General features: G+C 39.3%; 3 protein-coding genes, 4 non-coding genes and 2 pseudogenes across 16 annotated transcripts; 4 read left to right on the plus strand and 5 right to left on the minus strand.

Annotated features, from left to right (window-relative positions):
• The first annotated feature begins 2,928 nt into the window (after positions 1-2,928).
• UBE2R2 (ubiquitin conjugating enzyme E2 R2) lies at positions 2,929-83,201 on the plus strand. The gene is made up of 5 exons (XM_016222835.2): positions 2,929-3,139; positions 60,941-61,027; positions 69,100-69,197; positions 77,732-77,866; positions 79,842-83,201. The coding sequence occupies exons 1-5, from the start codon at positions 2,963-2,965 to the stop codon at positions 80,059-80,061; spliced, it is 717 nt and encodes a 238-aa protein (XP_016078321.1). The 5' UTR covers positions 2,929-2,962; the 3' UTR covers positions 80,062-83,201.
• Positions 21,971-24,183, plus strand: LOC107544903 (large ribosomal subunit protein eL31 pseudogene; annotated as a pseudogene).
• Positions 42,886-42,992, minus strand: LOC148091839 (U6 spliceosomal RNA). Its single transcript, XR_015715469.1, has one exon. It is a non-coding gene; the product is annotated as a U6 spliceosomal RNA (small nuclear RNA).
• Positions 83,202-84,804: 1,603 nt separating the features above from the next.
• UBAP2 (ubiquitin associated protein 2) lies at positions 84,805-185,317 on the minus strand. 10 transcript variants are annotated; one of them, XM_016222830.2, is made up of 29 exons: positions 185,262-185,317; positions 162,405-162,544; positions 144,242-144,319; positions 141,706-141,816; positions 136,686-136,839; positions 135,071-135,148; positions 125,628-125,682; positions 123,998-124,101; positions 119,888-119,953; positions 116,880-116,932; positions 112,959-113,026; positions 110,529-110,718; positions 107,689-107,902; positions 103,262-103,536; positions 102,512-102,681; positions 101,230-101,443; positions 98,935-98,974; positions 96,610-96,793; positions 95,623-95,692; positions 91,215-91,410; positions 90,249-90,340; positions 89,667-89,714; positions 87,269-87,347; positions 86,873-87,078; positions 86,514-86,613; positions 86,322-86,429; positions 86,100-86,167; positions 85,825-86,016; positions 84,805-85,740 (listed from the first exon to the last, which is right to left on the minus strand). In XM_016222830.2, exons 2-29 carry the CDS (start codon positions 162,501-162,503, stop codon positions 85,645-85,647), a joined length of 3,408 nt encoding a protein of 1,135 aa, XP_016078316.2. In that variant the 5' UTR covers positions 162,504-162,544; positions 185,262-185,317; the 3' UTR covers positions 84,805-85,644. The 10 variants fall into 10 exon arrangements, with proteins under 10 accessions (XP_016078316.2, XP_016078317.2, XP_087678872.1 ...); XM_016222831.2 differs by lacking the exon at positions 185,262-185,317 and adding an exon at positions 182,547-182,709; XM_087822746.1 differs by lacking the exon at positions 185,262-185,317 and adding an exon at positions 168,321-172,378.
• LOC148091840 (small nucleolar RNA SNORD121A) lies at positions 97,479-97,558 on the minus strand. The gene has a single exon (XR_015715487.1). It is a non-coding gene; the product is annotated as a small nucleolar RNA SNORD121A (small nucleolar RNA).
• On the minus strand, positions 110,333-110,414 carry LOC148091841 (small nucleolar RNA SNORD121A). Its single transcript, XR_015715486.1, has one exon. It is a non-coding gene; the product is annotated as a small nucleolar RNA SNORD121A (small nucleolar RNA).
• On the plus strand, positions 157,077-157,929 carry LOC107544901 (large ribosomal subunit protein eL8 pseudogene; annotated as a pseudogene).
• A 9,384-nt stretch (positions 185,318-194,701) lies between the features above and the next one.
• On the plus strand, positions 194,702-194,835 carry LOC148091842 (U11 spliceosomal RNA). The gene has a single exon (XR_015715460.1). It is a non-coding gene; the product is annotated as a U11 spliceosomal RNA (small nuclear RNA).
• A 15,447-nt stretch (positions 194,836-210,282) lies between these two features.
• DCAF12 (DDB1 and CUL4 associated factor 12) lies at positions 210,283-229,529 on the minus strand. Its single transcript, XM_016223016.2, has 9 exons — positions 229,005-229,529; positions 227,624-227,878; positions 221,063-221,269; positions 219,846-219,906; positions 216,503-216,696; positions 215,478-215,543; positions 213,902-214,064; positions 212,920-213,098; positions 210,283-212,383 (listed from the first exon to the last, which is right to left on the minus strand). The coding sequence occupies exons 1-9, from the start codon at positions 229,080-229,082 to the stop codon at positions 212,225-212,227; spliced, it is 1,362 nt and encodes a 453-aa protein (XP_016078502.1). The 5' UTR covers positions 229,083-229,529; the 3' UTR covers positions 210,283-212,224.
• Between the last annotated feature and the right edge of the window lie 14,323 nt (positions 229,530-243,852).

Here is a 243,852-nt window from a genome sequence, read left to right on the forward strand (position 1 = left end):
TAATAAACAGTGTCTTACCTGCTAAGATTAAAGACATGAGGCAAGTTCTGTGGAATTTTAGTTCCTCTGACCTAAGGATGGAGAACCTTAAGGAAACAACTCATTAATACACTGGGCTGTGAGCCTCCCAAACAGGTGTATGTTTATTAGTCATCCATCTTACAGCCATGGACACTATGGATATTTAGTATGAGTTTGTAAGTTAGTCTGAGCCCAGGGAGCAGCTTCTGGTCTGGGTGCCAGGTGTGTGTTCCAGTGTATTACTAAGGATCTACCATCTTCTGGGTCAGGGTGGGGCTATGATGAGTTTATGTGGGTGCAATGCTTTGAAGATGAACTTTCTGCCTATTTGTCTACTCATAGTCTTGTTATTAAAGGTGTCAACATCATCTCCCACGTTTCCAGGTCAGCAATCTTCTTGTCCCTAAATTGAGTGGTGGAAGAGAGGAAGCCAGAACCAGTCATACACCATCATTTTGGGAGGAGTGGCTGCATTGACTCAAATACTCCCCCTCCTCTGAAGTGAGTTCTAATTCCAGTGGAGTTTGGCTTCAAGACCTACAGAGTTGGGAGCTAGAGAATGATTCTTTAAAATACTGAGACCTCATCTCTGAGAAAAAATAAAGGGGCTCTTCCTGTGTGGATTGTGCACAGTGACTTCCTTTTAAAGAGTACAATATTGAAAGGAAATAAAAAGAGTAACTTTATAGTGGAAAAACCTGACACACTACCTCAGCCAGGTGATTGAGGTCAATATCAACACTGATGTCATGTTGATATTATGTGCCCTTGATATAATATGATGAAAATGTCATTTTACCTCTGTGATTCCCTGCCCCCCCCCAAGCTCCATGACCCAAGTTTAATCATGAAAAAAACATGACACATCCTGGGGGACATCCTATAACTACTTGACTAGTACTCTTTAAAACTGTCAAGGTCCATCAAAAACAAGTCTTGACTTTAGTTAATAATAATATACCAATATTGATTCAATAATTGTAATACTATACTAATGTAAGATGTTAATAATAGGGGAAATTGGGTGCCTATGGAAAAATATGGGAACTCTATACAATCTCAATTTTTCTATAATCTAAAACTGTTGTTAAAAAAAAGGTCTATTAAATAATGGAGGGGGTTGTATCCAGAATAGAGCTATGCCTTTAAATTATTTTTTCTTTCTTTCAAGTTCCCATTTATGGATCATTTACAATGCACCAGTCATTGTACTAAACCTTGTAAATGATCTCATTTAATCTTTACAATTGCTTATGTTAGGTGTAATTAAGCCTCTTTTACAGAAGCTGATGAAAAAGGAAGAGATAATATAATGTATATGGTGGAGCCAGGGTTGGAACCAAGGATCATTCTGATCCCCAAATTCTAAGTGTGTGGCACTCTCACAGTAGCCTGGCTTTTCAAGGAAACATTACCATAGTACATGCCTTAAGAGAAAAGGATATTCTATCTAAAGAGTGGGTATTAAAGATTGTCTCCACATTTCACTTCAGTCATAATTATCTTAAAAGTCTCTCAGTTCCAGGTTGGACCTTCAAGATGAAAGGATCTGTAGGGGGTCAAAGTTCACCCACAGTACTTCATTTTACAAATGGGTAAACTGAGGGATACCCAGAGCACCTGCCCCAAATCACAGAGAAGCGCCAGTAAACAGGTTCAGTCAGTTTTATTATTCCTCTATTTCCCATAGCTTCCTCTTTGTAGTTAAGAGGGGAAGTAGAAGCTGACCCATTTGCCTTCCTCATTTCTCGATGGAAACTGGCCCCACTCACCACCGCCCCCCCCATGTGTGACACATTGTCCTCCAAGTACACACTGTGCTGAGGGCTGAACCTGCAGAAGAGATGTCGGGACACTTGTTCCCACCGATAGGCCCACTTTTTCGATACATTCCTGTCAAGCACCTACTGAGTGCAGGACTTCGGGCTGTGTGTCTAGGCGAGGGGCCTGCTGAGGACCAGGTCTCTCCTGGGAGGAAGGCTAAGGAGGCCTGTGGATACACACAGAGGGAGGAGGTCGCTGATGGCTCTAGGACCAGAGGGTCCTTCCTCGGCGCGCCTTGGGAACCAGGGTGTCGAGCCGCACAATCATCTTTTTGGGGCGAAGTGCATCCCTTTCAGCCCCCCAGCCGCTTGGCTCTTTAAGGGCGGGGAACTAGCGCCAGCGTCACAAAGCGCCGCCACCAAGTTGGGCGGCGGAGAGGAGGCGGGGAAGTGGGAGGAGGACGACGACTACGACGAGGAGGGCGGAGGAGGGAGGGGCGCGCGCACGCGCACGCGCGTCGGGCAGCCACTAGCCGAGAGCTGCCCCCCTCCTGGCGCGCGCCCCTCCTCCATCTCTCCCTCCCTCCTTCTTCTGGGCTCCGTCGCTCCCGCGGCGAGAGGCGCTCTCTCTTCACCACCACCTCCTCCGCCGCCTCCGCCGCCGCCCCCCTCCCCCGCGCCGCCGCCGCCGCGAGACCCCCGCGCGCCGCGCTCCCCCCGCCCTTCGGCCCCGCGCGCCCTCCGGTCCCGGCGGCCCCTAAGAAGAACGAGAGGGCGAGCGAGCGCGGCGCTCCCGGGCCGGCTTGGCCCCCTCCCCTCATCATCGCCGGCCCTCCGCCGCCTTTCTCCGCTTCCACCTTTTCTCCTCCCCCCCCAAGTTAAGGCTCCGTCCGGGGGGGGGGAGGCCCGGGACCGGGAGTGAATTCCCCTAACTCTCTCAACCCTTTACCCCACCTGGCCCGAGTGTGAGGAGAAGGGCCCGGCCCGGATCGCGTCGTGTGTGAGGAGGACCCGGGCCGGCCCACGGGCCGTCTTGGGCCTGGTCCGGCCCGCCGGGTGTGTGAAGACAGGGGCCCGGTGCGGCCCGGCCCGAGGGCGAGCCGAGGGGAGGGGCCTCGTCTGGCTCGGCCGGTGCGTGAGGACGGGGGCCCCGGCCCGGCGCTGCCGCCGCCGCCGCGATGGCCCAGCAGCAGATGACCAGCTCGCAGAAGGCCCTGATGCTGGAGCTGAAATCCCTGCAGGAGGAACCAGTGGAGGGCTTCCGGATCACCCTGGTGGATGAGTCCGACCTCTACAACTGGGAGGTTGCCATCTTCGGACCCCCCAACACCCTCTACGAAGGAGGCTACTTCAAGGTACTCCCAGCCCTTCCCAGACCAGGCTTCCTCCACCGAGGCCTCCGGTCCCCGCCGCTTTCGGCTGTTTTCTGGGCCAAGAGTGTGAGTGCTGGTGAGCGGAGGGGGCTCCTCACCTCCGCAGCCCCCTCCCCCCACCCGTGGAGGCAGGAAGGCCTTGCTCACCCAGTGCCTTTTCTTTGTCCTGGGGGCGGGGGCGGGAGGCCAGACTGCACCGGGAAATAAGAAAGCCCCTCTGGGTACGATAGTGACGACCCGGGGAGGAGGAGGGCTGTCTTTGTTTTGTTTTGTTTCCTCAACTGAGGGTGTAAGGGAAAAAAGGTGGTCTGTCTTCCCCCTCTCGTTCTCCCATCAGAAGAACCATCCTTGCGCCGGCTGGAACTGCCCCAGAGGGCACAGTGACCTGCACTTAGGGGATTGGACCTTTCTTTTTTGGGGGGTGGGGTGGGGGAGGGGTATTAGCCTGTCATTCCAGAGGCTGCCTGGTGACCTGACATTTTGAGGATTTGATGGGTTCTGCGGAGTGGTAGTTCCAACTTTGCATTCCAGTGGGCAGTAATGAAGAATAGGAACCTTGGGGTGGTAAACAAGGGTACCTGCTTTTTTCTCGCCTTTATCCTCTTGAAGGAACTTGAATTTAGCTCCCTTCTGTCCTCATTCTCTATTTACTTCTGTGGTGTTTCAAAATGCCCTTTGTCCTCACCCTGCCCCCAACTTTACAGGCTTTTTTTTTTGTTTTTTGTTCCTACATGTAGAAATATCCACCGAGGGTGGACCTTAATTATGTAGGGAGATTGATAGTTTCCCACTTCGGTGAGACGAAATTGAAACCCTTTGCTCAGGTGATTAACTCTAGCAAATGGGTGGTCTCACAGATTAAAAGTGTCATCTGAGGTGAGATGGTTTCATTGAGTAGTGACCATACACATTGTTTCCAGTGACTTTAGAACATTCTTGAATCTGGTGGGGTTTTTTTTAATTCCATGTTTGGTAACTTGGAACTATTGAGATTGTTTTTTCTATTTTATTTTTTAATATCTTACCATTTTGAAGGGACGAATCATAAATTGAAGGTTGAACGTTTTAAATGGTGGGTACAGAGATGAGGGAAATGAGTGTTTAGGAATCCATGTAGTTTTTTTATTTCCAAAATTAAGTAAAATAGAGCAGTGAGTCAATCGTAGTTTTGAAGGGAGGTGCTATCTTGGCAAAAGTTTTAAATGAGTATCTTAAGTCATGTAGTTATGTGTATTTTTAGGACTGCCCAATTACTTTTGTTTTTTTGTCCTTCTAAATGTGGAAGACTCAAATTCTGGCTTGAAATTGGGTCAACTTTGTAGAAAAATGTAAAGAATTGATAGGGGAATGTTTAATATTCATTATTGTGATAGTCACTGAATACCTAATAAAAGCACATTTTTAGAATACTGCATAAGAGCACTACCCTTACCAACTGTGTGCTTTTATCTTTTGTGGTCACCACACACTATCCTTTTTCAGATGCAGACATTTCAAATTACTAAATAAATATACAAGTTATTAGCTGAACATTCTCTTGTCAAGTATAAATTTTCATTTATAAATCCTGGAAAAATAAGTTGCAAAAAATGGAATTTATACGATAACTTCTAACAGAGCATTATTTAGCAAACTTTACTGTCCAAATTTAGTGGAGTAAAGTTTATTTTCCAAAAGTATTGTTTTCAAAAAAGTATCATCGCTAGTCAACGTAAATGTGCATGTGTACTAGTTAGAATAACCTAACTCCAGTGGAATTTGTTTTTAAAAAAGTCCATGTTTTCAGATTGTAATATTTTTGCTTAAGTAACTGAAAAGCGTGTGGAGAGCCCTCTCAGTTTGGAATAGGTAGTATGTAAAGAGGATTCCCTGTAGCATGCACTGATTTAAATTAAATGCTTTTTAATTTCAGTCCTATTTTAAAAGAATCTCTAATTTTGTTGTTTCATTTCTTTATCTTTGAGTGTTTTTACCTTTAATTGTGACATAAAAATGTATGAAAATTCCTAAACATGTTTTAAGTTTTAGTCTTGTGTGAGAATTTTTTTTTTTTTTTAATTCTCACACAAGGATATTTTTTCCATTGCTTTTTCAGAGAGAGTGGAAGGGGGAGAGAAAGAGAAACATCAATGTGGGAGAGACATATTGAAAGATTGGTTGCTTCCCACATGCACCCCAATGGGGACCAAGCCTACAACCAAGGTACTGCCCTTGGCTGGAATTCAACCTGGGACCCTTTAGTCCGTGGGCCGGCGCTCTAACCACTGAGCCAAACCGGCCAGGGCTTGTGTGAGAATTTGTTCAATTTCATTTTCTTCCACTTTTTTTCCTTATTATATGGCCTTTTATCCCAGAATCCTTCATTGGGAACAGGCAAATTTGTAGTCATGAGCCATTAACACTAGTGATAAGTTTTAAACCATTGTTTTTTATTTCACTGCTTTTGTCTTAAAACAAGGCTTTTAGTGTGTTCCACTACAGCTGCAGTTAAAAGTTGGCACAGAGCTTTCTCTACCACTATTTGCCTATGTCACACTATAGTCCTTCAACACTTAGTATAATTTATTTTTAAGTTAAACTCTTTTCTCTGTTTTGCGTAATAGTTCCTGAAGGCAGTGGGACTGTCAGTCATTTTTTTATTTTATTTTAATATTTTATTTATTGATTTTGGGAGGGGAGCCAGAAAGAGAAAGAGAGAAGGAAACATCAGTTTGTTGTTTCACTTATTTATGCATTCATTGGTTGATTCTTCTGTGTGCCCTGATGAGGGATCAAACCCAAAACCTTGGCAGATGGGGACAATGCTCTAATCAACTGTGCTACCTGGCCAGGGCCCTATCAGTCTACTCTTTAAATTTTTTCATAATGTAACTCCTTTAACTTTTGCATATTAGTAGGCTTTTAATTGATCTTGTTCACTGTGAAATAGTTGGCTCCAGTCTGTTTTAACTGTGGCATCTATTGTGCTAGAGACTTGTGAGACCTGTGTTTTACAATTTTTTGATTCATCCTGCTTTTATTTTATTTTTTTACATATCTAGAGTCAGTGTGAATCTTAGCTTTGGTGGGGGGCGGTATGGATGTATGACAGGCAAAGATAGTTTCTTGTGTCTGGTTTTTGGCTTATTGTAAAATCTTTTGTGGCCTTGCTATCTTTTTGTCCAGTTTCTTGATCACATTGACTTACCAGGTGAATTTCTTTGCTGCTTTGAATTTTTCCTCTGAGTCAATCATTACAAAACACAAAGTAGATGGCTTAGAACACCGAGAACACCAAAATTGCTCCAGTTTTGCTATTGTTGATCAAGTCAGCAGTTGATGACTTTTTTTTTTTTTTAAAAATATGTCTTTATTGATTTCAGAGAGGAAGGGGGAGAGAGAGAGAGAGAGAGAGAGAAGCATCAGTGATGAGAGTCATTGATTGGCTGCCTCCTGCACAGCCCCCACTATGGACCGAGCCTGCAACCTGGCATGTGCCTTGACTGGGAATCGAACCTCGATCTCCTGGATCATAGGCCTATGCTTAACCGCTGAGCCACGCACGTCTGGCTGGGCAAGTTAATGATGACTTTTAAAACATTGACCTCATTCTTTTAAAAAATACTATCTTTAATGATCTTAGTGTGGCTGCTTTGGTATAGAACCTCCTTGGAGCTCCTGCATTAATTATCTAATAGCATGAAAGCAGTGAGTCTAGAGATCAGAAAGTGAGAGTACCTCTTTCATGATATGCATAACATAAAAGTTTAAATGATGCATAAAGCTTACAGTGTAGCAGTGAACTTTTTGTAGTTTTGATTTCATTCAGTATGATTGAGGGTATAAAATGTAGGTGTGTTCCATTTTTATAGAACTCTACAAACTGGTAACAGAAAAGCATTTGTTATATACTCATGTTTTCCTTAGTAGGAGCTGCTTTATCAGATTTAACACTGATTTATATTAAAGAAACGCTTCAATAATTTTTAAATAAAAGGGTGCATTATTTTCATTTGTTCTAGAAGAAATGAATCTATTTTCTGTACCCCACCCCCCCTAAAAAAACAAACCCCAAACTTAATTTTTGGCTAGTGATGTCCTTCAGATTATAGAATATTCTATTTTATGACTCCGAAATTCTTAATATGTAGTTGAAACAATTCTCTTAAAGTGATTTTTAGTCTTTTTGGTATATGGATCCTTTTGAGAAATTGGTGAATTTTCTCTGGAAAAAATAGACGCATGTAAACTAGTTTCTATACGTTTTTAGAGGGTTAAGAATCCCTTTTTTAGGAGACTTGATAGGCAACTAAAAAACAACTTTAAAGTTATAAAAGTAATACTGTTTGTTAAAAAGCAATTGTCGGATGAGTTAGTAAAATTTCTTTAAAAATTTTTTTTTTATTCACTTTGGGAATACCTCTTAGAGCTTTTAGTTGTAACCTTTTCTGGAAGTTGAAATTGTTTTACTTGAACTAAAGTGAAATAAGGCAACATTGTAAATGGAAACAGTTAATGTCCAATGGGTTTTGGGCACGAAATGTAATTTTAGTGCTGTGTCCCCCCCATGGCGAATATAGCATCTCAGTATTTTAGAGAATGTGCTTTTACCATATTAAGTTGATTCCAAGATGCATATTTATCTAGTTTTTAACTTCCCTGAAATTGGGATGTGTCTTAGAAGCCATGAAGTCTTACAGTTGCCATCTGGCTGGTGGCACTTGTGACCTAATTGTGAAAGAACTTTGCATTGAAATATTCTTCTTTTTTTTATTTATTGATTTTAAAGGTGGGGTGGGGAAACGGAGTCAGAGAGAGAGACAGAGAGACATAAGAGAAAGGTTACTTAGAAAGTCACAGAGGTAGCCCATCTGGTATTGCTCAGTGGTTGAGCGTCAACCCATGCACCAAGAAGTTGATCCCCAGTAGGGGGCATGCAGGAGGCATCCTGTAGATGTTTCTCTCTCTCTCTCTCCCTCCCTCCCTCTCTCCCCCTCCCCCCTCCCCCTCCCTCCCTCTCTCCCTCCTCCTCTCTCCTCCCCTCCCTCCCTCCCTCCCCCCCTTCCTCTCTCTAAAAATCAATACAAACTTATTTACAAAAAAAAACCACAAAGGTAGAAGAAATGGGCTCAGGAAACAACTTAAAGAGGCAAAAGAAGGGGCTTGGAGCTTAGAAAAGATATAAAGGTAACCTGCCTGGGGGACGGCGGGGAAGAGGAAGGGAATAGGAAAGGCGAGGGCGCCAGTAGGGATTATTCTTGAACATAGGATTTGGGCCTTAATTCTTTGCTGCATGTTGATTCCTGTTTCAGAGATTTATCTTAGTAAACAGTATTGAACATTCATCAAAGGCAAAACACTATAGGAAGAGTCACTACCTTATAGATAGTAAGGGAAAGTATAAGGATATTGGTAACCTTAGAGCTTTTATGAATGTTCTTCATTAAAAATCTTTGTGTAGACTTTAAAATACAGATTTGAGCCCTGCTGGTGTTGCTCAGCGGTTGAGCATCAACCTATGATCCAAGAGATTGTGGTTCGATTTCCTGGTCAGGGCGCATGCCTGGGTTGCAGGCTTGATCCCCAGTGGAGGGTGTGCAGGAGGCTGCCAATCAATGACTCTCTAATCATTGATGTTTCTATCCCTCTCCCTTTCTCTTTTTGAAATCAATAAAGACATTTAAAAAAATAAAATACAGATGTGAGGTACAGGTGTTACTGATGCAACTGTAAACGGTAATTAAAATCAAAGCTTTTTTTTTTAAAACATATCTTTATTGATTTCAGAGAGAGGAAGGGAGAGAGAGAAAGAGAGAGAGAAACATCAATAATGAGAAAGTCACTGATTGGCTGCCTCCTGCACACCCTCCACCGGGGATCGAGCCTGCATGTGCCCTGACCGGGAATCGAACCTCGGTCTCCTGGATCATAGGTCGATGCCCAACCGTTGAGCCATGTCTGGCTGGGCAAAGCTTTTAAGTTTTAAGGCCAGTTAGACCATTTGTCAACATTAATATAGTCTATTATCATAAAATGTTCTGTTCCATCTTTGCAACTTATTAGTGGCTCGTAGTGTAAGGTTGAAGAACCTATCCGAGACAGGTGAAGTAAAGGTAGTCATCTAAGAAAAGTGGCTCACCTCTGCTAATCTTGTTATGGAAAAATAACAATGAGGAAGATTTATAAATTCAGAGATTAGGACTACAGAACTTCATTTTGCTGAAAGATAATATTTAAAAGGTTTCATTCTTTTATGTTCCTGAACTTCTTTTGGACTGTTTCACAATTACATAGATGTCCAAGTAAGATTGAACCTCTTTAAATGTGTTCTGTCAATACAGAATTAATTTATTTCAACTTTATTCAGGGACAAATTGTTATTCAGAGTTTATGCTTAACGTACCTTTAAATAAGTTGATTCTAAAGTGAATGCAATGGTAGATACTAAATTGAAGAGATAATTTTAGTTCAGATTGCCCAGGTTTGCTATTAGGTAAATATTCTTCTATATGAGAATTGGAAAATTCAGATTTTGTAGTATGTATTTTAAGATAGAAAATGAATAGTCCACTTTAAACACCTTTACTTGATTTGTTTTGATAACAAATATAAAAATGTGTTTGTTATAACACAAATAATAAATTGAATTACTACTGTGAACCCTTTGGCAGGGTAAGTAAAATGAGCACTTAAAACATGCTAAAACTTTGAATGCTATATATCTAATTACAGATACACACTACTATCCTTAGCACAGTAATGTAGGTATTAGTAGCTAACATTTATTGAATCACCCTGAGGTATGATTACTGTTACTCTAATTTTTTTTTTTTTTAATCCTCACCTAAGGATATTTTTTCCATTACTTTTCAGAGATAGTGAAAGGGAGAGAGAAACATCGATGTGAGAGAGACATCAATTGGTTGCCTCCTGTATGAGCCCTGACCAGGGCCAGGGATTGAGCCTGCAACTGAGGTTTGTGTCCTTGGCCGGAATCGAGCCTGGGATCCTTCATTCTGTGGGTTGACGCTCTAACTACTGAGCCAAACTGGCTAGGGCTAGTCTTCTCTTATATACAGTAAACTCTCACGTAACGTTTTTGATAGGTTCTGTGACTTTCAGGGAAATGATATAATGAAACCAATTTTACCTTAAGCTAATTAATATAAACAAGTTAAGTTTCTGTGGCATCTCTTCAACGTTATAACAATGTTAAATGAAATTAACTTATTCGAGGACCTGCATTTTGGTTAACAATAGACCACATATACAGCAGTGGTTCCATAAGGTTATAATAGACCTGAAAAATTCCTATTGTCTAGTGATGTCATAGTACAACGCATAACTTACATGTTTGTGGTGCTGCTGGTTAAACCTGCACTGCCAGTTGTATAAAAAGTATAGTACATACAATTATGTACAGTACATAATACTTGATAATGATAATAAACAACTGTTACTGGTTTATGTATTTATTATACTATTTCATGTTATTGTAGAGTATATTCTTTCTACTTATTAAAAAAATTTTTGCTATTAAACAGTATGCGTGCTATACCTGCAGCAGCCTCAAAAACGTAGGTTTACCATATGTCTTTATTGCATCATTTTACTTGTGTTTGATTTGATCTTGTGCTCTTTTGTTCATCATGGCCCCAGGTGTACAAAATCACTAATGTTGCCCTTAAGAAGCTGTGTTGTGTCATTGACCTGAAAATGAAATTAGAGTGATTAAAAATTAGGAAGGTAGTCCTGGCCAGTGTTGCTCAGTGGTTAGAGTGTCAGCCCATGCACCAAAGGGTCATGGGTTCGATTCCCAGTCAAGGGTATGTACCTGGGTTGCAGGTTTGCTCCCTGCCCCTGATTGGGGCATGTGGGGGAGGCAACCAGTCGATATGTCTTTCTCACATTGATGTTTCTCTCTCTCTGCCCCTATTCCTCCTTCTCTCCCTTCCATGCTCTGAAAAGCAATGGAAAAAATATCCTCTGGTGAGGATTAAATAAAAAACAATAACTAGAAAGGTAGAAAATCAGTGGTGGTTATTGCTCACCAGTCAGGCATGTCCCATTTCACCATAGCTGTGATCTTGGAGAACAAGAACAAAGTGACGGAAGCTGTACAGGATTTGCTTCAGAGGCAAGGAGACTAACAAAAATTCGAGATGGGCCTATAGCAGACATGGAGAAACTTCCAGTGAGCTGAATTAAAGACTAGACACAGAAACATCTCCCTCTCAGCACTATGATGATCATGGGCAAAGCAAAAAGTTCGTTTGCAATGTTGAAGGAAAAGGCCAGACCAAACTATGATGTTGAATTTATTGCTAGCTGTGAGTGGTTTAAATGATTCAAGTATTGTTATTCATTACATAATGAAAAGTGTGGTGTGTTTGAGAGTGCTGATGTGAAGGCCACTGAAGATTTATTGGAAACTCTAGATGTGCTGATTGTGGAGGAAAATTACTTGCCAGAGCAAATATTCAATATGGATGAAACCTCCCTATTCTGGAAACAGATGCCTGGAAGGACTTTCATCCACCTAAGGAGGCCAAGTTCATGCCAGGTTTCAAGGCTTTTAAGGACAGGAGAACAGTTTTACTTGGGGACAATGTTGCCCATTACAAATTGAAACCCTTTGTGATATGGCACAGTGAGAACCCCATGGCCTTTTAGCATATCAGTAAGCTCACACTGCCAGTATTCTTACAGAAACAGTAAGAAGTCATGGATGACCCAGCTCCTCTTCCAAGATGCCCTCCTGGATTGCTGAGCTAGTGAAATGGACAAGTACTGTTTGGAGAATAATATACCTTTTAAGATGTTGCTTATTGTTGATAATGCTCCTGGACATCTTTTTATTGATGATCTTCATCTCAATGTCAATGTGGTGTTTCTCCCTCCAAACACTACTACCTCTTTGATCCAACCAGTGGATCAAGGAATTAGAGCAGCTTTAAAGCCTATTATTGAAGACCTTTGCCCAGGCTATTGGTTGCAACTGAGGAAAACATGCAATTCTGGAAGGATTACAACATCTGTGATTGCATTAGGAACCTTGCTTGGGCTTGAGGTGATGTCACCAAGGAGTATATGAATGGCACCTGGAAGAAGACTCTCAAGAAGTTTATAACTTCAGAGGACTTGCTAAGCATGAGGAGGTTGTAAAAATCAACAAGGCTGTGGTTGACACTGGCAGACAGTTTTAACCAGGAATGGAAGAGGATGACATTGAGGAGCTCCTAGAGGTAGTTCCTGAGGAATTGACTAGTGAGGATTTGTTGGAACTAGAACAGAAAAACAAGCAAGAGAAAGGGAAACTACAGGAGGAGGAGGAGGAGAAGGACCCCTAAGAAAATTCACAGTGAAGAGTTTAGCAGAAGCTTTTATAGACCTCAGTAAGCTCCTTAAAAAGTTTGAAAAATGGACCCCAACACTGGAAGGTTTTCATTAATAGAGAGGAATGTTCACTTATTAGCAAATCTATGATTAAAAAAAAAAAAAAAAAATTGCCCAGCTGGATGTGGCTCAGCGGTTGAGCATTGACCTAGGATTCAGGAGATCGGGGTTCGGTTCCTGGTCAGGGCACGTGCCCGGGTTGTGGGCTGCAGCCAATCAATGACTCATCATTGATGTTTCTGTCTCTCTTCCTCTCCCTTCCTCTCTCTGAAATCAATAAAGATATATTTTAAAAAAATAATAAATAAACAAATCAAGCAAACCACCATGGACATATATCTGAAAAGAGCGACACCTCGAAGAATCTGAGGCAGGTCCTTTGGGAAGCTTTGCACAAGAAGGCATTGTTACAGGAAATGACACTTCCATGTGTGTTATTGCCCCTGGTGGGACAATTTATGGAGGTGGAAGACGGTGATACTGACACTCCTGATCCTGTGTAGGCATGTGGTGTGTGCTTGTGTCTTAGATTTTAACCAAAAAATTTAAGAAAAATTAAAAAAGAAAAATGCCTATAGAATAAGAATATAAAGAAAATATTTTTGTATAGGTGTACAATGTGTTTGTGTTTAAAGCTAAGTGTTAGTCCAAAAGAGTCAAAAAATTTTTTTAAAAATTAAGTTTATGAAGTAAAAAAGTTATAGTAAGCTAAAATTAATTTATACAAGGGAGGAAATACTTAAAAAAATAAGTTTAGTGTAGCCTAAGTGTTCAGTGTTTATAAAGTCTACAGTCATATAATGTCAGCCTTCCCATTCACTCACCACTCACTGATACACCCAGAGCAACTTCCAGTCCTGCAAATAGCCTGTGTAGGGCACTGTATAATCTCGGATTCTGTAAGCGCACTCTAATGTTCCCACAAGGACAAAATCACCTCCTGGCACATTTTCTTCATTGTTAAGCAACACATTACTGTAGAGGAAAACTGAGTCACATAGGGCTCATTTAACTTGCCCAGGGGTCCTCAGCTAGAAAGTTGTAATACTAGACTGTTTGACCCTAAAGCCTGTGTTATTCTGCTACTGAGATCTTTCACCACTTAGGATGATATTTGGAAGTATAAAAGTGAATTTTAAGAAAATCACATTAGCCCTGGTCAGTGTGTCTTAGTTGGGGTGAGACCTGTACACAGAAAGGTCTCGAGTTCAGTTCCTGGTCAGGGCACATACCCAGGTTGCAGGTTCAATCCCAGGTCAGGGTGCATACAGGAGGTAACCTCTCACATTGGTGCTTCACTCCCCCTCTCCCTTTCTCTCTAAAATCAATAGAAACATATCCTCAGGTGAGGATTAAAAAAAAAGAAAATCACATTAATGGAGCATTTTATGAGGAACTATTTTGTATTTAAGTTTAAATGTCACCAAAGTAATTATCTGCTCTCCCAAATTATGGGGAGAGATTGTTATAATGACTTCAGTTTATATCAAATCACTGGAAAAACTGGAACTTTTTTTTTTTTAAAGGATAGTTAATTTTTTTTAGGGGAAGGGAGAAGAAAGAAACATTGATGTGAGAGTGTGACATTGATTAGCTGTCTTCTGCATGCCCCCCACTGGGGATCAAGCTGCAATCCTGGCATGTGCCCTGACCAGGAATTGAACCAGTAACCTTTTGGTGCATGGGACGCTGCCCAATCAACTGAGCCACACCGGCCAGGGAAAATTGGAATTTTTTTGTTTTTGGACTGAATTAGAGAATGATAAATCATATTGTAGAAGGATTTTTTATTTTTATTTTTTAAATCTTTATTGATTTCAGAGAGAAAAGGGGGGGAAGAGAGAGAGAGAAACAGTGATGAGAGAGAGTCATTTATTGGCCGCTTCCTGCCTGGCCCCTGCTGGAGATCAATCCCACAACCCAGGAATGTGCCCTGACCAGGAATTGAACTGTGATCTCCTGGATCATAGGTTGATGCTCAACCGCTGAGCAACACCAGCCAGGCGAGGATTTTTTTATTTTTATTTTTTAATAACATTAAGAGCATCTTTCTTATTAGTTCAAGGGGGAGAGTGGGATGGCGCTAGTGTTGAGAAATATAAATCTAAGAAAACTAGTCTTGGGATTAGAAATGATAAAACTCCTTGGAAGTGATGGTGGTGGGGTGGAAGGATGATAAGAGGGGGTTGTAGATCTTAATACAATATTGGTTTCTGCTTTTAAAACAATAGTGCCTTAATACTTCTCCAAGTATATTTAAGCACCATAGGAAACTTGAGCAGTTTAGAACTTTTTTGTTGTTCATTCAGTTTATTCTATTGAATGATATTCTTTACCTCTTTAACAGCATCTTTAGATCAGTGCCATAGTTACATCTATTCTGTATTTGGATTTCCAGATTTCATAATTCCTTAGTTATGTGCTTTGCTATATTTGTTGCATGAGCAGCTGATACTTAATTTGATGGGTAAATCCCAGAAAATAATTCAGATTGTGTGGCTCACTTAGCATACATAGTAATTCAAGTTGTAAAAATTCAATGGTTACTATCTTGTTGAAAATAAAAATGGCCCCATTTATAAGATAATATTAAGAATTGGCTGGCCCAGCTTGCGTGGCTCAGAGATTGACTGTCGACCCATGAACCAGTAGGTCACACAGTTCGATTCCAGGTTAGGGCCTAGATTGCGGGATTGATCCCCAGTAAGGGATGTGCAGAGGCAGCTGATCAATGACTCTCATCATTGATGTTTCTCTCTCTCCTCCCTTCCTCTTTCTGAAATCAATAAAAAATTAAAAAAAAAAAAAAAAAGGCTAGAAATGCATTTTAGATGTGCAGATTTTTTTTTGATTTTTTTTTTTTTGAGAAAAGTTTATTTTATAGTTGTACTTGTGCTTGGATAATCTACATTCATGCATTTTGTTAAAGAATAATTTTTGATAAAATTTAGCCAAATATATACACATATATTCCTGCCCATATATAAAGTCTAAATAAAAGATTACATCTTGCCCATTCTGTTTATGAATATTCCTTGAATGAATTGTTACCAAGGTGGAGTAGGAAGGGAACTTTATTTATGTTTTTAAAAATGTATCTTTATTGATTTCAGAGAGAGGAAGGGAGAGGGGGAGAGAGATACGGAAACATCAATGATGATAGAGTCATTGATTGGGCCCACAACCCCGGCATGTGCCCTGACTGGGAATCGAACTGCTGAGCCACGCCCGGCTGGGTGAAAGGGAACTTTTAAAATAAGTTAGTTCTTCGTTGTGAATAACTAAGACAGACTCTCCTGGCCTATTGTTCCAGCCACCAAATATGTCTTGAAGACATCTAAATCTTGAGTTTTTGCCTGCCTATTAAGACACTTCCACCAGTATATTCTATTTATACTTAAACACTGAACTGGATTCTCTAAGCCTCTTCTATGTTGATTCTCCTGGATATTGGACAATGTCTACCCAGTCACATAAGCCTAGAAGCTGGAAATCAGTGCGGATGACTTCTGCTTCCTATTTCCACATACCCAATTATTTTTAGTACCTCATGTCTCTGGTTTTCAGCCCCTCCTCTGCCATCATGTAAGTACACACTCAGTTGTCACTCACTTGGACTGTGACGATAGCCTCTTTAATCTGTCTTATGTTCTTCTAGTCTGTGATGCCACCAGAGTAATCTTTCTAAAGCTCTAAACTTACCTGTCCAAGCTACCAGCTCATCTTTCACAAAATTAAAAATTCTTTGTGTAGCATACATGGCCCTTCATAATCTGGTTCTTGCTTGCTTTTCCAACTATATTTCATATTCTTGCCTGAAGGTAATCTTTGACAGTGCCATTGACAGAAACTGTCATATGTCTGGAGTGTTCTTTTCAGCTTTTTTCCTGCCCTCTTTAGTCCATTGAACACCAGCTTATATTTTAAGACCCAGTAAATGAATGAACTCTTGGAAAATTCTTGGGTTCATCCCCTCTTTCCCCAATTACATTGTTTTAAAGTAAACCCAAGACAACATATCCTTTCATCCCTAAATGCTAAAGTCCCTAAAAGATAAGGACTTTAGTCTTACACTTGCTAAATAAACAATAATTCCTTAATATTATCTAATATCCCGCCAGAGTTCAGATCCACTCAGTTGTGTCATAGACATACTTTTAGTTTGAATCAGGATCCAAAAGGAAGTTCACAATTGCATTTGGTTAAGCCTTCTTTAACTGATAGAGTTCCCTTTCTCCTTTTAAAACAATGAAAAATAACAGCTTTATTGAAATATAGTTCACATAGCATATAATTCACCCATTTAAATGTACAATTCGGTGGTTTATAGTAGATTCACAGAGTTGTACAACCATCATCACAATTTATTTTAGAACATTTTTATCACCCCCAAAAAACTATACTCATTAGCAGTCACTCTTCATATCTCCCTAAGCCTGGGCAACCAGTGTACTATCTGTGACTGTAGATTTTCCTATTCTGAACATGTATAGATTCACATTTCATATAAATGGAATCATGTACTACATGGTTTTATGTGACTGGCTTTCATTTAGCATGTTTCCAAGGTTGATATATGTTGTGGCATGTATTAGTACTTCATTTCTTTTTATTAAATAATGTTCCATTGTATGGACATTGGGATTTTCCACTATTTGGTTATTATAAATAATACTGATGTGAACATTTGTGTACAAGTTTCAGTGTGGGCATATATTTTCACTTCTCTTGAGTATTTAACTAGGAATAGAATTACTGGGTCATATGACAACACTATGTATAATCATTTGAGGAACTGCCAGACTGTTTTCCAAAGTGGCTATACCATTTTATGTTCCCACTAGCAGTGTATGAAGATTCTAATTTCATTTTCACCATTTGTTTTCTGTTTTTTAAAAAAATTTTATTTGTTGGCAGTTGAATGTATTTAATTGCTTGGCTGTTGTCTTACATTTTAAGGAATTGACTATTGGACTGGTCATAATTATATTTTATTACAAACTAAAAGATATTATTAGTACTAAAGTAATGGAAAGTTAAATTTCTAACACTGGAGCTTACCAGTCATTTGTTATAAAGTAATCATGGAACCTTGGCCCGTGTGCCTCAGTGGTTGGACCTTACCCCCACACACCAAAGGCTTTTGGGTTCAATTCCTGGTCAAGGGCAGGTACCTGGGTTGCACGTTTGATCCCCAACCAGGGCCGCGTGCGGGAGGCAACCAGTCGATGTGTCTCTCTTTTTCTCTCTGTGTCCTTCTTTCCTTCCCTTCCACTCTCTAAAAAGCAATGAAAAAATAATCCTTAAATGAGGATTAAAAAAAAAAAAAAAAAGTAATCATGGAAAGTTTTAGCCCCAAACTTTTAGCTACCTATTCCATATTATTTCTTCTCTGCTTTAATTCTTTTTAAATTTAATTTAATTAGTTTATTATTTTTTTTAAAGAGAGAGGAAGGGGGCAGGAGAGAGAGAGAGCAGGAAATGGAAACATCCATTTGTTGTTCCAGTTATTTATGCATTCCTTGGTGGTTTCTTGTATGTGCCCTGACTGGGGATTGAAGCTGCAACCTTGGTGTTTCAGGATGATTCTGTAACCAATTGAGCTGCGTGGCCAGGATTCTGTTTTAATACTTTTTTAAAAATATGTTTTTATTGACTTTAGAGAGAGAGGAAGGGATAGGGAGAGAGAGAGAAAAACATCAATGTCGATCGGCTGCCTCCTGTACGCCCCCTACAGGGGATGGAGCCTGAAACCTGGACATGTGCCCTGGCCAGGAATCAAACCTGCCACCTCTTGGTGCATGAGTCAACACACTCAACCACTGAGCAACACTAGTCGGGCTACCTCTGTGACTTTCTAAATAAAGTTTCTCATTAAAAAACATTATAATAAACCTTATTATCAAATTTAAGACACTGATACTAGCATTTAAAAAAATTATCAGGCCCGGTTGGCATTGCTCAGCAGCTGAGCATCAACCTATGTTCCAGGAGATCTCAGTTCAATTCCCGGTCAGGGCACATGCCCAGGTTGCAGACTCGATCCCCAGTAGGGGGCATGCAGGAGGTAGCCAATTGATGACTGTCATCATTGATTCTTTCTCTCTCCCTCTCACTTCCTCTCTCTGAAATCAGTAAAGACGTATTTAAAAAAAATCAGAAGTCCTGGCCGAGTAGCTGTTGGTTGGAGCATCCTCAGGATGCACCAAGGTTTCAGGTTCAATCTGGCAACCTTTTGGTACATGGAATGATGCCCAACCAACTGGGCCACACTGTCCAGGGCAAGGACCTTTTAAAAGTTCCTGAAACTATGAAGAAAAAAGTTACTTGTAATGATACTATTCAGAAATAATTAAGAAAATTTTCTTCTTCTGAAATGACTATATTTTATCTAAAATATTAGATACTGTGTATTCATTTTTTAAAAACAACATATTTTGAATATTTTCCCAACTGTCCATTATTTAACCTTTTCTCTTTTGTTGGACTTGGAGGTTTATTTTGCTTTCTAAATAATTCTGTGTTGAACACATTTTTATATTTACATTTGTGTACTTTTCACATAAGTTCCTGGTACTGGATATATTGGGTGAAGAGTTATGAACATCTACATAATATATTTAGAGAAGATATTTTGAACTGGTTTTGACAAAGCACAATAGTAAAAATGCCAATTTCCTGGAGGGCAAGGAAACTACAAAAGAGATGGCTACTATGGTTTTTATTTTTTTATTTATTTTTATTTATTTATTTTTTTAAATATATCTTTATTGATTTCAGAGAGAGGAAGAGAGAGAGATAGAAACATCAGTGATGAGAGAGTCACTGATCGGCTGCAGCCCTCAATGCGGGCATGTGCCCTGACCGGGAATCGAACCCTGATCGCCTGGATCCTAGGTCGACGCTCAACCGCTGAGCCACACCCGGCCGGGCTGGTTTTTAAAAATTGTATATGGAAAGTTAAAGGAACTAGAATAACCAAAACTATTTTGAAAAAGAAGAAGAAAATTGGAAGACTTACTTTATGTAATTTTAAGATGTACTGTAAAGTTATACTAATCAAGACAGTGTGGTATTGGCTAAAATAGGGGTGGGGAATGTCTTTGATCTGGCCCTGCCAAGGTGACCACAGGGGGGGGGTCTCAAAAATGTAATCAATCTAGGAGCTTTTTTCGTAGCTAATTTTTAAGTTGATAATTTTGTATGACCCACGAATGATGTTATAAATATCCAAATGGCCCTTGGATATTTATAAATAGAAAAGAGTTTCCCCACCCTGAGTTAAAGAAACAGAATAGAGAGCCCAGAAAAGACTTAACAAATATAGTGTGGTATTTATTTATTTATTTATTTTTTTGACAAAGGTGCAAACATAATTCAGTGGAGAAAGGACAGTTTTTTCAACATATGGTGTTGGAAATTTGGGGCATCCATGTGTAAAAAAAGAGCCTCAACCTATATAACGTATACAAAAATTAACTCAAGCCCGGCTGGGCGTGGCTCAGCAGTTGAGCGTCGACCTAGGATCCAGGCGATCGGGGTTCGATTCCCAGTTAGGGCACATGCCCAGGTTGCAGGCTCGATCCCCAGTGGGGGCGTGCAGGAGGCAGCCGATCAATGACAACTCTTTCATCATTGATGTTTCTATCTCTCTCTCTCTCTCTCTCTCCTTTCCTCTCTCTGAAATCAATAAAGATATATTAAAAAAAACAAACAAACTCAAAATGGATCATAAACCTAAATGTAAAACAAAGTAGTAAAAAACTTTAGAAGAAAGTATTGGAAAAGGTCTCCTTGACCTTGGGTTTGGCAGAAAGCTTTTAGATATATAGCACCAAAAACATGATCTATGGAAGAAAAAATTGAAGTAAAGTTCATCAAAATTTAAAACTTTTTATGTGGCGGTCACAGTTAAGGTAATGAAAAGACAAGCCATGAACTGGGAGAATATATTTGTTTCTCAGAATATATTTGAGAAAGGACCTGGCTCCAGAATTTATGAAGAACTTTAAAAAGTCAACATAGGGGGAAAAAGAAAAACCCAATTTAAAAAATGGGTGAAAGATTTGAACAGGCATTTCACTAAAGAAGATGTTTGGATGGCATATGACCACATGCAAATATGCTCATAATTGATCATTAGGGAAATGCAAATTAAAACCACAGTGAGGTACCATTTACATACCTTTTAGAATGGCTAAAATACAATATTGTACTGGTTGTTGTAAGTGTTGGTGAGGATGAGGATTAACTGGAACTTTTATACTTTTGGTGAGAATGCAGACTCTGTAAAAGTCTGGCAGTTTATTAAAAGTAAAATATGCAATTACTATATGTCTCAACAATCCCACTTCTAAGAATTTGTCATAGGGCAATACAAGCTTGTGTAAATATTAAGTTTACACAAAAATGTGAATGCAAATGTTTATAGCAGTACTATTCTTAATTGTCCTAACTGAAAACAACTCAAATGTCCTTCAATGGGTGAATGTATAAGCAAACCGATAGGTCTATATTATGGAGTGCTATTCAGCAATAAAAAGTAACCAGCTGTTGATAACACCAGGAACATGGATGAGTATCAAAGGCATTATTGCAGTTTCATAAGATTATATTCTGAATGAGTCCATTTAGATAATTTTCTGAAAAAGACAAAACTGTAGACACAAAGAATAGATCAGTAGTTTCTAGGGGTTTGGGATAGAGGGAGGGTTTGACTACAAAAGGACAGTGTGAGGGAGTTCTTTGTGGGTGTTGGGATTGTTCTGTATTTATGGCATTGGTTACAAGAATTTGTATATATGCTAAAATTTACAAAAGTGTACACCAAGCCCTTGCCGGTGTGACTCAGTAGTTAGAGCATCAGCCCGTGCACCCAAGGGTCACAGGTGCGATTCCCAGTCAAGTGCACGTGCCTGGGTTGCAGGTTTGATCCCTGGCCCCGGTCAGGGTGCATGCAGGAGGTAACCAATTGATATGTCTTTCTCCATCAATGTTTTTCTCTCTCCCTCACTTCCACTCTTGCTAAAAATCAGTGGAAAAAGTATCCACAGGTGAGGATTCACACACACAAAAACGTACACCAAGAAAGTGAATATTGTGCTATGTAAATCTAAACAGTAAAAAAGAATTGTAGATTTAATAATAAAGTTTTGTCAGTTATGCTCCAATAAAGCTGAAAAAATAAGATAAAGTAAACATTTTTAAAAAGAAAAAAGAGCCCAGCTGGGTATGGCTCAGCAATTGAGCAGACCTAGAACCCAGGAGATCAAGATTCGATTCCTGGTCAGGGCACATGCCCAGGTTGCGGGCTCGATCACCAGCAGGGGGCATGCAGGAGGCAGCCAATCAGTGACTCTCGTCATTTATGTTTCTCCCTCTCCCTTCCTCTCTCTGAAATCAATAAAAATTAAAAAAAAAAGTTCTTGTTAAAAAATGCAGAATGGCTTTCTTATAGTTTCTGAGTACTTATGTAGATGCATATATTTCTGAGGTTGAGTGAATTAGATAAGCAAAAAGCAGTTATCATGGACTTTTAAAAGAAGCTACTTAATGGGCACTGTTTCTTTCCAACTTGGGTCTGGCATTTTGACTCCTTCAAAGAAGGGTGACGAGAAGGACTGTTCTGCCATCAACGAGGTAGTGACCAGAGAATATACACCATCAACATTCACAAGCACATTCATGGAGTGGGTTTCAAGAAGCATGCCCCTTGGGCACTCAAGGAGATCTGGAAATTTGCCATAAAGGAGATGGAAACTCCATATGTACGCATTGACACCAGGCTGAATGAACAAAGCTTTTCTGGGTCAAAAGAATAAAGAATGTCCCATACTGTATCTGGTTACAGTTGTCCAGAAAACAATGAGGGTGAAGGTTCACCGAACAAGCTCTATATGTTGGTCACCTATGTACCTGTCACCACTTTCAAAAGTCTACAAACAGTTAATGCGATGCGAACTAACTGCTGATTGTCGAATGAAGTTATAAAACTGCCAAAAAATAAAGTCAATGAAAAGAAGCTACTTACTACATACAGGCTATTGTTAGGGTCTGCATCTATTTAACTGTATGCCCTGTATTTATATCTCCTGCTCTTTGCCAGGATCAACGTTATGAATATCATGGAAAGATGAAATTTTATTATGTCCTTGGTTTTTCAATTAAAAGGAAAAGATTTCTAGGATTTTAAAGATTAATAATGCTTAGCTAACTAGAAGACAGACATGCAAAGCATACAGTGCTGAGTTGTCATGCTTTTAAAATGTCTTGCAGTCTAATCATATCTAAGAACCAGGATTAGTTTTTCGTGTCGAAAGTGACTTTAGTGATTATCTAATTTTTCAAATAAAGACATTAAGGTCTAGGGAAGGAAATGACTAGTTCCGAGTTACAGAAGGAGTTTGTTAGAGTGCTAGCTATACAACTCAGGTCTTCTTAATGTTTATTTCATTGAATTAGTGTATAATCACTAAGAAATTATTTCATACTCTTTGGTTGACCTTCAGGTTCTGTCCTACTTTTAGAATTCAAGTCTATGGAAACTATATGCATTAAAATTAATTTTTAAGGTGTACAGTTCTATGATTTTTGATAAATCATCATAATCAGATTTTTTTGGAAGAAAAGTGATTGAGGGAAAACGGCAGTTTTCATATACATGTGATAACAAAGAAATTTTTTCCCCCTCCCACAGTATGTAGAAAATGGCTTTAAGTTTCTTTACAATGCCTTGAAACCATCACCACTGTCTATCTCTTGACCTTTTTCGTTATCCCAGAGGCAAACTCTGTATGCATTGAATTTGTCAATTCCCCCTCCCTTGCTAACCTCTATTTTACTTTCTGTCTTTATGAATTGATCTAGTCTGGATACCTCATGTAAGTGAAATCATGCGATATTTGTCCTTTTGTGTTTGGCTTATTTCACGTAGTAAGTTTTCAAGGTTTATTTGTGTTGTAGCATGTATCAGAATCTCATTCCTTTTTTAATGGCTGAAAATAATAATAATAATAAAAATCACATTTTCTTCATCCATCTGTTGGTGGTGCTTGGGTTGTTTCCACCTTTTGGCTATTGTGAATAATGCTGCTCTCTCCTGGATGCTGCAAATGTTTAAAAGAAATTACCATGTTCCTATTTCTCAGAGTAATGTTTCCTTTTGGATTTATAAATTGGAGTCATGTTACAGAAACTGTTTTATAGTATGCTTTTGTTGTCATTGTTGTTAATCCTCACCTGAGGATATTTTTTCCATTGATTTTTAGGGTAGAAGGGAGGGGGGCAGAGAGAGAGAGAAGTAAATCAATATGAGGCACTTCAATTGGTTGCCTCCCACACTCACTCCAGCCCGGGCGGGGATAGAACCTGCAACCCAGGTACGTGCCCTTGACCGGGAATTGAACCGGTCCACAGGCCCACATTCTAAGCACTGAGCCAAACCGACCAGGCCTGTAATGTGCTTTTTAACTTAATATGTTGTAACTATCTTTTCATGAAAAAACATGCAGGTATACTTTAATTTTTAATTGCTGTGTAATATATATGCCATAACTTATTTGATGCCCTGTTGGTAGACATTTGTTTCAGCTTTGTTCCTAATGTTATAGAGAGCTTTATTCCATACATTTTTAGAATTATTATTATTTTTTTTAAATAAAATATTTTAGATTTAGAAATAAAGAGATTAATGTAATGAATATCCATATAACCACTTCTTTGTCTGTGCCCAGCTCTGGCTGGTGCTCCTTTACCAGCACAAGCATCTCAACTATCAGATGGCGTTCTGGCACTCCTTCTATTCTGGGCTGCCTTGCTACCACCTTCTTCTATTTACGAGATACACCCTGTCACCCCCACCAGCCAACTGCTCTTTTGGCTCCTCTACTGCTGCCTTCTATGCCGCAGCTCTTCACACTGACACCTGTGAACCTCTACTTGGTTCTTTGAGCACCTATTACAAAGTACCATAGACTGAGTAGCTTATAAACAACAGGAATTTATTTCTCTCAGTTCTGGAGGTTGGAAGCCAGAGGTCAGGGTGCCAGCATGGTCAGGTTCTGGTGAGGGCCCTTTTCCAGGTTGCAGACTTCTTAACTGTATCCTTATATGGTAGAAAGAGAGCAAGAGAACTCTCTTGGGTCCCTTTTATTAAGGGTACTGATCCCATTCATGAAGATTCCACTCTCAAGACCTAATTGCTTCCCAAAGACCCTGCCTCCTAATACCACCACATTTGGGATTAGGATTTCAACATGAATTTTGGGGAGACATAAAATACTCAGTTTATAGCAAATACCATCTAGCTTTGACACAAAATATTACAAATGCAATTTAGTTATATCTTTGGAATAAATTCCTAGAAGTATATTATATGGATCAGATATGTTCATATCTAAATATTTTTGTTACAGCCCTGGCTGGTTTGGCTCAGTGGTTAGAGCGTTGGCCCACAGACTGAAATGCTGGAGGTTCGATTCAGGCCAAGGGCACATAACCTTGGTTGTAGACTCGATCCCTGGCCTTGGTCCAGGCACCTGTGGGAGGCAGCCAATCGATGTGTCTCTTTCTTTTTTTTAAAAAATATATCTTCATTGATTTCAGAGAGAGGAAGGGAGAGAGAAACGTCAATGATGAGAGAGCCGTCATTGATTGGCTGCCTCCTTCATGCCCCGATTGAGGGTTGAACCTGCAACCCGGGCATGTGTACTGATGGGGAATCGAACGAAGCTCGATCCTAGGTCACTGCTCAACCACTGAGCCATGCCTGGCTCGATGTGTCTCTTTCACATCGATGTTTCTATCTTTTCTCTCTCCCTTCTGCTCTCTCTGAAAAGCAGTGGAAAAATATCCTTGGGTGAGGATTATAAAAAAATTAAATATTTTTGTTACAAATTTAATAAGATTTTCACAAAGATTAGGTTGAAGCAGTTCCTAAAGGATATTTAGATATTACTTTTCTGAGTGATATACAGTGGCTGAGTAGTATTGATATTGCATGCTAATATCTTTCAGTTTAATCCCCTGTTAAATAGACATTAGAGGCATGAGAGAAAGAAAGGCAGCTTCAACATAAGTAAGAATTCCCAAAATTTATTGCTTTCCATAAGAATTAAAGTATTTTGGGAGGTGGTAAAATTTTGCTGCTCCGGATAGTCAGAGGCATGTTGGATGACATCTAGGGGCAGTGTTGTGTTCTAAGAGGATATTAAGCATTTGATGGGTGGTTAAGCTGCTTTAGAATCATGTTTAGAAACTTTTAAAAATAAGATTTCTGACTCCATCCTCACACTTCATATAGAATCAGGATCTGCTGGGGAGGGACATGGGATTCTCTGGTGGGCATCTCCAGGTGATTTTGATGTAAAGCAAGGTTCCCATTCCTGAGATTCAGTATGATTTTCTGTTTTGCTTTATTTTTGTTTTTTTGATAATGTTGCATTTAAAACATGTTTTGTAAAAATTGATTTTAGAGAGAGAGGGGAAGGGAGAGAGAAACATTGATAGGTTACCTCCTGCATACCCCCTACTGAGGATTGAGCAAGCAATGTGGGCATGTTCCCTGACCTCGAATCATACCGGAGAGGGAGACCTCTCTGTGCAAGGGACGACCCTCAGCCAACTGAGGCACACTGGCCAGGGCTGTTTAGCTTTATTTTATGAGTAAAATGCCATTACATTCCAAAGGTACATGTCTGTAAGCTCTTTATTAGAGAAGGGTACTTTAAAATTCACTGTTATGTCTCTGTGTCTTTTCTCCTTTACCACCAAGCACTGTCTTCCCATGAAACACACACACCTACAAAATTAAAACCAAAAGTTTTTTTTAAGCTTTGGAATTTTTATGTTAATAGCTTATATAGTTTTATTCCGATGATTTTTGTATATGATGCTTTTTTAAAAAAAAATCTGTTGGTTTCAGAGAGAAGAAGGGAGAGGGAAAGAAATAGAAATGTCAATGATGAGAGGGTCATTGATTGGTTTTCTCCTGCATGCCCCCTACTGGGGATCAAGCCTGTAACCTGGGCATGTGCCCTGACCAGGAATCGAACTACGATCTCCTGGATCATAGGTGGATGCCCAACTGCTGAGCCACGCTGGCCAGGCTGTATATGTTGCTTTTAATAAGTAGTTGATAATTTTGAGTTTTGTTCAGACAAGGAAATTACTTCATAGCATGTTTAATGTACTTCTGAGTCAGTAATACATTTCCTTAATAAATGAAAACCTTAGTAGAAAGGATTGCTAAGCTGAGTATTTTAGCTACTTAGGTAAAATACTACTTAGGCTTTTACTGTTTAGAGCAGGATTTGGGACCTAAGTAAACCATCAGTATGTTCCCTCTGATATGTAATTGAAACTATCAATATTAACTTAAGAAATATGGGGAACATTTAAAGAGTGTCTTTTTAAAAATACTTTCATCAGATATTTATTGAGTGTTTACTATGTGTCAAGCACTGTTGTAAGGCTGAGGATACAGTGAAGAAAACACAAAAATTTCTATTTCATGGAGCTTACATTGTAATGGGAGAGAGAGACAATGAATAAAAAGTATATGGCATCATGGAAAGTGGTGAGTGCTAAGGAGAAAAGAGTGAAGCAGTAAGTAATAGGGTCTGAAGTTGGGAAGAGGGTATTAAAAGTTGTGTGTGTGTGTGTGTGTGTGTGACATTTTAGATATCTGAAGAAAGACTTTCAGCATAAAATCGTAAGGAAGGGATGAAGCTAACTATGAGGATACATGGAATAGTATCCTACTGGAGAGCTAATATAAAGTGCTATTCTTTATTATATACCCTCCTGGGTTAATGAAGTAGAAGGCAGTGAGTAAAAGTTAAATTCCATTTGTTATCTGTTGTAAATGATTGCGGTTAGGTTTCTTAAGGGCTATTTAGTACAGCTAATTTCTTGGGTTTTTATGGGAGTGTACAGGCTTGCCACCACTTTTGATAATTATTTCTCAGTGGAGTTAGAGAATAGGCATGTATTTTAGTGATCTTTGAGTTTTATTGTGATAAACCTCATTCTTAATTAACAGAGAGACAATATAATATAGTTGTTAAAAATATGGGCTCTGGAGTTAGACGGTTAGGTTCCAGTTCAGGCTCTACAGCTGTGATCTTGGGCAAATGATTTAACTTTAGTTTCTTCTGTAAAATGGGGGGAAATATGGCATCTACCTTGTCAGGGATACTATGAGGATTAAATATGTTAGTACATGTAAAAGTACTTAGACTGTGCCTGCTTTATAAAAAGCACTCAGTAAATGTTAGTTGCTATTAGTGTTAGCAACACTGTTTTGAGTGGTATTTTTCCTTTTATAAGTAATATACTTGCAAGGTAAAAAATAATATAGAATATTTGATAAAAAGTTTTATATGCTACTACCATATCAACCCTTCCCATATCTCTGGTCTTCCCAGAGGTTTTTAAAAAAAATTATTTTTTAAGTTGTGATAAAACATACATAACATAAAATTTCCCATTTTAACCATTTTAAGTGTATAGTTCATTACTTAATGCCATTGATTTTTGCAGTACTTAATTTTATTTATTTTAATGTATCTTTATTTCAGAGAGAAGAAAGGAGAGGGAGAGAGACAGATAGAAACATCAATGATGAGAAAGTCATTGATCGGCTACTCCCTGCATGCCCCCAACTGGGGATAGAGCCTGCAGCCTGGGCATGTGCCCTGAGCAGGAATCGAACCCTGATCGCCTGGATCCTAGGTCGAAGCTCAACCACTGAGCCACGCCAGCCGGGCTTTGCAGTATTTTAAAAGTTATCGCCCGGCCAGGTGTGGCTCAGCAGGGCACATTCCAGGTTTCGGGCTCAATCCCCAGTCGGGGGCGTGCAGGAGGCAGCTGACCAATAGCTCACTCGTCATTGATGTTTCTCTCTCCCTCTTCCTTCCTCTCTCTGTAATCAATAAAGATATATATATTTTTAAAAAGTTATCTTTTTTGCTATGGAAGATGATCATATAAAATATCATTTACTTCCCCTCTTATGTATATTCTCCCAATTTTATAATTCATAAACTTCTTTCTTATTTCAAGTTAAAACATTAAAAAACCCCCAAAAAACACAGTTGTACATTTCCCTAGTTTAAAGAATCAAGTGGATTCCAGCCCTGGCAGCTCAGTTGGTTGGAGTATCATTCCTTACACCAAAATGGTTGTGGGTTTGATTCCCCATCGGAGCACATACCCAGGTTGCAGGTTCTATGACCGGTCAGGGTATGTATGGAAGGCAACTAATCAATGTTTCTCTCTTACATCAATGTTTGTTTGTTTGCTTCTCTCTCTCCCCCCCCCCCTTCTCTCTCCATCTCCCTTCCTTTCTTTCTAAAATCATTAAAAACATTTAAAAAAGAAAAGAAAACCTCTTACCTATTAGCCATCACACCTCATTTCCCCTCATTCTCTTTTAACCCTAGGCAACCACCAGTCTTCTTTCTGTGTAGATGTGCTTGTTCTGAACGTTTCGTAAAAATGGAATTAAATAGTACATAATATGCTATCTTTTGTAACTGACTTTCGTTTAGCATAATGTTTTTAAGGTTCATCCATGTTGTAACATGTATCAGTATTATCATTCCTTTTGCTGTTGAATAATCCATTGTATGGACATAGCACATTTTGTTTATAAGTCATTTGTTGATGGACGTTAGTGTTTCTACTTTTGGCTATTACTAATGCTTCTGTGAACATTTATGTACAAGTTTTGTGTGAATATACTTTAATTTCTCTTGGGTGTATACCTAGGAGTAGATTTGCTACATCATATATTAACTATGTTTAACCTTTTGGGGAATTGCCAGACTGTTTTCCAAAGTTGCATCACTTTACCTTTCCATCAGTCTCTTGGAGTATTCTGAACTTCGTCTGTATTGTTGCCTTCCATATCTAGTTTATAGCTGTTCCCTGAGATCACTACCTTCACAATCATCCTGGGTATTTCATGCTCCTTCTACCTGCGTTGGAGTGGTTGTTTCCCTTATCTTCTGTGTCTTTGATTTGTTATCTTGTTTTGGTATATCACACCCTTCAGTAGATTTTTGAGAAAGTGTGCATAAGCAGGTAAATTTTTTTAGTTCTTTTTCTAACTGTACACTTGAATTGCTTGACCGTATAGAATTCTAGTTTGGAAATCATGTTTGCTCTGTTGTCCTCTTGGTTCTGGAGGTGCTGTTTGAAATTCAAAGCCATTCTAAATCCTGTCCATTTTTATTTGAACTGTTTTCTGGTAGTTTGCAGTCTTCTTTGTATTCCCAGTGTTCTGGAATGTCACATTATTGTAGAAATTCATGTTCTTTAGTGTTGGGAAATTTTGTTAAGTGATTTCAATGATATTTTCTCCTGTACATTTTTGCTCTTCTTTTTTGGAAGCACTTATCATCTAGGTATTGGATGACCTGGATTATTCTTCTAATTTAAAAAATCTTTCCCTATGGTTTTCAGTTTGTATTTTTACTCTTTTTTAAATTATTACCTCACCTTTATCTTCCATTCCTTCTATGAAGCTTTTCATTTTTGTTGTTTTATGTAGCATTTTACAATTGTAACTTACCGTAAAATGTACTGATTTTAAATGTGTGGTTTGATTAGTTTTGACAAATGTGTACATATCATTTAGTCACTGCCGTAGTCAAATTATAGAACATTTCCATTATTTCAGAAAGTTCCCTCATATCCCTTTCTAGTCATTCTTTTTCTTATAATCCCAAACAACCACAGTTGTCTTATGTCACCTATCACTGTAGCTCTAGATTTGCCTGTTCCAGAACTTCATATAAATGAAATCATACAGTATGTATTCTTGGATTTGGCTTCTGTTGCTCAACATAATGTTTTTGAGAATCACATGTTATAAGTATAGTGTTCCTTTTGATGGGTCGTATCACATTGGATTGATAGAAATTTGGATTGTTTCCAGATTTTGACTACTCAGAATAAAGTTGTTATGAACATTCTTCTTAAGGTCTTTTAGTATATTTCTCTTGGGTAAATACCTAGATGTGGGATTTGTTGTGTATGTTTATTTCTGCTGTTTTATTTAATTTCTTTTTGTTTTTTGTTTTATTTAATTTCTAAGAGTACTGTCTTGATCTCTGATTTTTAAAAACATTCTGTTTTTGAGTCATGGTTGTGTTATTGGTGGAAGTGGAGTTCTTGGGGTGCCATAGGGAAAAGAATTTCCCAAGGCCCCCGTGGGAGGATGGGGTTTCGTAGAAAGCTTTATTGGTTTGTAAAATTAAAGGGGTTCTCCTCCAAGGTCCCATTTCTGTCTATCACACCATGGAAGAAGTCTAATTTTGTCTTTATTAGGGCCAGAATTAAGGCCAATGCCCAGAATTTCTGCTCCATGTTAAAGTATAGTCCAGTCCAGCATCTGGCTAGTTTAGCTTGTATTCCTAGCTGCAGTCCATTGCCTGTGGCGTCTGCACAGCCATGCAGTTACTTAAGACCACATGGCTATCGAGAGAGAACAGGTAAGCCCATGGGCAAGTGCTGGTCATGGAGCAAGCAAGAGGGAACCAAGAGCAAGAGCGAGGGAACGCTTTCTTTGGAGATTTTAACCTGAATCTTATTCAAACTAACAAATCAGCCATCCAGGATTTCACACATTTGCATTGGGGTTTACCCCCTAGCCAATCCATTGTTCCCCAGGCTAGACTGACAGGCCTACACCTCTCCCATGTTACCCTGACTTCACTGCGCATGCGTCCATTCCCCCTTTTTTGTTCAATCCCTTCCCCCAGTGGTCTCCAGGGAATGGACTGGTGGTCCTCTGGGGAGCTTGAAACTGCTTAGGTGATCATGCTTATAATGTCTGGCCTCCTCTTTGCTCTCTTCCTACTATGAATATTAATAAATTAGCTAATTACAAGGATAACAGTTGCAGTATCTCTTAACTTTCTGAAGAAAAAAATACATACAAGCATAGGCAAAAGTAGGCTTACAGTTGTGAGTACAGAAAGTTATTAAAGCTATTGTAATAATCATAACCTGCATGTCTTTTTTTTTTTTTTTAAATATGTTTTTATTTCAGAGAGAGGAAGGGGGGGGGAGAGAGAAACATCAATGATGAACGAGAGTCATTAATCGGCTACCTCCTACTGGGGATCGGGCTCGCAACCCGAGCATGTTCCCTGACTAGGATTTGAACCTCAGTCTCCTGGTTCATGGGTAGGTGCTCAACCACTGAGCCATGCTGGCTGGGCTGCATGTCTTTTTCCCTAGGAACAACTATAAACCTACTTTTGCCTGCCCCTGTATATATTGATGAAGTTCACTTTTCCCTCATAGTAAGTTTCCTCAAAGTTGTTACTTGTTTCTGATAAATATGTGTTACTGGTTCAAGGTTTGTGTGCTGATGCTTCAAAAAAAGACCAATATTCAAATGTCAGAGTTTGGAGTAAGGAAAGGAGAAGGCGCCAGGTCCAGAAGACAGGGTTCCCTCCATTTCCCTTCCTCTCCCTAAAATAAAAAAAAATAAAAAAATAGGCCATGTAGTGGATATTTTAGGCTTTGCGGCCAAAAGGCAACGTGAAAGATATTACTTAGTTAATTATATGTATAACGAGAAAAAACAAATTCCCACAAATCTTGACAAAATTAAAAAAATAATTGAGCATTTTTTTTTGTAACGCAAGTCTACTAATGAGAAGAATGGAATTAATTTGAGGGAGTTAGATAATGCTTCTCTTAATTGAGCTTCAAAGTTACTGTTTATTATCATTAAACTTGTTGCAAATGTTTATCTGTTAATATTGCTCTCTGATGAGATTTCCTCTTTGAAATGTCTTATTCACCAGATTGGTACTGCTTAAATACAGACATCAGTCTATGAGCAATATGATTTTAATTGGGATATTCATCTCTTAGAAGGAAGGCATTCATAAAATTCTGTTAGACTCTTCTTTTGATACACACGTCATTCATTATAGTGCAGATTAATCACTTCCAATTGAATGTTAGATGGGACCTCCTCAATTGCACAGTTAAATGGATTTTAAAATACTATGTAAATTTCTGTTGTGTTTTATCCCAAGTTTTGAAAAAACACTGCTGAAACTTTCCTTTGAGCTGAGAAAATAATATTTATTGAAAATCTGTGTGGGAATGGAGACCTCACTACTTTTTTTCACTTTTGACTGAACAGAAAGTTTTACATTACCTATGACTCCAACAGCTTTAGTTGTCATTACAATATTGTAGGCTTTACTGCAGTATGTTTCACATATAAACAATATTTTGCCTTACAATTTTATTTTAAATTCATTAAGAAATATTACCAACTTTGCAGCAAAAGCTAATTTCTAAAGTCATTCAGTGTTCTATAATAATGGTTGAGGCGGATTTTTTTCCTTGGAAAAATTTAGAGCTCGTTTCTGAGCTCAAAACATTGTCAACTGCCAAGCAATTGAACTGCTGTGTGGTGGGGCAAGTAGGTTTTTGGCTTCTATTTTGGAACTGATGATGGTTAAATTCATGAAAGTGAATGAAATTTATCTTTTGGCACTACTGGTCAATAAGCCAGGATGGATTAAATTATTTTCCACAAAGTACCTGTTGATGAATAATACAGTGACTAATCTTAGGCTTGAAACCTTACACATTTTCACAAGTTTTGTTAATTTGTTCAACTAAGCCTTTTTTTGTTCCACACATGTTTTTACCAGCATCACTTGTAGTGTTTCTTAGCAGGTTCCACTTCAGGTTGTACTGAATTAGTGTTTTTCTCAAGTTCGAAAATATCCTTTCCTGTAGTTTTCAAATAGACATTCATAAAGGCACATTTTTTAGTCACTTCAAACTCTTTATTGACTATTCAGCTAAACAACTGAGCAGTAATCATTAACATCTGTTGACTCATCTAGAGGCAAGGAAGTCCGTTAGAAATTATTTGCCTTGTTTTTTAGTTGACTATTGATGTTGCTCCCAATATCCTCAACTTGCTTGAACACCTGTTCTCGCCAAAAAGCTAATAATCTTAAACAAGTTTTCCTTTACACATTTCTTTGACTTTTGTAATAAAGTATGATTTAATTAACTTTCCATCAGTAAATGGCTTTCCTTGCCAGGCTGACGAATGAGCCACTCACACACCTAGTTTGGTTGCGGTTTCACTTTTTTATTTTAGCATTCCAAAGTTAACATTTCCTTTTTCCTTTTTTTTGGCTTCCTTAATTCCCCCTCCCCCCAGCTTTATTGAGATATAATTGACATATAACTTTGTGTAAGTTTAAGGTGTACAATGTGATAATTTGATATATGTATATATTGCAAAGTGATTGGCACATTAAGGTTAGTTAATACATTTAACACACTCTTCGCCTCACATAATTAACCATTTTTTGTTGTGGTGAGAACATGAGAGCATTTAAGATTTACTCTCATGGCACAGCTGTTGAGCGTCAGCCTAGGATCCAGGAGATCGAGGTTCAATTCCCAGTCAGGGCACATGCCTGGGTTGCAGGCTCAATCCTTAGTCGTGGGCCTGCAGGAGGTAGCCGACCAATGACTTTCTCATCATATTTCTCTCTCTCTCTCTCCCCCCCCTCTCCCTGAAATCAATAAAGATATATTTTTAAAAAAAATTTACTCTCAGCAACTTTCAGGTATACAATGCAGTATTGTTAACTATATTCATTATGTTTTACATTATATCCCCAGAACTTATTCCTCTTATAACTGGAAGTTTGTACCCCTTGACCAACTCTTCTTCATTCTTCATTCTCCCCCCACCCCACTGCACTCTGTTTCTGTGAGTTTGGCTTTTTTAGTAAAAGGCAAAAAGATTTATATGATAGGAAGAGAAACCAGAGTCTGAGTTTGGCTTTTTTAGATTCCACATTTGAGATCATAGTATTTGTATTTCTCTGGTTGATTTATTTCACTTAGCTTAATGCCCTCAATATTCATTCATGTTTTCCCAAATGGCAGGATTTTTTTTTTCTTTTTTATGGCTGAATAATATTCCATTGTATATCTGTATTGGCTTCCTTAATTTCTATTAACAAGTCAGCCATCAATACTATTATTGTTTCTTTAAGGTAATGTCTTTTTTCTTCAGGTTACTTGTAAGATTTTTCTCTTTGTTTTCAACAGTTTCTGGTGTGCATGGGCATAGTTTTCTTTGCATTTATCCTTTTGGTTCACTAGCTTCTTAAATATGTGTCGGTATTTTTCATCAGTTTTGGAAAATTCATGTTCATTATCTCTTCAAATATTGCTTCTGCCGTGTTCTCTCTGTCTCTCCATTTACATATATATTAGACATTTTATTTTTATTTTTTAAATATATCTTTATTGATTTCAGACAGAGGAAAGGAGAGGGGGAGAGAGAGGTAGAAACATCAATGATGAGAGAGTCATTGATCGAGCCCACAACCCAGGCATGTGCCCTGACCGGGAATTGAACCCTGATCGCCTGGATCCTAGGTCGACACTCAACTGCTGAGCCACGCCCGGCCGGGCTTAGGCATTTTATAACTATCTTCCTATCTCCTACACTCTGTTCTGTCCTGTCCTTTTTATCTCTTTGCTTCAGTTTGGATGTTTTCTATAAACCTGAATTTGAGTCCACTAATCCTGTTTGATGCTTTCCCACATCTGCTGTTAAATCTACCCATTGAGTTCCAAATTCTAGATGTTGTATTTTAGGTTTAGAGGTTTTTTTTAGATTTAAAAATTATAGGTCAAATTATTATTTGTTATATTTTTATTTTAAAATTTATTCTGCCCATCTTTTCCTCTATTTTCTTTTAACATACTAATTGCCATTTTACTTTATTTTGTTTATTGATTTGAGAGAGAGAAGCATAGCTTTGTTGTTCCACTTACTCATTCATTGGTTGATTCTTGTATGTGCCCTTACTGGGGATCAAACCAAAACCTAAGCTTATCATGAGGATGCTCTAACCGAGTAACCTGGCCAGGGCAGTGTATTGGATTTTAACTATTCTAATAGTTGTGTAATGGAATCCCATTGTTTTAATTTGCAAGTCTAATGATGTTTAATGTTGAGAATCTTTTCATTTGTTTATTTGCCTTCTGTATATCTTAGTGAGATATGTATTCAGACCTTTTGCTTGTTTTTAAATCAGACTGTTTATATCCTTACTGAGTTTTAAGAGTTCTTTGTATATTTTGGATAAGTCTTACTACATGTCTTATGCAAATATTTTCTCCCATTCTGTGGTTTGTCTTCTTATCCTCCAGGCATTGTCTTCCACAGAGCATGTTTTTAATTTTAATGAAGCCCAACTTATCAATTCTTTTTTGTGTGTGCCTTTGGCATTATTAATAGAAAGTGGCCAAATCCAGCATCATCTAGATTTTTTTCCTATGCTGTGTTCTAGGCATTTAATGTTTTACATCAGGTCAATGATCCTTTTTGAGTTACTTTCTGTGAAGTGTGTAAGGTCTGTGTCTAGATATCTATATCTATCTATCTAATCCTCGCCTGAGGTAATTTTTTCCATTTGCTTTTCAGAGAGAGCAGAAGGAAGAGAGAGAGAGAGAAACATCGATGTGAGAAACATCGATTGGTTGCCTCCTGCATTGATGGGCTGGTGATCTAGCCTAGAACCGAGGTACGGGCCCTTGGCTGGAATGAACCTGGAACTCTTCAGTCCACGGGCTGATGCTCTAACCACTGAGAAAACTGGCCAGGGGTCTAGATATTTTTTTACACAAATAGTAGTATACTTAATTGCAGCATTCTTCTTTTTTCACTTAATATATACTTTCCATATCATTAAGGAGTTAGTACCTTCACCCTTTTTCTTTAGATATTAATTTTGCACATTTGTTTATGTCTAGGTAACTTATTGTTGCTATTTCAAATAGGATATTTTCTTAATAGATATTTGTGGGAGTCCTATTGAATTTATTGTATTAATTTGTATCAGCACCCAACTGGGTTCCCGTCAGTTGGAAAAATTTTCCAGTTGATTCTTTATAGATTTCCAAGTAAATCATATAACTTGAAAATTATGATAGATTTAGCCCTCCCTCCCTCTCTCCCTCCCTCCCTCCTTCCTTCTTTTACCTTTCTTTGTCCTATTTAATTACACTGGCTGCTATATGCAGAAATTAAATAACTTATGATAAAGCATAGCCTTATCTTTTCCTGGCTTCACTGAGAATGCTTGTGGCACTTATTAAAAATTATGTTGGGTTTTAGGTTAGACATCTATGCATTACCATATTATTGAATTATCTGGCTTTAAAAAAAAATCAAAAATGGATGTTGAATTCTGTTGCATGCCTTTTCTATCTCTATGGAGACAATAATATGTTTTTTTCATTCCTGATTCTATTAATCATTATATTTGCAAATATTGTGACCTAATTGTATATGGTTATTATTTAGTAGTATGCAGTTATTATTTAGAACCAGTTAAGGAAAGTGGAGAAGGTTCTAGACTTGCCTCTTTGGTTAAAATAAGACCGCCTGGAAATGAGCCAGCTTCACATATGCAGAAAACAGTTCAATTTCCACTCAATTCCAGGCATTTTTCAGGCCAAGAAGAGTCTAATCTGAGAAAATTTCTAACTCAACAGAGAATTACAAAGATAATAATAGGTACTATTTATTAAGTGATTAACATGTACCCTGCCCTGAACTAGTTGTATGACCTTGTGCAAGTTTCTAAAACTCTTTTTATTCATTTTCCTTATTTGTAATATATGTTTGATAATACCTACTGCATAGGGTTGTTTTAAGAATTAAATGAGTTAATCTATTTAAATAATTTAGAACAGTCCCTGGCACATAGTAAGCACTCGGTAATTGAAGAGCTGCTACTATCTTATATTTCTTACAGCATGAGGTAATTGTCACTGAACCACTTTTATATATTTGGGGAAACTACACAAGGAGTTTGAGTTTAAGGTTACACAGGTTAGTTTGCATTCCTGATTCTAAAGCTTATTAATTCTGTTTGCCTTACCTATATTTTGCCCTGGCTCCCAAAGCAGGATACTTGGGTGTTCAGACAGGATAACTGGTACCATGGCAAGCAGAAACTGTGTATACTTTTAGAACAAGAACTTCAGAATTTGAGTTGGGGCTCACATTGGCATTTGGGCTGGAGGAAATAGATTTGAGTCCAGTAATTAGACCATTCAGAATTCAACTGAGTCTGAGGATCAAGGGCTATACATAGGAATCAAGTTAGAATTGTTCCCGGGAGTAGGGATGCACTGATTCTGTGGGTGTTGAAAGTAGCAATAGCTGAAGGAAGATTGCTGTGGAAACTGGTAACTAGGCTGTCATTAGTTACTTCATTTCTCAATCACCTGTATTTACTTTTCATCTCATGATATGAGACCAGCTGTGCCCAGATATCAGCCGGACTCATAAGCTACTGAACTCATGGTTCAGGTGTCCTTTGCAATAAACAAGTTTCATCGGTTTCCTGATTGCTGATGACATAACTGACTTGCCTGTCTGGATTCCTGACTTCTGGCTTACTCTTTACCTCTCAAAATATACCTGCCCCTCCAAATCCTGCCAATCCAGATTCCTTACTGCCTTCACATAACTGACTTGACACTTCTTTTAAGTTAAAATTTCCATTTTATAAAAATAATTCAACTATATTCTTATTATTCTCTTATTTTTATTTAAAAAATACATCTTTATTGATTTCAGAGAGAGGAAGGGAGAGGGAGGGAGGGAGAGAGAGAGAAATATCAATGATGAGAGAGTCATTGATAGGCTGCTTCCTGCTTTCCCCCTACTGGGGATCTAGCTCGAAACCTGGGCATATGCCCTGACTGGAAATTGACCTTAATCTCCTGGGTCATAGGCCGATGCTCAGTTGCTGAGCCAGGCTGGTCGGGCCATTCTCTTATTTTTAAAAAAAATGATTGCAGAGAGAGGAAGAGAGAGAGAGAGAAATGTCAATGTGAGAGTGAAACATCCATTGCTTCCCCCATGCGCCCTGACTGGGAATTGAACCCATAACGTGGGTATGTACACTGACTGAGAATTGAACCTGCCACCTTTTGGTGTATGGGATGATACTTCAACCAATTGAGCCACACTGGCCAGGGCAGCTATTTCCTTTTTAAAGTCAAACATACTATAAAGATTATAATAAAAAGACTAGTCTCTTACCAGTAGCTCCCCACTACCCAGAAGCAATCTCTTTCAGCTTTTTAGAAATGGAAAGTGAATCTTTAGTTATCTACCTCCTTCCTGTGGTTACTTCCAGCATAAAGCCACACCTGAGGTGAGCCCTACTCCCAGATTCAGTCATACATGCCAATATTTATTTAAACCATATGTTGTTTCTAGGATTGAATCCATGAATTCTCAATTCATGGCTCTTTATTATTATTTTTTTGCCCATATCAGATCTTGTTTGTTGGTTGGTGTGTATATATATGTATCCCATTTATTTTTATTCCCATTTCTATTTCTCTTCCCCTTCTATACCTTAGGCCAGTGATTTTCAACCTTTTTAATCTCATGGCACACATAAACTAGTTGCTAAAATTCTGCGGCACACCAAAAAATATATTTTATGCCGATCTGACCAAAAGAGAGGTATAATTTTGATTCATTCACACTAGATAGCTTTTGCTGTGTTGGCTGTTGTCATTTTTTAAAAAAAATTTTACAATCTAAGGGAGAAGAGGTCAAGTGACTCTGACTAAACTAGTCATGTATTGCATGTTTTCAAAATTCTTGTCGCACCTCAGTTGAAAATTGCTGTTTTAGGCAATCATTCTGATATATTTATGACTAGCCTTTGGTGAGCACTTTTAAAAAATGTTTTATTAATTTTAGAGAGCAACGTCAGTGTGAGAGAGAAACATTGTTCCTTAGCCTTCCTCATGCACCCAACTTGGGACCAAACCCACAACTTGGGCATATGTGCCCTGACTGAGAATCAAATTGGTGACCTTTCAGTGCACAGGATGATGCTCAACTGAGAGCCACACCGGCCAGGGTGGTAGGCAGTCTTTTAAAAAAATACTGAAGCTCTGGCCTGTGTGGTTAAGTGGTTAGATTGTCAGCCCATGCACTGAAGGGTCGCAGGTTCAATTCCCAGTCAAGGGGATGTACCTGGCTTGCAGATTTGATCCCAGCCCTGGCTGTGGCATGTGCAGGGGGCAACAAATTGATGTGTCTCTCTCTTTCTCTCCCCCCACCCCGCTCCTCCCTCCCTCCCTTCCTCTCTAAAAAAATCAATGGAAAAAAATATCCTTGAGTAAGGATTAACAAAAAGTTATTGAAAAAAAATTTTGTTTAACAATTACAAACTTAGAGAAAGGCTCAAAGAACTTTCTTCCTGAACCATTTGAGAGTAAGTTGCCAATCTCTGATTACCCACCATTCTTCTGAATATTTTAGTTTATTTCCTAGAAACCAGATCATTCTACTTAATCTTATTATAACTATCAACAATCATTAATGTCTAATTAACATTGAGACATTAGTACCATCTAATCTTCAAGTCCTTCTGTTTTGCCAATAATCTTAATATTGTTTTTTGTAGCAAAAGGATCTAGTTCAGAATCATGTGTTGCTTTTAGTTGTCTTTGTAATCTCTTTCAGACTGTATTTAATCATTCCTTTGTCTTTTCTAGACTTCATGGCCTTGATAGGTTTGATGGTTACAGGAGACTTATTTTGCAAAATGTCCCTCAATTTAAGTTAATGAAATTTTCTCCTGTTTATTTCAGGTAGCACATAATTTTGATTTGTCTCATTACTGATGATGTCCATTTTGGTTACTTAGGAGATGTCTGCCAGGGATTTTTATAAAGTTACTCTTCCCCTTTGTAATAAGTATTTTGTTGGAGAACTATTTTAAAACTACATAAACATTTAATTCCTACTCAACTTTTCAATTTATTTATCTCTATTGATTTATAGTTTCCTCTTTTATTCAGTGGGTAATGTATAAAAATGTACATTTTATATACATGCATATAACATTGCTATAAATGATATTGTTTAATTTTATTTTAATATAAAAACAACATATTAAAGTATTAAAATGTGATCTAAGTCTGGAAGGTCATATTCCAGAATGTTTGGAATGGTTATCTGGTTGGTGGTGAGTAAAACTCCGCCATAATGAGGGAGGTGGTGTTCAAAAAATCTAACCGTACTTAATATGAGCCTAGTGTTATTTCTAGCTGGCCTGGAGCTGCTTGATCCAAATCTGAGCTAGTCCTGGCTGAGGTTTGGTGCCACCTGGTGGCATTTGTCCACTTCAGTATAAATATAAATGGGGACAAATTTGGCTGGCTAGGACTTCCAGACATTGGCAGCAGTTTTAGGCATGATTAATTGGTGCCAGGTTCTTTGACACAGTCCTGGGAGATTGGACCAGGAATGAGAAGACCCATTCTTTACCTCCTTGCTTTCTAAGACAGGTAGCTTGCTTTTCTCTTCTAGGCCTCATCTTTGCCTGTCAGGGCAGGGGTGAAGGGTGAGTAGGTATATTTACTATACTTTCTGTGATTTTTATTTTCTCTTTTAAAAATCTGTACTTTTTGATATTCTTTAAAATGCATAAATATTTATGTATTAAATACTAACAATCTTAATGAAAATTAAGATTAATTTTTAACAGAAAAAGACAGTTAAGATGGAAGGCTCTGCTGTCTCAGGAATAAGGGAAAGGGTATTAGTAGGTGATTTATATAGGAACTGTTTTCCAGCACTACACAAAAATTTTCAAGTGATATTTAAGGCCTACTCTCAGGACTTATTCTGGGTATGTAAAAGGATTCTCTCTTCCAAAGCCAGTTTGTCTTTAACTTCTTAATTTTATTCTGTTATGTATTGTCACAATTCCTGAATTATTATCAAATTTCTGCAGATTATCTACTCACAAACATTTTCTTTTTGGATCTTAGGTGTAGAGTGTTAAGTTAATCATAATTCTCAATTTATAGCCCATTCTTGTCATTGGTCTGTGTAAACTACTTCGCGTGCTGCTTCCTTTTTTTTATCCTTGTACCCCACTTTCATTTCTCTCCTCCTGCCATAGGCAACCATTCTAATGTGTACCTTGTTACTTATACTTGTTCCTACAAAATGTGTATTGTTCTGTGCACATGCATTTTACTCTGTGTAATTTAGGTATTTTCATATTTCATTCTATTAATTTTTTCCTACTAAGCAGCATATTTTAAAGATCCATCCATAGTGCTTTGTGTACAACTAATTGCTTTTTGACTGTTACATAACATTGTGTTATGCTTCCATCACCATTTACCTGTCCATTTTCAGTGATGATCCACTCAGGTTGTCTCCATCTTCACTTTGTGACAGTGAGTGCTATAGTGAACATGTAGGTATGGGTCCTGTTATATAACTATGAGAATTTCTTTGGAATATAGACCCAGGAGTAGAATTGCTAGTTTATAGGGAAAGCATACTTAATTTGGCCAAACAGTATAGTATTGGTTCTCCAGAATAGTATAGGGAGTAGAATAGAGTAGGAAATATGACTCTGAACTCTTAATGAGCAGTACATGATCTTTCCTTTATCTTTGCTTTCTAGTCAACACTTGATAATAAACAGCTTTCCTTTTTGTCATTTTAAAATTTTGTCCTTTGATAATAATTGGTTTGAGCATCTCTTCAGAATGCTTATTATTATGTTTCCTCTCTAGTAAAGTGCCCAGTTTTTGGAATGTGGTTACTATTTTTGCTTTCTTGTGATAGGTGTTCTTTGTATATGAAATATTTTCTTGTAATCCCTTTGAAGAGAAACTCTTAAATTTGATATAATCAGATTACTAAATTTTTTACTTTATAGTTTGTAATTTTTTGAAGTTTTGCTTTAACTTTGTTGTCTCATCTTTTACATTTAGGTCTTGAGGACATCTGTGTTACCTTTGTGTGGAGAATTAGTTTTCCCAGCACCATTTGCCAAGCAGTCTCTTTTCCCCAAGATTATTTCCTTTAATTATAAAATTTCTTTATGATACATTGAATTCCCATATAGGTTTGAGTTCTCTATTCTGTTTTGTTGTCTCTTCTCAAGCCAGTGTCAAATTATATTGCTTTTATTTATATTTTATTATCTTCTTATTCTCCCTTCCCTCTCTCCCAAGGTTATTTTTGTCTCATTTCTAACATAGAAATTTTAGAATAACCTTGTTGAATTAAATAAGCAGAAAATGTTTGGAATGCTTATTGGGATTGTATATTGAATATATAGTTTAATGTAGGAGAATTTACTTGGATTATTTTCCTATATTCTTTATTCCAGCTTGTTTTCTGTATAGAATTCTTTTTCTGTTTATTTATTTTTATTAATTTGAGAGAGAAACATCTATGCATTCATCAGTTGATTTTTTTTTTTAATATGGAATGCTTCATGAATTTGCATATCATCCTTGTGCAGGAGCTATGCTAATCTTCTCTGTATTGTTCCAGCTTGAGTATATGTGCTGCCAAAGTGAGCACATTGGTTGATTCTTGCGTGTTCCCTGACTGGGGATCAAACCTGCAACTTTGGTATATTGGGACAATGCTCTAACCAATTGAGCTACCCGACCAGGGCTGTTTCCACTATAGAATTCTTAAGTTAACCAAGAATACATAATTCTTTGGCCCTTGACTCATATTTATGAGTGAGTCTCTGTGAAACTGCAGGTAGGAAACCATGAGTGCACTGGTTGATTGTGGTTCTCAACAAGCTTAGGTGACAAATTAGGGCATAGTTCTTTTTATAGAGAACCCCCAAATATTTCTGGGAAATAATCCTTTAGTCTTTTACTTGAAAGTTTTTCATACTGAGAATAATTGCATATAGGAAAAAGCTAACCTATCCATTCTCTTTTTTTTTTTAAATATATTTTTATTGATTTCAGAGAGAGGACGGGAGAGGGAGAGACAGTTAGAAACATCAATAATGAGAGAGAGTCACTGATTGGCTGCCTCCTGCACCCCCCCGCTGGGGACAGAACCTGCAACCCAGGCATATGCCCTGACCAGGAATCTCTTGCGTGGTTTTTTTTTAAAATATATCTTTATTGATTTCAGAGAGAGGAAAGGAGAGGGAGAGAGAGAGATAGAAACATCAATGATGAGAGAGTCATTGATCAAGCCCACAACCGGGCATGTGCCCTGACTGGGAAAGTGAACCCTGATCGCCTGGATCCTAGGTTGACACTCAACCGCTGAGCCACGCCTGGCCGGGCCCAGGAATCTCTTGAATCACAGGTTGATGCTCAACCGCTGGGCTATCAATTCTGTGTTGTTGTTGTTGTTAATCCTCACCTGAGGATATTTTTTCTCCCCCTTGATTTTTAGAGAGAGTGATGGGAGGGAGGGAGGGAGGGAGGGAGGGAGGGAGGGAGGGGGAGAGAGAGAGGAGAGAGAGGAGAGAGAGGAAGAGAAAAACATCAATGTGAGAGAGACACATCGATTGGTTGCCTCCCACATTCACCCCTAATGGTGCCAGGGATTCAGCCTTCAACCCAGGTACATGCCCTTCACTGGGAATTGAACCCACAACCCTCAATGCCTGGCCCAATGCTAAAACCACTGAGTCACACCGGCCAGGGCTAACCTATCCATTCTTGCAGATAAAATACAAATTTGCTTTCACAAATCTACCTATGGCACATAACTGAGTGATGTTAATAACAGCTTTGCTGTAGTGTCCTAAAGTATCTTCAGAATCCTCTCAGGAAGACTAAATTAGGTTTAGAAAGAGGTCTTGCCGTTATCACAGGATAGTGCTTCTTACTCTCTTATAAAATTTCGTCTTAGTGTTACATCCCAATTAGATATTAAAGAAAATATGAAGACAGTTACGAGGGGAATAGGTACAGGCAATAATTATATTTTGTTAAGTTTAGGTCTTTGGAAATTGATGATCTATAATGTGGTATAAATGTTACATTTGTAATTATAATCATTACTAAATTATTGCATTTCACTCTAGGACTATGCCATATAATAATCTATTTTCTTTACATTTCAGTTAACAGAAGAGTTCATTTTAATATCTTTTTAAAATATACTATAAATTATGGTTCCTATATTTGGGAGCAGTAATACAAATTCTTTGAGAACCATTCAGCCTTTATGAATTCTTAGCTTGAAAATACTAATTATCTCATCCATATTAGTAATTACTACTGTCATTTCTCTTTGTGTATTTTATTGGTTGATAGATTAATATCTGCCTTAAACTGACACACTTGTATAGTCATGAAAACTAAGCTGAACTAGAAAGGACAGTTTATATTTGTTTAGGCTCATTGCCCAAGTTTACTTTAGAATCTCTGACCTGTCTGATAGTTTTAGACCCTTGAGAATATCTTTGTTTTAACATGGAAGGTCATATTTTCAGTGTCCACAAAAATAATTTATGTAAGTTACTAAAATGGTCTCATAAAATCACGACTATGATGGACTCTTAGATACAGTTTTTGTTTTTATATCTTTATTTTGAAAAACTTATTAGAACTAGGATTTTTTTAATAGACATAGGTAAAATTTTACATAATATTTTTGTGTGACAGAACACTTGAGACCTTATTTAAGTTTGTTTTGTTTTCCAGATGGTTTTGGATTCAGTAAAATAAAATTTGGTTATTTAAATGTGGGCTTAATGGTTAGCATATTATCCTTGTGGGTGTCCAAGCTGTTTCATTTTAATATAATTGCATTTCAGGAATGCACATTTTCTAAGTAATTTTGCAGAAGAAAATTCTCTTGACTGGCAATAGCACTTTACTGACAGGCCAAACATTGGTACATAAGCCTCTTTTGCTCCTGACATCTTAGGCTGTAGTGTAAATTTGTATTTTATAACCTTGCCCTTTCCTTCTGATGCCTAGTGCATCCCCCTATCATTTTCTATTATTTATTAGGTTGTAAACAGCAAGTACCTTCTTGAGATGGTGAGGATGCAACATCTTATGATGGTGACATGGCATAATACTCCATAGCACTGTGCCCTACCACTGTTCAGCTAGGTCAAATCATTGCTGGCCTTGGCCAGGTAGCCCAGTTGGTTAGAATATTGTTCTGGTACGCCAAGGTTATGGGTTCGATCTCCAGTCAGGGCACATACTAGAAGCAACCAGTGAAAGTATATATAAATAAGTAGAACAACAAATCGATCTCCCTCCCTCCCTCCCTCTCTCTGTCTCTTTTTCTCCCTCCCTTTCTCTCTCTCTGAAAAATAAAACACATTGCTGTCAAATACCTTTCCTAAATGAGTCCTCTGTATGTCACATTTGTTCATTTTAAAATTCATGTGTGTTTAAAATAAGAATTTTCACAGTTCCATGGTTGTATAACATCAAATTTCCATTTTTGACTCTCTTGGCATGTCTGACACATGCTTTTTTTCTTTCTGGTCGTGATGTGGTAAAAAAGAATATGATTTGATTCAGTGTTACATTTTAACAAGCTATTCTTCAATAATTAGATAATGTAAGACAACAAGATCTTACTTAGTCCTCTGCAGTTTAAATGAAGATCTATTTTCTGTACTTAAGAAATTTTCGGTATTGATAAAAAAGGGCAAATGTTTATGTTAAGCTTTGTTATCATCTGACAGTAAAATATGGATTAGTGAAGAAAGGGGTTTTAAAATTTTTCAGTCTACTCTTCTCCAAATGACTGTTACACAGTGTTGTCATGTTTTTATCTGCTTTCATCTTTGGTAATAAAACTTTATTGCATGTCATTTGATATGATAAACAGAGCCAAGAATTAGAGTTGTTCCTTTTTCTCTTTTGCCATTGCACTATCAAAATCTGGATTTCTTTTCTCCTTCATATCTGATAAGTTAATTTAATGCCTTTCAGTTGTCTTGCCTCTTACCAAATACCTGGCTCACATCATCCTCCTGCTCAAGAATGTGTGTCTTTTCTTGGTGTTTAATTAGTCTGGATCTCCAGTGGGAGTGCACATGGGAGGCAACAGATTGATGTATCTCTCTCACATAATGTTCCTCCCTCCCTCTCCCCCTCCCCTTCCCTCTCCCCCCCTTCCTCCCTCCCTCTCTCCCTCTCTCTTTCTCCCCTCCTCCCTTAAAATCAATTCAAAAAATAATAATAATGTCTTCTCCTCTTTTGTCTTTTAAAAATTTCTGTTATATGAATGTTGACCTTCCTAGGCTAGTCTTTTAATTATTTTTTCTCCTTGTTTTTCTTATTCTATTTTCTAGGAGCTATCTTCAGTTCTGTCTTATAGCTCATATACATGTATGTGCATTTCTTTATTATCATAGTTTTAATATATTTTTAAAAATATATCTTTATTGATTTCAGAGAGAAGAAAGGAGAGGGAGAGAGAGAGATAGAAACATCAGTGATGAGAGAGAGTCATTGATGGGCTGCCTTCTGCATGCCCCCTACTGAGGATCAAGCCTGCAACCCATGCATCTTCCCTTACTGGGAATTGAATCGTGACCTCCTGGTTCATGTGTCAGCGCTCAACCACTGAGCCAGGCTGACTGGGCCCCATTTGTTAAATTTTTTAATTTTTTCTTTAAAATCACTGTATTATGGTATAGTTGACTTTTTTCCCTGTGGGGGATGGTTAGCTACAGAGAAGAATCCTTTTTCTACCTGCCATGTATTGGCCTGATTGCCAGCTTTCTTAGACCCAGGTGGAAAAAGGAGGTCCAGGATCTTACCACCTAGGTAGTGAGATTTTCCCTGTTTCAGTTGGTTTCCCTCCACTTAATTCTACTCAGAGCAACCATGGCAGAGAGTAAACCTCCAATCTTCTGTTAACGTGGTGTGGGCTAGTCACTGATCAAGGAGAGAGGCTCTGGGGATCTCACTATTCTTTATACAGACTTTTGACTAGCCCGCCTTTTTTCAGCACCACCTGCACTTGGTGCCTCTAATTTTTGAGCTTTTCCATGGTTCTATGGAAGGAAATAAGCCTACTTCTTTACTTGTGATCACCAACCTGGGCTGAAATTTTCTCTGGTCTTCTAAATTAGTTACTTATTATTCTGGTTTTCAGCTTCCAAAATGTTGTTGCTTTTTGTCTTCTGGATTTATGAATTTTAAAAAAACACACCTTTTTAATAAACTTAGTAGTTTGTGAGGAAGAAGCAGTAGATACATGTAGTGAGACATATTTAACCAAAAGTCCAAATGTCTTTTCTACTGTTCTACTTAACATTAACTCAGCTGATGATACAGTGGGTTTTTTAGCATTTTGGGGTGGGCAGGATAAAAGGTTTTACTTTCCAAGCTGCAAGAAACATTTCTTTTTAAATCCTCACCTGAGATATTTTTTCCATTGCTTTTCAGAGATAGTGGAAGAGATTGGTTGCCTCCTGCACGTGCCCCAACTGGGGCTGGGATTGAGCTTGTAACCAGGGTACAGGCTGGAATCAAACCTGGGACCCTTCAGTCCATGGGCTGACTCTCTAACCGTTGAGCCAAACCAGCCAGGGCAAGAAACATTTTTTTATTACTGTATTAAAAAAAAATACAGCTCGGCCGGGTGTGGCTGAGCATTGAGCATTGACCTAAGATCCAGGAGATCTCAGTCAGGGCACATACCTGGGTTGCGGGCTTGATTCCCAGTTCGAGGTGTGCAGGAGGCAGCCAATCAATGACGACTCTCTCACCCTTGATGTTTCTATCTCCTTCTCCCTTCCTTTCTCTGAAATCAATAAAGATATATTTTTTAAAAAATACAGACTACTATCAGTATTAATACTAAGAGTTACTTCTTAAATATCTGAAGTTTACTTTTTTAGAATCCAGTAAGAGCAACAGGGATATTCTGTTATTTTTATTTCATTTTAATTTTAGGATAATTATATTCAATATTATGATAATTCTGAGTTAACTTTTTAGATTGGGACTTTTAATCAGTAGACTCAATTTCTTGACTTTAAAGCCTGTGGCACATATGATAGAATCACTAAATATAGTTACTCTATTTTTCACATACTATTAATGAACAATTTAAAAGTTTGTACTTGTGGTTGACAGACTTTTGAAACTTTCAGCAAGTTAATAAGAAAACATGTTTTGATTGCTTTTGCTATCATGTTGGAAACGTTATCCTATAGGAGATGTGAGCAGATGACGTAGAAAAAAACTCAGCAGTGGGAATGTCCTCATTTCACAGTAACTCTAGGCACTAATCCAAATGCAACAGTAAACACTCTAGATTTGCTGTCAACAGACCTATTACCAAGGATAGTTGTGTTTAGGAATGGGAAAGTTTTTCTTAACCTATTTAATAGTATGTTCAGAACCAAGTGGCAGGAATACTGCCCCTCACTGTTTTTTTTCCATTTCACTATTCATATTTGTTTTTTGTCACTGATGAAATTCCTTGTGAAAATAATCAATGGGATGACAAAATTACTTTAATACTGCACATTGGGACTTATCAGAAAAATTGTATCTCAAGCCAGTGTATACATTTACATATATTATTGTTTTCTAAATCACTTTTTGGTTATGCAGCAGACTGCTGATCTTATAGGGGTTTTGAGAAATGTGAAGTTTAGGAATTGGTGGTTTTTTTACAGGACAGTGGGTTGGCATCAGCTATGGAAACATGGCTACTTGGGTGAGAAAGTTATTGATTGCTTCATTTTCAGAACTGTGTTTGTTGAAGTGAGTGTATTCCCAGTTGGCTGGCTTTCAGAAGGGGCTGTCACTGACAGGTTGGCTTGCATAAACAGTCATTGAGATAACTTAAGTGGGTTTAAAATTGGTTCTTATCCCGGCTAGTGGTGGTTCAGTTGGTTGGAGCGTCATCCATATACCAAAAAGGTTGCAGGTTCTATTCTGGTCAGGGTACCTAGGGGAGGCAGTTAACTGATCAGTGTTTCTCTTTCACATCGATGTCTCTCTCCCTCTCCCTCCCTTCCTTTCTCTTTAAAATCAATAGACATATCCTCAGGTGAGGATTTAAAAAAAGTTAAATTGGTTCTTGTTTCATAGCTGTAAAACTGTCAGGTATTGATTAAGCAATTTCATACTGGTTCTGGTAGCTATTTGTTACTATGCTTTCAAAATAGTCTTATGCTACTAGTATATGAGCTGCTTTTTATTCTTGGAGAGAGAAAGAATTGTTCAGATCTTTACCACTGTTGCTGACTTTCCTTGAAGATGAGGTTTGATCTTTTTCTCCTTGAAAGCAAAGCCTGATTTTCTTTGCTTTTTTTTTTAAGATTTTTTTTTTTTAATTGATTTTTAGATCTTACTGGGGATCGAGCCCACAGCCGGGTATATGTCCTGACCTGAAATTGAACCCTGCAAACTTTGGGTGCACAGGATGACGCCCAACCAACTGAGCCACACCAGTCAGGGCGTGAAGTCTGATTTTCAATGCAGGCGTTTATAATCATCTTTATTCCTTCATCCAGAGGGAGTCATATATATGAAATGTTTAAATTATTAATAGGGTTCTGAAAAAAAAATAGTGATAAAACTGCATCTCAGTGAAGCACGGTAGCAGAATATTCCCCTGGATTTTAACTTCAGCTAAATTCTTTAGGATTGTAAATTCTATTGAAGGAGTTCTTATAACAACTTTTAAGGCACCACCCAGTGTCACTTTTTTCAGTTATAATATAAGCATAATTTAGGCATGATACTTTTAAAAAATCAATCCAAAATAGTTTAAACTTGATCTTGACTTTATTCTAGAGATATTACTTTTTTAAATTATGTGGAGAGAAGTAGTGTTCAGGGTGTACAAATTGTTAAAAATGAAAATTCAAAGTAACTTATTTAAAATATTAGTAGATGCTTAGAGAAAATAGAGAAACAATACTAAGTAATTAATGTTTGTTTATTATATGTAAGTAAAAATAATTAGGATTGGTATAAGGCTCTTAGGAACAATTTAAGTTCTTCAGGTTGGTAAGAATCTCCCCAGTTGTCTTTTCTAAAGCTAGTGTTATAATCTAAAAGCGGATAAGCAAAACAGATAAAGTGAAAATGAGCAATCTATAAAAGGGGTTCTTTATAAAAGAAGTCTTCCTGACATGACCCTTGTCTATTTAATTTGTAGTTTTAAACAAACTCATAAATTTTTGCATTTTACAAGCATCAGTTCATTTAATCTTCATATCAAGTTGTTTAATAGGTACTATAAGCCTCATTTTACTGATGAGAAAACTGAGATACAAGTTGAGTAACTTGCCTAAAATAGCTAATGAATGGCAGAGTCAGGATTCAAACCCAGGTAATCTATTTTTTTTGAGTGGATGTTCTTAACTAGTATTTCATGCTGCCTTTCATATTGGTGCATATCATACATTCTTTATAAATTTTCATGCAACTATACTTAATTACTCTGCAGAGATTTCTTTTAATATATTTAGTAGTCTGTGAAATCATTTTTGGGACCTAAAGATTTGACTACACATATGGTACTAAATTTTATTGTTTATTTCTGTTTCTAGAAAGGATAATTAATTTCTCCAATAGAAATGTAATAGAGGAGGTTACATTTCCAATGACTGGATTCCCAACTTTTTGTGGAAATTTTCACAATTCTATTTTATCCAGATAATACATTATGGAACTAATAATTAGTAAAGCTTTCTAAAGTGTATGCTGATTCTGGAAGTGAGAATGATTAAATGGAAAAGACTGGCTTTCCTAATTTATTTCTGTCTTTCATCCTGTTCAACCCTTTTACAGTGCTGCACATTGTCATTTTTCTAAAATACACACCTTGCCACTATTTTTTTTTTTTTTAATATATTGATTTCAGAGAGAGGAAAGGAGAGAGAGAGAGATAGAAACATCAATGATGAGAGTCATTGATTGGCTGCCTCCTGCACACCCTTCACTGGGGATTGAGCCCGCAACCCGGGCATGTGCCCTGACCGGGAATCGAACCCTGATTGCCTGGATCCTAGGTCGACGCTCAACCGCTGAGCCATGCGCGGCCAGACGCCACTAATTTTCTAATTAAATATTTTCTGTAGCTTTCTGGTAGCACCTAAATGAGGCTTCAACCTACCTTCATCCAGTCTTATCTCTTGTAGTTACCAACAAGCATCTTACTAGGCATACCTTACTACCGTCACTCTTTGCACCTGGTGCCGTCTTGCTACTTCCTCAGCTGTTATTCATCAACATCCAGAGAACTAACTACTCGGGCAACACCTAGCCACAATACCAATATATACAGTAGTACTCAATAGATGTTGAACAAGTGAAGTCTTTTCCTGCTTTTGCCCAGCAGACTAAGTCATTTTTCTTTACCTATATAACATATTGAATGTATTACAGTTTTCTGAGTGACTCTACATATATTATTGGCAGTACTGCTATAAGGAAGATTTGTCTCTTCTTCCCTAATATTTTTTCATTCAATAATTTATACCAATAAGTGCCCATTTGTATTAATTTTATACTTTTGTTTATCATGCAATACTATGAATTGTTTTCGTTTTGGCCATAAGGAACCGTTTCAGGTTGGCACCTCCATCTTTTTTCTTTAGCATTTTCATACACTATAAGATGCTCCAGGCTCATTTTTGTTTTTTTTGTGTTTTTTTTTTGCCCCAGTTCTAGAATCAAGTATTTTTCCAACTAGCCTTGGTTCCTGTTATTAGAGAATGAATGGGGCAGAAACCAAGATCCGAGGAACTAGATATACTTGTTGCTACTGGGTGTGACTACTTTTGGGCTACAGCTTTTTAAAAATAAGCAGCTTTATTATTATTTTAATACATATATGCAATTCACTAATTTAAAATATACAATTCAGTGGTTTTTAGTATATTCATAAATTTGTTCAACCATCATCACAATAAATTTTCAAACATTTCCCTCACTCCAAAAGACCCATACCTTTTAATAGTCACCTCTATTTCCTCCCAGTTTTACCTCCACTTCCCCACCCACTGCCTTAGGCAACTACTCATCTGTTCTGGACATTTCATTAATATGTGGTCTTTCTTGACTGGCTTTTCTCATGTAGCTAATGTTACTGAGGTTTATCCACATTGTGGCATGTGTCTGTTCCTTTTCATTGCTGACTAATATTCTAGTGTATAAATATATACTGCATTTTGTTCATACATTCTTCAGTTGATGGACATTTGGATTGTTTCTACATTTTGGCTATTGTACTGTTATGAACATTTGTGTACAAGTTCTTGTGTAGATGTAATGTTTTAATTTATCTTGGTCATACACCAGCTAGTAGACTTGATGGATCACATAGTAACTATGTTTATTCTTTCAAGAAACTGCTAGACTGTTTTTCAAAGTGACTGTACCATTTTATAGTCCCATCAGCAATGTATAGAGCATTCCAACTCTAAGATATCATGGCCAACTTCTTTTATTATTTGTCTCTATAACTATAGCCATCCTAATGGATGTGAAGTGGTATCTTATTGTGCTTTTGATATGCATTTTTCTGGTGGCTAATTATGTGGAGCATCTCGTCATATGCTTATTGACCATTTTTTAAATCTCCTTTGGAGAAAATGTCTATTCAGATACTTTGCCCATTTTTAAATTGAGTTATCTATTATATTGAGTTACAAGCTTTTTTTTTTATTTTTACATATTCTGGATACATGCCCATTATCCAATGAATGATTTACAGATATTTTCTCCCATTCTGTGGCTTGCATTTTCTTTCCTTTTTTTCACTATTCTCCATTCTACCTTTTGTTTTATTTTTTAATTTATTTATTTTTAAGTTTATCTTTATTGTTGAAAGTATTACAAATGCCCCCCCTATTGATCCTCTCCACCCTGCACCCCTACCCCCAGGCCTTCAGCACACTGTTGTCTGTGTCCCTGGGTTATGCATATATGCATATCAGTTCTTAGGTTAATCTGTACCCCCCCCCCACCCACCCCTGCCTTCCCTCTGAGATTTGTCATTCTGTTCCGTGCTTCTATGTCTCTGGATCTATTTTGTTCATCGGTTTATTTTGTTCATTGGATTCCACATATGAGTGAGATCATGTGATTCTTGTCTTTCTCTGACAGGCTTATTTTGCTTAGCATAATACTCTCCAGGTCCCACTAAGTTGTCTCATAGGGTAAGGGATCCTTTTTTACAGCTGTGTAGTATTCAGTGATGTAGATGTCCACGAAGATGCTTGATATGATTTCGATCTTCTCGAACTTGTAAAGACTCCTAATATGTGGTCTGTCTTTGAGACTGTCCCATGTGCACCTGAGGAGAATGCATATTCTGCAGCTTTGGGGTGAAATATTCTGTATATGTCAAGTAAATCCATCTGATCTAGTGTATCATTTAGAGTCACTGTTTCCTTGTTGATTTTTTGTCTGGAAGATCTATCCAGTAAAGTCAATGGGGTGGTAAAGTCCCCTACTGTGACTGTATTGTTGTCAATCTCTCCCTTAAAGTCCTCCAGAAGGGTGTGTTTTTTTCTAGCCTGTGTGTCTTTTGTTCTAAGATAAGTCTCTTATAGACAGCATATATTTGGGTCTTCTTTTCTTATTCATTCAGCTATCCTATGTCTTTTGATTGAAGCATTTAATCCATTTATATTTAAGGTTATTGATAGGTACTTATCTATTGGCATATTATTGCTTTATGCCTATGTTTCTTATTCTCCCTATTTCAACTTCTTATTACAGCATTCCCTTTAATATTTCTTGCAATGCTGGTTTGGTGGTGATAAATTCCTTTAGACTTTTTCTGTCTGGAAAGCTTTTTATTTCACTATCTGTTTTGAATGATAGCCTTGCTGGATAGAATATTCTTGGTTTCAGATCCTTGTTTTGCATTACCTTGAATACTTCATGCCATTCCCTCTGGCCTGTAGAGTTTCTGATAAGAAATCAGCTGACAGTCTTATGGGAGCTTTGTAGGTAACAGATTGTTTTTCTCTTGCTGCAAAGAGATTCTCTCTTTGTCTTGAATTTTTGGCATTTTGATTATGATGTATCTGGGCATGGGCCTCTGGGTTCTTCTTGCTTGGGACTGTCTGTGCCTCCTGAACTTGTGTGACTTTTTCCTTGACTTCCCAGGTTAGGGAAGTTTTCTGCCATTATTTCTTCAAACAGTTTCTCTAACCCTTGCTTACATTTTACATCTTCCCTTGGGTACTCCTATGAAGTGGACATTACGTTTCATGTTGTCCCACAGCTCCTTTAAACTCTCCTCCTGTTTTAAAATTTTTTTTTCTTTTTGATTCTCTTATTGAGTGATTTTTTTTTTCTACCCTGTCTTCTAATTTGCTGATCCAGTCCTCAGCTTCTGCTAATCTCTGTTTATTCCTTCCAATTTAAAAAATATATATGTTTATTGATTTCAAAGAGAGGAAGGGAGAGGGAGGGAGGGTAGAGAGAAACATCAAAGTTGAGCGAGAGTCATTGATCGGCCACGTCCTACACCTCCCCCACCGGGGATTGAGCCCACAACCTGGGCGTGTACCCTGATCGGGAATCGAACCCCGATCTCCTGGGCCCTTGGCAGACACTCAACCACTGAGCCACGCCTGTCCGGGCCCAATTTTTTAAAATTTTATTTCTACTATGTCATTCTTAATTTCCTTCATAGTTTCTATATCTTTTTTCATGCTGTTGACCATATTTATGATCAGTATTCTGAACTCTGTATCTGATAGATTACTTATCTCCATTTCATTTAGTTCTTCTGGAGAATTCTTTTGTTCTTTCACTTGGGTCTTGTTTTTTGTCTCCCCATTTTGGCTGCCTGTTTGGATTTGTTTCTTATGTTTTAGGTAGATCTGCTAGGACTCCCAGTCTTTTGGATGGTCTGTGGTGCAGACCAATGTCAGACACTGTTTATTGACTGGCCTTGAGTACCCTGTTTGAAGCTTTCTGCACTCCACAGCTTGTGGTTCCCTCTGCTGAGGCTGAATGTGTTTGGACAGGACCAAGATGTGCACCAAGGTCTGCTTTTCCAAGCCCTAGGTCCAGAAGCAAATCATGCAAAAACTCAAAGCACCCAGAGGCTGATTGTTATTCAGTCTCTTAATGAGCCTCAGGCTGTAGAAACTCCACATGGTAAGGCAAGAGGTTTTCCAGCAGGGTAGGGCAATTGCTTGCCCCCAGTAAAGCTGCTTGAATGGTAAATGTCTGACTGAGAAAGATGTCCTCTGCTGTATGGGGGAATGACTCAGCACAGGAATCCAGATGGCTGTCCTCTAAGCTCTGACCCGCAAGCCAGCAGCCCTGGATTCTCCTCACACAGCTCTAGTCCATTCTGCCCTCCCGCTGTCAGAGCCCAAGATAAGTGGCTGCACACGACACTTTGTGCATTGGCCCCTTAAGAGGTTGCCTGCATTTCTAGCTGTCTCTCCCTGGCAGACAGAAACCCCACTGCTTTTCACAGCTAGATGTTATGTGGGCACCTTTGTCAGTTCTGGTGCTCTTGTCTGGGAAGCCCAGCTTGGGGTTTAGACCCCAGAGTTCTCAGTGGGAACCTCCCACAGCTGAAATATCCCTCTGGACCTTCAGCTGCTGCCTGTGGGAGCCCAGCCAGCCCTCTTGTGCCTCCATACTTCCTACCAGTCTGTGTGAAGTCTCCACTTTTTGTCCTTGGATATGAGGGTGCTCTCCTGCTTGTCTTCAGTTGCAGTTGATAATTCAGGATGGTTTTTCTCTATTTTAGTTGTAATTCCAGTTTGGTCTTGGGAGAGTGTCAGTGTAGCTTCCACTCAGTCCACCACCATCTTGGAATCTGGCTTGAATTTTCATTTTCGTGATGTTATCTTTTGTTCATTCAGGTATCCCCTTTATATGTATGCTACACCTTCTGTAGTCGTCCCTCCATCCTTAGATGTTTTGTTCTGGTCCTCCCTTCCCCCCAGTCTTTATTGTCTTTGCTTTTCAGTTTTCAAGGATTCTGTTGATAATGTCCTCTAACTCAAAGATTCTTTTCTCAGCTGTGTCTAGTCTTTTTTTTTTTTTTTTTTTTTAATATATCTTTATTGATTTCAGAGAGAGAGAGAGAGAGATAGAAACATCAATGATGAGAGAGTCATTGATCGAGCCTGCAACCTGGGTATGTGCCCCGATTGCCTGGATCCCAGGTCGAGGCTCAACCGCTGAGCCATGCCCGGCCGGGCTGTGTCTAGTCTTAATAAGCTGATCAAAGGCATTCTTCATTTGCATTACAGTATATTTTTTTAAATCTCTCGCATTTCCCATTATTTTTTCTTCTTAGGATTTCTATTTCTTTGCTTACATTGCCCCATCTGTTTTTGCAGGCTGTCTACTTTATCCATTTGAATCCTTAGGTTCCTCAAAAAAATTAAAAATAGAACTACCCTACAACCTAGCAGTTTCACTTCTGGGTATTTATTTGAAGAAAACTAAAACAATAACTCAAAAAAATACCTTCACCCCTGTGTCATTGCAGCATTGTTTACAATAGCCAAGATTGGAAGCAACCTAGTTGTCCATCAATAGAGGAATGGATAAAGAAGATGTGATGCACACACACACATACACACACAATGGAATATTACTCAAGATAAAAAAAGAATGAAATCTTGCTATTTGTGACAACATGGGTAGACCTAGAGAGTATTATGTTAATACTGACCAGCCATGCGATAACTTGTGTCTGCACTTCACTGCTCAGAATTTATTTTGGCTGTCTCTAGTTTTCTTCTTCGTTTATCCTTGCCTTTTTCTCAACTTGTCAGTCAGTATTTCCAGAGACATGACGAGCAATACATCTAATTCTTTCCATCTATCTTTTATTGTGGCAAAAGTTTTATAAAAGAGGCATTGCAGCAGAGAAGAACATTTGAGTGAATTATGTGCAGACACTGATTGGCCGAGTGACTTTGGTAGTCATTTGGAAGGTAGTACTTTGTCAGAAAATAGTAATGAGTCTGACATTAGGCCTTCATGAAGGCAAAAGAGAAATGTGATATTATCTAACAGTGAAAGTGATTCTGAAGAAGAATAGGCAGAAAAAGACATTTGACAAGCTTTGGAGGATTATACAAATATTTCAGGCTTAACTGTTCAGTTTGAAGATCCACAAAGTGTACATGAAGTAACCAGTTAATTTTTTTATAAGGATTTTTTTATTTCATTACTTCTCGAACCAATTTATACCACCAAATAGAAAAATACCACAAAACCTCTGCTAAAACTTCACCATGGACGGACATTACTTATATGGCTAAAAAGAAGTTTCTTGGTTTAATTATATTGATGGGACTAACAAAGAAGCCAGAATGGAAAAATTACTGGTCAGCTGATCCTTTACTTGAATCACCCATATTTCCAAAAACTATGACTAGAAAGAGGTTTGAGGAAATACTTACATTATTTCATCTGAACGATAATTTACTGACAACATGTAACTCAGACCATCTTTACAAAGTCAGACCTCTTTTGGATCACTTTATCTTGAAATTTAAATCTTTATATATACCAAAACAGCAGTTATCACTTGATGAAGCAATGATTCCATGGAGAGGACACATCAGATTCAAGACATATGATCTGACAAAAGTAATAAAATACGGAATTTTAGTAAGGATGCTTTGTGAGAGTGGGAGTGGCTATATTTGCAACTTCGAGATATATACGGGTGAAGGCAGAAACGTACAACAGGCTATATTATCCCTCTTTCGGCCTTTTCTTGGTTCTTGGCATCATGTTTACCAAGATAAGTACTACAACAGGATGTCTACAGCTCAATTATACTGAAGAACAAAACACTCGCCCGGCTGGGCGTGACTCAGCGGTTGAGCATCGACCTAGGATCCAGGCGATCCAGGCGATCGTGGTTCGATTCCCTGTGAGGGCACATGCCCGGGTTACTGGCTCCATCCCCAGTCGGGGGCATGCAGGAGGCAGCCAATCAATGACGACTCTCTCATCATTGATGTTTCTATCTCTCTCTCTCCCTCTCCTTTCCTCTCTCTGAAATCAATAAAGATATATTTAAAAAAACAAAACAAAACAAAACAATGGTCTGTGGAACAATAAGGGCAAACCATAGGTTGCCAAAACTACTAAAAGAAAAGTAGCCGGCCATATGGGTGAGTTCAGGCTCGAAATAGCTGGTCAGCAAGGTGTTAAGTGCAATTAGACAGAGAGAGAGAAATACTGTGATTTCACTTATATGTGGAATCTAAGAAACAAAACAAAATGAAATAGAAACAAACTTCTAGATTCAGAGAACAAACTGATGGTTGCCAAAGGGAGGGAGGGTGGGGTGGGGGGGCTGTTAGGAGGAAAAGTGAAGGGATTAAGCATTACAAGCTTCCAGTTATAAAATAAGCCACAGGGACATAATGTACAGCATAGGAATAAAGTCGATAATATTGTATTACTATGTACAGTGACAAGTGGTTACTGGATTTACTGTGGTGATCATTTTGTGTAGGGTATAAATATTGAATCACTATATTGTGCACCTAAATCTAATATAATGATGTATGTCAACTTACATTAAAAATGAATTTAAAAAGAAAGAATCCACAGAATATTAATCATAGTTTTAAATTCTTGGTCTGGTAATTCCAACATCCCTGCCATGTCTGGTTCTGATAATTGCTCTGTCTCTTCATTTGTGATTTTCCTTTTTGTATGCCTTGTAATTTTTTCTTGGTAACTGGATATTATGTACCAGGTTAAAAGAACTGCTGTAGATAGGCCTCAGTAATACGGTGGTGAGGTGTCTCAGTCTTTTAATGAGTATGTCCTCTGGATTGTGAACTTTTCACAGGAGTTTCTCAGTTTTTTTCTTTCCCTCCTGGGACATTCAGGCTGGAGTTGGGTACTGTATTTCCCTTCCCCCAGTTCTGTGAGGCTCTAATTACCCCAGCAGGTTAGGCTCTAGTTAACTTGTTTTCCCTGAGGGCAGGCCTTGTTAAGAACAGTCTTCTGGTTATTTCAAAAGATATAGCTGCATTTCTTTTGCATTTGAATATCCAGTTTTCTGAGCACAATTTGTTCAAAGGCTTTTTCAAATCCCATTGAATTGTCCTTATACTAGTACCAAACTGTCTTGATCACTGTAGATTTGTAGTATGTTTTGAAATTGAAAAGTGTGAATTGTGTAGTTAGTTATTTTTAGATTGTTTTGGCTATTCTTGGTCCAGTGAATTATTATATGAATTTTAGTATCAGTCTTTGCGTTGAAGAAGTTCCATTTCATTCTGTGACTGCTGGTCTTCACTTCAAGTGTGAGCTGTTAGTATTAAGGCTACCATGGCTCTGGAGAGCAGGGCAGGAACTAGGGTGAGTTAAAACATCACAGAGTTCATGTTTCTAATTGAGATTCAGCTGTTTTTCTTGAATAGAGATACTCCCTGACTTGCTGCAAGTCTTTGGTTATTTTCTAGATTCTGAAGAAGTTGATTCTTACAATTTTGACAATTTTCTTTTATTGAAGAAAGAATTTTGGGGGGTCCTGACTCTGCCATTTTCACTAATTTTCTTAGCTTATTTTTTAAAAATATATTTTTTTAGAAAGGGAGAGGGAGAAACATCAGTGTGAGAGCAGAACATCGATTGGCAGCCTCCTGCACCCCCCCCCCCCCCAAGGAATCAAGCCCAGTTGTGTGCGTGTGCCCTGACTGGAAGCAAACCAGCAACTTTTTGGTGCATGGGATGATACCCAACCAACTGAGCTACACCAGCCAGGGCTGTCCTTAGCTTATTTATTCTTAGCTTGTCCTTTGATTCTTTTCTTTACTCCCTTTTACTGATATTGTTAGATGAGGCTTTTTCTGGATTTCTTTATGTTTGAAATATGAGATACTGCCAAGGACATTCAATGCAGCAGTATTTACAGTACCAAAAGAGTGGAAAAACCCAAGTGTCCTAAACTAAGAAAATAGTTTTATAAAAAATGACTCATCTCTATATCCATATGATGGGACATTATGCAGATACTAACAGTCATACATTTGGAGATTATTTTATGACATAGGAAAATGTTTATGATATAGATGGGGGAAAAACAGTATAAAATACAGTATATTTAAATTTTTGAAAATAAGTTTTGTAAAGAAATATGCACATGTATGCATCAAAATCCTGGAAGGAGCTGTTTCAAAGTGGTAGCATTTATTATCTGGGTGGTAAATTTTGTGAGTAAAAAGTCTTTGTTCTATACATTATGTACCTTAAGGTTATATTATTTAATTTATGTGACACTCCTGTCCATAATACTGTTTTCACTCATGAGAGTTCAATTAAAAATTATGTAGCTGTTGAGTTTTGTGGATTTAACATACTCTTAATAAATATAAATTGAAGAGATGCTATAAGAACATGCTAATAATAATCCTGGCATTGGGGCTAACAGAATATATATGAGCTATTTTAATCCCCAGAATCTAGTCTATACAAAGGAGTTTTGTTTTATTGAGGTGTAATAGGGTGAATTATTAGGCAGATGAATACCTGTAGTCTCATTTATTAGCATTTTTGTGTCTTTTTTTTCAGGCGCATATTAAATTTCCTATTGACTACCCATATTCACCACCTACCTTCAGATTCTTGACCAAAATGTGGCACCCCAACATTTATGAGGTAAGAGACATCTATCATAAATTTCTCTGAAGATTTGTTTTTTAGGTACAGTTCTTTAAAATAGCCTTTATAATCTCAGTATACTGTGGTGGTAGTTAATACTATAGCCACAAAGGACTATTTATGGTTTCTCAGTTAGCAATCTCTAGTTTGTTCAAAATTGATAATAGTTTTATAATACCAATTTATATTATAGTTATTTTAAGATTAAGGCTTTAAACCTTTGCTAATTGCTAAGATTATAATGTATATGTGTTAACATTAGCATTTTTTAAAGTTAGTAGATAAAGTCATACAAATTTATTTGTGTACCTGTCCTCTAGCTTCACAGCAAGGGTCACCTGTTGCTATGAACAAAGATTCAACTTTTTGGGGGGATTTATCCTACTATATTTGGACTGCCCTCCTTTCAGGAGTTGCTGTAGAGCAATTGAGAGCCCCTTTTGGAATAAATCCAAGGTGAGGTTCCTTTACTGAACAAGGTCCACATGCCTGGGGAAATCATTTCTAGTTTTGTGGATGAAATTTACTTAGCTTTGTGCTAATCTGGAAGGATGCTAGAATGATGCATTATGTTTCTCAGAATAATAGATGAAGGCCCACTAAATATCCTTTGAGTTCACTTCTTTACCATTCTGTAATTTTTTTCATTGCAGTAGGGCTCTGGAGTTGTGTCATTTTATTATACCTATGACCCAAGCATTAAATTTGCTTTTTAAAATTTGCAGCCTTAGTCATATAGTCCCTTTTTTGGCCTGGTGGATATTGGGAAGCACTTTTGCTCCAGAAATAGCTACATACCCTTTAAAATGCTTGTAGGTGAGAAATGGAGAGCTTACTTTAGGGTCCTGAATTTGGATCTCAGTCTGCATAAATTTGCATGCTGGAATAGCTTTACTGTTTTTCACAACCTGCTTTTTCTATAAGGCATTATCTGAAGTATTCTTTGTTTCTTAAAACAGGACAAACAGGTGCTCAAAGAGTGATATGCAGTCACATTTTCAGAAATAAAGTTCCTAGAATATTGTTTTCTTTAATATCTTCAGTATTTGACATAACCATAATACAAACAACAGTGAATATCTTATACTACTCTGTATAACAAAGTCATCCTATTGTAGAAGGGAGAGTATAGAAATAATTCAGTTTCATAAGTTCAAACTGAGTTCAGTACACATAGAAACATTTTTGTGTTCCTGTCCATTTAATAATCAAAAGTTCTTGCCTTCCAAACTATGTAGTATATATAGATTTTAGATAGCAGGAGAGAATTGAGAAGACTCCAGCTTTTGTCTTGCTATTAAGAACTAATTCACATTAAAGTCATACACTCACTTGTTTCCATCTGTTTTCTAATTCTCAAACTCCTCTCAAAAAAAAAACAGCCCTGGCTGGTGTTCTCAGTGGTTAGAGCGTCGGCCCACACACTGAAAGGTCTCGCGTTTGATTCTGGTCAAGGGCATGTACGTGGGTTGCAGGTTTGATCTCTGGCCCCAGTTGGGGCCCTTGCAGGAGGCAACCAATTGATGTTTTTCTCTAACATCAATGTTTCTCTCTTTCTCTTTCTCTCTTTGTCTCTCTATCCCCCTCCACTCTCTCTAAAAATCAATAGAAAAAATATCCTCGGGTGAGGATTAAAAAAAAAAGAAACGAAACAGAAACCAGTAAAGGATTCAGAGCTCTGAAGTAAGAAAGTGTAGGTAGATAAACTCCCCTTTCCACTGTTTTTGTTGTTGTTTTTTGACTACTTAGATATAGGCTACTTAGTTCTGTATTGTAAGAGTTAGAATTGGGTCATTTAAAAACAATTTTTCATATTTATAATAAAAATGTTAACAATAAAATAATGAATGCATATCTTATAAATATTCAGTTTTCCATGCCACAAATGTTTTGTTTTAAAAGAACTCATAGCCCTGGCCAGGTGAGGTGGCTCAGTTGGTTGGAGCGTTGTCCCGTACACCAAAAGGTTATAGGTTTGATTCCCACTCAGTGCATTTACCTAAGTTGTGGGTTTGATCCCACAGTTGGGGTGCATACGGGAGGCAACAGATATCGATGTTTCTCTCTCGCATTGATGTTTTCCTTCATTCCTCCCTCCTTCCCTCCCTCTCCCTTCCTGTCTCTCTAAAATCAATAAACATGTCCTTAGGTGAGAGTAAAAAAAGAGGCGATAAGTCATAGTTAGCAATTACATTTGATGTAGTCAAAGGGATCCTAAGAGACTCTTCTCGCATTAAATTACCCTTTTTGCATTCTGGAAATGGTATCAGAATTGAACTTCCTGTGATTCTAGAGATCGTTGGGACTCATGGTTCTTGGCCAGAAAGGTATTCTTGGAAGTTACTATCTACTCACCCACCTGACCCACCTGTGCTAGAAACACAGTGGATCTGGATGTCAACTGCTCTAGTCACCAAAGTACTACAGAGTTACTTATAACGGGACGAAAGGGTTGAACAATGACAATAACAAAAACAAAAAAAAAACAAAAACAAATGCCTACTTAAATTTTAAAATATGGAAACTGATGAAGAGTTTTTGGTATATTAACTTGAGCACTAAAAATAAATATTATAGACTATTATTGACTAAAATATAGTTTATTATGTTGTTTAAAAAAATCACAGGATCTTTTGTTACAGTTTTACATCTACATCCACATTACTACAGCATAAAAAGTTAAAAATACTGCTGTTATACGAGCAGATTTAATTATTTTAGCATTTTTTTATCATTGCCATGTTTGTGAAATTTATAAATATCAAGGGAAACTTGGAGAACAAAAGAAATTTAATATGAACTTGTCATCAGTGACTGTACTGCACAATCTATTCCTTTCTGCTTTTTTGTAATATGTTGAGTGAAAGAAAAAATAGTTTCCTTGTTATGTGTTGTGTGCTCAGAAGTAGACAACCACCGAGAAACCCCATTTGCTTCACAAACCATGTTAATACATGAGGTTTTCGTGTACATTTTCTTCACTACAAATGTGACAGTTATAGCAACTCAATCTCACTGCTCTTCAGTATTATTAAAAAATTTTAGCCCTGGCCAGTGTGGCTCATTTGGTTGAGCATCGTGCCATGCACTGAGAGTTTGCTGGTTCCATTCTGGGTCAGGGCACATGCCTGGGTTGCAGGCTCTATCCCCAGTAGGGGGCGTGGAAGAGGCAGTTGATTCATGTTTCTCTCATCGATGTTTCTCTCTTACTCTCCCTTCCTCTCTAAAGTCAGTAGAAACATATTCAGAATTTTTTTCAATAGTACTTATTGGAAAAAATTTTTTTACAGTTAGGTTCACCATAAGATTGAGTGAAAGTACACAGAAATATTTAACATTTCATCCTATTAGCACTAGTGAGTTGCAGAACATAGTATGGAGCTTTATTTTTTTAAATAATAAAGATTTTGAGTGTTTTTTGAAGGAGTATACAAATGATTTTTTCTGTACAGTGTTCGCAGATAAATGCAACTAATGCATCCATTAAAAGAAAGGTTACGGTAAGATGTTATATTTTAGGCTACTTGGTAGCCAGTAGGAAAATATTTTGCTATTTCAATTAAGGTTCTAGTTCTGAAGAGCTATTTTTGATTCTAGACCCAGATGGTTCTCAAAACACTAATCTCTATAGCGACCAACATTGTAAGGATGTACCAGTTTGACTACTATTCCACTATCATTAGGGTATGGTATTTCTAAATGTTGTTTTAATAATGACTAAAAATAGACTCTACATGTTGTCTTTTTTAAAAATATGTTTTTATCGATTTCAGAGAGAGCAAAGGAGAGGGAGAGATAGAAACATCAATGATGAGAGGATCATTGATCAACTGCCTCCTGCATGCCTCCTGCTGGGCATTGAGCCCAAAACCCGGGCATGTGCCCTGGCAGGGAATCAAACAGAAATCTCCTGGATCGTAGGCTGATGCTCAACCGCTTAGCCTCACCGGCTGGGCTCTACATGTCTTAGTCAGCTCAGACTACCATAACAAAATACCATAGGCGAGGTGGCTTAAACAACAGACATTTATTTTCTCATAGTTCAGGAAGCTAGAAGTCTAAGATCAGGGTGCCAGCATGATTGGTTTTTGGTGATGACTTTCTTCCTGGCTTATCTCTATGTCCTTATGTGGCTTGAAGAGAGCGAGAGAGAGAGAGAGAGAGCGCTAGCTCTCTGGTGTCTCTTAGAAGTTTTTAAAAAGGTTGTTGCCAGGTCTGAGAACCATTGCTCTTTGGAATAATAAAATTTAGGCTTTGTAAATGGCAACTAGCCTAATTACACAGTTTATGAGCTTTCTGGTTATTTAGATGGATGATAGGCCATTGGGAGTAAAATGGATAAGACCCATAGTCAGCTTTTCAAAAACCGAAAGAACTGGGTGTAGCAAAAGGTCCTGTATAATAAATCCATAATTATAAAATACATTTTTAAATTACACCAAAAAGACCAGGTAAAAGTAAGAATACTGTATTTGTCGGGGTTCTCCAGAGTAACAGAACCAATAGGATATAGAGAGAGATATATGAGGAGATTTATTAAAGGAATTGGCTCACATGGTTATGAAGCCTGAGAAATTCTACAGTCTGCCCTCTGTAGGCTGTGGAACCAGGAAAGTTGAACGTATAACTTAATCTCAATCCAAAGGCCTCAGAACCAGGGGAAGCCAGTAGTGTAACTCCCAGTCTAATGCCAAAGGCCCAATACTCGGGGAGCTGCTTGTGTTCAGTATCAGAGTTCCAAGGCTGGAAAACCAGGAGTTCTGATGTCCCAGCTGAAGAAGAGAGAAAGAATTTGTTCTACCTCCTGTTTGTTCTGTTCGCACCCTCAATGGATTGGATGATTCCTGCCACCTTGGTGAGGGCAGATCTTCTTTACTCAATGTACTGATTCAAACACTAAATCTCTTTCATAAATACCCTCACAGACACACCCAGAAACATCTGTTTTACCAGCTTTCTGAGCATCCCTTAGCCCAGTCAAGTTGACATATAAAATTAACCTTCACAGATACCTCTTTTTCTACTATTTTTCTCTGCCATTCACATTTACAGCCTTTCTGTATTCTGTGTACATTATGTTCACAGGGATGTAATTTAACTGGAAGTACATTTGAATCCTTGAAATAGCAAGATGTTTTATAATAAGGGTTTATTCCCTTCTTATTTGATGACAAAATTTTTTCAGGTGATATAACAAATGGTAGCTTAGCTGGTTCTGCTTCAGCTCCTTTGATCATCCAATGTACATTTCTTTCTCATTGTTATTATTGTCTTTGTTTAGTGGAATTATCTCACACAACTTGTGTGTGGTATTTCTTTGATTTCCCTGAGAATTTATTTTAATGGTTATTCTACCCAGGAATTAAATAATGAAGCCAAAAAAATCACATTAGAATTGATTACAAAGTTGTAATAATGCATTCTCTGATCTTTCAAGCCTAGGACAAACTGTTTAACTTCATTATTTTAGTCATTTCATATAAATTTTATTTTTTGCTTTAAATTGAATTTATTGGGGTGACACTGTTTAACAAAATTATACAGGTTTCAGGTGCACAATTCTATACAACATCATCTGTACACTGTATTGTGTGTTCACCACACCAAGTCAAGTCTAGGTCTATCAATATTTATCCCCTCCTATCCCCTCCTCCACCTCCCTGTACCTCCCTCCCATCTCCCCTGGCAATCACCACACTGTTGTCCTTGTCCATGAGTTTTTTCTTTTTTGCTCATAATTTTTTTTTAATCCTCACCCAAGGATATTTTTTCCATTGCTTTGCAGAGAGAGTAGAGGGGGGGTGGGGGGGGTGGAGAGATCAGTGTGAGAGAGAGACATAGATTGGCTGCCCCTGCCCCCCACCCCCACCCCACCCCCCACCGCACACACCAGGACCGGGGCCAGAGATTGAGCCTGCAACTGAGGTACGTGCCTTCGGCCAGAATTGAACCTGGGACTCTTCAGTCCAAAGGCTGACTCTCTAACCACTGAGCCAGACCAGCTAGGGCCTAAGTGTTTTTATCATGAAAAAGTTTTGGGTTTTGTCAAATACTTCATCTGCATCACTAGAGATGCCCTTCTTTTAATATGTAGCTTCTAAATACAAATCTGTTATGTCATTCCACTGCTCAGAAATTTTATTTATATTAAACTGTGAACAAAGTAACACACTCCTCTGGCCTAATTTTTATGCTCTATTTTTTATTCAAACTAGGTTCTTCACTACTTTGGATGTAGAATAATGTTTCTTCAGAAAAGTCCACTCCTACTCTCAGGAATTTGTGATGTATTAGGTTACATGTTAAAGAGGAATCAAAGTAGCTAATCAGCTGTCCTTAAAATAAGGAGATTATTCTGGATTATCCAGGTAGGCCCAGTGTAAACACAAGGGTCCTTTAAGGTGGACGAGGTAGGCAGAAAATAAGGGTGAGGGAAGATGTGACTTTGAAAGTCCCATAGAAATAAAACAATGCTTGCTTTGAGGATTAGAGGAAGGAGGCCAAGAACAAAGGAATGTGGTGGCTTTTAGAAAGTAGAAAGGACAAGAAAAGGGATTCTGATGCCTCCAAGAAGGAATGCATTGCTGCTGATAGATTGACTTTAGCCTTGTGAAAGCAGTGTCAGACTTTGACTTACAAAACTGTAGAATAATAAATTTGTGTTGCTTTAAGCCACTGAATTTGTGGTAATTTGTTACAGTAGCAGTACAAAACAAATAAACTACTCAAGCATATTTTATCTGATCATTTGTGATGTTGGTTTATTTCTCCAGGCAAACTCATGTCTAAATTTCCCTTGGGCTGTTAAAAATTGTACTCATTATTCAAGGCCCATGTCAAAAGTTCCTCAAAAACTAAGCCTTTCATTCTTCCACACCACCTCTTAGGAATTTGCTGTCCAAATATACCTAGTTTCTCTCTTCTGATTTCTGTCATGTTTTTTGACCTTTCTTATGACAACTAACAATAACAGAGTTTTAGAATATATTATTTGGTATTGATTCTATTCTTTTAAAAATGTTCTGTTATCTTGATATGGTTGTGAATTTTTATGTCTCTAAATTTGGGTTGTATATATAAGAATTTTCATATTATATTGTTATACCTTTAATTTCTTAAAATTTTGAATCTTATCTTTCATTTTAAACCAAGAGATAGGTGACTATATCTAACTCAATCTTGTCTTTTCTATTGTCTTGTCTGTTTTTGCATACGGTAAGCAGTACATGTGTTTGACTTAAACTAAGTGTACCTGTGGATTAGGTCCTGTAATTTAAATTTATAAACCAAAATATTAAAACTGTGGTGGTGAGTTCTGTCCCACCACTCAATATTGAGTTAAAATTAAGTTGTTGTGGGGCGTATTTTCAGTTTATATATACCATACTTATTAAAACCAGTGATTGATACTAAAAGTGATTATAGCATCTCTATGCAGATTTGAAGCAAGGACAGACTTTTTGTTTTGTTTCTTTTTATGTACTTTAGGTACAGTTGTGTCTGAAAATAGAAATATTTAGTTGTTTCCCAAGATTCTTGAATCTTGGTTTATCATGTTTGTCTATTTCTATTTTAAAATGATTTTTTTAGAAGGATGATATTACAGACATACAATGTTTTGTTTTTTTAATATTTTATTTATTGATTTTAGAGAGAAGAAGGGGGAGAGAGATAGAAAAATCAAGGACTAGAGAGCCATTGATCGGCTGCCTCCTGCATGCCCCCTGCCAGGGGTTGGGCCTGCAGCTCAGGCATGTGCCCTGACTGGGGATTGAACCGCCATCTCCTGGATCATAGGTTGATGCTCAACCACTGAGCCACGCCAGCTTGGCCAGGGTTTCTTTTTTAACTAAGAAATACATCTTGGAGATGGGTTAAAATGAATATTTATAATATTAAAAATGTTTTAATTTTTTAACATTGATTCCAAATGTGAAGAAGAAGCAGAATTGATTTCTCCTCTAATGATAAGAAAACAAGTTTTGGAGGAGTAAAAGAAATTTCAGCAGAATTGATGTCCCTTTTTTATGTCATATTTTTGAGTTCTGAATGTGGTTTGTATCTTGTAGAATGGAGATGTATGCATTTCAATTCTTCATCCGCCTGTAGATGACCCACAGAGTGGTGAACTGCCCTCCGAAAGGTGGAATCCTACTCAGAATGTCAGGTAAGGGGTTAATAAAAAAATAATCTTTATTAGGTGGTTCTTAAGATTGGATATTCTCATTAGTGTTAATATTATTATTTTTAAAATACCTTTATTGACTTCAGAGAGAGGAAGGGAGAGGGAGAAATAGAAACATCAATGATGAGTCATTTATCGGCTGCCTCCTGCACGCCCCCTACCAGGGATCGAGCCCACAGCCAGGGCATGTGCCCTGACTGTAGAGCTACGCCTGCTGGGCTGGATATTATTTTTTAAGTACAAAAGAATCCTTTTATATTTGGTTATTTTGTCGTCTTCTAGAGCTTTAAGTAGTATGTATTCATCATTTTGAAGAGTTGTATTTATGGACCAGTAATGCACATATTACCCATTTCTCTATATTCATGTGGGAAGAAATTTTCTAGTCTGAATCCTTCCTCTTACATTATCTTAAGTTTCATCTGCGTCTTGGATCTCATGACTTCCATGTTTGGGATTCTTACTACTTTTTGCAGAAAAGTCTTACATTTTATGAACTGAAAATTGAAAATTGGCTTTACATGCTACTTTAAAAAAAATGTTTTTTAAAGATTTTATATTGATTTTTAGACAGAGGAAGGAAGAGGGAGAGAGAGAGACAGAAAAATGGATGTGAGAGCAAAACAACAATCAGCCCTAGCTGGTTTTCTCAGTGGTTAGAGCATCCACCCGTGGACTGAAGGGTCTGGATTCCATTCCAGTCAAGGGCATGTACCTCGGTTGCAGGCTCCATCCTGACCCCAGTCAGGGCGAGTGTGGGAGGCAACCAATCAATGTGTCTCTCTCACATCCATGTTTCTCTCTCTCCACCTTCCACTCTCTCTGAAAAACAATGGAAAAATATCCTCAGGTAAGGATTTAAAAAAAAACACACACAAAAAACATCAGTCGCTGCTTCCTGTACACACTCTACTGGGGGATTGAGCCCACAACCCAGTCATGTGCCCTGATGTAACTGGTGCACAGGATGTGGCTCAGAGGTTGAACATCAACCTATAATTGAGCTTCGATTCCCAGTCAGGGCACATGCCCAGATTGCGGACTCTATCCCCAGTAAGGGGCGTGCAGGAAGCAGCCAATCAGTGACTCTCTCATCATTGATGTTTCTGTCTCCCTCTCCCTTCCTCTCTGAAATCAATAAGGGCATTTTTTAAAAAAATTTTAAAAAAATAAAAGAGCTTCCATTATCCTTTTTGTTTGTTTGTTTTATATATAGGGTGTCTCTAAAAAATGTATACATGCACTTTGAATAATTATAAAAGGTAGTGTTTACCCAGACACATTCCATTTTCCAATTTAGCTTTAAGCAGTTAAAGTGTGTATACATTTTGGGGGGACACCCTGTGTATGAGGATGTTTCTTATGATTTGGAACGCTTGTTATATTTCTTGCGATTATCTATTGATCGATGTATTGATCCATCTATCTAGATGGATATTTAGTCATCTGTTCCTTTAATAGTGCTCTGTATGTGTAGTTTGATCACATAACCCTTAAAAGAATTTTGAAAAACTGTATATTGTTTCATGTTTTTAAGTGCAACTTTTTAAAAATATATGTATTTTTTTATTGATTTCAGAGGGAGGGAGAGATAGAAACATCAGTGATGAGAGTGAGTCACTGATCAGCTGCCTCCCCCATTACCCCTGCTGGGGATTGAGCCCGAAACCCGGGCATGTGCCCTGACCAGGAATCAAACTGCGATCTCCTGGATTGTAGGTCGATGCTCAACCGCTAAGCCATGCTGGCTGGGCTAAGTGCAGATTTTTACATCACAAATTTAAATAGTTAAAAAATACAGTTTTTTCCTCTTTTATTTTTCATTTTATTACCTTAGGTTTATCCTAATACTTGAAATTTTTTTGTTTGATATTCCTATATTATTTATCCTATATTTTTCTGCAACAAAAATCAGTAATAAATGTTCCTTAATTACTTGTGACAGTAAGGCCTAGTTAAGTTTATTTCTGTATTGAATTATTTTACTAATATACAGTTGATTAAAAGCAATACAAGTTTATTATACTTCTGATATATGTTTACTTTTTAGATTTAATAATTATTAGAAATGCATTTTTTCATCAGATCGATAGACATTTATTTTCAGTTTGTTTATGTGTCCAGGAATAATTTATTTTATTGCTAGAATGAAGCAGAATACAGCTTCAATTTTATATACATATATGTATGACTAATATACATTATATACTAATATGAAGATTAGATACAATGAGTAAGAAACCTTACTTCTTCCATATGATAATGGAATAAATAGAGTGGTCAAACCAAGTCCTTTTAATTCCTGAGTTATTTGGCAAAAATCATATAATGACCTATTGTCAGTCTTTTTTAAAAAATAAGTTTTATTGAGATATAATTTCCATACCACACAATTCTCTGATTTTAAGTGTACAATTCACAGGTTTTTAATATACTCACAGCATTACCATGATCAATTTTATTTTATTTTTATTTATTTAATTTTTAAAATTTATCTTTATTGTTGAAAGAATTACAGGTGTCCCATTTTTACCCCTCAGTTGACCCCCTCCACCTCACTTCCACCCCCTCCCCAGGCCTTCACCCCGTTATTGTCTGTGCCCATGGGTTATGCACATATGCATATAACTTCTTTGGTTAATATCTTCCCATCCTCTCATTGTTTATGTTTCTCTCTCTCTCTCTCTCTCTCTCTCCCTTCCTCTCTCTGAAATCAATAAAAATATATTTTAAAATATATATATATATCTTGGGGAATTTGCAGATTTAGAGGGCCAACTGTATGCATTCATTGTTCTACACCACTTTATACAAAAGACTTGACCATCCACAGATTTCAGTATCTGCAGGTGGGGTTCCTGGAACCAATCCTTTGTGGATACTGAGGGACACATGTAGTTAAGTTTTGGGAGAGTCAAAAGTTATATGCGGATTTTGACTGTACAGGGATCAGTGCCTCTAACCCCTGTGTTGTTCAAGCGGTCAGCTGTACATTTTCATTACGTCATATCAAGGGTACATACTATCAACATGATGCTAACATTCATTACCTTACTGAGACTGTTTTTAGGATTTCTCCACTGTAAAGTTACTCTTTCCCCCTTTCCATTCTGTACTCTTTGGAATGAAGGTAGTAATAAGTGCATCCCATACTTTAAGGAATGAGGAAATTATATCTTCTAGAGGTTGGGATATATGTATAAATTGTTTCAGATTCTTCTGCACAGGAGATTGATCCCTCATTTACCTATTGATTAAATCATTTTGTTGATCATTTTTAATTATCTGAAAGCTAGTAACTCGATTAGGATCTTTACTTTTGTCAAAAGTAGAGAATTGAAAGCTTCTGACTAGCATCAGGATTTCTTACCCAGTTCTTACTGAGCTATTTCCCACATTGTGAGACATGTATACCAAAGGGCCTGTCTGTTCAAGACATATCAAATAACTTGATTATGCTCATTACTCATTCCTTTAAGTACCTTGTTCAATGTAATATACTTATAAAAGGCTGAGAAAATAGATACATAGGGTGGGGCAATAGTAGGTTTACAGTTGTGAGTACCGGAAACAGTTTATTCTTGTATTATTATTTATTAATATTGTATTATTTTCCATATAAACAATTGTAAATCTACTTTCCCCACCCCTGCATTTTAATCTGAGACCCTCCTTCCTACCATGTGTTCTCAGGAACATGTCAGTCAGCAATGGCAGCTTCAGGCTGCTCAATAGGAATTGTTATATTTGTTAGTTGCTTTACCAGCATAAACAAACACTTTTTGTAGTATGTGACCCATTAAGCTACCACATTTTTGTATATGATTTTTTTTTGCCACAATGCCTTTAAATTCTTCTCCCATCTTGAAAATATGTATTGAGGACTGAGTTTTAACTTTGGAAATAGTGTAAATAAGACATTCAAAGAACCCAGGTTAACTAGAAGGGACAGGCACTCAGCTTTACCTCTCCATACATGATTTCCATCAGATTATGCTAGGTCTGTAAAACCTAAGAATCTCAGTGACCATAGCTCCCTCCCTGCATCTCCATCTATGTATGTGAATGTGTATGTTTTTAAGAGCCAAGTAAATATAGGTTTTTAAGAATGAACCCTTTCTATCTCTCTCAAATGCTGCTTGGGGGGTATGTGTATACACTGGAGGAAAAATGCCAATCTTTAATTCTGCAAAGTTCTAAACTTTTCCTGCTATTTCCAGAAAGACCCGTAAGTCAGATCTTATTTTGTTGTTTGTGTTAGGGCCAGCTTTCTGCCCTGCCTGCCAGAGTACTTGTGGTGACATAGCAACAGAGAAAGGACAGAGCCATCTCATTGACTACTGTCTTTCTTGAAAAGGAGCAAATACAGTATTACCCATGGGGTCATAGATGTCTAATTTTGATGCTCTGTCTCCCTTAAATGCTTCTGTAGTTTTGTGTATAATACATGTCTTAGTACTATAGAACTTCACAACTTGCGAGTTTGCTGTTTGCCTCTGTGTGTGTGTGTGTGTGTGTGTGTGTGTGTGTGTGTGTGTGTGTGTGTGTGTTAATGTAATTACTTGGCCTTCATTTTCTTTGGGTGTTTCCCCCCCCACCCACCCACCCAATGGTATTTTTTCCATTGCTTTTCAGAGAGAGTGAAAGGGAGAGAGAGAAACATCAATGTGAGAGAGACACATCGATTGGTTGCCTCCTTCATGTACCCCAACCAGGCTGGGGATTGAGCCTGCAACTGAAGCATGTGCCCTTCGCTGGAGTTGAATCCAGGAACCTCCAGTCCACAGGCTGACACTCTAACCACTGAGTCAAACCAACTAGGATTCTTTGGGTGTTTTTATTGTTTACAAACTTATTTTTTATTCAAAAGAAGAGAGCCATATTATCTCTGACAAAGATACTGAAGCAGGCAAAAGGATCTGCAACATGAACCTGAAGACTGTGTAGAGTGCGTTTGCCTATCCTTTTGTCTGTACTTCCTTTCTCCTTTTAGCATTTTTTTATTTTCCAAAGACTTTTACCATTGTCCCTTATTCTGGCTTAAGCAGGGGTGGAGGGAGCACATTTATTTCTAGGAATATTTCTAACTCTGAATGTTGGTGGTGGTTATGGGAATTCTGCTGTAAGTTGAAAACACTTAATTTTTTCCCCAAATTCTTACTGGTTTAGAGCTGTTCTGTATTGTACACATGTTAAACACTTACTACACCAATGAATTTCGACAACCAGATCTGTTCTTCCATACCCACAGTTAGAGAATGGCTATGTTGGTTTTCTTTATGGGAACTGAGAGTCTGGGGATGGGCCCTCAGAGTCTATTCTGTTAATCCAAAAAATGTATGTTCAGGTGCCACAAGATTGTCTTAATGGACAAATGCAACTCTATGTTACTCAAAACCAGAGCTTCATATGGAACTGTGAATTTATATGGACATAATGAGATTAACTAAGAAAGAGTATTTGTTGTTTTCCTGATCCCTTCCCCTTTGTTCTTGATCTGCAGGAAACCAATCCCTTTAATGGGCTTGAGTAACCTCTTCACTGGGGGATAGTAATTTGATAGTTTCAGTATTTGGTCTTTCTCTTCTTTTCACCTATTGTTAACCCTCTCCACCCTCTGCGGTTTTTTTCTTCTGAAAAGAAAAAATGAATAAAGATTTTAAAACACTTAACTAAAAATAACAAAAAAGACGACAACAAAGAGCATATTTTGTGCATTGTGGCAGTACTGCCTTAGCAGTTTAGTTTTTCCGTTCTGTAAAACACAGGATTAATAATACTTACCTTGCAGAGTTTACCATGCTACAGGTGTAATGCCTGTGTTTAATTATTTTGGTACCGCCTGGCTGGGCGTGGCTCAGCGCTTGAGCATTGACCTGTGATCCAGGAGATTGAGGTTCGATTCCCGGTCAGGGCACATACCCAGGTTGCAGATTTGATCCCCAGTAGGGGACATGTAGGAGGCAGCCGATCAGTGACTCATCTTTGATGTTTCTCTCTCTCTCTCCACCTCTTCCCCTCTCCCTTCCTCTCTCTGAAATCAATATATATTTTAGAAAAAAAATTATTTTGGTACAAGTGATAAACATTTTAAACTATGTATGACAGTTTCTCCAAACCTAATTGCAGTCATGATACATAGAAAAATCAAATGATAGTATGTGTAGATCACGATGTAATATGTTCCTTTGGCCAGAAGTAGTTTCAGAGGCTCAAGTTGTCCTGGGTCCGATCCAAGACAATATAGGTGTAATGAGGGAATCAATATAGGTATAATTAACCTGCAACCCATTTACAACATACTGGTTGGGAAATTTTGAATAGGATATCGCTTTTGATTTGCATCAGTAGTCTTTGAGGGAAAAACCCCTCAATTCTGCTTTGCTCTATATTGACCTTATTAGGCAGGCTCTCACCCCTTGGTGACAAAGATGGCCACCTGCTCTATGCTTTCCATATTCTGTTATTAAACCAAGAATAATAAAAATTCTTACTGCTGTTAGGTTAGAAAAATGATTGTTCCCACGAGGGTTCTGATTGCCCCAGCTTAGGTCACATGCATTATCCCCAAACCCATCATCACGACAATATGGAATCCTTTGGCCAGCACCTGGTGGTATGTCTACTGCTGTGGGTATAAGTAGGTTGTTTGTATGAAGGTGTGGCGTGATGGTAGGGGAATGTTAACTGCACCTGAACCAGTGGAACGGATTCTCTATACAGGAGGAAGAAAAAAAAAAGATTCTGCTTTCCAGATGAAGGGAGGAACTGAAAACGGGCTGGGTTAACCATTATCACAATCCCCTGCAGTACCTGATGCTTTTGAAACCATCGTGCATTTCAGTTTAGGAGCACATAGTAGAAATGAGCTTGTTTTGGTAGAAATAGATGATTCACCATTTTTTAAAATTGTTTCCCAATATAGTATTTTAATAATATACACAAGATGTTAGAAAAATCAACTAGGTGAAACTAACTTCTGTGGAAAATTTCCTAATATGATTCATCTAAACATGTGGCTTTTTAAAGTTATTTAGTACTAAAAATTCATTTCTTTAGTTGCACAAGCTACCTTTCAAAGCACTCAATGGCCACATGTGTCTAGTGGTTACCATGTGGCATAACACAGATTATGCATTTCCACCATCACAGAAAGTTGTAAGTATGCAGTGCTGATCTAGACCATGAAAGCTTTTTTTTCCCCCTGTTTATACCATACTTTGTCCTTATCCTGCTTATCTTTCTAACAGGTTTTGTATATTTTCTTCCCAAAAAACCCTTACAGAATTTTCTACCTACATTTTTCTTTTGCTTCTCAGGATGTTATGTCAGTCTATTTTCCATTATTGGCAGTGATGAGTCTCTTTGAATCTTTTTAATGTAATTATTGGAGAAAACCAGAAGAGTCTTGGCAGGAAGGGCAAGGAGTTATTTCTAACCTAATAGAAAGGTGTGTGTGTGAGATAAATGCATTTTAACTAGATGGGGAATTTTTCTTTGAAAGTGTCTGTCATAATTTTGTATAATGACATAACAGAAACTCTTTACCCTTTTTAGGAAAAGGTTTCATCAAATCAAACATCTAATTGCCTGGTTCCCTCCTTTTATTTTTTGCTTGGGGCCAGGAGCAAAAGGCTATTTTGCAACAACACAATGTATAACCTCGCACCAATGAGAAAAGGTAGAGAAATTTAATTTTCCTCCCATTTTTCTCCTTTCATACATGCACATAGTTTGTAGGGGGAAAAGCCTGGGAATAATTTGGAATATTTTTGGAGCCTATTGTGCTCTTTGGTTATTTTATCTAACTGAAACTTTATTCCCTGTGATTGATTAAGGTGTCTGGTTTCTATCTGTGGATGAAAATTACCTGTTTATACCTCCCACAAATTATATAAGCCCTGAGAATCTAGGGATGACATCTAATTTGTTCACTATTATACGGTCAACATCTTACTTGGTGCCTCTGGCACACAGTAGGTGCTTAGTGAAAAACTTTAAGTATTTCTACTGAGGCATTATTTTTCCTCTATTCTGCTTATCTGTCTTCTTGTAGAAATATGGAAAAGAAATACATTTGTATGTAATACAGTTTTTTAAATCTTCTAAACGATTAGAATTGGATATATAGAATAGCATCATTTTTACCCTCCCATGAAAAGATTGCCTTGAAGCTAAATATTTTTTTGCTTTTCTTTTTCCTATTGTACTTGTAATTTCTAAAATGTTATTTGAAAAGCTTTCAGACCTGTATTTTTTGCAGATTGGAACATGTAACCAATTGAGACAGTGCCTTCTACAGTTTTATGCCCTGCAACAGGATCTCATGCTAGACTCACATATTTCCTCTGCTTTTGTGTCCTAGTTAGCTTAACCAGCTGAGTACTGAAAACAAAATTTTTTGATATTGTTTCCATTCCCCTAAGGTCTCAAATATTGTAGTCTTCAATTTAAGAGAGTACTTTTGTATCCTGTGAATATATCCTTTGTAGCTGACTCTTTTTTCTTGTTTCTAGGACGATCCTGTTAAGTGTAATCTCATTGCTTAATGAGCCCAACACCTTCTCTCCAGCCAATGTGGATGCTTCAGTTATGTTCAGGAAATGGAGGGACAGTAAAGGAAAAGACAAAGAATACGCTGAAATCATTAGGTAAGGTGCTTTGTCTTTGGTTTGAGAACTTCAAGTCTTTTTATACCTAGAACCAAAGAAATATCCTAGAACCAGGGGTTTAAATTGAGCTTCATCCTCTACTCCATTTCTCTCAATTAGATTTATTGTTTGGGAAGTGATTTGTGCCTAAACCTAATGAGTTTAGCTTTTGAGAGAAGACATACTATACTATAAGATAATGTTGCAGCAGATCTGATTTCCTGGGAACCAGAGCTTCTAGGTTCTGAGCCAGTTAGGTTTGAAACTCTCCCTTGTAATCATTTTAGGGATGATTATATTGTTCTGGACTTTCAACATGTCCATTAAGTGTAGCAAGCACCCAAGGTATTCCAGACATTCCAGGTATTTTTGTTTTCAAAATTTTTATTAATGAAGCCCTATTGTTCTTCTGGGTATCATCATCAGCAACATTAGTATATGGTTTAACAGAATCGTAGAATAAGAATCGGGAGACTTGGAATCTACTACTAGCTCTGCCACCCCTCACATGACCTTTTATCGGCTAATTTTTTGGGTCTTTAGTTTTTCTATATAAAAGGGGGAAAAAGTAGACGGTATTAGGCTCTCGATCCTTTCCTGAGTAGGACATAAGGTCTTCGTAACTACCCAAGATTGGTACTTGAACTGCAATAAATCTAATTCACCTTAATACAACTGCATTTTTATATACCCCAAGGACGGTTCCAGCACATTATTTGCATAGTTTATAGTAAGCACTAGAATTTATACAAATAGAGTCCCTCTCTATAAATCTGGTCAGCATGACACAAATGAGGAAGATCATCAAAAGAAAAAAGGACTAGATAGTGGTAGGATAATGTGAGGGAGTGATGAGATGGTTGCTTTAAATTCTGTTGTCAGAACAAGCCTCCTCTAAGGTGATATTTAAGTTTGTCTCTGAGTGACAAGAAGTAGACCATGTGATATTAAAATAAAAAACATGCAGAGAAATGCATGTCATCTAATCCTGAATAATGTAGATTAGCAGTTCTGTTTTCTGCTCACTGGAAACACCTTCAGAACCCCAATCCAGACATTTAATGAGATTACAGGGATGGATAGAATGTAGACACCTGTGTTTTGTTTTTATCAGCCACCTAGGTGACTAGTATACATCAAAGATTGAAGATAATTAGTATAAATTGTAAGGACCTATAGAGACTTAGAGGAATGGGAGTAGATTGAGGATTCAAAGATGGGAGTGCTTCATAAAAAACAGGGTTGGAGCCTGATGTTCAAAAAAAGGTAGGATTTAGTAAGTGAAGAATGCTTGACTATTCCCAAGGTATTTATATTCTTCATATTGCTTAATTTAAGGGTTTCCTTTATCTCATTCTTTTATTCTTTCAACATTTTTTATGCACCAGCATTGTGTCAGGTACACTGCTAGGTCCTTAAACTGTACAGTCTTTCTCCCTGGGGAGCTCATGTAGCAAACAAATGACCATGAGTGCAATTATAGAAGTTTAAACAAGATACAGTGGAAGGAATATATAATGCTATGGAGTTCCTAGGAGAGATTATTCTTCATAAATAAGAATTTTTCCAGTAAAAGGGGGAAGAAAAAGCCTCTTCAAAGGAGAAACGTTTGCTAAAACACAGGTGTGTAACAGCATGGCATATCAAGAGAATTGTAAGTAGTTTTATATTGCTTGAATATAAATTCTGATTTGGGAAGTAATGGGAAATTGAGAAGCATCAATCTGGTCTTAAAAGTATCTGAGGTGGTTTCTGGCTAACATTTAAGATCCACTGCTTTTCAAAAGGTCAAGTGTCCTTCAGAATGGACCTGAGAGGCTGAGTGCCTTTGGTGTAGTAGAGTCTGTCAGATGCTTTCAGGCAGGTACTAAAAGTTTAGAAACCTGAGTTATAAGGAATCTTGATCATTTAGAAACACTCATTATAAATCCATCTTCAAGACAGAGACTTACATAAACTGTCCTCCTCCCTTTAGAAAACAAGTTTCAGCCACTAAAGCTGAAGCAGAAAAGGATGGAGTGAAAGTCCCCACGACCCTGGCGGAATATTGCATCAAAACTAAAGTGCCTTCCAATGACAACAGCTCAGATTTGCTTTATGACGACTTGTACGACGACGACATTGATGATGAAGATGAGGAGGAGGAAGATGCCGACTGTTATGATGATGATGATTCTGGGAATGAGGAGTCGTGACCTGCTCCTTTGAAGCCCCTGTACTGCCCTGCCATCTCAGGCCAAAGGGAGGGGAGCAAGTGGGGACCTAGCAGTGGCCCCTCAGCAAAAACCTAACATGGGGTGGGGAAAACAAACACGGCTCCTGCTGACTCCCCTATGGATCTCTGTTTGCTCCTTTTTATGGACCTCTTAATGGAGAGAAGGTAATCCTCCACAGAATGTCCGAAATCTTGCATTCTTTACCCTTCCATCACTGTATTGATTTTTTTTTTTTTTCTTTCCCTTTAAACCCAAATCCCTGCCTCACTTCATCTCTACAAAGTCTTCACAGCAAAACACGTTTGGTCTGTTTTTAGATTCTTGAAGAATTAAAGTCTTTCATCAAGACATTTAATGTGTTTAAAGCTGGGAACCCATTGGGAGTTCACAAGTGCTGCATATGCTGGGTAGCAAAAGAAAATAGAGGGGGGAAAACCCACAAAACAAACTTTTAAAAAAAATTGCCAAGGTTTAGCTGCTCCATTTACATTAGTGTGTGCATTTGTTCAGCCCCATGTTGGTGAATTTTGTTTCTTTCCAATTCTTAAGTCTGGGGTACAGTGGGCATCAGGGGCTCTGTGCTAAGACTGATGAAATGTGTTCCTAAGGGCACAGAGCCCCTTCAGCCTCCAGGAAATCATCCTAACAGAGGCCTCAGCTGTTCTGAGGAAAGAAATCAGATTTTGGTTTATTGAAATCGATTGGGATCTAAAGCCTGAAATAAATATTCATACTTTACATAGAACTGAGCACTTGATTGCTATTTATTTTTAAGGCAGAGTTGTTCTTCCCCCGCCCCCACCCCCAGGGAGTGGGGGGAGAGAGTGGGGATTAGTACCTGTGTGTGGAGTCTTAGTGATGGCTACAAAGAGTTAAAAATTGCTATGCCAATTTTGGTTGATGCTGCTGGGGGGAAAAAGTCAAAACTACTGGTGACCACTGTTGGGAGAGAAAACATCTGTTTTATATATTTAACAAAGCCTTTCCCTCAAAGACACACTCTCACCATGAGGATATTTTTTTAAAGTAGCCAGTTTTAATTACTCAGTATTAATACTAGGTGCATGTATTAATTTTTTGGTTTTCATTGAGCTAGTGATAACTCTGGATATATGTGAGACAAGAGTGACCGGTTACCTTTCCTCATTGGACATGACCTGGACTTTGCTGTCCTTTCAATGTACTCTGGCTGTGGAGTACAAGCAGAAGTTGTACATGGATCTTGCCCTGGGGCTTCTTGACTCTTCTAGCAGGGCCAAGAGAGTTGGCTGCAGGAGGTGTCTGGGTGACCATGCTGTTATCTTCCTGCCATGCAATTGCTGCAGCTTTGATTTCTCTGGTCTCAATCATGTGTTACTTCAATTCTGAGATCCATCAGCCTTCACCAACCAGGGACTTCAGAACTTGGCGGTGACTTTTGTTTCTTATGGGAGTGGGCCAGTTCATACAAGGGCAGTGTTCTTTCAGTGGGGAAAATCGTTACAATGTAAAATCACAGGTTTTGGAAGGAAAATACAGCAAAGACTGACTATAATCCTACTTCACATCCCTGTGCACTAGTGTCAACTCCTTTCCTTCAGATCTTAGCTCAGAAAGAACAAAAGGGTTGATGAGGGGCAGGGTAGGATGGATCCTAGGACAGAGTAGGTGATGCTTACTTCCTTAGCTCCTCCTTCCTTTCTGATCTCAGGGTTTTCATTCCCTCTCCAAACTCTCCAAACATTTGCTAATAATTCCCAGCAACCCTATTTGGCCCCTGAAGTTTGGTCTAGTATTAAGTGAAAACATTTAACGTGCTGAGGTTCAAATGTGGCAGTATTGAGCCTGATCCCAGAATCTGCCCAATCCCCATGGGGCCAGGGCTACTTGCACCCCTGAATCTAGTGACTCCAGTCAGATTCATAAAGCAGCAGCTCTTTGCAACAAAACACTGACTGCAAACTCCTAAGGATGTTGGAACTAGCTTTTTACTCCTCACGCTTAAGGAATGCTTCCAAATAACCTGCAAATCTAATGGAACCCAAAGTGTCTCATATTGCTGATAACCCACTACTTTCCCCCCTCCCCCCAACACACGTTTACAGCTGGTAGCTTAGCTTGGTCTTACTCTATTGGAGCCCTAAGCTTTTCTTCACCTTACTGCTAAAGCATTTCTTTCCCAGGGTAGGCCAGGCACCTTGGCATTGTGGGAGGTGCTATGCTGCTCAGCCCGGTCCCATTAGGCCCTGTTGGCCTGTTGCACGTTGACTCAGGGAGCCAGAGAGCTAGGTGGAGGTCGTACCTCTCAGCCCTTTGGGGTGTTACTATTGAGGGCTTGGTTTGCCTCTGATAAGAGTACAATCAGAAGACGGGGGGGTGTGTTGATTTGCTAGCAGGTAGCATTCTGAAAGCTCACTGATTTGTAAAACCCAGATGCTGGTTCCAGAGCTGTCTTGAGAACACACCCTGTGGCAAAAGAAAACTTGCGCTTGTAACTTTATTTTTTAGGAGTGGAAATCTCAGGCTAGAACCTTGTGAGTACACTTGTGCTGATTTGGTGTAACGAGCTCAAAATCCTGCATTTTTAGATTCCTTTTGATTCTAGTGGAGGCCTCTCTGGGTGTTTTGTTTTGTTTTTGTTTTTTGAGGCTGGGTGGAGAAAGTATATCATGATTCCCTTGTTGCTTCTCAGTCTTCCCCTTTCTTTTTCATATCATTCCAGAGTTCTTTTCTGTTAGCCAGACTTTTTTTGTAGTACCGTCTTTCCTCTTCCCTGGTAATTATTTGCTTCTTTGTTTGCTGGTTTCCTTCTTTTTGGGACATATATGGTAAGAGACTGAAAGGGAAAATGCGTAGTTCTCCACTGAAAATTAACTCTCCACCCCTCCCATCCTGATAAAAGGTTTACATTTACAAAGATTCAGATGCAATTTTCAACTACTCTGAAACCAGCAGGTCACACCTGACTTTAATAGTTTTCTTAGCTGAAATTGTAGATGTTTTTCTTCAGTTTAACTTATGAGAAAAGATTTTCTGATGCATTTTGTGTTGATCTTCCCCTTTAGTGGTTTATTTTGTCTTTTTCTGCCCATCTGTCTACTAATAAAATGTGAAATAAAATATACCTGTATTGCTACTTCCCCATGGGATGACCCTCTTCTTTTTTTTCTCGTGTTAAAACTAAAAGGTGGTCTTAGTATCTCTGCTGTTCCCTTGCAGATTATGCCCAGGACTCAGCTGAAAAAGTAAAACAAAAACTAACTCTTCCTGACCTGCCTTTTATGACATTCTGCTCAACTCACCTTGCAGAATAAATACCCCCAATTCTTACCTAGCTTTAAGAAAGGCTATTAAAGACACAGCCATTTGTTAACCTTAATTCTGAAATAGGGCACAATCTGCCAGTACAAGTAGGTCAGTGGAAGGGATGAAGGGGTGCGCTCCACTACCCTCCTTAGGAGGGCATTTGTTTTCATTGTCACATACCTTCCAAACTTCTGCTAAAAGCAGGGAGCAGACAGGAAATCACAGTTTAGTGAAAGTTCCCATTTAGTTTCAGTTGTGGAAACTTTTGTTAATCCTCACCTGAGGATATATCTTCCATGGATTTTTAGTGTGTGGAAGGGCGGGGGCAAGGGAGGAGAGAGAGAAACACCGATGAGAGAGAGAGACTGGTTAGTTGCCTCCTGCATGCACCCCGGATCAAACCTGCAACCCATGTACTCATACAGGATTTGAACCTGAGGCTGGGCCACTTACCTTTTTTTTTTTTAAACCAGGATCCCAAGCTGTGGTTTAACATCAGCACATCTCCAATCTGATGAAACGACTTGATTTTAGAGGTGAATGTAGAAAAGGGAGATTGCAACCCTGGCATATCAACTTGACCAATACTTGACTTGAAGCAACACTCATTTTGTTTGCTTATTTAGCTAAGTCTGAAGGGGTGGTTATGAGAGGCTATAATGCCTCAGGCAACACCTCTAGGCCTGAGCTGCCTGCCAGGTTGCAGCACAGTTATGTGTCAAGATGACCAGGGAAACCTGTCTCCTGCCAGACACACTGGAATAGTTTATGGGCCTGGCTCCTCCCTGCCTGGTGGCCTGGAAGCAAGAGGGAGGAGCTAGATTAGTTTAAGGGAAGTCAGAATCCTGGTCCCAGGTGAATGGTTGAGTGGGACTTTCTGGGGCAGAAATTTAGCCCTGGTCCCACTTACCTACTTCATACCACCCTAACTCACCTGTTCCACCATAGCCTTGACTGTCAATCAAGATTGTGTTTGGTTGACAAAAAGCAAAAGTTTAGCTGTTCAAACTTATTCTCTCACAGGCCTAGAACCATGTTTGCAATTATTTCCTTTGCTCCTTTGGAAAAGTAATTACCCTGCCCTGGTATTCCTGCTGCTAGGCCCTGTAAGAGACTGCCTATCCCATAGGTCTGTTATGGAGCTGCAAGACAAGCAAAGTTAACTTCACTAAATACTGCCTGTGCCCTGTCAGGAGTGTGTGCTGTCTTTTCAGCCATACCATTTACCTTTTCACTCCTTGGATACTGACTGGGGCCAAAGCAAGAGAGACGGGCCTAGCAAAGAAAGGAATACCAACTGAAGACTTCACAACCTGCTGTCAGGAAGACTGACCGTGTGAGCTCTACTTCAGTCCCGTGAAGTCCGAGTCCCTGGAACCATACATAATGAAGATGGCTTCTGCCCGAAACTATCCTTTAGTCACACCACACAGAGACTGTGCATGCTCTCAGAACTTTATTAGGTGGACTTTGGGCAAAAGAGAAAACCCTGAAGCAGTTGCCCACCTGGTTCAGGACAACTGGAATGGAGCCTTTACATGGAGCATATCTGTTGTTTTTTTTAAAGGGGGAGCTGACTGGCTGAAGACCTCTGAGCACAAATTCAGATTATATTAAAATGGTCAGCCAGAGGAAGGCAAGTCTCTGGGGACAAGACCAGACCAGAAGCAGATACCCCTGCTCTATATGAAGTCAAACAGGTGCCACTCTCATGTTGAGCAGGGGGGATATCTCTGCTATTCCCAGATCAAACTTTGGCAGGACAGGAACATGACAAATGACAAAAGGACCAGTTTCTCAAAATGAGGGATAAAGTAATTACACAAGGAGGAAAACTCAAACAATGGTTTACAAGGGTGAGAGATAACTCGTGATTCTTCATTGATACCTGATCCCATTACCCAACTGCCTTAAACCAGCCCTTCCAGAAAATGCCCCTAGCAGCCTCCTGGCAGGGGGGGCTATGTGGAAGGCAGGCCTGAAGGCAGGTGGGGGCTTATTTTGCTACAATGAAAAGGGGCTTGAGTGAGAACAGACCTGACCAGTAGCAGCTGCACACCCCACTCCTCCAAGACTTCTGTCACATTTACAAATACATACATAAATACATTACATACAATAGCGAGTCTAGGAGGCAGGCTCCCCACAGAGGCTTGGCTGACACAGTTACACGTCTCAGGAATTCTAGAAAGGGGTGCTGGGCTCCCAGAAACGGGCTCCATGTGTTATCTCCTGTTCGGGGTAAGCCCTGCCCCAGCCCACCGCCCTCTTCAGAGTTCAGTTTGTCCAGTACGGAGAGTTGCCGTAGGCAGGTTTGGAGGCTTGAGACTTGGGCTGAAGGGAGCTGGGCTGGCTGCGCTGACCCGAGCCACTCTGAGGAGGAGGAGAGAAGGCTGTCAAGACTGGAGCAAAACCCCCAACCCAGGGCAGGGTGGCTGCCTCCATCACTGGGCTCACCTGGGCATCCTGCGGAAGGTGGTGGTGTAACAGCTGTGAGTGAGGCTGCTGGTGGGCAGGCAGGATGTGCAAGAATGGTGGAGGTGCATAACCTGGAGCTGCTCCAGGGGCCAGAGGCCCAGTGGAACCCAAGGCTGAGGGCAGGCTGAATGGTGGAGGGGTCCCTGCATGAAATCCCTGCTTATCAAAAGTCTGCAGGGCAAAAGAGACAATGGTGAGGACCAGCGTGGGTTGCACCTCCCACAAACCTACACACCCACCTGTTCCTCCCTCACCTGAGTCTTGCTGTAGACAGAACCAGTCATATCAGGTAGACCAGTGGTGCTTGAAGACACAGAAACTCCTAGGAGGAAAAGCAGTTGTTCCCACAGCAGTTGATCCCAGCTCCAGCCTTCCCCACCTCCAGGGGGCACTCTGGGATAGCCTTGTGTGAGGAGGAGTCAGGGGGGAGACAACTACTCTGGGCCTCAATCCTGGAAAGGAGGGACAGACGCTACCTTTGCCAGGCCCAGAACCTGCAGACTTGTTTTGTGCCTGCGATGATCCACCATAGCCACCCTTGGTGTAGTCTCCCGCTGCTGTCCCCTGGGTCAGGTCATCGTAACCTAGCATGGCAGGGTACAAGAGGCATGTGTGAGCTAGGCAAGTGTGTCCTACCCATGTCGCTCTGTGCTGGGAGCACCTCTCACCTGTGCTGTAGCTGTGCTGGCCATAACCACTGGCCTGCTGGAAAGGGGTGGTGGGGGTGCTGAGGTTCACACCATGCTGTTTTGCTGACGCTGGAGGGACCTGGTGGGGCAAGCAGGAGAGGCATTAGAAGGGGGGGGAGGGGGCAGGAAGAACCCCTGGCTTAGCAGAAAGCAGCAGGTGGCACAATCACAAGGGACCTGTGTTAGCACAACAAAGGCTGGATCTAAAAACAGAAACTAAATCTTACCCCCAGCCTAAAACATTCCTGAAGGCCAGGCGAGACTCTTAAGTGGGGTCATGTCCCTTACTCCCTGCTTCTGCTCCCTGCAGTTGGAATTACAATCCCACAAATACTCACAAACATGGTGGGCCCATACTGGAAGGCACTGGGCACCCCTGTGTAGTAGGGGAGGCCAGTGTAGCTGTAGCCAGGTGGCAGCGCAGGATTCAGAAAGGGCTGTTGGGGGGTGTGGTGGGCCTGGGATTGGCTCTGCTGTGCCTGAGCCAGTGTGGTGGGGGGTGCAGGGGATGCAGAGTCACCTCGGCCAAACTTTGTGACATCACCTAGGAGAAGAGGAACATCTATTCTATAGTCACTGTCCTTATCCACCAGAAAAAAAAAAAAAGCCAGGCTGCCTCCTCAATGAGATGCTAGCAGGCCTCTTAGCACTTCTGTTTCCAGACATCTGGAATTAGCTACAGGTCAGTCTGATGCAGATCCCCTCCCACCACCCTGTCCCCTGAACAGACTAACCTGAATATGGGTTACTAGCAAGGCTTCCATCTCGGCTGGCAAGGGCTGTGGGTGTAGCAAAGGGAATTCCGTAGTAATCCTAGGAGACCAGGGAGGCTCAATAAGCAGAATGGCTGCGCCCCACTCCCTGGAGGGCAGCTTCAGCAGGCAGCACAGGCACTCCATGTGATGCTACATCCCAGGACATACTAGACCTCAGGGATGTCACATGTACATTCACAAAGTCAATGATGCCTGTCAGAGTTGTCCATTGTGGCAGCCACAAGCATGTAGCACGCAGACATATTGACCAAGAGGCCCAATCTCACACATCCATTTTACACTGCAGGTGGATACCTGTGAATACCACAGGCAGAACCAACTCCACTGGCATTTCCTATGGAAGAGACTCTAAAGAGCAGCTACGGAAGGTGACTGGACAGTAGAAACCTAAAAAGAAGTCAGCAGCAGAGGAGGTGCCTAAAGGGCTTAACATGGGTCAGGGCAGCAATGCCAGGTAGGCACAAGTACAAGCAGGGCTCCAGGTAAGGTTCTGAACTTGTCTCACCCACTCTGCCCTGGTAACACAGACACCCCGTAGGTACTAGGGGAAGTATGGATACCAAGAGGGCAAAACACAGTGGAGCTCTGTGGAAAAGGGGAGGACAGCCCCGACCCCTATTCACTACCCAGGACTTTGCAGTCCAGACACCCCGCATCCTGGCCTCTGAATCAAGGGAAAGCCCTCCTGCTTTCCTTGTGGGTCTGGTTGAGAATGGCACCTGTACCCTCCTTCAGCCTCATCTCCAGGTAGCTTCCAGGAAACCTGTAGCATCCTCCGCCCAAGACCCCAGGAGAAGGTAGGGCTAGGAAAGCACAGAGCTAATAGGAACACAACTGGAGACAGGCCTAGAAAAAGCCTAGGAGGAAGAGCTCTTTCACTGAAGAGAAGAAAATCTGAAGGTGGCAGCAAAGGGGAAAATGAAAGCACTGTATCTCAAAAGGTAGACCCAGAGGTGAGTTCTTCTAAGGCACATAATGATAAAAGGAATACAAGGCAGATGACTCCCAGGGCTGGGATTCCAATGAGCCGCTCCAGAGGGTCTGATCAGGACACACATGCAGACTCACTCAGGACCACCTTTTGCATTCCATTCCTGATGCCCTGGGGCTCCTGGGCCAGATGGATGTGAGATTTCAGGAGTATCAGGGGGACCAGGGACACTTCTGGTTTCCCCACAGGACCCTAAGGCTCAGGTATCCTCAGAGACCCTAAGTTCTGTCAACCACCCTAGAAATCTGCCATGTTTTCAACATCCTTTCTCTGGGGATGTGGGCAACAGCTGGAGAGTCCAGCAGGCCACTGGGCAGCAGTACAATGGGTTCCTGGTTTGCACATGAGTCCAGTTTCCAGTGGCCTAGCTACCAGCCTCTGCCTCTTGGAAATACCTCAGCAGATGAAGAGTTTTTTCAGACAAGAGTTTCAGTCACTGGGCATGGGAAGTGAAAGTGATACCTGCAGCTCCCTGAGCTTTCTTTGGCCAGGTTGGAAGTGGGAGTGGAGAACACCACCTCACTGGAGAGAAAAGCACTTCCCCGGGAAACAGGAAAGACCATATGCAGTGGAGGGGACACCAGTGTACATAGAGATTTTTGCTTCCCAACAATGTGACAGACAGTTGCCCTGTGCTGCTGAAAATTATCAGGAGTCTGAGAAACCAGACCAAGAATGGAGTGGCGATGCAGGAACCTGCAGACTGTCAAAGCAGGGAGCATGCCTCCCTTCCATAGCCCTCCTCCAATGCAGTCCTTGTTCATCTGGCCATCCCAGGGAATGTCGTGTCTCATCCTTGAAACAAGGGTTAGAATAAAGAGGCAGCCCTGGCCTCAGAGTGGGGCTGCAGCAACCAGGGAGATCCTGGGGCCAGCACCCTTGAAAACAGTGATGGCAGGCGAGACTCAGAGGATCCTTAAAGTCTGTTAGCTTCAGCCACTCACTAAGCTGGGGACAGAAGAACAAGGTGCCATCACAAGCAACACCAATGGCCACTTCACAAGCCAAAGACACTGAATGGCACTTTGAAGGAGAAGACTATAAAAACTCTAGGGGCAGGCAAACAACCCCACGTCTTGTATCTTTTCTTTTTTAAAGGGAAGGAGGTGAGAGAAGAGAATGACCCACAGTTAGTGGGGGCACTGCCTACTGGGGCCCCAAGTCCCAATGGCCTTTAACTTCCCAGAGGATGAGTACAGGACATTCTTATGCCCAAGCTATAGTTGTACCAGGTACAACTACCAAATGGAAGCAGGTTCCTCAGCTTTAGGCTGAGTGTCCTAAGAACCAGGCAGGATGGCAATCAAGGCAAAGAGAGGAAGGACCTATGAAAGAGCCTCACCCACCCTGCCATATCCCACTCACCACTGGCAGCCGTGACTGCAGCATCTGGAGCTCATCATAGCCATAGATCTGTGTGAGGGCCAAAAACTGTGTTAGGGATGACACATCACATCCTGGGAAGCCCAGGCCTGTGTGGGGCCTAAACAAGATGCGAGGATAGTCCCCGCCAGCATTGTTCAGCAGTTGAGTATTGACCTATGATCCAGGAGATTGCGGTTCGATTCTTGGTCAGGGCACATGCCCAGGTTGTGGGGAGTGCAGGAGGCAGCCGATCAGTGACTCTCATCATTGATGTTTCTCTCTCTCTCTCTCTCTCTGAAATCAATAAAGATATATATATATATATATATATATATATATATATATAAAAGATGCGAGGACAGGACACACTCAGGAAGGGCACCAGGATGGGCTGCTGTGGTAAGACACCTGCCTTGATGGAGTCTAGATGGGGGAGAAATACCAGGGGTCCAACTGGCAGAGATGGAAGGGCTTCAGGGAAGGAGTTGCAGCAACCCACAGCCCTCCTACACCAGGTCCTGCCTGGTGCCAGCCCCTGAGCCCAAGGAGCCAAAGCTGGCCAGGAGCTCTACCAACACTCACCGGGTAGGCAGGAAGCAGTCCTCCGGGGCCCATGAGGTACTGGTTGTGCAGCAGGGGAGGCACCCCCTGCGGCAGGTTAGGGGGCGCTTTGCCTATAAAGACAAAAATCAAAGGAAGTTAAGTGGCTACCACAAAGAGTAAGATTCTTCAGCTACTATAGGGCTGGGTGTGGACTCAATGTCATAGTCCTGCACTAACTGGGGCCACAGCCAAGAGGGAAGGGGGGCAGCTAAGAGATACAGAGGGTCGCGCTAGGAAGTGGAGAGACAAAAAGCACATGTTCCACATTCAGGCTGCTTCCATGCTGGGACAGAAACCCACCACCACCACTCCTGAAGGCCATACTGCACTGGACAAATCTGAACATAAAGAACCAGGGGGCTGGGTGGAGGTGGGCAAAGAGGGAGAAAATGGAGGACATCTGTAATAGTGTCAACAATAGAAGAAAAAGAAAAGGAACAATCTGCTTCCTCTGAACAGAAGGAAGGCTGGAGAGGGATAGAGTATGTCAAAGGTGGGTTGTAGCAGTTTCTACCAAACCACAGTTTGCCTGGCCCACAGACTGCCCAGGTGTGGCTGATAGATAATCAGTCATATAAAATGACCAGAAATAGCCAATGATAGCTGCTCCGTGGCCTCTCTCCGTCACCAGGTCATCACAGCTCCAGTGATGAGCAGGAACAGAAAAGACTGGAGAGTTAGAAGCACAAAGGCTGCCAGGAATCCTGCCCAGGAGAGCTCATATGGAAGGACTAATTTCTCCCATCCCCACCCACATCAGCACTGGAAGAACCGAGGTGTCAAGAGGTCAGTGGAACGGAGAGGACAAGTGACCTATGGCTGGAGGGAGACTATGATCTTCTGACGTGCGTGGCTGCCTTGCCAACCTCTGGGCATCCTCGCGGGAAGCCAAGTGGGCATCTTTGAAGGGCTGGGGTAGGTGGGAAAGCCCTCTGGGACACACACCTGAGGTCACCAAGGGCGTGGCTCTGGTACTGCTGCTGGGGGCACTCACGGTGGTTCCACCCAGGCAGAGGCTGTTCACCGGGGTCATGCTATTCGGCAGGCTGAGCCCTGAGGATGTGGCACTCGAGGCGGAGGTTGCTGCTGTTGAGAAGGTGGCTGAGGACTGGAGGGAAGGGGTGCTCTCCACACTGGTATGCTGGCAAAATAAAAAAGCCAGGACACATGGGTCTGGGGCAAAGCATAAGAGGCAAGAGAACCTGGTCTGGCATTTGGGCCTACAGTCGAGATTCTGGCCCAAGGGGCTCTGTCCTCAGTGCTCACATTACCACACACTAGCCCCTGTGGCCCCTCAGAACACAACTTTTAAGCTAAGTATCAAGACTACTAAAATTGAGCTTTATGACCAAAACCCTCCAAAAATTCTTTCAGTTGCTCATGCTCTGGTATATGCCACAAGGCATAGAAACTCCAAGTAAATCTTTTTTTTTTTTAAGAGTTTTTTTTAATTGATTTTTAGGAAGGGGGGGAGGGAGAGAGAGAGAGAAACATTGATTGGTTGCCTTCTGCATGACCCCTACTGGGGACTGAGCTACAAACCCAGGCATGTGCCCTGACTGGGAACTGAACCAGCAGCCTTTCAGTGCATGGGACCATGCTCAACCAACTGAGCCACACCGGCCAGGGCTCAAGTAAATTTTAAATAAGCACAGTAAAATTTAAATAACCTCTGAGTATGAGGTTAGAACTCACCTCACAGAAAAGCAAGTAGTCTCAGGAGAGCTGATAAGAGGCCACAGGCATCCAAGCACAAGCCAAGAGCTTCTGGGATGTCCTTCTATTAGGCTTAGCTACTCTGATCTGGAAGTCACAGGCTGCCAAGAGAGGCCTTTGATCCAGAACCTGGTAAGACTCTGCAGGCCAACAGGGCCTACCGAGAAGGGCATGGCCTGTCCTGATGCCTACTAGACAAGATCCACCTGAGAAGGAAGGGTGAAACCCAGAAGAAAGCTCTGAAGAGCCCAAGTTCCAGGAATCCTGCCTAGCTGTTCAACTTCAGCCAGTAATAAGGTGGAAGAGATGCACCTGTCTGGGCAAAGCAAGGCCCAAAGAGGGAGAGAAAGGCTCTGTAAGACCGAGACCAGCCTCCAAACCAGAACGTGTACAGAACAAAGAAACTTGGAAACTCCTAAAGGAGAAGCAAAGAACAGGAAGCCCCAGGAGAAACGGGACCACCACGTATTCTGCCTCCCATCACACAGAGGGCTCTGTAGGTCCCAGTCCCACAGGCTGCCCTAGCCATCTAAGCATTAACCTAAGGGCCTGAACATCCTGAATTGGTTCTGCAAGGTAAAGACAGATAAAATCATGGTCTCCTCAGACTCCCCAGGACTCCTACTCCTTCAACCTAGACAGACAGAACCAGGGTGAGGAAAACCCAAGGAACAGGGTGAAGACTGCCCCAACCAGACTGCTCCACGCTTCTCTGCATGGGTCCAGGCTTACCACCAAGAGTAGCTTTCTAGAGAACTAGTTCCTGGTTTGCTGAATGGAACTCAGGAGTCATCCAGCAACCCTCTCTTACATCCAGCTGACCCCGACAGGGCTTCTATCTCTGACTCCCACCTCCCAGGCTGATGAGGGTGACAAACTGATGGAGTAACAGGCCTCCACCCCATTTAAACTGCTCATTCAGTGCATTCAGTGGGGCTGTGCTGTCAGCTCTTCAAGATGGGCCCAGAAAAGCACATCTGTACCAAACTCTCCACAATGACAAAAGGGTAGGAGAAAACACTAAGATTTCCTTCATAACCTTAAAGTAGGAAAGACCAAACTATAATAGACAATGAAAGAGGGACTGATACATCTGACTATATAAAAATAAAAATATTTATAAAGTGACAAACATAGGGAAAATATCTGTACTGCCCATCACAAAGGGCTACTTAGTAGTCTCCTGAATATAGAGTATCTAGAAATAGACACCAAGGACCTGACAGAAAAATGAGCAAACAATATAAATAACTCACAGAAAAGGAAAAATAATGGTTTTCCAATATGTAAAAAAAATGGTCAACCTCATTCAATTATACTTAAAGGTCATTTTTTAAAAATTGATTTCAGAGCGGAAGAGAGAGGGAGAGAAACATCAATGATGAGTCATTGATCAGCTGCCTCCTGCACGCCCCCTACTGGGGATCGAGCCCACAACCGGGGCATGTGCCCTGACCAGGAATCCAATCATGACCTCCTGGTTCACAGGTTGACGCTCAACCACTGAGCCACGTCGCCAGGCCAGGTAATTTTTCTGTTAACACACTGGAAAAATACAAATATTCAAAAACAGCATTTCAGGGGGCAGTGGGGAAATAGGGCATTTCATTCACTGCCAGTGGTAAGTAAACAGGTTAAAATTATTATGTAGAGCAATTTGGCAATTTGTATAAAATGACAAATGCCTAGCAACTCCACACTAGGATTTACCTTCTAAATACTGCTGCATAATGAAACAACATATGTAGAAGGTTATCAAATGAACATTGTAGTATCAAGATTGAAAATGGTCCTAAAGTTCTATCAGTGGAGGACTGATTAAATACTGTAATGCAGGAGAGATGCAAAAAAAGAACAAAGAATTCTGTGCTTCAACATAGAAATATCTCAAAAATGCACTTAAGTAGGGGAAAATGTTGAAGGGCACTATGTATGAAATATCCCATTTCAGTTATAGAAAAGGGGCAAAGAAAAATGACTGTGTATATGCAATTACTTTTTATAGGTTAAAAAGAACACTAGAGGATCATGAAATAGCAGGAAGAGAGAGAGAACCAAGCATATGGGAGGAAAACTTTTCTGTATATACCTTTTTATACCTTCATTAATAAATCTTGCAATGTGGCAATGCAGTCACATTGACAGAGTGTGGGACTCCCTGGAAAAGGCAATTCTGGACATGGTTGTTTGGACTGTATGATTTGGAGTTTCCTGACAAGACACAGAGTGTTGCTAACCAATGCGAACAAGAGCACTGGACTCCCAACGCACCCGTGCCTGGGAACAGAGGTAAGCTGGACAGTGCTCACTCAGGGGTCAGCTCCCAGCTCCCACTGACCCAACATGGGGCACAGGCACGTGGGCCCAGGTATCTACCTTGTGCTCTGGTATGAAGGTGGTGCTCTGTATGTTTTATGACAAAGAATCATGCCTAACATTTCACTTGGAAAACTAGGAGTTTGAAAGCCTCAATGTTAGCCAGATAGTGAAGGAAGGATAGAACTGACTCTCTTCCATCACCTTTCTTCAGAGGAAACAAGTTTCCCCAATATCCTGACTCCCCCATTCATCTGTACCCAAAGCTTCCCTCCTTGCTGGGGACCCATCCACTCCAACCTTGCCAAAAGCCTCCTGTCTTGCAGGAGAGACATTTGTTCTTTTTTTAGGTACCTTTCTTTCCTCCATTCTTTACACTCAGGTCTCACCTAGCATTTAGTTAAGTATCCTCCCACTTCCCTGACTCCTTGCTATTTCACAACCATTCATGCCTCAACCCACAATCTACACTGACCCCCTACCACTGAAACTGTGCTCCTCCCAATTTCAAACCTCAAGAAGCCACAATTTAATAACCATCATCTAGGGTTACTCTTCTGCCTCTCCACATTCCTTTGTTCTTCAGTATCAACCTTCCCAAAGTCTCTGCCTCTGAGTTGGGGGAAATGGCCTGAGATAGCCAGAGCTAATAGTGAAGAGAATACCCAACGCCAGAATTAGGAAAGTCCCCATGACCACCAACAACTGGAACAAAGCTACATTGACTAGGGTAAGAGTCAGGGCTGTCAGTCTGAGAGAGAGATGCGTTTGCACGTGACAGAGGATGGATATTCTCACATAAGCTCTCCCTTTTCCCTTCAAGCCTTTTTTCTAAATTGGCCTTCACAAAGTAACAGAGGGTTATCCAGGAAAAATGGTCTACATTAAAGCTGACTTTTAGTGGAGCCCAAGTTGAAGTTAACAATGAGCCCACTTTCCTCTAAAAGCTTGTAAATGCCTCAACATAACATTTCCCAGAAAATAAATCACCCCTGATAGGCAGAAAGATCTCCTAAAACAAACAGGAAGCTCAGTGAATTCTTGAGAGTAAATTCACCACCCGACAACACTGCCCATCACATACCAGGTCTAGAGAAGCAATTCCTCCACAGAGGCATGAACTTAGAAAGGGCAAGATGTCTTCCATGGTGTCTAAGAGATTAACAGCTCAAACCACAAACTCAGATCAAGACATTATAGCCAAGCAATTCGAGATTATCTCAGATATTAAATAAACACAAACTAAAGGCCCACCTGCAGGTGACTAAGATCCAAGCTCGCTGAGCAGGGTGGTGAATGGCGGAGCCCAGAGGACACTTACTGTGTGTGACGAGCTGGAGGAGAGTGCTGTGTGCGCAGAGGAAAGGCTGCTCTGATGACTGGAGAGTGAACTAAAAGACAAAACAGAGCACCACGTATGTCCTCCCAACCAAGTCACTGCTCAGGGATGGAGACCCTGTGTCTAGGTGGGTTAGATATAAGCTTGCCCCACTCTTCAGGGGATGCCCCAGCTTCGCTCCCATCACTTGGGAACCCAGCCCAGGTGTCCTGGTGGTTAAAATGATCTAAAGCAGGGGTGGGGAACCTTTTTTCTGCCAAGAGCCATTTGGATATTTATAATATCATTTGTGGGCCATACAAAATTATCAACTTAAAAATTAGCTATGAAAAAAGCTCCTAGATTTATTGAATTGAGTCCTGCCTGCAGTTGCCTTGGCAGGGACAGACCAAATGGATATTCCATCAAATCCAGAACTGCCATCAAATGAGCCTGAAGTCCCATCAAGTCCAGAATTCAAATCAAATGATTCTGTTCCTGGCTTAAAGGGAGAAAGAGGTGAACTCTGCTTGGAAGACACAGAGTGTGAACCCAATGAAACCCATTCTCCTGCACCCTGCTGTAAAAACTTGGTTTGTGAAGCCATGACAAGTGCAAGTCAGAGACATGCTCAGAAATCCAACAGCAATCTCACTCTGCATCAGTGACGGGAGCCCAGAGCTGGGAGGAGAAGTTCAGCTACTGGCACCCTCCTGAGGGTTGAAAAGAGTAGCAGCAACCCCTTAGCTCTACCCCACAGAGGCGTAGTGCTCTGTGATAGCAGAGGCATCATAAGCATGCAAGGTCTTCATCTGTGGTGCTTTGGGTGACTCCAGACAGTCCAAAGTTACTCTAGAGCATTATTGCAAAAGGCCAGGATGTAGTGCTAGGGGCAACAAATGGGTTTTGTTCATGGGAAGAGCCTTCTATAAGGGCTTGAAGACTTCACTCCAGTGAGCCTCTCATTCTGGACCCATATTTCCCCCATACCTGCTAAGCTGAGAGAGGGGGCTGCTGGACAGGTCAGTAGGCTGGGACAAGGAGGGCAAAGTGGCAGTGTGCTGAGATGCGGAGGGTAGAAGCGTACTGCAGGAGGTGGTGCTGGGCAAGGCGGCGACAGGTGGAAGAGCAGAGGGAGGGTCTGTTGTCTTTGGAGCTGGAACGGATGAAGTAGCTGTAAGAAACAAATCTATTTAACTCCAGATCCAACTGTGAATATCTGAAATATGCTCAATGTCTTGTAACATGTCAGGCTCAGTTGAAACATATATAAAGTTACATTCCACATGGAAAATGCCCCAGGCATGTCTCCAAACAGTCTCTTTTCTGTCCGATACAATTATCTAAAGGACACACAATGATCAGATGCACAGGACTCAGAGTAGGAAATGACATGTTTATATCATAAACTGTCCTATGATGTGGATATATTTCTCCCAACTAAAGGAAGCTGGTCGAACCTAAGCCACACCCAGAAAGAGGCTCTGAGGTTGATATATATAATCATAAAGTGAGGCAAAGTTTCTTTAAAAAGCACAACACTGGACAGTGAAAGTCTGGTGGGTGAGGTCATCCAAGGGGTAGGTCTTTGCTTCTATTAAATCAGGACCAAATCAGGCTGACCCTGTGAAAGTTCATAGCCAATTTAGGGCTGAGAGCTCTAAATTGGGGGTTGAGAGCTCAGAGTATATATATTGTGGAGTTATATATGCCTAAAATCTGCAGAAAGAGCACACAGCTGCTGTCGAACTCCTACTTTCAAAGGCATAGGGAGCATTTCCTTTACATGTGCATGAAGAAAGTAACCTCAGAGCACATTAGGCTTTCAGAAGACCATGAGTGCAATCAATCCTAACTGCAGAAAAGACTCAGTTTTAGTGGCATCCACACATATGACTCAGATATGTGCTTGGAAATAAAGCATCATTGTCTTTTTTCAGTTAGGAAGGAGAAGCAACCATTACCCTCCTGTAGTACTCCCTGGCTCCCTGGGAGCCCAGTAGAAAACACATTAGTCTCTAAAAGGAAAGATGGTTAGAAAACAAGCACAGGCAGCAACAGGCTCAACACACAATGTGGTCAATTCTTACAGTAGCCTTTCCTTTCCTGAGGCTTGCTCTTTACCGACAATCTATTCCAAATATCATACCTGTTCTTACAGGAATCAAAGGAAGACACCGCAGATGTCCTTGACCCACACCTCAAAAGGTACCTCCCTGGATCTTGGATCACGCTGATAACAGGTCCACAAAAAGCTTTTTGAAGAATGTGTGTGTGTGTGTGTGTGTGTGTGTGTGTGTGTGTGTGTGTGAGAGAGAGACACACAGAGAGAATGGGTGGAGAAGTGAGTATGGGAGATAAAAACTCATCTAAAATACACACACTGTTTTCCAAATATTTTCTATATCATTCTATCTCATTTAAAATGTCCAAATAATCTAGTACACCTCTGTTTTCAACCCTGTCTGGACAAAAGACACTTGCCACCATGGCTTGTGAAATGACAACTTCCTCTGACATCCAGTGTTCTCAGAGCTACCAATGTATCTCCAAACAGCTCTGGCAGCCCAGCAATACCAAAACTCTGGGTAACTCAAGAAAATTCAATTATGACTAAAGCCCAGTCCAGGTCTGGTAAAATCCTATGTCCATGATGCAAAAAAACTGTAAATAAAAAGAGATTCTTTCCAGCTTCCATTCTCAATACCCACTTGACTTACTGAATGATCACAAAAATCATCATAAACAATCACAGATAGGCTAGTCAAGAACAAAATTCACCTGTGCTATCTCCAGTGATCACTGAGCTGTAATGGAACTGGGGGGTGGGAGATCCCCTTATTTTCTCCCAATTGTTTATAGTGAGCAACCTTTTAGCTCTCTTCCTAGCAATAGTCTGTCAGAACCTGCAGGCAATGAACACATCTTTCCTGAACTAGCACACCAATTTTTGCTTTAAAAGTCCTTCATATTACTGGAGTGGGAGCCCTTTGACCATCTTAGAACCTGTACCTCTGAGCAAAGCATCTTTTAAATACACTCCAGATGCAATCTGACTAAGGAAGAATAATATGAGACTATTACTTCATTTCCAATACCACTACCAGCTACAACCTGGTCACATGGGAATCTCTAGATGAACTTTTAAACCCTACCACAAAAAGGGTGCCAACGATAGATCAGAAGTAGCTATCAGAAAAAAATTAAAAGGACTATTTTTGCAGAACTAGCCATTAACCTATTGTGTTCCTTATCAAGTTAACAATGCTCTTTTTTTTTGTTTCTTCGAGCCATTACAAAAATAGTTACACTTACTGTCTATTTTCTGCTGACTTCGACCACCACCATGTCCATTCTGTAAGGAAGAGAAAATAAAGTAAGTAAACCCACAAAAATAAAAAATATCAGATGACCTTCTATTGGGATTTAGCCACAAACACATGAAACATAATCAAGGAATGGTGGCCTGTTTTATTTTGTTTTTTCATAAAATGAGGGGCAATAGGACCAGTTTTAACAAAAAAGTTTTGATTTTTAGAGAGGAAAAAAGAGGGAGGGAGAGAGAAACATTGATCGGTTGCCTCCTCTATGTACCCCAACTGGGGATCAAACCTGCAAACAGAGTATGTGCCTTGACCAGGAATCAAACCAGTGACCTTTCGGTGCAGGGGATGACGCTCAACCAACTGAGTCACTCTGGTGAGGATCAACATGACAAATTCTTAATAAATCCCAAGGAGCTGACACTTGAAAATCAGATTGGGAATTTGTTAACAATGATACGACGTAAGACCCAAATCACAAACAACAGTCCTAGAAATTATTTAGCCATACAAAGAACTTAAGAACTCTCATTATAATGAAATCACCAGAATCCTTTCTGTCTCATATATGGTCTGTCTCCTGAATATCACTTACACAAGAAAGAAAAAGTTTCCAAATTATACAGAGATAGCTTTCAAACAAGGAATGATATTTTATACTAATAGCAAAATGGTTCTGAAAGAAAAAGAGATGTTACTTTGAAACATGGCTTTTCTGAACTGGATAAGGGAAGAGTGCGTTAGCACAGTGTGATAGTCCCAAAAAGAGCAGAACACAAAAACAACTGGTTTGAGTTAACCACAAGGCATTTCATTAGAACCAACTCGCATGGAAAACTTTTGCTTCCACAGAGCAGGGGAGACATGGCATAGAGTGACTGATAATGGAGTCTATAAGGTTCAAACACTGTCCCAATGGGAGAAAGAAGCTAACAAAAATTTCCGTTTTACAAATATCAAAATTACTAAAGAAAAAAACCAAACCTTAGAGCTGTTACCTCTACATTAATCCAAATCCAGTACAATTTCTGTTCATGAAATGTTACAACACATTTTATTCTTAAACAAAGACTGCAAAGAAGCAGGTCCTCTCCCACGTTCTGCACAGCAGAGTGAATGCCCCCTCCCACCAATTCCCGTAGGTTCTAAACTTTATCAAGAGGTAACACATGGCCAGGGGTACTATAAAAAAACATGTAAGTCAAGTCAATGTAGACAACATGACTATTCCAAGGGCAGCCTTCCCTTCCCATTAGGCTTTTATGACACTGACAGACAGGCATAGGCCCTATGGGGAAGAGACTATAAGAATATTCCCTGGAGAGTCTAAATAAGCTCAACAGAATAGGTCCAAAGGGGCTGACCAAGGAGTAAAAAGAAAGAAACAGACTGCCTATGCTGTCCCACATCAAAGCCCACATTCAACAACCTATACCCCTCCACCCTTAGTCAACCTTTTAGTGTCAAGTAGGCAGCCTGGAGTCACCAGACACTTGAGGAAAACATCTGACATAAAAGATGTAAAACAAAAGGGAGGTAAACAATAACAACAACACTTCTGAGTAGAGATGCACAAATATCTCCCGCTTAGGAGGAGACTTAGAAAATGTACCCAAATTTCTGCTAGGCCAATTCAAATATTTTTTCATATTTTTATGTTATCATCCACTTTTTAAAGTAACTCTTACCAGTAATGCCTGAACATCTTTGCCTTACAGGAAACTAAAATATTACAGATAAGATTATAGTCCTCTCTTACCCCATCCAAATCACTATAAATAATTTGGGGTGTGTCCTTATACTATCCTTATACTAAGCTTCTGGGTCCATTTACACACACTCCTGTGTTTATGGTGCTTGAAACGCAGGTTTCAAATGAGAAGCCTACTGTTAGCAAATTCAACAAACTACAAGGATTCTATTCAAAAGGTTAGTCAATTTGTGAAAGAAAGTCTCAATCAAAAAGCTTAATTTCCCACCCTGGCCGGATAGCTCAGTTAGTTGGAGTGTCATCCCATATACCAAAAGGTTGTGGTTTGATTCCCAGTCAGGGCACACACCTAGGTTGCAGGTTTAACCCCCAGTTGGGTGCATACAGTCAGGGAGTGTACAGGAGGCAACTGCTGAATGTTTTTCTCTCATTGATGTTTCTCTCTCTCTCTCTCTAAAAAAAAAAAAAAAAATCAATAAACATATCCTCGGGTGAGGATTTTTAAAAAAAGCTTAATTTCCCAAACTACACACTAAGCTCCAAACAGAACAGGAAGGAATCCAAAAGACCACTTACCATGACAGTTCCTGGAGCTGACTCTGATGGACTCACAGAGCTTTGGTATGCAACCCTGTTATGCACAGAACTCTGGTCATAGGAGGAAGACGTTGTTACAGGACTAGTGGAGCTCAGGGATGAGCTGGTAAGACTGGAGGAGGTAATAACTGAAGTTGTATAGGTGGAGTTCTGTACTGCACTGGTCATTGGTAGAGAAGTATTCAAAGAATCACTACAAAGAATAAAAGGTATTAAGAGATAAATTTGTGTCAATTTACATGGTTTCATGAATTAGAACTATTTTATCACTTTGTCATACTCTAAACATGTCTGCAACCACAAGTTTATACTACTGCATTCTTTAAATTTATTGATAATGCAATGAAGATTAACCCCCCTAGTCCAGCCCCACCCCCATAAAAAGCTAGACCCATCTAATTTAATTGACAGGCAAGGGGACCATTTTAAGAATCTTTAAGAAATCCAGATGTCTGAGACCATGGGCTCCCTTTAGGGAACCCATATAAATATCAGGTTTGGGCTCAGGAAAGTGGAAAAATTAGTAAAATAAAACCTAAAATCTGGGCTTTTCTATTTATAAAATATTCCACTGAAGTACTGGCAAGATGTGAAGAAACTGCATCCCTCAGAGAATACTCACAGAAATGTAAAATGCTGCAGCCACTGTGGAAAATGTTTGATGCTTCCTCAAGTGATTTAACCACTTGAGGAAGCATCAAACATTTTCCAGTTTACCATATGACCCAACAATTCCAAAGAACCAAAAGCACACAAAATCTATAACTGAGTGTTCATAGCAGCATGATTCATAATAGCTCAAAAGTGAGAACAACCCACATGTCCATCAACTCATAAACAGATATACAAAATGTGGTATATCAGGACAATAAAATATTATTTGGAAACAAAATGCATACATGCTACAACATAGATGAACCGTGAAAGCACTATGCTAAGTGAAAGTAAGCAGTCACAAATGGCCATAAAATGCATAGTTCTAGTTATAGGAAATGTCCAGAATAGGTATATCCAGAAACAGATTATTGGCTGACAGGATACGAAGGGAGAGGGAAATTGAGAGTGATTGCTAATGGGCACAGGTTTTCTTTTTAAGGTAATGGAAGAAAAGTTTTGGATTAGATACTGGTGATGGCTACACAAACCCACTACCACAGGATGTATTGCCTGTCTCCATCAGGTGACTTCTTAGGCTCTATTTTGTTTCACCTCGCAAACAAGACTTATTTCAGTCAAAACTACGAAGTGGGAAGTTGTGTACCTTAAAGACTTTGAATACAAGCTGATGGGAATTTGGTTACTATTTTCACTGCTTGCAGCTGATCCAAATTCAGAGAGAGAAGATTCTGATCCAAATTCCAAGGCGCCAAACTGAACATTTAATCCTGTAACATCTGCTGAACCAGGCATTTCCACTGCAGAAGCTGGGATCTGAAAAAGCAAAGCTGTCATGTCAGCAACAGAGGTCATGGATTACAAGTCCCACAGGCCTATACCAGAGCCAAATGGACTCCCAGGGCACAGCTGACAGGCCTGAAGAACAAGGCACAAAAGGCCAAAAGGAAATAAAAAGGAGTAAGATTTTTAAAAAAGAGACAGAAAGCACAAGAGCAAAGAAAAATTAAAAGTTAACAGGAGAATGATCATTGCTACCAACTGCTTCCTTAGCAATAAGGGGAGAGGGGAATTGTGGTTGTAGACGAGTAGAGGAGGAGAATTCCTCAAAGCGTTATCTGGTCAAAGACCCACTTCATCCTCCATCTATAGGGCACAGCTAAATACACAAGACCATCAGATTCTTTGAGCCAGATCTAGTAATTTGAATAGTCTCTCAGCATAAACCCATTCCCTCTAGTATTAGCCCAGTTACTCAGAAACTGCCAATTTCTCACCGTAAGCTATGTGCTTGAAAAATACCACACCCAGTTTCTGAGACTTGCTAACCCAATACTTAAGCTAAATGTTAAAATACATCCACCTTGGGACTGCAGCTTCACAATGGAATACCCACCTTAGAAGCTGGAGGTATCCGCCGCTTAGTGAGTTTGATGTGTTTAGGCTGTGGTTGGTGGGCAGACACAGCAATGTTTTCAACAGTGAGGCTGGGAAGCTGCAAGAGTTTGTTCACAGTGGAGGCACTGTCTCTGGGTGTTGACTCTCGGAGTTTTACCTGGGAAGGAAAGGACTCCAATCCAGAAGGAGGAACAGTAACTGCCTGAGTCTGGTGCTGCTGTCGCTGGCTCAACTGGCTAAGAACTGGGGATGGTTCAGGCTGAGATTTAAAGTCTAGAAATAGGTAAAGAAAGGGTAAAAAAAAACCACCGTAAGTAAATCAATTATTTTGGCACACAGAATTAGTTCCCTCTTCCATCATTGGCAGTGAAGAGTTATAATCACTACCAGTTTCTCCCAACCATCTTTTAGCAGAATCCCACCAGAGTTCTCTGGGCAGGCCTTCGTGCATGTGTAATGTACAGGAGTGGGCAAAAGTAGGTTTACAGAGTTTATTCTTATATGTTTTAATTTTTTTTTTAAATCATCACCTGAGGGTATGTTTTTACTGATTTTTTTAGAGAGAGGAAAGGAGAGGGAGAGAAACATCGATTGGTTGCTTCCCATACACATCCCTACCAGAGATCAAACCCAAAACCTGGGTATGCGCCTGACTAGGAATTGAACCCAAGACCTTTCAGTGTGTAGGACGATGTTCCAACCAACTGAGCCACAATAGCCAGGGCTTCTACTATTACTTATTAATTATTGTGTTATTTGTACTACTATTACTTATTAATTATTGTGTTATTTGTATTACAACTATAAACTCACTTTTGACCACCCCTGTATATGATAAATGGAAAAGGATGCCTGAATGTGTTTGTAGCTAATTTCTTAAGCAGAGAAGAGATTCAGCTTATGCTAAAGCATAGGGTTGGGAGTGGGTAAGGATAGTATGGAGTTGCTATACGCACCTGGCCTTTAGCTAACAGAGAATTATATTTTTGTTGCTTTATAGGTTTTCACTAAACTTTAAAAAATTTATTTTATTAATTTTTTCACCAAGTAACATATGTAAATTACAAAACTGAAAAGGTACAAAAATGTATATGATGACTACCAATCACCTTTCCACCCTGTTCCCAAATTCACTCCACAGAGGCAGACCCTGTGCCCAGTTTTTTTTTAATTAATTTTTTTTAATCCTCACCCAAGGATATTTTTTCCCATTGCTTTTCAGAATGAGTGGAAGGGAAAGAGAAAGAGACCGGGGGGGGGGGGGGGGGGGGAAGAAACATCCATGTGAGAGAGAGACACATCGACTGGCTGGCTCCTGCAAGAGCCATGACCAGGGTCGGGATCGAGCCTACAACCGAGGTACATGCCATGGCCTTGGCTGGAATGGAACCCAGGACCCTTCAGTCCACGGGCAGACCCTCTAACTACTGAGCCAAACTGGCTAGGGCTGTGCCCAGTTTCTTGAATAACTTTAGAAATAGTATTTCCATATACATATATATACAGAGAAAAACACACACACAGTATATCTATCTATCTGTTTCTTCACAAACCATTCAGGTTTCAGAGACTACTCCACATTAATGTATAAAGAGCTACTTCATTTTTATGATCCCATAGTAATCCAGGGTACACAGTTATAATATTCTAATACTAGTATTATATCGATGAACTTTTAGGTTTTCCAATCTCTTGCTATAGAAAATAATGTTGCAATAACTATATTTTTATGTAAGACATTTTGCTGAAGTGCAAGTATTCCTACAGAATCAGTTGCTGCATAGAGCTGCTGGTTCAAAAATTAACTATATTTTAAACTTTGACAAACATATCAAAATTTCTAACCATTGATAGAACACATGATTTTTAACATATTGTAATACCAAATTGTTATCCTTCCTAGTTTGATTGGAAAATGGTATAAAAGATGCAAAATAAAATGATCTAAGTTCAGTTAAGCATCATTGACATACTTAAGTATTCTTTGTCTATGAACTTGACATGTCCATACCTCTTCGGGCATTTTTTTTTAAAATCCTCACCCAGGGATGTATTTCCATTAACTTTTTTTTTTAGAAAGAGGGGAAGGGAGAGAGAGAGAAACATCGATGTCAGAGAGAAACACTGATCAGTTGCCTCTTGTATGCACCTGAACCCGGGATCAAACCTGCAACCTAGGTATGAGCCCTGACTGGGAAAGGAACCTGCAACCTTTTGGTGTATGGGACAACTCTCCAACCGAGCCACCAGGCCATGGCGACCATTTTTTTACTTTGTTGTTGGCCTCTTTGATTTTTTTTTTTTTATTGCTTGACTTTGAGACAAAGAGAAACATCTATTTGTTGTTCCACTTATTTATACATACATTGGTTGGTTCTTATATGTGCCCTGACTGGGGATTGAACTCATAATGTAGCATATGGGGACGATGCTGTAACCAACTGAGTTACCTGGCCAGGGTGGTCTCCTTGAATATGAGTTACTCTTTTTATACTAGGAAAGTTATTAGCCCTTTGTCTATGATATAATTTTCAAGTATTTTTCCATAGTTCGTCTTCCCTTTGATTTGGTTACGGTGTTTACTGTCATATTAAAGTCCACTTCACATGGAATGTATCAAAATCTTCCTATGTTTTTCTCTATCACTGTTCTAGATTCGCTATTTTTGTTAAAATATTTGACCCATTTGGCACTTTGGTGTATAGTGGACCTTATACAATAGCAATAAAAACCTTTACCAAGGATTTAAAATGTTACCTCTATTAATCTTTTTTTGCAAAGGGCCAGATAGGAAATATTTTAGGCTTTAAAAAGCCATCTGTTAGCTACTCTTCAAATCTGTCTTTGTAAATTAAAAGTAGTTATAGACAATACATAAATGGTTGTGGCTGTGTTCCAATAGAACTGTATTTACAAAAACAGGTAGCCTATCCAGCTGAAGGTTTACCAACCCATTACTTAGTATATTTCCATCTTAGATGAATTTACTTTTGGGATTTAATATTAAAGGCATCTACAAAAAAAGGTTTTAAAAAGAATATGGGAACGGCATGCTCAAATCTAAAAACTCATTATCACTCAGTAAGTATGCTGAAAAAAGTTAACATAGGCAGTCCACAACTGCCATAAGAAATGTTAGCTTGCAAGATTGGCTCTTGGCTAGTGTCTGAGAACACAGAATTTTTGTATGTTCTAGGGAGAGAGTGCCAACACTCTAACCAATAAAGGTGACTCTGTGCTTTGAATATCTGTATAATGTGGTTTACATTGAACACTTGTTTCCCTTTTAGGAATCTGGAAGTTTGTGTATTAAGCAGAGGGTGCCTACATAACCAGCCTCCCCATCTCCCGATAAAAACCTTGGGCACTGAGTCTCTAATGAATTTCCTTGGTGGGCATCACTTTAAACCTGGGAATAGTCTTAGTACTTACATAACAGTACACCATTCCATTCAGCAGAAAAGTGTGCTTCCATGTCTCTCAATATGCCCTAAACATAAACCCGTCCACACAACCAACCCTATCTTTAAAGTATCTCCCTGCTATTCCTTAATATAGTGTGATGTGTGTTGGTGGGAAACAGTAGTTTAATGTCACAAAATCTATGGGAGAATTTAAGAAAATCTCCAACTTACACATGGTACCTTTAAATTATAAACTACAGATGGTAAGGCTGAACCAAATCATGATGGATACATGCAAATGTTAGAATGAGAAAGCAATCCAGAGTTTGATTTAAAATGTCCACATTCTACCTTCTGTCACCACCTTTTTTCATACACTTCAGAAAATTCTGTCTAGGCATTTACTCAAAGTTGTCTCCTGCCGAGCCGGGCGTGGCTCAGCGGTTGAGCATCAACCTAGGATGGCAGGCTTAGACCCCATTCCGGGCATGCGGGGGGCAGCCGATCAATGACTCTCTCATTGTTGATGTTTCTATCTCTCTCTTTCCCTCTCCCTTCCTCTCTCTGAAATCAATAAAGATATATATATTTTTAAAAAATTTGTTTCCTTATTACTTGCATGCCTTTACCATGCTTTCGTACATCTCTTCAAGGTATGTACTACTACTAACAACAACAAATAAATGCAGGTATTTATTCATGTACCATAAAGTTGAGTGATTTAATTCAGAAACTTTGCCAAGTTCCACTAAAAAGAAAGATCTCTGGGCCCTGGCCGGGTAGCTGGGTTAGTTAAAGTGCTGTCCCCATACACCAAGGTTCAGGGCACATACAACAATCAACCAATGAATGCATAAATAAGTGGAACAACACATCATTGTCTCTCTCAAATCAATCAATAATTTTTTTTTTTTTTTTTTAAAGAAAGAAACATTTCTGGACAAATTTCACAGTAGTGTTCACAAGTCATCAACCTCTGCTAATGTTTAGGGTTGAACCACCACAGAAAATGTATACTTACCAAAATGGCTAAGGACTGAGGACTGGGTAGCTGAGGGCTTGAGGTCCCAAGAAGAAGTGGTTGTGGGGGCACTCGTATTATTCTGCTGTGAACTTGGGGTGGTGGTAAACTGGCCCAAACTTGGAGGTTTCAACTGGTCCAAAATCTGGGAGCTAGTGATGTTTGCCATTTTTGAAGGTGTAAGCTCTCCAAATCCTGAACCAAGTACGGATGACTTTAAAGGGAAAGAAAGCAGAAATCCTAAACAATACAGAATTTCTACCCCAGGCTTTAAAACATGCCAAGTATTTTCATATGGATTTTAAAAACTATAATCCAAAACATATGAATCAGTAAAACTCATATGATTACACTACATGAAAATATTATTGTACAACAAGATCTGAGTAAATAAATCCAGCAATCTTTCCTGAATCTGATGTAAGAGGTTAAAAGGAAAGGGAAACATGCTCCCTGGATTTTAAGAAATTGATACATTTAAAAAGTAAGGTCACAAATTCACAAACAAAATACTATTTTTTTAACCTAAGGAGGAATGCCATGAATTAAATGATAAGCACAAGCTTATAAACCAAAAATACAGTGTCTTCCTAATGTGTGGAACACTAAATATATTTAATGATTAGAATAGGTCCAGTCACAAAAAAAGATCAGCCATGAGATCTGCAAGACTAAATGCAAGTCACAGCACTTACGTAAAAAGTTAGTATTCCAAGATCAAACACAGGAGATATTTGTGTATTGAGCAATACCCTGGACAATGCTGAATTTATTTCAAGTTGTTTAGATGAGTAGGAACACCAAATATGTCCCACAAACAAGCACACAAAAGACAATGTTATACCTCCCCTATCTATCCTGTCAGATGAGGTATCAAGATCCCAGGAAAATGAAAGCCTAATGACTAGAAAACATAATGGCAGATCAACTTCATCTTTACATTATCGAAATCATTCAGTTTCTGAAAAGACAAGTTCTTCGTCAAAAATAACTTTTAAAACCACCTAAAAGGTCAAAAACAGAAATGATTTGCATTCCCTCAAGAGGCTAGATCTAGAAAGTTGACATAATTAGTTCTATTATCAATATCCAAAAACACAGAGTATCCTAGTTGTTCTAAGGAACAGTTATGCTAACATTACTTATCACTACTCAAGATTCTTGGCTTATGCTGCCCATTACACCTCTCTTTCACTGCTACAAATGTGCCTGCTCAAGCCCACTTGTTCAATGAAGGCCTCTCGGATGATGCTTCTATTCTTCATCTTTTCTCTATTTAATCACTATTCTGCATCAGCTAATTTCACCAAATGCACTTTCTGTGTGCTTTACAACACAATGAAATCACCGTGTCAATGACTAGCACCAGCAAAGGATTTCTTAATTCCACCTACACATTTCATTCAACTTTAAAACTCTGCTGGTCTTGTGTAGACTCTGGCATTTTATTATTTAAACTTTTATTATCATTATTACTGTTATTTATTGAAGTTCCTGATTGATTATAAAAGTATGGTAGGGTTGAGAACCACTGCTCTAATACATTACACAAACAATTCTTACCAGTTTCTCAAGGTGTGGTTCATGACAAAAACCCACATACCTGAAGGTCACTGTAAAAAAAACTCAGGTCCTACCTATGCTTTCAGTGCCCTGGCTAAGATTCCAGCAAGTCAGCAAGGGCACGAAAGCAATATGCCAGTAGCAGATGGAATGGCAGAGGAGGAAAGGACATGATGGTTCAATCGAAACTGAGTGGTAGGTACAATTAGACCTTCTCAAAACAGAGAGAGCACTATGGCTTAGGCTGTTCCACTTCAAGCATTGACACCCTTTCATGCACAATCATCAATGACACTAAAAATGCCAAGTATGTCCCAAGCCAGATATACTTGACATGACTGTGAAGAGTAGAAGATAGCAATACACAGTTTGCATACTCAATTCTACATTTTATTAGGGTATAGAAAATGATTTTGAGTCAGGTAAGAGGAAAAGATTGTATCATATTCATAAGAAATTCTGTTTTGTAACTGTAGATTTCAAGTAAAACACAGTAAAATTGAACCAAAAAATCATCACTAGTGAAAGCTGTGGATCTATGTTTATGGTCCTTCCAACCTTCCCTATGCCAACTTATTACATACAGTTAGACTTCACTCCCACATGCTGTAGGTACATTCTTTTACATTCTATGCTCTAAGCTTCTCTACTTCCATCAGCCTATCTCTCCACATCCTTCACTAACAACTCCTTAAGTTCTTTATGATGGGAGCTGAATTCTCATGGGAGGTCAGAATCATATATGAGCAGAAGATGACACTGTTTCAATGAAAGCACACCCAAATTATAAGGGTCTCTACTACATAGTGTGGCCTTTTAAGAAAAAGTACACTAAGTTTATGGAATAACAAATCTACAAAAAAATATAAGCACCTAGGTAGACTTGGACAGAACTGTTTTTACATAATTTTAACAAGTCAATACTGAGAAACATGCATTTAAGTAAATCAGAAAATAAAATTTTTAACATCTTAAGTCTAGGGACAGACTTAGAAACAAGACCCAAGAAAAATCATTAATAAGGATGCCTGAGTGATAATGACTGAAAAGATTTCAACTTCCAAAAAGAAATGTTATCTTTGTCCAGAAAACTCAGAGTAGTTGAATTCCACATGGAAGAATCAGATATGTGCTTGGAATGAAAACATCATTGTTTTCTGGACTGAAATGTACTGTAGAAATACTGTAGAAATAGTTATAAGGCACGTGTCATTCTAGAATACATTTGCTCATGGGCACATTCCTTAAAATCCCATACTGAAATAAAAGTGAGTTACCAGACTCTGAGGAGAATAGGAGTTGACAGCAGTGGAGCTGTCAGTCCCTGGTGCCATCTGATTGTTGTGCTGAGAATTTGTGAAGACAAGGGCTTGGCCAAAGCCCTGCTGTTGGGAAGTTTCAAAGGAGTTGACTTCTGAGGCTTGATTGGGAGGAACAGGCTTCTGGAGCAAGGCTACCAGATCAATGCTAAGCAGACAAAAAGCAAATGAGGAACAAGTCATAAACAAATATTACCAACAAATGAATCTGAGAAATGAATCAATATAAAGTAAATTCATGTCAAAAATTACTCAAGTGAGGAAAACCTTTGGAAACTAGAGTTTAGGGGGAGCCAAGAGGAGGGTACAATCACAAACAAACAAATAAAACAAACAAAAAACATATGAAGCCACAGACTGAAGCAGGGCTTTGCAGAGAAGAAAAACAAACAGGTACATTGAGATATTTCCACAGAAATGGAACAGTGTGACAACTGGTCTGAAAATCTAGAGCAACTGAGCAAACTTAAACAATTTTCTGAAGTTTGGCTCATTTCCTTTAGGATATTTTGCTCCTTTTATTACTTAGGACCAGTGGCTCAAACTTTCCTAAAGGAGAGTGAATCCACATTTTGGGGGAATGAGGACCACATCCACAGTAGACCATTCAAGTAGTTTCACATTTATCATAAATGTTCCTGTAAGTTCTACATTCTTTCCAATAATTTATTTCGGTTTGTATAAGCATCATATAACTTTCTCTCTTAAATACTCAGGAAAGAATGCACAATATATTAACAAATACTCCGTTAAGTACAACTTTTGTGATTCCCCCGGAAAGACAGATATTCCGATTTGAGAACCATGGACTAAAAACCTGAAAGCATGAAGAAGAAATGATCTTCCAGATACACACACTACCTTACATGTGAGTGAGCTAACTCTTCACCACAGGACCTGCAAGGTGCACAGAATTGCACAACATAATTTGCTCCATTAAACCCTTTCAAAGGCCAGTAGCCAGTCAGTTCTTCTAAGTGAAACTTTCACCATGCCAGTGAGACAGATTCTGAGAAGTCAAATAATTCAACACTCACTGCTGATACAGAACAAAGTTCCTGGGCCTGCATTCCTCTACCCACGCGCTACCACTCTGACTTTCCCATAACCAGGTTGAAGTCCCAGACTAGTATGTTAGATTCCAAAGTAATGTTCTGGCTTATGGGATACTTCAAGGATAGAAACTCAGGATAATTACATTACATATGACCCATCCCAAAAAAAAAGCTGCATTGCCACAAAAAACACAGCAAGTCTATTCCAAAAGATTGATGATACGTGCATGAAGAATGCTACAGCACTGTCTTCTGAAAAATAAGCATGAAAGAGTTCACTTCATATTTTTCAAAAGATGAAAATGATCCTATCAAATTCAATGAGTAATAACTACAATGAAGTTATATACATTTAACAAGAATTCTAAGCAATTCACAAAACATTATATTTCTAGACATAACCTTTAACCGTTTTTATTTTCTTGCAACAAAGTCTTATAAGCATCTCATTTAGCACGAGATTGAGCATGTAAGATTCAAAATTGGCTTCAATTCTCAGGTGTCATATATATTAACGCTTTCATCCTTCTAGATCACTGCATTTTAAAAGTATAATAAAAATTTAGAGTTATTGTGAAAATTAGGATGTAAATGTTTTCAAATAATTTAATTCTGTACACAACCTAACATTTCTATTACCCCAAAGCTCCTTCCTTTTCTCTAATCCATGAGACTATTGGATTAAAACTAGCAGAACCCATGAAAAATGAGAAGTTTGTACTAGACTGAGACCTAAATAAATGGTATTAAATGAAGAAACCAGCCCAGCCAGGCGTGACTCAGTGGTTGAGCGTCGACCTAGGATCCAGGTGATCAGGGTTCGATTCCCGGTCAGGGCACATGCCCAGGTTGTGGGCTGCAGTTGATCAATGACTCTCTCATCATTGATGTTTCTATCTATCTCTCTCTCTCCCTCTCCCTTCCTCTCTCTGAAATCAATAAAGATACATTAAAAAAAAAAAAAATTTAAATGAAGAAACCAAAGGATATTTGTATTAAGTTTATCTGTCAAAACGCACGTTTACAAAAGTAAAAAAGAACCATTGCATAAATTTGACATAATCTCTGCCACAAATAAAAAACATAACAAATAACAAATAAAAAACAACTGTTATTTTAATTCATCAGTGTATACAACCAATTAGGAAATGATGGAGGCTCTGTCAGCTCACCAGGTAGGTCTGGGATCAAATAAAGTCTTAGATGGAAAGGAAAAAACCAAAGAGATTCAAGAAAAGGTAAAAATAATCAAAACATATCCAAGAATCAAAATGATTTTCCTGAGGCAAGAAATTTCAATTACAACAAACAAAAGATGGCATAAAGTGTTTACCTTTTCCCAGGTGTGACATGATTCTCTGGTGGAACAGATGAGGCAGTGAAGACCTTTGTTTCAGAAAGCTGAATAAAAGGGATTAAAAAAATCTATTAATCTTACTTTATATAACATAAAACCAAAATGTATCAAGTTCCTAATAATTTTTAGTTCTCTCATTATAGTTCACCCAAAAGGCAGTCTAAAGGAAAGGAAATACATGGGTGATCATGACAGGTAATTTCCTTAAAGTGAAGGTAATTTTAGATGGATTACCCCACAATAAGGATTTCACATCAGGGGAACAACACAGTGAAGTCAAGTCAAACCAGGGTTCAAGTCCCAGTCTCTCTATTTGACATTATACAAAATGAAAACACCAATAAAACCACCACCAATGTCAGCATAAATGTCAAAAAGGAATGGGGAAGTTTGAAAACGCAAAATAACTGACGTTTTCTTTCCCCAAAGACAGATGGCTTTAGTATTTCATTTATTAATAATGTCTATTTCTTTTTTATTAAGTCACAGGTTTCCATGTTTGTTTTTATAAAAATATTTTTATAGAGGTATGACACTCACAATAAACTGCAAATATTCGATCTGAAATATTAAATGGATTTTGTCATATGTGTACTCTTGCAAACCTATCATCAAATCAAGACAGTGAACATACCTATTACCCCAAAAGTTTGCTCCTATCCCTGGGTAATCAATGCCTCCTACTACTCACCTTCATCCCCAGGCAACAACCAATGTGCTTTCTGTCACTACAGATTAGATTGTATTTTCTGGAATTTTAAGTGGAGTTTAAAAATATGCAATCTTTTTTGGCTTCTTTCACTCAACATAATTATTCTGAGATTCATGCATATTGTTTTAATGCAGTTTTAAGGCACACAAAAAGTTTTTTTGAAACCTCAATTGACACTGTTGAAAGGTAGGCTCTTTTTCACATTTTCAAAGTGGAACATGGGCATTAAGGGCGTATAAATGTTGATCTAATAAGATCATAGAAGAAACTAATGGTAATGCTATTCAAAGACGGCTATAATTCTTATCAGTTCTAAATGTGCTATAATTCTTATCAGTTCTAAATGTCTCAGAGCTCTGACATGCTGTATAAAATCAAACTTCCTCAGACATTAACATTCAGGCAGAGACAGAGCAGACAGGAGATGCTCATTTTCTGTAAAAACAAAAAGTGCTGAACTTATTACTGTTTCAAGAAGAGCTTAATGCTGAACCCTGTTCCAAGGTAGTATATCTTTTTTTTTTTTTTCTTTTTAAATATATCTTTATTGATTTCAGAGAGAGGAAAGGAGAGGGAGAGAGAGAGATGGAAACATCAATGATGAGAGAGTCATTGATCGGCTGCAGCCCGCAACCCGGGCATGTGCCCTGACTGGGAATCGAACCCTGATCGCCTAGGATCCTAGGTCGACGCTCAACCGCTGAGCCACGCCCGGCTGGGCAAGGTAGTATATCTTAAGAGTCCCAAGTAATCCATTTTTTCCTTAAAGAACCTTACAAATTAAATAGAGATAAGACAAAGAGAAGCAATGAAAGAGTAATTCTTTTTTACCAAAAAAAAAAAAAAAAAAAAGGCAACGATGCCCGGCAAGTGTGGCTCAGCGGTTGAGTATTAACCTATGATCCAGGAGATCAAGGTCTGATTACTGACCAGGGCCCATGCCCCCGTTGCAGGCTCGATCCCCAGTAGGTAGAGTGCAGGAGGCAGCCGATCAATGACTTTCTCATCATTGATGTTTCTCTTTCTCTCACTCTCCTTTCCTCTCTCTGAAATCAATAAAGACATAGTAAGAAAGAAAGAAAAGAAAAAGAAAAAGCAATGGTAACAGTAGATCTTTTAAAATATTGAAGAATAAAGCCTTCAAAATATTAATAAGTTCAAGGTAAATAAGAGCCACAGAAATCACTGACATCCTATCTAACCCTGGTAAAATACAGAAAATTGTTTCCCTTCTTTCTTTTTTTAAAGAAAAGGATGGGGAAGGGAAAGGTGAATAGTTACTGCTCTAAGCACTAAAAGGAATTTAGAATTTGCATTTTAGATCACTCACTTTTTTTTCCCCCTTCCTTAGTCCTCATACCTGGAGACATTTTTTTCATTGATTTTTCAGATTGGGGGTGGTTGCCTCCTGCACATGCCCCAATTGGGGATGGGGTGTGAACCTGAAACCTAGGTATGTGTCCTTGACTGGGAACTGAACCAAGATCCTTCAGTCCAAGGGGCCGACGCTCAAACCACTGAGTACCCTGGCCAGGGCCACTCACTCAACTTTCAATCTCCATTATTTTGTATCGTCTCAGAAAAACTTTCAAAATTTTTTTTGATAACTCCTGAGGGGAAAAAGACAGCCAAATTCTCTATGCTAATTATTTCCACTAATTATAAGTAACATTGTGAAACAAAATGGTCCATTTAGCAGAATATTAATATCTCTGTATGTGTGTGCATCTGAACTGCTTATTAGCTGACTTTAATCATAAGACATCATCTAACCCACAGAAAACCCTATAAATTAGGCAGGACAATTATTATGATACGTATTATACTGATGACAACAGGAGGCCCAGAAAGGAAAGATGCCTCATCCAATGTCAACAGGTCAACCCACCTAGGTTTGAATACACTCCTTTTGCTTTCTAATCCCCTGGTGACTTTCAGACTTGTCTATAACCCAGACAACAAGCAAAGGGATGTAAAGCTTGCAGGCCTAGGAACATTTTTTTTTCTCCCAACAAACTCTTAGTAAAAATTCTAGTAACACAAAACATTTAAAAGTTGAATGACTTTGTTTGAAATAAGCCTTCTGACTTCTGCTTATCACTGGTATCCATCTCTCCACTGATTCAAATAACCACCCATCTAGTTCAGCCTCCTCTTACAAGTAAGAGAGAGCCTGGTGACTTCATACCCCAAGGACTTATGGTTAACATGTAGCAGAAGTGAAAATACATCCTAAATCTCCTAAATTCCCATCAAATGAGCATATCTATTCTCCTCCTTCTGATGCCCTATCCAGCTTACTCCCTACCAAGCCAGATATAACATTGCTAAAGAAAGAAATCGTAAGTGGTTTGGTGTTCAATAAAAACACCATTTAAATACCTTTGAATACAAACTGGGAAAGGGGAAAGAAATAATCTCAGAAAACAAACAAACACCCAAAATTCCAAAGTCTGGATCAATTTATGTAATTTTAAAGGTCAATACTTACAACCCCTTTATTCTCTCCCTCCCAATGTCTGCTGTAATTATCATGTACATACATCTGTTCTGGACCCTAAGAGTCTAACAGAAAAATTGTATAAAATATGGTATAGGGCTAGTTCAGTTACTTTTTCTTTTTCAAGTTAAATATTTTGTATCAAAGAATATCTTATGCTGAACCCAGAACTTAGAGATCAACACTACCCAGAACCTAGTGCAGTACACTCAAAAATGTCTGGGATAAATGAATACCAAAACAAAGCCAGTCTACTTGAAAGGAGAAGTCAGGCCCAGAACCAGAATGACTTACTCAGAGTACTTTCAACTGTGACCCAAACATAGATTCTCTCCTTTAATAAAAGTATTATAAAGAGTAATTAAGAGTTCAGAGGCCAGGGCAGTAGCATCAATTGGTTATCAGGTCAAACAAAATAAAGATAAGCTAAAAAATTACTCTGATGCTATTTAACTCCTATCAATTTTAAAGTGGACACTTTAAAACCAAGTTTCTTAAAAATCTCAAAACACTAACCTCCTTCCATCTGCTAAAAAAAAAAAAACACACCAAAAAACATGGTAATCACAGATATTTGAAAAGAAGCCAGGAACAGTCATCCATAAGATATCTCAGGCTTTCCTCAAAATACGCATGCCCCTACCAGAAACCAAAAGATGGGTCTGATCTGGTACTAAACACTTACATCTTCAGTCCAGTCTTCTGTTGTCCACTCTTCCACAGAATTCTTCCAGGCCCCTGTTGACAACAATCACAGCTTACAACACCAAGTCAAATATTGTCTTATTCTAATTGATTCTCTATTGTGTACTGCACAAGATCCATTCAGTATCTCACATTAGCAATTTAGTCTACAATCCAAGAACTATAAGGCTCTTAGTCTACTCTTACCAAAATGTATCACGTTTTCAAATGTAATTGGTCTAGGCACTATCCAAACAAACTCAAAGCAATATCTAAAATCAATTCTGCTTTAGTACAGATGATATCCAGGAAATTCTGCCATGAGTAAGAAAGTATGGACACAACACAAATATACACATTGAACACACAGATCACTCCTTATACACAAAGTTAAACACAAAACAAAATTCAATAAAGGCAGGCCTGTCTTGGACCCTTTTAGATGGATTACTGAATTATCATATTTCAGCATCCTTTTTATAGGGTATTAGTTCCAACTAATGGTTTCCTAATTGGTCTCCAGCAAAGCTGAACATTAGTACTGTTCATATAAAGTCTGGTGCTGTAACTACTGAAGAGCAGATACAAAAGGATGTGCTCAAACAGTTAATACAATTTAAAGAAAAGTACTGATATTCAAATATGTTGACTCTAGCACTTAGAGATCCTGTGTAAGTATAGGCCCCCATTTTAAAGCATACATGCAAACACCAGAGAAAATGGTTTGAAAAGAAAATACACCAAAATATTTACTATAACCACCTTCAAAAATTGGGACTGTGAATGTTTTCAGTTCCTTCAATGGAAAAAAATGAGCATCTGTTCTTCAATCAGATTTGTTTGTGGAAAGGAGAAAAAGAAGTACAGGCACATTCCTGAGAAAAAAAGGCAGGTGACAATATCTAATTCCCTGGGAATCATGTCAATAACCTAGTAACCAACCACCTCATAAGTAACCTGATGGTGTTACCTAGGAAGAGAGTCCTTTTCAGAATGCTTTCAACATGATATCCCAAATTTAAGATTGGTTATGGCAAACAAATATAGAATCTATGGATTTATGGAGCATGGCTCCTGGTAAAATATCACCTAAGATATGCTACTATGTGAGTATAAAAAGGACATGTTTAAAACTTACACATGTGGAGGGTGGCTAGCACCCTTAATCCTTGTGTTGTTCAAGGGTCAACTATAACAGTAAGGCTAGATACAGATTTCAGTACTTGGAATTGGCAATCTGATCCTCTGCATATCTTTAAATGGTTTCCATAATTTCTCTAGAAATGCCATAAAAAATCATAACATCTCTTTGAATTAAAATATTTTCTTAAACAAAAGTAGAAAGAATAGTGAAAAAACACAAGGTGAAATTAGTCCCTGTTAGAAATGAGTACTTGGAACCTTGTCTCTAGGCCCTTGTATGGGCCTCCTTACACTGTACACAAAGGTTAATGAATCTAAGGTAAGCCATTCACCTACCCTTCACTCTTATCCTCCTTCTACAATATGACTTTCTTCCAAGTACTAATACATACTCTCCAATCTTTTAATATATTTTCTTCCAGACTTTTCACCAAGTATATGTATGGTTTTAAAAGCTCACAACTGTACTAATTTCAAAGACGGCTACGACACAGTTCTGGGTGCCACCTCCATCCAACCTACCCTATGCTCATGTTGTCAAATTCATCATAGAAGATAGTACTCTAATTTAAAGACTGAGAAATTCTACAAAAAGCTGACGTTTTGACGTAAGGAGTTTTAGCAACACTCCAGTCAAGAAACTGAAAACAATTTCAAAGCCTCAAATATCATTCCAAAAACTTTCACTTTTGAGGCATTAAAAATTATAATAGGAAACCATTTATGGTGGAATTTTCCTTAGGACCCCTTCATCATCAATCATCAATGAAACAATACTGAGTTAAGAGCCTACACATTAAGCATTATTCTAGGTATCAAAATCATCTCATAGGAAAGACAAAAATTTTATGAGTGATAAAGGTAGCATAATACCGAATAATGATAAATTACATGAATCTGATTATCACACTGGAAATCTGGAATACAAAGATGTTAATGAAAACTAGAATGGTAAGAGAAAACATATGAGGTTAGATGAACCACAGCAAAGAAGTTGAAGGCAAGAAAATATCTGAATAGACAGATGTATAAAGGGACATTCCAGAGGAGAGAAACAATGAGGCATTACAAAATCCTACATATAAAATGTTAAAAAGCATCCTAAAGTTTAAAACATACTTTCTTTTTTTCTAAAAAAGTTTAAGTTGTGGTAAAACACTTGTAACATAAAACTTACTATCTTAGTCATTTTTTAAGTCTATGAAAATGAAAATACAAATTTAGACATGCAGAATAGGGTGCGAATCTGAGTACATTTAAAAGCAGGCAGAAGACAACGTATGTACATAGTTGTAAGCAGCAGTGCAACAAGGTCAAGTGGTATGGCGGGCAACAGAGGGGAAAGTCACATGTCAGAAGCCAGGACCTAGTTGTAGTAACTCACTCTAGATACGCAGGCTATAAAAAATACCAGACCTCAGATATAGAAGAATACGGGGTCAGGTCCCAATCCTATTTTGTAATATTAAAATCTTACAATAAGAGCTTGGTTCCCATTACAGGCTTATAGACCTATACCATGAAAATGTCAATGATATTAATTTAGTTTCAGTTTTAGACAATAAATTTGACATGTATGTTTTATGTTCAATTTAACTTCATGTTGGTCCTTTGTCAAAAGCACATATAGGGCAGCCACATAGGAGAAAGGAAAACAGTGATGCAAAAATCTTTGGTGCCTTGAAAAACCAATCTGAAAACACTTACATAATCAAAAGTTGATATTTTATCAAGTAGTTGTAAAAATGTAGGTTACAAACATTTATCTGATAAATCTTATTAGTTAACCTTGATAAAAATGGAAGATACTGTAAACATTTTATAAAATTCTTAACTAAGGAAATTTTTAAAATAAAACATTCATACCTTTGTGTCCGTAAGAATTTTTGTTTGGCAGATCCTGAGCTACATTTTGAGCATTTGATGCCAGTTCTGTAGATCAATGTAAATGGAAGGTTTTAACATCTCAAAACAATTAAGGGTGAGTAAATTAAACTGAGAAAGGACAGCATCAAAGCTCTGTAGACTGTATACTGTGCTCTAAGGAGAGACAAACTTACTGTAACCCATACTGTAACAGGCAACTGTGACTCAAGTATTAGCCAGGTGGCCCTTGAACATTCAATTTGCATCAGCTATCCTTTTCTCACTCCTAGGTTCACCAGGCTCCTTTCACGTGCAGGAGGCAGCCAATCAGTGACACTCTCAGCATTGATGTTTCTCTCTCTCCCCCCCCCTCCTTGAAGTCAATAAAGACATATTAAAAAAAAAAAAAGGTCCAAAGAGCGAGTCAATAAAAACTAAGCTTCACAGTAGTGAGACTTGAAATATCTAAAAATGATAAATCCTTCCATTTAATTTTATTGAGTCTCTCAATTTTATATTTTAGTATGAGCTTATATATATATATTTTATGTTTTCATAGATAGAAGTCTTGCTATCTTGCATATCATTGTGCAAGACTTCTTCATAGTCATTTGGCGTTTTTTGAGGCTACTGATTTTTTCCCCACTTTCTCTGTTAATGTTTTATAGAAATAGAAAGACAAGTACCCTATGATTTCACTGATATGTGGAATCTAATGAACAAAATGAACTATCAAGCAAATTAGAGAGCAGGCTGACAGCTGGGGTAGGGTGGGGGGCAGTTGAGGGGTTGGAAGGGTAGAGGGATTGAGAAAAAAATAAAATAGAGAAATAAACTCATGGATACAGACAACAGTGTGCGGGTTTTGGGGAGGGGGGAGTTGTAGGAGGGTATGGGGGGTTAAGTGGTGATGGAAGGAGACTTGATGAGGTGAACACACAATACAGTGTACAAATGTGTTGTGGAATTGTGCATCTGAAAACTGTATAATTCTTTTAGCCAATGTTACCCCAATAAATTCAATAAAAAGGAAAAAATATGTCCCAATAAATTCAATAAAAAGGAAAAAATGTTTATTGAACTTCTATCTAGCATCTTTTTAAACTCCCTAATTTTAATAATTTATCTTTAGTTTCTTTTATAACATTACCAGAAATGACAGGTTTTTTCTCTCCCTTTCCAGCCCTCTGACTTTTCTTCTTTATTCCTTATTGCAATGGCTAAAACCTCTGGTACAGTAGTGAATAGAAATAGTGAGAGTAAGCCCCTTTATCTTGTTCCAGAGGAAAAACATTCAACACATCACCATTAACTGCAATGTTTACAGTAAGTTTTGTAGAAGTCCTTTATTTGATTAAGGAAATTTCCTTGTATTCCAGATTTGCCTGGCTTTTAAAAAAAATCAGGATGGATGTTGGGTTTTGACAAATGCTTTCCTTATTGAAATGTGAATTTTCTCCTTTATTCTGTTAAAGGAATACACAGAACTAGCTTTTGTTACTGAAATATAACTTACACAGCATAAAATCCACCCTTCTAAAGTATACAACTGAGTAGTTCTTAGTATATTCCCAAGTTGTGCAACCATCATGACAATCTATTTCAGAATATTTTCATCATTCCACAAAAAGTAATCCTGAATTCATTAGTAGTCAGTACCTATCTTTCCCAAAGGCTCCCAGCTCTTGGCAACCAAAAATCTACATTTTGTCTCTACATATTTGCCTAATCTGGACACTTTACACAAATGAAATCATACAATGTAAAATATATGGTCCTTTACGACTGGCTTCTTTCACTCAGTATGATGTTTTCAAGGTTCATCCATGCTGCAGCATGTATCAGTATTTCATTCTTTTTTTAATGGCAGAATGAATATTCCATTGTATGGATGATAGACATTATACTTATCCATCCATTCATCCATTGAAAGACATTTGGTTTCCATGTTTTAGCTATTATGAGTTACGTTTCCATGAATATTTGTGTGAACCTAAGTCTCCTATTACCTTGAATATATATTTAGGAGTTCACTGATTTTTAAATATTAAACAAACCTGAATACCAGGTATAAATTTAACATGGCTGTGATGTGTATTATCCTTTTTTTATCTTACTGAATTCTGTTTTCCAGTTTTGGGCTTAAGACTTTATATGTGTTGAAGAGTGAGATTAATGTGTAATTTAAAATGGTAGCACAAAATGTATTGGCATAAAGTATCTTCCTATGATCCCTTAACATCTATAATAACTATAATAACTGTAATATCAATATTCCTTTTCTCATTCCTACAACCAATTACTTATGCTTCTCCTTCCCATGGACAGTCTCAAGTATGTTTATCAATTTTACTAGTCCTTTCAAATTACCACTTATAACTTTGTTGATCATCTCTACAGCTTTTTAAATTTTTTTATTGTTCAAAATATTACAGATGTCTCCTTTTTCCCCATTAACCCCTTCCACCCCACACCCACTCCCTGCCCCAGGCCTCTGCACATATGCATATAAATTCTTTGGTTAATTTCTCCCCACCCACCCACCAATCCATCTCTACCTTCCCTCTGAGATTCCTCAGTCTACTTCATGCTTCTATGTCACTGAATCTATTTTGTTCATCAGATTATTGTGTTTAGATTCTACATATAAGTGAGATCATGTGATAGTTATCTTTCTCTGCCTGGCTTATTTCGCTTAGCGTAATTTTCTCCAGGTCCATCCATACTGTCTCAAAGAGTATAAGATCCTTCTTCTTTACAGCTGCATAGTATTCTATGGTGTAAATTCTACAGCATCTTTGATTTCTAGTTCATTGATTATGCTTCTGTGATGCATTATCTTATTTTTTTACCAGAGTTGATGCTACATAGAAGTGTCAAATTATGTCTTTTTTTTTTTTATCCTCACCTGAGGACATATTTAGAGAGAAGGGAGACAAATCGATGTGAGAGAGAAACCAATCTATGTGTCTCTCTTACATCAATGTCTGATTCTCTCTCTCTCTCTCTCTCTCTCTCCTCCCTCCACTCCCTTCTTCCCTTCCACTCTCTCTAAAAATCAATGGAAAAAATATCCTTGAGTGAGGATTAACGACGACGAAAACTGCAACCCAGGCATGTGCCCTGACCAGGAATGGAACCAGCAACCTTCAGTGCACTGGATGATGCTCAACCAACTGAGCCACTCCAGCCAGGCTCAAATCATGTCTTTATAAATACAATGGCAACGGTTATTATCATGAACAAATACGCCAAAGATCTCTATTAAATAAACACGCCCAATGAGCAAATATCTACCCATGAACTTTAGAAAAGAAATAATCTAAAAATGGCAGAATATAGAAAAACCTGCAAAAGAAATTGTTGCCCCAAGCCCATCTATCATCTACCACTTTATCTGGCTAAAATTTACTGTCCACCAATTAGCAATGATATTTTCAGAACAAGTCTTCTCCTAAGAAATTCTATAAATCCCTGACACACTAACAAGGGGATGACTAGACTTATCAGGGGGATCATTTCATAAGTTATATAAATTTCTAACCACTATGCTGTATACCTGAAACTAATATAATATTGAATGAATGCTAACTGCAATTTAAAAAAAAATTTTAATAAAAAAAAAAAATCCATGACACACTAAGATTTGAGTGTGGATTTGTGCTAATTTACACAGACTGATTACAATCTCTTCCTCAGAGTGCAGAAAGGGGAAAAATTAAATACCTTATCAATGAGATTTATAAGTGAGAGACTTTGGAGGTGTAAGAACAAGCTAATAGTAGTCTCAGAGATAGTGCAAAGGAGGGAGGAGGGAGGTGAGAGACAGAGGACAGAGAGAGAAACACTGATGTGAGGCACATTGATTAGTTGCATCCTGCACGAGCCCCACCTGGGCCAGCGATCAAACCTGCAACCCAAGGTACATGCCCTTGACCAGAAATCAAACCCGCAACCCTTTGGTACACAGGCCGATGCTCTAACCACTGAGCCACACTGCCGGGGTGGCTGTGTTTTCATTATTCTCCATCATCACACTTTGATGTCATCTTTGTAATGCATATTAACTCAAACATTTAAAATACATCTCTGATAAGAATAGACACTTACCACTTCCCTCATTTGCACCATTCTGAGCAGCTTCCCAAACTACTGGTTTTGTCCCACACCCATCTATAGATGGAGAATCTGAATAGTCTGCAGGATTAAATGTCCTGGGGTTTGAAATAAAGAATAAAGGCAAATGAAATAATCACCAGTCACAAAACTAACTGTACATCACCTTCCGCAAAAGAAGCCTTGTCCCTTCTAAAAGACACTAAGAAACTTCACCCTCCCTCATCTATTTAATTATAGCTAATTCCTCTTGCCATTAGGATATAGATCTTCTGAAAAGCAGAATTGCCTAGAGACATTCCATGCAATCTTATAAAATACCCCTATGTCCCTAAGCTGCTGTTCTCTGCATCCTAAAGCAGGTATGGAGACATCATGATTCTAGGCATGAGGACTCTATGGAAAGCCCCCCTGAAAACTAAACCAGGCTTAAACAGGCAACAAGTCTTTTCTTCCCAAGTCAGAATCCAAATTTGGCTTTGAACCTTTTACAACAGTTGTATATGATCCTTTTTGTATAGAAACAATGGATATAAATGTTTTAAAAAAGAAACAAAAATATTTTATTCATTACCTCTTTTGTTTGTTGTTGGTCATTAAAATCCCAAGCACCCATGGCTCAGAGGTCCAGTAACTAGAGCAAAACTAAATACTATCTCTAAAATTTTCAGAACGGACCTGCCCCCCCCCCCCAACTGAGGTATCTAATATGTTTTAAAAAATCACAAAGGAATCTTTTTGAAAGTAAACAGCAAAATCCACAAAAGAGTCTAATGCTACTGGGCTGGGCATTCGTGTTTACTCCCCGTGTTTTCATCCTTCCTTTGTCTACAGGGAGCTCAGGCAGAAAACAGATGGCAAGAGGTACCACCTGAAGGAAGTGACCCCCAACAGTGCTGCCCTGAAGCTATGGAGAGAAAGGGCTTTTCCAGGAACCAGTTCCCTTCCTTCCTTGACTGTAATCTACATACAGATTCTGAAAGATGTTTAAAAACTTTTTGTCTAAAAACTCAGGGGGAGCTAATGTTTTAGAAGCAGCAAAAAGTTAAACAATAAGAAATAATGGAAAAAAACCTACTGATTATATCATTTACTTAATAACAGTATGGTCATCATTCACGATTACAATTCAAGAAAAAACTGTCAGTTTTACATAAATAAACATTGCATTTACTTACCATTCAAAGACAATTGCTGGATTTACCAACATAACTCTTACGCAGTGGTTTTCAGCTAGGGGTGATTGTGCACCTCCCTCCCAGGGAACATGTGGCAATGTCTGGAGACATTTTTGATTGTCACAACTTGAGAAGGGGTGCTACCGGCATCTAGTAGGGAAAGGCCAGGGATGTTGCTAAACATCCTACAAGGTAAAGGACACCCAACCACCTCAACAAACTATTATCCAATACAAAATTTTAACAGAGTCAAGGCTAGAAACTCTGCTCTAAGACCATTGCAATACAATTTTTTATTTGTACTACTATACTTTTTTACTACTTTCTCTTAACTACAGAAAACATCTGACTCAACAGAATAAACTGGGTATAGAACAGAGAAAGGAAAACCTTAGAGTAACAACTAGAAAAGGCAGTAACTAGAAAAATATGATGGCTACACTTACCCCATGCTTTGGGTTGAGAATCTTCCTGCCCCTCTCCCTCTGCCACGTCCAAATCCTTTAAAAAAATTATAGTGTAAAATAATACTTCTGTCCTAAACAATTACAATTTGACCAACTTCATCCTATATGCATTTACTCAATACTGTCACTGTTCCTAACACCACCATCATTCTCTCCACATCTGCTGGTCCCTATTGACACAACTACCTACACAGTTACTGATTTCAAAGAATAGAAAAAATTTTATCTGCTTGTGTACTATCTGTAATATGTAACAGCTTAACATAGGCAGGCTATATTTAAAAATATTCTGGGTCTTTTAAAACCACCTAGTGCAAACAACATGACATTGTAAAGCCTCTACTATAAAATGAAATGAGAAACAAAGTGGAAACTGCTAAGTAAGCTGGAGGTACTGTACTATTAAACACCATTTTTAATACCAGGACTTTAACCAATAACCAAAGTGCCAGGAAGCAATACAGCCAGCAAGAAGAAAATTATTCCACAACTCTTCAGTCTTTCTTGATCAAAATTCTAAACTGTGGATTAAAGACCTAAAGAGCTAAAACTCTACAACTCGAAGAAAATATAACCCTGCTGGGCGTGGCTCAGTGGTTGAGCATTGACCTAGGATCTAGGAGATCGGGGTTCGATTCCTGGTCAGGGCACATGCCCGGGTTGCGGGCTAGGCAGCTGATCAATGACGCTCTCATCATTGATGTTTCTATCTTTCTCTCTCCTCCTCCTTTCCTCTCTCTGAAATCAATAAAGGTATGTTAAAAAAAAAAAAAGAAGAAGAAGAAGAAGAAAATATAGAGCAAAAGCTTCAGAACACTGAGTTAATGACACCAAAGGCACAGGCAAGGAAGAAAAATATAGACATTAGATTTGTGCATAAAATACACAATCAACTATATATATATATATATATATATATATATATATATATATGAAAGACATTATCAACAGAGTACAAAAACAACCAGTAGAATATCTGTACATCATATATTTGAAAAGGAGTAATATTGATAATATATGAAGAACTTCTACAACTCAACAAAATGAACCACCCAATTAAAAAATGGGCAAAGGGCTTGACTATTTCTCCAAAGAAGATATACAAATGTTCAAAAGGCACACGTAAAGATTCTCAACATCACTAATCATTAGGGAAACCTGATAACACAGAGAGAAATAGAACATAACGAAAGTTAGCAAGGACACAGAGAAAGTGAAACCCTTGTGATTGTTTCATAGGAATGTAAAATGGCGCAGTCACTATGGAAAACAGTATGGCAGTTCCTCGAAAAATTAAAAATAGAATTACCACATGATCCTGCAAATCCACATTTGGCTTTGTACTCATGAGAATTTCAAAATAGGGTCTTCAGGAGATATTTGAACAACAAAAGTTACGAGAACCCAAGGGTCCATCGATAGATAAATGGATAAGCGAATGTGGTACATATGTACAATGAAATATTATTCAGACTTAAAAAGATGGAAGTTCTGACAGATGCTACAACATGGATGAACCTTGAGGACACTGAGCTAAGTGAAATAGGTCAGTTAGAAAAGGACAAATATTTTTATTTTACGTATATGAGGTACATAAGAATGGTGAAATTCAGAGAACGGTAGTTGCAGGAGCTATATTAGCTATGCTAATATAACTAAAATGTACATTAATCATGTTATAGTTAATTTATCCAACAGTTCAAAATAAACTATTAAAAATCTTCATTTATTTATTTTAATCCTCACCCAAGGATATTTTTTCCATTGCTTTTTCAGAGAGAGTGGAAGGAGGAGGGTGGAAAGGGGGAGGGAGGGGGAGAGAGAGAAACACTGATGCGAGAGAGACACATCTAGTGGCAGCCTCCCACTCGTGCGATGACAGGGGCGAAGCCTGCAACCAAGGTACGTGCCCTTGGCCAGAACTGAACCTGGGACCCTTCAGTCCAAGGGCCAATGCTCTAACCACTGAGTAAACCGGCTAGGGCACTGATGAACCTTTAAAACATTAAGCTAAGTGAAAGAAGCCAGTCACTCACACACAAAACCACAATTTACATGTTACATCCAGAATAGGCAATTCTATAAAGACAGAAAGTCGATTTCTGGTTGTTTACTACTGGGGTGGGATATGAGGAGGGTACAGAAACTGGGATTGATAAAGGGTACAGGGTTTCTTTTTGAGGTGATAAAAATATTCTTAAATTGATTATAGTATGGTTGCATAATTCTATTAGTATACTAAAAATCACTGAATTGTATAATTTAAATGGGTGAATTGTATGTAAATTATATCTCAAGATTATTTTATTTTACTATAATGAACACTATTATCAAGGAAGAAAGCAAAAGAAAAAGCACAACTGCTCTTGATAAGTGGGTTCATGTGCACCCATAACAAAACAGAATTCATTTCAATGGCATGCATGTGGCAAATGGCACGAACAGTGGTTAAATATTAAATAAATACCAGCAAAAATTTTAAACAGGGATTCTACTAAGAAATCATTAAATGATATCTAAAATACCTGAGCCAAAAAGCAAGATGTGCATAAAAGAGAAGAAAGGATTTTATAAAAGAAATACATATCCTAAGGTGAAAAATTAAAAAATCCTGCAAATCCCCTGGAAAAAGTCAGTATCAACTACATGGATATGGTTAATACTTGCACCCAAATATTAACCACAAACAAGCCAAATATGTCTTAAGTAGTTTTGTTTTTTTTTAAAACCAAACCCAGCCCGGCCAGGTGTGGCTCAGCGGTTGAGCATCGACCTAGGATCCAGACGATTGGGGTTCAATTCCTGGCCAGGGCACATGCCCCGGTTGCGGGCTTGGTCCCCGGTCGGGGGCGTGTGGGGGGGGAGCGGCTGATCAATGACTCTCTCATCATTGATGTTTCTACCTCTCTCTTTCCCTCTCCTTTCCTCTCTCTGAAATCAATAAAGATATATTAAAAACAAAAAAACCAAACCCAAATTTTATCAAGATAACAAAATTGTTCTTTCCTATTTCTGGCTAGTGATACTACCAGTAAGATTACTAGGTGTGTAATATACCATTTTCCTACACTGTTATCTGGTACTAATAGCTATTTTCACCTTACATGTCAGAATAAAGACTCGGGATCTTTTAACAGAGAAAAACAAGATTTAAAATGATCATCTTAAAAAATAAGCCAAATAAATGCTATACCTTTTCTCCTAGCAGTTCCTCCAGGGAATCTGCAATACGGCTATGTCAGATGACTGTTCAAGATTTTAACTGTTTAACGCCTTTTACACTGAGAGCTAGAAAAGAAAAGTTGCTCTCATTTCCCTTGAAAAAAGCCAAAACTCAGAGAACAGTCAACCACCTCTAGTGGAGGCAGGTCCTAGCTGCAGACATGCCTCCTCCTGCCAAATAGCAACAGTAACTGTAACGTAAAAAGAAGCAAGTAGGGAAAGCTATCTTCATCTAAGAAAGTAGAAAACAACTCCCTTTCCTCATCCCCAGAAGACTGATAATAGCCAAATGTACCAGAAAGTACATGAACTTGAATTTAACACTGCACACTCCGGCTCATGACTGTTTCTAAAATTCTTTGTATTGACAAAAGCTCTCAAGCCCTGGCCTGGTAGCTCTGTTGGTCAGAGTGTTGTCCCTATATGCCAAGGTTACAGGAACTATCCCTGTTCAGGGTACATACAAGCATCAACCAATGAATGCACAAATAAATGGAACAAAATTGATGTTTCTCCCTTTCTCCCTCAAATTAATTTCAAAAAAATTAGAGGAAAAATCGAAAAACAAAAAAACCCTTAAAAAACATTCTGAAATATCCAGGGCTGGTTCAATGATTAAGATAGCTGCCATGAGTTGTTCCCATGCCCAGAGACCTGTTCACCACACCACGAAGCAGTGCATCCCTGGAGCTTGTGTAGTTTAGAGACTTGGGAGTTAAGCAAATTGTGCCTCTCTGTCCTTGCGTCAGGGTATTATATCCTCAGAGATAGGAATACACTTTCCCCAATCCTAAAGCAGCTTAAATTAGACAAACGACAATAGCGAATTACCCCTGGAATTCAGTGAGGAAGAAAGCTTAGAATATACCCTTATATCCCAAATACTAGCTTTTGTTTAGCAAAGAAATCTGATTATAAATGTGTCAAAATAATTGTTTCAGGAAGTAATTCATAAATTCTAATACTAGTGAATGAAAGCCAGATTTTAAAAAAAGAATAGTTACAAAGTCTCAAGTGCTGCTTACCAAAAAATACTTCTAAAGCTGGGGGTAGGTAGTAACTTTACAAAGGAGAAACTTGGCAGAAACGACCTTCCTTAAATAAAAGTTAACATCACTAGTAATGGGATAAACCTTTATCATGTTACAGTTATCGTCACTTTGTGGTACCCTGCCAAAAATAGGTAAGATGAATCTTACGAAGCGGAAACTCGATTGGTCTTGAAGAACATTTTACAAGCGCCCATATGCTTCAAAAGCATCAAGGCCATGAAAGACAAAGACTTTTTCAGATTGATGAACTGTTATAGACTGAAGAATACTAAAGAGACGTGGAACTAAATACAATGTGTGATCCTGGGTTAGATTCTGGACCAGAATGTTTTCTTTTTGCTATAAAAACATTAGCAAGAGAACTGAAAATTTCTGAATAAGGTCTATAGATTGCATCAGTAATAATTTTCTGACTTTACCATTTTAAGGTAGCTCTGTAAGAGACTATCTTTTTTTCTTAGGAGACACACACAAAAATATTAAGGGATATATAAAATGGCATTATGCCTGGAATTTATACTCAAAGGTTTCAGGAAAAAACAATAATATGTACATACAGAGAGGAAATAATAAAGCAAATGTAAAACACTGAAATTTGGGGAACCTAGATGAACATTATGCAAAATTGTATTTTTTATTTCAAAATAGAATGTTAAAACCACACCCTGAGCCACTTCTCTGTATATTCCATATTCTAATAAGTAATTTTTACTCTGTGAAAAAAATCCAAGTTATTTTCCATGTTTGTACTAGCTGTTTCTTTCTACACAGAATGTTCCCACCCAGATTTTCACATGGCTTCCTTCCTCATCTTAAATCCCACCTCCTCTGAGACCTGCCCAGGCCACTTAAACTAAAGGAGACCCTACTGACAGTTGTACAACTACTGGCAGTTAATCACATCACCAATCATTATCTTAAGTAAATCGAAAAGTGCTTTTACTTGTCTCTTCTCCTTCCCCACCCAGGATGTGAAGGTCCATGTCATATTCACAGCAATATCTTCAACAATATAATAGGTACCTAAATATTAGTACTTGTAGAATTTTTTCATGGATTAAACTCTTTTATTTAGAGGCACAATAATAATCACTATTCAATTACAGGAAATAACCTAGCTGTTCAGTAACTGATTTTTGAACACTGCATTTTGTCAAATACTTTTAATACCGGGAACCAAGATGCCACTGCAGAGGATTCAGAAATTAAAAATAGAATGTTATTACCACATAGTTGGTGCTCAATAATCACTTTTCAATTATATCATACAGACCACATTCATATATTAGTTTTATAAGGAGATAAATTAATTTGGGTTGCTTAATATAAAACAGTAGCATATTTTTAAACACTAATAATGAACTCTCAGAAAGAGAAACTAAAAAAACAATCCCATTTACCACTGTAACTAAAAAACATAAGATACCTAGGAATAAACTTAACTGAAGATGTAAAAGATCTTTACTCAGAAAACTATAGGACACTGAAAAACAAAATAGAGGAAGATATAAACAAATGGGAAAATATACCACGTTCATGGATTGGAAGAATTAACATCATTAAAATGTCCTTACTACCCAAAGCAATCTATAAATTCAATGCAACCCCTATTAAAATACCAACAGCATATTTCACAGATTTAGAACAAACACTTCAAAAATTTATATGGAACCAAAAAACACCCCAAATAGCCACAGCAATCTTGAGAAAGAGGAACAAAGTTGGAGGGATCACAACACCAGATATCAAGTTACACTACAAAGCCACTGTAATCAAAACAGCCTGGTACTGGCACAAGAACAGACAGCCCAGAAATTGATCCATGTCATTATGGTAAATTAATATTTGACAAAGGAGGCAAGAACATACAATGGAGTAAAGACAGTCTTTTCAATACATGGTGTTGGCAAAATTGGACAGGTACACGCAAAAAAATGAAATTAGACCACCAACTTACACCATACACAAAAATAAATTCAAAATGGATAAAAGACTTAAATGTAAGACATGTAACCATAAAAATCCTAGAGGAAAACAGAGGCAGCAAAATCTCAGACATCTCTCATAGCAATATGTTTGCTGATACATCTTCTAGGGCAAGAGAAACTAAGGAGAAAATAAACAAATGGGACTGCATCAAAATAAAAAGCTTCTGCACAGCAAAAGGAACCATCAACAAAGCGAAAAGGGAGTCCACTGTATGTGAGAACATATGTGCCAATGATACATTGGATAAGGGGTTAATATCCAAAATACATAATGAACTCATACAACTTAACAAAAGGAAGACAAACAATCCAATTAAGAAATGGGCAAAGGACCTAAATAGACATGTCTTCAAAGAGGACATACAAATGGCTAAGAGACATATTAAAAAATGTTCAATGTCGCTAGTCATCAGAGAGAGGCAAATTAAAACCACAATGAGGTATCACTTCACATCTATCAGAATGGCTACCATCAACAAATCAACAAACTACAAGTGCTGGAGAGGTTGTGGAGAAAAGGGCACTCTAGTACACTGCTGGTGGGAATGCAGACTGGTATAGCCATTATGGAAAGCAATGTGGAGTTTCCTCAAAAGATTAAAAATTGACCTGCCATTTGACCCAGTGATCCCACTTCTAGGAATATATCCTATGGAACCTGAAACACCAATCACAAAGAACTTAGGCACCCCTATGTTCATAGCAGCACAATTTACAATAGCTAAGGTCTGGAAACAGCCCAAGTGCCCATCAGTAGATGAGTGGATAAAAAAGCTGTGGGACATTTACACCATGGAATACTATGCAGCTGTAAAAAAGGAGCAGCATGGAGGGAACTAGGAAGTATTATGCTAAGTGGAATAAGCCGGTCAGAGAAAGACAAGTACCATATGCTCTCACTTATATGTGGAATATAATAAACAAAATAAACTGATCAACAAAGTGGATCCAGAGACATAGAAGCATGGAACAGCCTGAGGGATCTCAGAGGGAAGGTGGGGAGGAGGAAGTGGGTGGGGAGAGATTAACCAAAGAATTTATATGCTTATAAACATAATCCATGGACACAGACATTGGTATGGGGAAAGCCTGGGGGTGGGATGGATGCAGGGTGGAGGGGATCGATGGAGATAAAAGGGGGATATCTGTAATATTCTCAACAATAAAGATAAAGAAACTTAAAAAAACAAAACAAAACAAAGCAAAAAAAAACAGTGGCATAAAAGGAGTGAAAAAGGTTAGGGAATAACTATTGTTGCCTTTTCCACATTATTTTTCTTCCATCCAGAAAGAAACCACTCTCCTGCAACCTCAAGCAGTATTCACTACCTTACTTGACTCAATCTCACCAAGGCAAGACAAAAACAATGCACACATGCTGCCAAACCAGGCATCAATAAATAAGATTAAGAAATTTACAGGAATAAAAGAGTAGGGGAGTGATTTGACTATAACTTCTCACTTATTTAGATAACTTAAAAATAACTATCATGTAATCTAACCTTTAAGATGAGAGTGTCATTTCTAATACATAAACACATTCTGGTATAGCAAAGAAAATCAGATGGCCCATATGGAAAGTACTGTAGTATTTTTTTCTGAATAAAGCACATTCAGCACCAAGTTAAATAAAAGGGCCAATAAAAATTAGTCTCTCTAAATTTTATACTATTTTGGAGTTCCTAAATATACCGAGACCATAAAAATAAAGTTTACTTTAGAAAAAATATACACCTGGAAATACAAATAAATAAAAGATGGAAGAAGATATGATAGGAAATAAAGGCATATGTCATATAAAGTCTAAAATACCTAAAAGCAAGAAGCTTTAAGATTATTTTTTAAATACAGTGATGCAGCTCGGCTGGGCATGGCTCAGCGGTTAAGCATCAGCCTACGATCCAGGACATCAAGGTTTGATTCCCAGTCAGGGCATATGCCCAGGTTGCGAGCTCGATCCCCAATTGGGGGCGTGCAGCAGGCAGCTGATCAATGATGACTCTCTCATCATTGATGTTTCAACTCTCTCTCTCCCTCTCCCTTCCTTTCTCTGAAATCAATAAAGATACACTAAAATAAATAATACACTGATGCAGACTCCAAAAAAAACCACCTACACACTGTTGTCTATAAAACAATCAATTCCTCTCTACTTATCTCTTTCCTGCTTTTCAGAATAATGGCTGAAAGAATAATTTTAGTTGCTCCAACCAACTGAACCACCCAGCCAAGACAAAGCTACAGTCTTTTTTTGTTTGTTTTTAAATCCTCACCAGAGGATATCCATTGCTTTTTAAAGAGAGTAGGAGGGAAAGGCAGAGAGAGAGGGGAATGAGGAGGAGGAGACAGAAACATCAATGTGAGAGAGACACATTGATTAGTTAGTTGCCTCCTGCATAGCACCTAGACCAGGGCCATGGATTGTAACCAGGCGCATGCCCTTGGACAGATTCGAACCCGGATCCTTCAGTCCGAGGACCCTTCAGTCCGAGGACCGATGCTCTAACCACTGAGCCAAACCAGCCAGGGCGGAAACTACATTCTTAAAGTGGCTTAGTAACATCCCAAATTAATAAATGTTAATGATCACTAACAAAATGGGAGGAGGTAATCAATGGGCAAATAACTTTAATTTTAAAACCAGTGGGTAGCCTTGGCGAGGTGGCACAGTTGGTTGGAGAGTCGTCTGTACACCAAAAAGGTTGCAGGTTCGAACCTAGGCAGGACATATACCTAGGCTGCAGGTTCGATCCCCAGTTTGGGCGTGTACAGGAGGCAACTGAATGTTGTTTCTCTCTCTCTCTCTCTAAAAATCAGTGAAAACATCCTCCAGTGAGGATTAAAAAAAAAAAAAGCCAGTGGGTAAAACACATTTCCTAAAATCCAACACAGGAAAATTAATAACATTTTGGTAAGAACTTCAAATTTTTAATTATTCATTTAAAGGGTCTTCACAGTTCATTTGAAAACAACCAATAGGTTTCCTCAACATTATATAATCCAAACTCTTCAATCATAAACATCAGTAAATGAATCAAAAGATTTCAGAAGATGAACCATTCTTTCAGAGTACACTGTCAAGTCTTAGAACCCAGCACAGCAAACAGCCTGCATCCTCCTTCTGATCACAAGCATCTCCTTCCCCCTCATTCTGTCTTACCTCTACCACGGGCTCGCTTGCCACGGTCTGAAGGCTTGTCCCCTTGATTGCAATCAATTCCATTCTCTTCACCTCTAACTAAGAAAGAAAAGAGCACCACTTATACATAATTATATCAGACAGCTATTTAAAAAAGCAAGAACAAAAAGACCTTTTTTTAAAGGCTAAAATATAACTAAAGGGTTCAAAAAAAGAGAAATAAAACAAAAGTGGCTCAAAAGCTGAGTGACAGTACATCTTCCTTATTAATTCATAGGTGAAAATTCTGAAAAGAAATTAAAAGACATGCCACTATTTCCTTCTTCTATTTGGACTTGCCCTCCTCTAAAGTAAGTTTTTTTCAGAAAGCTACCTTTATTATTCAATTATGTAATACACCACAAATGTGCTGACTGGTTAGGTTTAAGGACTGGAAGAACAAAACACCACCAAGGAAATATTGAGTTATTGAATAAATTAATGTTAGAGACAGGTTTTTACAGGATGCTGTCGAGAAGATGCCAACAATTTTTTCTTCTCCTCATACCTATATTGGCATTAATGATTCTCTGTAATATAGAAATTTTATTAGTGATATTGGCACAGCTTGTTCCCCTCATCTCTTTCAGAGATTAACTCCTATGACTTCGCAGCGAAGTACCACTCCATTTAATTGGCAACACCCTTTCCTATAATCCCCATCTCTCTGCCCTTGATTTTCCCCACAGTATAATTACTACATAACACTATTAAAATATATTAATATAAAATATTACTTTTCTTTTTTATTGTTACATCTCAGTCTACCTCCATTAAAAGGTAAGTTTTAGGAGGGCAAAGATTTCTGTATCACTCATTGCTGTATGCCTTTAAGAGTACCTGCTACATAGTAGGTACTCAGTAAATATCCATGGAATAAACTAGCAGAAGTCTCTAAGGTGAGCCCTGGCTGGATGACTCAGTTGGTTAGAGTGTCGTCCTGTACGCCAAAAGGTTGCAGGGTCGAATTCCCAGTCAGGGTATATACCTAGGAGGCAACTGATCGATGTTTCGCTGTCCGTCTGTCTGTCTCTCTTACCTTTCTCTCTAAAACTGATAAGCATATCCTCAGGCGAGGATAAAAAAAGTTTCTAAGGTAATATGTTTAATATTTACATTTTATTCATTCATAATTTAGCTACTTTGGTATATCTATACAGCAGGTTGTTGCTTTTGGTAAATGATGCCAAAACCTGGGTTGAATTTGGAAAGTACTGAGAAAATCTTCCCTATTCAACAACTTTCTGCTTATGTTAACTTTGCCTATACCATGAATATCCGTTAAGTGAGAAAGAATAAAGAGCTTCATCTATCAGTGAATGAAAATCCTCCTTTTAAATCAGAGAATTCATTTGATTCACAACAGAAGGCAATCTTAATACACACAACATAACTACCTACGTACAGACTAGGTCAATGCTGATATGAAATTGCATCAGTTACTAAGTTAACTAAGTAGTTCATTAAAACCCAAATCTTAACTGTAACAACAAATGGTGCATTGAGGGAGTGGATTTATGGGCGTTCGCTGGACCACTCTTTCAGTGTTCACGAAAATTTCCATCATAAAAAGTTGAGGAGAAAGGTCTATACTTACACTCTCTTCCACGATTGCCACCTCTTCCTTTCCGGTTGTTGTTTCCACGTCCACGACTCACTTCTCTCTCATTTCTCTTCTCTCTATTCTCTTTGTTTTCTGAACTTTCTTTTCCAAAATTCTTCTTCTTTCCCCCTACAGTCTCCCAGGAAGTCTACCAAAGATAAGAGTTGTCATTAAGAGGTGTCATTCAAAGTGTGTACAATTATCAAGTGTGCATGTATCTTCCAAACCTAACTGCCCATGCCTTGTAGCTTTGCTTACCTATCATTTTAATTCTTTTCCATATAGTTCTCCATTCCAGTGCTAAAGACAACAAACCTCTTGCTAAGCTCCTTTGCTATAAAGAGCACAAAAGATTACAGCAACTAGCTGACTTGACAACATACTATACGTTGTCCCACAAGAAAGGCTGTTCCTATGCCGATTTGAGAAAAAAGTAAATGTCATTTCCCCAAGTTCCCACTCTCTGCCACCCTCACCTACCTCAATAGCAGAGCTTAAATCTATTAAATACATAGATTAGCTCAAAGATTACAAAGTTACATAAAATAATGACCTAAAATCTCATGAATACAACTTTCCCTATTCAGTTACCCAAAGTAACTATCAAAAAAATTTTAATAGACAAATAAAATTTTGGGTTAGTTTTTTTTTTTAATGTTAATTTAAAACCAGAAATTTAAACCTCAAAGACCTGTTCTTATGATAAGTCAATTATTTATATAACCTGCACCTCTCCTCTAATCGTGATACCAAATCATACCATACCACACCATAGAGGGTGGGGCAAAAGTAGGTTTACAATTATGAGTATGCAAAACAGAGCTTATTCTTGTATTATTTATTAATCACTGTATTATTTTTCATACAAACAAGTGTAAACATACTTTTGCCCCACCCTGTATTTAAAAATTGCTGAGAAAAGAATGAGACACTATGTTCTTGTGAATATAAGTAGTAGGATATCAATCAGGGTGTGTTACTGGGAAATCACAAAACTGGTCCATTTGTTTCTATTTTCTTTTTTATAATCTACTTTATTTCATGAAAGATTTGAAATGATTCAATCCCCAAAATAAGAGCAATAACGATTTTAAGCTAAAAAAAAAGGGGAAAAAAGAAAACTCCTGAAAAAAATTACTAACACTGTATCTATATATCCAAATAAACATAATAACTGGAAAACAAACTAAAATTAAAGAGATATAGCTGAATTATTTCTAGAACAGCAGAGGCCAGATTTTAAACATTTTTTAAAGAATATGTTAGGAAATATAAATTAAAACAGGTTATTTTCCACCTCTAAGGTTTAATAAAGATTTTAAAAATCAACACCCAATAGTTACAGCAGAATAATCAGGTATTCTAGTTCTAGTTAAACATGCATCTATTCTAACTTTCCTGGAAGTCTGCCTTGAAACAGTATCCAAATTTTAATTACTTCTCAACTTTTGACCCAGCAATTCTATGTCTAGGCCTTTATCCAGAGGAAATAATCTGATAATTGTGTACAGACAATAATCAGCAGAATAAAAGGGGAAGAAATTCCCCAAATATCTAGCTAAGAGTATATCTACCCTAGAACATCCATAAAGGGAGCAGTGTGTAGCCATTTTTAAGTTATGCAGACATACACAGAAAGAGATCCATGATATAAGTGAAGCAAGCTTTCAGAAAATAGCACAAAAAATAGTTTACATTTTTAATTCAAATAAAAATCTGTGTATATACTAAGAAAATTAAAAATAGTTACCTAAGTGAGGATATTTAATTGGATTTAACCTGTTTACCTTTCTGAATAATTTTTTTAATTAGAAAAAACAATAAAGTTTATTTATTCCAGAAAAAAATTCCAGTATATAAACTCAATTTATTATGTTCTCTAATAAACAAACCAGACAATTATGTAAGACAGAATCCTGTCCTCTTAAGTTAACAAGAGGTCCTGGAAAATTTATACACAGAGTCAGCACAAGATACACATATATCCAATTTAAAATGTCTTAAGAGTGCCAGACCTAAAAGTACTCAATCATTATGAAGGAACAGACTTTCTATGTAAAACATTTGAAAAAGAGAAATATCTTACTCCATTTCATTCAGCAAAGGATATCCTGAAGCAAATCCTGTTTCATGAATTCTACAAACTCTAGCAAGAACTTATTTATGGGGGAAAGTAGAAAAGGAATGTTTAAGGGGCAACTGGTTTATCACCACAGTAAATGCTAACGAGAATACTGAATATTTTGCACAACAATCTACAAGTACTCACATAGGCTTTCAAAATGAAACAATTACAAAGATTTTCAACAGAACTAGAGTCAACCTCTGTCATCTGTACTTGGCTACTTGTACATTAGGTCTGAAGAAACTCTGTAACAGAAATGGTTCTCCCCGACATCACATTTAGTAATCAGAAAAGCAGCTTTTCCAAGCCAGATCATTCAAAATCATTCTCCTACTCCTTCATATTTGACAGGAACTACACAACACAAACAAAGTAACCCCCCTCCCCCAATAAAGTATATTAATGCAAGGGACTGATACTTCAAAACTATTTAGTCACTCAAATAAAAAGCATTATGATGGCCTGGCCAGGCCTGGCTCAGGGGTTGAGCATCGACCTTAGGATCCAAGAGATCGTGGTTCAATTCCCGGTGAGGGCGCATGCCTGGGTTGCCAGTCCGGGGCCTGCAGAAGGCAGCCGATCCGTGACAGCTCTCTCATCACTGATGTTTCTACTCTCTCTCTCCCTCCCCCTTCCTCTCTCTGAAATCAGTAAAGATATATTTAAGACAAAAAAGGCATTATGATGAAACAAAAAGTTCAGTAATTATAATCATGTCCAATGTTTTCCTTTGTGACAGCTACTCTTACATGAGAAAGACAAGCTCATATTTAAAAATATCATGAACAGTTCCACTTGAAGTTTTTGCAAAGTAATAATTTCGTTTCAGAAGACTGGCACAAAGTAGTTAGCTAATAGGATAAGATTTGTTTGCTTTCATGGCTTACTTTAAATGTTCTTGCTCCTAGCTGGAGTATTTGTATTCTCTAGCAGCCCCTCCTCCAATTAACTCTACGCTAGTCAGAAGGTATTCCTTACTGCTGCTGGTTAGCCATACTGCAGACAGCAACCAGGTAAGAGACAAGGCAAACAATGAGAAATGCACTACAAAATAATCCGAAACAAACCAGGGCTTCTAAACAACTTTCCCTCTGCTTCTGCATTTCCCCTAAAGTCCTCTTACTTCCAATTAAGCATACAACTTTTGTGTCTAGATTCAAGCACTAATTTGCTGTTTTCTGATCTGTGAACAGAACAAGCCAGATCTGGTTGTCTGTGTGATTTCTAGGTTCAAGGGGTAACCAAAAAGACACTCTTTATGTAACATTCAGTCCAGAATACCTCCTTTGGGTTCAGTCCCAAATGAGAAGTTAAAACTCCATAAACCACAAAGAGAGAACTGAACTTTTAAGACTTAAAAATTCACCCAACTATCACAGAAAAGAACTAAATCTGCTGGAGGTAAAGGAAAGGCAACAGAAAGTAGTACCCCATCCAATCTCTACCATAAAAAAAGAGAATAGGTCCTCCAACTAATAATTCGGAAATATTTCATTTGTTCACAGGGATTATTTTTATAAAAAGGGAAGTTAAGACCTTCAGTTCATTTGGAAAATAACAGAGAACCATTATACACTGAATCCATTAACAATGACATAAACACATTCCCTGTATTTTATAAAACCCAGAAAATACATGCCTGTTAGCAAACAAAAGCTATTCAAAATTTTATTTCATCACTTAACATGATATATTTTCCCAACAAACTGACATACTTGGTGGTTTATCATGTGGACCAGTGATACCAACTGCACGGAATTTTACCCACAGATATTGCTATACTCAAATAGTGAAATATTTTCCCAAGTATCTACAATAAACTACAAAATTCATTTTCCTCATTTTATATTAAATAAAAAGATATTTTACATTTGAGCTTGTCGTGGTAGTTCATTTTTATACAGCCTAATACAGCCTATCCCTAAAACTGAGAACCTGAGTGAACCTGAACATTGACAAGGAAAGCACTATCCCCCACCCCATCCTCACCTGAAGCCATGCTTTTTTTAGAGTGAGAGAGGAAGCAGGGGAGAGAGAAAAAAACATCAATTGGCTGCCTCCCACAGATGCCCTGACCAGGGATCAGGGACTGAACCCCCAACCCAGGTATGTGCCCTGACCAGGAATCAAACGAGCAACCCTTCAGTGCACAGGACAATGCTCTGACCAACTGAGCCACTCCAACCGGGCAAGGAAGGCACTTTTTGATGTGTTCATGTTTGTACCCCTTTTTCAATAAATTACTGTTTGTTTTCATCTGTTCTGAAGTGGTTTCCTCAATTTAAAAATACATATGAAATACTGTAGAACCTCCACAGAGGAATCAAAAGATTAGCGTAGACAATTGCCTGGTGTGGCTTTAGTTAGATCCTTCCTAAAAGAAGAGAGATGAGCTCTAGTGTGCCTGCACATTACTCAAACTTTACTAAGCTAAAAATAACAAAAACAAAAAAAAAACTTTTCTCTTTTTATATATCTGTTCAACGGTCATTAAAAATGTGTCTGTAGAATATCCACACATAAGCAAATCCTGGTTTTCTGTTAGTCTAGAGATACAAGGAGTAGTAAGAGGTGACAACTGAGATGAAGAAACATGAGCAGTGGAGCCAAGAGAAGTTTTTTCAGGTGGCAAAAATGTCCATAGGCCCAGAGAAATTTGGAAACTATGTAAGGCTGGAGTAGATGACCAAGTTCTCTTTCAAGTCTTCAGATTTTATGACTTCATGAAGAAACCATATATAACAAAAACAGTCATTTTGGGTTAGTGTTCTTTCTAGAACTTAAAACAAATATGGAATCACCTCCACCCCCACTCCCAAATAAGGTAAAGTTTAAAATTCGAAACAAATCTTAGCACTGCAAATCAATTAATAATACTAATAATCTTACTGTGTCTGAATTCCCTTCCAGCAATATATTGATAGCTTTGTTCACATCTCCATTACAGTCATGTAGGGCCACTATGCATTCATCCTGATTTTTTCCTGTCACTTCCATAAGCTGTTGAAATTATAAGAAAATGGTTAGGGAGACCCAAAAAATGGCACTTGATATTAATTTTAAGATTATTCTCCATAAAGACAGAAATTATTCAATCCTTCCACATGAAGATGGCCTCTTCTATACTCTGAGCTTTTACCTGTTTTGTTTGTGGCCACTCATGTCCATTCCCCAGTTTTGGTAAAGTCAAATTACAAGTCAACTCTCCTTCAAGCTGACCAGTATCAGATTTACTAATTAGCAGCACACACATATGTATATACCAACATCCTCAAAATACTTTGGATTAGTTACTGTTTACTCAAACTTGGTTCCAAGGCATGGATTCCAAAAATTCTAAACTACACAAATATTAAGTGGGACTATATGTTTCCCAAAGACCAAGTGTATGTGGCCACCATAAACAGAGCATCCAGTCCAACTGTTTTGCACTGGCATGAAGTTCCCTACATAGGCTATTACTACTTGGATTATAACATATATATTAAGTTATAACCCCTAAGGTCTCATAAGAAATTCTGCAGCTATCACAAAACTCACTCCTAGACACACTATATTCTCAAGCAGATTCCACAGGGTGCTATGTTTGAAGTAATCAAAGACATTCCCTTGGTGCATTCTTTTTAACAAGGGAGATTAAGCCACTTAACGTTCTCTATATGAGGAACAATCAGATTAGGCAAAATACTGGTTTCTCAATTATCAGTTAACGAATGTATGATTTAAGTATCTGTTGTGTTGTAACTATGTTTAACAATTTTAGTACAAACTAGCTGCAATTCAAAATAGTTTGACCCCAACATCTGAAGCAATTTCTCTGTGGTCAAAAAACTAATTTAAAGCAAAGCCTACCTGGAATCCAGGTCTCCTGATCTCATAAATACAGCTCTTTGCACTACACCATTCTGTCTCTCTCATTTCCTCCCTGTATTACATAGGGAAAGTTCTACACATTCTTAGAGCTTTCCAGTATACTTTGGTCTTTGGATATCTACTAATAATGTCAGATTTTTATCAATGATCTGGACTAACCCAATATCTGTCACATGCAACTGTTAAGATACACAGTAAGTACCAAAATCCCTCCAGGGATTGGATCAGTAAAAGAGAGAACTACAGTTAGCACTTAAAACTCTCAATTCCTGAACCGTGCTCTTTCTTGTGTATCTGCTATGCTATTCAGATAAAAGGTAATATAATATGTCGTATGTCTCAAACTGTACATAATAAATCTCATTTCAGAGAATGAGTTCTATAATTTTTAATAAATTCTTTTTGTGGTCTTCCAAAAATATTATCATTAGTCTGATGACAGAAACTGTAAGAAAGAACAAAGAGTTTACATAATAAAGGGCTAAATAGTTCACTGTGGGATGTTCAATCCAAGGAACAAATCTATTTATTTTTTTAATCCTCACCCAGGGATATTTTTTCCATTGCTTTTCAGAAACAGTGGAAGGGGGAGAGAGAGAAACATCTATGTGAGAGAGGCACACTGATTGGTTGCCTCCCACATGAGCCCTGACTGGGGCTGGGGATCTAGCCTGCAACCAAGGAACATGCCCTTACTTGGATGGACTCAAATCCAGGACCCTTCAGTCTGCGCACCAATGCGCCAACTACTGAGCCAAACCGGCTCGGGCCAAGGAACAATTATTGGTAGACCTCCACCAAGGTTTGGAGGTAAGGGTTATAATAGCTTGGTTTCTAAATCTTGAAGGAAAAGAGAAAAACAGAATTTAAAATTAAGATGATGTTATCAGCCTGGCCAGGCATGGCTCAGCGGTTGAGCTTTGACCTAGGATCCAGGCGATTGGGGTTTGATTCTCAGTCAGGGCACATGCCCAGATTGTGGGCTCGATCCCCAGTTGGGGGCACGCAGGAGGCAGCCAATCAATGACTCTCTCATCATTGATGTTTCTATCTCTCTCCCTCTCCTTTCCTCTCTCTAAAATCAATAAAGATATAAAAAACAAAAAACAAAAAACAGATTATATTATCAAAATTCCTCTCATTAAAGTTCTAAATACAGACATCACCGTATATAAAGTGTTCCAACATGTGTTCCAAAATGTGTTCCATCACATTTGAAAGGTCAATTAAGTTCTTTAAACAAAATTTTCTGAGAACTTGCCAAAAACTAAATATACCTTCCATATAAAGGTATAGACAATGGCAGTGTGCTTTCACAAAAGCCTAGCTCGTTCACATTTAACAATAGCAACTCAAAGATTCTACTGACAAGAGGAGGAACATATTCAATTCCTTCATTCTAGCCATCAATACAGGCATTTAATCACAAGTTCAAAACACAATTAGTTGAGGGTAAGCAAGAAGCATATTTTAAAATTAAAATCTCTAGTAAAATTATCTTTTTAAAACAAATAGATTATAAAAACGGTAATATCCTTTGCCAGAAACATACCTGTTTAACTTTAGCTTCAAATTCTGAATCATTTTTATCAAAAATCACTTGAGCGAGACGCATCTGTTCAGCTGTTGCCTGAAAAGTACAAACAATTGTTAAAGATTTGAGTACTAAAAATACAAGCTAGATACCAAAATCTGATGCAAAACAAATAAAAGCTCTCCAGCACTCCAACACTATGGTAACAGAAAACATATACAACCTCTACCCATAAGGTAAATAAGTATCAAATTAAATAATGTAAAGGTCCTGTTACTTGACCAAATGATCTAACGTTCCTGTTCATCTTCATTGACTCATTTGAATTTTCTTTCTCCTGGTGAGATGAGAGTAACCAGCACAAGAGAAAGTGGAAGAACAGAAACAGTGAAAACAATTACCAGGACACAGGCTTAGAACCAGCCTTGCTGTCAAAATAAAAAAGCTCTGCTGTCACTCTAAAAAGGTATCATGGTCAGTTCTGAAGAAAAAAGGCTATAATTATCTAAATAAAATTTATTTTTAAAGTTACTCTTTTTTTAATTGCAATAAAAAATGGTTTTAACAAAAAATTTAAAAAACAAACTTTCAAACATGAAATTAGTCACCTCTGCAGAAGATTTTTCCGGGTGCTTTTTTAACTCAAAATCCTTTTCAAAAAAATCAAATTACTTAATTGTTGAGGTTTCATTTTGTGGTGTTTTTGACAATAATAAATTACAAAGGTATGAAAAAAGTTACTCTTTTGTGCAGTGAGTTAATAGAAATATACCAACTTGGTTTCTTAAGTACCATGGTTATGACAACAGGACAACTAAGTGAGGGGTATACAGAAATTCTCTGTTCTATCTCTACAACTTTCTCATAAATCTAAAATTACTCCAAAACAGTTTCCCCCCCAAAAGTTACCCTTGTTAGCTAAAATTTATACTAACTCCCAAAATAAATGTTTTAAAAGTTAAACAATTCAAATTACTGAATGATCCCCACAAGAGCTAATAATGAACAACTTTCTCTGCTTTAAATACATATGTATTTCAAATAATCTCTCATTCATGTGGGTGGTTGATTATACAAGATCCAGCTAGCTTTGGCCTGTTCCCTCCAATCCAATGGCTAATCCCTTCATTTCAACCTATGCCTGAATGCTGTGACCTCAGTTGAAACGCTACAGTGCTACACCATTCCAACAAAAAAAATGTTTGTACAGAAACTCAGTGTCTACACTGGTGGCCATTTAACCTTAATGCTACTCAGTGTATATAGGGCCTTACATATACTCTCACTATACCTACCTGCACATTAGACAATCATTTCCCTGACCCATAACCAACTGAGAGGTCCCAGTACTGCAGCCAAAAGTACCAAAGGCATGAAATAACTGAAAAGGGAAAAATCAAAGGGGAAGATGAGCTCCGGAAAGATGGCACTTCCCCATCATACATTGGGTTTTGGGTAACGGCAACCTTTTACAAATGAAAGTAAATCATTGGTATCCCTGAAGCTGAAAGCATACATGATTTCTATCCCTTTTCCCTAATAAAAATATTTTCCACTCTGAGTCTCAAATATAAAAATTGTCGCTTACTCATATTCATTCAGCCTTGCTCCATTCCAAGCACACTAATACTCATTGCTTCAAACAATTAAATTTCCTTAAATTACAAAATGTTCACATACCCTATAAGAAAATTAGTGACCCTTAAAAATGTAACCATTTAGTACCAAAACTATTTGGCACATATATGTTTTACTGATATAAAAAACAGAATACTAAATATAATAGTTTGTAGAGAAACACACACACACACAATTTATTGTGAATATCTACAGCATAATGTTTACTGGCTACCTAACAATCCACCGGATAGGTCCTGTATTTTATTTACAAATCTTTCATTACTACCTAAACACTAGAGATATCCAATTTATACCTAATTTGTATATATAGCCACAATATGTGAATGTGTATCTCCAAAGAGAGATATACTATATACTATAAACACTATAAAGATTCAATTTATACCTAATTTGTATACATATCCATAACATATGGATATGTATGGTATCCCCCCAAAATGTATACACACTGCCTTTATAATTATTCAAAGTGTGTGTACACTTTTGAGACATTCTGTGTATCTCCAAAAGGATACAGTTTTCTTAGAAAAAATATGAAGATATGAAATAAATGTCTTAGAAACATTAAAAGGAATTTTATACCATCTGGTCAAAAATACTCTACACAGCCCAGCCAGCGTGGCTCAGCAGCTGAGCATCGACCTAGGATCCAGGAGATCGAGGTTCGATTCCCAGTCAGGGCACATGCCCAGGTTGCGGGTTCGATCCCCAGTGTGGGACGTGCAGGAGGCAGCCAATCAATGATTCTCTCTCATCATTGTTTCTCTCTCTCCCCGTTTCCCTTCCTCTCTCTGAAATCAATAAAGATATATTTAAAAAAAAAAAAATACTCTGCATAAAGTCTGCAAAGGTTTATACTCCACCAATAGTTTAAAAGAGTCTGCTTCCTCAAAAGTTTCCAACTTTAAAAAATGCCAATTTAATAATTTTAAAATGTTCTCTATTTGGCTTTTTCTTTCTTATATCACTAGAGTAAACTTTTATTTATTTATTTTAAGCAAATAATTTATAATTTTTACACACTTTGACACTGTGCTTTGTCCTAGAATGTCTGGGACTTAAAGCAGCTCAGGTAGGGGCAGTCCGGACCAGGTCCTGACAGGTACAGGCAGCAGAAAGGTTCACCCAGGGCAGCCCATGGAGGAGTATTGGAGTAGGGTAAACTTTTTAAAATATACTTACTAATATGGGAATGATAAAAAGACTAAGAAGAGCCAGACATCTTCATTTAGCAACCAACAAAGTAAATATTAGTTCATAAAAGAATCATCAATGAATGTTAGTATTAAAGGGAAAATTTTATGAGGAAAAGGCTATTTGTACATGGTCTCAAAGTGTCTTGACAAAGATTATTTTTTAGTTGCTAGACAAAACATAGTAACAATAAATTAGAGGAAATGCGCAAAACCTGGACTGAGTGATCAAAATCAATATCCTCAATAAGCAACTGACAGATATCATGTGATTCCATGTGTGGTACTCTGAGAAATATTCAGTCAGTTATGCAATATTCCAATCAGAGATCTATAACCTGAATATAATTATGAGAAAACATTAGACAAACTAAAATTGGATAACATTTTATACAATAAGTGTCCCATATTTCTTTTAAATCACCAGAACTATGGACGACAAACACTGAGAACTGTTCCAGATTAATGGAGACTAAAGAGATGTCAAACAAAGGGGATATGTAATGATTCTATACTGGAAGGGCAAACTAATTGACATTATTGGAATAAGTAACAATTCCACATTGACAAAACTGGAATATGAACAGTAGAGAACATTACAGTAATGCTAACTTACAAAATTTGATAGTGCAACTGTGTCTGTACAAAGGAACATTCTTGTTCTTAGGAAACACTACAAAATGTATTTAATAAATACAAATGGTTCAGAATAATACATGTGTATATGTGTATATATAGACATGAAAATATAGAAAAAATAATATGATACAGCAAAAGTGGCATTATGTCAAAAATCTGATAAAGGGTATATGAGAGTTCTCTAAACTGCTCTTGCAACTTTACAGCAAAACTAAAATCCCATGCACAATAATATACAAGAAAACTAGGTGACAAAGTATCCCTCACAAACCTCAAAATACAAACAAATAAAAAAAAAACCACCAACAGATACAAGATCTGCCTTGTATCAATTTGCCCATGCAAAGTAAGTAGAGGCAAGCACTGGGATGTCTGACTGATCTAAGAACAGAAAAACCCCAAGTAGTTAAGAGGTATTCACTGGAAAGTAAAGTGGGCCAATTTGAAAACAGCAGCTAGCACTGTACGGTTTTGACAACTCCAATAGTAAAATAAGTGCCAGGACTGCATAAAGGTTTCAAAAGGTTAGGGTTGTTACCATCAAAGACTCTTGAAACTAACCAGCTAGAGCTCTCATCAAGAGATAGGAATACTAGGGATAGAATCATAATTGAGCCACATACACAGGAAAGAAAAAGAAAAAATCTACACTATGGGAAGAGAACTGAGTGACAAAATCTCACAACAAGACAGCCTAATTACAGAAAAGAGGAAACACTCTGATATTGGGAAAGCCACTCTGCACAGTCTTAAACTCCAAAAAATCTCATTTCACATAAAAATGAGCAATAGAAAAATAAAAGTCAAAGTCCATACAAAGTTACTAAAAGAAAAAAGATAGGGAGCAGGATAATACCCCTACAGTCAATAAAAGCATGTCAAAATAAAGTGCCTAGAGAACAAAGCAAAACTGCTTATGTTCTGTTTTAAAATGTACTAAAAGATACTGAGCATGATGAAAATGATACAAGACATAAAAAAAAACACATATCTAAGTTTTTATAACTCAGAAGTGAAAATTAAGACTAAAGTAAAAGAAACACAAAAATACACTTTTAACAGTTTAACAAATGCCTCCAGAGAAATATAAGGTGAAAGAGGGAAATATTTAAAGTAATTTTAAGGAATGAAAAGAGCCCAGCCGGGCATGGCTCAGCGGTTGAGCATCAACCTAGGATCCAGGAGATTGGGGTTTGATTCCTGGTCAGGGCACATGCCCGGGCTGCAGGCTAGGCAGCCAATCAATGACTCTCTCATCACTGATGTTTCTCTCTATCTCCCCCTCCTTATCTCTCTCTGAAATCAATAAAGATATGTTAAAAAAAAAGAGAAAGAAATGAAAAGCTAAAGAATGGGAAAAAGGAAGTGTTAAATATTGAACACAGGCATAATACAACCCAACCTGAACCTGTGGATAATTCAAATCTCTTAAGAAAAATACAGCACTGGCTGGTGTGGCTTAGTTGGTTGAGTGTCATTCCATACACTGAAAAGGTTGCAGGTTTGATTCCCAGTCAGGGCACATACCTAGGTTGCAGGCTCAGTCCCCATTCCTTGAGGTACGGGAGGCAACTATTCGATGTTTCTCTCTCACATTGATGTCTGCCTGTCTCTCTCTGTCCCCTTCCTCTCTTTCTAAAAATCAATAAACATATCTCCAGGTGAGGATTAAAAAAACGAACAAAACTAAACCTTAAGAAAAATGTTTGGAAAGAAAATAAAATAATGTTCAATATGTGAAATCACAGGTTATACTTGAGAATATCAACCCATAACAACCCACACTGGACATTTTCTAGTAAAAGATTTGGACTCAAAAATGAAACTATTCATTGTGTACTGGGCAGAACTGGCAAGAGATTTATACATAAAGAAATTCCCAGATTAAAAACTATCAACAACCCGGCTGGCGTGGCTCAGCACTTGAGCATTGACCCGTGATCCAGGAGATCAGTTTGATTCCTGGTCAGGTGTTGCAGGCTTGATCCCCAGTAGGGGGCATGCAGGAGGCAGCAGATCAATGACTCTCTCATCATTGATGTTTCTCTCTCTCTCTCTCGCTCGCTCCTTCTCCCTTCCTCTCTCTGAAATCAATAAAGACATATTTTTAAAAAACAATCACTAAACTTGTCAAAACTCTGTGAAAATATAAAATAACACTTAAGATACTCAAAGAAAATATGAGCCTAGCATTTATAGTCAACAAAGTAACTTTATACTTAAGTATAAAGGGCATAAATTGTTACCAGCACCAGAGGAGGCAGGAAATATTCCTATGAGCCTTTCCTGAGGAATGAACCACAAAGACTAGAGACAATGACATAAGTATTAGTGGTGATTATTAAGCACAGACTTATCGTAGAAATAAAACTAAATGTCTCGCCATGGCCAGGCAGCTCAGATGGCTAGAGCATTGTCCTAATACATCAAGTTTGCAGGACTGATCCCCAGTCAGGGCACATACAAGAAGCAACCAATGAATGTATAGATAAGTGCAATAACAAATCAATGTTTCTTTCTCTCCCTCCCTCCGTCCCTCCTCCCCCCTTTTCCTCTCTAAAATCAACAAATTAAGAAAAGAAAACTAAACTAAATGATGTCTCAAAGGGAGAAAGTACAATAAACAATGTATATATAAACAGAGTATGTAGACATAGTACTATTTAAAAATCTCTGTAACTTCCAGATGGCCTGACAGCTGATTCAGGTGCCTGAGGTACCAAAGGCTATACCCTAAAGCAGTGGGTGCACTCTGTCCTTCAGGCTGGCATTGGCTGTCACATTATCATTTTTTTCACCTAAGGAAAACCTCTATCAAGTAAAATATGCTTTTAAGGCTATTAATGAGGTGGCCTTGTATTAAGGCTGTCACAGGGAAAAACTATATGTAGTAACTATCACAGAAGAAAGCAGATGACAAATTACTGAACTCTAGCAGAGTGACTAATTTATTCTAATAACCAAAAACAGTGGTGCCCTGGCCCAATGGCTTGGTTGGTTGGAGCATCGCTCCGTACACCAAAAGGTTGCAGACTCTATTCCCAGTCAGGGTACATGCCTAGCCTGCATGATCAATCCCTAGTCTGGGCGCATACTTATTATGATACTATTGACTATTCCCTATACTGTACATGACATCTCTGTGACTCCTGAGGCATGGCTTCTGAATGTTTTCTGACTTGGTCCTAACAAGTCTTTGGTAGTTTATTCATAAACTGGTATGACAGGTTATTCTAGACTTACCTTGTACACTTCCTGCTTTGTACCTAGAATCAGCCATTGCTTTAAGGAACCCTGGCATCTTTTAGTGGGAAGTGTTAGAGACCTCAGTCGTCTAACTGATGTTTACTACTGGGTTGGTCACTGTTCATAGTTCTCCTCAGTGAACAGAGCTATGAAAAACTGCCTCATGAGTTAATGCTGATAGTTCAAACCTAGGACTACTTTTATGTCACATTTATCACCTCCACACAGATTCCTGGTTCCCTGAAGAACTGGAGGTGGTTAAATTAGAATATAACAAAATCATTTATTTGCTTTATCCTACCTACTTTAAGTATATAATATAGCACTGCAATCATATTTTCCCCATTCTTACTCCGATTTCTCCTGAGCACAGTCTTTAACATTTTAAAAAGAAGTAGGAGAAGCTTCTTGTTCATTCCAGAGGCCTCCATAAATGCTGCCTTGTTTTTATAAAATATCCTGGTCATTGACATCCGAATTTGACAAGCTAAATTTAAATGTTTCAATTCTCCGCTGGAGCAGCAAGGTGTGCATCAGTTTCTTTCTGTAAGAATTTTCTGGATTTAGGATTTTTGGCTTTACCTTGAAGTCAATTGATAGAACAAAATCAAATATTTTTTGTAATCAAATATTTTCTGCACACTTACTTAAGGAAACTGTTTGGTTCAATTGATTTAATTCCTTTCTGTAGTAGCTTTTAAAGCTACAGTATAATATGTAGGATGATCACACCTGTATACCCAAGGGCCTTGGGCCCTTTATCAATATTGGTGAAAATTCTACATCAACCAAGAGGCACTCTGTAGACCTGGGAAGCATCTACAACCCTTTTACACAACAGGGATCACATATCCATACTTGTTTTTACTGTTTGCTCTCTCATGTTTCCCCAGATCTGGGAATCATTGTCAGCTGTCATTCCATTATCTCACCACATGACCACTATTTTTGTTGTTGTTTCTTTGTTTTAATCCTCATCCAAAGATATGTTTATTGATTTTCAGAAAGATGGAGGGGGGAGAGGAGGGAGGGGGAGAGAGAGAGAAGAGGGAGAGAAACATTGCTGTGAGAGAGAAACACTGATCACTATGTTGCACACTTGAAACCAATAATATTCTATGTCAACTATAATTAAAAATGAATTAAAAAAATGACACTCAGGAGCCAACTTGAAAACACTTGCACTGGCCAAAGATGGGATAATTTGAACTTCAAAAAGGATAATAACTAGAAACAACTGAAACTGATCATGTTTAAGTCCATAAATTCATAATGATTTTTAAAATACTAATATTATTTACCTTTGGAGAATGAAGGCAATAATTATTTTTAAAACTGATAACTATATTCTTGAAGTGTGTGATGGTCATGAAAAACAAGTAAAAACTGAAAAACTGTGGGCCCTGGCCAGGTAGCTCAATTGGTTAGAGTCATCCCAATAACCCAAGGTTTCGGGTTCAATCCAGTCAGGGCACATACGAGAATCAACCATGGCCCAGCTGGGGATGGCTCAGCAGTTGAGCATCGACCTAGGATCCAGGAGATCGTGGTTCGATTCCCGGTCGGGGCACATGCCCGGGTTGCGGGCTCGATCCCCAGTGTGGGGCGTGAGCGAGGCAGCTGATCAATGACTCTCTCATCACTGATGTTTCTATCTCTCCTGCTCTCCCTTCCTCTCTCTGAAATCAATAAAGATATATTTAAAAAAAAAAAAAAAAAGAATCAACCACGAATGCATAAATAAGAACAACAAATCGATGTCTCTCTCTCAAGTCAATAAATAAAAAAAAAAACTGTGGCAGGAAGAAACTAAGGGAAACAACTAATTAGATAGGATCCTGGAACAGAAAAGGGACCTTCTATATTCAATAATACTGTACCAATGTTTATTATCTTAAGTCTTAACAAATGGTTATATAAAACAAAGGTTAGCAAACTGCAATCTGGGATCTGATTATGTAGTGTGTCAGCTAAAAATTTAACATTTTAAAACTGTTGATAAACCTTGGCCAGGTGGCTCAGCTGGTTGGATCATCGTCCTGCATATCAAAAAGGTTTCAGGGTTGATCCCTGGTCAGTGTACATACAGGAAGCAACCAATCCATGTTTCTCTCTCTCAAATCAATAAAAACATATCCTTGGGTGAAGATTTTAAAGAAGGTGTTAATGAAAACAAAAAACATGTAACAGAGATGGTATGTAGTGCAGAGCATAAAATATGTGCTACATGACTGTTTATAGAAAAAGTCTGCCAAGACTTGATGTAAAGTATTGACATTAAGGGAAACTGGGTGAAAGAAAGTTAAAGAGAGATCTCTATATTATTTCCCAACGTTTGGAAAATCTTAAAGTTATTCCAAAAAAGTTTTCTAAAGTAGGAAATAATGAAACAGACAATGGAAAAATAAGAGAAAAATTTCAGCCCAGCAGTTGAGCATGGACCTAGGATCCAAGAAATTGAGGTTCGATTCCCAGTCAGGATACATGCCCGGGTTGCGGACTCAATCCCCAGTAGGGGGATCGTGCAGGAGGCAGCTGATCAGTGACTCTCTCATCACTGATGTTTCAACTCTCTCCCTCCCTCTCCCTTCCTCTCTCTTAAATAATATTTTCTTTTTTTAAAAAAAGGGAGAGAAAATTTTCAAAGAAACCAAAACTTGGTCCTTGGGGGTGGGGTGGAGTCAACAAAATTGAGAGTTAACAAAACTTTAGCTTGAACAACCAAGAAAATAGTGAGAAGACAGAAGTTATTAAAATTAATAAAATAAGAAATGCCATGACCAACTTTAGAGGAATAAAAAGGTTTATAAGAGAATACCATGAACAAATAAATGTATGCCACCAAATTAGGGAACCTGGACAAAAATTAACAAAAACACAAACTACTGAAACTGATTCAAGGAAAACTGAAAATCTGTAACCAATGCTTGAATTAGTCATCAAAAACTCCCACAAAGAACAGCCCAGGCCCAGATGGCTTCACGGGTAAATTCTACCAAACAATGAAAGAATTAACACCACCTGGCCAGCATGGCTCAGCAGTTGAGCATTGACCTAGGATCCTGGAGGTCGAGTTTCGATTCCCCTGTTGGGGCACATGCCTAGGTTGTGGGCTCAATCCCCAGTGGGGGGCATGCAGAAGGCAGTTGATCAATGACTCTCTCATCATTGATGTTTTTCTCCCTCCTCCTCTCTGAAATCAATAATTAAAAAGGAAAGAGAATTAACACCAATCACCAATTCTTTACAAACTCCTCCAAAAAATAGAGAAGAGAACACTTCCTAACTCATTCTATCAATAATACCCTGATAACAAAACCAAAGACATCACAAGAAAACTACAGAAAAATACTGCATCAATATAAGTGAAAAAAACCCTCCACAGAAGCCTAGCTAACCAGCAACATACAAAATGAATTATATACCACGACCAAGTGGGTTTATCCCAGAAATGCAGTTATCACCTCAAAATCAAACAATGTAATATACCATATAAATAGAACAGATTAAAACGACATGATCATTTCAATAGACACAGAAAAGGCATGTGGTATGGTCCAACACCCTTTCATGATAAAAACACTCAATAAATTAGTACTAGAAGGGGACTTCCTCAACCTAATAAATGCAACTATAAAAAACCCATAGCTAACATACTTAACAATAAAAGGCAACTGAAAGCTTTCCCCCTAAGACCAAAACAAAACAAGGATGACTATTCCAGCCATTTGTACTGGATGGTCTAATTAAAGCAATTAGACAAGAAAAGTCCTTAGGAAATTAGGCAAGGAAAGCAGAAAATATGCATAAACTAATTTCTCATGGCTTTAAAATAGAAAACATCCTGCCCTGGCCTGTGTTGCGCAGTGGTTAGAGCATCGGCCTTAGAGCATCGGCCTGCGGACTAAAGGGTCTCGGTTTCAATTCCTGGTCAAGGGCACGTACCTCGGTTGCAGGTTCTATCCCTGGACCAGGTTGGGATTCGTGCTGGAGGCAACCAATTGATGTGTCTCTCTCACATCGATGTTTCTCTCTCTCCCCGACCTCCATCCCTTCCATTCTCTCTAAAATAATCTATGGAAAAAATAGCTTCAGCTGAGGATTAAAAAAGAAAACATCCAAATATACACCCTTGCAGTATGAATGCAAACTTGAGAAAAACATATTAAACGTGTATACAGAATAGGGCCAACAGCCATCATGAAAACAACCATCATGAAATTACTCACCCATGCAGCATCCTTTTTCTAAATGATGAAAAGTTCCTATTATAAAAATTATTAAATCACAAAGTGGAGCTTCTCTGTTATTGCTGGGAAGGATCTTACAGATAGTAATCCAGTTCAGCTCTGTACTGTGCCCCTAAGTACTTACTCAAGCTTTTATGCTGGGTGTTAATGGTATAGGCCTCTTATCTACCAGGTGTGTAAGTGTCCAGTATATCAATCATGCTGCCTCCCAGTGACAAAGGAAGCTATTTAGCAGTCTAAGAATGTAGCAATAAGGGTCTAGGCTAATGCGATTGCCATTAGGAGTGATATAAAGGGAGATGATTTTGTGTGTCATTTTATACTTGAAAACTGAGGAAAGTGACTACAACATGTGCAAACTGGGAACTGAGAACATATTCCACATTATAGAGTTATGGGAAACCTGCAAGAGTCTGAAGTGAAAGAGGCACAAAGAAATGAGAGATGGGGGCAGCAAGGTGAAAGCAGTACGTGAAAGGAGACCTACCTAAACAAATTTATTAAACTTGTTGATGATATATGTATGCTAAAGTGTTTAGGGGTCAAGAATATTGATATCTTTAATTTACACTGAAAGGCATCAAAAAATAAGATAAAATCATGGAAAGCTAGTCAGATGTCATAAAGCAAATACAGCAAAAACATAACATTTGAGTATATGGGTACTCAATGTACAACTCTCAAATTTTCTTTGTATTTGAACATTTCATAATAAAATGTTAGAGGAAAAAATTTCAACAGATCAAAAGCCATGGGGAAGGTGAAAAAGAAAATGCAAAGGAAAAGGAGGGGAAAGAAACAGATGTCAAAAAGGAGCTAACAGAAGATAAAAGAAAAAAATCCAAGGAAGTGAATCGCAGACCAGTTGTGGACACAATCACTCTCTGTGTGATGTGTATTAGAAGAATGTTTCTGGCTCAAGACATTTCAGACAGAAAACGCAACACATAGAAATGTCACAGAATATAAGACAGACCAAACCCAGGACTCTGGCTGTAATATCTTTCTGATAACGGGTGTACAATCAATTAAAAGTAATGGAGCAGGGGGGTAAATAGCCACAAATAGTACTAAAGGCAGCAATATTTAAACTTAAAAACTGCCTGTGAATTGCCTGTACTTCCTAAATGTACATGTCACAGAAACAAAGAAAGCCTCTCCTGACTCTATTTAAATATCTTATAACAACATTAACAAGCAGCAGCTGGTTGAATGGCTCAGTTGATTGGAGTGTCGTCCTGTACACCGAAAGGTTGTGGGTTCAATTCCTGATCAGGTCGCATACTTAGGTTGTGAGGCGCCATACCCGCTGGGAGCACATACCGGAGGCAACCAATCAATATTTCTCTTTTTTCCTCTCTCTCTAAAAATCAATAAAAACATAAACATATCATCCAGTGAGGATTAAATATATATTTATATATATTTACAAAAAAACACTCAAATTGACAGACTTTAACTAAAGATTGTAAGCAGAATACTTACTAATAATAACATTTTGCTATAGGCAAACAGTCTGGGACTTGTTCGTATTTCTACATTTTTATTTTGATGCTGTTCCACCCACACATTACAAATCACTATTCATCACCATGTGAAAGGTAAATACAATTACTAATTTATTCAGACTTAGCTTTTTAAACTTAAGTACTATGACTTAAGTATGCTTTGTATTTCAATTCAATGATCATATGTTTTATCCTTGAAAGTGTGCAGACCATCTAGACATAACTTCTGAAAGCACAGCTGATGCACTTAACAGCTGTGTAAGTAGCTTTGTAATACTAGCATAGAATATTAATGAAATACAAAGCATTTTAAATTAGACCTTTAAATATTTTTACCTTTGCCAACTACCCTAGTCAAAAGAAAATAAGCTCTTTTCTCCTGCTGCCTAAGATGCCAAAAAGAAAGAAGGCTAAGGGGAAGAACGTGGTTACATGCCCCTGCTGTCATGAAGAAGCAGGAAGCCAAGAAAGTGGTAAATTCTGTTTGAGAAAAGGCCCAAGAATTTTGGTGTTGGACATTTACAGCCCAAAAGGGATATCACCCTCTTTGTCAAATGGCCCCACTACATTCAGCTGCAGCAGCAAAGGGCTATTCTCTATAAGTGTCTGAAAGTGTCTCCTGCCATTAACCAGTTCACCCAGGTTTTGGACAGCCAAACAGCTACTCAACTGCTTAAGCTGGCACACAAGTACAGACTAGAAATAAAGTAATAGAAGTGGAGATTGTTGGCCCAGGCTGAGAAAAAAGCTGAGAAAAAAGGGATTTCCCACTAAGAAGCCACCTGTCCTTCGAGCAGGGGTTAACACTATCACCACTCTGGTAGAGAACAAGAAGGCACAACTGGTAGTGATCCCAAATGATGTGAATCCCAATGAGCTGGCTGTCTTCCTGCCTGTCCTGTGCCATAAGACAGGGGTTCCCTACTGCATTATCAAGGAGAAGGCCAGGCTGGGGTATCTAGTCCACAGGAAGATCTGCACCACCATCACCTTCACACAGATTAACTCGGAAGATAAAGGTGCTCTAGTTAAGCTAGTGGAGGCCATCCTGACCAATTACAACAGATATGATGAGATCCCCTACCACTGGGGAAGAAACATCCCGGGTCCAAAGTCGATGGCTCACACTGCTAAACTGGAAAAGGCCAAGGCTAAAGAACTGGCTACCAAGCTGGGCTAAAGTAAGTGTTCATTGTTGAGTTTTCTGTACATAAAAGTAATAAAAATTCTTCAGTGAGAAAAACAAAAAAAAGAAAATTAAGTCTTAGATAAACAAAGCACCAAAATAAGTTAAAAGTATGATAGGAAAGTTGTCAGGCTGAGCTCAAAGAACTCAAAAGAAGTCTCTACATTTTGTGAAATCAGGAGGAATAAGCAGAATCAACTGGTAATTTAAAGTTAAACAAGGTTATTGTACCCTCTCCTATAACATTTGCTAGTGACATCTATGACACAACTGTCAAGTTGAAAAAGTCTTGCCAAGAAAAGCAGCATTACTAATCTCTTCCTCTGGATCTCTCTTCCATTCATTTGGCTTATACTGAGCTAAGCTACTTTCATAATAAAGTGTTGATAGCTTTTACAGTATACTCAAATGTTTTTTGTTGGACCTGTCACCCAGAAAATTTGGAAAATATGAAGTAGGATTATGTTTTTAAGTCATCTTTATGCTCATTACCCAAAGATAAACCTCATTAACATATGAACAGTTGTGCTATATTGTAAGTATAATTTTGCATCCTTTCTCAGTTAATCAGAAGCCTGGTATTTCCCAGCATAATTTCAAATATTATTGTAGTAATTTCATAACTTACATGAAATATACAATAAGGGTAAAGGTTACCACTTCATGATCACACCTTATGCAATTTCTAATTCCTTACAACCATTCTCTGCAAAGAATATAAGACACCATCTAAAATTTTTAAAAACTAAAGTTTTTCTCTCCCCACATGATACCAGTGAAACACAACTTTAACCAAATGATAAAACTGATTGCCAGTATATAGGACAAACCTATGTTCTGTTCATCATCACATGATACATTAAAAACAGATCACTTCTGTACTTTCTCTACAAAAAATGCATAACCAACCCTTTCCTAATAATGAGGAAATATCAGACAAGCCGAAATTAGGAGACATTCTACCAAATAATTGGCCTATATTCTTCAAATATGTCAATGTCATGAAAACAGAGGAAGTTCCACATTAAAGGAGACTAAAGAGAATTAACACCTAAATACAATGTAAGATTAAGGACTTAATTAGCTAAAAAGAACATTACTGGGAAAACCAGGAAAATATAAATATGACCTGTAGATTAGGTTGGATAATGAGGTGATTTTCTGATTTATGAAAATTGTGCTGTTATTCTGTAAAAGATGGTCCTTGTTTTTGTTTGTTTAAATACTGTACACACTCAAGTATTTACAAGTAAAGAAGCACCACATCTGCAACTTATTCTCAAAACGTTTAGAGGAAAAGGAGCGTGCAGTTTCTCCTTTGAAGGAGGGAAAAAGATAAAGTAAAAGCGGTAAAAATGTTAACATCTCAGGATCTAGAAGGATAGTCAGGAATTATGCGTATAACTCTTGAAATTTTTTTCTAACTCTCAAAGCATGTTTTTAAAAAACTGAGGTTCATCTCTTACCTTTGTGACAGCATGGATGGACCTGTAGATTATTATGTAAGCGAAATAAACCAGTCAGAGAAGGACAAATATCACATGATCTCACTTATATGTGGAATCTAATGAACAAAATAAACTGAAGAAAAAAAAAGTTCCAGAGGCATGGATGCATGGAACAGGCTGACAGATCTGGGGGTGGGGTGGGATTAACCAAAGAACTTATCTGCATATTCATAGCCCATGGACAGACAATAGTTTGGGGAAGGCCTGGGGTGGGGTAGGGTGGGGCCTGGGTGAAAGGAGGTAAAGGGGGGAAATGGGGGACATCTGTAATACTGTCAACAATAAAAAATTTAAAAAACAACAAAAACAAATGAGGTTCAAAGAGGCTCAAGTAATTCAACTAACTAGTAAAGTGGCAGACCCAGGGTCCAAACTCACGTTTATTTAGATTCAAGAGCACTCATGGTTGTCTCTCTTACATCCCACTATTTAGGATAGGTTATCTCAGAGTTCCTCTACGGACATTTAGAATTGGGCAATAAACATCTTACAAAATGAAGCCTCCCCTTTAAGGTTTTTCCTTAGGATATATTTCCCAGAATGGGATTAATGGATAAATGAACATGAACAATTTAACTAATGTATAATACTGTTTTGAGAAATTCTCACAATACTTTTATAAAAAATTAAAAAAAAAAAAGTAATCTAAGGATCTAGGAATCCTTCCCACAACTCAGTTGGCAATTTTCTTCTAATCAGATAAAATGAGCCATCCCCAAAGAGTCCATGGAAAAACTCTTAGTGACAACCCCTGGGCGGAACGGAGTCCTCCCTCCTCCAGTCTGGAGACTCTGATTCTCTGGAAATCAGCCCAAGGACTTCACTTGAGTGGGAGACAGAGACAGTTTACATTCCCAACATTTCATAGGACCCTCCTTCAAAAGGCCACATATTTAATCCTTAGTGATTTGATTAAAAAAAAAAAAAAAGTTTTAATTTATATTTCTTTCATTATTAGCAGGATTGCACCTATGATTGCTAATAACTTGTATTTCTTCTTTGATAAGAGGTTATTCATACACTGGCTGACATGCTTCAGTTGGTTGGAGCGTCCATCCATACACCTAAGGGTTGCAGGTTTGATTCCTAATCAGGGCACATATCCAGGTTGCCAGTTTGATCCCTGGTCAGGATGTGTATAATTCTCTCCTCCGCCTTCCTCTCTCTCTCAAATCCATTTTTAACACAGTATATCCTGCCCTAGCTGGTCTGGCTTAGTAGTTAGAGCGTTGGCCCTCAGATTGAAGGGTCCTGGGTTCGATTCTAGCCAAGGGCACGTAACTCAGTTGCAGGCTCGATCCCTGGCCCCGGCTGGAGCACGTGCCAGAAGCAACCAATTGATGTGTCTCTCTCACACTGATGCTTCTCTCTCTCCCTCTCTCTCTCTCTCTCTCACTCTCTCTGAAACAGTAATGGAAAAAATATCCTCAGGTGAGGATTTAAAAAAGTAAAATAAAATAAAATAATAAAAAATAAAATAAAAGAGCATATCCTTAGGTGGAAATTATTAAAAAGAGGGGGGAGGAGGAGGCGGGTTATTCATGAAACAAACTTTTTTTTTCTTAAGCATTCATCTATAAAGGAAGGACCTAGTCCAAAAAGTCCAAATTTTTCCAACAGTCTAGATCAGTTATAAATAAAATACCCATTGGGGTAAATGTATTTAGAAGCACTGAATAACAGATGTACATCTGTTGATAGCAGCAAAATACAAAGCTAACCTTATATTTAAAAATGTAATGCAACCATTAAGTACATTCCACGCCCTGTGTCCCTTAATATTAACAGGGCGCTTGGGTATAAAATATGATAAGAAAGTGCCCTAGCTGGTTTGGCTCAGTGGTTAGAACACCGGCCCTCTGACTGAAGGGTCCTGGGTTCTATTCCAGCTAAGGCCACATACCTCGGTTGCAGGCTCAATCCCCAGCTGGTCGGGGGTAGGTGCAGGCGGCAACCAACCCATGTGTCTCTCTCACATCAATGTTTCTCCCCCCCACTTCCTCCCTTCTTCCCTCCTTTCCACTCTCTCTGAAAAGCAATGGAAAAAATACCCTTTGGGTGAGGATTAAAAAAATTAAAATTAAAAAAAAATTATAATAAAGTACTTGTAGTTAGCTATCAAAGTATAGTCCAATCATTAATCTGAATTAAAAAGAATTGCATAAGGTTTATTTACTTCCATACGGCCTCTGAAAAAAGGTTTGCCAATCTAATGAACAACATGTATAAAATGCTCAATTTCATACTGTGCTTTAGCATTTCACTTGGATTGTCACACTTCATTTAAAATAATAATATAAAATTGCAGGACTATTTAACATTAAATATTCTATAACAATGAATCTTGTTAATTAAGACATTCTAAGCTTAAAGCACTCTATCCAGGTAACAATGCTTGAAAGAAAAGGCAACTTTTTCTAAGTGTCTTGTAATGCAGATTAGTATTTCATAGTAATATTTCTCTATATACTTTGGATTTTCATATTATAATCCAGGGACACACCTAGATTAATAATAAAGAAAAAAAGATGGCCTAGATGCTAACAGGTAGCTGGAAAAAGTTCAGGATTAAATAGTTAAGGAACACCATCTAACTGTACCTGAATCAGTGTTATTTCCTCTTTCCTATTTACATACTATCTACTTTTCTTTATCCTCACCCAAGGATATGTTTTTGTGTTGTTTTTTTATTGATTTTAGAAAGAGAGGAAGGGGGAGAGAGAGAAACAACGATGTGAGAAATTATCAGCCGGTTGCCTCCTGTACATAACCCAATTGGGGATCAAACCCTCAATCAAGGTATATGTGGTGCCCTGGCTGGAAAACAAACCTACAACCTTTTTTGGTGTACAGTATGATATTCAATCAACTGAGCCACCCAGCCAGGGCATACTACCTACTTTTTAAAATAAGATTTAAAATTCTGAGGTTTCCTACAAAGAAGAACATTCAAGCACATTTGCTCCCTTAATTTCTAAACAAGGCAAACAAGACTTCCACAAGAACTTACCTGTACTACTTGTTTCTGTAGTTGTGTTGCCTGTGTTGCTGAAATCTGTGTTTTTTCCCGAGCACCTCGGGAACGATCACTGCTCACTGAAGTCATCATATACAGTATATACAAAATAACGTGTGTGCAAAATAGAAAATCTGCAAGAAAGCAGGCATGGTGAGCAAAACTTGCAAATCGTAGTAAAAGGCAAGGATAGAATACAGGGACATGGAGTAAACATGAGATAAGTCAAAGGTTCTCCAGAATATAAATTCTCAAGAAAACGGCCATTTAGAATTTTAGATTTTCTTGGCAACCCTTAAGCCAATTAGGGTTTACAAGTTTAGAATAGCAATTCTAAACAAAAATCTCAAATACTATGAATTTTAACCAGGAATTATTTTACCACTATACTGCATATAGTTACTACTGTATGTAGTTTTATCTGGTCTTCCCACTTGCAGTTGGTATTTGAACACAAAGACAAAAACTGCATCCAGCCAAGCCTTTGCCTGGCAATAATCCAATTCAAATGCGATGTCCCAGAGTAAGCCATACCTAACTGCAAAAGCCTCTTATGAACAACAAATCTTCAAAGGAGACAAAAACAATTGTGCATATATTTTTACTTTATTCAACAAATATTTACTGAATAGCTACTTAAGTGTCAAGCATATAACTAAATATAATATTCGATCAAAACATGATTATAATAATGAAATGCCACTTCACACCCATTAGAATGGCTACTGTAATCAAAAATAGAAAATAACAAGTTTTGGCGAGGATGCAGAGAAATTAGAACCCTTGTATACTGCTGGTAGGAATGTAAACTGGTGTAGCCACTATGGAAAACACAGCAGTTACTCAAAAAAATTAAAAACAGAATTACCATATGATCCAGTAATGCCACTTACAGTAATATCAAAAAGAATGTAAAGCAGGGTCTTTTTTAAAATTGCTGACAGTATTACAGATGTCCCACATTTACAACCCCCCCTTTACCACCCTCCACCGGGCCCCAGGCCTTCCCCACTACTGTCTTGTGTCCATTGGCTAGGCATATATGCATACATATTCTTTGGTTAATCTCTTCTCAACCCCTCCACTACCCTCCCTCTGAGATCTGTCATTCTGTTCCATGCATCCATGTCTCTGGACCTATTCTGTTTGTCAGTTTATTTTGTTCATTAGATTCCACATATAAGTCAGATGAAAGCAGGGTCTTGAAGAGATTATTTGTACATCCACGTTCATAGCAGCATCATTCACCTGAGTTTCTACAGACAGGTGAATGGATAAGCACATGTGGTATATACAACAATGTACTTATTATTCAACCTTAAAAAAGATGAAAATTCTGAAACATGGTACAACATGGATGAGTCTTGAGGGCATTATGCTAAGTGAAATAAGCCAGTCAAAAAAGGACAGATACTGTATAACTACTTATATGAGTTATCTAGACTAATCAAATCCATAGTCAAAGTTGAATGGTGGTTACCAGGATCTGGAAGTAGGGGAAAACAGACAGTTATTGTTTAATAATTTTATGTTATATAAATTTTACAATTTAACAAACAGTGCAGCAACACCTTACTGTAATTTCCAACTTAGAATTCTACTCTCAGCAAAGATACCAATCAATGTGATGACAGAAACAAGTCTAGTTCACATATGCAATATCTCAAACTTAGGAAGCTCCTGGAACAAAACAAAAACAAAAGAGCAAACCAAGAAGCAGCCACTGGCAATTGACACCATGAATTAGCTACCAAAACCCATTCACAATATACCAGTTTTCTGTCCTCCTCTGGTAAAGAAGGCAAAAAGCTAAATACTCAATTTCTCAGCCTCTCTTGTAACTTGGGATAGCCATGGGCCACTTTTCTCAAAAACTATCTAATTACAGTACTCACAGAACCTTTATTCACAGTCCCCCCAAAGTGGAAGCAAGTCAACTGTCTTTCAAAGAGCATATAATCCATAGCCCAGCCATACAACTGAACATTATTCAGCAATAAAAAAAAATCAACTCCTGATGCACATAACATGGATAAATCTTAAATATATTATGCTTAGTAAAAGCCAGACTCCAACAAGGGAGTTCAACACAGGAGAGAGGAGGCTCCCACAAATGACAGCAAAAAAAGATCAAGATGACAGCTGTGCAGCAGGCCTTAGCTCAACCAAATCTAATCAGAGCAGGAGGATGAAAAGGATAGATAGCAGAGAGATGCCTCCAAGAAAATGTTTTTGACCACGCTAAATTAATCTGCATGTATGAAATCAAGTTTAGATATTAATCAGTGATGGGTACACAGAAATCTAAGCAACTGAGAAAAGAACCAATGTTAAGTCCAACAAAAAGGCAACATGGCTCAACTGTGATTAACATTTACATTATCATCATATTGATCTAACCAAAAATTATTATATAATACTGGGAGGACAGAAGAGGAGAAAGTATAAAATAAACTGAGAAACAAGGTTGGGGGAGAAGGAAAACATAAATAGCAGAAGAAATACCTAACAGTTTCTTGAAAGTGACTGCCTCTGGAGAATGAGTTCCAGGAATAAGTCAGAACAGGGTAGGAGATTACTTTGGACATATAGAACTTTCGGGAAAACAACTTTTTATTCAAATGCACTATGTGCTGAGCACCAAGATGAATATTTTATACACATGACTCCCTATAATCCTCAACAATACTCTATAGAACTTGGCATAATCCCCATTTTAAGAATCAGAAATAAAACTTGGAAAGGTTCTACACAGATCAATAAGATGTAATATACTGTGAGTCCTAACTGCTTATTTCCTGAGATACACAGTCTACAAACCTAATTAGGTACTAAACTACAAAATAACTGTTGCAAAAAAAACACACAACTGTTACCTTCATAATCCTAAACTAGCAAAACAGAGGCTAGAGGACAGGCTGGATATCTTTATTGATTTCAGAGAAAGGGAGAGAGAGAGATAGAAACATCAATGATGAGAGTCACTGATCTGCTGCTTCCTGCACTCCCCCCGCTGGGGATCGAGCCCACAACCTGGGCATGTGCCTGACGGGGAATCGAACCTCAATCTCCTGGATCATAGGTCGATATTCAACCGCTGAGCCATGCCAGCCGGGCAAAACTCTTAACTATGAAAACAAGCCATATAGCATCCAGGAATATAAAGTACAACTCAGGGAATACAGTCAATAATATTGTAATAACTGTGTATGGTGCCAGGTGGGTACCAATGTGGGGGAATCACTTCATAAATTATATAAATGTTTAACCACTATGCAGTACACCTGAAATTATAATAATATTGAATTATATTATTCAATTAATTATTCTATTCAATATAAGTCAACTGCAGTTGAAAATTTTTTTTAAAGTTTGCTATAAAACAGTATGCCATATAACACTGTCAGCAGCATCATGCACCTCATGTCTCATTTGTATCATCCTCTCTTGTGCTTGTTTTAATCTCATGTTGCTTTATAAATTTAGTGTAGCCTAAGTGTACAGTGTTGATAAAGTCAGTAATGTACAGTAATATCCTAAGCCTTCACATTCACTCACCACTCACTCACTGATTCACCCACAGCAATTTCCAGTCCTGCAAGCTTCATTCATGGTGCCTATACAGGTGTACCATTTTAAAAAATCTTTTAACAATATATTTTCTGTACCTCTGATGGGTTTAGATACACAAATACTGACCACTGTGCTACAACTGCCTATTGTAGTCAATACAATAACACACTGAACAGGCTTGCAGCCTAGGCTATTCCATCTAGGTTTGTGTAAGTGCATCCTATGATATTCACACAAAGATAAAATTGCCTAACAATGCATTTCTCAGAACGGACATGACTGTACTTACAGATTTCCACAGTTCTGTTTTTTTACTGAATTATATGACCCTTTTCTCATTTATCTTTTAAACTGTTTATTCCTCAATGCTCCCATTTATGAAAAATTATATATAACAAAATGAGAATTTCTTACAGGAGTGCCATCTGGTGATGAAAATCTGCATGTACAGAAATAAACTTAAGCTAAAGTTGAATGGGTGCCCAGATTTAGTTTTTTAAAATTGAATTTATTGGGGTGACATCGGTTAATAAAATTATGCAGACTTCAAGTGTAACAATTCTATGGCACATCATCTGTATATTGCAGTGTGTTCCCACCCCCAAAGTCAAATAAGAGTTTTCTGATTTATAAAAAAAGATTTTAGTCTGTGTAGCCTTGCTATTCCAACCAAATATTTGATATAATATACAGTACCTGAATCCTCACTTGTCAATCAGAAAAACTATAAACTTTTTTGTTTCAAACTATTAAATTTTTACTAAGTTGTTGCCTTATTATAAATATTAAGACTGCATATCTCCATTCCAATCATCAATTCACATTGGATAATGAATAGGTCATTAGGCTATAAATAATGGCCCCAGTTCCGTGGCTGAACCAGAATAACTGCTTTGTGAAACATGAAACGTATATTGCTTACTTTAATTATTGTTTTGGGGGAATAAGCATTTAATTAAGGTTTATTGCTCTGGGTTATATATTCACAAGTTGTTACTACAAAAGGCCATTGGCATAAATATTGCCAATGCAATCCTTACAATAATAATAATAATGACCCCAGTACATGCTTCTAAAGGATGCTTGCTAAACAAATTCAGACTAGCTTATTTTCTGTCAACACGGTTCTCCACATTAACACTGAAATGTCAGAAGAGCTTAATTCCTGTTCATAAAAGTCTTAATGCTTAAGACATTTAATTTAAAACTTCCAGAGATAAAACTGCGAGTTTACAGTGCAAGCACAGGAAGGAAAAGCTGTTAGTAAAATCCTCTGCAAAAACAGAGTTCAGAAAATATATCAAGTTAACAGGATGTATGGTTCAGACAAGTTTTCTTACATTAATTTTATATAAAACTTCTAGAGATGGTGAATTCATAAATCAAGGTAACAGCATAAGTTACCAAAGTAATTATCAACACCCTTAAAAACTGCTGCCACCACCCAGCCAGCGTGGCTCAATAGTTGAGCATCAATGTATGATCCAGGAGATTGAGGTTCGATTCCCAGTCAGGGCACATGCCTAGGTTGCAGGCTCGATCCCCAGCGGGGGGCCGTGCAGGAGGCAGCCCATCAATGACTCTCTCATCACTGATGTTTCTCTCTCTCTTCCCTCTCCCTTCCTCTCTCTGGAATCAATAAAAATATTAAAAACAAAACTGTTGCCACCAATGAACTGTGAAAATGATTATGGCATGGAAACTCGACTATAAAAATCAACACCTTTAACATACTGTCATATGGAAAAATTTTATGCCCTCTTTTCTGGAAACAGTTTTGTGTAGTAAACAGGAATGCTTCTGCAATAAACACCTAGTTGCCAAACCATAGGAATTCAGTTTACACTTGTTTTCCATCCCCTCTATCACCCTCCATCCCCAAGAGTTCTACCACCCTGGAACAGGTTCCAAGAGAATTCTTAGAATAGAAACAGACAAGAGCAAGAGATTCTAAAAATAATTCAGTAGGAACTCAAACATACATATCACAGGTTCTTGAGCTGAAGGAAGCATCAGGTTATCCCAATCTATCCAACCAAATTTTAAAACCCATATTTACCTCACCTCATTCAAACTAAATTAAAAAGATATGACATTTTAACACAGGTAAGAACTGCTACTACACATCTTTAACCTCTTTATTTTTTTTAAATTTTAAGTTTATTTGAGTCAAACTGACAACACATGCCAGGGGAGCAAGATCCCAAATGCTCTCTTTAACTTCTTTAAAAACAAAATCAGCAAAATACCACATAAAGCTTCCTAGATTATTTAAAGTGCAAGAATGCCCTAAATTAGTTGAAATATAAGAAAAGTAAACCAACAGAATAAACAAACCTGATTAAACTGCAAAGACTTCTCTGTAGAGGGACATTTTTAGAAACTGTTTTATCAACTGCTATTTTTTCCAAGGACTTTTTTTTGAAGATAAACTGCCTCCATGAAACAGCTGTTTTCAAGTTATTCCAGAGTTTAGAATGAACTGAAAATGGTTGCATTAACAGCCACCTAAACTTCTATTAATTCATAAGTTGACTGTAATTTTGAGACATAAAAAAAAAGTTAAGTAAAACTTTTTTCTAAAAACCATGTAATATCATACACACAGACACGCCCCCCAAAAACAAGGGCACATTTGATCATTCTGAAAAGCTACAAAACACTTGTTGATAACATGCTGAGGAACTGTGCAGATTTAGGTGAAAGCATCAAAGGACCTTAAGATAGTGTTACAAAGTGTCAGCATTGGAAGATATCTTCAAAATCAGGAGGTTCACACAATGCAGCAGAGTGTCTCATCTACAGCATCAAATAAATTTATACTCCAGAAAAAGCAAAATGAATGTCTTACTTTCAAATAGAATATCATTAATCCAGATTACATGAAATACTTCTTCAGCTAAGGACTCAATCACTAAAACAGAATACACAATTTATGTTCAAGAAGCAAGTCTCCATCAAGAATGCTCAGAGAGCCCGACCAGTGTGGCTCAGTGATCTTAGTGTCGCGATGAACCAAGAGGTCATCAGTTCAATTACCGAAAGGGGCACATGCCCGGGGTTTTGGGCTTGACCCCTGGTGCGGGCGTGTAGGAGGAAGCCGATCGATGTGTGTGTCTCATTAATGTTTCTATCTCTCTATCCCTCTCCCTTCCTCTCTCTAAAATCAATAAAAACATATTTAAACAAAACAAAAAAGAATGCTCAGAGAGAGGCCCTGGCCAGGTAGTGCAGTTGGTTAGAACTTGTCTAGGCATGCCAAGGTTGTGGGTTCAATCCTTGGTCAGGGCACATAAACAAATGAATGTATAAATATGTGGAACAACAAATCAATGAATCTCTCTCTCTATCTCTCAAACCAATTTTAAAAAATAAAAGAATGTTCAGAGATGCTGTTCACGCAATACTGAAGCCAATGGTGCTGGGACTATCTGGCAAGAACAGGCAGGTGGTCCTTCATTTATATGAAGGATTTATTCACTCATTCCCAAAAGCCTAAATCCAGTAAGTAATAGCAGGAAACACGTATGGTTTATTATGTGCCAAGCACCAATAAAGTGCTTCATTAGTATACATAGTATTAAGTCATTAACCTTCCCAACAACACTCTGAAGTACATACTATCACTACTCCCATTTTACCAACAGAAAACGAAGACATACAGAGATTCACAGCTAGTAACTGGTAAAGTCAAGACTCACACCCAGGCCATCTGGCTCCACAGATTATGCCCTTAATACACTATGCTATGCTACAAAGCTAATTGTTCAATTACAGACATATAATAGGCTCCAACTCAGCTTCCTCTTTTTAAAGACCACGTAACTACTGTTATCATCATTCCCACAGTTCATATCTGATGTGAAAGATCTGGTTCTGAGACAGAATCTTATCTAGCATCCCAGCCTTTCAGATACATAGTCCTCCCTTTGGCTCTATATTATAATGTTTTTGTTGGCAGTTATATTATCTTTATTTAACTTCCAGTCTGTGTTCTTGCTTTTTCAAGTAAGAAAATACCAACAAGTTGTACACCTGAAACTAATACAGTATTGTATGTCGACTGTAACTGAAAAATAAAAAATTATTTTTTAAAGAAAAGATAAAAGAATTCCTGCAGAGGAAATGCACTTATTTATTCCTGCAGAAAACAGGATTAGTTTAGATTAAAAACCTCAACTGATTTGGGAGGACCAGAGCAGCCAACAAGAGGAAGTCTATATCCCCAACCCAGGAGAATGTAAGGCAGCTAGAACACCAAGGAACTCTAGTATGAGACCCAATTTCATGCAGCTCAACTACTTGTGCCCTGCATGCCAGGAGCTGACCAAGCTGATACTTTTATTCTCCACAGCTGCTGAGGGCAGAGTCGGGATTCAAGCAGCTGGTAGACAAAGTTGAACTCCCCTATGCCCAGGATTGGCTGACAAGCTATTCTGTGTATATAATCTGCCCATGGAAAAGATGAGTGCTGGTGAACTCTTGAACATTACAAACATCATAAATTGTTTGGTATACTCACATTTCTCTTTCAGGATAACTAAAGTCAGGAAGAAGAAAGTACTTAATTGCCTATGGCAGTTTCCAAGCATCTGTCCTGCTCCAACTCTGCTTATTTCTTGGCTCTAAACTCAGTCTTTACCCAAAACCCTAGCTCAGCAGCTACTTTATGATTCTTTGCCCTCTTTTCCCTTGAAAAGTCATTATTCATGACCAGTCTTACCGCTTCTTCTAACAGTACTTTCTCTCTCTCAAAAAAAAAAAAAAAAAGCCTAGAGTAGATAGCATTTCACAAGACCTATCAAGTTATAGGAATACTGTACTTTATTTAGATTACATTAATATAAGTGCCCGCCAAATAATACTAACGTGATACCTTCATTAGAGGGTCACTACTTCATAGACAAGGACAAATAAAGGGTCCGCTTTTTAAATTTAAACAAATTTTTTAATTTAAAAAAGATTAGTCAAGCCCGGCCAGGCTTGGCTCAGCGGTTGAACGTCGACCTAGGATCCAGGTGATCGGGGTTCATTCCCAGTCGGGGCACGTGCCCTGGTTGTGGGCTGGCTGATCAGTGACTCTCATCATTGATGTTTCTATCTCTGTCTCTCCCTCTTCTTTCCTCTCTCTGATATCAATAAAGAGACATATATTTTTTTAAAAAAAAAAATGTCTATAAATCCACTTACCACAACATAACATTAATGACTTTCTCGTAAGTCCAGTAATAATTCTTATTAAAGTCTCTCATTTTTTTTCTTTTTTCTCTCTACTACTATCAAATTCTGTTCATCTTCTTATGTATTATTCTCTTACCTTGCTCCCCCAGAATTTGTACCCATCCACAGATACAGTGGAACAACTAGTTTGCTTTTTGCTTTAAATCTCCATTTCTGAAAACTTCCAAGTTTCTCACAGGCTCTGGCAACAAAGAATTATAGGAATGCCTTGGAGATATTGTGGTTTCAGCTCCAGAGTACCATAATAAAGTGAGTACTAATCTTTTTTTGGAGGGTCTTGCCTTCAATCTGTAAAAAACACAATACCTGTGAAGTGCAATACAACAAGGTATGCCTGCACTGAAAAAGTATGCTAATAACTCCTGACATGTTCTGATCCTGTGGTGGCACAGTGGGTCTGAGGAATCAATAGAATGGTAAAAACAAGTGAGGAGGAGCCCAGAAAAACCACTACTCCATGAAACACTACAAAGTCTCAACCCCGGTTGTCAGCATACTCAATAGCTAAATGTGCCATTCTATCCATGTCTAAATGTTAAGTGGTAATATCTCCAGAAACATGAGGAAAGTCTCATCATCAAATAAAGATTAAGACATTGGAATAGTGGATCACCATTCATCACCATCCCTGGTTGCACAGTACAATCACTTCTGAAAAATGAAGCCAGGTCCTATTAAAATCAGAGCTGCTCAGAATAGGTTTTAAAAACCAATAGTTTTTAAAAGTTCTCCAAGCAGTTCCTAAAGTTAAACAGTTACCATATTACCAAGCAATTCCACTCCTAGGTACATACTCAAAAGAGAAACGAAAACATGTTCACCCACAAAAGTGCACATGAATGTTCATAGCAGCATTACTCATAATAGCCAAAAGTAGAAACAAACCCAAGTGTCCATCAACTGATGAATAAAAATGTGGTATAATCATACAATTGAGTATTATTCAAGTACTCAAAGGAATAAAGTTCTGATCTATGCTACAACATGGACGAACCTTGAAAGCATTATACTAAGTTGAAAGAAGCCAATTACAAAAGACCACATGTGTTTATTGTATTACCCCATTCAAAATAGGCAAATCCATAGAGAAAAGTAGATTAGTGGCTGCCAGCGGCTAGGAGGAAAAAAGAATGGACAGTGATTGCTAATGGGTATAAGTTGTTTTGGGGGGGGGCTTTTTGGGGGGAGGACGATGAAAATATTCTAGCACATGGACAACATTGTGGTGATTGGAGGGGGGTGGAGGTGGAAGAGGGCATAGAGGGGATAGACGACAATGGAAAAAATGAAGAAAATATTCTAGAAATAAACCATTATGTAAAAGTAAGGTAGCATTATAGCACCTCAACTATCATGTTCAGCTGAGGAATCAAACATTACGGGAATATAAAAGAAAACTCTTTAGGGGCCAACGTGTTTTTTGTTCTAACCCTTTTTGATATAAATGCTTTCTAAAATGCAATACATACTTCTTTTCCTTGGCAAATACAGTACAATAAAACTGATTTAACTTTTTCTGATTCTACATGTTATTGTAACCACTGATGCATGTGGGAAATTAGTCTAAATCTATTATAATTCCAGGACATAACTAGGAATTGCATTCCTAAATAAATCCATCACATCACTGTTTTTTTTCTTGTCCTTGGTCTCTCAAAAGGGGCAACATTTAGGTATCTGCATGACTTCTGGGCCGCATAATATGTCTACTTTCCAAAACTAATTTCTGAACCCAAGGATAATGCAGTCTTTCAAGTTCTTGGTCATTTATTTTAAAAATCATCTGCAATGTTTTTAATCACTATCTTTTTGGGGAGAAGAGGGTTCCACCCTAAGCCTTATACAGAGTAGGCTCTCAAACATTTTTTGATTTTCAGCAGGTTGCAGAATAATTTCTATGCCAGCGTGAGTGATTGATCAACCTTCTCTACCCACAAGCATCCACCAATATTAGCTTGCGTTTTATCAGGTACCAAAAGAAAGTGCAAGAGCAAGGAAGAGAAATGAAAATAAAGACTTACTTCCTGGGTATTAACAAAAAGTGGTAATAAATTGCCAACTGAATGTTCCTATCTTAAATTCTCCTATCCTGCCCTAGGCAGTCTAGTTCAGTGGTTAGAACATCAGTCCGTGGACTGAAGAGTCCCGAGTTTGATTCCAGCCAAGGGCACGTACCTCAGTTGCTGGCTTGATCCCTGGCCGCAGCTGGGGCACGTGCAGGAGACAACCAAGCAATGTCTCTCTTTCACATTGATGTTTCTTTCTCTCCCCACCCTCTCCCCGCTTCCACTCTCTCAGTAAAACAATGGAAAAAGATCCTCCAGTAAAGATTAAAAAAAACACAAACCTCCTATCGTATCCATAAACTCTAGTTTAGTGTGTCTCTTCCCTAACCATGTTCACCTACATTAGTACCCCACTTATCCTCTTTTGAGGGAATCAAGTCAAGTCTCAGAGTCATTAGAACAGGATAAATTTAATGCCAACATTAGTCTTCGTCTGTGATAAAGACTAAAACATACTTTTAAAAATTTTTGCCCAGCCAAGCATGGCTCAGCATCAACCTAGGATCCAGAAGATCAAGGTTCAATTCCTGGTCAGGGCACATGCCCAGGTTGCGGGCCCAATCCCCAGTTGGGGTCGTGCAGGAGGCAGCCGATCAATGGCGACTCTCTCATCATTGATGTTTCTTTCTCTCTCTCTCTCCCTCCCTCTCCCTTCCTCTCTATGAAATCAATAAAGATTTTTTTTTTTTAATTTTTTTTGTCTTCCCACCCTCAGCCCCATTCTGGGCCCCCTTTCCTTCCAGCTCTGCATCCATCAGAGCAAAATTAACTTCTCACTAGTTGCTCTGTCCCAAGGCCTTAATAGAAAAGGGAGAAGTCACCTTCTCCCTTTGCTTCTTTTCTCTTCCTAAGACCCAGTCAGAAAGGGGAAGAAAGGTATCAAACTACAGGCAAATCTGCCTCACCATTCATGGGGATACAAGTTCAATAGGCCAGATTTTTCTTTTAGTCAAGTCGTATTGACCACAAGCAGTCACAATCCGAGAGTCTTGATACTAGGTCAAAAAATGTTATTCAAACCAAGTCAGTGTAACTCTTGCTTCTTTATTTTCAAGCACAGAAAAGCAATTAACAATACTTAAAACAGGAAAAGTCTCCAACCTCCAAGGTATGGAAAAAAAACTTCAGGAAATATCTCTTATACATATCATTCAAAATGTTACTTACTTAGCCCTGGCCAGGCTGCTGAGTGATTAGAGCATTATTCCGATACGCCAAGGTTTTGGGTTCGATCCCTGGTCAGGGCACATATAAAAAGCAACCAATAAGTACATAAACGAGTGGAACAAAAATCAATGTTTCTCTCTCTCCTTCTCTCTCTCTCTCTAAAATCAATAAAAAATAAAAATAAATTTTTTAAGTCCTACTTTTTTAAAAAAATGCTACCTACTTCAACTTGTAATTACTTGAAAGTTTTAATCCATTATCTCACATTAATTTGTTGTCTTGGTTTTGGGGTAAAGTGGCATCTCTGCTATCCATTCTCACATAGTAAATTGGATGTTACTGCTAAAAGCGATTAAATCCCAACTATACTTTCACAACAGACAAAACTTCAATTCTTGCTGAAGACAAATGACCTGAAATATTTCAGGTTATTTTCATTTTTCACATCTCTGCCTGAACCATTTGCTTCTCAATTGCTACAAATTGTTACAATATACAAATATTTCACAACTGATTCATAAAGGCTCAGAGTATCTCTTATTAAGCTATTCCAAGACATTCATATCACGTCTAGCTATTACTATAAGCCAAAAATAGAAATACTAATTTTTTAAAAGTACTTCAGAGCCTTAGCTTTTCATTACAGCTCTTTAATGTTCCTCATGAGTCCAGGAAATAAAACCTTGAATAGTTTTTTTAAGCATATTTGTTTAATTCTAATGACATACTTATTATTGTTGCATTCACACCAAAAACTACTTTTTAAAAAATGTCAGTTACCTGCCCAGCCAGGCATGACTCAGTGGTTGAGCATCGACCTAGGATCCAGGAGACTGAGGTTTGATTCCTGGTCAGGGCACATGCCCAGGTTGCGGGCTGGATCCACAGCCCAGGGCATGCAGGAGGCAGTCAATCAATGACAACTCTCTAATCGTTGATGTTTCAACTCTCTCTCTCCCTTCCTCTCTCTGAAATCAATAAAAATATATTAAAAAGAAAAAGTCAGTTACCTGAAGAATGTATCAAATCAGTCATGTAATCCATTTAAACATTGACATACCTATCACTTAAGGACCAGGCTCAGTTTTCATTCAAATACCAAATACAAAATTACTTTATAAATAAATCTCCTACTACTACTGAGAAAATATCCCATACCCTTTTCCTTCCCACAAGTATGTGTATAAAAACCTGCTCAACTATTCTCTACATACAGATTACTCTCAAAAACAAAGACTTAGAACAAACTTAACTTCAAAGCACTCTTGGAAACTGCATGTTCTATCTTCTAAGCAATGACCACTTAAGCTGTATTTCTCAAAGAGAATATACTTACTTCCTACTCCATTTTCTCACTAAACATCCACTTAACATTCGGTCTGGTTTCCTTCACCCTCTCACTCCAACAGTAGGAAAAATGCTATTTCCTGGGTCATCACTGACCTCCTCCTAATTTGGGAGAATGGCAAATCTAAATCTTTCTTCTGTTCTCATTCTTTCACAGCTATCTCTGGCATTCAACACACTTCATCACCGTCTTCACTTGGCTACTCATCCTGGTTTTCTGCGTTCAAATCCTCACCTCAGCAGCATCACATCTTCCTACTCCTGAAACATAAAATTGTTAAATTCTTAACCACATTCTCCCTTCCTACAGAAATGTTACTATCGGCATCAATTACCTCCAACTCCAAAGCAAAAGCTAAAAACCTTGTCTCTCTCCAGAAATTCAGCCGACATCTAACTGCCTATTAGATACCTACACCTATAATGAAATTCATCCAAAAATCACCTTATTTGAAAACTTCCAAAATTTGTTCCAGAGCTCAAAACTTTTAGTGGTACCATTTCTTCCCCCACACATTTAACTCATAAAGGATTTAAGGCTTTAGATCCGTCTTCCTTTACATTCTCTGCCATCAGTTTAGTGTAGGTATCTGAATGAAGGGTCATTGTACCTAAGCCTCCTTGTCTTTAGGAGTAAGTTTGGTAACCGTTGTCCAGTACTAGTTTTGATATGTCAGTCTGTCACATATATAACCCAGCAGGTATAAGGCACCTTTATTAACTACTGAATCAATAATTGCCTCCCCTCTGGTTCACTGAAACTTCATGCCCTATTTACCTGCCTGAACTATGTAAATTGCCAAAGTGGACTGTTATTCTTCCAGAATATTGCTAAAATTCATCAACTTCTGTTCACAAACCATAAACTCAATAAAATACAGATCTTTCTTTCTTTCTGATCCCTACACTTCATTCAAATTAGCCCTGCCATTCTCCCAAATTGCACCTGCTTTTTTGCCTCCACCTTCTACCAGCATGTTTTCTCAACAGCAGACTGAACATAACCCCCATTACTCATTTTCTGTCCTTCAATGTAAACAGCAATTACTCTACTCAATGTCCATAGTAACTGTGGCATTTTAGGGACACTTAACAACATACTAAACAGAACTACTTAACAGCAGCTTGAGTTCTTAAGTGTAATTTTATAGCCTTCCTGTGTCTCTCTTCTCAGGGTGTACTATCAATTGCCACTTAGTGCTGTATGCCTGACCACCTCATAAGATGCACCTAAATTGGCAGAGGGCGCAGAGACCAGCTCACCATCCTGGTTAGAACAGCTAGGAAAATTAGACTGAAAAACTAAAGCAAAGGCAGGTTAGTTTGTTTTTTAACTGCAAATACCTAGTCCAACCAAACCTCTGACTAAACCCCAAAATATAAAATAGATAAAAGTGGGCTCAAGTATAGAAATGGGCCTAGTGGAACCAGGCACAGAAATTCATTCATTCAATGGCCCCAACTGAATATACATCCCTTATTCCCCATCCAGTGTAAAATCCCAGCCTTATGTACCACAAACGTGGACAATGTTTGACTTATCAGCTAGCACTTGGCTGTATTCCCAGACAGCAGTATTTCAGATAGGAAAAGTAGTACAATATTGTGATTAAGAGCACAGGTTTGGAAGTCACATAGACCTGGGTTCCCTAAATTACTAGATTAGGTAACCCTGATCAAATACTTTACTCTTTCTCAAGCCTGTGAGGAGCACCAAACAAGATAATGTACCTCAAGTGCTTAGCCCAGATCCTAATAGCTACCATAAATGGTAGAAACTATAAGATTAATGTACACTGACCACTTTTTTCTGATACTATTTCAAAATATTACCTATTTATTCAATCAATTTAAAGAACTTTACTGAGGTATAAAGAATACCATCAAGTGTACAATTCAATGATTTTTAGCATTTACCATGCTGTACACCTACAGTCAACTATTACTTCAATAAAACCCTTTGTAACACTGGTCATTTTTTTTGTCCCACAGATGGATAGACTATCAGAGTATATTAAACTAGTTTATGGTACGCTAGATACATCCCATTTCAGCTAGGATCTTTTGGTAAAATAAGATAAGCATTAGAACAATTAAATAGCTCAAATTATCTCTAAAAAAATGCAAACTCTTCTGTGATAATAAAATAGTAAATGGCTTATTTTAACGAACAAGGTTTTTGTTCCTTAACTACCACCTAGATTTTTCTGAAAATACAAGAGTATTTTTTTCCACCACTGCCTCAGCACTCCCAATTACAAGGAATTTAAAAGGTAATAAATAAGGTGAATTTTCAGAAGGTCACCTGGTCTCCAGCAATTCAAAGAAGCACTTCACTAAGTAGTCGATATTATACCAGGAAATTTCTAATAAAAATAAAATGAGACCTTGATTGGAAGAAAAAAATTGAAACATTCAATAAGTTGTTATAAAAAGTTGACCCAATAAAATATTTAATGTGACTAACTTACATTAAGAATTACCTTGTTTCTCTTTTACTAGTTGCTACAAATAAACTACAACCAAGGCCAAACAAAAGATATAATAATATGGTAATCAAAACAACAGCAAATTCCAAGTGTTTCAACAAAAGAAAAAATTATAACTTTAGGAATTTGGTCATAGTTGATCCTATGGCAAGAACACAGGAAAAGTAAGGCTCAGTCTCCCACCCACTCAAGGAAGCCTTGCCCAATATCCGTACTCAAGTGATAGTGCTTTCCTCTGTCACTGCCAACATCCTGAGTCCCAACTACCCTGTGTCTGTGTCTCTCTTTCCACTAGAATTTAAGGGATGAGAGCACAGGAACAGTACATTACTCATCTGTATCCGTAACATCTAACAGTTGCTAACATGTTTCAACAGTGAATCTTTGTTCAAGTGAACACCTGGATAGTAGCATATATCATTAACAAAAAAGAAAAAAAACACCTGTAACTCAGACCTAATCTGATTTAACCTACATTCTAAGCATTTTACAGAAATAAAATGCCATAAGAATATACTATCTAAAGTTTTTATTAATGTAATAGCTTGACCTCATTCCCACTGATCAAAAGGACCTTTCATTGGTGTTTCAAAACCTGGGGTCTGCAGTAACTGGATACATAGAATATTTTTAGTCTTTCCAACAGCCCAAGAAAGTTACACTTATCCTATAATAAATTACAATTTACTCAACCACGGCAAGAATTATCTGAACTAACAGCAGTAGTTATGTATCACTTATCAGATGGTCTGCTTGGCAATTACATCTGAGAAAATAACCATTTAAGAAATGGATTATCACTCAAAACTGTACTTCAGAGACAATGCATAAATAGGGTGAATCAGAAACTGTGACTGGACAGGAAGGGGAACTAAAAAAGACACTTTATAAACAATATGAAAAAATCTGAATGTGAATGTATACCAGATGTAATTGATATTATACATTATATATTATTAAATAATTATTCATTTTCCTAGGTGACAATGTTATTGTGGTTATTTGTAAGAGAAGCTCTTTACTGTAAACAGATGTTTGCTAAGAAACTATTTAGACATAAGTGTCAAGATGTTTGCACTTTACTTTTAATTTACTTAACCTTAAAGGATAATGTGTGTAGTATAGAGAAAAGCCAAAGAGGCAAAATGTTAGGTAGGTATACACTGTTCATTATTATACTCTTTCAGCTTCTATAGATTTGAAAATCTTAAAAAGCTGGAGGGAACTGGCCCTGGCCAGGTCACTCAGTTGGTTAGAGCATCAACCTGATATGCCATAGTTTCAGTTTGATCCCAGGTCAGGGCACATACAAAAAGCAACCAATGACTACATAAATACGTGGAACAACAAATCAATGTTTTTCTTTCTTTCACTTCCTCTTCCGCTCTCCTTCCCTCCCTCCCTGTCTCTAAAATCAGTTAAAAAAGAAATTTTGCAGGAAACCAATTAGAAAAAAATGAAAACTGCAAAAAGGCCATAAAAACAATAAAGACCAGGAAAGTAGAAGACTATGATGGCAGAAGTATATCTAAAATATTCATAATTACAATAAATGTGAATCGTCTTCATGCTCCAGTTAAAGGAAAAGCTGGTTGTATTAACAAAGTAGAATCCAGCTGTGTGTTCATAAAAGATGTATCTAAAACATCCCACTAGAATGGCTAAAACTAAAAATTAAAACAATATCAAATGTTGACAAGGATGTGGAACTCTTAACCAGTCTTGAAAATTAAGTTCCAATTTCTAAAGTATCCATTTTATGTATGGATTAAACTTCTTCCCTAGACTTCTAGAATACCAGTTATGTAACATTCTCAAGAGAACTAGGAAAACAGTCACTCAATATTCTATGTTCCAATGAGAAGCCTATTAAGAAAAGTTTGGGATTACCTAATAAAGTGACACATATCCTACATACAACCCCAAATTTCCACTCCTAATTATATATATAATCTTGAGAAATCTGTTTGTTTTGGTGGAAGAGGGGGCATGCAAATGTTCACAAGGAGACAACTATAATTTGTAATAAAAAATAACACAGGAAATGAGACAAACACCCATCACAACAGGATATGACATATCCTTACAATAGACTACCATACTACTGAAAGTGACTGATAGTTGATCAAGTCAGAAAATGGGCTAACTATATAGTTTATGGACATATATGAAGTAAAAATATTCTTAAAAAAAATCATAAACCCAAAATGTAGAGTAAAGGTTACCTCTGAAAAAGATAAAAGGAATGCCTTGGGAGATGGCATACACAGAGAGGGAGGCTTTTAGATAGCCATAATATTTTACTTCTTGGTTGGTCATTTTATTCTTGTTTTTGAAAACTCTACACGTGCTTTTATACCTCATATACCTTCTCTGACTTCTTAAAAGTATATACTTCATGTAAAGAAAAAAGTCCAAGGATTTATACTAAAATGTTAAGCCATTAAGTCATTTTTACTTTCTAATTTTTTCAAAATTTCTCAAATATATTGTTAGGTAAAATAGTGCCAGCCAACCTGACCCAAAAACCTACTCTAAATTGGAAATTGGTAAATAAATTTGAGAAAAGGGGGATGGGCAATGGTTTAGTCTAAAAAACAATTTAAAGTTAGGCTTATCGATCAATCCTAAAGCCAATCATTTTTTTAAAACCCTATTTTAGTTAAACTTGTATTTTTTTAAGCCTACTAATCTCGTTTAATGATTTGACAATGCCAAACACAGTTATCAAATGAAAAATTCCACCCTTCAAAGAATACACATTCAAGATGGATAGACACACACAATACAGATAGCACTATACACCTTGCCCCATGTGGTTGCAAAGATATTTTTGGTTTTCATCTGCTTGCTTGAGAAGCAGTACATTACGATGGCAAGTAGAATAAAAAGGCCTACAATCTCCTCAGTTAAGACACTGTTGAGTGGTTCTATATGGGATGAAGGGACAGAAGAAGGCAGGAAAAGAGGATAGAGAGAAAATGAGAAAGCAAAATAAGAGAAAAAGAAAAAGGAGGGAGGGGATAGAATAAAAGCAAGAGAGGGAGAAAGATCATTAACAAGAAGCAACTCTGAGCTTCCAAAAGTCTTAAAGGTATAATAGCTAGGACTGATTTGATGAGAAAATTGAGATTACATGTAAAAAAATTTGAGTATCACCCTGGCAGGGGAGCTCAGTTGGTTAGAGCAAACTGTTGATAAGCCAAGGTTGGAGGTTCCATTCCCAGTCAAAACACATACAAGAATCAACCAATGAATGTATAAACTGATGGAACAACAAGTTGATGTTTCTCTCTCTCTCCCTTCCTCTCTCTCTCTAAAAATCAATAAAATAAAAATCTGAGTGCCATAACTAAGTATTACTGGGTTATGCATATACATGCAACTTTAAGTGAAAAAGTTCCTACGTGACATCTTACAGGTTAATCATAACACCATAATAGCAATAAACAAAGTTACATACAGCAACAGGTCTAAATCCAAATGAAATTCTTTCCTCTATATATATCTTTGAAAATATTCTCATAACAAAAATTTTAATGTTTCAGACTCAATCAAATATATGTTCTATCACTTTTAGGGTTCCAAATGAAGAAAAACAAGCAACAAATTCCCAACAACTTTTAAAAGTAGAGCACACTGCTTAGTCTTAAATAAAACACCTACTCCTTAATCCAAGCCCAAATTCATAAATTAATTCCACATAGTTAACTGGTCTCCAGTTCAATTTAGTTCATAACTCCAGTATGAAAATGAGTTATGTGAAAATTGAAACTCACTCTAGTATACATGCTACGTCAGCCAGAAATTCACAAACCTGGTCTGCAAAGCCTATGGGAAGAAATTTCAAAACTAAAATAATCTACTTCTTAAAAAAGTACAGGAATGCAGCATCTCTGAAAAAAATAGTCAAGAAAAAAAAAGTAGGAAATAACAGCATATGCAGTTTGCATTATAACTGTCTAAACAAAACTGATTAATTTGGTTCTTGGACTTTAAAAAAAAAAAAAGGATTCTATTCCTAAATACTTATTTGATAGTTGGGTCAAAATTATTTCAAAACCTACCACAGGCTTACAGGTAATATTCCCTAAAAATCTTCCCTCTTTTTGCCTCCCTTCAAGTTACATCTCCACTCTCTTTTGGGAGGGGAGAACAGCTGCTTCTAAGATATATCATCGATTCACCATCTCATCAGTCAACACCACAGGTGCCGTAACGCTCAACTTTTAAAGGACACTCCATTTACTCACCTTAAGAACTAAGAGCTGATATTTGCTGACCTACTGGTTATCTCACAAAGAGAAATAAGATTGATGTTGAAGAGCAAAGGAGCCCAGCCGGGGGTGGCTCAGCGGTTGAGCATCGACCTAGGATCCAGGAGATCAGGGTTCCATTCCCGTTCAGGGCACATGCCCGGGTTGCGGGCTAGGCTGCCGATCAATGACTCTCTCATCATTGATGTTTCTCTCTCTCTCTCCCCCTCCTTTCCTCTCTCTGAAATCAATAAAGATATGTTTAAAAAAAAAAAAAAACCAAAGGAACTTCATTCAGTCTGCAAATTCACGCAGACAGCTTCTTTCGAGCAGGCATTAATCCTTCACAATACACTTACACCGAAGTGTCTTATAGCCAAAAAAATCTTAAAGTCAGTGATCAAAAAAGACTAGAAAATCAACACTTCAAGACTAACTAACCCTTACAAACTGAAGGCTGCACCTCAGACCAGTTCAAATCTTCAAGACTGGTTTATATGTAGTTTTACACGTAGTAAACTTCTACATGTAGTTTTATTTTTACTTTTTCAAAATACATCTCCATTGATTCCAGAGAGAGGAAAGGAGAGGGAGAGAGAAAGCTAGAAACGTCAATGATGAGAGAGGCATCTATCGGCTGCAGCCCGCAACCCGGGCATGTGCCCTGACCGGGAACCGAACCCTGATCGCCTAGATCCTAGGTCGACGCTTAACCGCTGAGCCACGCCCGGCCGGGCTACATGTAGTTTTATACTTAAAAGTGGAGATATTAACCAATTCCCATCAAGATACAGTGCATATTGAAGTAAACTTATTCCTCTCCATGCTCTCCTACTATTTCTTCCCAAACAATAAAAGTCACTCAGGCTAATAACACACCATGAGACACTCTGGTGAGCACAGCAGAGGCTGCACCAGTTACCAGGAAAGGGAAGCAGAGGTGTTATTGTTGTTCCAGCCTTGTCCTAAAGGCAGCTCCAAGTGACTAGTGCTGGTCCAGCCCACATTTAAAGAGCGAGGCCAGAAGAAACCAGAGCAGCAGGAAACCGGCAGGAGAGGCAATTACCACAAACCTTTCCCATGGCCTCATTCCCATGCCACCATTTCCAGCCACACTTCAATCAAAACACAAATCTCCCTTTTCTGAATTGTTTCTTAATTACTGAGGGGCAGAGGCAACAAGAAAGCAAAAAAGGGAAATCAGAGCTGTGGGAAATGAGCAGAACAGGGGGTGGGGAGAAATCTCATTACACATGTGAACTAGCCATAAGAGGGGGGAAATCAGGAGGAACTCACTGGAAGCAAGCAGAAGACTAGTGTAGGAAACTAATCATTTCTGCCTAATGACAGATATGGGAAGCCTTCACAGTAATGGAAGGATAGCCCCAGCCAAGAGGCCCTTGCAGGAAGGTAAAAGATGTTAATGTACTGGAAGACGTTATCATCTAAAGACAGTGGAATTTATTCCCCTTCCTGAGACACATAGGAATCATCCAAATCTGGGCACCTAATGCCTAGGATACAGGACCTCTTAGGATTTATGGCCATCTTCCAACCACCTTTATTAGACAAACTGACACAAAAAAGGATGGATGTATATTTCATGGGAAAAAATGAGCAACACACTAACTACTGGCATACTTTTTGGTTTAAAAAGTACTATTATAATTGAAAAGTAAATAAAAAAACTGGGTTCACCCAAAAAGTTAATTACATGCCCTTCAAATAAAAGATGATCTTTGGATACCTTATGGAGACCTTAAAAAGCTCTCAATTGTTAGGATACACAGATGTTGAAGAAAGACAATAAGCCTAAATATTGGCCGACCATATACCTTGGATGTAAGTAGAAACAATATCCAACGGAGGCGGTAGTAAACTACAGGATTAAGTCAAACAGGAAGTAACAGAAATGACGATGGGATCAACTTCTAGAGAAAACGAAGATGAGAGACCGGGGTGGTGGCACTTGAGATGCCTGGGCAATTAATTAGATTGAAAACCCAGGGGAAAAGTGGGACAGCCAAGTGAGAAAGTGATTCGGGGGGAGGAAAAGAAAAAAAAAAGATGTAATGTACTAAGAAAAGAATAACATTTTGATACGTAGTATAATAGAAAGAGCTTTAGTTTACAAAGCGCCAAGAGGAAGCGGGACTGAGGAGAAAACAGTCCCAAGAGTCTGACACCAAAGCCTTTCGGAATAAAAAGGAGAAGTAGAGTTCAATTATGCCTCCGGGTAAGTCGGGAAAGGCTAGAGAGAGCAGAAGTTGGGTTCTAAGAGATCCAGTCCCAGGACTAGCGAGCGACCAGCGTGAAAACGGAAAGGTGGTCAAAATGGGGAGCGTCAGCGTGGCGCGGGAGCTCCAGAGGACAGTCAGGAAGGGACCAAGGTGGAAAGAGAAAAACCACACCCTCCAGGGCAGTAACCAGAAGGGGGGAGGGGAAGGCGCCCCCTGGGGCTGGGTGGGGCCGGGCAGAGTAGGACCCGTGTAGTCTGGAAGAAGTACAGGGCAACATGTTGGCTGGCGAGAGGAAGGAGGACGCCCGGGCCTGGGCATACTGAGGACGCATGAAGCCAGCGAGGGAAGCTCGGCCCGGTCTTCACCGGTGGGCACCGGTGGGCACCGAAGACCTGAACCCAACGCTAGAAAGCGCACGCCGCAGCACTGAGGGGCCTGGAACTATGAAGGGGAGGAAGAGGGTGCCAATTACCGCTGCTGTTCCCGCTGGACTCGACACCCTCCGCCGCCGCCGCCGCTCGTTACCTGCCAATGTGCCTCTTACAAAGCGGCGGCGGCGGCAGAGGCGGTGCGTCTCGTCACGTGACCTGTACGTCATCGGCGCAGGAGGAGTCACCACGCGCTGCTCCTCAGCCCGCCTTCGAAGTGCGTCGCTTCCTCTGGCTACTGCCACCACCACCCCGGGAAAGGCCACAGCGCCAAGGCGGGGGGAGGCACGGTGATGAAGCACATAACGCAGATTTTACGGGATTTCTCGTACTCAGACTTATCAAGGAGCGAAATACCCACAGCACCCAGGATGTCCCCAACTGTAGCTCCTTGTCGCCCTGTGATGACCTCACAAGGCACCCACATCGCTGTCCTTATCGCATCACGTGACGTAGTCTAGCCACTCAAGGCAACAAACGTTGCGCGAAGGGACTACAACTCCCAGTTTGCTGCGCTGCGCAGGCCCCCACCAGTGCAGCCCATCCCTTGCTGGTTCATAGGCGGTGCAACTAAGACTTAAGGCCGAGGGGAGGCTGAAAGGGTAAGCGGACAGGGCTAGCAGCTGAGGCTAATTCCAGTCCTGCCAGGTGGCTGAGCGTCGTTTTTGCTGCGAGAAGTAGTCCCGGCGGGGGAAGGTTTCCACACCTACAGGCCCGAGCTCGCGCTCCGCCCCCCTCCCTGCGCGGGAAAACTCCAACGGCTAGCTAACCACTGTACCCGCAGCGCCAAGCGGGCTTCAATAGGGCCGGAGGGTCTCGCGGCTTTCATGTTAAATGTAGGATCGAATTCTGCATTCCAAAATTTCTACGTGTAAGAGAGTAACATTTATTGAACGCCTACTCGATGTCAGCGGTTTTTACCACTGTTTTATTAAATCATATAAACCCTTTGATAATAGGATTGTCCCCGTTTTAAGCATGAAAAAGGGGTTAGAGAGGTTCAGTTGTTTCCTGCCTCATACTGAAGCAAGATTTTCTCTTTCCAAACAATGAATAATCCTCTCAAGACGATCTCGCTTGTTTTAACTTTACGAATTAAAAATAATGGAGCCCTGGCCCGTGTGGCTAGGTTGGTAGGAGCTGGTCCTGTGCACCGGAAGGACGCGGTTGGATCGGGTCAGGGCACATACCTGAGTTCCGGCTTTGATCCCCGGGTGCGGGAGGGGAGGTAACCGATGTTTGTCTCTCATCCCCCCTCCCTCCCCCTTCCTCTCTCAATTTTTTTTTTTTTTACGAGTTCAACTCCACACTCTTTATTCTCCCTAAAATCAAATTTTTAAAAAAAGAATAATGGGAGAGAATGGTTTATAATTGTAGTGCAGTGTTTTACAGTTTGAAGTATTTTCTCATCTACTGGCCTGTTTGATCTTTAAAGACAGTATCCCAGACTGGCTAGATACATGCTCTTTGGAGTCCAGCAGGCCTGACCTCTCCAGTGGAGCTTTCCTTTGTGATAACACTACTTCACCAAGGGGTGAAAATTAAATGAGATTACGTAAAGTACCTGCTTCGCACGTAGTAAATCCTCAATAAATATTCGTAATTATTTTCACACCCCGTTTGTACCCTTTGGGCACAACAGGTCTAAGTAAGGTGGGTAGGGAATGAACATACTGATCTTTGTACAAGGCACTATGCTAATTACTAACTTGCTAGTTACTAATAGACTAGTTGTGGGTAAAATTACCTGATAAATACAATCGAAACCTTAACAGTCCTGCTCAGTTAAAAGGAGGCCTTTGTTATTCATCTGAATTGATCAAAGAATGCCCAGGCAGTGCCTTTAACAAATAGAACTTATTCATATGTAGATATATCTTCTCCCTTCCCTTTTCACAGTGAGCTAGGATTGTGTCTGCTCCCTTCAGTCTTCCTCCTCTTTGTAGTCCTGCTTTATTGAAATGTGTGGGAGAGTCAGAGATAACCACTACCCTTGAGAGGCAAAAACTTACTGGAAAGAGCACAAGAAAACAATCCTGAAAGGATGTATACAAACCTGATAACAGTAGCTGTTTGTTAGTAGTGGGAAAAATGGTTTGTGATTGAGGGTGCTAGTCAAAAGGAATTAAAATCAATCTAATCTGTAATGTCTTATTTACATGGAGAAGGTATTGTTGTTTTTTACTTCTTGCTTTTTTATTGAATTTATTGTGGTCACATTGGTTTGTAAAATTATATAAGTTTCAGGTGTACAATTCTATAATACATCATCTGTATATTGTATTATGTGTTCAACACCTCAAGTCAAGTCTACTTTCATTATCATTTATCCCCACTTTAGCCTCTTGTAACTCCCCCCATCCCCTTTTTCCCTGGTAATCACCACACTGTTGTGTCTGTATCTATAATGATTTTTGGTTTTTTTGCTTAATCCCTTCACCTTTTCCATCCAGCCCACCACCCTCTCTCCTATGACAGCCATCAGTCTGTTCTCTGTATCTATAAGTCTATTTTTATTTTGTTTATTTTGTTCATTAGATTCCACATACAAGTAAAATCATATGGTTCTTGTCTTTCTCTGACTGGCTTACTTCATTTAGCATAATACTCTCCAGGTCCATCTATGCTGTGGCAAAAGGTAACATTTCATTTTTTTTTTATGGCCCAGTAGTATTCCGTTATGTAAATATGCCACAACTTTTTTATCCATTCATCTACTGATGGGCACTTGGGCTGCTTCCAAATATTGGCTATGGTAAATAATGCTGCAATGAACAAAGGGATGCATATATTCTTTCTTCGAATGATTGATTGATTGATTTTAGAGAGAGAGAAAAAACCACATCCATTTGTTGTTCTACATATTTATGCATTCGTTGATTATTTCTTGTATGTGCTCTGACCCAGGATCGAACCTGCAACCTCGGTGTATTGGGACGATGCTCTAACAAACTGAGCTACCCAGCCAGAGCAACATATATTCTTTCTAATTAGTGTTTTTGGTTTCTTCGAATATATTCCCAGAAGTGGAATCGCTAGGTCGTAAGGCAGTTCCATTTTTAATGTTTTGAGGTAACTCCATACTGCATTCCATGGTGGCTGCACCGGTCTGCTTTCCCACCAACAGTGTACAAGAGTTCCCTTTCCTCCACATCCTGGCCAGTGCTTGTTTGTTGACTTGTTGATGATAGCCATTCTGACAGGTGTGAGGTGATATCTCATTGTGGTTTTAATTTGCATCTCTCTGTTGATTAGTGACATTGAGCATCTTTTCATGTGTCTCTTGGCCATCTGTATGTACTCTTTGGAGAAGAGTCTATTCAAGTCCTTTGTCCTTTTTTTTTAATTGGATTGTTTGGGGGTTTTTGGTGTTGAGTTTTACAAGTTCTTTATAAATTTTGGATATTAACCTCTTATCAGATGTATCATTGGCATATATGTTCTCTCATTAAGTGGGTTGTCTTTTCATTTTATTGATGGTTTCCTTTGCTGTGTAAAACTTTTAGTTTAATGTAGTCCCATCTGTGTAAGGAACTATTATTACCAGGAAGAACTTGATTTGGTTACACCAGTGCTTGTATAGATAGACCTAGTTAGTGGTTAAGGCCTGGGTTCTAAAGGAATCCAGGAAGGCCTAGATTCTAGAACAAAGGTCAGCAAACTACAACTCAACTAACTCATGGGCAAAATCCAGTCCACCTCCTGTTTTGTTTTGTTTTTGTGTTTTTTTTTTTTAAATATATCTTTATTGATTTCAGAGAGAGGAAAGGAGAGGGTGAGAGAGAGATAGAAACATCAATGATGAGAGAGCCATTGATCGAGCCCACAACCCGGGCATGTGCCCTGACTGGGAATCGAACCCCAATTGCCTGGATCCTAGGTCGATGCTCAACCACTGAGCCTCGCCCGGCCGGGCCACCTCCTGTTTTTTTTAATAATCTACTAGCTAAGAATGGTTCTTATATTTTTAAATGGCTAAAAGAAAAAGAAAAAGGCTAATAATGTTTCATGACACACAAAACATGAAATTCAGTTTTTAGTATCTATTAAGTTCAATTGGAACTCAGCCATGCTTATTCATTTATGTATTGTCTATGGTTGTTTTCACAATATAGTGGCAGGGTTGAATATTTTCTAAAGAAACCGCATGGCCCAGAAAGCCTAAAATATTTACATTCTGGGCTTTTACACAAAAGTTTGCCAACCCCTATTCTAGAAGAATCTAAATGTGTGACCTTAGGCAAGGTACTTCATTGCATCCTGCTTAGTTTTCTCATCTGCAAAATGGGGATAATATCTACATCAGTGAATTGTCTGGAAGATTATATAAGGTTGGATTTTGGGTTTTCGATTTTATCCTTTTTGACAATACTGAAGTGTCTGTAATATTCTGACATTTCTAGATGAATAGTTTATGGCTAATTTATGTTCCCCGGCTCTCCCTCTGGGGAAGTGCCCACACACCTCGTGCAGGCACCTTCCCCTTCCCTCTCTTCTTCCCCCAGGCACATTATGTTTGCCTTTCCCTCTCCTAAGCTCCAAGGGCCCTTCTACCTCCCTGACTTGTTTCCTGAGCCTCCGCAGCCCAGCTGGCTCATTTCTACCTCTGTAAATTTCTAAATAAACCTTCTCTTATATTTGGGGGGAAAAAACGTTTTTAATCCTCATCCTAGGATATGTTTATTGATTTTAGAGAGAGTAAGGGAAAGAGAGAGACAGAGAGAAACATCTATGTAAGAGAGAAACATCGATCTGTTGCCCCCCCCCACTCGCCCCAACGTATTTGCCCCAAATGAGGACCAAACCCTCAACCTACGCATGTGCCCTGACCAGGAATCCAACCCAAGACCTTTCAGTGTACAGAACAATGCTCCAACCAACTGAGCCACACCAGCCGGGGGAGGGGGAGGAATTCTTATGCTGAAGTCCTAACCCCTAGTAATACAGAAAGTGACTATTTGGAGACAGGGTATTTAAAAAAGGCAAATTAAGGTTAAATTAAGTCATTGGGGTTGACAGTAATCCAATATGACTAATGTCAGGACACAGAGGGAATCAGAGGAAAGACCCATGTGAAAAGACAAAGGGAGAAGATGGCCATCTACAAGCCAAGGAGAGAGGCTTCTGAGAGAGAAAAAAAAATCCTGCTAATGCTTTGATTTCTCCTACATCTATCCTCCAGAACTATGAAAGAAGAGATTTGTTTTAAGTCAATAACCCAGTCTGGTGCTATCATAGAGCAGCCCTAGCAAATTAATACAGATGGGATTTTAAGAGTTCTATTAAGCATGAAGAATAGGGGCTGGCAAAGAATTGCCTTCTTTCTTTTTGGAAGAGATTATTTTCATTCTGGGAATTCCATAGTTTGGGAAGTAGAAAGACCTAGGGCCATTATTGTCTGATGAAGACTAGAACCCCACAACCACCTTGTATCCGACTTTCATTGATCCTAAAGGTCAAAAACTTCACTAAACACATTTCCTTAAAAGAGGATTGCATATACATCTTTTATAGAGAGAGTGCATTTTAAATGCATAGAGAAATTAGAATTTTGCCCTGGCTGGGTAGTTCAGTTGCTTAGAGCATGGTCCCAATACGCCAAGGTTGTGGGTTGGATCCCTGGTCAGGGCACTTACAAGAATCAACGAATGAATGCATAAATAAGTGGAACAATGAATCGATGTTTCCTTTCTCTCTCTCTCTCCCTCCCTCCCTTCCTCTCTCTCTCTCAAATCAAAAGTTTTTTTTTAAATATATCTTTATTGGTTTCAGAGAGAGGAAAGGAGAAGGAGAGAGACAGAAACATCAATGATGAGAGAGTCATTGATTGAGCCCACAACCCAGGCATGTGCCCTGACCGGGAATCAAACCCCGATCACCTGGATCCTAGGTCGATGCTCAACTGCTGAGCCACACCCGGCCGGGCTCTCTCAAATCAAATTTTAAAAAAGTGTTAAAAAACAATTAGCCGTAGCCCGTTTGGCTCAGTGGTTAGAGGGTGGGCCTGTGGACTGAAGGGTCCCAGGTTCAATTCCAGCCAAGGGCACATACCTCAGTTGCAGGCTGGATCCCTGGCCCCTGTTAGGGCATGTGGGGGAGGCAATTAATCAATGTGTCTCTCTCACATCAATGCTTCTCTCTCTCTCTCTCTCTTCCACTCTGAAAAGCAATGGAAAAAATATCCTCTGATGGGTATTAAAAAAAAAAATTTTTGTTTTAATCAATTCTAAAGACCCAGGACTCCCTGACTCCAAACATGGTGCTTTATTTTCTCCAGCATCATTAGTATTTTTTGCTTGTGCCTCTCCCACTGTACTATAAGCTTCTTGAGACAGGAACTATGTCTTTTCATGCCTGCATATATAGCACCTAGCATCTAGCTCACAGTAAACATACTCAATAAATATTTTGAAAATGAAAGTGATGCCTTCATTAGTTATCTTGCAAAATTCTCTCTTTTATATTTGCTTACAAAGGAGATATAGAAAGCAATACACACCTGCATATCCAAATTAAAACTTAGCAAATTCTAGAGATGGAAAGAATAGTAGGCAAGTTTGACCTTGGGTTTATGGTATGCCTGCTATGTGCCAAGCTCTGTTCTGGGTGTTGTGGACAACTTTTTAAAACTAAAAAATAAATAATCTCTGCTCTGGCTGGTGTGGCTCAGTTCGTTGAGCATCATCCCATGCACCAAGTTGCCAGTTCCATTCCCAGTCAGGGCACATGCCCAGGTTGAAGGCTTCAGTGATGTTTCTCTCTCTCCCTCTCTCTTCCTGTCTCTCTCTCTCTCTAAAAATCAATAAAAACTTTTTTTTTTTTAATCTCACCCTGGCAGGTGTGGCTCAATTGGTTGAGCATCCTCCTGTGCACTGAAAGGTCGCTGGTTCCATTCCTGGTCAGGACACAGGGCTAGATTGTGGGTTCAGTTCCCTTCCCTGTCTGGGTGCATTGAGGAGGCAACCAACTGATGTTTCTTTCATTGATGTTTCTCTCTCTCCCTTCCTCTCATTCTAAAAAATCAATATAAACATATTTAAAACTTAATTAATTAATTAGTTAAAATTTAAAGTCCCTGGCAGCCCTGGCCAGGAGGCTTGATTGGTTGGTCATCCCATGCACCAAAAAGGCTGTGGGTTTGATTCCCAGTCAGGGCACATACCAATGTTTTGGTTTGATTCCCCATCAGGGCTCTTACAGAAGGCAACTGATTGATGTTTCTCTCTCACATTGATGTTTCTCTCCCTCCCTCCCTCTCTCTCTAAAATCAATAAACATATCCTCGAGTGAGGATTAAAAAACAAAATCCTTGGCATAGTGCTTTACTATAGTAGGTGATAAATAAATGGATGAGAGACAGACTAGGAGTAGGTGGGTGGCCAGATATTACCGATTGGCAGGAATTTCAGGCAGGGGAAATTGTGTGAACAATAAGTGCAGTATAGGCTCAAAGACCAGTCTGGGTGAAGGGATTGTTCTTTGGGGATCAGTGTCGTGTAAGATAAAATTATAGAGATAACATCTGATTGTATAGTGTCTTGACTGCTACTCTAAGAAATTTTTTTCTTCCTGTTACTAATCCCTGGTAAAATGCTTTTTCAGGAGGAATTTGAATGTCAGTAGAAGCAGAATGTCTCTGGAAGCAACAAAGCCTCCTTAGGGACCCTGAGGAATTAAGCTGTAATGGTGGAATAACAGGTGGAGGGGTGGATATTTTAGATGAGGAGGCCACGCCCTCAGATCTTCTGCTGATATGGTGCCAGTTCTGCCACTTGAGGGTGGGCCAGCTGTGATCACTAAAGAATATTTTCAGCGAATACTCACTTGCATATCAATCTTAAGTTACTGAATACATTTAAGCACAACTTTTCTGTTTAGCTTCCAATAGTGTACTCATGGTAGCCGCCAGGAAAAATCTGCTCTGATGAGGGTGAGTATAGTTCCCAGCCTGCCTAAGGAAGAAAATGCCCCTCCCACAGCAGCACACTAGGGGGAAAAAGAGGGGCTGAACAACAAGTCAGCCCAGACCTTCCCTGACATTCCCCCAGCCAAATGATAATCCTCCAGCAGCTTGAGCCCTGTTCTGGGCCAAAGATAGTTCACTGTGGCCTTTTGCAGGGACAGAATGGCTACACCTGTTGACTTGGTAAAGCTCAAATGCCTCTTGGTTGAAGGCGTTGTGCCTTTTGCCACAGTGCTTCTCTTACTGGGCTCTGCTCTAGGGAAAATTGTGAAGTAGGTCATGGATCTGGGAAATGACTTGTGAGTTCATCTTCACTTCCCAGCAGGCAAGGAAACATCCTTATTTTATTAATTTTTTTTTTAAATTGACTTCAGAGAGAGGAAAGGAGAGGGAGAGAGAGAGAAACATCAATGATGAGAGAGTCATTGATCGGCCACCTCCTGCACACCCCCGACTGGGGATCAAGCCCGCAACCCAGTCATGTGCCCTGACCGGGAATCGAACCCTGATCTCCTGGATCCTAGGTCAACGCTCAACCGCTGAGCCACGCCTGGCCAAGCAATTTTTAAAAATACTATGTTTTTACTGATTTGAGAGAGAGAGGAAGGGAGAGGGAGAGAGAGAAACATTGATGTGAGGGAGAAACATCGATCAGTTGACTCCTGCATGCCCCCATACCAGGATCAAACCTGAAACCTGGGTATGTGCTCGACACTCAACCAACTGAGCCACACCAGCCAGGGCAAGAAACATCCTTATTTTAAAGAGGAGGATCTGTGGCCCAGAGAGATTAGCTGTTGTACTTTCCTCTCCCTAGGTTGCCCCTTCGATAAACAATTATTGTTGCCTACTAAATAAATGCTTGAGACTATATTAGGCCATGGGAGATAATCAGATTCTTTCTTCAAGGCTTTCATAATCTAGCAGGGAAACAATATGTCAATTTTTTTCTCTCCTGCTTTATTGAGTTATATGGACATATAACATTGTGTAAATTTAAGGTGTACAATATGATGATTTGATACACATATACATTGCTAAATGTTTACCACAATAAGGTTAGTTAATAAATCCTTCACCTCACATAATTACCATTTTGTTGTTGTTATGGTGAGAACATTAAAGCAACTTTCTAGTATATGATGCAGCATTGTTTACTATAGTTATGTAATGCTATACACTAGATCCCTTGAAGTTATTCAGCTTATAACTGGAAGTTTGTACACTTTGACCAGCATCTCCCCAATGTAAATTCTTTAAATGTAGGGAAATAGAGAATTAATTATGTTAAAAGGGGTGGGGCACCAACTAAGACTTCACAGAAGAGAAACTATGCAAGCAGGATGTGAAAAGATGGAGATTTCTCTGAGTTAGGGAGGAGTAGGAGGGCATTCCTGGTAGGGACTCTAGTATGGGCAAAGGTCTATAGACGGGACAATGCAGAGCAAGTTCAGGCAAAAGTGAATGGCCTGGTGAGACTGGATATAGAGGCATAGAATGGAGTGATAGAGATTAAGCTAGAAAAAGGGCTTCTGTCATGTGTGGCACACATAGAGCAGCTCGATTGTTCTATGTGCGGAATCGACATCAAGAGATTTCGGAAACATAATTTTTTGGTATTAGGGCAGCTAGCGATCGTTGGTCCTGGTGCCCGCAAAAAAAAAAAAAAAAAGCTAGAAACGTGGGACCTAGATAAAATTTAAAATTTTATCTTGAAGGCTGGAAGACATGGCAGGCATTTAAGCAAAATTATTATTAAAAAGTAATAATTGTGGTGGAATTGTGGAGAATGACTGAAGTGATAATGTTATGAACACTGCCATTTCTCATCCCCAATCTGGAGATTTCAGACCTTTCTGACCTCGTTTATTTAACCTACTCCCGGGCGTGGCTCAGCGGTTGAGCATCGGCCTAGGATCCAGGCGATCAGGGTTTGATTCCCGGTCAGGGCACATGCCCCGGCTGCGGGCTGCAGCAGATCAATGACTCTCTCATCATTCATGTTTCTCTCTCTCTCTCTCCCTCTCCCTTCCTCTGAAATCAATAAAGATATATTAAAAAAAAAACAAAACCTACTCCCAGATTTCTTTAGACAAGGCATAAGAATCTTGACAAAAGATCATATAGTGCCCACCCTCTACTTTCCCCACCAAATTAATTTAGTCAGGCTCTTTAGGTGGCAGGGAACTGAGTCTACTCCTTCATTTATTTATTCAAGAAGAATTTATTGACTACATATTATGTGCCAGGAATCATTTTTATGGAGCTCACAGTCTAGTAAGGAAACCAAGGTGTCCTGGAGCTGGATCTTGTACACCCATGAGACCAAATTGCTAAATCATCAGGAATTTTGCAAGCTGTCAAATATTAAATTACATAAACTTAAAAATTAAATGTTATATTAAAAATAAAGATGATACTCAAATTCATTGCCTTCTAATAATATTACTATTATCTATGCTATTGTATCTGAGTGGTGGAAAAACTATGTAATGGTGTGCTACTGTGCATTTCTTCCTAACTTGTATTCAGTAGCATCATGTTGGTAGATTGAAACAGACTACAGTGGGAATATTTATGCCACAGAAATCAGCAAATGCTACAAATCAGGGTTTGTTTTACTCATTTTCTAGATTTAAGAAAGTGAAGAAGAAAAATGTTAATAATGTAAATTATATTTAAAAGTGTGTCATGTTGGTGTGGCTCAGTGGGTTGGGCGTCTTCTCATGCACCTAAAGGTCACCAGTTAGATTCCCAGTCAGGTATGTGCCCAGGTTTTGGGTTTGATCCCTGTTGGGGCTTGTGCAGGAGGCAGCCTATCAATGTTTTGCTCTCATGTGGATGCTTCTCTCTTTCCCTCTCCTCCCTTCCTTTCTCTCTAAAAAAATCAACTTAAAAAAAGTGTGTCATGGCTGTAGCTGTTACATTGTGAATGCTACAAAAATTATATATTTTTTCAGCATTCAAAAGCTGTTATTCAATTTGACACGGAAGTTGCTCACTTCATTGATGAATGAGTAGTGAAGTTTTTACACTTTCACCTTACTCTGTTGTGTAATAAGAAATATATATATTTTGTTCCTGCTTCCTGGCACGGAGCTCCTAAAACCTTTGTAATTTCCTAAGTGAAAGACAAGCCTTTTGTTATTTATAACAAGCCCTTCCTCTCCCACCTGAGTTGTTTATGCTAATGAGATGAGGTAGGGTGGGAGTACCTAGTAGCTCAGTTGGGCTAGTCAGCAGAAATACCCAGTGATTAGAGGGTCAGAACTCTCAGCCCCACCCACCAATCTCAGGAAGATTTGATGAGCTTCTGGGTTGGTAAATGCATCCATCTGCCAGGAAGGTGGCACACCCCAGTTCCACTCCTATGCTCAGGCTCCTTCTGGACTTGTCCTGTGTACCTCTTCATCTCGATGTTCATCTGTATCCTTTGTAATACCCTTTAAAAAAAAAAAAAAAAAAATCCTTAATAATGAATGGTAAACATAAGTAAATGTTTGCCTGAGCTGTTCTAACAAAGGTTCAAACTTGAGGAGGGGGTCATAGGAACTTCTAGTCAATCAGAAGGAGAGGTGACAATCTGGACTTGCAATTGGCATCTGAAGTGGGGGCAGTCTTTCAGGACTGAGCCCTTAACCTATGGGACCTGACACTACCTCCAGGTAAATAGCGTCAGAATTGAGTTAAATTGTAGGACAGCAAGTCTGTGTCTGCCTGAAAATTTGAAAATTGTTTGGTGGTACTGGAAAACATTCCAGCTGTCAATGAAAATATCAGCCAGCATTTATATTGGACCTGCACTTGGTAGTCAGTTGCAAAGATATAATAGTTAGGAATACAAGAGTTTGACAAACCTCCACAAAAGCATTCAGTGAGAATATGGAATTTATAATAAAGAGTATCTATCTGTATTTTGTTATTTGTGAATTATGTTTTATACATCCTTTATATCAGCATATTTATAAATAAAATTATGTATGTATATATATGCACTCATATCTATTTTTTTTATATCCTTACCTGAGGATATGTTTTTATTGATTTTTAGAGAGAGAGGAAGGGGACGGGGGAGAGAGAAACATCAGTCAGTTGCCTCCCATATGCACCTTGACAGGGTATCAAACCCGCAACCTAGGTATGTGCCCTGACTGGGAATCGAACCCTCCACCTATTGGTGCATGGGACATGCTCCAACTAACTAAGTCACCCGGCAAGGGCTGGACTCATAGTTTTCAGAGAGCTGGTTTTTAAACATTTACCAGCACATTCACTGAGAGAAACAGACAATAAACAAACAGACCTAATACAATGCAAGGTCTTAAGGGCTAGGAAAAAATAATAAAGCAAAGTCTGGGTCAGAGTGTCAGGAGAATGTGCTCTTTTGGTTGGACAGTCAGGGAAGGTCTCTATAATAAGATAACAACTGAGCCTGGCCGGGCATGGCTCAGTGGTTGAGTGTGGACCTAGGATCCAGGCGATCGGGGTTCAATTCCTGGTCAGAGCACATGCCTGGGTTGCGGGCTCGATCCCCAGTCGGGGACGTGCAGGATTCAGCCGATCAATGACTCTCTCATCATTGATGTTTCTATCGCTCTCTCCCTCTCCCTTCCTCTCTCTGAAGCCAATAAAGATATATTTAGGGAAAAAAAGATAACAACTGAGCAGAGACCTGAATGAACTGAGGGAGTGAGGGACACTCTTCAGATGAAGAGTGTCTTGAGTAGGAGAACCATCAAGGACAAAGGCTGTTAGGTGGGAATGTTCAGGGAACAGCAAAAAGGCTGGTTTGGCTAGAGCCTAATAAGCAAGCCAGGGATGGGTAGATTGAGATACGAAAGGTAGAGAGGACTATGTAGCCTAATGGTAGAGACTTTGAGGTCTGTTCTACTCTGAGAGACAGTAAGCAACCGAGAGTTTCACACAGAGTTGTGTCATGATCTGAACTTACTTTTTTTTTTCTTTTTCTTTTTTTAACTGATTTTTTTTTAGAGAAAAAGGGAGAGAGAGAAACATCGACTTGTTATTCCACTTATTTATGCATTCATTGTTTGATTCTTGTATGTGCCCTGACCTGGGATCAAACCCGCTACTTTGACATATCAGGACAGCGCTCTAACCAATTGAGCTACCCAGCCAGGACTATAATCTGAACTTACATTCTTGAGAAACATCGATGTGAGGAGAGACATATCAATTGGTTGCCTCCTGCACGTGCCCCGCCAGGGACACGTGCCTGCAACCAAGGTATGTGCCCTTGACCAAGTTTGAACCCGGGACCCTTCAGTCCGAGGGCCAACGCTCTAACCACTGAACAAAACCAGCTAGGTCTGAATGTACATTCTTAAAAGATCACTCAGGCTGCTGTGTGAACAGACTGTAGGGGAATGAGCATGTGAATGTGAGGAAGCTGGAGACCAGTCAGGAGGTGAGAGAGGATGTGGCTTGGACCAAGGAGGCAGCAGTGGAGTTAATGAGAAGCAATTAGATTTTATGCATATTTTGAAATCTACCTGACAGGAAATGCTGATAGATTGGATGTGGGGTGTAAGAGAAAGAGATGAGTTAAGGATGACTCCAAAGTTTTTGGCTTGAGCAATTGGAAGACTGAAATACCATTTACTTAAAAGAAATCAAAACGTGGTTGGGGGAGGGTAGATTGGGAGCCCTGATGGAAATGTTTTGGTTTGAGGCTTGAATGAACTTCCTGGGGTGATGGAAATATGTCTTATTTTGAGTTGTAGTTGCATGGGTGTATACGCTGTCAAAATTCAACTGAATATTTAATATCTCTGCATTTTATTTTATACAAATTATATCTAAACACATACAGCAGCACCCACCACCACCAGAAATGACCGTTTATTGATATGGAGCAGACAAGAAAAAAGGGGTTTACTTTAAAGGTTACATGTGAATGAAAATGGGATCCATCTGAAAGCTGTTGAGATCCAAGGCTGTTTGGGGGTGATCTTCCTATCTCTTTCATGGGGTCCTTGCATTTCCTTTCCTGTGCCTTTGCATCTTTATCACTTTCTTAAGCCTTGACAATCAACAAAACAAGCCCTGATTTGTAGCATTTGCTGATTTGTGACATAAATACTCCCACCATAGCCTATTTCAATCTACAGGATATATCAAGCTACAGTGTAATCCTGGAGGTGGTAGACTGAAATAGTGGATAACACAGACTCCAGTGCAGGCAAGTTTCTTTACCTCTCTGGGCCTCAGTTGATAATACTAAAATGAGATGATAATACTAATGCTTCCTCCATAAGGTTGTTATGAAGATCAAATGAATTAAAATGTGGAAAGTACTTAGAGCAGAGACCACCCTTATGTATCTTTCACTGTGTGACCTTGGGCCTTTCTCCCTCTGGATATTAGTTCCTTTATTTGTAAAACAAAGAGGTTTTATTATAATCTTCTAATTCCTTCCAGCCCTAGAAATCTGAAAGCCATCTGTGATTTCAGTTAAAGAGAAATCTCAGCCTCCATCTCTGGTTTTTAAACACTTTCCCTGAAATCACAGGTCCAAGGCACTTGAGTGGTGCAAGAGAAAGCTAGGCAGAGTCTGTCCAAAGTGGATTCAGTCCAAAGTATAAAGTTAAAATTAATTGTAAGCCTTGGTCTCAGCCTGGGAAAATTTCTCTGTGGCCAAAAGTTTCCAGCATCTGGGACTCTTTCCCTCTAACTGGCAGCTCCAGGTGCCCGTCAGTTCTGACTGTCTCATTTGTATCCCTGCCAGGCAGCTTTGTTTAGGAACTTTCTGATTCTCCCCTGCTCTGTCGGTACTGAGGGAAATGCCCTTTTTTCTTTTCTTTGTTTTAATGGAGAGAAACAAATAAAAATAAGAAAAATACAGAGAGACTAGATTAATAAAACAGACTGGGGGGGAAAACACCAGGAGAAATTTTTCCTACATTTTCTAACAACAACAAAAAACCCCCACAACATATACAAACAGAGCTGAAGATAAAATAAAAGCTGATTCCTACCACACCTCTGGAGAATTTCTTAGAAAGGACCATGTTTAAAATAAATACACATGCAGCACAGATGGAGGTATTACTTGCCTTTTTTCCTACTCTTTTTTTTTTTTTAATATTTTTTAAAATTGATTTTAGAGAGAGGAAGGGAGAGAGAAACATCAGTCTGTTGCCTCTTGTACACTTCCTGACCGGGGATCAAACCCACAACCTATGTATGTGCCCTGACCTAGAATCGAGCCAGCCACTTTTTGGTGTACAGGATGAAGCTCCAAACAACCTAGCAATACTGGCCAGGGCTTTTTTTTTTTTTATTATTGATTTTTAGAGAGAGGAAGGGAGAGAAAAACATTTTTGTTCCACTTATTTATGCATCCATTGGTTAATTCTTCTATGTGTCCTGACTGGGCATTGAACCCACAACGTTGGCATATTGGGATGATGCTCTAACCAACTTAGCTATCTGGCCAGGACCCTGCTAACTAACGCTTAACTTTTGGGAACCTCCCTAACCCCTACATCCAAATGCTCAATGGAATTAATTGTATATATTTTTCCATTTAGGCCCATATTATTCTGGTTGAATTTTGTAGGAGCTACACTTAGAACCAAAAATTCTAAGAGCTGAAAATGACCTCAGAGCAATCCCCCTCTTTTCTACAGTATTTGACATATGGGGAAACCAAGCCTTTAGAGAGGCTAGGTAACTTGTTAAGGTCCCACAGACAACTGACAGAGCTAGGTTAGGTGGTGATTCATATATATCAGTGGTACCTGTGCTATCTTTCAGGGTCCCAGCAAAAAACAGATGGATATTTGAGGGGAGTTTAATAAAGGAAAGACAACAAGAGATGTTGTAAAACCTCAGGGCCAGCAACAGTGGGAAAATTGGATCACCACTGGACCTGAGGGAACAAAAGGGAGGGAGCAGAGTACATGGAAAGGGCCACTGGACAGGGGTCTGTAGAGACCCTGCTTTTAGGAAGGTGGGGTGTGTGATGGGCAATAAACAATCTCACGTTCCTCTCCTCCCTCCTTCTAGCCTCCATTGGCTGAACTTAACCAGAAGCCAGAGGACAAGGAAACCTGTTGATAAGCACCAGAGGCAATGAACAGGGAGGAAAGCAGATTTGGAGGCATATAAGGAAACATACCTATCATTTTATTTACTGAAATTTCAAACATGGCTGTTTATGCCCTATAATTTGGCCTTAAAGTGCGCAACACAGCCAGCTGCCAAAAACATAAGATACAACATGAGTCAAGAATGCTGCAAGTTAGGGCACTGAGCTGTCATATACAGATGGAAGCAGAAGACTGGGTGGGTGGATGGAAGTTTCCAGGGGCCACTCCACTCCTCAGCCCAACACTGACTCCACACAGATCTGCTGGAGATTTGGACAATGACTCAGGCCCTGCCCTCAAGGACCTAGGCCTGACCATGGATGACTGTACCTGGAGACCTGCACGATGTTGATGAGCAGGGAAAACTTGTCTCAAAAGTGATACTAACTGTAGGAGAGGCAGAAAGTGGCTAGGGTGTCTGACCTACGATCTGTGAGGAGACAGTTTGGTGGAAGCTCAGGGAAGCCTTGGGACACTTTCCTCCCTCGAAGTTATCTCTCCAGGAATCTCCTGGCTTCACAGTTTCCTTTGGCCAAATCCTGTCTCCTCCCCCACACCTCCACCTCGCTTTCCTGAAGCCAAAGGAGTCTGAGGTGGAGTCAAGATTCTCAGAAGCAAGTTAAACCAGTTCCTGGACTTGCCCTGTTGAAGAATAGCCCCAACAGAAAATAACTGCTGTCCCCACAGCCAACTACAGATGATGCAGATAGAGACCTGGGGGGGAGCGGGAGAAGATCTCAGGGAAAACAAAAATCAGAACCTGACTCCAAACACAGATGGACTGAAACTGGCCCTGTAGGTGCTGGGGTCTTGCCAGCAGGGCAAAGCTTATGCTTGTCACCCCCTAACCCTGGTCAGCAGTGGCCGCTTCTGCCTGCAAGGGCATCTCCTTTAAGTACCAACACCTCTTTCCTTGAGGCCTTGCTCCAGTTTTACCAGTTCAACTCCTAGCATAATTCTTAGTGTTCTCTGAGAAGCTGCCTCCCAGAGTCTTAAGTAGCCCAGCTTTCAGCTTCTCTCCAGGGTTGCTTAGGTCCCCTGATTCTGGGGGAAAGGCCACACATGACTTCCTCCATTGTGGGCAGTCTGGCCAAGCTTCTCATCTCTCTCTGGTTAAAAGTGGAGGCTGCAACCAGGAGGCATAAAGAGGCCCTTGGTTCCTGCTTGGGTAAAAGCTTGGCTGGAGTCTGGCCGGTGTAGTTCAGTTGGCTGGGCCCCCGTCACATGCACCAAGAGGTTGCCAGCTCAGGACACATGCCCTGGCTGTGGGCTCAATCCCCAGTAGGGGGAGTACAAAAGGCAGCCGATTGATGGTTCTATTTCTCTCTCCCTTTCCCTCTCTAAAATCAATAAAAACATTTTTTAAAAAAAGTTTAGCTGGATGCTTGAAGACTTGGAGGTGTTAGTCAAAGTTAACTGCAGCTAGTCCCCATGCTCCTGGCTGCCCCATAGTCACAATTATTTGGACTGAGTTTAAGTGAGGGAGATCTGCCATCTCTCCAGGACTGTGAAATCTCAACAGATGGCTCAACCTGTTGAGCCCTAAGATTACTTTACAGTTATGCTCTATTTCAAAGCACTTCCACATCCCTTATCGTAGAAGTTCAGTCAGCCCTGAGAGATTCAAACAGCCTACAGTCAAATGGCTAATTAGAATTTAACTAGAAACATCAACCTCAGATCTAGTGCTCTTTCTCCAACTGACTCCTACCTAACTCTTCCAACCAATGCTCAGTTTATTGAATTTGAATATCCAATGGCAACATCCTGTTCATTCCTTCCACAGTAAGGTATATCTTGCTTCAAACAACACACACACACACACACACACACACACATTTTAGGAAGTCATATATATATATACATATATATTTATTTTATATATATATATATATATATATTTTTTTTTTTTTGGAGGCCCCACTGGGGTCATGTGCATATATTTTTGTAAAGCAGATCTGCACATAAATGTACAGGAGAGCTTAATTCAAGGACTGCCACTCTGAAAAGTTCATTATATTAAAAAAATAAAATACCTCCTTCAAGGCTGACCTTATGACTCTGTCTTCCCCTTTCCCCTCCCCTTAAAAAAATATGTTTTGGCATTGGTGGGTTGGAATGTTGTCCAGTACACTGAAGGGGTGTGGGTTTGATTGTCAGTGAGGGTGCATACCAGGGTTGCAGGTTCGATCCCCGGGTCAGGGCACGTGCGTGGGAGTGGGGGGGCAAAAACCCCCACGTTTTGTGTATATCTTTGATCACACTCCATATGGAGTTTGTTTATGCAGGGGTGGTACCTCCAGAGGTTGGGAACTAAGCTCTGTCTCCCCCTACTGGATGTAGAATGGCCTCATTGGCCCTAAGAAATTTACTCAGTCTCCCCAGAAGACTCCGGTTCTCTGAACAATTCTGTACCTGCAGAGCTTGGAAAGACCCTGGAAAGCAGGGCTTCCTGAGGAAGAGTGTGATCATGGGAGACTTTCTAGAAGAGTTAGGACCTGAGCTACGCCTTGAAAGGTCTTGATAGGAGGAGATGGTTATAAATAATTTCTTTTTTGGTTGAAAGCAATTTTGACAAGGAGAGTGCAGTTGAGTTGAGAGGAGGCCTAAGCAGAAGGTTTTTGCCAAAGGAAAGGGAACTGAGGAATATTTGTTGTAGGCTTTTTGGGCAAAGGAGCAATCAAGATTCTCTGTCCACCCTCCTTCATTATTATTATTATTTTTAATCCTCACTCCAAGGATATGTCACCTGAGGATATGTTTCCCATTGCTTTTCAGAAAGAGTGGAAGGGAGAAAGAGAGAGAGTGAAACATTGATGTGAGAGAGACACATCCATTGGTTGCCTCCCACATAAGCCCTGGTCTGTTGGGCTGGAGATCGAGCCTGCAATCGAAGTATATGCCCTTGGCTGGAATGGAACCTGGGACCCTTCAGTCCAAGAGTCAGCGCTCTAACCATTGAGCCAAACTGGCTAGGGGTTCATTCTCCTTTATTATTAATTTCATACTCACAACCAGCACATGTTGAAGAACTGGGTAGGGAGAATTTTAAGTGACACTACTAGAAAAGTACAGATAAGCAAAAGAATTTAAGAAGTACTATCGAAACTACTACCAAGAGACCCACTACTGACATTCTAGTGATAACATTTGAGACTTTTCCTGACCTAAATATAGCTATATGTGAATTCTACAAGATATCCCACTTTAGAAGCTGATTTGTACAGTTATTTAATACTATGTTTTTCTTTCTATTTATTTATTGGGATGACATTGGTTAATAAAATTATACAGGTTTCAAGTACAATTCTACAGTACACCATCTGCATATTGTACTGTGTATTTATCACCCCAAGTGAAGTCTCCTTCCATCACCATTTATCCCCTCTTTACCTTCTATCTTTCTCTACCCCTTCTTCCCTCTGGCAGTCACCATACTGTTGTCTGTGTCCATGAGTCTTCCTAATACTGTATCTTAGCAATCATTATATGCCAGTGCATATAGATTTACCTGTATGTACCATTTTAAAAAGTTTTTATTATGGGAAATTTCTAACATTACAAAACTAGAGTCCCGATATACCCATCTACTAGCTTCAACAATTAACATACAGCTTTAAAATCATGTAACTCTTTGGATTACTTTAACCAAATCCTGGACACATTATTACATCTGTAAATAAGCTATTTCTAAAAACTAAGGTTTTTTAAAAAACATAACCACAATATCATTATTATGCCTAGAAAAAGTAATACTACTTTACTATTATCTCCTATCCAGTGAATGTTAAATTTTCAGATTATCTTTTTTATTGTTGCAGTTTTGAATTACAATATAAACATCATCTATGCATTACATTTGCTTGCTATGCCTGCCTCATAATCTCCCTTAAGCTATAACAGTTCTCTGTTTTTCTTATTTATGTAGGGAAACAGGTCATTTTCCCTACATTCTGGATTTGGTTGTTTGCATCCCTGCTATACCATTAATATGTTCCTCTATCCACTGTATTTTCTGAGAACTGATACATCGATAAAACCTTGTCAAGATCAAGTTTCATTTTCTGGCAAGAATACTTCTTAGGTAATGCTGTTAACTTCCTATTGCAATCCATCAAGAGGCACATAATGTCTGGTGGTCTCTTTTTTTGTGATAAGATTGTTATGTTTTCAACACACAAAGTACCCTTTTGATAAGCTAAGAGTTCCTAATAGAAACCACAGCTATCAGTTAAATAAACTAGTAGCCTAGTAACAATAAAGTCAATCTTGACTCTGATACATCCATCCTTCATCCTTGATTTATGCATCCTTGATCTTTGGGGTTCCCTCTCACACCCTGGCTAGCAACTCCAGGTCTGCACAGGTAGGCACAAGACAGATCCTATAGTAAAGCAAGTTTAGGTATCTCAGGCCTTAGCTATATCTCCTGCTACCTCCTGCTACCAGGGGGGACTGCAGATAGCTAGATGTACATATATTGGCGAATAAATTCAGTATGGGAAAGCATCCTAAAGACTCTACAATCTGCGTTGTAAAAAGATGACCTAGAGTGAAAGTTAAAAAATGTCTAGAGTTTGCGATAGGAAAAAGCAGTCGGAGGTGGGCAGTTTGGGGGATTACTGCCTCAGTCTTAGAAGACAGGTTTTCCCGGGCAGAATCAATTCAAGTGTGGTTCTGAGCTTTAATTTTTGCTTTTACAAGTCTTAGCTCTATTATGTGAGTATAGTTCATATTTGTATTATCATAAAATTTTTTCTATTTTATAAAGACAGGATCTGGCCAACTTCTTTGGCTAGTGCATGAGTTGACTTTTTTTTTTTTTAAGTTTATTGATTTTTAGAAAGGGAAAGGAGAAAAACATCAATGTGAGAGTGCAACATCCTGCATTCCCCCCCCCCCCCCCCCCCCCCCCCGGGATCAAGGCCACAACCCAGGCATGTGCCTGGCTTGGAATCGAACTAGCAACTTTCTGGTGCATGGGACAATGCCCAACCGAGCCATACCAGTCAGGGCCAAATTTTTTTTATTAAATCTCAAGTGTGATTTTATAAAAGTTGGTATCTAAAAATTCCTCAGAATACTCCTATATTAGTTTGCTAGGGCTGCCAAAACAAATCACCACAAACTTGGTTTTAAAACAGAAACTCTCACCATTTTGAAGACTAGAAGTCTAAAATTAAGGTGTCAGCAGGGCCATGCTCCTTCCTAAGGTTCTAGGAGAGAATCTTTCCTTGCCTCTTCTAGCTTCTGGTGGTTCATGGCATTCCTTAGCTTATAGATGCATCACTCCAATCTCTGCATCTATCTTCACATCGTCTTCTCTGTGTGTCCCTATATGTCCTTGTCTGTCTCATAAGGACAACTCATTGGAATTACGGCCTACCCTAACCCAGTATGATCTCATCTCAATCCTTACCTTATATACATCTGCAAAGACCGTATTTCCAAATAAGATAATTTCTGAGGTTCCAGGTCAATATGAACTTTTGGGGACACTCTTCAACCTACTATAATTCCCAATCTTTTATTGGAAGCCATTAGGAAAATAAGACTCACATATCAAAAATTTAGCAAACCTGCTGTATTTACCTGGATGGAGGACAAACTGCTTGAAGACAGGATTCATTTCTTCTTCTTCTTAGACTTCCCTGTACCAGTATAGTTGTGATGTTAATCATCTAATGTCTAATCTGAACTCCTCTCCTCATTGCATAAGATGAAAAAACTGATTTCCAGAGAGGGGAAAGGACTTGCCCAAAGTCGAATGACCGTGAGTGGCAGCGGCAGAACTAGAACTGAACCCACATCCTCCTTTAGTCCATACTTTGAGTGGTTGGCACTGGGAGGATGGCATGTATCCTCTTTCAAGGAATAACAATAGTGTCTTTAATCAGGTAATATAACATCCCTGTACCCGCCCCCCCCCAAAAAAAAAAAAAAGATCTAATGGTGAAACCTTAAGTGAAGTGGTTGGGATGGTAATTTTGTTTAGAAGGGCAGAGGGGGTGGTAGTGGTGAAGATGAGGGATGTTTCTCAAGTAAGCAATAAGCAACACACTGCAGGGCCCAAACCACCAGACCTCAGGCCATGATACCCACTGCAGTGCTTTCTGCAATCTGCAAATGACCGTGGCCCTGGAGAACAAAGAAGCCTCCTTCTCTGTCCAGGCTGCCACCAGCTAAGAAAAAAGTAGCTATGAGTGAGAAAAGTTTCTTTTCTTTTTTTAAAAAAAGTTCATTTTCTTTAAGGTAGGAGTTTATCATTTGTTTTCTTCCTGTCCATAGCACTGGGGATGTTAATTACAGCTCTGAATACTGCTTAACAGGAAATGCAGTAAACATGTGACTCTGCTCAGTTAATGAGTAGTAGTATCCTTTCGAAATTCTGACTTTGGCAATTATACACTTATCAAGAGGAGTGTTTGAATGTTGAGAGGGAATGTGAGAGGACAGCTCACATCTCTGCTTTGGAGAGCTGAATCATAAGAGCTTACAACCCCATCATGAGTTCAGTTTATACCTCTTTCTCTCTCTAGTGCTAGTGTAGAAATAAATTTCTCACATTTGTTTCTCTGGATTATTCTTTGGAGGAGATGAATGAAGTGAGGGCAGAAGAACCAACTTTAGAAATCCAAACTTTCTTTTGTCTTCACAGCAGTTCCAGAATTAGAAGCCCATGTTTCTACCCTCCCAAAGCTTCCAGCCAACTCAGCACACTAGCATGAAACATGTCTAAAAGCAAGTAACACAGTGATCTTTCCTCTCCCTCGTCTCCAACCTTCCCCCGCTGCCCCAAATTGTTGTTTCCCAAAAACAAAAAACACTTGGGTCCTAGGCTCTTACAAAATTAACCCCTAATGCTAAGCAAAGGGTCTCGACACCCTGACTTGCTGTTTCTGGGTACCTGCTTTAGGAACCATCTGGGTGGCACCTGGATCAGAGAGGCCTGGATTGAGTCTTCAGCTTTATTAGAAACACTGAGGGCCAGATCAATACTAATCTACTGTCGGAGTGGTAGAAGCAGGGAATCTGGAGCAAAAAGAGGTTCAAGAGCCTCTGCAAAAGAACCCAAAGGATGACCAGAGGAGCCAGTAGCCTATTTGTAATGAGGCATGTGGCCTGAGGGAGAACAAGGAAGTTCTTTCATGGCCTGGGAGTAGGGACTGCTGGCAGGAAAGGGAGGGGCCCCATAAAATCCACAAAGCCCTTCTGTGATACATCCTTTGCTCTAAAGTCTTGCTGGAAAATGGGAGCAGGGCCAAGATTCCATGGAGGCCAGAGGCCCAGGCCAAGCCCACCCCACATACCATCACCTTTTTCTGAGCATGTTCTAAGAACATGCATCCCATAGTAACCAAAAACCTGAGGCTGTGAAGAAGCATGTCTGTTTTAATCTGTATTTCCCAAAAATAATTTGACCATGGAATATTTTGCAAACACCAATGACTGTTTCATGGATTGGGAATTCTAAAAATCCTCATTTTGGCAAAGGCTAATAATTCCAATCCCTTTCAAACATGACTCTTCTCTAGGAAGCCCTCTCAATTGCTTCAATTCATTCACCTCCCCCTTCCTGTTTTGCAGGCTTTAATCATATAAGTAGGTGCCTGTGTGAGTCATGTTTGGAATCAGTCTCTTAAAGGCAGGTGCAAAGGGCAGCTGCATCCAGTTTGTCCTGGAAAGGAACAAGTGCCACGTGAGAGAAATAGGTACTGCCTTGCCTTGCTTGCTCTGTGGCCTAGCCCTGATGGGTCTTCCAGAGATGGCTGTGACGAGGGTGGTATGATTTAGCAGTCTGCCCTTTTCCTTGCTACAGCCCTAAACAGGCTCTGGGAAGAGCAACATTCACAATGGTCACTGTCCTCTTACAAAGGGCAGCTATGGTTCCAACCACAAAAAAATGTCCTATTCCCAAAGTACTGTGCACCCACTTTCACAGTCATTCTCAGGACATCTTCCACCGAAATAGGGCCTATCACCAACCCTGGTTTATCTAAGAGGAGCTGGTCAGCTTGCTCAAATCCATAGTAATTAGGAACAAAAGCTAGCACACACCCTCCTTGTCAGCCTGTATTATTTTTGTCAAAAAATTTATTAATTATCCTTTTTTTAATGTATCTTTATTGATTTTAGAGAGAGGAAGGGAGAGGGAGAGAGAGATAGAAACATCAATGATGAGAGCCTCATCATTGATCGGCTACCTCCTGCATGCCCCTGACTGGGGATCAAGCCCACAACCCAGGCATGTGCCCTGACCAGGAATCGAACTGCAATCTCCTGGATCCTAGGTTGATGCTCAACCGCTGAGCCATGCCTGGCCGGGCTTTTTTTTTTTTAATCCTCACTAGAGGATATTTTTTCCTTTGCTTTTCAGAAAGAGTGGAAGGAGGAGAGAAAAAGATCCACGTGAAAGAGTCACATCGCGATTGGTTGCATGTCCCCCAACCATGATGCCTGCAACCGAAGTACGTGCCCTTGGCCGGAATCGAATCTGGGACCCTTCAGTCCGCAGGCTGACGCTCCAATCACTGAGCCAAACCAGTTAAGGCTCAAAAAAAAATTTTTAACTGATTTTCGAGAGAGCAGAGAGAAACATTGACTTGTTGTTCCACTTGTTTATGCATTCATTGGTCCATTCTTGTATGTGCCCAGACCAGGGATGGAACCCACAACCTTAGCGTATAGGGATGATGCTCTAACCAACTGATCTACCCAGCCAGGGCCAGCCTATATATTTTTTTCAATCACCAAAGTACTCCCAGCGGGCATATCCACCCTCAGCTGGATCCCAGAGTAACTGATCATGGGCCAGAGGTGAAGACAGAGCAAGCAGGTCTTAGTGTTTGTGTGTTTGCACTTGACCTGCCTTTAAACTTAAGGGAACACTCGTGTTTCCCTTCTGCTCTAAGCAATCCTAGCACCTCAACCAGTAATTCAGAGCCTTTTTCCTGCTGCCCCTTGGCTATACATACTCATTCAAACCACTTTGCACTGGAATAATATTTATTTTTTTACTTGGCAAAAAGTCAAGTGCTACATTTTTTAAAACAAAAACTCAATCAAACGCATTACCCATCACAGAAGAGGGTCTGGCAACAGTACAAAACATCCTATTTAAGAACTTAAGATTTTTTTTTTTTTTAAATATACAAGTTGGTTTAAAAGCTCTTGTGAGAACTAAGAAATCTAAAGCCTATAGTTTAATAGAAAAAAATTAAGACAATTAAAAGACCTACAGCATCCAGCATTTTGCTTAATTCCCTGTTTATAGCACCTATTTCTCTAAGTTAGAAGATGAGAATTCTAGAACCTGTGGTGTATGCATTGTACTGCCAAGATACGGTGACTTACTGATTTCCCTCCCACCAGCTCCCATCATCAAGAAGACACTCTTTTTCAATCTCCCCACTTATACCCGGAACAGAAAGGGGTGACTAGGAGAACAACTTAGAACCTGGAGTGCAGGAATAATTATGACTTTTCCTTTCCCCAGAATGGGCTGTTGACAGAAGCAGAGTATGTACTTCAAATGGAGGAGGAATTTGTGGGTAGAAATAGCTGTTATCTGCAACATGATGCATAAAAAGCAAGGAATAACTGGACATCACGATCAGTCAGTTGCCTGCAAGTTTAAAAACCTCAGACTAGACAGTTCAAGGGAGGAACAAAATACTAATCACATCAAAGTTTTTAACATGCACAACGCTGGTGGCTGTAGGCCACGCCATCACCACCTTAGTGCTGAGCCAACAGAGTGGGAGAGGTGGCTTCAACCCCAGCCCCGCTGTATTAAGAAAACAGACATTTCACACAGAAGCCCTCTACACACAGATAAAATCCCTATTAGTCCCTACCCTCCTGGAGACTGAACCCAGTTTGGAAAACAAAAGTAAAACCCATTGGGAAGACTAGAAGAAAGGCAAAGGAGAAGTTTCTCCTCAAAGCCAAGGGGACTGACTATGCTAATTTTAGCTGACTTGAGGCCCCCAGCTCCAGGCCCCTGAGATAGCAGATCAGGTCTTCTCTGAGGGGAGGGTGAAGGAGGTTAGGATGAGGATTCTCTTTACCTTGTTCTACCAAGCCTTCTGCAGCCTCTAGAGCTGCATTTGGATGGAGACTGATGTTTTAGGGGAGTGGCCACACTGGCTAAGGAGACAGGAAGTTGAAGTAGAAGTGACACATAAACATAAGTGTTCTCACCTGGGGGGACACACAGATGGGAAGGCAGGTAAGGGATGGATCACTTTGGAGTCCTGGCACAAGAGTCCCCAGGAAGTCGACAATCTAACTCAAAAGGTTTCCTGATTTTTCTTTCTGTTTTTACTTTCTATAATCAGTGTTATTAGACTTTAAAAAACAAGATAAAGATTAGTCCCAAAGCTGGACTCTGTGAACAAAGTTGTTTCTTTTATAAATATTTTAATTGCAAGTAATCCTCACTCCAGGTACTTTCAGTAACACACAGTACTTTCAGGTACACAAGTTCACACACACACACAGGCACACACAGCCCCCAAACTTTCACAGAAAGTCTGACAGCAACCACATAATTGTAAAGGAGCCCTACCTCTCAACAGTGAAGGGTAAGAACGACTAAGTCAGCCTAAAGAAATCAGAGAGGGAAAAGTGTGTGTCACTTGAAAAAAAAAAAATACAAATAGGGACTAAAAATGTTTGGTTAAGAAGCCAGAAAGAAAAAACATAGTAAAGTGAAATTCTGATTACCAAAAAGGGAAAAAACAAACAAAACCTTCAGATTTCTATATAGAGCTTCTTTCTGACAAGAACCTAAACCATAGGCAAACTCTGGTGTTCCCACTAAAATATGAGGGCCTCACACAATTGGAAAAAAACAAAAGAAGAAACAAGGAAACAGAGGATGGAAGTTAGTGTAAATCTCTGCATTTTGGGAGAGAATTAGTTGTCATTAACTCCAGAGCCCAGCATAGTTTCCATGGAGCCCTGAAGGGAGAGGACCCCCTGCCACAAAGAGTTTTGTTCCAGATGAGTCGTAGCAGTGGGTGTAAACAGCATTGGGGAAGAAATCAATGTCTGAAAAGTAATTCCTCCAGGTTTCATCATGATTCTATGGGAAGAGAAAGAGACTCTGTTAGCACCTTTAGGCCATGGGGCAGGAATCGGGGAAGGGAGGGACAGGAATGCTTTCTGGTCTCTTTAGGAACAGAGGGTCCTGTAACCCGATGTCAGGAGATTGATGCTTATGTAAATAGGGGCTTCATTTTTCCAACTGAACAGTAGGGAGGAAATGAATGAGCAGGCTAAAGAATTGCTATACAAACTGTAGGTCTTCTCAAGACAGCTGGAACCAAACTTTTTAATAATTCACTGGCAGCCTCAGCCGGAGGTTCCTTCTCCTTCCTGTTCTACTGTAACCTAGGGGAAAACCCTAGGTCAACTAGTCTGTCTTACTGGGCCTTTTCCCACAGATATGCAGACACAAAAGCAATATCAAGTGAAAGTGCCTCTGGTCCAAGGAGTGTGTCTTACTAGTGAAAAAGTATGTGGGTAGTGGTGTGTCAGTGGGAGTGGGCATGGATAGGTAGAGCAAAGACAATTTTTCTGTTACTCTCCAGTAAGCATGTCGGACAGGGGCTTACTCACCAGCCAGCCTTTGCCAGTGGTTAGTTTCAGATTCTCCCCTGCTAGTCTGGGCTTGGACCCATAACAAGCTGAGAGCCTCTCTTCTAGGAATCTCTGAGCTCGGATGTCATAGAACAGCAGGGAGCCCTGCCCTGTGCCCACAGTGATGATGTGCTCATAGAAGCTCACTGACCGGATCCCTGAGAGAGAAAAGTGAAGGGCAATGAGCAAGGGGAGCATGCACTTTAAGTCTGCTAGCCTGAATTTCTCTGACACCGAGTTCACATGGTACCCCAAATACTGGATAATGCCTTTTCCATGGCAGGCATAGCTCATGAAAAAGCCAGAGAACCCTGATGCCATATTGCCATCCATATACCTAACAGGAGACTTCCCATAAGACTCAGAGAAGGGACAGACACCTGATGAAGCCCAAGATGCTTTGGGCCTGAGACCACAAGTGCGCTCTGAACCTCCTTGACCCCTCTAGACTATCTGGAGTCATTGTTCATAATTCTAAGCTCTTCTCCATTATATGCTTCCAACCTATACTGAAACTGAGGGTGATCTGCATATTTATAAATCATTACATTAATAGATATTTCCTTGTATTTAACCTAAAAGCACTACTGAAGTGGCAAAGAGTCTAGAATTAAAGCACCCAACAAAGCACTGTCTCCCACAGTATGAATTTAAAACAAGTCGCCTAACCTCTCTGGGTCATAGGCAAAATGCATCTGTGGATCAAATAAGTGCATGGGATATGAAGATGTCTCTTGGCACGTAAAAGCTGCTGGATAACATTTGTGGAATCAGTATTTCCTTATTAGGTATAAAACCTATAGTAACCAAAATCTCTTAAAACTGTTCATTGCAGGTATCACTCCAGCAAAGCCTATTTATTCTTTCCCTTACTACTCTCCTTATACACGTTATTCTCTGTTCTGAAATGTGAGCATCTTAACTATAATTGAAAACAAACCCGAAACATAAGGACTCTTACCACTGCCTCGCTCCCTGGAGCAAACAGACTTGATGTTGTATGAAGGCTGCCGTGGATCCAAGAAGGAGACATGAGCTTGGGAGCCCACTGCATATACTGACCATTCATTACCATAAGCCAGACACACATTCTCACGGCAATATGGGAGTTTGGTGGAGAGGAGCTGAAAACACAGAGAAAAGAGATGCACCCATGGCATTACCAGAGAGTATAAGGCAGGGCATTGTTCTTAGATGCCCACCTTTGGGCTTTCCTTCATACACAAGGACACAAAGTCAAAGACAAAAGGACAAGCCCCAAATAAGGAAATAATACTCTGCTCCACAACTAGGTATGTAAGAGAGAGGGTTGACTATAATAATAAGATCTAGGTACTGAACAGGATTGGTTAGGGGAAAAGCACAAGCTGTAATTAAATAATCAGAAGCAGAGAGAAAGGCCAAGACCTATATACAGGTTGTTTACTGGGATAACCCCAGGGCACTAAAACCAAGGTCCCACTCTGTTCTCTCTGCCAGGAAGAGCCACCACCTTTCTCACTGCTCTTCAGACAAAGGGACTGAATTCTGGCTACCTTCAGTCTAACTCCCCAATTTTATGGAGGTTGTACACTACAAAAAGCATACTCATGGCAGTGGTTCAACCCAGGTATCCCCAATCAGGCTTAACCCTGGATCCTTGTCATTCAGTCAGTTCTCAGTGGGTGCCTATTGCATGTAAGGCACCAAGCAAATGGAGTTAAAAAACCACTAAGACATAAAGGAATCAGTAATTCCTGAGGCACTGATTCCTCTTGAGAAAGAGTTTATCACAGACGTAACAAGTAGCAAAGGTCTCTGGGATGAGAAGAGGGCAAATGATCCACAGGTAGGCTTAACTTTATGCAAGAGCTGCTTGTAAATATTATAAATTAAATCCATGTTCTCATTACCTTATATGATTATTTCAGAGATGATTAATCTTAGTTTAATTAATCTTCAGTTACCAGTGGTTCCTAACATTTAGGTCTTCCTGCCCTCACAACATGCAGAGTCAACAATCCATAAGCAAATGCTTAAATATGTTGTGGATTAGGGGACTGCTTGTTAAAGGAGTCTCTCAGCAAGCCTTTACAATATGAAAGAATTGCCCCCTCTAATCTCTTTTAAAGACCTTTAAGAGAGGCATGCCAGACTCAGGATTTCATGCACCATGGAACCACATGTCCAGACCCTTGGAACACTGACGTTTTATTCTTTTTTTCCATTCCTCACCCAAGGGTATTTTTTCCACTGCTCTTTAGAGAGTGGAAGGGAGAGAGAGAGAAACATTGATGTGAGAGAGACACATCAATTGGTTGCCTCCTGCTCGAGCCCCAACCAGAGCAGGAGATTGAGCCTGTAACCAAGGTATGTGCCCTTGGCCAGAATCGAACCCAGGGCCCTTCAGTCCTTGGGCCAATGCTCTAACCATTGACCAAACCAGCTAGGTTGGAGCACTGATGTTTTAGACAAGAAGGAAAAGGCTCAGGGAGAATTAAAGTATTTTAACCATAAGGTAATTTTTTGGTAAAACTACTAAGTCATGTTCATCACACCTTAGACAGTGTATTTTCAGCCTTCCAGAGATGAAAGTAGCCATCCAGAGATACTGCTCCCAATTCCTACAAGTACAATGAAAAACAAGTTATATTCCAATGTGTAGCACGTAATATACAACAATAAGCAGGGGAAGACCTTGAAGTTTGGGTCCTCTCATTCTTCATTCCTATCCTATGATGATTCCAGCTGGGGTGCCAGGGAGTATCACCTCATTATCAGCCCTATGGAATGTAGCTGGAAAGCTTATTAAATTGATGCTGCTGCTTGAATTCTCTCAAGAAGCAATTACATTTTCTAACAATAACATAGATACACATCGTGCAAAAAGCCGTTACTATGCAACCATTGCCATGATATTCTGTTGGACAGAGCAGAACACACACATGAAAGAAATTTTCTAAGTCTCAGTGTGAGAGCTTCTATAAGTGGAAGGTCTAAGCTAGGAGAGATAAGTCTACACGTAAGCCACAAACATGGAAGGGAGATAGAAGGTTAAGGGAACTACTCTTCAAACTGTGGCCTGATTCAGATTTTGGGAGAAGCCTTTCTCCTCTTCTGGCTCTGGGTCTCCATCCCAACACTACTTAATACCCCAGTTTCAGGAGATCTAATGCAATGATTAGGTGGCAGTGTTGAGAAGTGAAGAATGAAAATAATACCAAAGAGAAGAAAAGTGATTGCTTTCAGAGGCATATATGAAAATCACACCCAAAACAGAACCCCTGCAAAGGCATATGCAAATAAGAGTCAAATCAGAGAGACCCTGGGGAAACTATGATGGACCCACAAATATGAACCATCCAGAGAAATACAGAACTCAATACAAAGGGTGGGATTCATAATCTGTTATAATTTCTCATCAGCATCTCTTATTCTTCAAGAGGTGCTCTGTGGGCTCAGAACCCAGCTATGCAGCAAGCACTGACTTAGGGAAGGAGAAGGGAAGTGCATCTTCCAAGACATAAGCCAAGCAGCCTAAGCAAGAGTAATAGATTTCAGGCAACCTTTGGCAAGCTCATACCTTGTTCTTGTTGTTGAAGGCCAGAGCACGGACCTTGCAGTTGTCAGGGTTTGTGTCTTCCTTGGGGATGTCCTTTAAGGCCTTGTGAGTGATGTGAGCATACACAGGGACCTGTGACACATTGTGCCTTGCATCACTTCTGGTCAACACATCGTCTGTCACCTCCCAAAGTCCCATAGAACCATCACGTGAGCCTACAGGCCAAAGAGACCACAAATGTCAGATATACTCAACTCTCTAAAGGACAGTCCTGCAGAAGCCAAGATGGGCTTTTTTAGTCTAGCCCTTTGTGCATCCTCCTCATATGTGCTGAAGTTTGGTCAGGTGGCCCACCCCAAAACAGGGAAGTATGCATTTTAATAGCTACACCAAGGGGATGATTTGACTAAGGTCTAGGATTTAAAATATAACCTTTAAACATAACATGGTTGGTGGACTTTTTCAAAAAAAGAGTTCGATAACGCTTAGTACTTTTCAAGCCAAATGCTTAGGTCACTTGGGCATGTACACACAGGTGATTTCTATTGGGCAATAGGGTCTGGGAATCTCTACATCAGCTGTTGCTTAACCTTTTCTGAGGCTTGCAACCCTTCAAGAGACTTAGGAATTTCTCTAGAAAAATACACAAAAATACCACATTGTACATTTACTTTCAAGGAGATTCATGGGTGTCTTGAAGGGTTTCCATGGACCCATAGGGACCACACTCCTTGTACTAAGAATTACTGTTCTACATAAAATGAATGCTTAAAAAGATAGTTTTCCTTACCAAATAATAATGAAGCACTTAAAAAACTAAGAACAGTTTTAAAAAATTGAGCTCTAAATACATTGCTGGTGATAAGCTAAAATGGGATCATCTTTCTAGAGTACAACTGAGCAATCTGCAGCAAAACCCAAAGGCTTGTGCTCCCATCTAGGAGTAATCCTCTATCATAAGAACCATATACAAAGCTGTTTACTCAGAACAATTTATATGTCTAACAATATGGCTATGGTATAGTTATAAAACAGAATATCAATAACCGCTAAAAAAAAAAAATCATGGTTTTAAAATTCCTTTCCAGTAAAGTTATTTGCCAGCTCTCCTTGGAAACCAGGAGGTTCCCTTTCAACATTTAAATCTCCTGAACGCTTTGTAGTAAAAATTGTCTAACATGGCAGAAATATTCAATTTGTTTGCATCATAAGAACTGTGGGCAAGGATTCAAAGCAGAGGGTTCATCATGTGTGAAATCTAGAAAAGGCCAGAAAGAGGGCACATCTGGAGAACTACATGGAGTTTATTGTGCAAATTTTAAAAATAAAACTGCACAAGTTTTATTATGAAAAAGTTCAAGCATCCTGAAATGTTGAATTTTACAATGAGTTATTATCAACATTTTATTATACTTGATATATCATACATCTATACATATATCCATCCCTCTATATGATCCCATTTTAACCAACTAAAAAATATGTACTAAAAAAATACTAGCAAGATATATTTCAAAATGTTAACAGTGATTATTTCTGGGTAGAGATATGAATAAGTCTTATTTCCCTTTTTATCTGTATTTTAAAAATTTCTTATGTGTAGACCTGGCGAGGTGGCTAGGTTGGAACATTATCCTATGCACCAAAAAGGCTGCATGCAGGTTTGATTCCTGATCAGGGTACATACCTAGGTTAGGTTGCAGGTTCAACCCCAGTAGGGGTGCATATAAGAAGCAACTGATCGATGTTTCTCTCTCTCTCTCCCCCCCCCTCCCTCCCCTCCCCACTTTCCTCTTTCTAAAAAAATAAAATAAAATAAAATCAGCCCGGCCGGGCATGGCTAAGTGGTTAAGCGTCAACCTAGGATCCAGGCGATCGGGGTTCGATTCCCGGTCAGGGCACATGCCCGGGTTGTGGGCTCGATCAATGACGCTCTCATCATTGATGTTTCTATCTCTCTCTCTCCCCCTCTCCTTTCCTCTCTCTGAAATCAATAAAGATATATTTAAAAAATAATAATAATAATAAATAAATAAAATCAATAAACATATCATCAGGTAAGGATTTAAAAAAAATTTCTTACATGTATCACTTTTACATTACGGAAAAATAATATAAAGAACTAATTTAGCAACAACATGAAGATTAAATTGGAGGAGTCAAGACTAAAAGCAGAAAGAAAATATTGAAGGATACTTGGGTAACTCAAGAGATAGATGATGACCACTCGAGTAGAGAAGATAGAAAAGAAATTGATGGATATAGAAGTATTTTAGAAAACAGTATCAACATGGCTTCGTAATCTAAGGAAACTAATGAGCCTAAGATGAGTCTTAGTTCTCTGGCTGTGCAACCGGGCAAAAGGTGGGAGCACTCACCAATATATGTCAATGGGGGGGGGGGGGGGGAGTGTGAATGAGTTTGAATATACTGATTTTCAGGTGGAGTGTTCAGGGGTAGATGCCCATCACAAGTCTGAACATGAGCACTGATTAACAAGTATTGAACATTTTCAATATGCAACCACTATGCATTCTCTCATTAAATCTTCCCAGTGACAGGATTGGGGAACCTTTTTCCTGCCAAGGGTCATTTGGATATTTATAACATCATTCAAGGGTCATACATAATTATCAACTTAAAAACTAGCTATGAAAAAAGCTCCTGGATTTATTGAATTTCAAGTCACGCCTGCGGTTGTGTTGGCAGGGCCAGACCAAATGATTTCACGGGCCGGACGTTCCACCCCTAAAGTATATAAAATCATTATTCACGTTACATATGAGGAAATCCAAGTCCCTCTCAAAAAAGTTAAGTAACTTGCTCAAGATCACAGTGCTAATAAGTGGTAGGATGAGGATTCAAATTCAGGTCTTTAATAGCAGAGGCAATGTTCTTAAAACCTGCTGTTATTGTTCAGGAAATGTACACTTGGGAGCTATGGGCTTGAAAAGAGGACACTGGCAAGGTATCTGAAAGAGATGGGAGGATCCCAAACAAAAACAAGTCCTGACTTCCACCAACCAAATTTAGTGCAGGTTATCAACACAAACAACTACTATAAAGATGCCAAGACCGCCTCAGTCCTCCCATTCCTTGGGGAGACAAATAACAGGGAATCCTGCCCAGCCAGCATGGCTCAGCAGTTGAGCATCTACCTTGAGGTTCGATTCCTGGTCAGGGCACATGACCAGGTTGTGGGTTCGATCCCCAGTGGGGGGCATGTAGGAGGCAGTGACTCTCCTCATCACTGGTTGACTGTCTGTTTACTGGGCTATTTTCATTCACACTACTATTCCTTTTAAATTTCTAGCTTCCCTCTCTCCCTGCCACACCAAAAGTCCCTACAAAAAGGCAATTTTACCAGACACAGCCATAGTGTCATTGATCCATGCAATTGAAAAGATCCAGTCCTTGTGACCATCCTTGGAGAGGAGGGAATGACAGGTACATAGAGGGGAGAAAGAAAAAAAAAAGGAAATTAGTAAAACAAGGATTACAATGTACACTCTTGAAAAGCATACAAGTCTGACTGAAAATATCTTTGTAAAAATTACAACTCTGATCTCTGGTGATTTCAACCCATTGGTATGACCCCATGATCTTTGACTTCTGTCTTGAGGAGCTCAAGGCTGGAATAAAACTGGCATTCCTGTGTACAATAAGCATGTCTAGTAGATACACAGCTCTGGCCTTCCATCTCTAGATGTCCTATTTGGGGCTCCTACATACAATCACGCACCTCTCATCCCTCCAACATCGTCATATACTCTCCCTGGGACAAGAGTTATAACTGTCCTCTTTGCTGTTCCTTCTGTCTGGAACTGTCTTCCTCTAGACATCAACATGGCTTGCACTCTCATTTCCTTTAAGTCTCCCTGCTCAAATGTTTTTCAATTATTGCTTATGTACAATATAAGTTTTTTTTCAATTATAGTTTACACTCAATATTATTTTTTATTAGTTTCAGGTCAAATGTCATTCTTATCAATGAGGCCATCTTCTGAAATAGCATTCTCCATACTTTCTATTGCTTTAGCCTGCCTTTACTCTTCTCCATGGCATTTATCAACTCTGACATACTGCTGGTGAGTATTTATTGGTTTATATGGTTTATATATTGTTTCCCTTCACTAGAATACAGGCTTCAAGAGAATAGGAGCTTTATCTGTTTTATTCACTGCTGGGCCCCAAGTGTCTAAAATAATGCCTGGCCTTAGAAGGCTCACTAAATAGTTGCTGAATGAATGATTTAATAATCTTTGCTCTCTGACTATGGGCAATAGGATATGTGGAAACTGGACTCAAACACTAACCCACTGCTACCAGCCTCTGAGGCACACTGCCCGTTCCTTCATCAAACAAATACTCTGTCAATATGCCTGATACTCCCTATGGGGAGTCCAGTCCCCATTTCTGAAATCTCTACCCCCACACCTCACTCCCATGCCCCAAGAGTCAGCAGAAAGCTACAGGAAACTATCCCTTCTGAGGGGGCTGTGGGAGAAGGGTCCATGTGACCTACTGGGCTGTGTTGAAAAAGAAGGCTACCTCTTAGCTACAATTATTGGAGAAACTTACATCCCCTACACACACAGGATCTAGTGTAGGCAGCCGGTAGATGGCAAGACTGTTGGGGTTGTCTCCTCCAGTGGCTAACAGTGTTCTAGAGGGATTCAGCTCGATGGCATGGATACCACAGCCCTGCTGGGTTATACCTCCAGGCTCCCGGTCCTTCAGAATGGGAATCTTGGTGATCTGGCTGGTCTGGATATCCACTACAAAGAGCTATAAGAAAAAAGGGATATAAGCTGAATAGTTTCTCTTTAATGTGGCTAACCCTGAATACAAACATCCACTATCCATCAAACATTTAATTAATGCCTACTACATGCTAGATACTGGGAATTATTAAAGCCATCAGCAGGGCTACTTGTCAATAAGAAACATGAAAATAATATAACAGAGACAAGTACAATATGCTACATGAATGCAGATTAGGAAACAGTAAATTTTGCTTGGGATTCAAAGACAGCTTTAAAGAGGACTTGTATTAGACAGACTATGGACCTAAAGAACCTGACCAGCCCTGGCCAGGTAGCTCAGTTGGTTGGAGTGTCATCCAGGTACACCAAGGTTTGGGTTCTAGCCCCAGTCAGGGCACATACAAGAATCAACCAATGATTCCAACAAAAACTACAAAACAAAAACAGGCCCTACTCTGAAACTCCTTCAATTCGAAATTACTGAGTATGAGGTCAGTAAAACTGAATTTTCCCCAAGAATCTCCAGGACACTCTGTTTACAGCCGAGGTTTGACAGTCACTGATCTAGATAGACCCTTGTTATTCAAAGGAGCACTTGGGAGCTTGTTAGAAACAATCTCAGGCCCTGCCCTAGATCTAAGTCAGAACCTGGAATTTCCGAAGATCTCTAGGTCTGCTGAAGTTTGAGAAGCACAGATGTGAAGAGAATCGGCTCTGTACACTGAGGGCAATGAGTTTGATAAAACATAAGAGAAAACTGACCTGCAACCTGCAAAGATCTGAGTTTCTCCTGTGGAAACTGAGGGCTGGCTAAGACTTTTAAGAATTATTTTAGCCTAGCCGGGCGTGGCTCAGCAGTTGAGCGTCGACCTAGGATCCAAGCAATTGGGGTTCGATTCCCAGTCAGGGCACATGCCCGGGTTGCTGGCTCGATCCCCAGTCGCGGGCGTGCAGGAGGCAGCCAATCAATGACTCTCTCATCATTGATGTTTCTATCTCTCTCTCTCCCTCTCCTTTCCTCTCTCTGAAATCAATAAAGGTATATTTAAAAAATATATAAAATTATTTTAGTCCATTCCTTTGCCATTCTCTCCACTTCTGCCATCCTTTAGAAAAGGTGAGGAAAAAGGTTTCATCTATTCATATTCAAGAAAACCTAAAGTCCAACCTCTGCAGTTTTGGAGTTGGGAGAGATCTAGGTTTGAATTCCAAATTGGTTACCTATTAGCTGTGATCTTGGGCAAGTCACTTAAACTTTCTGAATCCTGTCATCTATAAAACTTGAATATTATCTCTCTCATAGGGTTGCTAAGAGATCAAATAAAATATAAAGTGTTTAGCACAGGGCTCAGCACAGAATAGGTGCTTAACAAGTGATAGCTAATAATAATATACCATGTTCGTGTTTGTTTAGTTTTGCTAGGGTATAAGAAAAGCTTCTACACTGGATGAAAAACATTTGATATAAGGGCGATGGAAAAACTGGTAACAGTTGGGTCTGCAGAGGGCCTAGGAAACCAAGAGTTTACCCCCAACCTCACCTCATCTTTGCATAGGAATGACAAAGCACCATGTGAAGGAGAGAACCCTTTTCCTTCTTCAAAGGAAGGTACAGTGATGTGGAGGAGCTGCCACAGAATATCTCCCCAAGCTCTCTGACAAGGGGCGAAGGCTTCATGCAGCTCCTGTAACACTTCCTAGAATGGGGCTACTCTGCATTAACCTACTGGGATCCCTGCCAGAAACTAGCTGCATGGCAAGGTAAACTTGAGGTTCAATGGCTCCCTGCAGTTTACATTCAAGAACAGAGGGGGCGGAAAGAAAGCAAAGGCCTTACAGTCAGGAAGATTCTAAGACTAGTGAGTACATCTCTGCATGCATTAATGTGTATGTAGATGCATGCAAATATGCGTACAGAGATCAATGTGGCTTAATAAAATGGTGGGGCTCACAAAGTTTCTAAAACTCAAAGAATGTTTTAGCTGGAGCCTAATGGAGAAAGGAAAGCAAATCCACATAGGTAGCACAGACTTCAAGATAAACTCTAATGAGTCAGACAGTAAAACACAAGTGGGCAGCCCATTTGCTGAAAGCTGGGGAAAGGAAACAACTGAAATCAAAGAAGAGGAATCCATTCCGTATTCCAAGCCCAGAAGGTGGGGAGCAAAGCAGAGAGCTAAGACCAAGAAACACAAGAGAAAATGGTCAGACACTACATATCAAAAATTTAAAATGTGTAAACCTGCCTGGCCGGTGTGGCTAAGCAGTTGAGCATCCACCTTTATGATCCAGGAGATCACAGTTCGATTCCCGGTCAGGGCACATGCCCGGGGTTACTGGCTCGATCCTCAGTAGGGGGCACGCAGGAGGCAGCCAATCAATGACTCTCTCATCACTGATGTTTCTATCTCTCTCTCTCCCTTCCTCTCTGAAATCAATAGACATATTTAAAAAAAAAGTGTGAACTCTGCAGTTTCAAGAATTTATGCTAAAAAAATGATGACAGGTGAACAGTTTTAATTACAGTGCAGCAATTTTAAACTAGTGAAACAGCACAGGGGATTGGGTAAAGACACATTCTTACTTCCTGACCATTACGGCACAAAGACTTAACAACAATATGGTATGTGCATGTGCCCACTGAGAAGCAAGATGTCTCTCTCTCTAGAGCGAGAAGAGAGGGAGAGAGAAAGAAACACTGATGTGGGAATCAATCGGCTGCCTCCTACACGCCCTCTACCGGGGATCAAGCCTGAAACCTGGGTATGTGCCCTGACTGGGAATAGAACCAGCAACCCTTTGGTGCACAAGATGACGCCCAACCTAGCCACACTGGCCAGGGCTCTCTAGGTGCTGTTTTGAGCTCCAAAAAACACCTTGTATGACAGAAAAACGAAATTCCTTTTGCTGTATATCCTATCACTGTATTTTCAAGTCCCTATTTCACTCCCTCTCCCCAGAGAAGATGTATAATATATAACTGTTCAACTTTTATCAGTAACAAGACAAGCAATGAATGGTAACTGGTCAAGGCCACTTTCACGATTGCATTAGGCCAGGGGTGTGGAACATTTTTTCTGCCAGGGGCCATTTGGATATTTATAACATCATTCTTGAGCCATACAAAATTATCAACTTAAAAATTAGCCTGCTAGCCTGGCTGGGCGTGGCTCAGCAGTTGAGTGTCAACCTGGGATCCAGGTGATCGGGGTTCGATTCCTGGTCAGGGCACATGCCCAGGTTGTGGCCTCGATCAATGACTTTCTCATCATTGATGTTTCTATCTCTCTCTCTCCCTCTCCTTTCCTCTCTCTAAAATCAATAAAGATATATTAAAAAAAAAAAAATTAGCCTGCTATATTTGGTCAAACATTAATTCACCCCTAATGTGATAGCTGGAACTGCTTCTTTGGTGAGGCCTTGGCAGGGCCAGACCAAATGATTTTGGGGGCTGGACATTCCCCACCCCTGCTTTAGGCTAAGGAAAAACAAGTTTTATCTAGCTGAAGTAACATTTAAAAAAAATAAGAGTTCAGCCCTGGCCGGTTTGGCTCAGTCATTAGAGTATTGGCCCACAACTGAAGGGCCCCCCAGGGTTCGATTCCGGCCAAGGGCATGTACCTTGGTTACCGGCTGGATCCCCGGCCCCAGTCGGGGTGCAAGTAAGAGGCAACCAATCGATATGTCTCTCTCATATAGATGTTTCTCTCTTTCTCTCTCTTCCTTCCACTCCCTCTGAAAAGCAATGGAAAAAATATCCTTATGTGAGGATTAAAAAAAGCCTCAAATTATAAAAAATAAATTAATAAAATATTGCTAAACAGCAGGTTACTATCTTAATTACAAAACATAGATGGATATATAGATAAGCATACTGTTAACCTCAGCTGTACATTTGGCAGGGCCCAAGGAATTCTGCAAGCATTTTAAGGCATTTTCTAAGAGGCTATAATCCCTTTGGGAAAATAAAATAGTAAAACAAGGGTGAATGAATAAAAAATCTGGTCAGAGCAAAGCTCCCACACTTCACCATATTTTGTTTCCTTGTGTCCTGAATTGAGTTACATATTCTGATTTTATTATTTCAGGAATCTGAATATGTAAGCTCAGCGATACAATATTATAGCTATTCTCTCAACCCTGACATCTACCATGCCACCCCACCCCCAAAATTAGGCTCCTCAGAGTTCTTCTTCCTCTCATTGGCAGCAAATTGCAGCCCAAATTCATTTGCTTCATTAAGATCCACCAAGTCTATCTGTGAAGTCTTTACTACTAAGAATCCAACATGAACGCCTCCTCCCCCAAAATCTTCACATACTATCTACAGACAATTCTAATTGCTTAAATAATTTTCCTTTCTCTCAAACTGAGGGGAGTCTCAGGGAGTGCCAAAAGCATTGGAAAAGACTTTGGATTCACTAGCACTAATACTATTTTTGAGTAAGATATTGCTCACTTGAAGTATTTCCCAAGATATCCACATCACCTTCTCAGCACTCAATATTACCACTCCCATTTTAAAGATAGGGAAACAAAGACACAGCTAAGGGAATCATTTGCCAAATGTCTCAATGTTCAGAGAAGAGCAGTGTTCCTGGTTCCCTGCCTTGCTTCTGGAAGCTAAGCAAAAAACAAAACAAAAAAAACACAACTAACTATAAAAAAAAAATCAGACCCCCGCGTAAGGTCATGAGGACACAGGAAGGCAGAAAGAGGTATGTGTTAACAGTAGGAACATTATTACTTAATATTACTCTCACCTTCAAAATAATAAGAGCCAGAAGCAGGACACTATCATGATTACTTGAATTTACAATTCAGCAACATTTGCTAGGCAAAACACTATAATGGTATGTGTAGGGAGTGGAATTAATTTCTCCAAATAAGAGACTCTTTCTACTCCAAGTGACAATGATGACAGCCTGAGAGACTAGAAAAATGAAGTTTTGTAGAGGCTTGCCACAACTACATAGTTTTGAAAGGCTTCTGTATGACAAGTAGCCTTCAACAGAAGAGGAAATGAAAGCCTGGCCCCAACCACCATGGTATTATTTATTTCCTTCCTTATTATGTTAAATCTTTGCCTATGTCCTTTATAAACAAACACTTCTCCTAGTACCTAAGACTTTCTTTCTCTTTCTTCTTTTTTTTAAATCTTCACCAGAAGGTATTTTTTCCATTGCTTTTCAGAGAGAATGGAAGGGACAGAGAGACAGAGAGAAATATCAATGTGAGAGACATCAATTGGTTGCCTCTTGCACATACTCCAGCCCGGGCTGGGGCTCAAGCCGGCAACCAAGGTTAAGAGCTCTTAGCCAGAATCAAACCCAGGATCCTTCAGTCATGGGCCGATACTCTAACCATTCAGCCAAACCAGCTAGGGCTTAAAACTTTCTTGATCCACAGCAACCATCTCTCTTCCAATTGATCCAAGATATATTTCTGTCCAGGATAAATTTACCCAGCCATTATGACATTACTTGTCTATTCACACAGAATAAGGTGAAAATGGAGAGAGCAGCTAGGCCTCATCTCATCTTTTCTTATAGTTCATTCAGAATCATTTCCCACGTCCAGGCCCTGCCTCTTTTCACTTGCCATTCATCTGACATCATGCTATTTGTGCTCTTCTGTTCCAATCATAACCACCATACCCAATCACAGACTGACTTATTTTATCAATGCCTATAATTATGCTGGTTATACAGGTTACTGATAAATTTTTCCCTTCATTCACTTATAATTGTCTTCTATGTAAAAATACACTTCTACTTATACTTAATTTTTCTTTCTTCTGAATCCTTTTCAAGGAGGCTACTGTGGAAAGAGAAAACATGTACATCCTGAAAGATAACACCAGGCACACATTCTCTGCCTATTCTTATAAGATATACATCTTTAGGTTCTATTCTCTAAAAGTGAATGTCTGCCAAGTGCTCTTTTAAATACTTCTACATATGCCTTTAGGCTAGCAGCTAACACCTAGGTTTTCACTATCATGTATCCTTAATGATGTTCAGTCTTTCCTCTGAGGTCTCTTTCCTCCATCTTTCCTTTGAGATCTCTGACTTAAAAAGCTACGTTAAGTTAAAAAAAAATAAATAAATAACACTCTAGAAGCAGTGGCATATCCATATGGCCAGAGGCCTACAGAAACAGGCTCCTCTAAAGATTTATCAGAAATGTAGAATTGGGAAAAGGAACAGAAAAAGAGAGGAAGAAGTCACCAACAGACAGAAGGAAATGGAAAGGAGAGTAAAGCAATCTCCTCCCAAGAGAAACTGATGGGGAAAATGAGCAATGAGAGGTTCTAGACATATGGAGCCATACATCCAGGACCGAGGATAAAGTTCACATCCCCCCAGACACTTACCGTGTTGCATTTTGTGCCACACACCACCTGCCTATGATTCAGCCACTGAGATGCAAACACTTTATTAAGGGTCCCAAGATGAAACTCTCTCTCCTTCAGGAGACTGGGAAGCTGCTGTGCTGCATAACCATGCAACACACGATAGTAGCTGGTTTCATTCTGTAGCCTGACTTCTCGGTTCTTCAGGTAGTACACTAAGGATCTCTTCACTGGGGGAAGTCTTTTCCTTTTGTGAAGGGAGTGATCCCAGCCAAACTGTGGAAAGCAATATTAGAAATCAGGGCTTTGGCTACCTTCCTTCAGAACAAGGGATCCTACGGTATTAGAGAAATCACCCAGAACTCATCCTGCAGGATTTACATGCAACAGAAATACAAGAACAGGAATCTCAACCCAAACCGTCTAGTTTAACTCTTCCAACACTGAAAACATGCTGCTTATAGTCAAACTTACATATGAGAAAGAAGGAATGAGAAGACAAGGGAATGGAAGCAGAGACAAATGAGGCCATAAGGTTTACTAGGCCTTTTAGGAGTGAAAGATTCAGAGACCCTATGTTATACCTGACAGGGAAGGGAATGAGGGGCTGAATGATTACCACACCGACCTGGGCTGCATCTCTCTCTATCCAGCCCTCTTCTCCCTTTCAGCCTGTACTCCCTTCAGAGCATGAAGGATGCAACCCAAGGAGCCAGATTTAGGGTCCCAGGTCTTCCGGGATGCACTATTAATGGCCGCCCCCATGTCACGAGGCCCCGCGCTCCAGGCAGTTGTATAATTCCAAAACCTAACACCAACGGGGTGGGAGGCACGGGAAATCAGAGTCCAAATATCTGAGTCTGAATACGCATCCAACAAGCTCTTCCCCTCCAGAGAGGGTGGTATAGGGATGATACCTGGGAACTACTGTTTGTTCTAAGGGTCCAAGCGCCCGCTCAGGGCTTGGGTATCCACAGCGAGACTCCTTCCTATACTAGAAATGCAATCATCCCTGCTTCCCCGGGCCCTTGTAAGGGGGACTAGGTCACACTCTCTATCCCTATCTTCTACGAGGTTTTGTTCCCGATTCCCCTCGACTTCGGATTTCCTTCCTCCAAAGCCCAGATTCTGGTTTCTCCTCAAGACCCATTCCTGGCTGCAGACCTTCCGCAGTAATATGCCCCATTTTCAAGTTCTCCTTTAGCTCCTTACCCCGGCCTATCTGCTCTCCAGTGAACTACTGATGGCCCAGCCCTGACTCTACAGGCCCGGCCTCCGCTCCCCCTACTCCATCCCGACTACAGACCTGGGATCCCTGTCGCGTTTCCCCTGATCTGCGAAGCCTAGTCCCCTGTGGGTGCCTCGGCCTTACCACCCGAGTCCCAGCCCTCTCAGCCCTCACCTGCGGGCCCTGAGCTTCACTCCCAGCTCCCGGCGAGGCTGGCGCTTTCCGCTTCCTGCTAACTGCTTTCCGGGCCATAGTGGGCAGCGCCGCCGGGGCCCCGCAGCCACATGGGGCGGGGGAAGCGAGGGGTACCAAGACGGCGGGTCATATACCGGGCCCCGGGGCCGTGCACCTTAGAGTGCCCGGCCCGGAAAATGGCCCGGACCCGGGGCGTCAGTAGAAATAGGGAAGCAGGCAAAAGGGAAAGAGGGAAGGAGGACCGAGTCTGGAAAAGGAAAGGGAATGGGAAAAGAAAGCAGAAACCAGAAGCTTCCCGACGACGGAGCCTGGAAAGGACGGCGAGCGGCTAGAACCAAAACACCCCCTCCCCCTCGTCCGCGCGCCGTCACCCTTGCGCAGCCGCACTTCGCAGCGCGTCGCCAAGGAGACGCCGCCGGGACTAGAGGGGCAGGGTTTAAAGCTCCGAGAAGAGTTCGCGGGCGTTGCAGAGCGGCCGCCGGCCCATTCCCGGTGGTTGTCTGGTGGCCGCTGGAGATAGGCGACCTGAGGCCAAAAGAATCTAGTTTCCAGGCGCCAACTTCGGACCCCCAGGCTTGTCCATCTTCAGGCACCCGGAAGTGAGGACAGCTAACCCCCCTCCGGGAAGAAACCCCTCCCTGCACACGCCTTTACCCGGCAGCCACCGCTGATTATCTCCTTTCTAGCGCTGCAAGTTTTCCGGAACCTGTGGTACCCAGAGCCAGGGCGCCAAGGGCTGGGCCCCGGGAGGAGACAGAATCCTCTCCCCCTATCCCCGATAGATGGAGTTCGGCCCAGAATCCACGCCAGCATGGTCATACTTTCCCTCTTCCGAGAAAATACCCTGCCCGCTTAACCAACCCAGGCGGACCCCCCCCCTTTTGCCCCCTGCCCCACGCCCGGCCTCTGGCCTCGCTCTCCCCACCCCTGAAGCCCCGAGGCTCCATTCTCCACTGTTCCTCCTTCCTTCCACTGGCCACCTCCCCCGCCTGACCCTCTTTTCAGCCCTAACCAGTAACAGCCCCTCAGTCACCTCGCCCCACTTTACATTCCTATGACCTACCGGCCACACTGTCTTTTGTAAAATAGGCTTCAGCCCGTAATTTATGTTTCTTACATCTCCCTGAGTACTGAAATCCTAAACTGAGGACTGAAATAGGGGATGGCCACTGCCTCCCTTCCCCTGGGGGGCCCAGGTTATATCTCCATCAGGGCAGATTGGGTCAAATTCTGAACCATAGAGAAGAAAGTGGCCATTGACTTCTCAGTCCAGTTAGGGCTGACATTGGTCACCAGATAAGGAGCCTTCTTCAGGATCACCCTCGCCTCCATTGTCAGAAGGTCCTGTAGGAATTTGAGTGCCAGCCTCTACATTCCCCAGGCAAAACAAACCAAAAAAACACCCTGAAAGGAAGCAGGAATGCTTTCTTGTGGCTGACCAGACTCAGGCTGCAGTGCCCAGTTACCTGCTGGTCCCTTCAGGCTTCAGGCCTCATACCTCCAGGGAGCTCTGTTGGCCCATCTGAAATTCTGCTTCCAAGGAGATTTGGGTTTGTTTTCCAAGCCGGACCAGAAACCAGAGACCAGAGACCAGATTGAAACAGGATCCTTCGCCATCACAGGTCAGCACTGCCACTAACCCCTAATGCCACCTTGGGAAAGGCAGCTCCATACTATTTGGTCAGGCCTTTGGAGACATGCACACAGTGAATGGGTCAGAAGTGGGTCAGCTTCCTTTTTTGAGCCTGTTGTTCCAGTTCTGTCTTGCCTCATAATGCCCTGGAAGACCCAGGAGCCCATTGAGCAAGAGTCTGGAATTCCTTTGAGAATCTCTAGGCTCTTGCTGGGCTGTGCTTGGATTCTGGTCTCCTCTGCTCATATCAGAGTCTACAGGCTCATCCTCGAGGTTGGTACACTTCGTCTTGACATCTCAAGAACTATCTCTGAATGCACCTCACAGCAGAGCCCACAATTTCTGTGGAGATAAAATAAAATGAAGATTCATTTAGAAATTTAAAAGTTCACAATTGCTTTTAAAAGACTGATAATACCAAGTAGTGAGGAGATAGAACTGGAACTCTGATACATTGCTAGTGGGCATGTGAATTGTTACAAACAATTTAGAAAAATCTGTGGCAGTACCTACTAAAACTAAACATGTGTACCTGTAATCCAGCAGTTCTACTTCTGGTTATAAACCCAACAAAAATGAGTGTTTAGATCCACCAAAAAGCACAAGAATATTTATAGCAACTTTATTCATAATAGCCCTAAATTGGAAATAGTTCAAATGTTAACTGATAGTAGAAAAAATAAATTTGGGTTCCCATGACCACCTCATCAGGTTCAATAATTTGCTATAATGGCTCACAGAACTAAGAAAATACTCTACTTACTATTTCCAGTTTGTTATAAAGGATATTATGAAGGATACAAGTGAATAGCCAGATTGAGATACATAGGGTGAGTCTGAAGGGTCCTGAGCACAGGACTTTCTGTCCCTATGGAGTTTGGGGAGCACCTCTCTCATGGCACATGGGTACATTCACCAACTCTGAAACTCATCAAACCCCATAGTTTAGGGTTTATATGGAGGTTCCATTACGTAGACCCAATTGATAAAATCATTAGCCATTGGTAATTAACTCAATCCCCAGTACTCCCCCCCTTCTCAGCAGTTGGGGGGTGGGGTGGGGCTGAATGTTCCAAGCCTCAAATCCTATGGTTGATTCCTCTAGCAACCAGCCCCCGTTCTGAAGCCATATAGTGGCCCATCTTGAGTCACCGAATTAATAGAAATTCAGGTATCCCTGAAAGGGACCTGTTAAAAGTACAAAAGATGCTCCTCTTAGCATTACCACTTGGTAATTTACAAGAGTTTTAGGCGCTCTTGTGCCAGGAACCAGGGACAAAGACCAAATATATATGTTTCTTACTATATCACAATATCACAGTAATAGAATAGTTATTATCTTGGTGGTTACTAACTGGGAGAAGCCAGGGAGGCTTCTGATGTGCTGGAAATTTCTATATATTTTTTTAATTGATTTTAGAGAGAGGAACAACAATTTTGTTGTTCCACTTATTTATGCATTCATTGGTTGCTTCTATGTACCCTGACCAGGGGACCCAACCCAAAACCTTGGTGTATCAGGACAACACTCTTAACCAACTGAGCCACCCAGCCAGGGCCAAAAATGCCTATATATCAATCTTCTTGTTGATTATACTCGTGTATACATATTTAAATTTCATCAAGCTGTACATTTAATATTTGTGCAATTTATATAAGTATACTGCAATTCAGTCGTGCCACTTAATGACACATATGTTCTGAGAAATGCATCGTTAGGCAATTTTGTAGTTTCGTGAATAGAGTGCGCTTACACAAACCTAGATGGTATAGCCTACTACATACCTAGACTAGATTATATAGCCTATTGCTCGTAACGACAAACCTGTTCAGCATGTTACTGTACTGAATATTGTTAGCAATTGCAACACAATGGTATCTGTTTATCTAAACATGTCTAACCACAGAAAAGGTACGGTAAAAAATGGTATAAAAAATAAAAAACAGTATACCTGTATAGTGCTTGCAGGACTAGAAGTTGCTCTGGTTGTCAGTGAGTGGTGAGTGAATGTGAAGGCCTAGGACATTACTCTTATAAGCACTGTACACTTAGGCTGCACTTAATTTATTTAAATTTTTTCTTCAATAATAAACTTAGCATTACTGTAACTTTAATTTTATAAACTTTTTAATTAAAAAAATTTTATTGATTTTTTTTGAGAGAGAGAGAGGAAGGGAGGGAGAGAGAAACATTAATCCATTGCTTCACTCATTTATGTACTCATTGATTGCCTTTTGTATGTGCCCTGACCTGAGATCAAACCCGAAACCTGGCCAGGGCTATAATTTATTAACTATTTCATTATTGTTGGAATTTAGCGTATGTATCAGGCAGGGTTCTCTAGAGAAAAAGAACCAGAAGGATAATATTCTTCTAATATATACATATCTGATATATTTATATAAGAAAGAGAGATTTAGAGAGTGGGAGGGATTTCTTCCAGAGAATTAGCTTACGTGATTATGGAGCCTGGCAAATGTAAAATATATAGTGCAGGCTGAAAACTCTCAGGGAAGGTTTTTTTTAAAATTCTCACCTGAGGATATTTTTTCCATTGCTTTTCAGAGAGAGTGGGGGGGGGAAGAGAGAGAGAAAAAATTATTGATGTGATACACTATTTTTTTTTTTTAAAGACATCTTTATTGATTTCTGAGAAAGGAAGGGAGAGGGAGAGAGATAGAAACATCAATGATGAGAGAATCATCATTGATTGGCTGCCTCCTGCACACCCCCTGTTGGGGATCAAGCCCACAACCCGGGCATGTGCCCTGACCAGGAATCGAACCACAATCTCTTGGATCCTAGGTCGATGCTCAACCAGTGAGCCACGCCCGGCTGGGCAAGATACACTATCTTAAATGGACACAGTCAAAGAGAGAATTAGTGAATTAGAAGATGGTTCTAAGAAATTCACCTAGAGAACAGCACAACAAGAGATTTAATAAAAAAGTATGGAAGAGCCAGGCCGGTGTGGCTCAGTTGGTTGAGCATGATCCCATGCACTGAGAAATAACTGGTTTGATTCCTGGTCAGGGCACATGCCCGGGTTTCAGGCTCAATCCCCAACAGGGGGCAGGCAGGAGGCAGCTAATCAATGACTCTCATCATTGGTGTTTCTCTCCCTCTCTCTCCCTCTCCTTTCCTCTCTCTGAAATAGATAGAAATATATTTTTTTTAAAAAGTCATGGAAGATAGAAGTGGCAGCAGTGAAAATGGCAGAATATGAGGCCCACCTCTTCTCAGAAACACTGAAAAAAAGTTTTTGCCAAAAAACTGTCTCAACCTTACCAGCACTCTAGGAGCTAGTCAAAAGTTTACAGCAACCAAATGAATGTTTAACCAGGAGAAAGGCCACTGAAACATGTAGAACTTTGCATTATCTTTACACACCCTAATTCCACTGTCTTCACTGGTTTAGAAGCAGTCTTAAAGATGGCAACCTATCCTGAAAGAATATATGCACCCCTATGTTCGTTGCAGCATTATTTACAATAGCCAAGATATGGAAGCAACCCAAGTGCCCATCAATGGATGAGTAGAGCCCTGGCCAGAGAGCTTAGTTGGTTAGAGCGTTGTCCCAATAGGCCAAGGTTGTGGGTTTGATCTCATCTCTGGTCAGGGCACATATATGGATGCTTAAATAAATGAAACAATAAAAATCGATGTCTCCCCCTCTCTCTGAAAATCAATAAATTAAAGAAAAAAAATCACAGAGATGTAGATTATAGCTCAGGGAATATAGCCAATAATATCATGATAACTATGTATGGGGCCAGGTAGGCGCTTGAAACATTGGGGAGACTACTCTGTAAAGTACATAATTTTCTAACCACTATGTTGTACCTCTGAAACTAATTCAGAATAATATTGAATGTAAACTGTAATTGAAAAATTAAAAAAAATAAAATAAATGCCTTAAAAAATAAACAGCCTTGTATCTTGTATGTAAAAAATAATGATAATAATAAAAGATGGCAACCCATATTTTCAGTGTGGATACCTGCTTCTGGAAGAAGCAGAGTGGACCTTGTTCCAAAGGAATAGTTTGTCTTTTTCACTTAACTAGGGTTTCCCTGAAGGACTGATGCAAGGGGCTTCCCTTTTTTTCACCTAATTTGGAACTCTATCAAGGAAGAGGGGCTTCACAGAGGACTTTCCCTAAAAACATTGAAAGGCAAATGAACTGCCGCTCCCTGGGTGAAAAATAATAGTTGCAGCAAACAATAGATACACCAAAAGCCTAGGAGAAAAATCTAGGGAGTGAGATTTGGGGGCGGGGGAGAAATAAAGTCTTTGAAAGGTTCTTGTGTATACTAGGAAATCTAGAAAGCCACATACATGGGAAGGGAAGTACACATGCTTAGAGAAGAACTGAGAAGACCATAAACTTTCACCTTTGGCTGATGTTTAGACTCAGCGCATACACGAAGCAGAGGTCAAGGCAGAGTTGTAAACAACCTAGCTAAGTGTGGAAGGAGTGATCCAACACAGATGATTGCAAAGACCTGGAGTTTTTTTAAAATCTCTGTCAAACTATAATTTTAAAGTGTAGTTATATAGGAGAAGTATTTAGAGGTTTCTAATTTTCCAACATTATAATTGTATTTCCAACTTACTCTCAAAAGATCCAGAAAAGAGAAGAAAGTTCACTAATTTAGTAATCATTTCTTAGGCTCTAATGTGTGATAGTTTGGTAGATAGCAGAGATCTGACTTGGACTTTAGCCCTGCCCTCAAGGAACTCATAGACTAGTAGGGGAACCTATCTAACTAAAATACCAGACAGTTTAAGGGCCATAAGAAGTGTAAAAAGGACCATGGAAGCTCAGTGGAGGAAGACGTTAAGGAATGGCTTCTTAAAAGAGATCACAGAAGCTAATTTTTGAAGGTTGCAGAGTTTCAAAGGAGAGAGAAGGGTAGAAGCTGGCTTTGATTGGTGAGGGAGAGTGACTGCTATATACCCATCTGTCAGTTACTAATGGACTCTCTTCTAGGTTTAGCTGGGTGCTTGGCCGTCAGCTAAACCTCTCTTGCAGATAGGTAGGACAATGTGACTACATTCTGGCTGCCGAAAGGAAAGTGAGTGGAAGTGATGTTGGCAGTTCTCAGGTAACACCTTTAATAGGAAGCTACTTGACCTTATCTTCCTCTTTGTAGTGTATTAATGATGAGTCAACTTTGACCCTGTGGATGTAATGTAATACCATGGGTGGCGTAACAAGTTGGATAGAACTGAGTTCCAGGGAACAGAGTCCCTGACCAGCCCTGCATGGTCTATCAGCTCAAATTTTTACGTGGGAGAGAAACAGAACTTCTGCCTTCATTAACCCACTGATATTTTTGTCTCCATCTAGTCAGTATCCTAACTAATAAAAGCAGGAATAAGAGAAGAAAGGCAATGAGAATATGCAACCTACTTGGAAAGCCAAACTCTCTGTCTCTTCTCTTTTTTTCTTCACTGCCTCTCTTCTAACCCATCTTCCTTTTTCTGTAGTTATATACACACACACACTCCTCCATATCCCACTGGTTCCAGATTTTCAGCTCCAGATATTAACAGACTCTCATCTTCTATATTTTTCCTGCTTAATCCAGACACTAGTGAAACAGCTCTAAGGATGGAAACCATGTCCTCCCTCAGAGGCTCTCCCCAGAGCACAGTGAAGCAGTAGGCATCTGGCCAATGAGTGGACAGGCACATCTCTTTGGTCACAGTGGGCAGAGGGTATGGTTTTCTTTGTAAAATCGGATTTGTAGAGAACAGAGGAGCTGTATTGTTCCTGGGAAGCTTTCTTTCCATAAAAGGGCATTTTGAGGAAGTCTTCAATGTGACAATTACAAATGCCTTATGTTTCCCCTTTTCATCAAAACTTCTAATTTCTCTTCACTACAGGATATTGTAAGTATTGTTTTGGTCTTCCTAGTACCATTCATTTGGTAACAGAATCTAATTTTACTCTTAATTTTAATTCAGAGGGATTAATATTGAATGTATACTGTAATTGAAACTGTAATTATTTACAATAATATTAATATTATTAATATAACTGGTTTGGGTTGGGGCTGACCCAGCCATTTCACTCTAGGATTGAATATATAATCTAGTTCTGGCTCAAGCTGGAGGTATTAGGAAAAAAGGCTTTCAAAATCCTGGGGTTAGTACACTAGGAGGATATAAGGCTGAAGCTGTTGGGATCAATTTACCAACCCATGGAGGGAGCCTATCTAAGAATAAAGCGAACACCAAGGAAAACAACCAAGAGACAGAAGTCAATCCTGATGACTTTATCTGGGAACCTCAGACTCTATTCTATTTTATAACCCTTTATGCTTCTTAAAATATTATCATAGCACTGTTGTGCTTGAGCCTTTCAAAAACCCTGAGAAATAGTATCATCTCCATTCTACAGAGGAGAAGTTCGAGACTCAGAGAGATAAGGGAACTCGCAAAAGCCATATGGCAAATTAGTGGCAGAGGCAGAACTAAAACCATATCAATTGCTACCCAATCCAACAGCCTTTCCCCTACATTACACTGTTAGGGATATCGTTTACCTCCTGTGGTGGGGAGATCAATACCAAGGCCCATCGAATTCTAGGAAGTTCATTCTAGGCACACGTAGCTCTGTTAAGTCATTTGTCCCTTTGGTCCTTTGTAAAGCCCCTTCTTCTTCTTCCTTTTCAATGTTTTTATTGATTTGAGAGAGAGGAAGGGAGAAGGAGAGAGAGAGAGAGAGAGAGAGAGAGAGAAACATCAATGATGAGAGAGTCATTGATCGGCTGCCTCCTGCACGCCCCCTACTGGAGGTCGAGCCCGCAACCTGAGCATGTGCACTGACTGGGAATCAAACTGTGACCTCCTAGTTCATAGGTTGATGCTCAGCCACTAAGCCATGCTGGCCAGGCAGCCCCCTCTTCTTGGTCAGAGCCAAGGGGTATCTCTTACACCAGATCTTGCACACCTGTCACTATGAGTGTACGGTCAGTGCTAGTGACAAAGGGTTCTCTCACTCTTCACAGCTAGTTAAGGATGGGGTCAGAATCAAGCAGTATGCACTATTCCAGGCTCTCAGGTCAAGTCTTAACATTATTGAATATGTTGATAATGGAATTGTCTACTATTAATGGGAATTCAGCTGAAATAATCAGCAGGAACCCACAAGAGAGAAATTTCTGGCTGCAGCCAAGAGATCATATTTCAGCCAATTCTCCTTAATATATGAGCCAGATGGGAGAGGGTGGAGGCCAGCAGAAGAGGCAAAGGATGAAACATGATTCAGGAAATTGAAAAAGAGGGAGATGAGGAACCCTAGTGTTTCTGGGAAGGAATATCAAGATGTAGCACTTTGCCCAAGCAAGGGCCTTTCATATCTTCTATGTTTTCCTTCCTTCCTTCCTTCCTTCCTTCCTTCCTTCCTTCCTTCCTTCCTTCCTTCCTTCCTTCCTTCCTTCCTTCCTTCCTTCCTTCCTTCCTTCCCTCCCTCCCTCCCTCCCTCCCTCCCTCCCTCCCTCCCTCCTTTTTTTTTTTTTTTTTTTTAGTAGTCTGGCTGTACAGGGATTAAAAAATGCTGGGGGATTTAATTTCTCTAATTACTTGGACAACCATCTGTGCCCCACTTTGACACATGAGCCACTGCTCTGACGAAGGAACTACATGCTAATCTGTCCGGTCCTCCCTTTCTATAGCCTTCCCCACTCCTTATCTCCTACCATCTGGCTATGGGATCGCTTTTGTCAGAGAGTAGGGCTGGGTGATGAAGCTCTAGATGGAAATCCTCTCTACCCAGTTGTGCCCTGATACACTGGGGACCAGCAAACAGAAGAGGACCATTTGACATCAGCCCACAATTTTAATTTTAGTATATGTGCTGCTGAAGTGAGCACCAGCCCACAATTTTAAAAGAATATATTTTTATTGACTTTTAGAGAGGAAGGAGAGGGGGAGAGAGACAGAAACATTGATGTGAGAGCAAAACATCTACTGGCTGTCTCCTGCACGCTCGTTCCTGGGGATCAGGCCCAAAACCCAGGTATGGGTGTATGAGATGATGCCCAACCGAGCCACAACCCACTCTTGACCACCAACCAATATCCAAGTAGTGCATCTAGGTGGAAATCTACTCTGGCTGAAGGAGTATTTTTCCCCCTCCATGGAGACTTTTACAGCTTTATCTCCCTTTGCAGACCTGACTTAAGCTCAAGGCTGAGTCATCATGGTGAGCATGGGAATATGTTTTCTAACTTAAATATAGGCTAATGACATTATAGCAGAATTTTAGTAATGATATTATATTGAACTGGTTAAAATAATTTATTCCCACCCCACCAGGCATGGCTCAGCTGTTGAGCATCGACCTAGGATCCAGGAGATCACTGTTCGATTCCTGGTCAGGGCACATGCTGGGGCTGTGGGCTCGATCCCCAGTCGGGGGTGTGCAGGAGGCAGCCGATCAATGATGACTCTCCCATCATTGATGTTTCTCTCTCTCTCTCTCCCTTCCTCTCTCTGAAATCAATAAAGATATATCTTAAAAATAATAATAATAATTTACTCCCTATAATGAAATATCATGAACAAAGATGGATTTTTCAGGTTCCTATTTTATCATCTAAAATGAGACTATTGGTAGGCTGTTTGGAAAGAGGAGAAAGTTGGTTTAAATTACTGTTTTGTTTTTCTTTTCCAGTGAGCAGCAATTTTCCTTCATCTTTATTTCATCTCTTCCATTCTACTCTCCTAAGAATATGGGGAGGAAATAAAATAGAGCTAAATGAAACAGGAGGAGTAGAAAATGAAGCAAGTTGCCTGCTTTTCTGATCAACTTATTCTTGCATGTCATTGTTCACTCTACCCAGCCAGTGCTGACTAATCTGCAGCCCAACTCCTCACCACAGTCTCCCAGAGCATCCCCTTCTTTGCTGGAATAAGCCACACCTTTTGGTTCAGGGCTGGGACTGGTCAGGCACAAAGTCCATTAGGCGGATCTTGTTCTTCCCTCTATCAGTGTTTTACAAGAACCTCACTGTGAATCAGCATAAGCTCAGAGTTTTTCTTTCTTTCTCACAAGTTGGAAATGTTTCTCTTTTTCCTGGTAAACTTCCTAGCCTGAGATAGAATCATGAGAGTTCTGATCACATGACCAACAGGTTGTTTCTAGGAGCCCTGAGGTACAGGGGCTAGGGCCCCTAAGATCGGACGAATCAATGTCTGAAGCACTCGGTAAAGTACAAATGTCAGTTTTAGGCAATTGTTTTAGGCGATGGACAACACAGACCTCAGCTTTTTGCCTTGCCAGTGGAAGCAGAAATCAGAGTTAGAGGGGCTTCAGAGATAAGCAAAGCCAACCCCTTTACTATGTAGGTGAGGAAACTGAGACTACCTCCTCTCATCAAGAGTGGCTGGGAAAGTGACAGCCTTCAGATTTCGGGGGAAAAAGGGCAAGAGAACTCCAGATGGGTTGTGTGTGCTGTGTAGTGGTTTGGAGCACTGGTTTTGGAGTCAGCAGGACTTGGCTTTGAAAGCCAGTGATACTGGGCAATAACATCCACTCTTTAAACCTGTTTCTTTCACTGTAAATTTGGGTTAATATTGTCTGCCTTATGAGACTATTAAGAGAATTAAATGCAAATATGGATATAAAACACTATGCTTAGAACATATTAAGCTTTTGAAAAATGGCTAATATTATGTGTTTCATTGCACCATGCTTTCTTCTTCTAACCACTGACAGAAGAAATAAAGGAAATAGGAGGGCACTCACTTCCAAGGGAGCCCTGGCTGCTCTGCAAGCCTAAGTTAGCTGGAATATCCAAGCTACTCAGGAGACCCACAGCAAGTAATTACTTCTTTTTATTTATTTATTTTTTAAATATGTTTCAGAGAGAAAGGAAGGGAGAGGGATAGAGAGACAGAAACATCAATCAGCTGCCTTGTGCACCCCCCCACACACTGGGGATTGAGCCCGTAATAGGGCATGTGCCCTGACCGGGAATCAAACCAGCGACCTCTTGGTTCATGGGTTGATGGTCAGCTACTAAGCCACACTGGCCAGGCTAGTAATTATTTCTTTTTATTGATAAGAAAACCAAGGAAGAGTGGAAATTTAATCTCCTACCATGGTATAACAGAGCATGAATTTTGAAAGCAGGGTTTTGACCTGAGTTCAAATGCTGGTTATGCTGCCTAGTTGCTTTATGATCTTGAGAAAATTCAATAACCGTTCTGAGCCTTTCTAAGAGATGTTAATACCTATAACATAGGGTTATTGTGAGGAGTAAATGAGATGATGTATGTGTATGCCAGACACATAGTAAGTTGTGGTGAAATCTATTGTTTTTGCCTATTCTAGTATCTAATTTCCCTTTTTCTAGTAGCATATTTTTATTTCTCTTTGGGGAACTACCATTCATTCCCCTGCTGCACATTTTAATAGTTGCTCTATTAATAAAGGTACTCTATTGCCCAAGCCCAATGGGTATATGATCCAACTTCAACCAGCCCAATCCTTGTTTACTGTATTTTGAATCCTTTGTAGAGTGAAACGGAGATGAAAAATGGTTGAAGATGATTCATCCCAGATGTCACCCTGAAGAGGCTCTCCAATATTTCTTGCCATCTGGATCCTTGGAGCCACCTGGTTCTTGTCTTTTCTAAGGCCTTGTGCTGCATTTGTTCTTTCAAGGCTATGAGCACCCCCATGTCCTTCCAATGACTTTCTTTTTCGATATCATATTAGCAGGAGTCAGTTTCTGTTACTTGCAACCTTGGAACCCTAAATTGCTGCACAGATGTTTAATAAATGTTAGCTCTCTCTTACCTTCCTATTGCCAGCAAAGCCCCATACTGTCATGTTCCTCCCACCCCCACCCCCGCCCATATAGAACAGTCCAGTGTTTCACCCAAACAGTGGACTTCTGTTGTATTTAGGCTGGAATTAGGTTTAGGTGTTGATTCAGTTGATGTTGCCAATCCCTCTGCAAATCTTATTAGTTCTACATTTAAGGCATGCAGAATCTATTCACCTCTTTCCTCTACTACTTCACTAGTGTAAGCTGCCCTCATTCCTTGCCTAGACTATGTAATCATTTCCTAACTGCTTCCATGTTCACATCCTTGCACTTCTATGACCCATTCCCCACCCAGGAGCCAATGTGATTCTTTAATAAAAATAAATAAATCAGATCATTCCACACCCCACTTTTCAACCCTCCAAGGATTTCCCATCACATTTAAAATAACAGGACCTTGTAAAGCTCTTCATGATCTGGCTCTTGGCCACCTCTTTGATCTCATTCTCTCCCACCCTCATCCACCTTCACGGCTCTTCACCAATACTGGCCTTGCTACTCCTTGAACATGCCAAGCACATCCCTGTCTTAGTCCTTTGTACTTGCTATTCCCTAAGTGTCCCCCTCCCCATGTATTTGTATAGGTCTCTGCTCTCCCACTAGCACATAGTGGATGTGCAAAGATAGACACTTGTGAAATTAATGAATGGATAGAGTTCTGATACATCAATAAAATGGGATGTCTGAAACTGTTAGAAAGGGGTAAGGTAGAATGTGCTAATAGGGAATGACCTCTAAGGTATAATGTACTGTAATATAAAAAAAAAGAAAAAATATATAGTGTATTGCAGGTAATAGACTTCTAGTTGTATTAAATATATATATATTTCTGGAAGTTTACACAAGAAATTGATAACATCGGTTGACTCTGGAGTTTAGGGGTATCTGTGAGAGGGAGACTTACTTTTCACCGTATATCCTTTTGTACTACTTGTTAAATCACATTCATGATAAAATTGCTTCTTCAATAAAAACTAGCAATCTAAAAATGTTACATAGTGACAAATAAAATAAAATAAATATTAAATAAACCTAAGACAGTAATTGTTATAATTTGGTACCATTAAATTTTACACCCATTTTTTTGTCTGCTTGAGCTTATAGTGCTAAATTTATTAAAATGCATTGACCTATAGTCAACACTATTTTTTCTGCCATAAGTTCTAATGTATTTAAATATGGAGTCTGAGCAAAAATTATTTTGTCTAGCCCCCTTCCCCCACATTAAAAGTCTTAAACACTAACATGGTTTCTAACAGCTCAAGGCTGCATCCCTAGGATAATCCCCCTCTCCCTGACCTCCCTTAAAGCGCTCACCTGTGAAAGCTCAAGGCTGCCAAAAGAATTTATTATTTGCTCTATCCAACTTGACTTTAGGCCCCTGACCACCCTTTCCTAGAGCATTTACTAAAAAGGGCTTACAATTGTGAATCCTTCTTCTGTTCCTTTGAGATGAATCTGTATCTCTTATAACTCCAAAGTGTCTTTCTCAAGGACCTGAAAGCTATTCCTTTGAAACATAATCATCAGGAAGGATAGGACTTCCTCCCCTAGTCTCTGTGAAAAGATAGAATCCTAACTTAGATATAATTGCCAACTAAAAGACACAGTTGGCTTAATTGGCACTTACATTGACCAACCCTTTTGTAATTTTTCAATTCCCTGACCCTGCTCAGGCCCCCATCTTCCTCCTGCTAACTCCCTCATTCTCTCTTTAAAATGCCCCATCACCTCTGTACCAATAGAAGTTGAGTTCAGTTCATGCTGGACTCTCTTCCCTATTGCAATAGTATATTATTGATTAAAATCTGTCTTTACCACTTTAATTAGTGTCCAGCTTTGTTTATCTTTGACAAGTTCTTTCACCAGTCTTAGGGAGTTTCACTCTATTCACAAGCGGCTTAGTATTCAGCAGCAGACTCAATGGGACCACTATGTATATTTCTGGTTCTCTTTTCCCATGTAGCTCTTTCTTCTCTGGCACTCTGCCTTGCAAATTCCAGCTGTCTCAGTCTCCTCAAATTTGATCTCTGTTTCCTCAGCTCAACAAAACTGCTGTGTTCTGCTTGGGTTCCCCCACCCTGAGCTGTAGTCTGGAAAGTGACTCTAGGCAGAAAGCCAAACTCGTCTTCTTGTTTTCCTTCTTTCAGGGTTCATAGTCCTACAATGCTTATTAGTCCAGTGTCTGAAAATTGTTGTTTCATATATTTTGTCCATTCTTTTGGCTGTTTATCACTAGAGGGAAAGTCCAATACTATTTATTCCATTTAATGAAAGTTATAATCTCCTTTTGATTAACTTTAATCCATTTAATTTAATTGGGTTGGAGTAAAAAAAGGAAAAAAA

Source organism: Miniopterus natalensis, chromosome 12 (assembly GCF_054644295.1).
Source record: "Miniopterus natalensis isolate mMinNat1 chromosome 12, mMinNat1.hap1, whole genome shotgun sequence".
Lineage (NCBI taxonomy): Eukaryota > Metazoa > Chordata > Mammalia > Chiroptera > Miniopteridae > Miniopterus > Miniopterus natalensis.

Excerpts from the sequence above, each read along its gene's own strand:
- DCAF12 (XM_016223016.2), bottom strand. The coding sequence starts at position 229,082 with ATGGCCCGGAAAGCAGTTAGCAGGAAGCGGAAAGCGCCAGCCTCGCCG. Across the intron at positions 227,879-229,004 it reads GTGAAGCTCAGGGCCCGCAG|TTTGGCTGGGATCACTCCCT; the intron begins GTGAGGGCTGAG and ends TGCTTTCCACAG. Across the intron at positions 215,544-216,502 it reads CCTTCAACAACAAGAACAAG|GAATTGGGAGCAGTATCTCT; the intron begins GTATGAGCTTGC and ends TTGTACTTGTAG.
- UBAP2 (XM_016222830.2), bottom strand. The coding sequence starts at position 162,503 with ATGATGACTTCAGTGAGCAGTGATCGTTCCCGAGGTGCTCGGGAAAAA. Across the intron at positions 116,933-119,887 it reads AAATTCTTACGGACACAAAG|GGGCCTGGAAGAATTCTGTG; the intron begins GTATGAATGTTT and ends TGTTGTCAACAG. Across the intron at positions 96,794-98,934 it reads AAGTCAGCAGAAAATAGACA|CTACTTCATCCGTTCCAGCT; the intron begins GTAAGTGTAACT and ends TGTTTCTTACAG.
- UBE2R2 (XM_016222835.2), top strand. The coding sequence starts at position 2,963 with ATGGCCCAGCAGCAGATGACCAGCTCGCAGAAGGCCCTGATGCTGGAG. Across the intron at positions 61,028-69,099 it reads GGCACCCCAACATTTATGAG|AATGGAGATGTATGCATTTC; the intron begins GTAAGAGACATC and ends TGTATCTTGTAG. Across the intron at positions 69,198-77,731 it reads AATCCTACTCAGAATGTCAG|GACGATCCTGTTAAGTGTAA; the intron begins GTAAGGGGTTAA and ends TCTTGTTTCTAG.